Below are 288358 nucleotides of genomic sequence, written 5' to 3' on the forward strand. Positions count from 1 at the left end.
CAATCCATAATTTCCAACCCAATCCACCTGCACACCTTTGGAAAGTGGGAGGAAACGGGAGCACCCCGAGGTCAAACGTGCAAACTCCGCACGCTCTCCCTCCAAGTCCAACCTCGGGGTACACCTGTTTTCTCCAGCTTGCCAAAGACATTCAGCTTGGTCACTCGCCCGGAAACTGTAAATTGCCCTGTGTCTGTAGTTGAGTGTTAAACCTGGGGGATGTTGCAGGGGTGACACCATGGTGTAAGTGGCGGAGCTGCTGCCTCACGGCGCCAGAGACCCCGGTTCCATCCTGACCGCGGGTGCTGTCTGTGCGAAGTTTATACAATATCGCTGCGCCCGCATGGGTTTTCTCCGGGTTCCTCCCACTTGCCAAAGACGTGCAGGCTTGCATGTTAGTTGCTTTCTTTAAACTACCCCTAGTGTGTAGGATGAGAAAGTGGGATAACATACAACTAATGTACAGGGTGATCGATGGTCGGCACAAACTCAATGGGCCAAAGGGCCAGCTTCCATGCTATATCTCTAAACTAAAATCAAATTAATACGACTCGTGCAAAATGGATGGTTGATGGCTGGTAAGAACTCAATGGGCCAAAGGGCCTGTTTCATCGAAACTCCACACAGGCAATACCCAAGATCAGGATTGAACCCGCGTCTCCAGCATTGTGAATGAGTGCCTCTACCAGCTGTGCCACTCCCTTAAAGAGCAGGAGAGGAACTGATCTTGAAGTTAGCTCTTGCTTTACTTCTCTCTGTATATTTGACTCCTTCGAATAACTGGGTGGGAAGATAGCTCGGCCCAAGGGATCATTGACCCTCAATCACTTTGTGTTCTTCACAAATTTGCGCTGCTCTGATCTGCATTGAATCCGCTCATTAAACTAGTTAATGGGAGCATTTGTTGTGGCAGGAGACTGGCCGATCTATTCAACCCACATCACACTCTACAGCAGAGAGGGCTGAGAATAAGTGATGATCTCCCAGACTGAGACACCACATTAGTCAGTAGGTTATTTAAAACACATTCTAAATACACTCCCGTCTCAGACAGATCTCCCTGTTATCACAGTCATCCCACTCATTCTGAAAATGCTCCCACAAAAGCGGCAAGCCTTTGCTAATTCAGTGCGAGAATATTCTCTCAGTATATAAAGTTAGGAGAATCGGAGAAAGGAAAGAAAGTCAGAACCATATTCTCATGATGGAAATGTCAAAGACTAGAGGGTGTAGCTTTAAGGAGATGCACAAGTGTTTTTGTTTTACACAGAAGTGGTGGTGTAAATCCTGGCTATATTGGAGCAGCCATGGCATTAAAATTGAGTAAGGGCTTAGGTGCTGCTAGGCCATTTTGGTCGTTAAATGTGCCTCTGCAGAACTGAGACAAGCTGCTGAATGGTGTCAGCATGTGTGTGGCCCAGATAAATGCTGCAGAAAATGAATGGGACATCTACAGAGCTCTTACAATGAGATGGAAAATGCATCAAACTGATTGGGTCAATGCAAACTGAGTGTACATGACATATATAATGTTGCGAAGCCTTACTTTGTTAGTTGTTGATTGGTTGAGATGTTGAGCCTTGGAGGAACTGTTTGAATCCCAGGGCACATGTTGCACTACTCATCTGTGTTGGCTTCCTTCTAGAAGCTTCTTTCGAATACAATGTATATAAGTTTATATTATTGTGTTGGGGGAGCTGTCAATTATGTACTGTTATTATCAACATGTTTGATTGGTTTATAAAGAGACCACCCCCATGTAGTTCGGCCCCTCGAGGTCCGGGAACTTATAAAAGGCAGCCCCCAAGAGGTCCTTTGTCGAGCTTCTGGAAGAGCACTTGGGACTGCGTGACCTTTTGGAGTGCCTCTGCTTGCACAAGGTTAAAGGGCTTGGCCAAGCATTTACAAGGATCAAACCCGCAGTGGTTAGGTATTGTATCGGGGAACTGTTGTGTTATCCAAAGTAAAGTTTGCTCAAGTGCTTGATTCAGTATTTCATTAACTGAAACTAGACTGGGGGAGCTTAGAACGAGCTATTTACAATGGGCGCCTGAACGCATTGCAACATGTGGTGATAAAGGTCAGCTTTCACCTGACTCTGTCTGAAAAAGGGTCTTGACCCGAAACGTCACCCATTCCTTTTATCCAGCACCTGTCCCGCTGAGTTACTCCAGCTTTTTGTGTCTATCTTCAGTACATACGATAGCTGTTGCAGAAGCCTTAAGATTTAAGAGGCACATGTATATGCAGAGAATGAGATGGGTCGTGTGCAGGCAAAGGAAATTACTTTAACACAGCATCGTGCTAGCACAGACATTGTGGGCCGAAAGGCCTGTTCCTGTGTTGTACTGTGTTCAATGTTCTATAAAAGACCAGAGCACCTCTAAAAGAGACATTGTGTTAAAGGTCTTGGACAGTTTCATAGAAAGTAGGTGCAGGTGTAGGCCATTCGGCCCTTCGAAAAAGCACTGCCAATCAATATGATCATGGCAATCATCCAAAATTAGTACCCCATTCCTGCTTTCTCCCCTTATCCCTCGATTCCATTAGCCCTAAGAGCTATATCTAATGAATACATTTCATTATGCTTGATATTTAGTATACACACACACACCAATGGGTGAATATCACATCTGTCAAATGACTGACCATTCACTCACAGTACTATTAAGGTTGGTGGTGAATAGAGTCCATGAAATAGCTATGTAGAGCAAAGCCTCTCCCAGAATGATGTCTGTTTTCCAGGGCCCTGCATTGCTAAATCAGGCAGAAGAGATATTAGTGTCAGCTGCTCTGCACAACAGTATTACTGGGTGAGAAAAGTTGTAAAATCCAGATGGTGACCTAATCCTCACTGCAGAGGATTAAAAGCAAGCGGAAACCAAACTGCATTTTGAAACCAACACAGGCAACAGGAAGGTTGGTATCACTGCAGCTCCCCCGTTATTTTCATTCCTCTCTGCTCCTCGCCCTCGTCTTTCTTTGACCCTGTAAAGATTTCAATTTGAATTTAAAATTGATGCGCTGGAGAGCGAAATAAAAATGCCAAGAAGGGTGGAGGAAAAATGTATACGAGCCGCTATTAGCAGCAATCTCATTCCAAGGGGAAAACGCTGGCCGTACACCAAGAATATCCTCTAAACTATAGTCTGTTGTTCACAACTCCTGGCAAACCCTTCAGCACGGCCCAGGCAAGAATCCTATTTGTGTTATGAATGATAATTCTATGATCAAGCCAATTAACAATTAAAGGATCTAAAATGGCAGGCTTCCCGTTCAATTTCCCCTCAAGTATGGCTGTTTTATAGTCATCTGTACAGTCTTCAATCTGTTGGTCTTGCCCGAGTTTTATGCACATAGATTTTTGCAAAGACCAACTCTTGATGCTGCAGCATCATCGGTGGATAAATGTATTTTTAAAACATCACTAGTATCAGAAAGTTAATGGGAATATTCATATAACCGTTGACTTCAGCAGGCCAGCTGGCTGGCATTCCTTTTGACACAAACTTCACTTCAAAACACCACGAAGAGAGAAAATAACAGCATTTCATCCTGAACTCACTGACTAGAATAATTAACAGACTCTCTCATAGTCTCTCTCCAACGATTAATTTGTTCACATGAATGTTTAATTTTCTGCATGGTATGGAATTGTGCCTGACCATTTTTCTTCAGCAGTAAAGGGAAAACACGATAGGCTTTAAATGTGTGCCTTGGGGGCAAATGTGTGTCCATTTACCGTTGTGGCAGCACTGTCACTGAAAGTTATTTGCCAGATTATTAACTCTCGACGTTTATGTATGATGCTTACTTCCGCAACCATTTGCACTGGTCTTTAAAGATGAAATATCAATTTTTAGATGGAAAACTATTTTTTTATTAGCGTGACCAACATTGTAAAATAAGTCCACTCCCGTTTATTTCCTCCTAAACTCCATGCAAACCAGGATTGCTGGAAGCAGCAGCATTCTCATTGCACTGCAACATATGTATTCTATCTAAGTACTAGCTGGTATCCATTTCACAGACAGCTTCAATATATTGACGGTTCAGTGCATGCGATGCCTGAGATTAAGTCGAGGGGAATCAAAAGCAAAGTGGGACGTGTCCGCACATGAACTTTGAGCATTAGCTATTCTGGCAGAGTTCATACACTTAATGACAATTAAGTCATTTTATGACTGAGGAAGTTCAATTGTAATCTGAAGATACTATACTAATGCAATTAAAGTCAATGAATGATGTGTATTACTGCCGGCGAGCTGAAGACTTGTGCAACATTAGTATAGTTGGACATAATGTACCTTCTTCCCTTCAGTATTTTGAGGGCCAATTCATCACCAAGTCTCTGCAAGGTCACTCTCTTTGGGAGCACTATTCCTCCAAATTGACAACATGCACTTGTGCTAATTCTGAAGGTGATTCCTCAGCACTCGGTTCCAAAACATGGCCACAAGGCTTGAAGTTTTTTCGAAAACTTGACCCATGTCACATTCCCATGGGTCGAGGAGGAATTATCTTCTCTGTATGATGAGCCAACGACATCGATAGAGGAGGTTGAGGGAGAGGGACCCGAGAGGAAGGGGAGAAAGCCGAGAGGGAGGAAGGACCAAGAGGAGGGACCAGCGAGAGCAATGGGGGCATCGATGCTACCTGTGGCAGGCAGGCAGCAACAGCTAGGACCAGTTGGGTACTTCTGTAACTGTCAGCACCAACACGTGGAGACACTTGTGTACCGCCCGAGTTGTTCGCAAAACAAAGCTTTTCACGGTACTAGATACATGTGCCAACAACGTGTCATTCATTCAATGAGACGCAAGAGGCAGAAATTAACCAGCTGCCGTCTTGGAGCACGTGGCCTTGGGTTGATCGCAGTCATCATCTTCTAATAATTGTGACCACTCAATTGAGTGAACGTTTGGTTGCATAGTTCTGCACCCTTCCAATTCTACCTCAGACTTTTACCTCATATCAAATGTGTCCCTTCCTTAGTCTTAATCCAATCTGAAGGAAGCCAGGGTCCTGTCTATCCCAAAAATGTATCCACATTAAATTCTGCGGAGGACCTCGTAGACCTTTTAACAGATCTGTCAATGAACAGCCAAATACATCTTATCTAGCCTGCCCAACTTCTACCTCTAGCTCAAGTCCTGGCAGTATCCACATAAATCTTCTCCGTGCTCTTTCCTGGTTGAACAACATCTTTCCAATTGCAGAATGACCAAAACTGAAATACTCCAAATATGGCTTCACCGACATCTTGTATAAGTGTAACATAACATCCCAAAGGAGGGCCTCACCCCCCATTCCTTCTCTCCAGAGATGCTTCCTGTCCCACTGAGTTACTCCAGCATTTTAAGTCTATCTTTGGTTTAAACCAGCATCGGCAGTTCCTTCAGACACATCCCAACTTCAGTATTAAATGCTCTGACTGATGAAGGCCAATGTTCCAAAAGCCTTTTTGACCACCCCATCGACCTGTGACACCATTTTCAAGGATCTATGTGCATATGGTCCTAGATCCCTCTGCTCTACCACATTCCCCAGTGCATAGCCTTTTACTGCAAAGGTCCTGCCCCAACTTCCCAAAATACAACATTTCACCTTCATCTGCGTTGACCTGCAGTTATTCCTCAGCCCACTTGCCCAACTGATCAAGCTCCTGCTCCTTTTTAATTAATCATCTTCAGACCATCCGCTTTATCGTCTTCTGCAGTCCACCATTCCCTGCAGCCTCTTGCATTCCTGTGCATTGGAATTGCCATACCAGGCCATGATATAAGCAGTTAGGATAGGTTTGGGCAGCTGAGAAATAAGAGAGCTCAGCCATTCCACAAGAGGGGGTCAGGGAAAGAGCATTCACGTCACGGCCCCGTTTTCACCAATCTTTCCACCACCACGCACAAGAAGCACAAGACACACACCATTGTTTGCAGATGTGTTCAGCTCTGGCTGAACAACTTCTAATCTTGTGTGTGGACTCGATAAGAAGACTCCACAAGTAATGCATCAGGCCAAAACACGGCAGACTCTGCCATATCCAGTCATGAATACAAAAACTCTAACAAGGAGAAAGCTCTAAGAACATAGAACCCAGCATGCGATTGCCAAAGTCTAAGCTGAAGTATTTATAACCATCTTCAGCAAGAGTGCATGAAACCTCTCTACCTCCCTCTTGAGAGCCGCACTCTCACAGAAGCCATCTGGTCAACCCACTTCACCCCCACACTATGCCGAGGATTAACTAAGAATACCTGATGCGGCAACAGCCCCAGTGTCCCAACAAGATACTCGATGCAAAATTGCTTCCAGAGCTTGGCACGGTGAGAAATGCAGGAGTAGCTGAACGTGACAGGCAGCATCTCTGGAGAGAAGGAATGCGTGACATTTCGGGTCAAGATCTTTCTTCAGACTGATGTCAGGGGTGTGGGAAGTACATGGATAAGGAAGCGTATACATAAGGAAGTGTAAGGTGTGAAAACAGGACAAAGGGAATGGAGATCAAGGAAATGTAGACTAGATCATTGTGAGCTGGGAGATGGTAACAACAAAGCAAACAGACATAACATGTAGTCGGAGACAGTAACACTGGGCAGAATTGTGAAGGGGGAGGGGATGGAGAGAGAGGGAAAGCAAGGGTTACATGAAGTTAGAGAAGTCAATGTGCATACCTCTGGGGTGCAAGCTGCCCAAGCAAAATACGAGGTGCTGTTCCTCCAATTTGCACTGGGCCTCACCCGGACAGTGAAGAGGCCCAGGACAGAAAGGTCAGTGTGGGAATGGGAAGGGGAGTTATAGTGCCAAGCAACCGGGAGATCAGATAGGTTGAGGCAGTCCGAGCGGAGGTGTTCAGCGAAACTATCGTCGAGCCTGCGCTTGGTCTCGCTAATGTACAGGGATGCAATTGACACGATCGATGTAAGAGTAATGTTTCAACATGCTTGGGGGTGTTTAGAACAAAGGGACTTGGTCTCCAAATAGATGGGTTGCCATTCAGGATGGAGAATATCTTCACCAGGAAAGTTTGTGGGGACACTTTTAGTGAGGACCTCAAGTCAAGAGTGTTTAACTGTCAAATTAAACAATGAAATAGAACAATTAAATTCTTACTGGCCGAGCATAACAGGCCTGTAAATATTCATAGATAACAAGATTCTTAAAAATTAAATCAATTAAATTCTTCTACAGTTATATAAGGCTCTGATAAGCACACTTTTGGAGTACTGTGTCTAGTTTTGGTCTCCAAATTTGAGGAAGGACCATTCCTTCTGATTGAGGCAGTGTAGCGTAGGTTCATGAGATTGATCCCTGGGATGGCGGGACTGTCATATGAGGAAAGATTGAAAAGACTAGGCTTGTATTCACTGGAGTTGAGAAGGATGAGAGGGTATCTTATAGAAACATATACAATTATAAAAAGATTGACAAGCTAGATGTAGGAAAAATGCTCCCAATGTTGGTCGAGTCCAGAACCAGGGGCCACAGTCTTAGAATAAAGGGGAGGCCATTTAAGACTGAGGCGAGAAGAAACCTTTTCACCCAGTGAGTTGTGAATTTGTGAAATTCACTGCCACAGAGGGCAGTGGAGGCCAAGTCACTGGATGGATTTAAGAGGGTTAGGAATCACGGGATTATAGGGAGAAGGCAGGCACGGGTTATTGATTGGGGACGATCAGCCATGATCACAATGAATGGCGGTGCTGGCTCGAAGGGCTGAATGGCCTCCTCCTGCACCTATTTTTATGTTTTGATGTTTCAAATAAATTAACCCCTGATTGAGGATAGGGATATCAAGGGTACAGAACTAGTGCGGGAAAATGGTGGCAAGGTGAAAAGTCGTTCATAATTGGATTGAATGGTAGAGCAGTCACGAGGGAACCAACTGACTGCTTCTTTCAACAGTGTTTTATGTTCATGAAGTGCCCAGGGATAACAGTTACTGCAATAAATAAGTCGGCCATTCATCTTGGTGCTTCTGAAACGCTGCACCACTGCTTCTGGACACAGTTAGACTTTGCAACAAGAAATGCTTTGGAACATTGACAACACACACAGATGAAATATTATGGAAAATCTGTCTCTTATTCGTTTCATTTATCACAGTTTGCACGTTTTTTTTTTTTTTTTTTTAAACACAAATCTTTAACCACCGAGATATCTTGATCTACGTGGGTGCTATGTGCTGTGATGCATTTGGCTAAAAATAGAAAATTAAATCTACTTTCAGTGAAGAGGTCGACAGGAAAAGGGTTGACATTTATCTGCTCCTGACTGTTTAGTTTCGTCAGGACATACAGCGCGGAAACAGGCCCCATCGGCCCGCGCCGACCAGCAATCCCCGCACACTAACACTATCCACACACACATACACACACAGGACAATTTATAACTTTACTGAATTAATCTACAAACCTGTACGTCTTTGTGGTGTGGGAGGAAAGCTGGTGAAAATCCGGAAAAAAACCCATATGGTCACAGGGAGAATCCATACGGGTAGAATCCATGGTCAGGATTGAACCCGGGTCTCTGGCGCAGGAAGGCAACAACTCTACCGCTGAACCGCCATGCACCAGTCTTGCCATTAAGTTATATCAAGGCTGATGTGCAGCTCAGTCTCATTAACCCTCATTGCTTTATATCCTTTCATCGGACCTAGTCGGCTAATCTCAGTTTCAATGGACTCCAAATATCTAACACCTTTAGGAGGACGTTCAACATTTCACTGAGCCGTTGCATGCAGAAAAAGCATCTTGATTTTAATCCTAAATAAGATGGATCCAGTTTGGATTCTTTGCCATGCAACATATGAAACACTAGTACACACATCTTCACCTGCCAGATGAGCCATCTATATCCACAATTACAAAACATGATGTTACCTAGAGGAAACCCAACCCACTAAGTCCCGCAGCATCACAGGATGGGACCTCAACAAGTCGCACCCACAGAATTCATTTGCTACCTGGTTAAACCTCACCTCCATTTATACCTCACGCTGCCTTGGCAGGGCCAGCAGCCTAATCAAGGACAAGTTGCACATTGGCCGCTCCCTTATCTCCCCTCTCCCAATGGGGAAAAGATATAGAAATGCGAAAACGCACACCTCCAGATTCAGGGACAGTTTCTTCCCAATTGTTATCAGGTACTGAATCACCTTCCCACAACTGGAGAGCAGTTCTGAACTACCATCTACCTCATTGATGACATTCGGACTATCTTTGATTGGATTTTACTAGGTTTACCTTGCACTAAACGTTATTCCCTTATCATGAATCCATACCCTGTAAATGGCTGGATTGTAATCATGTATTGTCTTTCCGTTGGCTGGTTAGCACACAGCAAAAACTTTTCACTGTACCTCAATACACGTGACAATAAACTCAACTGAAACCTCTTATCAACACCATCAAAGAACTTGAATATCAATGAATACCTCCAACATTCATATTTAATATATAATATTTTTTAATGTAAATATGCTTCCCGACACATTTTAAATAAAATCATTGAGATGAAAATGGCAAGCACCAATAATTAAACTACTCAACAAATTCAAGTGATCAATGTTTGCTGCAAAATAAGAAAATTAAGTGTTCATTGTTTCTACAGATTGATACAGGGGAATTCTTGCAAACACATGTATTCCTGGAGGATCACCAGTGTTGGACTCAGCAAGACCCCAGGGATCAATTGTGTGGAAGCTCAGGACTTCTCCATTCAGGTGGGAGTATCTAAACCCTGCTTACACTTTCACCTGGAGCTGCCAATGGGAGATTCAGGTTGGGATTTGTAATCTAGAATTGGAACTTGCTCAAGACAGTTTGAGCAAGACAGAGAAGATGCAGCAAAAACCAATGAGGAAATCAAAAGGAATATTCTGCCATGAGACCATATCACTCGATGTTTTCGCTTGTTATAGAGTCATAAGGTCAGGGCTGAAACAGGCCCTTCGGCCCAACATGTCCATGCTAACCAAGTTGTAGTTTTATTTCCTTTAAGGTATTCAAACCTAAGTTACCAGAGGGGCTTTATTCAATTTCACATCATTTTCACATTAGGGGTGTTCGGATGTTACGGGGGAGTTGTTGCGGAGTTTGTACGTTCTCCCCGTGACTGCGTGGGTTTCCGCGAGATCATCAGTTTCCTCCCACACTCCAAAGACACACGGGTTTGTAGGTTAATTGGCTTGGTATAAGTGTAAATTGTCCCTAGTGTGCGTAGAATAGTGTTAATGCGCGGGGAATTGCTGGTCAGTATGCACTCGATGGGCCAAATGTCCTGTTTCCGTGCTGTATCTCTAAACTAAACTAATCCATGCTTTATGTGTAAGAAGGAATTGCAGATACACAAAAATGCTGGAGAAACTCAGCGGGTGCAACAGCATCTATGGAGTGAAGGAAATAGGCAACGTTTCGGCCCGAAACGTTGCCTATTTCCTTCGCTCCATAGATGCGGTTGCACCCGCTGAGTTTCTCCAGCATTTTTGTGTACCTTTGATTTTCCAGCATCTGCAGTTCCTTCTTAAACACAAAGGAATTGCAGATGCTGACTTAAACCGAAGATAGACACAAAATGTTGGAGTAACTCAGCGGGCCAGGCAGCATCTCTGGAGAGAAGGAATGGGTGGCGTTAATCCATGCTCATTATTTAGGCATTAACTTGAGATTCGGTAGAGAGGGGAAAATCCATTTCTGAAGTTGTCTGTAGTCTACCTGCAGACCAGTGGTGCAGAGGACAACAGAATTGCCACTGCCACGGTAAACTCACGGGACTGGGAGTTTGAGAGCATACTTCTGCACTAAAGGACCCAGCTAATGCCTGCCTGCAACCAGAATGTAAAAAGCAGTGATATTTAGCCCAGCCATGAATAGCTGAAGACCTTGCACATTATGCAGTGCATTTACTTTACTTTTCACAATTAATTAGAGTACATGTCACAACTATGCAGAGGCTCAACATCTTTTTTTTTTTTTTTTTTAAATCTCCATTGCACCAAAAAAAAAACACATTAGCTTTTAGTAAGATTTACAATTGATTACCATCCAACGCAGGAGGTGAAAGTAATCAAATCTGCAGAGATAAAGAAAAAATAAATAAAGGATACGTTGAGGGCAGCTATCCAGTCTGATTTACATTCTATTCATGACACTGACTGCATAGTTCACATGTGCTACTCATTGTGGGTGAATTATTATCCAGCTCAAAGTGGTACATAAATCACATCTGATGACACACTCATTTTGTGACAGACAATCATATTAAATACATTGTGTTTCTGAATACATTTACCTAAGGTTATTCATTCTCATTAGGACAGGAAGGTGTTGAGTACTTCAGGCCAGACGAGGAAGCCCTTTCAATCCACTTGAACTGTTTCAGTAAACTAACCTTGGCATAAGGCTACCCAAAGCATCCAGCTGTTTCTTAAATGAATCCCATGTCCCCTTCTCTTCCACCTTCCTTCCCGGCCATTAGATGTTTTTCCACAATGCTGAATGGGTCAGATTTTAAACACCTTGTGCGGCACAGTGGAGCAGTGGTACAGTGCTTACAGCACCAGAGACTCGCGTTTGATCCTCACTGCGTGCGTTTTCTGTACGGAGTTTGTACGTTCTTCCCGTGAGTTTCCTCCAAGAGTTTTCTCCTACTCTCCAAAGATGCACGGGTTTGTCAGTTAATTGGCTCAGTATGACTGTAAATAGTCCCTAGCGTGTGTAGGATAGTATTAATGTCTGGGGATCACAGGTCAGTGTGGACTCGGTGGGCCGAAGTGCTCGTTTCCGCGCTGTATCTCTAAAACTGTATCCTTTATTCCCCTCTGCAGAATGTTCAAACTTAACCACAACGACACCTTTTACTGAGGAAGCAACACTAATGTTTAGTTAAAGTTTACCTTGCCTCGTTAAACGTACATTTACATGCCAAGACCACTTGAGATTACAACACATCATGTGTCACTAATCATTTCATTTTATTGGCCCTCACTTTCTGCTTGAAACAGTTTGTATCTTCAAGTTGTGGCACGAAGTTGAAATATGAATTCAAGCGTACAAAATTGATCGAGTCACTAAGTTTTGCTGGAGTGTGGAGTCCACAGTTTTCATTCGCGACCGTGGAAATAAACATTGCGACGTGGGGAAGTGCGGAGCAAGCGAGGTGTTGGAACCGAGACGAACGGCTTCAGCTGATGCAGAACAAGGAGGCTGGTATTTGTAAGCATCCATGCGGGGAAGTCACCAGGAACGATATGGAGGCAATGGTGAGTGGCGGTCATTGATACAGAGAAGGAGCAGAGCGTGCAAAGGCAGAATGGGGAACTCCTGAGCTAACAGAATTAGTGGGAAGATGAACCATCAGCTCCAGCACAGTAAAAAGCATCCAAGAGTGAAGTGATAGCTTGAAAAGGGCCTTTAATGGCTTCCACTCACCAGCGCTTCCAATGAACATACAACAGCAAGACATGAGCACACACACTGATTCTGCCAGGGGCTCTGGCAGTGCGAGATGGCACAAGAATCACCCGAGTCGGCAAGAATTCCAGAAATGATTAGCAGTAGAAGCCCCAGCCTTACTCATGGACATCACCGGCATTACAACAGAGGCTGTCAATAATGGCCCCTGCTCTGTGGAAAAACAATTAATGAACCAATAACTAATTGCACCAAGGTCAGCACATGCACAATTCATGATTAATAATCACGTTCGTTCCAAAACAACAGACTGGAGTTTGAACTAAGATCAAAGATCTTAGATGCTAAATGCATTTCGCATTTCGTTGTCTGTACTGTACACTGACAACGACAATTAAAATTGAATCTGAATCTGAATCTGAATCTGAACATAAAGTTTAGCATGCTGTATACCTCTCAAGAAGCAAGCCTAATTGTATATTATACCGAGAACCGTATTAAATATCATAACAAGCTTAACAATTTATTATTTAACCATAAATTCTGGCTCCTAAGTAGTAATGATTTCAGAGCAGTTTTAGAGAGATCACATTCACTGGCATCTCAAATTAACAAACTGAACACATCGAGAAGATGTCCTTGTTCATTAACAAGAAAGTTTAGCAGAGAAATCACAGCCTCTCCTCAATAAATATTGTATATCATTGCAAGAGTCAGGCCACCAATATTGTCCAATGTGATATGGTTAGTAACCATAATCACACACACAGGAGTCCTTTGGATTTAAAATCAATGTTTAATAAAAGGTAAAAACCTCTAGTTATAAAAAGGAAATCAAATCTGAGCTTTCAACCAAATGAATTGAGGACCAAACAAAATGTGTTTGGAGTAAATATGTGGCACAGGCAAATACCTAGTAATTGTTTTCAAAAATCAGCTCTTGTCTCAATGAATCATGTGTCAGGTCTCGCGTTTGATCTAGTATCTGTTTCTTATTGGTTTTTAGTATTAGAGTTTGCATTCTTGTTTTATTTTGGTGTCTCACATCTCCTCTTGTTTCAGGTCCCATTTCCTGTCAGGTCGTTTACCCTCATGTAATTGTTGGCCCCACGTTTGATCTAGCCTGTATTTAAGCCCTTTGTGTTTTAGTTCTCATTGCCAGTTCGCTGTGTATGCTACTTGGTATCACCTCGTTCCAGCTCTAGAAATCTTGTGACCTTGTGACTCGACCATTGCCTGCTCCTAGATTGTACTGTTGCCTCCGTTTTTGCTTACCTGTGTACCGACTTGGACCGATTAAACTCTGAAGACTGATCTGCCCTGTGTCTGAGCCTGCATTTGTGCCCTCCTCCTCCTCGTTCAGTTCTGATACATGTGCATGTTCCTGGATATTTAAAATAGTTCATGTTTGATCTTGTATCAGTCCTGGTATATTGTCACCCGTACCAAGGTACCATGGAAAGCTTTTGTGTGTGTGTGCGCTATCAAATGAAATAAAACCAATCTACACATGAAATACAGGCATGACAACACTAATACAAGAGGTGGAGCAAAGAAAAAAAAGTACCAGAACAGTTCAGCTAGAAATCCTCATAGATTTCCAAATGAAATAGAGATTTAAACAAACGTAATATGATTGTATTGGATGATCCCGGGACCAGTGCCCAAGAGTCGCCATGCTTCAGCACCATCTTAGCCTGGTTTGAGTTAGTAACATCACCACTAATTGCCATTGAAAATAGGAAGAATCCTCAATCAATGGTACATTATTGTCACATTTACCGAGGTATAGTGAAATTATTTTTTTGCACAGTTTAGTGACGAACTAACTATACAGTCGGCATAATCATACCACGCTCAACAGTGTAAGGTAGTATTTAAGAAGGAACTGCAGTTGCTGGAAAATCGAAGGTAGACAAAAATGCTGGAGAAACTCAGCGGGTGCAGCAGCATCTATGGAGCGAAGGAAATAGGCAACCCAAGGGTTTCGGCCCGAAACGTTGCCTATTTCCATCACTCCATAGATGCTGCTGCACCCACTGAGTTTCTCCAGCACTTTTGTCTACCTTCGATTTTCATTCCCTAGAATTTCGATTCCATAGGAAATAGGCAACGTTTCGGGCCGAAACCCGAGGGTTTCGGCCCGAAACGTTGCCTATTTCCTTCACTCCATAGATGCTGCTGCACCCGCTGAGTTTCTCCAGCAATTTTGTGTACCTAGTGTAAGATAGTAGGTCACACAAAGGCAGCATTGGCCGCCATCTTGTTCAACTTTGTGCATCAACTTTAGTCAATGGCATTGAATGTTGGGCTGAAGCTGAACTCAAGTTTAAATGTAAATACCATGTCCAATTGTTAGTCATTTTAACAGATTAAAACCTTTGTCAAAGTAGAGGAATGAATTCATTATCAATACCAGTTCAGTTCCGTAGCATGATTCAGTAGTTTTAGAGTTGAAACATTACTCCAATTGAACTCTGGAATCTGGATTGCCACATGCAAAACCAGGATGGAAAATGCAGGGAGTGGAAGTCTGCAATCTTTGATTAGTACAGTGGCCAGGCAAGCAGTGCTGCTGCCACATGGTGTCTCTAGTCCAGCTTCAATCCGAGCCTGGTTCCGTCTGGTACTGTGTATGTGTAGACTTTGCATGTTCTCCCTGAGACCACATGGGTTTCCCCCAAGGTGCTCTATTTCATCCCAAAGACGCGCGAATTGGTTAGTTTTAACCGCTTGCTGTAAATTGCACTGAGTGTCGGTGGGGAGAAGAAGAATCAAGGGCATTGTTATGGTTGAGAATGAGGAGGTCACTGGGAATTGAAAAATGAGAATAGAATGGATAGGATTGCTTTGAGCGGTGGCATTAACTTGATGGGCTGAGTGGCCTTATTCTCAGTCATCAAAGTAGTATGAAAAATAAAAAACAGGATCAGGCAGCATCAGCAGTGAGATGTGTTAAGCCTCTGTCCCACTTAGGAAACCTGAACGGAAACCTCTGGAGACTTTGTGCCCCACCCAAGGTTTCTGTGGGGTTCCCGGAGGTTGCAGGTGGTTCCCGGAGGTTGCAGGTAGTTGCAGGTGGTGGAAGCAGGTAGGGAGACTGACAAAACCCTCCGGGAACTGCACGGAAACCTTGGGTGGGGCGCAAAGTCTCCAGAGGTTTCCGTTCAGGTTTCCTAAGTGGGACAGGGGCATTAATGCTTACGGTCAATGGCTCTTCATCAGAACTGGAGAAGTGAATAGCCATTGTGAGGAGGGGGGGTGAGGGGCATTGATGGGAAGGTTTGTGTTACGGAGGAGACTGAAGGTCCATGTTGCTGTGGAGTCTGCGGTTACACAACACCTTTAAGCTTTGGGGCTGCAGAGGTGCAGCGATAGAGTTTCTGCCTAACAGCGCCAGAGACTCAGGTTCGATCCCGACCATGGGCACTGTCTGTACTGTGTCGATACACGATCTCTGTGACAGTGTGGGTTTCCTCCAGGTGCTCCTGTTGCCCCCCACATTCCAAAGACATGCCGGTTTGGGGCTTGCTAAAATCGCCCCTAGAGTACAAGATAGAACTCGTGCACTGATGAATGCTGGTCGGCACAGACTAGGTGGGCCGAATGGCCAGCTTCCACACTGCGTCTCATTCAACTAAACTTTCCATTTGGTGGGTGAACGAGGTCAACCAGGGAGAAAATTGAAAACAAAGGAAAACGTTCCCAGAGGGGCGAGAGGCAGAACGCAGCCGTTACTAACAATCTGAAATAAAAGATTGTTGGCAATATGCAGCAGGCATGAAACAAAAGTCACTGCACTTCAGAGTGTTTCATTACTGCAAAGAGGTGCTGCAGAAATGTTCACTCAGCAGCTGAATGAAAACAGTTGGGCTTTAGTTCCCATCAAGTCATCATCTCATCGCACTGCCACATATTAGTAAGATGCACAGCAGAGGAATACATGAAGTGAACTCTGACTTTTACATTTTATTTTCAGTCCCTGAGTTGTCCTAGTTTTAGATGTAGTCATTTTACTCCAGCAAGACTTTGATTACAGAAAACAATGCAGCCACTGATAGCCAAACATATCTATTAGAACAGCCTATTTAGCCCACTGTGTCCTTGCTCAACAGAAGGCCAGTTTAAACTAATCTCCTCTGCACATAAATCCATATCATTCTATGCATATCCATGTGCCCGTCTAAAAGCCTTAAACATAGAAAATAGGTGCAAAGGAGCAGGCCATTTGGCCCATCAATATGATCATGGCTGATCATCCAAAATAGCCATGATTTTCTCCCCTGCTTTCTCCCCATATCCCTTGATTCCGTTCGCCCCAAGAGCTGTATCTAACTCTCTCTTGAAAAATGTTACTCCCATATATGTCTCCACCATCACCAAGGCAGCAAATTCCAGGGACCCACAACTCTGTAAAAAAAAAAAAGAACTTGCCCCTCACAACATGGGACTAGGGGAAAATAAGTGTTCGGCAGGGACTTGTAGGGCCGAGATGGCCTGTTTCCATGCTGTAATTGTTATATCGTGATCTCAAATGCTGTCTGTATGGAGTTTGCATGTTCTCCCTGTGATCCAGCAAATTTCCAGGTGCATTGGTTTCCTCCCACAAAAACCTGTGTTTGGAGATTAATTGGCTCCTGTAAAAATTGCCCCTAATGTGTAGGGAGTAGATGAGTAAGTGGGGTAACACTGAACTAATTTCAATGGGTGTTCAATGATCAGCGTGCACTCAGTGGACAGAAGAGTTGTTGCCATGCTGCATCTCTAAACTAAACATCCCCATTCAATTTTGTCCCTCCAACTTTAAAACTATGCCCTCTGGTCTTTGGCATTCCCACGCTGGGTAAAAGTTTCCAATGGTCTACCCTGACTGCTAAACAATTTAAACCTTCCAAAATTAATTCTATCTTTGTGGAAAAGTCCCATTTATAACAGCACATACTATAAATACATTACACGTCAGGCAACAGTGATAGTGGGAATTCAAAGGAAAAAAATCAGATTTATTGATTATTGAATTCAGAACTGGAAAAGGTTAGTCATCCAGCTTTAAAAACAATAAATGTACTAATTGAGTGACCAAGGAGATAATGGTTCTTCCTGTGGGTGAATCTAAAAGAAGAAAACACTATAAAAATCAGTGGTCTTTCATACAGGGCAGTTGTGGCAAAATATTTCCTCAGATGGATACGAGTCTTTGATACTCTTCTTCAAAGGGACATGGAATCGATGAATAGTTTTAGTATAGTGGTGCGCAGATACCTCTGCAGAATAGGATAGGTTGCCCCGGGTAACCAGGAAAGCCGACTTAAGTTCACAACCCGATCAGCCATAAAAATTGCAGCAGGATCTTGATCGGTTGGGCTCAGGAACGGTTGGAGTTTAATACAGAGAAAGGGAAGCTGTTGCAATTTGGGTAGACTGACCAAGGCAGGACCTACAGAATGAATGGCAGGACTTGAGAATGTTGTAGATCACAGGAATCAAGGAGTGCAGGTATAGTACATTGAAAGTGGCATCACAGGTATGTAGGGTGGTCAAAAAGGCTTTCTGCAACCTTCATGTGGTCCGCCCTGTTTCGACTAATGCAATCAACTCGACGTGTCACCACACGAAAGAAGAAGAAGGCTTTCAAAACATTGGCCTTCATCAGTCAAAATATTGTGTATGGAAGTTGAAAGGCTCCTGCACCTATTTTCTATGTTTAAGGCTTTTAGACGGGCACATGGATATGCATAGAATGATATGGATTTATGTGCAGAGGAGATTAGTTTAAACTGGCCTTCTGTTGAGCAAGGACACAGTGGGCTAAATAGGCTGTTCTAATAGATATGTTTGGCTATCAGTGGCTGCATTGTTTTCTGTAATCAAAGTCTTGCTGGAGTAAAATGACTACATCTAAAACTAGGCCACATTAAGAGTATTGAGTCAGTTTTGGCCACCTTAATATAGGAAAGATGTTAAGCTGGAAAGGGTGCACAGGCCTGTTTCAACACTGTTTGACTACACAATCTTACTGAAGGGCAGAGCAAGCTCAAGGATCGAGTGTCCTGGTCCTATTCCTAGCTCATATCTTCATGAGTAACGGACGAAGGGGAAGGGAGGACGGGAAAGAAGGAAAGATGAAATAATGAAAAGATGGTGAAATCGATAGCAGATGGCAATGGGTTTAGTAATGGAAGAAAAAGTAGTTAAGAGAAGGTATAAAGGAGGATAGCACAATCACTATCTGAACCATTTGCACTCCATCTGTTATCCAGAAGGTGGTAAAATGTTTCGTCAAAATATGGCTGTCTGCTCCTGGAGCGCTCATAGCTTCTCACGATTTAGTTTAGAAATACAGCATGGAAACAGGCCCTTCTGACCTCTTCTATAAGGCCATAAGTGATAGGAGCAGAATACGGCCATTCGACCCATCAAGTCTACTCCGCCAGTCAACCATGGCTGATCTATCGCTGCCTCCCAACACCATATCCCTGCCTTCTCCCCATAACACCACAATAACCAGTACACTCAAGTTTCTCATTAACAGCAATCCCAAGGATTTGGATGGTGGGGGAATTGGCAATGGTTTGGATTCATTGCAGACCATGCAGCAAAATATTGGTCATGGGAATCCTTCGGGGACAATAGTCTAAGACATAGTGAAATGTCCCTTGTCTAGGTAAGGTTAATAAACGGAGAAGAAATGTCGATCGTTCAAAGCAAAACAAAATGTAATGAAAGCAATAATATCAACTGATGTTACAGCGAGATGTTTTAAAATGTTATTTGGTAAAACACCACATAGAATTTATGAGCGAAATTGAAGCTTATATCAGGTTAAAGGAGCAGCAGCAAAATGCATTAGAAGTTAACGAAGGAACAGAAAGTAGTGGCAAAATAGATATTTTCTCAAACTATACAGCAAGTTTTCCCCCAGGGATTGGGATTAGGAAGATGCAAGATATAGGTGAAATAAAAAAGAGAGACAGAAAGACTCATGGCAGATGAAATTTAATGCAGAGAAGTTTGAAGTAATATACTTTGAAAGAGAGTATGGGGAAAACAGAATATAAATCAAAAATTTTGAGATGGTGTCAGTGCAGAGACTGCTGGAAGAAAATGCACATTCCATGAAGGCGATGGGAAATTGTAAAGACTCCTTCAAGAATAAACGCTGCATAAGCAGTGACATAAAATATAATACAAAAGCATAATATATATAAAGTATAAAATTCTGCTTTTTTAAAAAAAAAATTGGTAACCAGTGAAAACCCACTTGGAACAGTCTAAATCTAATCAGTCTAAATCCAGGCACTCCTTTAGAAGGATTATAATATCTTAAAAAAAACTTACCAGAATGATATCTGTTCTGTTGGATGTTAGTAATGTGGAATTAACACTTTGGGTTTGTTCACATTAAAATAGAAATGAATAAGGGGAAACTTTATAGATATGTTCAAAGCTTTGTAATGGCCTTAGCAACATAGGAACAACCCATTCCCTCTGACAGTCAAGTATCAAGTGAGTGCAGATTTAAGCTAATTGAAAGTGTGATTGGATGGTTTTTGATTGAGGTGTGTAAGTTTAATAGGGAGAAGCTGTAGGCAATGATGAACTGGGGGCATGGATTTAGAACAAAGGGCAAACAATAAAGTAGAAATGAGAGGATAATTGCAGGGCCTGATGATAAGACCATTGCCTATAATGTGAGGAGATCATCAGCAGAAGTTTTCATTTAAAGGGGGAATTGGGGACAATAACTTGTAGGGCCAGAGGAGAAGAGCAGGTGAATTGGATTAGAAGATTGCTCTTCAAGGAGCTTGCAGCAAGTCAGAAGGCTGAGTGGCCTCTATGTTGAAATGAACCATTGGGTTTTATACTACAATGCATTTGTTTTGGTATAATAAAAGTTGTTTTGATCTGCAAAATACAGTCTAAAAAAATCAACAGCAGGTTCTGAAAGAGAACTGAACTATAAACAAAGGTACACAAAATTGCTGGAGAAACTCAGCGGGTGCAGCAGCATCTATGGAGCGAAGGAAATAGGCGACGTTTCGTCTCGAAACGTCGCCTATTTCCTTCGTTCCATAGATGCTGCTGCACCCACTGAGTTTCTCCAGCAATTTTGTGTACCTTTGATCTTCCAGCATCTGCAGTTCCTTCTTGAACTATAAACAAATTGAGTTATTGAGAAATAAGAAAGAACTGGGATGAATGGTAGAGCTTTTTCGAAGATGCAACACAGGAAATCCTGAGGGTTGCCACTGATCGGAAACCCAACTGGATTTGCCAAAGCCTTTCCACCATCTGCAAAGAGGGACACGGTGGAATATTGTTCATTTGCCTGGATGACTACAGCTCCAGCAACTCTCATGTAACTCAGCACTATCTGGGACAACACATGCTGCTTAACCTTCACATCTTCCACTGCCCTACATGTTCACCCCCTTCATCAATGGTGCACAGAGCTTTGTAAGCCACTTGCTAAATTCAGTCCATTTCCTTGCATAGGTTACTGCAACAGCACCTCCCAAAACCCCAACCTCTACGACACACAGGAGAACCTCCTCCTCCAAGTTGCTAACTAAATTGAACTTGCGAATGTATTCAGTAGGCCAGAGAGTATCTGGATGGAAATGGATAGACGGCAATTTACTCCGGAGGCTTTGCTCAGACCGATGGAACAGTTCAAGAACTGTGGAAAAGATTTAAAAGAAAAGACACAAAATATAGATGAAATGGAAGGAAAGTTATAGGGACTGATGGTAAAATTCATTTCCAATAATGTTTGAGGAACACCATTAAAAGTGGTGAAGAAGCGTCTCGTCTCAAAAGGTGATCTGTCCATATCCCTCTCCACAGATGCTACCTGACCCACTGAATTCCTCCAGCAGTTTGTTTTATAGCTCAAGATTTCAGTCTCCTGTAGCTACATGGAAATATATTGTTGGTTCTTCATCATTATCAAGACTGAATGCTGGAAATTCCTTCCCTACAGCACTGTGGAAGTAATTTCACCAGAGGGGCTGCAGCAAGAAAAGTTGGTGGCCTATCACCACTGTCTCAGGGACAATTAATGATGGATAATGAATGTAGTTCTTGTCAGCCATGTCCCCATGAAAAAAATAATCAATAGATAACCTGGGATCAAATGACGTTCCGTGCTTATCCTGTGATCCTTTTGGAATGTAAAGGTAGCAGTGCTTATAAAATTAAAAGAGCAAGTGTCAGGGATTACGGGGAGAAAGCAGGAGGATGGGGTTGAGAAGGAAAGATAGATCAGCCATGATTGAATGATGGAGTAGACCTGTTGGGCAGAATGGCCTAATTATGTCCTATAATCTATTAACATATAAGAGTTGGGCAGTCACAGTGGCTCAGCAGCTGAGTTGCTGCCTTACAGTGCTTGCAGCGCCAGAGACCCGTGTTCGATCCCGACTACGGGTGCTGTCTGTACAGAGTTTGTACGTTCTCCCCATGACCTGCATGGGTTTTCTCCGAGATCTTCGGTTTCCTCCCACACTCCAAAGACGTACAGGTTTGTAGGTTGATTGGCTTGGTGTAAATGTAAATTGGCCCTAGTGTGTGTAGGATAGTGTTAATGTGCGGGGATCATTGGATGGCACGGACCCGGTGGGCCGAAGGGCCTGTTTCCACGCTGTATCTCTAAGATAAACTAAACTGAGTAGGATTGGGGATCAGACATGAAAATTAAAGAGGAACTGCAGATGCTGGTTTACAAAGTGTTGGAGTAACTCAGTGGGTCAAGCAGCATCTCTGAACAACATGGATCGGTGATGTTACGGAACAGGACCCTCGAGTCCTGACCCAAAATGTTATCTGTCCGTGTTCTCCAGAGATGCTCCCTGACCCGCAAAGTAAATGAGTTGGCGGATCAGTGGTGACAATCAATGGAGAAGAGGATATGGAGAGACTGTTCATCTCCTGCTCCAACTAGCTTAACATTTAGTTGAAATCTCAATGATATTGGGATCAGGGTTCCGTTATTGCTGTCAGCCTGAAGTAAGATGTATATGGTGCCTCGAATGTAGTTTTACTGAATCAAATAAAAACACACATTTTTAGTTTGGAAATGGCAGTGGTATTCTCAAATACTCACTCACATTTTGCATGTGAACATCTCAGCGGGAATGTTTACTGACTCTGCCATCAATCGATCAATCCATGGACTGTTTAATTCTTAGTTCTCCCTAATGAATTCCATCCCTTAAAAAATGAAAAATAATCGCAGATGAAACTCCCGAGAACAGAAGCAGCTGAATTTTCCCCTTGACCTGTGTGCGTTCAAGTGAGTTCTGCAGCAACACAAATCAAACACATTACACCCATTCCTCAGCCCTGACTGCACAGGCTGCGAGCATGACATCCTCAACAGCCAAGGTGTTCCATTGTAGCAAATCAACGAGCATTTTATTGGGAATCGACTGTGCAGCCTGCATCAAACAATTCCTTATCCCTCTGCTGTTTCACCGTGACTTTACCTTGTGCCTGCTGCTTGCCGGACCCTGCAAAAGGAACTCAGTTCACTGGCCCAAATTATTGAATATTCTGTTAAACTTCTCAGCGTAGATGACTAGATATTAGGAAATGCAGATGCTGGTTTACTGATAAAAACACAAAGTACTGGAGGAACTCAGCGGGTCAGACAGCGTCTCTGAAAAACATGGACAGGCGACGTCTCCTGCCTTCTCCCCATAACCCCTGACACCCGTACAAATCAAGAATCTATCCATCTCTGCCGTAAAAATATCCATTGACTTGGCCTCCACGGCCTGCTGTGAATTCCACAGATTCACCACCCTCTGACTAAAGAAATTCCTCCTCATCTCCTTCCGAAAGGAAGGTCCTTTAATTCTGAGGCTACGACCTCTGGCCCAAGATTCTCACACTAGTAGAAACATCCTCTCCACATCCACTGTATTCAGGCCTTTCACTATTCGGTAGGTTCTGGTTAGCACTCTATAGGAAGAGTATGAATGCACTGGAGACGCAGAGTAGACTCAGCAGGAGAGATCAAAAGTCTGCCTTGGGGATATCCGAATGATTCAACCTCCATAGATTCAGGAAACCAAGAGCCGAGATTCCTCCTCATTTCAAGTGAACAATGTCCTCATTCTGTAACAACAAATAATCTTCTGACATTTTCGCCACTGCCAATGGGATCCCACCACTGGCCACATCTTCCCATCTCCTCCCCTGTCTGCTTTCCGCTCCCTCCGTAACTCCCTGGTCAATTCGTCCCTTCCCACCCAAACCACTCCATCTCCTGGCACTTAACCTTGCAACCGCAGGAAATGCTACACTTGTCACTTTACCTCCCCCCTTGACTTCATTCAAGGACCCAAGCAGTCTTTCCAGATGCAGGTGCGGCAGAGGTTCACCTGCACCTCCTCCAACCTCATCTATTGCATCCGCTGCTCTAGGTGTCAGCTGCTCTACATCGGTGAGACCAAGTGCAGGCTTGGCAATCGTTTCGCCGAACACCTCCGCTCGGTCCGCAATAACCAACCTGATCTCCCGGTGGCTCAGCACTTCAACTCCCCCTCCCATTCCAAATCCGACCTTTCTGCCCTGGGCCTCCTCCATGGCCAGAGTGAGGCCCACCATAAATTGGAGGAGCATCACCTCATATTTCGCTTGGGTAGTTTACACCCCAGTGGTATGAACATTGACTTCTCCAATTTCAGGTAGTCCTGGCTTTCTCCCTCCCCTTCCCAGCTCTCCCTCAGCCCACTGTCTCCTCCTCTTCCTTTCTTCTTCCCGCCCCTCACATCAGTCTGAAGAAGGGTCTCGACCCGAAACGTTGCCTATTTCCTTCGCTCCATAGATGCTGCCTCACCCGCTGAGATTCTCCAGCATTTTTATCTTCCTCATTCTGAAATGTTATTCCCATGTTGTAGATCGCCCATCAGAGGAAACATTCTCTCAGTCAAGCTCTCGCAGAAATCTTATATGTTTCAACTTCGTCTTGCACTTCTCTAAAATCCAGAGTACAGTATCCGCCCAATCTGCTCAGCCTTTCCTCATAAGACCACTGCTTCATGCTGGGAATTCATGGACAACATGGGTCACAACATGAGGCCATGTGTGACATCTCTGCATGGTGAACCATGTAAGGTGGCATCCGCTATCCTTGCTGTATCTCAAAAATCTAAAATTCTCGATTCAAGACATCTGCTACAGTCTGCAATACCATTATTTGTGCAAGCATAACTGACAGAGGCCAACCTGCCAATCTGCTCATTTATGTGGTTGTGACGTGCCACCAGCATCTCCAAAAGAGAGTAACCGAGCATGTTACCGAGTGTGTTATGTCTTGGTACAACGTTAGATCAGCTGCACTTTCAGCAAAAGCAGAAACCACCCCATGCTTGAAAGAAAGGATGTCTCCACTTGTGGGAGAGTCTAGAACCACAGGGCAGAGCCTCAAAATAGTGCCTCTACAGGATACTAGGGCAGCAGTAAACAGTAGGGCAGGCAAAGTACTTGTAATGCAGGCACTCGGGTCTGCTGATGGAGAATTAGCAGGTATCTTGACTTTGACAATAGTGCTTTGGTAGCGTGCTTGTCATACGATACAATATGATAAAACTTTATTCATCCCCGGAGGGAAATTGGTCTGCCGACAGTCACAACACCCAAGGTACACAAAAACTTGAAATTAAAAGTGAAAACAAAAGAAAAAAGACAAGCGACTGTTGGCTGGCTGCCGAAAACACACAGACTTATCCCCTGGGCCGAGAATTCTAAACTAGAGAGCTTCCCCTCCCCCACACAGGGTCCCCCTTTGTTCTCTCACCCTCCCTCACAGCGTTCCCCCCATTGTCTTCCCCTCACCCCTCATGCACATGGACCGCGAAGCCCCATCGCCACCGAGGCCCACGTTGCTGCTGAGGCCCACGTTGCCGTCGAGGCTCCCGCCGTCGCCAAGGCTCCAATCGCCGTCACCGCTGAGGCTCCTTCGGCCCAGACAGGCCTCATCGCCCGGCATCACCCGCAGTCCCCTGGGTGACCTGTGGGGCGAGTCGGACCTAGGGGGGCGCGTTTCAGTCTTTGGTCGTCGTTCTAGTTGGCGATGGCACGGTTGTTATGCGGGTGAATCACAGCGCGGTTTCCTGGGACACATGATCATGTAGAGTGAGGGTGAGTGTGTGTGTGTGTGTGTGTGTGTGTGTGTGTGTGTGTGTGTGTGTGTGTGCGTGTGTCTATAAATATAAGTATGTATAAATATAAGCAGAGCTTTGAGGAATATGAAATTAAAGCAGGCAAGTTGGATTTTATATATAGGTATATTAATCCCACTTGCCTGCATTAAATTAGAATTAGAATTAGAATTAGATTCCTTTATTGTCATTCAGACCATATTCCTCAAAGCTCTGCTCATACAAGCACTTGTCAAAGTGTCTCTTCAATGTCATTACTGTTCCTGCATTCACCAGCACCACTGATGCTCATTCCAAATATCAACCACCCTCTGTGTGGAAATGTACCCCTCAGAACTCCTTTAAACCTCCTCCCTCTCGCCAATAACCTCTGCCTTTCATTTTTAGGCTCTCCTACCATGTGAAACATACACTGGTATCGATGCCACTCATTATTCTATATATTGATACCACAAAACCTCTCAGCCTCCTTTGCTCCAGCAAACACTGAACAATCTCTCCGATAAGTCAACCCCACCAATCCAGATAACATCCTTGTGAATCATCTTTGCACTCTTTCTAGCTTAATCATGCCCCTCCTAAATTATGTTGACCAGAACTGCACACAATACCCCCAAGCATAGCCAAACCATTTGTAACAATGATGTCCCAACTCTTATAGACAGTGCCCTGGCCATTGATGCCAAACATTCCTATTGTCAATTCAACATTGACCTTGGTGATTCCAGATGTGCTGGACATAGATGATCTTTCTCGTCCACCCAGGTGCCAGTTGATCAGGTTGCCCTGCACTGGCATTGTTCTCTGCAAAGTTCTTAACCCTCAGAACGATTTTCAGGTTAGAGCCAACAGAAGAACAGACATGGTTTCAGCCCAAGTTAGTTTGAGGTGTTCTTGTCCACAAGCCAACTTGCATACACAAATCCGTATTAATCTGGTCGTACAGCTGGTGCTAACTCTATGAGCACAATAATGACGAGCACCAAATTTGTTGGTGACCTGCCCAAACCAAACTAACGCAGGTTAATTGCACATCTCATTTCCAGTGCATGTTTCCCATTGCGATTCATTTGTCCTGCATTATCTAGTCATTCATCACATTGCTATTCTCGGAAAATCGCTGGTGCGGAATGCAATCCATCCACTTTGAAAAACGTTGTTGCAATGTATAAATCTGAGCATTATTACTGTTTATTATAATAACTAATAAAAAAAACTGTCAATGTATAATCATTAGAGAAGAGAAATAAGTTTAGTTAAGGTCCAGGTCTCCATGGTAACTACTGGTTTGCAAGGGCAACAGATGCAGTCACCAATCTCTTGGCAATTTGCAGGAGGAAGCTGCTGAGAGACAAAGCAAAGCCCAAGTCCCTCATCTAAGCTGCTCTCATGGATCTATCTTGAATGAGGCTCGTTTTGATAAAGCAAAACAAAAGCTTCAAATATTCCTGTATTAACATCCAAGCGCAATGGTTCATAGATGCTTTATTTTCCTCTCTCTCTCTTCCTCACACTTTCTGGGATTTTTGGACGACTTCACCTGGAAATGAAGGACGTGGATATGGAAAGCCAGGTGAAGTCAAGTCCATTGCAGGTAACAACAACAGACTGGGCTATCACCAGATCGGAACTGGGCTGCCATTTCTTGCTTTCCTGTTATATTCATAATAAGGCAGAAAATAAATCTCATGGGGTTTTTTTTTTAATGTTTTTTGAAAAAGGACATTTACAGTGATGATAACCTGATCGAAGGTATGTGTTCCAAAGGTATGTTGTTTACTAGGCTAATTGGCCCCTTTAAAATTGCCCCCAATGTGTAGGAATGAATGAGAAAGTGGGATTACATACAGTAGAACTGGCATATACAGTTAATCAATTATTGCTATGGACCAAAATGTCAGTTTCCCTGCTGCATCTCTAAGCCAAAGTAAACTAAATATAAAGAAAAAATCCCGAAAGGCAGCAATGTGCAATGTACAGATAGGTCAGAAAGTTATGAAAGAAGAAGGCAAATAAGAATACCAATTGATGGACATGAGTTGACATCTAATAAGAGACCACTTCTGCGTAAGGTACAGCAAGCCTAAGGAGGAATTTGGAACTTTGGAAGAAGGATTTTGTATAAAACACAAAGTGCTGGAGTAACTCAGTGGGTCAGGCAGTATCTGTGGAAGGAATGGATCAGTGATGTTTTGGGTTGGGACCCTTAATCAGATGCTACCTGACTCGACAAGTTACTCCAACACTGTGTTTTACCCATGATGCTAGCGTCTGCAGTTCCTTGCATCTCTGAAGAATATTGTACATTTGCTCACAAGGATAAAGCACAAATTTGTGAATGCCTTTGCTAAGAAAACATTGGAGTGATAAAAAGTGAAATGTTTAAATGAGCTTTAGACTTTAGAGAAACAGCACAGGAACAGGCCCTTCGGCCCACCGGGTATGCGCTGACCTGCAAGCATCCCATACACTAGCACTATCCAACACAAACACTAGAGACAATTTACAATTTTTACCAAAGCCAATTAACCTACAAACCCGTATGTCTTTGGAGTGTGGGAGGAAACCGGTGCACCCAGAGAAAACCCACACCATCACAGGCAGAACGAACAAACTCCGTACAGACAGCACCCGTCGTCAGGATCGAACCCGGGCACTCTGGCGCTGTCAGGCAGCAGCTCTACGGCTGCACCACTGTGCCACTACGGAATAGAAAAATAAGCTGAATAGCAGCAATCTTACTGGCAAGTTTCATGCAATGTTATCTTAGTTTCCCTTGAATTAGAAATTGGAAAGTTTATCTGAATTTATCCCAGGATCATAGCGTGTGCTCTCGCTGCCTGGTGTTGAAGGCGTTGTTTAAAGGGAAGGTAGATTCTCAGAAAATATTTTTTAAACATTGAAGAAATATAAAGTGCAAAGGAAGGTAATTTAGTTGAGAGGAAGATGTGACCACAGAGAGATGATTGGATGTGGTCAATGAGGATCTAAATGAGTTGGTGTTAGGCTGTTTATTACTTATTATACGTTCGATTACATCCGTTAAAGAGGAATTAAAGAAAAAACAATGATGCCTTAGGACGTTCTGAACTGTGACAAGAACCGTGACATCTAAAAATAGACAAGAGTATTAGCAGTGTGGAGAATTGCAAAATCTTGAATGAATAGAGAAAGGAATTGCAAGTCAAATAATTCAAAGAGAAGGTAAATCTTGCAGCATGAATAATGCTGTTAACATGCAACATGTCAATAAGATTATTAAGAAGACAGAATCCTAGGTCGAGAACATAAATATTGAACATTCACAGGATTATATTTATTAGAAACACGGAACTTCTAATGCTGTTTTACAAATAACGAAAACTCCCTGAGGTATCAATATTTCAAAGACGTTTCCTTAATTATGGCCTGATAACGGCGAAAAAAAGAATACTTAAATTCTGGAAAAATACATCTGCCCCTACTCTTAAAATGTGGATTACAAACACGTCTGAGACGTTACATCTTGAAAATATGGGACTTGTCTTAGCAGAAAAACCAGAGCAATTTTCGAAGACATGGACACCATTCATTGATTCATTACAAGGATAGTATGGTGCAACCTAGGACAAATAGACTCAGGAATAGTTGTTTTCCGAAAGTCATAACTACTCTTAATTCACACATGCACTGACTTCACAGCCCAACACCCGGACTTCCATCTATTCTATCCACGTACTGAAATTTGGAAATGTAATGTGTATTGTAACTGTAATTTTTAATATTTAATTTTTTTTTTTTAATATTTAATATATTTTTAAACATCTGCCTAAGAATACTACCTATTCATCCTTCATCATTTTGCCTTTATAGATATGTATATAGCGCCGCAGAATTATGCACCTATCCCCCCCCCCTCCTCCCACCCGTCCACCTTTTGTTTTGTACTAAATTATATGTATGCACTGAGTACGAGCTGCTTTTAATCTCATTGTACATGTATAGTGACAATAAATGGCATATCTATCTATATCTATATCTATATCTATATCTATATCTAACCCAATTTTGGAATTAAATCGAATTACGGGTTGAGTGATGGGTGGGGAGAGATACGAAGCAGGTATATCATCACTTTTTGTATTTCTTTCTGTTTTTGTTTTTTTATTTCTCTACGTTTTTATTTATTTTACTTACTCACTCTTCGACGACACCAACTTGGTGGTCTAGGGGTTCTTTTCTTGCACAGCCACTTTCTCTCTCTCTCTTGCTTTTTCTCTCTTCTTCTTTCTCACCTTTAGCTAAAAATTAAAATTGAAGCTGTACAATAAATGTATTATGTCATATGCCGCGGTTTATACTTTTGCACACTGCTTCTAATAAAAATATAAAATTAAAAAAAAATAATAATAAAAATGAAAAAAACAAAAACAAATAAAGAAACTGACTGCTGGAGTAGCTCCGTGGGTCAACAAGAATCTCTGGAAAATATACAGAAAGAAGGGTCTCGACCCAAAACGTCACCCATTCCTTCCATCCAGAGATGCTGCCTGTCTCACTCAGCATTTTGTGTCCATCGTCAGTGTATACCAGCATCTGCAGTTCCTTCCTACACAACCCCCTACTTCACATCTATGCCCTCAGATTGCTCAGCCTCATACAGTTTTTCCTGGTTAATGCTATAATGTTACAAACAAATCTGCATTTGGCATCCATATCCATATTTGGGATTAGGCAATGCACTCTGATTACCTCTTAAACCTCCTGAAATTATTTGCTCCCAAACTGATATTGGATGAACTGTCCCGGACCAAGCACCCAGATATAATCACAAAGAAGGCATGTCAGTGCCTCGAGTTTGGTTTTTAGTTTTAGGTGATACAGCGCGGAAACAGGCCCTTCGTCCCCCAATCTGTGCCAACCAGCGATCCCCGCGCACTAACACTATCCTACACACACTGGGGACAATTTACAATTAGCCAAGCCAATTATCCTACAAACCTGTATGTCTTTGGAGTGTGGGAGGAAACCGGAGCACCCGGAGAAAGCAGGTCATAGGAAGAACATACAAACTCCACCCAAGACAGCACCCGTAATCAGGATGGAAGCCATACTAATTGGCTCGGTATAATTGTATAATTGTAAATTGTCCCTAGGGTGTGTATGCTAGTGTTAGTTTGCGGAGGTCATTGATCCTCAGAGAGACTGCTCATTATTTGTCATTACATTGAAGTCTAAGCACGATGAATTTGGACACTTGGAGATGTTTATTAGTTCATGGCCATCAACAGAAAGACGCAGATAAAAGTACAGATTTACAATGGCAAAGATGCTGCTAATTAACAAAAGCAAAGCACAATGCATGAATGATTTAACTGCCTACATAACATTAAACTGTAATTTGCAAACTGGCAGACCTGGTAAATAGACTTAATGGTCAGTGTTTAAATCACTGGTCTTAGCGCAGCCACCTAAACTACCGTTGTAGAACATGGGTAGGAAGGAACTGCAGATAGACACAAAATGCTGGAGTAACTCAGTGGGACAGGCAGCAACTCTGGAGAGAAGGAATGGGTAACGTTTCGGGTCGAGACCCTTCTTTAGACTGACTGCAGATGCCGGCTTAACCTGAAAATATACACAAAAAGCTGGAGTAACTCAGCGGATCAGACAGCATCTCTGGAGAAAAGGCATAGGTAACGTTTCAGGTCGAGACCCTTCTTGAAACTCCTTCTTCAGGTAGAACATGAAATGGAAGCTGAAAGTGCTGTAATTGCTCGGCAAGTTGGGCGGCATCTGTGGAGACAGAGCTAATATATTATATTGGATTGGGTTAATGGCTGTGGTGAGAAGGCGTGAAAATGAACAATACCACAAAGAGAGAGACTGGTGCAAAGAAAGGAATGTAATCAGTGTCTGATAGGGTTGGGCGCGGATTGTCATGTGGTGAACTGTAGATGAAACTATCTGGATAATAGAAGAAAAAAAAGTTGCCCACAGTCAAATCCAACTGACATAGTTTACAAACCCAAATCCTAAAAGTGTATAGTACACTGTAAATTACCCCTAGTGTAGGTATGTGATTGGAGAATCAGTGGCGGGAGGTTGCTGGCGAATGGCATATACGAGACAGAATAACATCGAGGATAAATGGAATGTTCTGAGAGCTGGCATGGTCGGGTGGCACAGTGGTAGAGCTACTGCCTTACAGCGCCAGAGACCCCAGTTCAATCCTGACTTGTACGTACGGAGTTTGTACGTTCTCCCCGTGACCTGCGTGGGTTTTCTCCAAGATATTCAGTTTCCTCCTCCCACACTCCATAGACGTACAAATTTGTAGGTTAATTGGCTTGGTATGAATGTAAAATTGTCCCTAGTGTGTGTGTGTATTGTATTCTTTGTATTGTATTGTATTCAAATTTATTGTCATTGTCTCAATTTGAGACAACGAAATGAATTTCCCTTACAGGCAGTATCGTTAAAAACAAATCACAAGAAAAATAATAAAAATAAATAATAAATAAATAATAAAACATATTAAAAATAATTGTGTGTGTGTGTAGGGTAGTGTTCATGTGAGGGGATCACTGGTCAGTGGGCTGAAGGGCCTGTTTCCGCACTGTATATCTAAACAAAACTCAAATGGGCCGAATTACTTCATTCTGTTTTGCCAGGAAATATTGTTCAATTTCTTGAACAGTATTAGTGCGCAGAACAGAAAATCACCTGAATGTTTCACCGGTCGTGTGTGTGGGATCATTGATTCCCATCGAAATGGGCTGGTGGGTCGTCAATTTATGAACTCATCTGAAGAATAGGAATACTGACAATGAATCAACATCAGGCCTGCGTCATGTGTCAGTCTAGATTTAGAAATCCCGGAGTGAAGGTTGACAATGACAATAAACTGTTTAGACTTCTGACTACATCTTGATCTTTGACATTATTGCTGCAAAAGATTGAAAGTAAGAACATATAAAGTATAAGCAAGAGTAGGTCATCCAGTTCATCATGCCTGCTCCACTTTCCCCTTATATCATGGTCAATCTTCTACCTCCGTGTCACATTATTCCACATCCCTTCATTCCCTTAATATATCTTTGTTTATGATCTCTGCCCTGATCATACTCAATGGCAGAGCCTATACATGGCCCTGAGATCAAGAATGCCAAAGACTCACTGTTCATTTCATCTTAGTTCTGAAAACTGCAAATTATAGAAATCTTTTTTTTTTTTTTTTTTTAATTTTATTTTTATTAGAAGTACGGTAAATTACAATACTACACAACACATATATCTTAATACATTTTTTGTACCGCTTCATTTTTTTTGAGCTTTAAGAAAAAGGTAGAAGTAAGGAAAGTAAAGAAAGTGCGCGAGAGTCGTGAAGTGCAAGAGTGTTGGGAAAAGAAAGCCCCTTAGAAAAGAAGTTAGAGAAGGAAGTAAAGTGAGAAAATAGATCCTAGAAAAGAAAGAAAGAGAAAATAGGAACAATCGCTCTATTATAACATTAAACTCCGCAGAAAGGGGACTACCAACCAAGTCTTTGTTGTTTTACCTCCCGTTACCAGGTCCTAATTATAGAAATCTAAATGTTGCCTGGATTCGAGCTTTGGGGGGAGGTTGAGCAGCCTAGGACTCTATTCCTTGGAGTGCAGGAGGATGAGGGGTGATCTGATAGAGGCGTACAAAATCATGACAGGAATAGATGCAGTAGATGCACAGTCTCTTGCCAAGAGTAGGGGGATCGTGAACCAGAGGTCATAGGTTTAAGGTGAGGGGGGAAAGATTAAAGATTTAATAAGAACCTGGGGAGTAAGTTTTTCACACTAAAAGCCCTGTCCCACTGTACGAGTTCATTCCAAGAGCTCTCCCGAGTTTAAAAAAAAGAATCAAACTCGTGGAAGCACGTAGAATGTACGTAGCGGGTACGTCGGAGCTCGGGGACGTCTCTTAGCAGCTCGTTACGCTAACGGCAGGTACTTGGGAAGACTCGTGAAGATTTTTCAACATGTTGAAAAATGTCCATGAGAGCCCCGAGTACCTGCGAGCGGCCATTACCGTAAATCTCCGAGATCAAATCAGGCTCTTTGAATGAACTCGTACAGTTGGACAGGGCTTTAAGGGTGGTGGGTGTATGGGGGAGGTAGTTGAGGTAGGTACTATTGCAACGTTTACAAAACCTTCAGACGGGTGAATGGATAGGACAGGTTTAGAGGGATATGGGCCAAATGAAGGCAGGTGGGACTAGTGTAGATAGGACTAGTTGGTCAGTGTAGGCAAGTTGGGTCGAAGGGCCTGTTTCCACGATGTATGACTCTATTTTCACGTTTTATTCTCATCTGTCCCAAATGGCTAACCATTTATTTTTGAGACTATGCCTGGTTCTGGACTCTCCATCCTGGAGAAGCAGGAACTCCGCATCGACCTTGTCAAACCCTGCAATGAGATTGTACGTTTCAAAGAGATTCTTCTGAGCTCTTGAGAATTTAGGCTCAGTTTGATAAATCTCACCTCATGACACATTTCGGGTGGAGAAAACACATGTGGAGCCCACCAGCTGGCTGAGCAGCCTGTTTCTATAAAATATAATTCTATGCAATCAACTAACAAAGGCTTGTCACTAATTTAAAGCGTATATGTCGTGTATATCAGGTAGTGTTCAGTTTGGGCTGCACATTCTAACACTGAATCATTACTGAAAACATAACTCGATGACGTACAAGTATATTAATATGCAATAATAGCGGATTTTCTCTGATGAATGCCATAAGAAAAACAAACCATGTAATTATTAAAAACTACACAAATAATGATTTTTATTTCCAATTGGAAAAATACTTGGAGTGTTATAAATAACTGCAGGTCTTTAGTGCAATATGATTAATATCTCTGCTACTGAGAATGACAAAATGAATTGTTATAAATTATCCAGCGTTCTTCACTGTGTAAATATTTGTTGCACTGAGCTATTATGCTGTACCTGCTACATTTGTTTGCTAGTGTAGCTCCTTGGTGTATTGAATGCCTGCAGTGTCACTTGCATTTGAGCTTGTTAGGTTGTCGGTTCAAATCCCACTACAGAAAAAACGGAGGGAGTTTACATTGTCGCGAGGTTCAATTTTAGAGTGGATGTTATCCATCCCCATGTTACCTGAAAAAGACCCAAGGTGCTGGAGTAACAATAGGTCAGGCAGCATATCTGGAGAACATAGATGGGTGACTGATTGTAGGGTGGGGGAATGAAAGCTCGAGGAGATTGGGACTGAAGTCACATGTAGTCCAGATTGTGTGGGAACACCAGATTCTCTTGCCTAAAGGACATTAATGAACCAGTTAAGTTTTTAAAGACATTCATTAGTGTCATAGTTATTGTTACCGGGTCTGAGTATTCCCTTTAATTCCAGATATATTCAATGACACGAGTTTAATTCACTGCTGCCTTTAGTACTTTGTTCCAATGTTAATTCCTATTCCATAAATGTAACCACCACCTTACCGAGTGCCTTGGCCAATATTGCTCAATTACTCTAAAGCAGATTACCTGTCATTAATAATGCTGCTGTTATATGGGAGCTCAGTGCATGGAAATTGGCTACAGCACCACAGTGACTGTACTTCTTTGGAAGGAGTTTTACAACATCTTTAGCTCATGATAGACACAGTGGAAATACAATTTTAGAGTATACTAGACTACAATACAATACAATACAATACAATTTATTTGTGTCATTTGAACCTCATTGAGGTTCAACGAAATTTGGTTTCTGCAGTCATACACACAAGAAAAAGAACCAAGACACAACACAATTTACACAAACATCCATCACAGTGAATTTCCTCCCCACCGATTGGAACAAAACTTGTTGCACTTTAAGCACAGGAGAATGGCAAGTAAGGTGGCGAAACATTGTAGCGCTATTGAGTCCCATTTTTATGCAAATTTTAAAACCGGAAGAGGCCAAGATGAGAGTTTTGTAAGTATACTAGACTAAGTGGGACCCGTTGGGTCCCAGCATCACATGGGAGGGCTGGTCACCAATGCAATATTCCACGTCTCCACCAATTCCAATATTGCACACCAGTTGGGGGGGGGGGGGGGGGGGGGGGGCTGTCTGTTGCGCTAGTATGGGTGTTGCGGGCCGAATGTACTGGTTTCCAGAGGACTAGTATAGACATTGTGGGCCGAATGGATTCTTGGATTCTTGCCAACTGTTGCAATGATTTTAAAAGCCAAGGCGAGGCAAACAATTGGGCTGCAGCCACTTTACAGCCACATCGATGGGACTCACCGTAGAGTAGACGTGCGTTCAGTGTGATTCGCAGCTTAGAGAGCCGTGACCCTCTCGCTTCCTGGGTCTGGCAGAGTCTGAGTGAGGAACTACAATTCCGGGTTTTATAGTCCCTCCCCCCTGCCGCCAGCGGGGGCAGCAGAGAGAATGACAAATTTTTAAAAAACATGAATATCTCTCTGATTTTTCATCGATGGGAAAAATCCTCCGGACCCGGATGGCGCAGAGGGGCTCTGAGCGAGGTGGCCAAAAATGACGGCCGTAGGTGGCGGCGTTCTCTCGGAAATCGCAGCACAGTGGGCCAAAGGTGGTCAAGATCAGACTTTTAGTAATATAGATAGATAGATTTCTGCATTGTCCCTTAGTTATACCTGATCACAAGAGAATTAAAGGTGACGAACTTCCTTGGTTCATACAACCAAAATGTATTCTTCTCCCCCAGGGAAAACCTCATTTCATCTCAAATGTTCTTCACGTTTAATGGGACAACATTTTTCGGCCTTCGTTGAGATTAGTTTATTATTGTCACATATACTGAGGTACAGCGAAAAGCTCCTTGTCACTTGCTCTCCAGTCAGTGAAAAAACTATACATGTTTACAATCAAGCCGTCCACAATGTACAGATACAGGATAAAGGGTATAGCGTTTAATGCAAGATAAAGTCCAGCAAAGTCCGATTAAATGTGTAGGAATTAACTACAGATACTGGTTTACGACGAAGATAGACGCAAAATGCTGGAGTAACTCTGCGGGACAGGCACCATCTCTGCAGAGAAAGAATGGGTGACGTTTTGGGTCGAAAGCCTTCTTCAGTCTGAACAAGGGTCTCAACTCGAAACATCACCCATTCCTTCTCTCCAGAGATGCTGCCTTTCCCGCTGAGTTACTCCAGCATTTTGTATTTAAAGTCCGATTAAAAATAGTTTGAAGGAGGTAGAAGGTGAGAGAACGATTCAATTGCCTGATAAATGGTAATGCTATAGATCATGAGTTTGCCATTTACAAATTCAAATCGATGACATCTTCCACTGATATAAATATATAGTTTAAAATAAAATTTCTGACTGATCTTTTCACCGTCTGATACACCTCCAAAGTCACCTCTACACAGATCTCTTCAAAAGTACAATTCTTTCTAGTCTAGCATTCCGGATGTGTTTGAGATTAAACTAATTGTCGGTATTACACCACCCTAGTGGCCTCATGTTCAGCACCATTACCTGGTGTTTACTGTTGTGCGTCGAATCTATGAAGACCCCAACTCCCTGACGCCCATTTTGTGAAGTACTTGCATCTGCTTCATTGATGAGGCATCTCGACCCAAAACGTCAGCCATTCCTTCTCTCCAGAGATGCTGCCTGTCTCGCTGAGTTACTCCTGCTTATTGTGTCTATCGTCTATGATAGTCCACTACCCGCATTAAATTGCTTTTGACCTTTTTGTTTTGCACAAACATGGTTTTCATAAGTTCAAAGGTCTGTTTATTGTCACGTGTATCAATAGACAATAGACGATAGGTGCAGGAGTAGGCCATTCGGCCCTTCGAGCCAGCACCACCATTCAATTCAGTTTAGAAGGATGAGAGGGCATCTCATTGAAACATCTAAGATTGTTAAGGGTTTGGACACGCCGGAGGCAGGAAACATGTTCCCAATGTTAGGGGAGTCCAGAACCAGGGGCCACAGTTTAAGAATAAGGAGTAAGCCATTTAGAACGGAGACGAGGAAACACTTTTTCTCACAGAGAGTGGTGAGTCTGTGGAATTCTCTGCCTCAGAGGGCGGTGGAGGCAGGTTCTCTGGATGCTTTCAAGAGAGAGCTAGGATAGGGCTCTTAAAAATAGCGGAGTCAGGGGATATGGGGAGAAGGCAGGAACGGGGTACTGATTGGGGATGATCAGCCATGATCACATTGAATAGCGGTGCTGGCTCAAAGGGCCAAATGGCAACTCCTGCACATATTGTCTATTGTCTATTGTCAATATGATCATGGCTGATCATCCCCAATCAGTACCCCGTTCCTGCGAATCGATTAAGGTACAATGAAATTTTGCCAATTTGTGTTGAATTCCTTAAAATAATAAACCTGCATAAAACAACATTTTAAAACACATTTCAGGCAAGTGTATGGATAGGAAAGGTTTAGAGGGTTATGGGCTAAAAGCAGGCAGGTGAGACTAGCGTAGATGGGCAAGTTGGGCCTAAGGGCCTGTTTCAGTGCAGAATCAAAGTGATACAGTGTGGAAACAGGCCCTTCGGCCCTACTTGCCCACACCGGCCAACATGTCCCAGCCACTCTAGTCCCACCTGCCTGCATTTGGTCCACATCCCTCCAAACCTGTCCTATCCATGTACCTGTCTAGCTGTTTTTTTCAACGATGGGATGGTCCCAGCCTCAACTACCTCCTCTGGCAGCTTGGTCCATACACCCACCACCCTTTGTGTGAAAAAACTACCCCTCGGATTCCTATTAAATCTTTTCCCCTTCACCTTGAACCTACAGTGGCTTGCAATGGTATTCATACCCCTTGAACTTTTCCACATTTTGTCACGTTACAACCACAAACGTAAATGTATATTATTGGGATTTTATGATAGACCAACACAAAGTGGCGCATAATTATGAAGTGGAAGGAAAATGATACATGGTTTTCACATTTTTTTACAAATAAAAAACTGAAAAGTGTGGCATGCAAAAGTATTCAGCCCCTTTTACTCTGATACCCCTAAATAAAATCCAGTGCAACTAATTGCCTTCAGAAGTCACCTAATTAGTAAATAGAGTCCACTTGTGTGTAATCTAATATCAGTATAAATACAGCTGTTCTGTGAAGGCCCCAGAGGTTTGTTAGGGAACATTAGTGACAAACAGCATCATGAAGCCCAAGGAACACACCAGACAGGTCAGGGATAAAGTTGTGGAGACGTTTAAAGCAGGGTTAGGTTATAAAAAAATATCCCAAGCTTTGAACATCTCACGGAGCACTGTTCAATCCATCATCCGAAAATGGAAAGAGTATGGCACAACTGCAAACCTACCACGACATGACCGTCCACCTAAACTGACAGGCCGGGCAAGGAGAGCATTGATCATAGAAGCAGCCAAGAGGCCCATGGTAACTCTGGAGGAGCTGCAGAGATCCACAGCTCAGGTGGGAGAATCTGTCCACAGGACAACTATTAGTCGTGTACTCCACAAATCGGGCCTTTATGAAAGAGTGGCAAGAAGGAAGCCATTGTTGAAAAAAAGCCATAAGAAGTCCCGTCTGCAGTTTGCCACAAGCCATGTGGGGGATACAGCAAACATGTGGAGGAAGGTGCTCTGGTCAGATGAGACCAAAATTGAAGTTTTTGGCCTAAATGCAAAACGCTGTGTGTGGCGGAAAACTAACACTGCACATCACCCTGAACACACCATCCCCACTGTGAAACATGGTGGTGGCAGCATCATGCTGTGGGGATGCTTTTCTTCAGCAGGGACAGGGAAGCTGGTCAGAGTTGATGGGAAGATGGATGGAGCCAAATACAGGGCAATCTTGGAAGAAAACCTGTTAGAGTCTGCAAAAGACTTGAGACTGGGGTGGAGGTTCACCTTCCAGCAGGACAACGACCCTAGACATACAGCCAGAGCTACAATGGAATGGTTTAGATCAAAGCATATTCATGTGTTAGAATGGCCCAGTCAAAGTCCAGACCGAAATCCAATTGAGAATCTCTGGCAAGACTTGAAAATTGCTGTTCACAGACGCTCTCCATCCAATCTGACTGAGCTTGAGCTATTTTGCAAAGAAGAATGGGTAAAAATGTCAGTCTCTAGATGTGCAAAGCTGGTACAGACATACCCCAAAAGACTTGCAGCTGTAATTGCAGTGAAAGGTGGTTCTACAAAGTATTGACTAAGGGGGGCTGAGTACTTTTGCACGCCACACTTTTCAGTTTTTTATTTGTAAAAAAATTTGAAAACCATGTATCATTTTCCTTCCACTTCACAATTATGCGCCACTTTGTGTTGGTCTATCACATAAAATCCCAATAAAATACATTTACGTTTGTGGTTGTAACATGACAAAATGTGGAAAAGTCCAAGGGGTATGAATACTTTTGCAAGCCACTGTATGTCCTCTGGTCGTCGATTCCCCTACTCTCGGAAGAAAAACTCGGTGCATTTACCCGATCTGTTCCTCGCATGATTTTATACACCTCTATAAGATCACCCCTCATCCTCCTGTGCTCCAAGGAATAGAGACCCAGCCTGCTCAACCTCTCCCTATAGCTCAGAACCTCCAGTCCTGGCAACATCCTCGTAAATCCTCCCTGAACCCTTCTCTATTTCTCCATGTCTCTGTCTCTGTGCAGTTATGACAGTCACTTGGACAATGTCATATGAGCATATTGTGGTTCTGAAAGGTTGCTCTATCTGATGAGGTTTCCTCATTAAAACATTTTTTTTTACAGCGCATTGAGCTTGTTGGACAGTTTGCCACGATGGATGATTAGCAATCAAGTTAGCGTAATTAGTTAATAACACAAAATTCAAAGTCCAGAATTGCAAATATGGTGCGACTGTCCTGACAGCTGCATCTTGTCCAGCCAGAAGCAACAGTAAATTTACCAGATTTACTGTGGTGAATGACCTGCATTGCTGGGCTTTTACTGGTGCCAGTTTCCGTGATTGCAGCAATTTAAATCTGACTGTGCCAAGACCAAGGTCTGCACTGCGGTGGGAGGCAACCGCAGTGCAATGAGACAGAGGTGCCTACGGAAGGAAGTGGCCACAATGCAGATCGCAGCACTGCACTAGTGCACACAGAAGCCAGCAACTAAACCATTTGTTTATAGCCACTGCTGCTTCTCAGAGCGAGAGGCAGCACTGAAGATAAAGCCTTGCGCTGTGCTGAGTTGGTGAATGGGCCTGTAATCAAGGGTAACGTTTCTAAGCTGGGAGGAGATAAATCTGCCAGGTTGCTATTCATGGTTATTATCTGCAATGACAGTCTATTAGAGAGAGACTTGCCAAGAACATACATAAGATCCATCACCTCTTTCAACACCGCAGAGAATATGTTTCTTTACAACACATATATGCAAATACAGCAATTTTCTTTCAAGACAACAACTTTTACTGACTGTCAAAGTACATGTTAACTCAAACAGGCAGACACCAGCTTCAAACAGACACCAGTGGCAGTCCTGACCTCTGGTATTGTGTGTGTGTGTGTGTGTGTGTGCAGTTTGCTCGTTCCCCCTGTGTCTGTGCAGGGTTCCCCTGTGTAGAAACATAGAAACATAGAAAATAGGTGCAGGAGTAGGCCATTCGGCCCTTCGAGCCTACACCGCCATTCAATATGAACATGGCTGATCATCCAACTCAGTATCCTGTACCTGACTTCTCTCTCTTTAGCCACAAGGGCCACATCTAACTCCTTCTTAAATATAGCCAATGAACTTGCCTCAACTACCTTCTGCGGCAGAGAATACCAGAGATTTACCACTCTCTGTGTGAAAAATGTTTTTCTCATCTCGGTCCTAAAAGATTTCCCCCTTATCCTTAAACTGTGACCCCTTGTTCTGGACTTCCCCAACATCGGGAACAATCCTCCTGCATCTAGCCTGTCCAACCCCTTAAGAATTTTGTAAGTTTCTATAAGATCCCCCCTCAATCTTATAAAATCTAGCGAGTACAAACCGAGTCTATCCAGTCTTTCTTCATATGAAAGGCCTGACATCCCAGGAATCAGTCTGGTGAACCTTCTCTATACCCCCTCTATGGCAAGAATGTCTTTCCTCAGATTAAGAGACCGAAACTGTACGCAATACTCCAGGTGTGGTCTCGCCAAGACCCTGTACAACTGCAGTAGAACTTCCTGCTCCTAGACTCAAATCTTACACCGGTTTCCTCTCACATCCCAAAGACGTGCTGGTTTGTAAGTGAAGTAGCCTCTGTAAATTGTCCTAAATGTGCAAGGAGTGAATGCGAAACCCGGGAAAACATAGAACTACTGTGAACGGGTTATTGGATGGTTGGTGTGGACTCGGTGGACCAAAGGGCCTGTTTCATTGCTGTACCTTTCATTTAATTCCATCAAGCACAGAGCATTACATGTATTGGGATTTAGCTATCATTAAATCTATATTGTGTAATCAAAATCTTCTACATCTCAAATTTAAATTGCACTGTACCAATAACAATCTTGAGAACGATCTACTGCAGTTTTAGTGGCAGATTGGGCATTGTACAGATATCAGTGATGCCCCTTAGTCAATGGTGATTTATCATGGGGTCATACAGCACATAAACAGGCCCAATTTCATTCACAAATGTGGTACAATTTCCCAGGCTATCTGGCCCAATGGACACAAAATGCTGGAGTAACTCGGCGGGACAGGCAGCATCTCTGGAGAGAAGGAATAGGTGACGTTTCGGGTCGAGATCCTTCTTCAGATGAGCCATATGATTGTCCCACAAAGAACTCGACATTCCCTCCAAAATTCAACAGCATTTCCCACAGAGATAGACTCCCAGATACAAGAAGGCTGTGGAGGCCAAGTCAACGGATATTTTTAAGGCAGAGATACTCGTGATTAGTACGGGTGTGAGGGAGAAGGCAGGACAATGGGGTGAGGTGGGAGAGATAGATCAGACATGATTGAATGGCGTAGTAGACTTGATGGGCTGAATAGCCTAATTTTGCTCCTATCCCTTCTGACCTTATGACAAGGCCATTGTAAAAATTGCAATATCAAAGCCCAGCTTTATATCTGAACTTATGCAGAATTTTGATTGGAACTACAAATATATAAAAATTAAATATTATTTGTAAATGTTTATGTGGGAACTTCATAGGTTACACTCATACTGCACGCTGGTAGCAACCTGTGCAAAACAGTTCATTGACTGATCACACACCATGTGTAGGAAGGAACTTCGTTTGCTGGTTAACACCGAAGATAGACCAAGTATAGATGGGATGAAGATAGATGGGCGCTCACAGCAGTAGAGTTGCTGCCTTACAGTGAATGCAGTGCCGGAGACCCGGGTTCGATCCCCACTACGGGTGCTGTCTGTAAGGAGTTTGTACGTTCTCCCCGTGACCTGCGTGGGTTTTCTCCGAGATCGTCGGTTTCCTCCCACACTCCAAAGGCGTGCAGGTTTGGAGGTTAGTTGGCTTGGTAAATGTCAAAGAAATGGTCCCAAGTGAGTGAAGGAATGGATGACGTTTCGGGTTGCGACCCTTCTTCAGACTGAGAGGGTCTCGACCCAAAACGTGACCCATCTCTCCAGAGATGCTGCCTGTCTCGCTGAATTACTCCAGAATTTTGTGTCTAACTTCGGTGTATAACCAGCATCTGCAGTTCTCACTCTAACCCACATTCACAACCACCACACCCAATGGAGCTATATGGCCACTGTAAGTCCTTAGTACCACCACTCCCGCCCACAATCACATTAAACAGGTAACTTTGGATATATTCAATCTTCCAAAGTTTTCAATGCAATAAAATCCATCTTTAAGTAACTTATTTATTGCATGCATTTAATTAGCTGCTTGTCAGTTTGATGTATGTTTATCTGCCTGAGACCCAAACTCCATGAAGCTGGGTTCTGTGCTCAAAAAGATTATTCTAAAGACTCTTTGGTGCATCGGAGAGAAAATCTAATTTGCCTTTTGCTCTTAATCTTGATTTTCTTTTTCTCCATAATTGGACAAATGCATTGTTCAATATTAAGCATTCACCTCCAAGTGTGGGAAGAAATACATTGTGTTCTTACCTCCTATCTAAAGAAATCGGCATTCATCTTTGTTCATGCGATTTCTCCTTCCTTGAGGTTTCGTGACTAACGTCAAGACAAACAATATACGTTCAAAGAATTCAATTTATTTTTTTGGTTACACTGGGTATCCTAGTGTTCGCAATGAGAAGTGTGCTATAAATATACTCCGCTCTAAAAATACAGCGGAGCTACAAGCTGACCATCAGAGCCATGTGCAGATCTGAACCTATGGACTGGGTATACTGACCATTCCATTCAGCTTATTGCTTGCATGCACAGGTATCTCAGAAGATAATCTATATAAATTCTCTACATTGGTGCCCCATAAAGGATGTGTTCCCAGCCCCCTTCTATACTCCTTAAGCCTCTGTCCCACTGTACAAGGTAATTCAAGAGTTCTCCCGAGCTTTCCCCTGATTCGAACTCAGAGAGTGTCCGTAGCGGGTCTGTAGGAGTTTGTGGATGTCTCGCAGCGGCTCGTAATGCTAACGGTGGGTACTCGGGATATCCGGTAAACTCGTGATGTTTTTTTCTTCCCTGTAAGAAATGTCCACGAGTAAACAAATGATGAAAAATATTGTTACTTTTTACTCGTAGTTGACCATTACGAGCCGCTGTGAGATATCCACGAACTCCGTACAGTTTTGGTCTCCAAATCTGAGGAAGGACATTATTGCCATAGAGGGAGTGCAGAGAAGGTTCACCAGACTGATTCCTGGGATGTCAGGACTGTCTTATGAAGAAAGACTGGATAAACTTGATTTGTACTCTCGAGAATTTAGGAGATTGAGAGGGGATTTTATAGAAACTTATAAAATTCTTAAGGGGTTGGACAGGCTAGATGCAGGAAGATTGTTCCCGATGTTGGGGAAGTCCAGGACAAGGAGTCACAGCTTAAGGATAAGGGGGAAATCCTTTAAATCCGAGATGAGGAGAACTTTTTTCACACAGAGAGTGGTGAATCTCTGGAACTCTCTGCCACAGAGGGTAGTTGAGGCCAGTTCATTGGCTATGTTTAAGAGGGAGTTAGATGTGGCCCTTGTGGCCAAGGGGATCAGGGGGTATGGAGAGAAGGCAGGTACGGGATACTGAGTTGGATGATCAGCCATGATCATATTGAATGGCGGTGCAGGCTCGAAGGGCTGAATGGCCTACTCCTGCACCTAATTTCTATGTTTCTATGTTTCTAACTCCCACGGACCCGCTACGGACATTCTCCGAGCTCGAATCAGGAGAAAACTCGGGAGAACTCGTGAATTACCTCGTACAGTGGGACAGGGGTTTTATTCACTCATGACTGTGCAGCCTAATACCATTCCAACTCAATTTACAAATTCGCAGACGATACCACCATAGTGGGCCGGATATAAAATAATGATGAGACAGAGTTCAGGAATGAGATCGAGAACCCCGTAACCTGGTATCAAGACATCAAGCTCTTCCTCAATGACAGCAAGACAAAGGACATGGTGATCGACCTCAGGAAGCTGAACAGTACACCCGCTCCAAGGGCTTCAAGTTCTTAGGAATAAATATCACCAACAATTCTGTCCTGGACCAGCCACACCCAAGCAAAGGCCTAGAAAGTCTCTACTTCCTCAGAAGGCCTAATAAGTTCTGCATGTCCCCAACAACTCTCACCAACTTCTACAGATGCGCCGTAGAAAGCATTTTATCAGGATGCATCACAGCATGGTTTGGGACCAGCTCCATCCGTGACCGGTAGAGATTGTCGATTTGTGGACGTAGCCCAGACTATCACACAAACCAACCTCTCTTCCATTGACTCCATCTTGCCGCGGCAAGACCACCAGCACAATCAAGCTCCAGTCTCATTCCGCTCACTCCCACTTCTCCCCTCTCCTGTCAGGCAAGAGATATGGAAGTTTAAAAACGCATACATCCAGATTCAGGGACAGTTTCTTCCCAGCTGTTATCAAGCAACCTGTTATCAGCTAAAGAGCAGTCCTGACCTCCCATCGACCACATTTGAGACCTTCAAATTATCTTTGATCGGACAGTACTGGACATTATCCTGCAGTAACCATTATATCCTGTATCGGTACACTGTGGAGGGCATGATTGTAATCATGTATATTCGTTTTGGATAGCACGCAACATATAGCTTTTCACTGTACCTCTATACATCTGACAATAATAAACTCATCATTGAAAATAAATAGATAGCTCACTTCATTAAAGTATTATGTTGGAAGTTCCCACAGCGACCATCTTGTGGTCTCAGAGGTCTAACTTACCAATATGTCTCAGTCTTTGTATGAATCAGTCTGAAGAAGCGATCCTCCTCAAACATTGCCTTGCAAATGTTCTCTAGAGATGCTGCCTGACTCGCTCGTGATTACAGTATTTTGTGTCTATGGTCAGTAGTTCCTTCTTATTACATTTTAGTCATTCGTTAGCTATAAAGACCAATTAGGAGACCCTTCAAGAAAATCTATATATGTTTATTGGACAAATGAAAATCAACTGAGTAATACGCTGCTCTCAACTCATGGTTGAAGACCACCATCTGAACCAGCTTCAATCGATCTCCCTTGGAAGTGGTGTAGGTCAATGCTTGTTATCTTTAATTGGAAGTAGCAATCACGATATTGACCCCCTCGTCAGCAACAGACATCAAAAACCAAAGGAAAGAGCAAGCAACAAAAGTTGTCCAGAATGAAGCATATTGAGAGGGCAAGCAATCCAAGGATAGATAGACGCAAGGAACTGCAGATGCTGGTTTAGCAAAAAAAGATACAAAGTGCTGGCATACTACCTGACCCGCTGGGTTACCCCAGCACTTTGTAGCCAAAGATCAGGTAGCATCTGTTAAGAAATGGAGTCAAAGTGGCAACTCAATGCCCTATCACATGGTGGTCAAACTGAAGCATTGTGCCTTTCTCTTGCCACAGATGCTGAACCTCAGGAGATGTTTCTGTTTTTAATTCAGATTTCCATCATCTGCTGCATTGTGCCTTTAGTGTGACGAAGTCTACTCTTCATACCATGCACCAATGGGACTCGGTGGGCAGAAGGGCCTGTTTCCACAATGTAACTCAAAACTAAACAATACCACAGATGGAATCAATTCTTCACAACCAAGGGCAGTGGGGAGCTGGCATGATGACCCATGTCGCAAACTCTAATCTGTGAACATAGGAACAGTTTCAGCTTGGTTTGAAAACGGTTCCCCATTCTTGACGTCTGACAGGTTTGGTTTAGTTGAGTTCAGAGATACTGCGGGAAAACAGGCCATTCAGCTCACTGAGTCCGTACTGACCAACGTCACCCATACACTTGCACTACCCTACACACTGGGAACAATTTACAATTTGAACCTCAAGCAATTAACCTACAAACCTGTATGTCTGCAGTACCTCGGTGACTGCCAATCACCACCCCCCCCCCCGGACACTTATTATTATTTATTCAAATCGTTTGCTATGTCGCTCTTCCAGGGAGATGCTAAATGCATTTCGTTGTCTCTGTACTGTACACTGACAATGACAATTAAAATTGAATCTGAATCTGAATCTGAATCTTTGTTGTGCGGGAGGAAACTGGAGCACCCGGAGAAAACCCACTCAGTCACGGGGAGAACGCACAAACTCCAAACGGACAGCACCCGTAGTCAGGATCGAACCTGGATCTCTGGGGCTGTACGGCAGAAACTCTACTGCTGCGCCACCGTGCCGGCCAAAATTCTGAAACAAGGGCCAAACCCCAAAACAATGCCTGTCTATCCCCCCCCCCCCCCCCCCCCCCCCCCCCCCCCCCCCCGTGGATGCTGCCTGAGCTAAGTTCTCCGGCACTTTGGGTTTTTCTCAAGATTCCAACATCTGCAGTTCCTGGCATCTCCAGGCGTGCGTGGTTAGCAAAAGATGAATCATTATTACCTGCCTAATGGACATACTGATTAAAAGCTGCTGTAACTTGGCAGTGCAATGATCAATAGCACTATAAAGCTCTTTGTGTTAGGTCTGCTCCTGGCATGTAGACTTCTTGGCATCGGTCCCCATGGCATTCCTCATGCCATGGAAGGTTGACACGACCATGCAGAGACATACAGCTGCTGACTCCAACAAATAAGAGTCTTGACTTGAGGCCCAACCAATTTGCAAGGGTGGTACAATGAAATATATTTCCCCTACAGTTAACACTTTCAGCAGATCCCCCATGTACCAACATAATGTTTTAAATGGGGACACAAGAGTCCGCAGATGCTGCAATTTGGGAGCCAAGAAACAATGTGGTGTGGTAACGCATCCAGCCAGGCAATATCCACGGAGGGGAAGGAATTAGAGGTATTATAAAGTCCATGATTTATTTGGCACTGAAACAGGCCCTTTGGCCTAACTTACCCATGCTGACCATGAAGCACCATCCATGCTGCCCTCACCTGCCCGTGTTTGGTCCACATCCCTCTAAATCTTTCCTATCCATGTATCTGTCCAAATGTCTTTTAAATGCTGTAATAGTACCTGCCTCAACTAACTCCTTCAGTTTCAGTTTAGTTTATTGTCGCGGGTACTGAGGCTTTGGTTGCGGGCTAACCCGTCAGCGGAAAGACAATACGTGATTACAGTGTATAGATACATGATAAGGGAATAACGTTTAGTGCAAGGTAAAACCAGTGAAGTCCGATCAAAGATAGTCCGAGGGTCACCAATGAGGTAGATAGTAGTTCAGGACTTGCTCTCTAGTTGTATTAGGATGATTGAGTTGTCTGATAACAGCTGGGAAGAAACTATCCCTGAATCTGGAGGTGAACGCTGTCACAGTTCTATACCTTTTGCCCGATGGGAGAGGGGAGGTGAGAGAGTGGCCAGTGTGTGACTCATCCTTGATTATGCTGCTGGCCTTGTCGAGGCAGCGTGAGGTATAAATGCAGTCGATGGAAGGGAGGTTGGTTTGTGTGATGGTCTGGGCTGCGTCCACAATTGGCTGCAATTTCTTGCTGGAAAACACCTCCGGCTGCATGTTCCATATTCTCAACACCCTCTGCGTTAATGGTCAACGATTCGAGTCGAGACCCTTCAACAGGGCACCGTTTCAAGTCCTTCCCCTTTACAGATGCTGCCCTTCGAGCCGAGTTTCTCCAGCAGTCTGTTTTTTACTTCAAAACATTCAAAAATGTTGCTTCCCCATTGGTGTTATAATTTTCCTGAGTTTATTTTTATCTTTTCAATGCACCATTTGAGCTTCAAGGCATCTGACAGAATGATTGCCTTTAACTGTTTATTCGTTTAAGTTGTCACTGGTCTGGGTCAGGGGTTGACCTTCCATGAAACACCACCCACTCCATCAATAGACTGCGGATCAGGGATCAACACCACCCCTAGTGGCAGCTCACAGATCACAACGCGGCAGATCACAACCTGGCTCCGAGCGAGATCGCAGCTCAGTAGTTCCTCTAGTGTCAGGATTGAAATCAGCACCCAGCTGCTTCCTCTGTGGCCAAACCAGACACCAGCTCAGCGGCTCTCCAAGATCACTCTTATGAAACGCCAGTGCTGGCAGATATTCATCTGTGAATATATCTTAAATTAGTTGGAATTGGAAGAAACAAATGGAAGAAACTACCTTGACAACATGGCCAGATGCTGGTTGTACATATTGCTGTCCATGTTGGTCAAACAACCTAAAGGGCCTGTCCCACTTGGGTGTTATTTGCACGTCATCATTTAGCGTCATGCACGCATCGTGATGCGCGTGGTGAGACGTGGTGACGTAGGCAGGGACGCGCAAGCCGCCCCAGGATTTTGGGATTCACAAAATCTTCGTGCGCCACCTGCATGAGGCCCAAGTGGGACAGGCCGTTTAAGCTTAAAGACCAGCCTTTGATCTTTCAGTCACAAACTTCATAGCTGCTTGTTCCAAAGTTGTGTTCATCAATTTCAACTCCTAACCCAATTTTAAGGGCAACTTCTTATTTTCTCTTTGAAATTCAACAACTTTCATTCCCACACAAGCCAGTGAAATACCCAACTGGTAGTACACAGGCCCCTGCCCCTCAGTACCCAGCGCTGCTAAAACCTTATACCATGTTATTTTCCTCCACAGAGCCCTTCCAAATGCTGCACCAAGCTTCAGTGTGACCCTCAGCCGGCAAAGGGAAATTCATTATTCGTGAAGTAGCGGCAGAACAATTCGGAAATCTATCAAGGAAAATTATGGTTTTGTGAAATGAATATCATGTTTCACAAATTTATTACAGTTCTTTTAAGATGTAAATGAACCCGGTTGTCAGAGGGAAAATCAGTAGATGTGATGTATGTGGATTTAAAGATGCGACATAACTGGATATTAAATTAGGTGAGAGCTCGCCAGAGTTTTGGGGTGGCACGGTGGTGCAGTGGTAGGGTTGTTGCCTTACAGTTCCTGAAACCCGGGTTCGATCCCAACTACAGTTGCTGTCTGTACGGTGTTTGTACATTCTCCCTGTGACCACATGGGTTTTAAGGACATAAGGAATAAGAGTAGAATTAGGCCATTCGGCCCATCAAGTCTACTCCACCATTCAATCATGGATGACCTCTCTCCCTCCTAACCTCATTCTCCTGCCTTCACCCCATAACCTCTGATATGTGTACTAATCAAGAATCTATCTATCTCTGCCTTACAAATATCCACTGACTTGGCCTCCACAGCCTTCAGTGGTAAATCATTCCACAGATTCACCACCCTTGGACTAAAGAAATGTCTTCTCATCTCCTTCCTAAAAGAACGTCCTTTAATTCTCTGTAACTGCTAGTCCTAGACTATTCCACTATTGGAAACATCCTCTCCACATCCACTCTTTCCAAGCCTTTCACTATTCTCTATGTTTCAATGAGGTCCCCCCTCATTCTTCCAAACTCTTTCTCAAGGGTGCTCCAGTTTCCTCCCACATTCCAAATGACGTGCAGGTTTGTAGGTTAATTGGCTTCTGTAATTTGTCCCTAGTGTGTGGGATTGAACTAGTATATGGGTGATTGGTGCAAACACGTGGGCCGAAGGGCCTGTTTCCTCACTGTATCTATAAACCAATGTATTTGCATGGAGTATGGAGGTTTGTTAACTAAAAGACAGTCAGGATAAATGAATCACTTTAATGCTGGGCTGCTGTATCTAATGGGATGCCACAGTAATCATCACTGGACCTTCATCTGAAGACGATCCGTCTCATTACCGCAGCTCCGAACTGCGGTATGGAAACATCAAGGAACTTGACAAATTGGAAGAGGCACTTTGTAAGTCCCCATGTGGAGCTGAAGTTGAATGTTTATCGTCAAGTTCATGGTGAAGCTGGGATTCAGGATGGCAACTGCAGGGAGCTGGGCAAGGGAGACAGAGCTCATATACCCAAGTCTCAAGCACAGAAGGGTCTCGACCCGAGACATCACCCATGCCTTCCCTCCAGAGATTCTGCCTGTCCCGCTAAGTTACTCCAGCATTTTGTGTCTACCTTCGATTTAAACCAGCATCTGCAGTTCTTTCCTACACAAGTCGCAAGCCTGCTCGGATTAGCTTGCTGCGACTAACAGCTGCTCCAGGAGCACTGCATCGCTAAGTGACAGCCTCACCGTTCATTGTTATCATATATCTTCCTTCCATCTGCCATCACCGCAGATAATTCCAATGCAGTTGTGATGCTTGTGACAAGCTTCTGCTGCCTACTCTTCAAGTAGCAATGTCTTAATCCAGATGCTTGTCAAAAAACAGAGGAAGGCACAGGTATATGTGGAGATCAGACCATTCAAATCAGCCAGGCCATTTAGGATAGTAGTCTCCTTCTAGTTTGGGTATATTATTGTTACATGTAACAAACTACATTGAAGAGTTTTGTTTTGCATGCTAACCCAACTGACCAGATACATCATACACAGATAAACACAAAAAGCTGGAGTAACACAGCGGGACAGGCAGCATCTCTGGAGAGAAGGAATAAGTGCCACATCACCCATTCCTTCTCTCCAGAGATGCTGCCTGTCCCGCTGAGTTACTCCAGCTTTTTGTGTCTATCTTCAGTTGAAAAATAAGCATCTTCCTACACATATCATACGCAGATACAACCAGGTCAAACTAAAGTACAATAGTTAGAGAAAAGGAGAAGTTACAGTGCAGAATGTAGTTCTGAGCATTGTAGTGTCTCAGTTCGTCAGATAAAGTCCAATGTCGTCAATGGGGCAGAAGTGAATCAAGCAGTACCCCAGCTTATAGTGTACCCTAGTTTCTATAGTGTAAATGTCAGTGGCATCACATGAACCTGTGTGTGACTAGCTGGCTGCACAATGGAAATATAATTATGAGCAAGCCTTGTGTTTCAATGTGTAGAAAGGAACTGCAGATGCTGGTTTAAAATTCTTAAGGGGTTGGACAGGCTAGATGCAGGAAGATTGTTCCCAATGCTAGGGAAATCCAGGACAAGGGGTCACAGCTTAAGGATAAGGGGGAAATCCTTTAAAACCGAGATGAGAAGAACTTTTTTCACACAGAGAGTGGTGAATCTCAGGAACACTCTGCCACAGAGGGTAGTTGAGGCCAGTTCGTTGGCTATATTTAAGAGGGAGTTAGATGTGGCCCTTGTGGCTAAGGGGATCAGGGGGTATGGAGAGAAGGCAGGTACGGGATACTGAGTTGGATGATCAGCCATGATCATATTGAATGGCGGTGCAGGCTCAAAGGGCCGAATGGCCTACTCCTGCACCTAATTTCTATGTTTCTATGTTTCTATGCCAAAGATGGATACAAATTGCTGGAGTAATTCAGTGGGTCAGGCAGCAACATCTCTGGAGAAAAAGGATGGGCGACATTTTAGCACACACCAGCAACACTGAAGAGCAGCAAAACCCCAGCACACACCAGCCAGTGACAAAGCTGATGAGATTTCAGCAAATTGACAATGACACTGCAGTAAAAGGACAACTTGTACTCTCGATTGGATCAGCACAGATTCAGCATCAGTGGATATTCCTTTCAGTTGTTTGGACACTGGCAGACTTCTGTTAGTTATCTAGGTGGCCAAATAAAATGCAATCGAGTGATCAGAAAGACAGGCAGTGTATCTGACTGCCAATGGATTTCACCACTCAGGCAACACAATATATCATGCTGATCGTGCCAACTGAAAACATCCCATCCCATCTCCTTGCAGACCTTGCACTTTTTATTGACTCTACCCTTTTCTCTGTAGCTGTAACACTGCCAGATGAAGCTTTCGCTGCAGTTTCAACAACAACAGGTCAAGAATTAGGGCCGAGACAGGGATGGAAAGGTTTGGAGGGATATGGACAAACGGGTCTGGTTTAGATGGGACATCTTGGTCAGCATGGATGCATTGGGCCAAAGGGCCCGTTATGTGCCGTGTGACTTTATGACTCGTGCCCAAGCAGCAGGGTAGGAATCAAATTATGGGACACAACCTTTATAGTTAAATTCTCCAGATTCTACACTTGGGATTAAAACACAAGGTCACAACAGACCACGGTCCCATTGCCTTTCAGCCTTCGATAATCGTTGATTAATTTCATGGAAACTCCACAGACATTTGTAAGCAGTGAGAAAGTTTGTGGTGGTGATGAAGTTTCATCCAGCAACCTTGAAAGATTTTTTTCCCTTTTTGATGTGTTCATTAATGAAACATGATGGATAATAGGAGCTTCTTCCACCTCCGATCCACGGCCAATTTCTGAGCAACGTCTGGGGGAAAATGAGGAAGCAGAGGAGACTTGGGAAATGCTGACTGTCAGGTGATCGCAGCCAAAAGGCAGATTAATTGGTTACTGTAAATCACTCCTTTGCGCAGCTGAACCTCAAAGAAAGAAAGAAAGAGGAATTGACGTGTATGTCAGAGCGAATAGAGAGGAAGGACTAGGAATAGTAAAGAGAGAGGAATGGGATTGCTCTGCTAGGGGCAAATGGTTGACTTCAGTTTAGTAATTGGCAAAGATTTCAATTCCCCTTCGTAGGATTCTTGGCAGTAATGCTCAGTTTTTCGTGTGTTTGATGTCGTCTACATGGATTTTAGCAAAGCTTTGGACAAGGTCCCACACGGTAGGCTCCTTGAAAAAGGGAAAACACAGGAGATCTAAAGCAGAGCAGAAATTTTATTGACTAGTGGTTTCCACAGGGCTCAGTACTTGACCCTTTGCTGAATATTCTAATGATTTAGACAAATGTAGGAGCTTGACAAAGCAGTTTTCCAATGAAGCAGATATCTGCCATGGGGTTGATGGGAGGAGGAAAGATTCAGATTGCAGGAAGATAGAGATGTCAGGATAGTGGTGCAGAAAAGCAACAAGTGAAAATTAACTCAAAGAACTGTGATAAAATGCAAGGGAATGTACAAGAATGGAAGGACATTGAATGAACTGGATCATCAGAGTCCATCCATCCATCCATCCAAGGCAGTGGGGGAGATGAATATGGTGGGTCATTTATTAGCTGGGGCAGAAGATGATGATGCTGGAATTGTATAATTTCCACACTTGGACCATTCTATACTTTCCACTGAGTAAATAATCATCAGACAGACTTTGAATGGACAGTTGAAAGAACACAACTATGGACATTTGCCAAGCAGATGGAAAGGAAAAACAAGAGATGAATATATCTGCCAAAACGATCGGACCTGGAAATTTGTTTGGGGGGGGGAGGGGGTTGCTGTTCTCTTATGCACTCTGCAATCAGGAATTGTATTTCCCAGTTCCCAGAGAGTAAATGTGATCACAAACCTTTCCAAGTCATTTTGCGTGGTTTCCAAAAATGCAACCCGATAATCCCAGAGTCATTTGCTTCGGCACAAACGCATTAAACTCACATTGGGAGGTGGAATCTTTGTACAGTTTGCGAGCAGAGCCCACACCCCGATTAAATACTGTGACATTTTCTTTGTCGTTTATCAGTTTAGTTCATTGTCACGTGCACCAAGGTATAGTGACAACGTTTGGTTGCGTGCCAACCAGTAATGTAGTTGAGCTAACCAGAAATGGAGTTGACCATGCTTGAGGGTCAAGGCTGTTTGAAGATGGAGACACAAGGAAATGCAGATGCTGAAATCTTGAGCAAAACACAAAGTGCTGTTCTTTGTTTAACTCTATAAAGATCACTTTGTTTAACAACATGCGTCTCGCTATAATAGATGCAAAATGCTGGAGAAACTCAGCGAGACAGGCAGCATCTCTGGAGAGAAGGAGTGGGTGACGTTTTGGGTTGAGACCCTTCTACAGACTGATGGATCACGGTGAATATGGATACCGACTAAGCGACTAATACCCCTGTCCCACTTAGGAAACCTGAACGGAAACCCCTGGAGACTTTGCGCCCCACGAAAGGTTTCCGTGCAGTTCCCGAAGGTTGCAGGTGGTTGCAGGTAGTGGAAGCAGGTAGGGAGACTGACAAAAACCTCCGGGAACCGCACGGAAACCTTGGGTGGGGCACAAAGTCTCCAGAGGTTTCCGTTCAGGTTTCCTAAGTGGGACAGGGGCATTGGGTGAATATGAATAGGTGATGTTTCAGATCACGATTCCTTATTCTCCACAAGTTGCTGTCAATACCCGCAGATTTTACCAATCACCCACACACTCGGTACAGTTTATAGTGGCCAATTAGCTTACCCAACCCAAGCATTTTGGTATACAGAGCGCTGGAGTAACTCAGGCAACATCTTTGGAGAACATGGAGAGATGATGTTTCAGGTTTCAACCCGAAATGTCACATCCACTGATCTTCACATCAGAGATGTTGCCTGATTTCCTGAGTTACTCTAGCACTTTGTGTCTATCTTCTCAATACGCCAACACCTGCACTTCCTTCCTACACATTTTGGCGGTAGGAAAGTGACTGTTTCTGGACTGTGTGGTGAGATGGTCTCCATTATGCATGATAGTAGACAAGCCCCAGTGTGCAGCTTGTTCAGCACAAAAAACATTTTTCTTTAATTCATTCATTTCAACTTAAACTGTGTGAAACAAAAGCAATTTTAAGTTACGGCTCAATTATACTTTGCAAAACTCATTTCATTTTAAACCAGTCATTATTCTACAGCTAGAACAGAATTTGGGTTTCAAAGCCACATTTTATCTTAGAAATAAAAAACACTTTAATCTTCCACAGCCACAAGGTTGCTAGTTAAGAGAAAACATGCTGACATCTTCGATTTAAAAGTCTTTAGCCTTGACGTCCGTTCCTATCACCCCACATTTGGTTATGCAAATGTAAATCAAAACTTCACTTTCACACAAATTAAATCCAGATTCCTTTTGCTCGCCCATGTTCATGATTCATCTTTCTTACATTAGTAACTTTAGCATCTGCGGTCACTTTAAATATAAAGTTAAATACATCATCATTTTGGCCAAATAGTTAAAACCTGACAAGGTACCCATCGCAGTCATGGTGCTTGTTTGTACATTTAGGGGTGGCATGGTGGCACAGCGGTAGAGTTGCTGCCTTGCAGCGCCGGAGACCAGGGTTCGATCCCGACAACGGGTGCCGTCTGTACAGAGTTTGTGCGTTCTCCCCGGGACCGCGTGTGTTTTTTTTCCAAGAGCTTCGGTTTCCTCCCACTCTAAAGACATACAGGTTTAGGTTAATTGGCTTAGTGTATGTATAAATTGTCACCAGTTAACAGTCGGAGAAGAATTGCATCATGTAATCACACAAGCAGCACAACTGAAGACTGGCACTGCAAGCTTTATAAAGCAGCAACTCTACCGCTGCACCACTGTGCCGCTTTTCTAAAGCTCAGACCTATAAAACCAATACATTTCAGTGCCCACGTGCGTTATACACTTACTAAATAGGACAGGGCACAGATGGTTAACACTCATATCACTGTTGTGTTTATTTGAACAGGGTATTTCTGTGCAAAACAACTTTGTATATCGCTCCAAGAAAGAGAAAGACCAATACCACAAAATATACATGAATTTTATGCCCAGATGCACCTTCTTTTTCATACTCATTTATCATAGAAACTGCCCTGTAAACCTATTGTGCTGCAATGATGTCCTCTGTTGGTTTGGGGCCTTTTTGTCTCATGGGACTTGGATACTTACTTGTGAATATCAAGTGAAAGGCTTGGATAAGGTGAATGTGGAGAGGATGTTTCCACTCGTGGGAGAGTCTAGGATTAGAGGTCATAGCTTCAGAATAAAAGGACGTACCTTTAGAAAGGAGACAAGGAGAAATTTATTTGGTCAGACAGTGGAGAATCTGTGGAATTCATTGCCAAAGACGGCTCTGGAGGCCAAGTCAATGGATATTGTTAAGGCAGCGATTGATAGATTCTTGATTAGCAAATGCATCAGGGGTTGTGGGGAGAAGGCAGGAGAATGGGATTGAGAGGAAAAGAGATCAGCCATGATTGAATGAGGAGTAGACTTGATGGGGCGAATGGCCTCATTCCACGCCCAGAACTTATGAATGAATGATCGATGGCTGGCATGGACACGGTGGGCCGAATGGCCTGTTTCAACAATGCATCTTTCAATCAATTAGTTAGTCTTGCTATTATCATCCCATTTTTGGAGCAGCTAAGGAGAAGGTTAAGTGAGGGCCTGTTCTCTTTGCTGCCCACATTGTAATTACAGCAGGAAGCATTGAAATTCTTCCAAGCACCGGCAGGTTGATTCTCTGATGTAAATCTTTCTTCCACCGCAGCTTTCCAGGAATAGATTCTGCTCCAAACTCCATTGTGAGTGATGCTGGCAGAAATGCAAAGGATACTGCAGTTGGCTGTGTAGCACTGAGCATCCACAGCCAGCTCCTGTTCACAGTTTGTTACCCCCAGCACCTTCTAATGTGGCTAGATTTCATCCACCATCTTGTTGTCTAATAAAACCGCATTATCCCTCGTCCCCAGCCAACAATTGACCATTGTGGGCTCCACTTTTCCCGAGTCACAGTGTCACGTAATGATGACACGTAAAATGATGACACGTAAATTACACGCAAATGTCACCCAAGTGGGACAGGTCCTTATGTGGTTCATAACCAAGTGTGATGGGAAACTCAACCAACCTGAATCTGAACAACAGATTATTGTGCAAAGAGAAACAGAGCTGTATAAAGGTGACTTGCAACGTTGAGTACAGTATAGTTTGGAGATACAGCACGGAAACAGGCCCTTTGGCCCACCGAGTCCACACCGACCAGCGATCCCCGCACACTAACACTTTCCAACACACTAGGGACAATTTACAATTATAACAAGCCAAATAATCTACAAACCTAAATGTCTTTGGAATGCGAGGGGAAACCAAAGATCCCGGAGAAAACCCATGAGGTCACGGGGAGATCGTGCAAACTCCATACAGACAGCACCCGTAGTCAGGAACAAACCCGGGACTCTGGTGAGGCAAGGCAACAACTCTACCACTGGCTGCCCAAAGGATTAAAAATAACTGTCCCAGAATAAAAAGATTGGACAGTGTTTCTGATTTTAAGAGACTGCACACAGGATAGTTAATGGTCTGTGAAATTCTCCAGGAATGCGAAGAGAATTGATCACGGCTTAAAAGGAGAGCATTCTCCAGTACGGGTTGATTGATCACAGAATTGTGAGCCAGGAGTTGGAAATGAGAGGCCGCTGAAGTCGGAAACTGTTTGGTTCCACAAAGATCAGCAACTCCAAAACATCTCCCATGGTATCACAAAGGCCTCACAGCAGCTAGCAGTCGGCGTGGTCACGGTGGGAAGAGGGATGACCAGAGGCTGGGGTTAGATTGGTGAAATGTCTTGGTGGGGTCTTGATCAAGACCCACCTGAGGAGCGTGGAATCAATTCCACCCATTTCCATGCCCCTCAGTGTCCAATTGACTCAAGTGGGTTTAATGTAATCCTAGCCTTCTGAAAGATTGATGTTAAAACGTATAAAAGGAACATGGAGTAGGCCGGCAGTGACCATTCCAGACGCTAGAGGTCAACAAGGAAGATGAAGACAAGCAACATATGCCTACTTTGAAGAAGTTCTCCTCCTCTCTCCAATGAGAGATCGGCAACATTCTCTCTTGCTGCCTCCCCCCTCTGAGTATCCCTCCCCTCCCCCTCCCCCTACTGACTCAGTCTGAAGAAGGGTCTTGACCCGAAATGTCACCCATTCCTTCTCTCCAGAGATGCTGCCTGTCCCACTGAGTTTCTCCAGAATTTTGTGGCTACCTTCAGTAAGTCACAACTGTTCAGAAACAAACAGGTAATACTAAATCCTTGCCTCAGTGGTATAATCAAAGAAAATAAGCATGCAGAGTTTGAAGTACACCATGTGTATGAATGGTTTTATTTTCATTGGCTCACCAAAAGACAGTTTTATGATCACAAACCCTATCGAACCAAGTCCAGTCCAATCCCAATTTGATCTTCATGTGTTGGAAAGAACTGAGGATGCCGATTTAAATCAAAGGTAGACACAAAATGCTGGAGTAATTTGATTTTTGTCAGTTCCACCTTGACTCAAATCCAACCCAACCGAGACCAGGCCAAATTCAAACCAGATCTTTTATCTTTTATCACTGTGGCCAGTCAAACCCCAACCTTAACCCTACCCAACCTCAGTCATTCCAAACTCAACCATATTCTACCCAAACATAACTATAGCTGGACCAAATCCAACCCAAAATTAAAGCCACCCAAGGCCAGACCAAACCCAATTTGAACTCTGAGGAAGGGTTTCGACCCGAAACATCACTTTACAAAAGTCAAGACGCAAAAAAGTAAGGATGACAAAGGAAGCAGACCATTGTTGGCTGTTTGTAGTGTGAAAAAGAGAAGCTAGTGCGACTTTGGTGGGGGAATTCCGAACCTGAAACAAGGTCGAGGCCACGCAGTTCTTGACTCTTGCCATTCTTCATTAAACTTCATCAAGAGTTGATACCTGATCCTGAGCTCATCTATCAGGCTTGGGTTGGATAGTCAGGCTCCACATTAAGGGCCTGTCACACTTCGGCGTCATTTACACGACATCATTTACAAGTCGTGATGAGCACGTGATGCGTGCATTACACGCGCATGGTGCGTGGTGACCTAGGCAGTGACGTGCAGTTGCGTGCGACGCCCGAGGATTTTGGGATTCACAAAATCTTCGCACACCACCTGCGTGACACGCCCGTTGGACAGGCCCTTTAGTGTGCAGGCCTTTCCAACAACCCGCACAACACTTGGGCTTTGACAGATTGTTCCACTTACTCCACTGAGGTTGACAGTTGGTTTGAAGCAAATCAATATTAGTATAGGCACAGTCATTACCCCACTGCTTCAGCAAATGTGTCACTTTAATAGTGTAAGTTAATTATGGAATTGAACTGTACATGTGGTGGGGAGCAGATGGGCACAGTGCACCATGTATTGCCTGTGGTGGAATCCAGGTAATTAATATACGCAGTTGAAGCAAGACTCTGCAAGCATTCCATGCTAATGACTGCATCATTGCAAAGAACATGGGTGGTCTCATTTTTGATTTGTTATCACCCCCCTCAATGACAACGTCCGCGTGCAGCGACTCCGTAAACAACCGCTTCCAAAAATACTAAACTGGATCTAGTTAAATTTAAACAAAACACCACCGACTGTGAGACATGCATGGACGGCCATTGATTTTTGTGGGTAATAGTGAGATTAATACCCTGTCCATGAAGAACATTAAACAAGGCGAGTGTGTCTCTCCTTTGCTCATTATCTGCTTGAACCTCAACTATTTCTCCTTCCTCACCTCAGGAGGTAGCATGTGCTTTACACCCACCCTGTTATTACCTCAATATCTGGCGATCAAATCATCTCTCACTTTACTCAACTCCAGCAAGAACAGGCCTACCCTGGCCATCCCCTCTTGATAAGACAACATGTCCATTCACATGTGTAGGAAGGAACTGCAGATGTTGGTTTAAACCAAGGAAAGACACAAATAGCTGGAGTAACTCAGCTGGTTCAGGCAGAATCTCTGGAGAAAATGAATAGGTGACGTTTCTGGTCGAGACCCTTCATCAGACATCAGGCTCGTAACTCTAAACTGCTTCCAATACATTAACACCATTCCTAAATTCAGGAATTTGCACCTTCTCCCCGAGATGGCATAGATTTCCTTCAGGATGCCCCAGTTTCCTCACTTATCCCACAGACAATGCAGGTTAAATGGGCCCCTGGTGTACAGATGAGTGTAGAGTCTAGGGGGGAAATGTTGGGAAGGTGGGAAGAAAAATGGGATTAGTGGGTGCTCAGTGGTCATGGTGTATGTGACAAATGGCCCGTTCCCCTGTTATGTGACTGTATTCAATTCCATTCAAACAATAACATTTAATAGCTTGCCTGGTGATTTTGTCAAATGTACAATCTGAATAATTCAAGTGGTTTTCATGGAGGAAGGAAAACAGGCCAAGAACTTTCATCTGTTGCACGACTTACTTTTGTTCCATCATTTCTGCATTACATTAGTCGGCTAAAAATAATATAAACAAAGGGATGTCATTTAAATGTCAGTCAACTAGGAGAAAGAACTGGGAAGAGAAAGATTCATTTTTTAAATATACCTTCCACAATATTTTTCTGTGTGTCCATTGTTGCTTAAAAGGCAGTATCCAATAATAATGAAAGTCAGAGATGTTTAGAGAGAGACCAACACACAGCTAGTCAAAAAAAGTCACAGAATAAAAAATGTATTACATCGACATTTGCCAGTAAGTAACAATAGTTTGTATCATGAACACAATCATTACGCAATTTCTTACTGAAATTGTGTTTCCATTGCAAGCGGCTTCTGCCTTTACTGCATAAAGAGGCCTTTATGCATTGGAGACATTGCTGGCTTATGCCGACATCTTAGGACAATGGAAAGGTTCGACCATGGAACGAGTGGCATGGATTTCTCATCAATCACTGAGTTTAGAGGGAGACTTCAATAGCTTAATCCCATATGCTGTGCATCATCCACATAGTCTGGGGAGACAATCTCTCAGCCGGTTTTGTCAGTGGACAGAGCCAAGTCAATCGGAGGCCAGCGACACTCGTGTTGAACAATGACATCTCTGCCTGGGGTTGCCGGGAGGTGAGAAGCTTTGCAAAAAACATTCACTTGGTGCGTTGTCTCGCTGGTGAATGTTGACTGCGGCTTTCAGAGAGTGACAGGCAAGCAGGACCTTGGATGCTTGTCCTGGTAACAGCACCTTTATTTTCCCAGGGCTGTCCAAAGGCATCTTTCATCCCAGGTGAAGTTACATCAGCATCTTTGTCCGAGGGGAGCAGAGGGGACTGAAGTGATGACATCAAGGCAAGGATTGCCAGTGTAAAGGAAGGCAACATTTCTCCTTTCCCAGTACCCCATCAAATGCCTCCACGCCAGGGACAACAAGGGTTGGATCTAAACGCAAGCTCCTTCTACATAGTCCTGCCAAGCATTCAGAGGGCAGAGGCAGCGCGGTTTCAAAACAGGGTCAAGTACCTTCTTCATTGTCCCATTAAACCCTTCAAGGGCAGGGACAGCATGGATTAGATATAACAAAGCTCCTTCCACAATATCCTATATGGCGGCATGGTGGCACAGCGGTAGAGTTGCTGCCTGACAGCACCAGAGTCTCTGGTTCGATCCCGACTAATCACTGAAAAATCACTGGATGATTCCGTCGCTTGAGCTATTTTTAGTTTTAAGGGGTTTATTTACTTGTTATAGTAGGTTAAAAAATTAACCTCTAAACCCACGACCGCCGACAACGGGCCGGATCTCATACAGGGGACAACAGAAGGTAGGTTGTTTATTTTTACATTAAAAAGGGCTTCTTAAGATCCCTTTATACAAAATTTTATGTTGCGAGTAGCTAATTTGGGGCCCATTATATCCCGCAGTATTTTTCTGGGCATTTGGGGCACAAATCTACCGCAATGTGAACGTTCTAAACCAGCGCATTCCACAGGATCCCACTAGAAAGCTGATTTAAATGCCATTAATTTACAGCAATTGAACACTAAATTCCTTCCATTTGGCCTAAAAATTAATGTAAATGAGATTTAAAAATCATGTTTCATTGTGAATATTATTTGGATACTTAGGCTATTTAAAAATGTTAATCTTTTCTTAAGAAATGGATAGATGTTTAGATCTAGTAATTGAAGTTTGGAATTAGCTACAATTGGGTAACTAACTAAATGCTTTAATTTCAGGTCATCCAAGTAAGATTATTTTATGTTTCAGAAGGAACTGCAGATGCTGGAAAATCGAAGGTACACAAAATTGCTGGAGAAACTCAGCGGGTGCAGCAGCATCTATGAAGCGAAGGAAATAGGCAAAGTTTCGGGCTGAAACCCTTCTTCAGACAGAGCGTACCTTTTGCGTACCTAAGATTATTTTATATTTGTTTCAGAATGCTTCAATCTATGATATCTGATGGGATAAATTGCAGACTTGATTTTTTAAATCTCAAAATTTTGTAACATTGCTACTTGTAGGTTAATTGACTTGGTGTAACTGTATAGTGTCCCTAGTATGTGTGTGTAGGATAGCGTTAGTGTGCTGGTCGGCAGAAGGGCCTGTTTCTGCACTGTATCTCTAAACTAAAACTAAACTATCAAACACTCCCAGCAGGAAGGAGATGGAGAGTAAAGCTCCCTCTACACTGCCCTCTTTAGGGCAGTGACTGTACAGTCGGGATTCAGAAGACATTCCTTTCAATACTGTCCCATCAGAAACACCTTGGGCAGGGACAACATTACTGCCATCGACATGAAAGCCAAGTGGGGAGTCCAGAACCAGGGGCCACAGATTAAGAATAAAGGGGTTGGCCATTTAGAACAGAGATGAGGAAAACATTTTCACCCAGAGAGTTGTGAATCTGTGGCATTCTCTGCCTCAGAAGGCAGTGGAGGCCAATTCTCTGGATGCTTTCAAGAGAGAGTTAGATTGAGCTCTTAAAGATAGCAGAGTCAAGCGATATGGGAGAAGGCAGGAACGGGGTACTGAGTGAGGATGATCAGCCAGTGAATGGCGGTGCTGGCTCATAGGGTCGAATGGCCTACTCCTGCACCTATTGTCTGGACAGATGTGCGTAGGATAGTATCCAGGTGCGGCAGGAGTCACGGTGAACTACTGCTGAATATTCAATGCCAATCAAAATTCGTGGAAACTTACATTGCAAATGGACTCAGGGCACCCAACGAGAATTGTTGCCCCAAGATCAACAATTTGCATGGACATCTTTGTTGCTGGACATGAGAAGATCCTAATATTGGTCTGTTGTAAGCACGTGCCTTGATGGATAATGCTACAAAGGGTAAAGTCTTACAAAGATAGACACACAAAAGGTCAGTATGGGAATGGGAAAGGGAGCTAAAGTATTTGGCAACCGGGAGATCGCGTAGTCTGAGGAGGTCTTAAAAATAAATGATTCGATCCCGAGCAAAGATCGCAGAATATTGCTACATCAAATGCAGGCAGAAGAGGTGCCTTGTGGCTTAGATACAGAGTAACATTGTCTTTCAAGGGATATGGGGTAAAAGGAACGGGGTACTGATTCTGGATGAGCAGCCATGATCATATTGAATGGCGGTGCTAGCTCGAAGGGCCGAATGGCCTAATCCTACACTTATTTTTTTGTTTCTTTCTGCAGTTAAAATATTTGCACAGGGTAACATTTTTTGTTTGAATTTTAAAATGTTCACTTTCCTGGTGTATACGTTCAGTGTAGAAACCAGCCTTAAGTGTTGGCGTCAAAATTGAGCTCCAAATTACATCTACTATCCATTACCAGAACAATCAGAAAACTGATTGCTCCTTATATATATATATATTGAAAACTCCTAACATGTACCTTAATAATGCAGTCACCAAATCTAGCAGTTTTGACAATTTAACATCTGTAGATTGGAAACAAACGATGAATGATTCCTTGGCACAGCAGTAGAGTTGAGTTGCAGCCTTACAGCACCAGAGACCCAGGTTTGATTTTGACTATGGGTGCATTCTGCACGGAGCTTGTACATTCTCCCTGTGACTGCGTGGGTTTTCTGCGGGTGCTCCGGTTCCTTCCCACATTCCAAAGACGTGCAGGTTTGTAGGTTAATTGGCTTCTGTAAAAATTATCCTATGGGTCTCGGACAGAACATGTGTACGGGACATTGTGGTTGGCACGGACTCAGTGGAGTAAAGGGTTTCACACTGAGTCTCCAAACTTACAAGAATGATCCCAGGAATGAGTAGGTTAACCTATGATGAGCGTTTGTCGGCACTGGGCCTGTACGCGCTGGAGGTTAGAAGAATGAGGTGGGACCTCATTGAAACGTACAGAATAGTGAAAGGCTTGGATCGAGTGGATGTGGAGAGGATGTTTCCACTAGTGAGAGAGTCGCGGACTAGGTCGTTGCCTCAGAATTAAAGGACGTTCTTATAGGAAGGAGATGAGGAGAAATTTCTTTAGTTAGAGGGTAGCGAATCTGTGGGATTCTTTGCCACAGAAGACTGTGGAGGCCACGTCAGTGGATATTTGCAAGGCAGAGATAGATAGATTCTTGATTGGTACATTTGTCAGAGGTTACGGGGAGAAGGCAGTAGAATGGGGTTAGGACGGATAGATAGATCAGCCATGATTGAATGGCGGAGTAGATTTGATGGGCCGAATGGGCTAATTTTACTATCACTTATGATCTTATGACATAAACTAAACACTTCATCTCTCAATCAGTGGAGTAAATAGTCCAATCCATCTGATCAGCTTCCACCTTGTGATGCATTCCAAATCCACATACCCTATCCCTTACTGAGCTATGACCCTGATATAACCCGTCTCAATGATTTTAGTCTCCAGGTTGTGACTTCCAACCATTAACACTGGTGTAAATTTTATAGCTTTGCACTCAAATCATTTTCTAAAAATCCAAATTAAGCTTCCACGCTCCTGATTTTCAATAGCTTTGGCCAGGCCCACTAATTCTGAAATTCCCCACACACACATCTTTCCCTCCTTGTACATCCTTTTCCTTCCTCACAGTGAAACGCTGGTTCCGATCAAATCAACGTGTTGAAGAAAATTGTGTGACGAGACAATTGGTAACAATGAAATCCCAAACAGCTTGACCGGTAATTGAAGTAGACGCTCCTATCACATACCTGCTGCTGTGGGAGGCTTCCCCCAGCAGTCAATGTCTTTGAGAACATTAGTGGTGTAGCTGGTAGAGCTGTTGGCACTGTCGCAGCGCCAGAGACCCAGGTTCGATCTTCACCTCGGGTGCTGTCTGTGTGGAGTTTGCATGTTATCTGTGTGACCGCTTAGGTTTCCGCTGGGCGCTCTGCTCTCATCTCACATCCCAAAGATGCTCGGGTTTGCAGATTACTTGGCTGCTGTAAATTGCTCCTAATGCATGAGGAGTGGATGGGGAAAGTGGGATAACACAGAACCAGCATGAACAGGCGAGGTCAATGGTCGGCGTAGGCTCGATGGGCCAAAGGGCCTATTTCCACGCTGTATCTCGAAACTAAACTCAACTCTTGATCCCACTTGTGGCCACAGTTCAAAAGGGATTTCACTCAATTGATCCAAGGAATAAATGAAACTTTCCTTCTGCTGTTGTGAACCGCTGGCCCATGCACGTACAAGAGTATCTTCTCTGTATGATCATTAGACAACACACACACACAATCCCAGCCCAAAGGTGAAATCCTCTCAATAACTGAAAAATTCCTTCTTTGGTGAAAATGATCAGCCATTTTCCTGACATGTGACAAGCTCCTCCTGTCATATGACCAATCACCATGGCAACAAACCATTAACACCCGTGGGTTTTTTTACACACAAAGGTGTTAGTTAAGATTCAGGAATGCTTTATTGATTCTTATTGCAGAGCTGGGCAACATTTTTGTAAACAAAGTACTCAATAGATAACATAACAAATAAACAGAAAGAAGTTCAATACATTAAAACTAAAACAACAGTGCAAAAACAAAACCTGAAGTTCCTTTGTTAACCCATGCAGCTTGTGGTTGGAGTTTGTTGTGTTCTCTACAGCCTGATGGTTGTAGAGAAGAAGTTGCTCCAGAATCCAAATGTTACAGTTTTCAGACTCCTGTACCTTCTTCCCGATGGCAGGAGTGAACAAAGATCCTATAGTTAGATAGACCACTCCTTCCAAGTGTAATGGACTGACGTGTAGTACGCAATGGACGTGGGCCTTTTTCTCATCCGTTTCAGTAACCCGACCCGACTCGCAGTGTAATCAACGTTGCAGGGGGAACAGTTTGTGTTAATAAATTATATTTCTGAAAATGAGAAGATTTTTACCAAATAACTTTCATTTTTACGAGGATGTTTCCGTAACCGGCTTCCGTCTCCGCACTAGTATCTTTGCTCCGCTACGGGATCTTTGGTGTGGAGACGGAAGCCGGTTACGGAAATGGGGCTGAAAATTACCCATGAATCTGCCCATGACCGTACCATGTCTTTTTCGTCGAGTGATCCATCTTGCTTGCTATAGGATCTTTGGGAGTGAAATGAGAGCGTGGCCAGGGGTGGTGTGGGTCCTTGATAATGGTGGCTATGTTTTTGAGACAGCGCCGCCTAACAATCTAAAGATAGACACATGACCATTGGGACAAGAGTTCAGGTCAATCAGCATCTAGGACAACAGAGGCCTCATGGCTTCAGAAGCTCAAGGCATTGGATTAGACCAATCTCAAACCAGTTTGCACAAATAGTTCAGGAAGGAACTGCAGATGGTTTGTGCTGGTTTAAACCGAAGATAGGCACAAAAAAGCTGGAGTAACACAGCAGGACAGGCAGCATCTCTGGAAAGAAGGAATGGGTGACGTTTCGGGTCGAGACCCTTCTGCAGTCTGAAGAAGGGTCTCGACCCGAAACGTCACACATTCCATCTCTCCGGAGATGCTGCCTGTCTCGTTGAGTTACTCCAGCTTTTTGTGTTTATCTTCTGCATTAATAGTTTGCTCGTCTCCTTCCCAGGAGAACACGGATGGTTTCTGATCTTTCTGCAATGGTTTGGAATGGGAGAAGATTGAGAAATGCACAGCAGCTGTCCTCTTCTGAAGCTTCATATCCTCTGGAGGATGTAACGTCACACTTGGTTTGGTTGAACAGTCACTCACTCAATCAGAATTAATGAATGCAGCAGGGATGCTTGCTTAACTCAGAAGGGAAAGAACGACAACAACAAAATAAATCCATGTGTTCATATGTTCTCGGAGCAGAATTAGGCCATTTGCCCATCAAGTCCGCTCCGCCATTCAATCATGCAGATCCATCTTTTCTTCTCAATCCCATTCTCCTGCCTTCTCCTCATAACCCCTGACCCCCGAACTAGTCAAGAATCAAAAAAAAAATTCCAATTCATTGACACCTTCGATCAAAATTAAATTTGAAAGTAAACTTGATTTGCTAATTTTATTCGGAAGGAAGTTGAACCTTCGCAGTTTCATTTTCTATGGATTTCCAAAAAAAATGCATCTCAAATTTGTGATGCTCTGCAAGGTGTTGAATTCGATACATTTTATTGTCTATCTAATCCAATCATTTTCCTTGTCACTCGTTTCAAACTGAGCTGATGGCAGCTTTAAACATCGCTTTGGCCGCCTCCAAAACCAGCTTATAAATATCCTTCCACATCTCAACAGATTGTTTTTTAAGCATTCAGATATAATAACACTTCTCAAACATTTCTTTGACATTCTTTAGCATTTAGGGAAGCACAGAGAAAGGCAACATGCACAGAGTGTGCTGGTGTCAGGTTATATTGATGCTTCAATAGAGGCGAGGTTGGCACTGAAGTGAGGCAGAGCACTCTCTGCTAAATAGAGTAGAAAAATGCTGGGAGTACACAGCCGCCTTGTCAGTGCACTTTTCAACCCGCCCTCGTTGGTAAAGGATTAGTGCTGCTGCCTCAAATGCCGGGTACGGTCTGTGCTGAGTTTGTACACTCCCCAAGATAGACACAAAATGCTGATCGTAACTCAGTGGGACAGGCAGCATCTCCGGATAGAAGGATTGGGTGTTTAAGAAGGAACTGCAGATGCTGGAAAATCGAAGGTACACAAAAATGCTGGAGAAACTCAGCGGGTGCTGCATGCAGCATCTATGGAGCGAAGGAAATCGGCAACGTTTCGGGCTGAAACCCTTCTTCAGAGAAGGAATGGGTGACGTTTACATACGTGATGCAATCCAGGAAAGTTCATTTTTAATCCCTTTGAATTTTGGGTTCAGACAGGTTGTTAAATCTGCAAAATCTGACGACAAAATGGGATTGGGTCGATTCTTGAGGGTGAAAAATAACTGTAGCAAACTGTTGAGAACCAGGATCAGCAGAAAGTGTCAGCAGGTTCCACGGGCCGAAAGTCCTTCTATACAGTAACAATTCCATACTTTTATAATATAGTACACAATCAGGGAACAACCGGCGATGTATTAAATAAACAAGACCCGGGTTCAATCCCGACTCCAGGTGCTGTCTGTATGGAGTTTGTACATTCTCCCTGTAAACGCGTGGGTTTCTCCAGGAGCTCGTTTCCTTTCTCACTCCAAAGATGTACAGGTTTGTAGGTCAATTGGCTTTGATTAGTTGTAAATTGTCACTAGCATGTAGGCTAGTGCTGGTGTACGGGGCGATCGCTGGTTGGCACGGACTCGATGGGCCGAAGGGCCTGTTGCCACGCGGTATTTCTGAAGTCAGTAGCAAACACTGAGTGTTCATCAGTTAACATTAAAATGTTGCAAGTTCTGTTAGTCACTATAACAGCCTCCACAGGCAAAGAATTCCACAGGTTCACCACCCTCTGACCAAGCAAGTGTCTCCTCATCTCCTTCCTAAAAGAACGTCCTTTGATTCTGAGGGTATGACCTCTAGTCCTAGGCTCTCCCACTAGTGGAAACATCCCCTCCACACTGGGGAAACATCTGCACCAAGTACTGTGGCATGACAGGATTCAAAAGTGGTACCTTGTGCGAGAGTCTGATTTACCAATGGGATGATCTACCTGCCCCTGATAAACTAAAAGAAAAACAGCATTGTAGCTGCTGCATCACGGTACCAGACACATAGAAACATAGACAATAGGTGCAGGAGTAGGCCATTCGGCCCTTCGAGCCTACACCGCCATTCAATATGATCATGGCTGATCATCCAACTCAGTATCCTGTACCTGCCTTCTCTCCATACCCTCTGATCCCTTTAGCCACAAGGGCCACATCTAACTCCCTCGTAAATATAGCCAACAAACTGGCATCAACTACCTTCTGTGGCAGAGAATTCCAGAGATTCACCACTCTGTGTGTGAAAAATGTTTTCCTCATCTCGGTCCTAAAAGATTTCCCCCTTAATCTTAAACTGTGACCCCTTGTTCTGGACTTCCCCAACTTCGGAAACAATGTTTCAACCCTGACCTCAGGAGCTGTCTGTGTTGTGTTTGCACATCCTCCCTGTGACTGCATGAGTTTCCATCAGATTCTCTCATCTCCTCCCACATCCAAAGACGTGCTGGTCAATAGGTTAATTGGCCACTGTAAATTCCCCCCCAAATCAAACTCAATGCTAGCATTTATTTCAAGAGGGTTCATATACAAGAACAGGTTGAAGCTCTATAAGGCGCTGGTAAGGCTGCATTTGGAACACTGCGAGCAATTTTGGGCACCATATCTGAGGAAGGATATGCTGGCTCAAGAAAGGTCCAGAGGAGGTTTACAAGAATGATCCCACGAATGAGTAGAAACATTGAAATTAGGTGCAGGAAGCAGCACCACCATTTATTATGATCATGGCTGATCGTCCCAAATCTATAACCCGTGCCTGCCTTCTCCCCAGTAGGTTAACACATGATGAGCGTTTGTCAACACTGGGCCTGTCCTCGCTGGAGTTAAGACGAATGAGAGGGGGACCTCATTGAAGGATTCAGAATAGTGAAATACTTGGATGGAGTGGATGTGGAGAGGATGTTTCCACTAGTGGGAGAGTCTAGAACTAGAGGTCATCATCTCAGAATTAAAGGACATTCCTTCTGGAAGGAGATGAGGAGAAACTTATGGTGAATCTGTGCAATGCTTGCCACTGAAGGCTGTGGAGGCCGTCAGTTGTTATTTTTATTTTTAAGGCAGAGGTAGATAGATTTGTGATTAGAACAGGTGTCAGAGGTTGTGGGGAGAAGGCAGGAGAATGGGGTTAGGAGGGAGAGATACGATTGAATGGCAGAGTAGACTTGATGAGCCGAATGGCCCCAATTCTGCTCCTATCACTTGTGACAATGAAATTCTATTCTAACGAACAGTCCAGTAAAGTATGACCTTACCCAAGCACAACCTCGATTAGCAAAGTGAACAGAAATAGTCTACCAAGCCTGCGTACAAGAGGAACCAGGTTTAAGCACCATTTTCAAAGTCCAGTCTGTGCTCTCGTTCCAATGCACGGAGCCCGATCCAGCCAAGCCCCAGGCTTGCGTGGACTGGTTGGGCCAACAATCTATTTCTATGCTGCATCTGCACTGTACTGCAAACTGTCGTATCACTCAACACACTAGCACTCATCCAAGAAGTACTCACCCATTCGGGAGTGGATTTTCAACAATGGCATCCAGAAGTCCCAAACCAAACAGGGGCGCCAGTCCTTGGTCATTTGTGGGAAGCAACTGGCAAACTCAAACTCATCCCAGCAGCTTCCTCCTCTGGCTGGAGCTCTGGGTTTACAAGGACAAGGATCAGATTAATTGATCCAATAACCATTAATTTGACACATCTGTAGTTCATTTGTCTGTGGCCAGGATCAGAGTGAATCTTAAAGGGGATGTTTCGTCACACAATCTATGAAATTTCGTCAATCCATGAAGCTTCCTCAGGCAGAGAGATCAACTGGCTTCCATTGTGGGTTAGATCTCGTGATCTACACTTGTATTACTGCGAGCCCTTTGATGGGTATCTCAGCACATGGTACCCACAGTATAACTGATGAGCTTAAATCTCCATGTCGCTGAGCAATGAGAAAAGGCTGTCACAGTTAGGAAAATCAGTAGGTAAAATAATTATTAATGATAAATAATAAAATAATAAAATATTCTACTGCTAATGAGAGCTAGAAACTTGAGATGCAAACAACAGCAGAAGTAATCTAACCTGGGCTAGAACATCCACCAGGAAACTGGGCCAGAGACTTTCATTTGTATTCACATTAGCACACCCAATGCTTTTCCAGTATCTGTGGGGTACCAAATAATGTGTAGGAAAGAACTGCAGATGCTGGTTTAAATTGAAGGTGGACACCAAATGCTGGAGTAACTCAGTGGGACAGGCAGCATTCTCTCCAGAGATGCTGCCTGTCCCGCTGAGTTACTCCAGCATTTTGTGTGACCTGAATAACATCATTGGTTGAGCCGTGTTTCTGCCCTTGCCAGTATAGTACAGAGTTTCTGGGTCCAATCTACAAACTCGGTTGAACAATCATGATGCAAACTTGTGATGCTTGTGATGCTCCACATAAAGGGCTGTTCTGGGGGCATCTTGACTGCGGGACAGATTGGGAATCTACCTGCTGGCTGATCAAACATCTTCCAAAGTCCAAGGAGGCTGCAAGGAGATGCCTTTCATTCAGTACACAACTGCAGCAGAATGGTGATATATAGGTATGTGTGTGTAACTCCATGTATGTATGTTGTGTATGAATATGTGTGTGAATTTATATGCGAGTGTGTTTGTGTGTGTGTGAGACAGTGAGCGTGAGTGTGTGAGAGTTATGCCTGTCCCACTTAGGAAACCTGAACGTAAACCTCTGGAGACTTTGCGCCCCACCCAAGGTTTCCGTGCGGTTCCCGGAGGTTGCAGGTGGTTGCAGGTAGTGGAAGCAGGTAGGGAGACTGACAAAAACCTCCGGGAACTGAACTAAAATTGGGTGGGGTATTAGTGTGTGTGTACGTGCAAGAGAGTGTGTGTGCGAGGGAGAGGGAGAGGGAGAGGGAGAGGGAGAGGGAGAGAGAGAATATGAGGATTAGGAGGGATAGATCAGTCATAAGTGAGTGAATGGTGGAGCAGACTCGATGGGCTGAATGGCCTAATTCTACTCCAATAACTTGTGTGTGAATAAAACACACGTTACTGATTTCACCATTCATCTTCAACGCTTGTTGTGGGTCTTTCCAAACCGACCCCAAATTCCCCAAAGCCTTCCAAAATGTTCCCTTTCAAATATTGATCCAATTTTCTTTTGAAGCATTGAAGGACTTTAGAGGCAGAATCGATCTTAATTCCTGTGTAAATCACCCTATTGATTCAGCCACCAATAGCCGTTCAGGCAGTGCATTACACATCATAACAACTGAACACTGGGCATTAAGGCTGAGCAGTCAGACACTCTTCACAACCACTCAAGACTTGAGCAGCAGTATTTTTAAGAATGTGTTTCTTTAGAAGAGGTTTTGTCAGTTGTTGGCTGTTCATTTGTTTTTAAGTGGTTTTATTGGGTGATGTCTGGGTCACTGAATCAACAACTGCCAACTAAACAACTTTTTCCCCATTGACAGCAGGGGTGCGGGCTGGATTAATTGCAAGTGCCTTCCTTGACCTTCCCCGTTAATCAGACGTTGTCTACATTGCAAGGCAGAGTAGAACTATATGATGACATGCTGAGATCTAAACGAGCTGCTGGTTTACAAGGCCAGAATTTTTATTTTATCAGACTGAAGAAAGGTTTCGACCCATTCCTTCTCTCCAGTGATGCTGGCTGTCCCGCTGAGTTACTCCAGCATTTTGTGTCTATCTTCAATGGACTAACATTTATGCTATCGAGTTCCATTCTGATTGGGATGACTTGGTCTCACACATGCTGAATGTTATCAGACCCTGGCAAATCTATGGATCCAGAACAGATTTATTGGGTTTATAGCTAGGTTAATTGGCTTGCTTTAAGTGTAAATTGTCCCTAGTGTGTGCAGGATAGTGTTAATGTTCTGGGATCGCTGGTCGGTGCGGACTCAGTGGGCAGAAGGGCCGGTTGCCGAGCTGTGTGACGCTATGACCCACTGAGTTACTCCAGCAATTTGTGTTTTACTACAAGCACTTTAGATAACAGATGGGTTTTTATTTGATTAAACTTTAATTTCCACTGCAATGTCCCCTGGTCAAAAAATTAAGAGACTGGCTGCTTGACTTACTGAAATCAATGTCTCACACACTTCTTTGGCCTGAAAGTGTGCCTTTAACTTCAAAAGTCTCGCAGAAAATACAAATCTGGGCAGTGCATATTAAGAACAGATCTATAGTTCAGAAAAGAATGGAGAAAGAGGAGTGCTAGCCTAAGGAACGATCCTGCTCTCAAAAAATTGAATATTTGATTAAACCCAATTATTCACAATCAATAAGCAAATAAAAGTAGTCATTTCACCCCCAAAACAACCCCCGCATGCACAAAAATGGGATAGACGGGGATTAGGAAAGTAGGGGATATGTATGAAGTGGGCAAACTGTTATCATTTCAACAATTAAAATTAAAATTTAAATTGAAGGATTCAATATTTTAAATATATACAGGTATGTGACTATGATATCACATAGATTTCAAACCATTTTTATCCTTTAGAAGAAGCAATGAATATTAAGGCAACAAAAATTAATATCATACTTTTAAATAATATATTAAATAGAGAATCACCCTCAACAGAAGCATTAAGGGAAGATTGGGAACAAGAGCTAATGATAAAGATCTCGAAGGATAGATGGGAAAAGTATTTGATGAATACACATAACCAAATGACTTCAATTCTGCTGAGGTTGAATAAATTTTATCAACATGAGAGATATAAATGTTTGTTTCACAATATAACAGACAGATACAAAGATTTTCAAGTCAAGAATAGATTGAATATTTGGAATAATAGGAGAAGATACCAATTTAAATAAAGATCAAAATGTTTTTTTAAATTATGGGTTAATAATTGGAAAGAAATTGATACTTAAATTTTGGAAAAATACAAAACTGTCTTTTTCACTCACTTCTTTTCATGCACTGAAAGTGGGCTGTCCCCAGCATTAACAGTTTTTTTTATCAAAACCATCTATTTTTCCACTTTTTCCCCTTTCTATTGTTTTCTTTTTCTTGTCCTGCTTACTTCCTTCTTATAACATAAAACTAGAGGTTGTACATAGAATGGATTACGGTATTACATAGTTGGCACCTAAAATTAGGTGCCACTGTACTGTTTTGTGCTGTATTAACTTCTAATAAAATAAACAAAAAACAAAAAAAAAAAAAAGAAAGTTGGGCACAAATTTGGTAGGGGAGTGTTGCGGTGCTTCACCCCCCAGAGTCATGAACTGAGACAGGTCCGGTGCATCTCCTGTCTGCTGCAAACGTATCTGAACAGTGCTGCAACCTTTCATTACACTGTGACCCAGGTAAGTTGGGAGGTCACGTTACAATTCAATTTACTTTCGTTCAGAGATACAGCGAGAGATAACAGGCCCTTCGGCCCACCGAGTCCATGCCAACCAGCGATCCCCGCACATTAACGCTAGCCTACACACACACACAAGGGACAATTTACACTTATGCCAAGCCAATTAACCTGCAAACCTGTACATCTTTGGAGTCTGGGGAGGAAACCGAAGATCTCTGAGAAAACCCACGCAGGTCACGGAGGTGAACATACAAACTCTGTACAGACAGCACCCGTAGTCAGGATCGAACCTGGGTCTCCAGTACTGCAAGCGCTGTAGGGCAGCAACTCTACCGCTGTGGCACCGTGCCTCCCTTATATAAGACGTTGGCCGAGGGTACATTCAGATAACTGTGTTTAGTTTTGGTCACCATGTTACAGGAAAGATAATCTGAAGCTTGAAAAGGCTCAGAGAAGGATGTTGCCAGGGCTCAACAGGCTGAGCGATAGGGAGAGGTTGAGCAGGCTAGGGCTTTACTCGTTGGAGCGCAGGAGGATTAGGGGTGATCATACACAAAATCATGAGAGGAATAGAACAGGTAAATAGAGTATTTTGCCCAGAGTAGGGGAATCAAGAACCAGAGGACATAGGTTTAAGGCGAGGGGGGAAAGATTAATGTGAATCTTTGGGGTTTTTTACACATAGGGTGGTAGGTGTATAGAACAAGCTGCTGGGGGAGGCTGTTGAGGCAGGTACTATCGCAACGTTAAATAAATATTTAGACAGGTACATTGCTCGGACTGGAGGCAAGGTTTATAATAGCTCCTTTAGATGTGAGAGATACCACATGGAAACAGGCCCTTCGGCCCACCGACCGGTGATCACCCCGTACAAGCCCAGTCCTACAGATAAGGGACAATGTACAATTTTTACCAAAGCCAATTAACAAACAAACCTGACCGTCTTTGGAGTGTGGGAGGAAATCGGTGCTCCCAAAGAAATCTCACATGATCGCTGAGAGAAATTACAAATTCTGTACAGACAGCACCTGTAGTCAGGATCGAACCCACATCTCTGCGGCTGGAGGGCAGCAACTCTACCACTGTGCCGCCCATTTGTTCCACATTTGATTCATTTCCCCCATGTTATTGCCAGAGGGGAAATGGGCACCAGTGTGATCCAACCCCAAATGAATTTCAATCATGAACAGTTTGGGTATGAAGTTGCTAATTGATCTAATTTACGGCACAGTTTCGTAATGTACAAAGCAAAGCACTCAATGAGGCTTTTCTTGGCTTCTGTTAGAACAATGAAGTCATGAAATAGTTGACTAGATCAATGATTTGATAAAATGGAACACAGACAGTTTGGGGGAAATTACATCGACCAATTTGATAAATCAAAACTCCTAATGGCATCTTGGAAAATCTCCCCATAAAAGGCACCTTTGATCCTTACAAAAGTCAGTCGGAAAAGACACTGTGTGGATGAGCAACTATAATTTACTGGTTCAATTGAGTATAAACTAAAGTCTTTTAAGGAAACAACTGCTTAATTTTGTCAGAAATTATCTTGCTTCCAGACAGCGTTTATAAAATTGGATTTGTGACCCTGTCTTTTTTTTTAGTTTAGTTTAATTTAGTTTAGTTTAATATAGTGAGGAAACGGGCCCTTTGCCGCACCAAGTCTGTGCCAACCAGCAAACTCCGCACACTAACACTATCCTACACACGCCAGGGACAATCTACAACTTTACAGACGCCAATAAACCTAGAAATCTGTACGTCTCTGGAGTGTGGGTGGAAACTGGAGATCCCGGAGAAAAGCCACGCTGGTCACGGGGAGAAGGTACAAAGATGGCACACGTAGTCAGGATCGAACTCAGGTGTCAAGGCAGCAACTCTACCGCTGTGCCATTGTGCCGCCCAGCTTCACACTTGACAACAGTTGCGGGTGAGTGAGACGGGGAGGCAAGGTGGTTGGAAGTTCGGAACAAGTTCTTTGCTCCCACTTCATGGTTGGAATCTTCCCATCTCTGCTGCTGATGGGTGATGACAGGCCGGCCCTATGGGACAACAGGTGTTTTAATGCTCAGTAGTGAAGGACCACCAGAGGATGACTGTGTGACCTCGAGAAGAGTGGGGAATTAGGGGGTGGAGTGGGGGGGGGGGGAGTGGAGGGAAGTTTCATGGATTCCTGGCATCTCCTTCTATACTCCAACATCTCTGCCATGGAGGTACCCAACTCCTGTGGAAACTGGGCAAGCGCATACTATTCTGAATTATGCAACAGCAGGGAATACCGTCTATGAGAAACCCTTTCGCAGCTGGTTACACTGGTTTATAGGTTTAAGTTGAAGAATAAAAAAGTTAAAGGGGATCTGATAAAATAATGTTCTTACCCAGAGGGTGTCTGTACTCTGGGCCACAGTGGGTTATAGAAGAGGTCCTCGCACAACCTGAAGATGTATCTATGTTGCTAAGGCACAGAAAACTGCGTACTAGATGCGAGTAAATGGGATTAGTGCAGATGGGTACTTGATGGTCAGGCCAGATATGGTGGGCTGAAGGGCCTGTTTCCATTCCATGTAACTTCAAGACCACCCAGACGTTGAAGAAACACCAGTTAGACTTTAGAGATACAGTGTGGAAACAGGCCCTTTGGCCCGCTCTGACTAGCGATCCCAGCACACTAACACTATCCTACACACACTGGGAACAATCTTTACATTTTACCAAACCCAATTAATCTATAAACCTGCTTTTTTCTTGTGTCACGGATGCAATCTCCTTCCTGTAGTCTGACTCATCGACACCCCGTATTTGGCCAACAATGGTGGTCTGAGGTGCATGGAATTGTGTCTGTGTACAGGCATGGGAATAGAGAGAGGAAGGCGACAGGAAGCAGGAAACTTCAGGAATGTTAGCTGAACTTTTATCATTGAAAAAAATGGTAGAAAATATTATTAACAACATTAAGTAGGAGAGTATGAAAAATCCATACTCGTATCCATTCTTGAGTAGTATGGGTGTCAGGGGTTATGGGGAGAAGGCAGGAAAATAGGGTTGAGAGGGACAGATAGATCAGCCATGATTGAATGGCAGAGTAGACTTGATGGGCTGAATGGCCTAATTCTGCTGCTAGAACTTATGGACTAATCAGCCCAGATCAACACAGTTTCTGTCAGGGAAATCACATTTGAACAATTTACTGGAGTTCTGTGAAGAACTAACATGAGAAACAGAGAAAGTTTCACATTTAATTTTCCAGAAGGCATTTGATAAAAAGTTATTGCAAAAAAATAAATGCAGCTCACAGTGTGGGAGGTGACATATTGCTGTGGCAGAAGAGTTTGACTAACAGAAAACAGAGAGTGGGCATAAAGGTGTCTTTTTCTGGTTGGCAAGATGTAATGAGTGGTGTGCCATAGGAGTTGATGTTGAGGCGTCAATGTTTTACACCTTATATAGATGAAAGCACCAAAGAAATAGTTGCTAAATTTGCTGATGACACAAAGACTCGGACAAAGAGTAGATTGTGACGAGGTTAAAAGGAGACCACGAAGGGATTATAGATAGGATAAGTGAGAGGGAAAATGGGGAATAATGTGGGAAAAGTTGTTAATGTCTATTTTGGCATGAAAACTAAGACAGACTGTTATCTACATTGTGAGGGAATCCTGCATTCTGCGATGCTGAGGGATCTGGGTGCTCTCATTCCTAAGTTTCAAAAGGCCAGTATGCAGATAAAGCAAGTTATTAGTCCAGTTTAGTTTAGAGGTACAGCACAGAAACAGGCCCTTTGGCACCGACCAGCGATCCCCGCACAATAACCCCACCCTACACACACTGTGGACAATTTTATATTTATACCAAGCCAATTAATCAACAAACCTGTTCGTCTTTGGAGTGTGGGCGGAAACCGAAGATCTCGGAGAAAACCCACACAGGTCACGGGATGAACATACAAACTCCATCCAGACAGCACCCGTGTTAAACCCGGGTCTCTGGTGCTGGAAGGCAGTCGCAGCTCTACCGCTGTGCCACCGTGCCGTTTAAGAAAGCTAAAATGCTCTTGCTTGATGCAAGGGGAATTGAATGCAGAAGAACAAAGATGCACTTTAATTATCTAGGACTTTGATGGGACCTTATAACTTGTGAATACTTTAAATAGCAATGTTACAAAATTTTTAGATTTAAAAAATCAAGTCTGCAATTTATCCCATCAGATAAAGCATAACAAGAAGTTTAATTTGACACCAAATTCACTTTCATATCTCAAGTATTAAAAAAGTTATGACCATTTTCATACTTGGAAATTAGCATCTTGTTCCCTATTGATTTTCAATGGACATTACAAAAAAGCTGTGATCTTGGATAGTCAAACGCCCATTTCTTAAGGAAAGATTAACATTTTTAAATAGCCTAAGTGTCCAAAGATTATTCACAAATAATTCACAATATAACATGATTTTTATATCTAATTTACATTAATTTATAGGCCAAATGGAAGGAATTTAGTGTTCAATTGCTGTAAATAAATGCCCATTTAAATCGGCTTTCTAGTGGGTTCATGTGGAACGCGCTGGTTTAGAACGTTGACATAGCGCTGGATTAGTGCCCTCAAATGCCGAGAAAAATACTGCGGGATATAAAAAGCCCAAAATAAACTATTCGTTATAGATAACTTGATATTCAGGGTTATATATATGCCCCATTTAATGTAAAAATAAGGTACATACCTTTAATTGTTTGCTTTATAAAACCCTGGGGCTGCGAGAGGTTGCGAAATCAGAGAGTAATTTTAAAACTATTATAACTATATTATCGAGGCCTATAAAACTAATAATACCTTTTGCGACCGGGTCTTGCAGCGATTTTTCGTTAATGATTTACTAGGCTGAACATGTGCGATTAGTACAGCCTAGTAAAAATCGCGTTTTAAACCCGCCCCCTCCAAACAGCGCCAAAATCGCCGACATGGCTGAGGGCAGATTCCCAATGACGATTCAGGTAGGTTTTGTAACATACCTACTTTAAAGGGAGAATTACTGTCCTGACAGATTCTTCTCATGGAAGGTTGCCAGCATTGGCATGGATGGAGAGCTGAGTCCTAACCATATCAGTTATGATCTTATTGAACAGCAGAGCTGGTTCCAAGGGCTCAGGGACCAGCTCCTGTTCCATGTTCATAGGTCCCAGAAAAGTCCGATTGAACATTTGTTGACCTGGGTCATATCCGGTGCATATGACAAATAAACACTTGTAAACTCAAGATAAAGGTTTCAAAGGTCTTTTATTGTCACGTGCACCAATTAAGGTACAGTGATATGCGAATTACCATACAGCCATACGAAAAAAAACCCAACGACACACAACTACATAAAAGTTAACATAGTGGCACTTCCACCACAGAGGATTCCCCACATTCCCCCACTGCGAGAGAAGGCAAAAATGTCCAATCGTCTTCCTCTTGATGCAACCAACAAAATAAAAATAAAGGTAGATATAAATGCTGGAGAAACTCAGCGGGTGAGGCAGCATCTATGGAGCGAAGGAAATAAGCAATGTTTCGGGTCAAAACCCTTCTTCAGACGACTCGAAACGTTGCCTATTTCCTTCGCTCCATAGATGCTGCCTCACTCGCTGAGTTTCTCCAGCATTTTTGTCTACTGAGGATTTTCCAGCATCTGCAGTTCCTTCTTAAACATAAATAAAAATAAAGACTAGCTTCAAAAAGTCATGAAAAAACAGAGCAGAGAAAGTCCAAGGAATGTAATAAAACCAAAAGTATATTTTAAGGCAGTTTAAGATTTGTCAGGAGTTATGGGGAGAAGGCATGAGAATGGGGGTTAAGAGAGAAGGATAGATCAGCCATGATTGGATGGCGGAGTAGAATTGATGGGCCGAATGGCCTAATTCTGCTCCTATCACTGATGAACCTGTGAAAATTTCCTATATGTATTGGAATTGATTAAAAACTCATTTAAACTAAATTAATTAAAAACTAATTTTCTTCTAAAACTGGGGATATAAATGCACGATTGTTCTGCTCTACAGTCATATGCAATTGTACAGATTTTGAGTTGTACAGAGTTAGGTGTTGAGCATTAATTGAAGCCAGGTCTGGATACAGTTATGACTCCCTAGAGGTACCAGCAGGGAGTGGGGATCAACAGTGAGAAGTGCAGTCAAGCGCTCTAATTGTAAATACAAGATGTTTGCTGGGACAAGAGGGCCTGAGCTGCAGGGAGAGGCTGGGCAGGCTAGGACTTATTCCTTGGAGCACAGGAGGCTGGGGGGGGGGGGGGGGGGGGGGGGGGGGGGGGGGGGGGGGGGGGTTTGATCTTACAGACGTGTCTAAAATCATGAGTGGAACAGATTGGGTACAAGACTGTGCATTCACCCGAGTTGGGGAATCAAGAACTAGAGGCCAGAGGTTGAAGATGAGAGGGGAAATATTTTAAAAAAGGAACATTTAATAGACAGGGGTGGACATATGGAACAAGCTGCCAGAGGAGGTAGTAGTATAATAACACTTAAAATACATTTGGAGAGGTACTTGGATAGGAAAGGTTTAGAGGGATGTGGGCTAAATGTTGGACTAGTGTAGATGGAGTATCTTGGTTGACATGGGCAAGGTGGGCTCAAGGACTGCATCCATTCTGTGCAGATTCAGACACTGGCCTGTTAACTCTCCTATCTCCATGGATGCTGCATGACTTGCTTAGTCTTTCCAGCTTTTTGCTTTTTTTTTAAAACTCAGATCTCAAGTCTGTGCTGCACTTGGTTTAGTGTTTTAGTTCTGACCCTTGATTCGGTGAACAGATTTGTGGGTGGATGCGGTAATTCGAGCTGTTAGTGACTTTGGATCCATCACCGCACAGCGATTTCTAGAGAACGTTTCAGGAAGTGGCTCACAATGTCGGACAAAACCCGTTTGCAGTCCTACAGGTGAGACAACCAATCATCGGCAATTGGCGCATTGGCTCTCTGGAGTAGGAATGTTCGATTTCTTCATTGGGCTTGGAGTGCAGACATTAATTAAAACTATTGGCATTATTGAATCGCCAGGGGGTGTGATGAGGAATTTTAATGAGGTGTTCGTGGAGCACATATCTCACTGGAAACTGTCTAAAGGATGGAGTGGAATAACAAGGAGGATCGTACAACCAGCAGACATCAGCAGGAGCACATCCTGGATCTATTGGGAGATCAAGGGATTTGCTGGAGAGCTTCCAAAAGACCAGAGGCGTAACAACCCACCTCTAGATTAGTTTATTTAGTTTAGATCAGAGATTCAGCGTGGAAACAGGCCCTTCGGCCCACCAAGTTTAGGCTGACCACCGATCACCCATTCACACTAATTCTGTGCTATCCCAGTATCTCAGCCACTCCCTACCCACCAGGAGCTATTTATAGAGGCCAGTAAATCCACAAACCCACACATCTTTGGGATGTGGGAGGAAACACTCGCAGCTGGAGGAAACCCACGCGGTCACAGGGAGGACGTAGGTGGATTAGATGGCAAAATCTCTATACCATGGAGGAGGTATCTGTCAAGCAGGTGTGGGTTTCCAGGACCACCGTATACCGAGACCATGAACCACCCAATGGAAATAGATAGCGATGAGCAAGGAACATGGTCATGGAGCAAAATCCATTCCATGAAGAATGTTGAACCAATTGACAGGGAATCAGATGAAGTTCAGCAGGACCTGGTTATATGCAACTGTTAGAGGACTTCACAATACAATACAATATGCTTCACAACCAGCACATTAAATGACTGAATCCAATGCAATCTGAGAATTTGCCTGGGTTTGTACTAAAATCCCAACCTAATCAGGTGATGATAACAGAACAATTACAGACAGGGCTGCTTTGTGACTCATCTGAATGGGATCAAAACATATTGGAAGCAAGCGCATCACGAACGTCAGCACCCAATTACTTGTGGTAATACTAGGAAAATGGGAGAGGAAATGGACAAAAATATATATCTTTTTTTTTTTAAGGGGGTCACAAGCACTAATGTCCTGCTTCTTTGGTTTATTTTTGCACAGGGAATGTTTTTACAGTCTTGCAGATTTTTGTGTGTGTTATTTATGTTTTTGTCTGAGACGGCCTGCCTGTGATGCTGCTGCAAGCAAAAATTTCATTGTACTGGTAACTCACAGTACTTGTGCCTGTGGCAGTCAACAAAAAACTCCAATGCTTGAAAGTAGGATTACACATGCAGTGACTGCAGATCCTGGTCTCAGCTTGCGAGTGCTCTTGCCTCCAAAACCAGAGGTTTGTGTGCTCCAGTCCAAGCCCCACTCCAGAGCTTAAAGCACCTAGTGTAACCATAAAGCCAAGACATGCTGGAAACACTCAGCAGGTCAGGCAGCATCTGTGGAAGGAGAAAAAGAACAAGTGTTTGCTTACTCTCTTGTCACAGATGCTCTCGCTTGGTCCTCCAGGACTTTATGTTTCGCTCGTGATTCCAGCATCTGCAGTTTCTTGTGCCGTGATGTTCGCTAACTCTGTTTTTCTGACCACAGATGGCGTCTGACCTGCTGGCCGTCTCCGGGACTTGTTGTTTCTGTTGCAGATTTGGATCATCTGCATTTCACTTTTGAGTTGCATTTAATGTAAGTTGGTGGGAACGTATTATTGTGATAAAAAATGGTGCCTCTGCAGCAAAACCAGGAGAATTTCAAGAATCATGGACAAAATCTACCTTCCAAAAACACCTAGAACCAGACAACTAAGTTCTCAGAGGACACTATATTGCCTGTATCACCGCAAAGTTGATCCAGCCAAAGTGAGCTGGTGGCATTGCTCACCAAAGGCTCATAACCAAAGGTTCATATCCATCTTAAGCTGCGTGACTGTGTGTGCAGGCATGTGATTTTAATACAACACCAGAGGATTTCCTGTGGATTAGTTCACAGACTAATCTACAGGCTAATCCGTGACCACATGCGTGTACACACACATGATGTAGATTTCCAAACATACCTTCTACTTATGAAACTGAGATCACATGTGGACACAGAAGATGCTCACATTCACGCTTCACACATCCAACGTCCTGCTTGTTCACTGTCAGTTCCACACGAGTGCGGTTTGAGTGGTCTAAATAGTGAAAGGACCCACTCTGAGCAATATAATACCAAAACAGCCTCACATTTGCACCACTGCACAATACCCTCACACAGGGCTGACCTTGGTCATTCATTGAGTGAAAGCACTTGGCCGCAATGAGGGATGGAACAGGACAGAGGATTGACATAAACAAGCACCCCTGAAGCATCTGGCCAGACTTAGTCCTGTAGATCCCGGTTGACATCATAGACCCGAGCCATTACTCTAAAAGCGTGAAAGGACACAAAGTGCTGGAGTAACTCCATGGGTCAGGCAGCATCTCCGGAGAACATGGCTTGACGACGTTTCGGGTCAGGACCCTTCTACAGACTAAAGACGCGAATGTGATTGAATTCTCCAAATAAACGAGTCACATGTTTGTGGATGACACCAAACTTGGTGGTGTAGTGGACTGCAAGGTAGGTTGGGCAAGGTGGGATGAAGGTCAGATGGAACGTCAGGCAGAGCATTGGTAAATGGAATTTAATTCTGACAAGTGCAAAGAGATGCATTTTGCAAAATCAAAGTAGGGATAGGATATATACAGAAAACAGTAGGGACATTGGCTGGTGTGGGCAAGTTGGGCCTGTTTCCACACTGTATCACTCTAAAGAGAGTGAAAGATAATGTGATGCATGAATGAATGAATGAATAAGTTTATTGGCCGAGTATATATACATACAAGGAATTTGCCTTGGTGCTCTGCTCGCAAGTAACAACACAGCATACAGTAAACAATTAAGAATAAAACATAAAACATTAAAACATTAAGAATAAAACGTTATAGTTGCCTGGATTGGAGAACTTTAGTTATGGGGAGATATTGGATAGGCTGGGCTTGTCTGGAGAACATGAATAAGTGATGAATAAACTGCACCACAGCTGACAGGAAGGCACTGCAACGGGTGGTGAAAACCGCTCAGCACATCATCGGTGCCCTGCTCCCTGCCATGGATGCCCTCCACCGCAAACAGTGTCTGAGACGGGCCGGGAAAATCATCAAGGACCCCTCTCACCCTAACCATGGACTATTTGCCCTCCTCCCATCAGGGAGGCGGTACAGGAGCCTCAGGTCTCGCACAAGCAGGCTGAGGAACAGCTTTTTCAATAACACCATGACACTGCTGAACTCACAGTCCCGTCGCTAGCTATCTTTATACTCTCCCATTTGTATACATTTATTTGCCTATGTACCAGTTTAATTCATCCACAGTCCACACATTGTTAACCAGTATTTTTATTTCTACTATCTTGTACTATGACCAGACGCTAAACTGCATTTCGTTGTACCTGTACTCGTATTTGTGCAATGACAATCAAGTTGAATTGAATTCAGATCGGAACTATCCATGCTCTCCAGAGATGCTGCCCGCCCTGGTGAGTTACTCCAGCACTTTGTGTTTTGGTTTTTTTGTAAATCAGTTATTTGTATCGAAATATCAATTAACCATGGAGTTTAAGCACCTTCTGCACTTTTTCCAATTCCTTCTGAAAATCCTAGCTTTCAATCTAAGACCAGTCAGTAGAAACATGTAATTTACTGACGAATGATCACTTTGTGTGCCCAGAGTGAGCTGTGGAACTTGGAATTTGTCACTGTATACTACATCTGAAGGCAATCAGATTCTAACTACTTGAAACTAAGCTATTTACATATTTAATCTCAGTTTAATGTGATATTACTTTGGAAGACAGCAATTTAAGGAGTGTGTACGGATGTGCAGTGAAAGGGTTAAATGGCATTTCTGGGCAATTCTGCCTTCAGCCAGCAGATGGTGTTTGAGGCATTTCTTGGCGTTGCAGGGTCCTAGCGCCCACCGGATCTCTAGGCTCAGGAGGCGACGCAGTGGGACTGCTGCAGAAATGTGCACCATGTTTGCACATCAAATTGCCGGCTTGAGGGAGTTTTACAGCCACCCCGTCAATAGTTGAGCTGGAAAATGGCGCAGTCACGTGGCTTCAAACCTCCCTTCTCACTCACCCTGTGCAAATAGAAATGTGTGGGCAGGAACTGCAGATACTGATTTAAACTGAAGATAGACACAGAAAAGCTGGAGTGACTCAGCGGGACAGGTCTCTCTGGAGATGCTGCTTGCCTGTCCCGCTGAGTTATTACTGCAGCTCTTTGTGTCTTTCTGCAAACAGTAGGAGGCAGTTTCTGGTGTAGCTTCCTTCCTGAGTCACTATGATTACAGTAGCATTCACTGCTGGGTCAGGGTTGGCTCAAGATTCAGCTTCACAACCTCATCCCCTTCCCCTGTCTGCATTACTGACAAAACAAATGAAGTTACCAGTTAGTAGATATTAATTCGGGAACTACTCAGCGGGTCAGGCAGCATCTCTGGAGATGTAACAGGTGACGTTTCGGGTCCAGACCTTTCTTCAGTCACCCATCCCTGGGGACCATGGATTGATATTTCAGGTCAGGACCGACCCGAAAGGTCACCCATCCATTCCTCTTTCGTGTGGCGTGCACAGCCTAAAGTTGTAGGACAACTTGTTCTATTTGATCTTCCGTTTGTGCACTTCGAGTTGATTGCATTAGTTGAGACAGGGCGGACCACGTGAAGGTTGCAATCTTCCACCCTCACCCATCCACGTTCTCCAGCGATGCTGCCTGGCCTGCAGAGTTACTCCTGCGTTTTATGTCTATCCTTGGTGAACCAGCATCTCCTGATGTGTTGTTTCCACATCTAGCAAGATGGCTGAGTTAGCATGTGGGAGGAATGGTGAGGGGTCTACTGTGGTGATGGAGGGGGAAGGAGCGAGTGTTGTTTCTTAGTGGACTTTAGTTTTAGCTAAGTTTCGAGACACAGCATGGAAACAGGCCCTTCGGCCTGTAGAGTCCATGTGAGCATCTGCCCATTAACTCTATGTTGTCCTATTTTCTCATTCACTCGCTGCACACTAGGGGCAATTTACACTTGCCAATTAACCTGTACCCCTATATGCCTTTGGGGATGTGGGAAGCTGGGGCACCCAGAGGAAACCAATGTAGTGACAGGGAGAAGGTGCAAACTCCTAAATCAGGACCTGAGATCAGAGAAAGTCTCTGGGGATGATCAGCCATGATCACATCGAAGGGCCGAATGGCCTACTCCTGCACCTGTTGTCTATTGTCTCTGGCACTGCGAGGTCGCAGTCCTCCAAGCAGTATAATTTGTGCATGCATTTGGAGTAATGTGGGCAGTTCTGGCAAACACACTGGAGGGAGGGTGTGATAAGACTTGAGAGGGTGCAGAAACAATTTACAAGGATGTTGCCAGGTCTGGAGGGCTTAAGTTATGAGGAGAGACTGAGAAGGGTTTCCGTGGAGGGAAAAAAAGTTGAGGGGTATACAGGTTTATAAAATGATGACAGGCATAGAAAGGCAAACTGTGCAGTCTTTTTCCCTAGATAAGGAAAACTAAAACTAGAGGGCAGAGGTTTATGGTGAGAGGGGAATGATTTAAAGTGGACCAGAGGGGCCATTTTATTTACACAGATGGTCAGTTCTGAAGCAGTCCAGCAGAGCGAGTTATCTGCATTTGTAGAATTCAATACTGAGTGCTGAAGACTGCAACTTGTCCAGAGAGGCTATGAGCTGACATCGGTCCTCGTTGTAACAGTGCAGGATACTACAGGGGTGGGGAATGGGATGGAGAATTAAAATTAGACGGTCGCTAAACACTGACCGTCCTGTCCTGGGCCTCCGCCATTGTCAGAGTGAGGCCCAGTGCAAATTGGAGGAACAGCACCTTACATTTCACTTGGGCAGCTTACACCCCAGCAGTATGAACATTGACTTCTCTAACTTCAAGTAACCTTTGCTTTCCCTCTCCCTCCATCCCCTCCCCTTCCCAATTCTCCGATCAGTCTTACTGTCTCCAATGACATTTTATCTGTTTGCTTTGTTGTTACCTTCTCCCAATTAACAATTATCTATTCTACATGCCCCTTGATCCTCTTTCCCTTTGTACTGTTATCACACCTTACTCTTCCTTATCTATATACCTCCACCTTCCCTTGCATCAGTCTGATGAAGGGTCTCGACCCGAAACATCTGGAGAGAAGGAATAGGTGACGTTTCGGGTCGCGACCCTTCTTCAGACTGATATCAGGGCAGTGGGTGGTACAGAGATAAAATGTAGTCAGAGACAGTAAGACTGGTTGGAGAACTGGGAAGGGGGAGAGGATGGAGAGCTTCAGGCAGCCCTTGCTTTCCCTTTCTCCCCATCCGCTCCCCCTCCTCAACATTTCAGTTTGACAATTCTTCTTACAACCATAATTGACTGCGCCGTTAGATATTCACTGTGTGACCTGCACTTCAAGGAGAAAGCAGTCGTGAATAAAAGGGAAAACAAGTACTGGAAACACGCAGGTCAGGCAGCATCTGTGGAGAATTGAGTTTAGATTGTCACGTGTACCAAGGTACAGTGAAAAGCTTTTGTTGCGAACTATCCTGCCAGTGGAAAGACTACATGATCACAATCGAGCCATCTACGATGTACAGATACATGATCAAGGGAATAACATAATCGACTGGAAATGTCGACTTTCACTCTCTCTCTCCCCCTCTCCCTCTCCCACTCTTTCCACAGATGCTGCCTGACCTGGCGTTTCTATCATTTTCTTTCCATTTGAGATTTCAAACATTGGCACAGTTTTGCCATTGGGGAGGGCTCGAGAAAGACAGGCAAATTCCTTCTTATTAATGCAGTGGGCGGGGAAGATCAGACTTATTGAAGCTCAGCTGCAGGTTAGCGAGTTGGAAGTTAAAAGGTAATTTAAGTTTAAGGAAATTTCCTCTTTGAAAAATTGTGTATGTCACTTTAATATTTAAGAAAGGTAAGAGGGGGGAAATCAACACAAGACACAGGTCAGAAAATGGCACAGTGTTGTTTTGTTAAATTAAAGGCAGTAAACTCCGGAAACACTCAGAAGGCAGCATCTGTGGAAAGCAAAAAGATTAACGTTTCAGGTCAAGGGCGCTGCATTTCAGTTTGTTGAATGTGTTCAAATACACAATGAAATCAAGGGATAATAGGCGGTTAGCCTAACATCTGTTGTTGGGAAATTAGTAGAGTCTGTAATTAAGAATAAAGTAACTACACACCTTGAACGTTTTCAGATGATTAGAGAGAGTCGGCGTGGATTTATCAAGAGCAGATCATGCCTGATAAATGCGCATTTCCGAATCAGTAACTGCAGTACTGGGTCTGGAATTTATTTTGATATGTATATGGGTTTCCAGAAGACACCTGTTTATGCTCTCAGCAATGACATTGAGCTGAGCATGATGCACTTGGAATCAGAAGTTATTTGCTGTGCTCGGAAATTGGAAGAGGGAGAGGCTGGGGTACAGGTTGACCAGATGTGAATCATGGAGTCCCACAAAGTGTTCACCTTATGTATAAATGATTACAGAATGGTGTAGAGAGCTGTGTGTCAAATTTAACCAATGACATAATGAAAGTGAAAGTATTAGAAAAAGCACTCTGGAAGGAAGCATTAAATGATAGTGATTAATGTCTGAGGCAAATAGATTGTACTGGAGTCAAATGTGGGAGGTTAAAGTATGTGTCAAAAATGTATAGAAGAGCACACTATCTAAATGTGAAAGCTAGGATGTGTGGAGGACCAGGGGCAATATCCATGGTCAAACTGTGTAGGATGGAACTGCAGATGCTGATTACACCAAAGAAAGACACAACATGCTGGAGTAACTCAGCTGATCAGGCAGCATCTCTGGAGAAAAGCAATAGGTGACTGGAGAAAAGGAATAGCGTTTGAAGAAGGGTCTCAATCCAAAACGTCACCTATTCCTTTTCTCCAGAGATGCTGCCTGACCCGCTGCATTACCCCAGCAATTTGTGTCTATCTTTGGTGTAAATCAGCATCTACAGTTCCTTCTGACACAAACACATTGAGTTGTGCTCCTCAAACCACCCAGATCCTGCAATCAGCGAGCCCATTCCCTGCACCACTCCTCACAATACAGAGCTGCAATCTAATCTGAGCAGCGCCAATGAATTATTACTGTGGTCCGGATAGATTTCAGCAGTGTGGTGTCACATCGGTGGTAATTACATACGCATGTGAAAGGCATATATAGTGTGTAGGAGCAACTGTAGAAGGGAGAATATTCATGTGCTCTTTCATGACATTGTATAGCGTAGTTTATTATTCACGTGAACTGAGGTACAGTGTAAAGCTTCTGTTTGCATGCTATCCACTCAGAGAAAAGGCTATACATGATTACAATCGAGCCGTTCACAGTGTACAGATAAAGAGTACGGGATACAACATTTAGGGCAAGGTCAAAGGTGTAGATCAAGTTCCTTTAACCATCACTACTAACCATCCCCATTGTCTCAAAATTGTCGTGTCCCCACCTCTAGTTCGGGCTCCAGGATGACAGGACTGCTACAGCTTAGTAGATCAGTTTAATAAAGTTCCACTAAAAAGACCAGTAAGTTTTTACAAAAGGTAAAGTCCGATCAAAGATAGTTCAAAGGTCTCGAAGGAGGTCGAGGGGAGGTCAGGACTGCACTCTAGATCAGTGGTTCCCAACCTTTTTTAGCTCATGGCCCCCCATGGGATCTTTTATTTTTTTCTGTGCCCCCCCCCCCCCCCCCCCCCCCCCCCCCCGACACATATTAGCTGAAAAAAGTACTTCAATATTATAATACCTTCCATAAAAATATCAGTGTCTATTAACTGCACATATATTCTCTTTTATTCTATTCCACAAACATCAAAAATATTTTGTGGGTTCTCAATAAAACAACCATTTATAATCATACATTAAAAATATATTTCAACTACATAGATTTAAATTTATTAGAACTGAAATTTAGGAGGCAACAGGGTGGTAGCTCTTTGAGCTGGTGACCCCCTAAATCCCAAACTTTTTCTGTGCCCCCCTGAAATATGCTGTGGGCTCTTTGGGGCTTTTCTATGGCCCCAGGCTGGGAATCACTGCTCTAGATGACGAGAGGACCGTTCAGTTGCCTGATAACAGCTGGGAAGAAACTGTCCCCAAATCTGGAGGTAGGCGTTTTCACACTTCTGATCTCTTGCCTCATGGGAGAGGGGAGAAGAGGGGGGGGGGCTGTGTTGTGCTGTGGCTTTGCCGAGGAACAGTGGAGGAACATAGATGGAGTCAATGGAAGGGAGGATGGTCTGGGCTACGTCCACAACTCTGCAATTTCTTGCGGTCTTGGATGGAGCTGTTCCCAAACCATGCTGTGATGTTTGCCGACAAGATGCTTTCCGCGACGCATCTGTAGAAGTTAGTGAGGGTTGACACAAAATGCTGGAGGGAGGGGTGGGCAGCATCTCTGGAGAGAAGGAATGGGTGACGGTCCAGGTCGAGACAGAAATTTCTTTGCGAATGGGTTGGGAGGGGGCTGTTCCCAAAGCCATGCTGTGATCAGTTAGCTGACAAGATGGACTGAGCGGAGGTGTGTAGCGAAACGATCGCCGACACAAAATGCTGGGTAACTCGCCGATGTAGAGAAGTTGACATCTCTGGAGAGAGCGGATACAGTAGATGACGGTTGGGTCGAGACCCAAGTGAACCTCGATCATCTGGAAAGACTGATGGGTCCTGTAAAAGTCTTACAATTTCTTGTTCAATAGACAGGTTGCATGACTGCGGTTGACGGGGAAAGTACTTGGGGAGCCGCCAATTTGGGTGGGAAGGGACAAGTAACCCAGAGAGTTTCGGAGGGAACGGTCTCTGCAGAAAGCAGTGGTCATCTGTGACTTAGGACCAACCTCTAAACCCTTCATAGTCTGCAGAAACCACGATGGGGAAAAACCTCACCTAGAAAATCGTGAATCTGTGGAATTCTCTGCCACAGAAGTCAGTGGAGGCCAATTCACTGGATACTTTCAAGATAGTTAGATTTAGCTCTTAGGGCTAAAGGAATCAAGGGATATGGAGAAAAAGCAGGTACGGGTTACTGATTTTAGATGATCAGCTATGATCATATTGAATGGCGGCGTTGGCTCGAAGGGCCAAATGGCCCGCTCCTGCACCTATTTTTATCTGCTCTATAACTACAGGCAGAACATGCTGGACGTACCCCTGATTTGCTCCAACAATTTGTTTTTTTCTTGCTCCTCGCATCGGCAGTGCCTTGTGTCTCCTGACTTGTTCCCTGTAGATTTATTCCTGCTTCCCGCAGACACAGCAGGCGAGTGAAAAACACAGTGCTGATAGATCTCAGCGGGTCAGGCAGCATCTGTGCAGGAAAATCGACAGAGGACGTCTCAGGCCAGGGCTTTATATTAAAACAAGAAATTGTAAATTTTTGCTACTAAATTCTCTGCCTGAAGGGTCCCGGCCCAAAACACCATCTGTGCATTTTGCTCCACAGATGTTGTTTGACCTGACCCGCTGAGTTCCTCCAGTACTTAGTTTTTTAACTTCATATTCCATCTCCAGCAGCCTCTTGTGCCTCTACGTTAGGACTAGCCTTGAAAGATAAGCTTACAGCTGCAGTCCACACTCGTTATGGGTGTTCGGGATCTGTCTCTCTCTCTCTCTCTCTCTGCCGTCCCCCACAATGCAGGAAACGATACCGACACACAGCCTAGGGAGCTGCCCTGAAACTAAACACAATTATAACGGGTTCAACATTTGGAGAGGAAGGGAGAAAACTGTCAACAAATGCACTGTACCCAGCGCGTAATCAAAAACGCATCAAGCCATTGGAACTAGATTATCAGATCAAGAATTGGGCGTTAATTTTAACAGCCTAGTTTCTTGCAGTTGGAGATAGATTCGGGCATGACGTAGAATAAGTTCACCACACCCCGGAACAGACTGAGGGTAGAAAGAAACAATCTCTTGATTCAGAGATGGACAACCACACTTCGGTGACTACCTGGAACACCTCGAAATCAGCTGGCAGAAGTTTAAAATTGTGCCTATACAATATATTTAGTGTACGGATCCAGGGGTTAGAAGGCTGAACAAAGGATTATGTTCTTGTTAAACAAGTGGGAGTAAAATATTTACTTAATTTCCTAGTAGAAGCATCTAGTTTGCAAATCACACCTTGGAGTTAGAGTACAGGAACCAGCACATCAGCTCCCTATAAAATATCTATTTATACACATCCTATCTCCTCCCAGCCTTCAATGCTGTGGAGACGATGTTTCCACGAGTGGGAGAGTCTAGAATCAGAGGCCAGAACCTCAGAATAAAAGAACGTACCTTTGGACAGGAGATGGAGGACTTCTCGTCAGAGGGCAGTGAATCTGGAATTCATTGCCACAGACGGCTGTGGAAGCCAAGTCAATGGATATTTTTACGGCGGAGTTTGACGGAGTCTTGATTGGTACGGGTGTCAGAGGTTGTGAGGCGAAGGCAGGAGTATGGGGCCGAGAGGGAAAAATAGATCACCCATGATTGAATGGCGGAGTAGGGCCAAATGGCCTCGTTCTGCTCCTAGAACTTATGAACTTGTTGCTTCTCGTACCTTTAGATTGACCACTTTAGGGCAATACCAGGAAGACAAAAGTGCTGGAGAAACTCAGCGGGTGAGGCAGCATCTACGGAGCGAAGGAATTAGGCAACGTTTCGGGCCGAAACCCTTCTTCAGACTGAAGACATGTCTTGTCTACCTTCGATTTTCTAGCATCCGCAGTTCCTTCTTGAACAATAAGAAAATACTCAAAGAACTCTGCAGTGTGAGGAGAAAAACTATAAACTCTTTCGTTGTAAACTCTTGGTTACAGATTTTCTCCCCCAATTTCCCAATAAAAGATTTTAAGCCAAAACATTAATCACATTTCTGTCCACAGATACTGCCTGATTTGCTGTTTCCAATCATATTTATTTGGGATTTTTTTCAGCTTATAAAGATTTTTTTTCTTGAATCCATAGTGCACAGGAATGGCTTGAGCACAATGGATTGTGCATGTTCATCACCATGTAGATGCAGCAGAAACTGGCCCTACCTATAGCCTGCACACACAACAAATTACAGGGCAAAAATGCAGCAGCTACTTGGTCTTGATTGTTGTCACGGTTCTTGTATTAATAGAGGTGTATGCACTCGGGCAAATGGACAAAATACCATCATCTTTTGATTATGCAACCTGGATAGCTTAAATGTTCAGGGAGAGAGTTATGCATGACCTGGGGATATTCAGGATGTTGAAGGCTAAAAACTCCATATGGATTTAGTCATCACCTAGCATTAACTTGCCACTTACCAGTCTGAATATGATCTTCCTGCAGAGATGTGTGGGCTGCTCTAGTTGCTGAGGAACTGTGATCGGCAAAAACGTCTTGCCTTAAGTTGTTCAGTTAGGTTCAGGCAACTGCCCTTTGGAGCTCCTGCAATGACTGGGATTGAGATTGGCATGGCCGACTCAGGCCCGTTCCCATGCAGAGTGACTCAGAGATGGTAGAGCTCCAAACATGAGAATCGTTACGTGTCATGACCCCCCAGTCAATGCAAAGCTCCCCCCAATTCTCACCAAGATCAGTTTTACATTCACCACATTTAGACGGATGTTACCTGATATTAAGGATAGTCACTCACCTGTCCAGAATTTAGCTCTTTTGCCTGTGTTTGCGTCAAGACTTCATGGAGGTCTGGAACCAAATGGCCTTGGATAACTCCAAACCCACTGGTGAGGATGTTATCAGTGATACTTCACAGCACTGATGCTGAAAACTTCCAACACTTTGCTGATGATGAATTCTAGATTCCAGAGGTGGCAACTAGCGCGAGTGGATTTGTGAAGAAAATACTGGGGTAGCTTTAGGCCGGGGTTAGTTTTGTTTTGCTGCACTGGAAGGCTCAGACAGAGGTATAGGTAGTTTGCAGAAACTCTTCAGAACAGAGTGCCAAAATGGTATCCGATTCCAGAGCCTTTGCGGAATCCATTACTCTTTTCCGTTTCTTGATAAAATATGTTGTGAAGCAAATTGGGTTTCATTGATGATGGGGAAATTGGAAGGAAGTTGATGGAACATCCACTTGGACGCATGTGGTTTGCTGATGATAGGCAGCATTTGCACCCTAAATATAACTGTGAAATGTATTCCTGAATGAAGCTGCTGTGATCAGGGCTTTATATTCACCAGGTACATCAACGGATTTAAAGGGTGCACGATAAACTGGGTGCAAATGCAAGGAAACGACTTACAGAACCAACTGTACTGAAAGTAGCAACTTTTATTCGAGTTAAAATTATTTACAGGTAACCAAAGACATACTTCAGAAACTGGTACAAACTCTATTTCCTGCCATTTGGCTTTTACTCTGAAAGATTGAAACTGAGAAATATGTATAAAATAAAAATAGGATCGGAATCTGAAAAGTATTTCTACCATTCTAAATTTCCAATTGCCAATATTTACACAACTATTTACACAAAGAAAGTCATTTAAATTTTATTTTAAATCCATTCTCTTCAGGCCCTCATGTACCCTTTGCAGTCATGTGATTGCTACAACGGAATGGAATGAAAACAATTGCAAATGGAGACACTGGTTTTGCCTGTGGGGAAGCCACAAGCAGCTGACGGAGTGCACAGCGAGTGCTGAGAGTGAAACGTGGAGGAAAATGAGGACTGCACGAGAGGTAACCTTCCTTCTAAAATAACGCAGCCATATCTCTTATCTACAAATCGTAACTAAAACTGGGATTGTTTCTGAATGAGACAGTATAATGCATTGGAGAAACACTTCTTAAATCCTTATAAATTCACCTTTGGAAACCCACACAATTCGTCAAGTTAGAAATTTGCTGCTTAAGTTCCATTGGAAGTCCACACAACAACCGGAAAGCCTTGCAGTCTAAGGGTTGCCATTTCTTCCATTCCAACCTATCAGAGAATCAGGTATATGCAGGGTCAAAATCATGAGAGATGAGTTCTTCCAAGTTTGAAGCACCACTCCCACCAGAACAGGAAGGCTTTAACATATTATTACTTGAATGAGATAACAATTTAGGTGAGAACATGAAAATTATGCTGTCTATTCATGTTGGAGCAGCTAAACTTCAGAAGATCCAAATTTTCTTCCTGGGATGCACCTCCTCCCCAGAGCTGCTAGAGGTGGAGTAACATGCACCATCACAACAGAACGCCAAATACCCACCGCCTGAACCAAGAAACCTCATGCAATGTTCAACATTCTCACGCTGTGCGCATATTGACAACCCAAGTGGGATTCATGCAAGCAAAGCAACTCTGCCTCTGCAGAGCCAGCCTTGAAGTGGTCATGAATGCACGACAGGTTAGCGGATGAGTAGATAGATGATCAACGAGTTGGCAGAGGTGGGCAGTCTCTGTATGGCCATCTTGATTTCAGGGATGCCTTTACCTGGAGTAAGAATATTAAACACCCCAACTAAGCTTGTTGCTGGAAATAATATTTGATGAATGGAATTTTTGCACAGTTTGAGCTGTTTGTATATTAAATTATCTGATGTGATTTACAGGATACGTGGTTAATGGAAGCATTTTTTTTGGCACTTTCTCAGTTACCAATTGATTTTAGTAACCATCTCAGTTACCAAAATCCACACTAGAACACTCCAATTGATAAACTCCAATTAAATGGGTTAATTCAAATTCTCAGGATTGCTGATTGGCGAGGAAGAACCTAATCAATAAAGACCTGAGCTCAAGTGTAAAAACACCCAGGATGGTCCTTTGGTGAAGGCATTTAGACATTTCAAATGCCTTTGGATTAATGAACCTTGTTGGGTATATACACAATACATTTGCATTAAGTTGAGGATCATAACATACTCAATAGTTTTCTTAGCTAGATCTTTAAATTTTACAAACTGTAAAGAATGTGAGACACAAATGTTATTCTCAAAATAGTTTTTTTTTTTTTTAAGTAACTGAAAATGGGGTTGTTACAATCTGCATATTCATGAACAGGAAATAAATGGATGTTGTCATATGGAAAGGTTACTTCAGTTCCTTTCCCTCCACACAGTCTGGATGGCAGCAAACAAGAGGAACCATGAAAGGTCCCCCACGTCCAAATCGGTGGATGTGAAGATGGTTTTCGATTAGTAGTGACCTCTCTCATGGGGCCAAAGCAAAACATTCACCACAAACCTGCCAATACCTTTCAGTTAAACTTTCTCTTGGGTTCTGCCAATGGACACCAAAATATTTTACAATGAAAACTACAACTTGCCATTCCTTATCTCTGGACAGATCTGATAACTCAAACTTTCCACTTTGGTATATTTTATATTTAATATATTCCTAATTTACATAAATAACCAAAGCGCACCTATTAAGGCATTGATGTTCATAAAGCCCCGTTAATACACAAATGCATGGCAAAAATGTTTTAAGAAGGAACTGCAGATGCTGGAAACTCGAAGGTAGACAAAAGTGCTGGAGAAACTTAGCGGGTGCAGCAGCATCTATGGAGCGAAGGAAATAAATTTCCTTCGCTCCATAGATGCTGCTGCACCCGCTGGGTTTCTCCAGCAATTTTGTCTGCATGACAAAAATAATCCCTCACTGTCAGGGCAGCCTACTTAAAAAAATCTAAACCTTGCAGCAATGGGGAAGGAAAGCTAATATAAGGTGTAAAAGGTAAAGGAGGGAGCTGACCAGGCTACTTGGTTTTCTGCTTCCAAATTATGAAGCGTGGTCCTCCAATTGCGCTCATTAATTCCAACACAACAAGTTTCACATTTTTGTCAAATTGTCTGCAAAGTCGCAGAAGAGCAAGAGAAAGTTAAAGCGTAAACAAAGCTGAGGACTAACAAAACCTTTGCAACACTCTCCATCCTTGAACACAACATACAACGCACAAACCTAATTAAACGTTTTTCTTCTGCGTAAAAATAATCTGGTGTTCCCCAGGTCCCATCATCCAGTTCAGCATGGTTTCAAAGCATTTAAAAAAAATTACTGAAACATCATAGATGTTGTTTATGCTCTGATAAATATTGAACTAATTAATCCAGAAATCCAATGCAGCGTATTCTAATCAACACAGATCACAGATGCAATTAAAGTGAAGGGAGAATGGACCACCTGGCAGGATGGCAATAGAATTAAAAGCTTTAATATAACTCTACCAACAGCAAATCTTGATCGAAGCTTGTGCCGTGTACAATTTTAGTCGTGATTCAAGTAATGCTCTACTTTAAGCATAGCCACACCAAAATTTCACCTTCCCCAAGCAGTGAAGCATGGATAGCTTGTCCCTGGAAGGGAGTTATTGCTTGAAGTATATACTGCCAAACAGGATGCAACAGAGCTCCATAATGGCAGTTATATTGCTCCACTCGTTCATTTCATAAAGGATAGTGATGTCAACACAGGGGAAGAAAGAATGGAAATATCCCGTCAAATGTACCCACTCTGGTCAGACTATTTAAAAACTAGTTATCCAGTGTTCATTATAACACAAACATTCCTATCCTTTTTAAAATGAATTAATTTTTGAGGCATGATATGGATGTGTAGCTGTACATGTGGACCTAAGTTGATTAAAATATAATCAAATGTCTTCCCCATATTCAGTTATAGAAGTGTAGCAGTAATCTAATATATCAAGAATGGGAGCAGATTCACACTTGGTGCTGCAGACCTGTGGGACACTTGGATATATTTGGATCTTTCATGCTGTTCCAATCCCACTTCACGGGCCTAGGGCAAGGTGAATCTCATGATCAGAACTGTAATCTCCTCAGATTTGAACCATAGAATTGCGGTATCTTATGTAAATGAGTGACTGGGAGTTGGGTCATCACCACATCCAGACCCCAAAGAGTTTTGTAAAATCAAGCCTCACTAGAATGGATAAAAGTTGCATTGCAGTCTAGAATTAAACAAATCTCACCTGATTTAAAAATTTAAGTAGCTTTACCTTCACAAATATAAAACATGGCTTTAAAATCTCAAATCTGGACTTGATTGCAGTTAGTAAGAACATTCATAGAGTAAACAAAAAACAGGCCATTAAGAACTGAGGGTCGATGCTCAAACTGTGGCAGCTTTCTATAGCCACATGGGAAACTGAGCAGTCTATTGAACTTGCAGCAACAAGCTTTAAAAAGAATGGAAACTTTAAATTCACGGAATCTTGTTTCAAATGTTCCTAAACTTGGTGAATGCTCATTGGATTGTCTATAATTACGGCCTGTAATCTCATCTAATCCTGTGACAGGATTTGAGAAAGTATATGTTTCATACCTTGATCTAACATGCATCATCAGCTCCCGGAAAACCAGTTTCCAAACACTGAGTGAAATCGGGAACGGCTTCGACAGACCTTGTAAAAATCTTAATTCTCAATAGAGTTGACATTATGAATGAAGACTTACCACCATCAGAGAATGCAACCCAGCTGGAAAAATACATTTATTTTATTCCCCACTAAACTTGTCCTGACCTCAGTGACTGATATTTTACACAAGAACTCCTGCACCCATGTGTTCAAAGTGGCACCATGGAGTTCACAACCAGATTTAGTCAGGGTGAAATCACTAAGGCTTCAATCAACTGTACAATTAAAAATACAAAGTATAGATTTACATTTCTCGGGAAACAGGCACAAACAGTAGTGCGGAAAACCCAACACCAAGGAGGTTGCTCATAGGAGATATTCCTTCCGTAGCAGTCATCAAGCAGCATGTTGAGCAAAAGAATGCAAGGGGTAATCCTCTCTGGAGAGATATCTGTGTCTTTGCCAGAATGGTACATCTTGAAGTAAAGACTAATTTAGCCACATTCTGCAAGGAATAGCATCTACACTCTTCCTGGATACAATGATCTACCAATACAATTGATATTGCTAGGCTCTTGTCTGTGGCAGTTTGTATGAGATTAGAAAGAATTGAGAATAGTTCCCTACTGTTGGGAAGAATAAGCTAACAACATACATCAACAAATGAAATTTTACCTTGAACAAAGGCTTTTTAACTTCACAACATTAGTTCAGCCTGATGACAACAGAGGCAGCAATGAAGATAATCTGGGCACTTAACAATGGGAAAAGGGATAGGATTGTAATCAGAGCTCCCAATCATCAAAGCAAACAATGTTAACACCAGCAGGGAATGACATTGAATACTTAAGAATAATCAAAAAGTAGAGTTTAGAAACAATGGGGATAGCGGGAGATAAAATGATTTTATTGAAATATATTCTCTGCATGGTTTCTATTGTCTTGAATGAAGATAACTTTACTGACCAGCAGCTAGCTTCCTGTGGTCAGCCTGACAAAGCAAGCAGATATTGAAGATTGCTGAGACAGCAAAGATCTGATGGAGCAGACAAAGTCAAAGCATAGGGGTAATTAGTGACTAAATGGCTCTCTGAACGGACCCAACGCAGTGAATTGTCAATAATCTCTACCATATTTCCCAGTGCTCGTCAAGAAAAGATGCACGAGTGGAGGAAATAAAACATCACTTTCTGCATCAACATGGGAGGACAGAAAGCACACCAATCCAGCAAATGCAGAATCAAATCTCATTAAACTCAAAGGCATTTGCTGCAGCAATCCATTCCTCACAACGTATTATACAACCAGTCCCGAATGTTGGATCCGTCAGTCTAGGATGGTTTGAAGTTGGGTTCCAGAGATTAAAACTTGTGCCTCCTAACTCTCAATAGATTTCACATTTTGAAGACTTATTCAGTATCAGCGAATACAGTCCATCTAGGAAAATATAGAAAAGTCTCAATAAATCACAAAACAATTTGCTGCAGGAGATTATTGGCAAAACTGGTTCTGCAAGGCTGGATTAATCTCACGTACACCTCTGTCTAACTAAAAGCAGCAAATAAAATTGAAACTTAATTATATCTAGGGGTTAAAAATGACATGGGTGGGGGCAAAACCCAGTTAATTAACATGAAAGCAAGGGCACTAAAGGATTTCCTAATTCTTCAGTCATTTGGTCTTCTACACTTAAATAATACCAATCATCCACATAGAAACACAAGGTGCATCTTGGATCTAGAGAGCTGCATTACTAATGCAGAGCAGCCAGCTCCTTCCAATAATATTAAAGCAGCATTCCCAAAACACATTGTAGTTAAAAGCATAAGGGGCATTAGTACGGTCAGGTAAATAACTACCTAGTCCTGCTGCAATTCCATGATTTCTAAAGCAGTCTGCAAATTTTGCAGAAACACAATGGGATAGAGATGCGTTCCAAGTGACGTCCACCAACATATTTTCAGGCTTGTTGCTACTCTGCTCATACTCTAAGATGTCACTGAGCAGGTGGAATAGTGAAAAGGTATAATGCAAAGATTTCCAACGTAGTTGCTTGATGAGAGGCTCAGTTGGTCATATTCCACACAATGACTTTGACTTTAAAACATGGACCCTCCTTCCTTACATTTACCATTACCACTTCTATACCAAGAAGAAATTAAAGACCAGGCTGACATTTTCCTCATTGGTTACAAGCAAGATTGACCAGCTACAATACAGCTTTCTAGAGAAGCCAGTCAAATTGAAGCAGTTGCCCGCTTTTGCAGCACATTATCAGCTTATCATCAAATGGATCAACTACCCATCCGGGCTACTTCGAAACAAGGATGGCAATGCTGCTGAATTGTCAGCCTCGGTAGAGGTTGAAAACGATCATATCAGTTAATTCCTCTGGTAAAGACACACAAAACTGCTGATTTCTTCGGGGTTTAAAATGTGAGAAAGAAGCCATTAAGTTTAAAATGCTCGTATTATAGTATTCAACATATCTTTGTTGGATTGAGTCCACGGTGATTCAACGTCACTGAACATTGCCCAACCCTTCTCCCCACCACATCAGTTGAATATAAAAGACACATCTGCTCTCACCAGTCTCCGGAAGTAACTGCAAAACTTGCACAGATAATGTGGACTTGCCATGGACTGGGAAAAGAGTATAGAAGTGAGTGGCCAGAGAGAGGGCAAAGGCTGATGACTATAATTCCTGTTCCGTACATTTATTCTACTTTCTGAAATTACCCATACAGACGCTGAAAATGGCTCCAAATTCAAAAATGATTATCGATTGGAGGGAGGATTTTTTTTTAATCCAGCCCTGCTCTCAGGTAAACTCAGAATCTGTTTCAGTAAAGCAAGAAACTAATGCATTAAAATGGAGAACCTTGGAATCTATTTCATGTACCAGTGCTTTCTCTTCTCCCGTTCTGATTAGCTATTTCAATGTATTTCGTAGAAGTCGCGACAATAATTTTCCAAGTTAAGACAAAGAAAATAGACGCCGTCTCACTCCAGTGTTCACACTCCCCGGTGCTCCCAATGGCCTTCGATAATGTTACGGGCTCAAAAAGCAGACCACAGCACCGAAACACCTAAAATGAAATCAAAGACTAGTCGCAATCAAATACAACAACTGAGTACTGAAGTTTATCAAGAAGCTTCAAGAAGTTATCTTGAAATAGGCAGATCTCATATTTTCCGTGGATACAGTAAGACTTCAACCCAGAGATAATTACAAGTAACCAAATCCGTGTTGGGACCTCAGCACTGCTGGTGTGTTTCCTCAATTCAAAAAAGGTGTCCAAGAGAATCTTGGGATGAAGACTTTTTAAGACAAAAATACCCTCATCGAAGAAATGATATCTCGGTTGCCTAACTCGCGCCATTTATTTTAGTGCAAGCTGAATGGATCAGGGGAAGTAAACCAAATAGTCTTATCATATACTTATATATCTGTGTTAGTTAACTCTATTTATGGAACATTAGTCCATCAGTTCAGCTTGTAGTAAAATAAGCAGCTGCTCTGGAGGGTGGCAAGGTTTACTGGTGTCAAATGAATGAGTTGTCCAGCACAGTGCTCAGGAGCAATGACTACCAGACCAAGAATGTCGACATTTGTCTCAGTAATCATAAAAACATGCGTGGTACAGGATTTATTCCATACCCACACCAAACCATAACAAGCCGGACCGTGAAGACACAATGTAATATTGCTGAGTAACTCAAGGCCATTTCGTTTTTGTTTAAACTCTGAATTTTGATCTTGCAGGAAAAATTCTCCACACTGGGGCTGTTTGCATACCTGCATGGGTATGGAATAATTCAACACATGATTAATATCAGCTGTGTCTTGACATCTAAAGCACATGGCCATTCATCCTTAGATTAGTCTCTGCCTCCAACCTGTTCATTCACGATGCTGCCTGAAATTCAGACTGTACTGTGGGCATAAACTCCCATGGAAGAGCAGTCACTGACAAAGTAGAGAGCGAGCTTCCCCTTGGTGCTTTCCATATTTAGGGTTAGAGAAGGTCTTGACAATATGAGTTGGTTGATGAGGGAGGGGACTGAACCCCAAGGGACAGAACATAGCCTCTCGGAGCAGAAGCTTGGCGTCCTTTAGCAGTGATCCAGGTACTCAATAACTCGAGAGATGGATTTCTGTCCTGTCGTTCCCACTGAACACTGGAGACAAAAGAGAAATTGGTTATCAACGGCTGACGACAGACAGATTTTGGAAAAGCATTTTCACCGTAAGAATACACTTCTATGGCTCAATATTTGTGGAACGTTTAAAACATGTCATTTTAACAATAAAAGGAATTCACAAACTTTACAACCATCTGCCATCTGTGTGCATATGGCATTAGTTAGGTAAACTGAGTGTCAGGTGGATAAATCCTTTTTAGGAATACATTAGTAGACTGTTGCTCGTAGCTATTAGCTGAAAAGCTGCACTCAGGAAGAATTTGTGTAGTTCAGCATTTGGACCACAGCCAGCTCTCTATCAGTCACCCAAGGACATGGTTGTGCAAGTAATGTCTTCCTTCCAAGGTCAATAACCTTATCTCTAGCACTAAATACAGCTTCACATCAATGCAACTTCAACTCTTGTCCCGGGGATGCTGGTAAAAGCAAGCTACGTCCAAACTGTTCACAGTAAAATGGCGGATTATACATGAAAACTGAACACCAACAATCCTGCCACAAAGAAATTAATCCTTCCACAAAATCTACACCATTAAACACCTCTGCGAGAAGTGAAATGCTGATTCCATTTAATATTTTGGTAAAATGCATCAATTTCAATAAAATAATTTTCAAACAAAGTATCCCTAATGCCAAATTTTAGATTTTGTTTTAAAACCTTGACAGTTAAGCTTGTAGTCAGAACTCATGAATAAGGCATCACATCTCAGAAAATAAATAAAACCTCTCCATGTTCACTGATGCGCTCCCTGGCAGACTCCACACTCCTCACCACACTAATTCTCCTTCCTCGAGTGCCGGAGCATTAACCCACACAATATGCTGTGTCCACCCTCAAACACGCCTTGCTTGAGAGCTGGGGAATTAAGCCGGTGTTTCCATTTGCAGATACAGCTCTTGCTAATTTGGGAATGTAGTAAATTTAGTTTGAAGCACAGCCGTGTGATTTTTGGAGTCAGCGTTGGTCGTCTTCATTACACCCAATGATAGCCTTCTGCCTGTCCCTGGAACACATTGGCTTTTTAAATACCCAGTCCAAAGTGTATGGCACATACCGACAGAAAGCAAACCTCCAGGGAAACTGTTCTTCCATGATCTTTCCATACCTGGTCGATGTTTGAAATTTCACCGGGATCGCTGTGGGTCCATGCAGAATGTGGCCAAATGGGATACCAGCCATAGTATGTGCTCACTTTGTCGATTTCATTTTTAAATGAAGCCACGTAGCCTATTGGCAAGATTCAACACCAATTCCATTTGATCGGTATGTTGGCTCATATCAGAAGTTTATAGGCAACCATTTTGTCATGAGCCTGGAGTCACGTTTATGGTTAAACACGAGGGAGCAGATTTTGTTTCCAAATGGGCTTTAACGAACCAGACAGGTTTTTAATGTTGATCTGGTTGTTTCATGGACACCATTGGACTTAGCTGATTCCACAGGTGCCACACTGGGATTTGATCTTTTTTCTGTATTTTCTGCAGAAGATTTACTCAGGCCTCAGGACTGCCAGTCCAGAAACTCAGCCACTGAACTATCATTGATTTACAATACTGCTTGAAATTGAGCTACCTGGTTGTTGTCAGAACAAGTTGATTCAGCTCCTTCCACTCTTCACAGCATTGTCGCACTGATGTTTGCAGTCATTATTATTTCTCTTCACCCCAGTCCTGCATTTGCAGCGACTATCTGCATCTCTCTACATCGACTCTGGATCTGGTTTCACTCCCTCAATTGGAAACGGGCTCCACCACTCCCCATTTAAGGGAGGGGAAAAAAATCTGTGGTGACTTGGGTAACTGAATGAGCCCCTCCCACTGAATCTCACAGCCTCCTCCCTCATGTCCTCACTTTTTGAGGAATCATCGGATGAGCCTTTCCTTCCCTGGGTGTCTCTATCCCCCCCCCCCTCTACTCCAGCCACCTCATCTTAATTCATTGACTAACATGATCACCTGCTACCTGACAGATTCCATCCTTCCATTTCATCGAGTCAAGGGGTAATACATGTAATTACTCACTGGTCCTGAAATTACATTTTCTACTTGCTTTATATGAGCAATTGACACACTTACTGTAAGATTCATGAAATTCAAGAACTTCTGCAACATCTCAGTCATTATGGAGAAGTCTCCTTCGGGTAAAAGCTCCCTCACAGTAGTAACATTCACCTAAAGGAACAAGAATGAAAGAAGAGCGCCCAAGTGTTTAGTCTGGATAAGGCTTGTGCAGTTGGCATCACTGTATAAATTGGTCAATTCAGGACTCTCAATATACGTGCAGTAACATAGATAGTAACTTTAACCTTCTTCTTCCCACAGCCAGCATGCAATCTAAACATCCACAAATAGAATTAGCATCTCAGAGTGGATGAGATGTGGGAAGCCCAGTATGGGGCATATCCCTGTTGGAAAATGCATACCTCAGCTGCAATATCCTGCAAATTAGTATAGTTTAATGTATTATATTTTCATGATGCGACTGATGCTGCAAACATAATAAAGGACATGACCTTATTACTTTTCCCTAGTTGGAATTGATGTTGGTGGTGAACCAGGCTCGGGGACAGATTCATCCCAACAGTTATCAGGTAAAGGTCCTTTCATCAGCCAGAGTGCAGTCCTGATTTCCCATCTACCTCATTGGAGACCTTTAAATATCTTTAATACCAGACTTTATCTTGTACTAAATATTGCACCCTTTATTCTTTATCTGTACACTGCGGGTGGCTTGATTATAATTGTGTATAATCTTTTGACTGGATAACATGCAACAAAAAGCTTTTCACTGTACCTTGGTACACGTGGCAATAATAAACTTCTTGAAAGACTTTCTGCTGAGAGCACTATTAAAATGCTGCCTAATGTGCTGGACATTTTGAATTCAGTGAGGATGAAGGCATGGCAGTGTTTCCAAGCTGGGACGCGCAAATTGGAAAGGAAAATTAAATAGCGGTGTTCTCATGTCTTGTCCTTCCTGGTGACAAAGGTAATGCACTTGAGTGACATTTCAGAATAGCATTGCTGAGTTACTGCAATGCATTTTGTAGATGTCCCAAACACTAGTTACAGTGTGATGGGGGGTAAGGGGAGGGAAGGAAGGAGATGTATGTTTATCGTGGTGGTTGTGGCACAATTCAAACAGGCTGCTTTCCCCTGTGGAGTGCTGAGCTTTGAGTGTTGTGAGCTGCAGTCATCTTGGCAAGTGAAGAGTATTCGAACAAACGTTGACAACTCGATGCAGAGACAAGAGAATGATAACTGCAGCATTGCCAACACCTTGGAAACCGTGCTCTTAGGACTGAAAGTTTAATTACATAATTCTTCCCCCAATAAATTGAATGGATTCACATATGCTTTGCTTCAATCATGCAGAGATAGAGAATCTGACTGAGTGGTTATGCAAGGGTAATGAGAAGCAATTAAAAAAAATACATACATAATACCAGCTTTGATTAAAATGAATCTTCAGAAAGACATCTTCATTTGATGACTTGGATACTCACCGGACTCTCTTGACATAGGCAGCCCAGAAGTAGTGCTGTGTACGAGGCCACAATACAATCCTCCATGTGCTTTCCAGCATGCTGCAACGCTGCAAAACAAAACACAACTCACTGGCAACAGGGCATTGGGGCAGAGGAGTGGGGTGGTGCTTAGAACAGGACCACGACCAGACATGAAAGATAGATAGAAAAGGAAAGGAGGTTTGGAATACTGATTTCAATTTCAGGGATATTTTAAACCTCCTTTCCTTTTTAAACCTCACATTCCCTCCCACATCCCAAAAGAGCTAGATTAATTGGCCACTAACTTTTCCCCGAATGCGTTAATCAGCCTGGGGTTGGGGGTGCAAGGAGCTTGGTGGGGAAGGTGCTGATGGGAATGTGGGAAGATACATTGGATTATGACAGGATTTGTGTAGAAATGGATGTTGGTCAGTTGGCGTGGGATTAAAGGGCTTCTCTTTCCGTTTTATATCACCAGGCTCCCTATCATATGCTGATGTTACTGGTCATGATTATCTGCACCAAGCATAATTAAATATCTGGACTCAGGTTGCCTTTTGTTTCGGAACTCTTATGCCAGCTCCTCGGTTACCCTGATTATATTGATGTACAATGAAGGATTACTCGTTGTTCTTTTCCAACTCCCAGCCGTGATACAGAACAAAAGAAAATATTCTTAATTCAGTCAGATTCTCCCAGTCAAAATTGAGCAGTGCCCTCTCCAGCACTTTAGTGAGTTTTGATAAATTCATTACATCTTGTATTATGTATCTTATATCTTGTATCTTACATTATCCTCTTCATAGCAAGAGGATTTGAGTATAGGAGCAGGGAGGTTCTACTGCAGTTGTACAGGGTCTTGGTGAGACCACACCTGGAGTATTGCGTGCAGTTTTGGTCTCCAAATCTGAGGAAGGACATTATTGCCATAGAGGGAGTGCAGAGAAGGTTCACCAGACTGATTCCTGGGATGTCAGGACTGTCTTATGAAGAAAGACTGGATAGGCTTGGTTTATACTCTCTAGAATTTAGGAGATTGAGAGGGGATCTTATAGAAACTTACAAAATTCTTAAGGGGTTGGACAGGCTAGATGCAGGAAGATTGTTCCCGATGTTGGGGAAGTCCAGGACAAGGGGTCACAGCTTAAGGATAAGGGGGAAATCCTTTAAAACCGAGATGAGCAGAACTTTTTTCACACAGAGAGTGGTGAATCTCTGGAACTCTCTGCCACAGAGGGTAGTTGAGGCCAGTTCATTGGCTATATTTAAGAGGGAGTTAGATGTGGCCAAGGGGATCAGAGGGTATGGAGAGAAGGCAGGTACGGGATACTGAGTTGGATGATCAGCCATGATCATATTGAATGGCGGTGCAGGCTTGAAGGGCCGAATGGCTTACTCCTGCACCTAATTTCTATGTTTCTATGTTTATCTTACCGGCTAAATAATACTTTGAAAACCTGCAGACTGACAGATATGTCTTATTTTACTGAAAATATTTAATTCTATCAAATACTTCAGAATTATAATAGAGGAATGGCACCTTGTGTTTGGGTCAGAAATTACAGCTCAAGAGAAAGGGCATTTACACTATTTACAACAGACAGAAACACCTTTGTTCAATGAACACTTGCCCTGAATGGCCACCACTGCAGAAAGCAGAGCTCAGCACAAAAACAAAAATAAGCAGAAAATGCCTCATGCATCTGATCTCATTAGAATAAAATGTTAAACTGAGAGTTTCAGTTAAATATCAGAATCTGTGTTTATGCAAGTTATTCATATTTGAAGGTAGATGTGGGTGAGAAATCAAGAAGGACTGGATTCTTTAGGTTATGCTTTAAAAAACATAGCAATTCAGTTTGGACATGGACTGAATGAGGATCTGACAACTGCAGCATAAATAAATAAAACCGCTGGCTGTTGATTTCTGTCATGAATCGCCAGATTCAATTCCCAACAGCAATGTACAAATTTGAGTTTGAGGCATCTGAGAAACAAATTATTATCCAGTCTGAAGAAGGGTCCTGACCTCGAATCTCCACAGATGTTGCCTAACTTCCTCCAGCGGATTGCTTTTTTACTCCAGATTTCATCATTATAGTTCACATTGTTCTGCACTTCAAGACATTTCCCACATCGACATTTCAAGCGATCTATTTAAATGCTGCTTTGGTTGAGTTTTCCTTCACCTGTTGACACATTCTGCAACTCTACCTCAGCCTACTTTAGATAGAGCCGAAGATAGACATAAAATGTTGGAGTAACTCAGCAGGACAGGCAGTATCTCTGGAGATGGGTGACGTTTCGGGTCTAGACTCTTCTTCAAACGGATTAGTCTGAAGAAGGCTCTCGACCTGAAACAATCAGTCTGAAGAAGGGTCTCGACTGGAAATGTCACCCATTCCTTCTCTCCAGAGATGCTGCCCGTCCTGCTGAGTAACTTCAGCAGTTTGTGTCTAAATTTGCTTTAAACCAGCATCTGCAGTTCTCAGATACAGAGCCCCTGGTCAGGCTTACGTGGAATGAGCAGATGAAAAAAGGTGGCGTTCAAATCCTCTTCTGCTTGACTGGCAAAAATTGGACCTAGTTTCCACCTCACTGTGTTACACGTCTCTTACACTGCGCTGTCAACCAACTGCTGATTAGACAACTCAGCAACAAATGGCTCTAATAACCGCAGCGGAAAGAGGTCTGAAAGCAGCCACAGCTGAAAAGGGGTCCAGTGGGCTTTTATAGGTTGTATACATCTATTTAAAAGAGGGCAAGCAAGTTGCACATCCTTGAAAAAGTAGGACTTTGAAGTTTACAAACATTGCAGTGCAAACCTTTTATAAAGTTGCTGTGGGTTATTCGCAAGACAAACATGGCAAAACCCATATGTAGTGGAGTACAATCACTGGGATAAACAGGATGACATTGTGAAATTAGAGCCAACCTAATGAACCCCCAAAAACCTGCTGATTTTTGTTTCGCAAGTTGCATCTTGTATAACACCTTAACAAAGCCTTCTAACGTCACAGAAATATACTGGAGTGCAGCATCACAATAACCGCCAGTTAGCGAAGGTGATTCATGGCCACCATTAGTAAAGACTGACGTGTTCCTTCCGCAAATGTAACGCTGAAATAAATTCTGAACAAACGGCAAGCAAAAATGTGTTAACAATTATAAACCTTTGTGAAGATGCTTTGACAATATAATGTGCGCACCCGTGCCCTAATCCAATTAATGAGTTATAGCAAACAAGTATTTGAAACATGAAACAATTCTAAAAAAAAACAATATTGTGGAAGAAGAAGAGGTGACACTTTGATACAGCATCTGTTTGGTGAAATGCTTCTTTCATACCTTTATTCAAGTCGATCTCTTCATCCTCCTCCTCCTTCTTTTCATTATCATTCTTGGTGCAATTTTCTGACTGCACCCATTCCAATGACCCGGCAGTCTCCTGCCACTGGCCACTCTGATCCTGAGGTGGTGTTGGTGTGTCTTTGATGAAATCATCAGTCTCAGTCTCTGCCAGTCGGGCAGCTCGTTGCCGCTGCAGGAACAACTGGAAGAGCAAAATGATTCATCAAACATTTGTCAACCAACCAAAATGTATGAAGCAAAAGTTGATTAAAGATGAGTCAGTGGATCATTACGAGCGTATAACATGCCAACTTATCACACAGATGCAGATAACAACATAGGAACATTTGGTGCACTTCAATGTAACAGCTCGAGTTCTGACACAAAGGAAGAGCAAATAATTATCCGTTTTCAAAATGCTGAAATTCAATTAAAAAAAGCAAGTTAAAATGAAATCTAAAGATACTCACCATTCCTTAATTATGGAAAGTCAACAGAGTTATTTTTTGAGGAGCTAATCAGTCAGGGGACAAAGCAGTCAACGTGGATTTTACCAAGGCTATGCTAAACAGTCTGATTCAAGGGATTGAATGCGATCATCATCAGATGGCAGGAAGCAGAGGCTAAAAGATATTTTGGTGACTGGAATGCTGTTTGCAGAGCAGTTCCACAGGCCTGAAAGAGTGGCTGAGAAAAAAACCTCACTGCATTTGAACAGTATCTGATGCAGCACTTGATGTGTTGTAAATCTAACGAGAGTGTATAGTAACTATAGTCAGATAGTTACTGGCATTAATCTGACTATTGTGCTCCAGACCATCTCTAAAACGTTAACTGAAGAGATTCAATGCAAGAAACAATTAGAAGCAACAGAATTGAGACCCTATACTACAGGATAAGATGAAATGCACGGTTTATTAATCTGCAAATATGGAGCATAAATCCTGGGCTGACACAGATCCAAACTTACTGATTTCTGTGAACAATATGTCGACACTTCCTTCAAGTTTTTAATCAGCAAATCCAGAAAGTTGGTCATGTACAGATATGAACCAAACTAACCCAAAATACCATAATAGAGAAAATACAGCTGGTAAATTAGATCATTTGGATCAACGATGTTGTTTATACTCCAGGTGAACCTCTTTCCTTTTTCTCCTCTTGTAACCAAGACCCTTTGGTCAGTGGGGAATAAGTTGGAGAAAACAGTACAGGGCTGCAGATCATGCCAGCAGGTACATTTCTCCTGTACAGGAAAGGCAGGACCAATTACTTGACACGGACAGTATTCATTGTCTTCTGTCCTGATCAGGATAATTGATCCTGGCTTATTCATATCCACACTTGCATAATATGGAACCAGTCATGTTGCACTTCATCAAATGGCATACTTAGAGAAATCTTTATATAACAGGCACCCACCTGCACCAAGGCCTCGATAGCTCCCACCTGTCCTTCCATCTGCAAGCTGTCGTTTCCATCCACAGCACAGAATGAATCAAAGGAGCAAGGCGTTTCCATGTCAACAAGACAGTGCCTATTGCGAGCACTGTGCTCGACCAGATTAATCAGCAGGCCTAGACCCTGCAGAACATAAACACATGACATTCTGAGTAAACAGTATGAAGGATCCCAACCTGATACTTCATCTGTCCATTTCCCTCCACAGATGCTGCCTGACCCCCTGAGATCTTCTAGTAGTTTGTTTTTTTTGCCAGCAGTAACAGTGTGTGAACCAGTAAAGGCCAAGACCAGAATATGAGGTGTAAAATACTCTCATTGTAAAACTACAATATTACTTTGCTCATAAGACCTGGGTACATTTGTTACCAAGTTATCTTGAGAAGGCAGCTCATGTAATTACATTTTCTTCACCTATTATTCCTTTCATATTTTCATTTGGCCAGTTGAGCCTGAAACCTCTGTGACAAACTGATTAACATCCCTCATCCTTCTAAATTCCAGCAAGTACAGGCCCAGTTCCGACAAACACTCATCATAGGTTAAGCTACTTATCGCTGGGACTATTGTAAACCTCCTCTGGACCCTATCCAGATCCAGCGCATCTTTCCTCAGATATGGTACCCAAAATTGCCCACAGTATTCCAAATGTGGCCTTACCAGCACTTTAGAGCCTCAGCATTACATCCCTGTTTTTGTATACAAGCCCTCTTGAAATAAATGCTAGCATTGGGTTTGCTTTCTTTACTACTGTCTTTAGTCCTATGCAGTCTGATGCATGATTCAAATTTCCAAACATGCAAGAAAGATGTATTATAGTTTAGTTTGTCACGTGTACCGAGACACAGTGAAAAGCTTTTGTTATTGTTGCATGCTACCCAGTCAGCAGAAATACAATACATGATTACAATCAAGCCATTTACTGTGTATAGATGCATGATACGGGAATAACGATTAATGCAAGTAATAATGTTTAATAATGATTAAAGCCAGCAAAGTCCGATCAAGAATAGTCCGAGGGTCACCAAGGAGGCAGATAGTAGTTCAGCACCGCTCACTGGTTGTGGTAGCATGGTTGCCTGATAACAGCTGGGAAGAAACTGTCCCTGAATCTTGAGTTGTGCGTTTTCACACTTCTATACCTTTTGCCTGAGGGGAGAGGGAGTGGCCAGGGTGCGACTCGCCCTTGATTATGCTGCTGGCCTTGCCGAGGCAGTGTGAGATATAAATGGAGTCAACAGAAGGGAGGTTGGTTTGTGTGATGGTCTGTGCTGCATCCACAATTCACTACAATTTCTTGCGGTCTTGGATGGAACTGTTCTCAAACCAAGCTGTAATGCATCCTGATATAAAGCTTTCTATGGTACATGTATTAGAACTGGAGCCTGGAAAGTTGTTATGACACTGTAAAATATTAAACCAAAAAGCCATCAGCCACTAGTATAGTGTTTGTGGCTGGGAAAAATCATCTGAGAAATGTTCTTACCAATGTAGATGACAATTGAGATCTATTGCTAGTTACAGAACAAAAGCCAATGTCCAGGAGGAAGAGAATGCAACCTATCTGATGACCTTAAGTATTTTATTTCCTTTAACAGTGTGGAGGCAGTTTTCACCCTTGGGCTGGTATGAACATCCCACTGCGTGGGGGCTGAATGAATCAGTGCTGCTTATGCTTCAGTAGGCTGTTCCCTGAGCTCGAGCTAACACCACTGAGTCACTGGCCTTCTGCTAACTGACATCACTTTCCATCCACTCCCCCTCCCACACACCAAAGCTCATTTCACAGCACACAGATACTGTAAGATAATTATTATTTTTTTTTTAAATCCAATTTACAGGCAAGATCAGCTCCATTTAACATTGAAAATGATCTCTGCATAATTCTGATAACACAGCGATGGCATGAGTGGCACTGGGCAACAGCCCCACTGTGACTAAAATGAGATATTAACCCGGCTAGGAGTCTAAGTGCCCCATACAGAGCAGTGCTAGTGTTGGTCAAGCACTTCCATAGATGATAAAAGCCAAGACCCATTGAAACCAAGACCCATGAAAGTCAAAACTCATTGAGGATCTGTCCTCAGGAATCCTCAGGGATGCAGGTAGATCCAGAATTGCAAAGGTAAGACCACGTTCACTGTGTGGCCCAGTACATCTGACCACAGAAGTAGATGAAGAGGGAAAGGCTGCACAATATATTGGGCTAGAAAGTAATTGAGATGGGATGCAAGGGGAACGGATTGCTCGCGATTAGAAGGATAAAGTCAGAAGGACTAGTGAAATAAAGGAAGGTAAAATTATGAAGAGGTGAGATCAGAAGAAAATCGAGTGCAAGAAAAAAAGGTGTCAGAGACTGAGGCAGCAGGAGGCTGCCCTGGTCTGCAGGTTGCACCTAAGCATGTCTTTCTATCACTGACGGATGCTCAGTCTAGATATTAAGATCTCCTGGTTACTCATTTTTAGACCATTTCAGGCAGTGCACTGAATTATGTACCAATCATCTTACATTGGTTGTATTTATTACACAAAAGCAAAATAATGTAAATGCTGGATATGAAATAAAACAGGTTTTTTTTCTATCTTATACTGTGCATCTTTAAGGGACTGTCCCACTTTCACGACCTAATTCATGACCTTTTTTACTGGTGGGCATTTTTTATCAGGCTAGAAAAACGCCCCGACCTACTTGATGCCACGAGTACCTACGACTAGCATCACGACCTACCTACGACCTCGTGACGACCATGCTGCGAGTATGAGTCAAGGGAAAACTCGGCAGAGGTCGTGAATTAGGTTGTGAAAGTGGGACAGGGCCCTTTACATAGAATTTTCAGTTTTTTAATTTTAGATTTTCATCACAGGCAGCATTTTGCTTTGGTATAATGATCCACATCCTAATTTTATCTTGCTTTATTTCACTCCCCCGTCTGACTTTATCTTTCTAATCTCAAGCAATTTGTCCCGTCTCATTGAATGTATTGTGCAGCTTTTACCGTTCCATCCTCTTCTATGGTTAACTGTCTTGACCAGACAATGAACTTGATCTTGCCTTTGCAATTCTAGATCTACATGGACCCCATCTTTTGGTCTCTCACCCTCATTACAGTTTTAAGTTGCAAACGGGTATCATGACATCACCCCAATCAGTAAAAACAGAAAATAGTGACATATACAAAAGGCGAGGCCACAAACGCATGGAGAGGAAATTCGTTGAAATTTTAGGAATATTGCCCTTTATCAGAATTGATGCCAGGTCATCGATTGGAAACATGCTTTTTCTTCTCCTCTGCTGCGGCCAAACCTGCAGACTTCTAATACTTTCTATTTTTGCATTATTAGGTAGTTTATACCTTGGTTCTGTGTTAATATCTTGCATTAATCACTGCCATCACAGCAAAGCATTAGCAGCATTCATGGAATCCTTCATGGCACATTAGAGACTTCCATACTGACAGTCTGCTTGATCGGTAAGTACTGTTTGGCTCCTAATGAGCGAGTACAATACAGGCTGTTTGGGACCATACTTGATGATTCTATCCTGCAAGTTGAAGGTCTGAGTCAATGATAGAATCATTGAGGTCAAAGATATGTGTTCAATAACTCATGGCACATAAGCAAGAGATCAAACAAAGACAACATCTGAAAACAACAACATCCCTCTTCACTGTAGGTTTTTGCTGATCTCAATTCCTCCCTTTGGGTTTCAATTCAAGAGCCGGGAGAGAACCATCCCTTGGAGTGTATCAACTCACCATTCAGGAAAAACAAGGAAAAATGTGTTCTTAATAGTTAGGGCTTGGAATCTTTAACATATTGGCTGGAGATCTTTTGTTCACATATTTAAATTGAGCATTGTTGAGAGGATATACATCACCAGGCTAAACAAACAAATCTTGGTTGTAATCCTTAATAGACGCCAACTAATTACACATTAGTTACACACCGTGGCCTTGGCTGAATTATACCACTGTGCACCTTTATCACTACGCTGGCTCAGTGAAGATGATGAGTAGAAAGCATGCCAGTGATTCTCATGTTAAAGGGTGTAGTGGGTAGCTGAATAATAGTTAACTTGCCTACCATAGAGAAACATAGAAAATTGGTACAGGAGTAGGCCATTTGGCCCTTTGAGCCAGCACCGCCATTTAATATGATCATGGCTGATCATTCAGAATCAGTACCGAAGAGACACAGAAAGCTGGAGTAACTCAGCGGGACAGGCAGCATTTCTGGAGAGAAGGAAAGGGGGACGTTTCAAGTCGAGACCCTTCTTCAGTCCCATCTTCACACTATCTAACGTGCTGTGCTTGCAGATAACTCAAATCAACACAATACCTCAACTGACTAAATCACTATCAGGTGTCCAATCTGCCATGTTATGTTCCTTAGAGATCAATGCAAAGCACTGGTGCTGCAGGTCTTCACACGGAACAAAATTTATGCCACAGAGGCAACCGATTATCCGGTTCAAAGAAGTTGATTATATTCACATTGAAAGAGGCATTGAGGAATGAGCTTAGCTGGTAAATACAATTCTATTTATCACGTTAGGAGAGGAGAGAAGCTGGGCTGGAAATAATGTTATTTTCTTACCAGTACTCGAATATCAAATCTCTGTTCCTGAGGTATGTATTGTGGCACCTGAAGCACACAATTCATGGTTGTACTGATGAGGCTGTCTTGCTCACCAGTCTTGGTGCTGCCCCATTCTAAAACGACAAAAGAACAACATAATGAATAGTTGAACAAACTGAAAAATGAGCAATAAGTTTACCTCAAATAAATGACATCAATAATAAGCGAGACATCGTTGGATACCCACAGAAATGTAGGGGGTAGGTTATCGTCCAGAAGCCAGACCTCCGGAGCATTGAGTGTGTAGAAAGGAACTGCGGATGCTGGTTCAAACCAAAGACAGACACAAAATGCTGGAGTAACTCAGTGGGTCAGGCAGCATCTCTGAAGAGAAGGAATGGGTGATGTTTCGGTCGAGACCCTTCTTCAGCCTCTATCCTCCTGAGCACTGATCCAGACAGGCAGGTGAAGACTTTAAATTTAACAAGGCGGTCTGGATTTTAAAACTTAAGTAATTAAATAAATCTGAAAGTTTTAAACCAATGTCAATGTCATGAAGCTACCAGATTCTGGTGAAAACATGATCTGATTCACTGATGGCTGTTGGTGGAGAAAGTTTCCTGTCCCTTCCCAGTCTGATCTGTGACTTCAGGCATCGCAAGTGAGTTCTCTCTGCTCACTGCTCTGAAAGGCTCTGTGAATTTTCAGTGTATAATTTAGTTCCATTGTAGCTGCTGAAAATAACACAAACTCACCGACGTCAAACATTGCAACATTGCATCCAACAGTCAACCTCACCAAATATTCTCGCTCTTGATTTAAAAGGGAGAGTTGAACTACAGTTTGTTTCATGCCAGCTCAAGATAGTCATATTCGCAGATTTATACTGGGCAGAATGTTAACAGAGGCGGCAGTATTTTCTGAGAAGGCTACACTCCTTCAACGTCTGCAGTAAGATGCTGCAGATGTTCTGCTAATCGGTAGCAGCCAGTGGCATCTTCTTCGCTGTTGCGTGTTGGGGCAGCAGGGCAAAGGCCGCAGATGCCGATAGGATCAACAAACTCATCAGGAAGGCTGGCTCCGTCCTGGGAGCGGAGTTGGATTCATGGGAGGTGATCTTGGAGGAGAGGATGCTGCTCAAACTGCAAAGCATCCTGGACAATACCGCTCACCCCCCCCCCCACCCCCCCTAACGACACACTGGTCAACCTGAGGATCACCTTCAGCAACAGACTGGTTCCACCAAGATGCAGGGCAGAACACCACAGGAGATCCTTCTTCCCTGTAGCTATCAAACTGTTCAACTCTTCCCCCTTCTGTCGTGGAGTAATCTGAGACTGACTCCCCTCCCCCCAATCTTTGCACATCCCCAATCCTTTCCACTCGACACTTTAATTTCATGTATTTTGTGTTTTTATGACTGTTGGCAAATCATTTTCTCTCCTGGGATAAATGAAGTTCTATCGTATCGTATACCAGTCATCACAAACCCTGGGTGTATTCAATCCCACCTACAACAGAAAGCTCTCCTTTCTCTGCTGATACATGGGGGCTCCTCTGCATTAAATGGCCCAGTTGAGAAGCATTGAAAAGCAATTGCTCTTCACTGCAAGACTCTGGTGGGCACACCAAAATAAGCCATGAATATATTTTAACTCACCCTCACCTTAACCACCCCATGGCAGATATTTAATACATGACAGTAGGAATGGCTACCACGTGACCCTTATGGAGAAACAACTTGCATTGGTGTTGAATAACCCCTTCTTCGGATTCAAGGATGACTTGTTTCTACTCTTGTTTTGTGGGACTGAGGTGACTAAGAAGGACAATGCAGGAACCACAGGTACTTCCACAGATGGAACAGGTGGCTGACAGAGTGCGTTCGGCCGAACGCACTATGGGAACTTCACTCACCCCCCTGCAGGAACTATACAACAGGGGGTGCAACTCCAGAGCAAACAAAATCATGAGAGACTGGCTCAATGCCCTAAAGAACTATTTCACCGACGGTCAGGCAAACGCCTCCGTTGCAATGCAGTGAGAACGGAGAGGTTGAGAAGGAGTTTCTTCCCAGAGGCAATTCGGACTGTAAACGCCTTTCTCACCAGGGACTAACTCTCCCGAACGTTTTTCCTTCTATTATTTAGATGTAAAAGAATAATGATTGTGTTTATAAACTGCAGGTGCTTTTGCAAAAATCCGAAGCATTGCCACTTTCATTTCACTGCACCTCGCGTATGTGTATGTGACAAATAACTTGACTTGACTAAGAAGGACAAATGCAGGAACCACAGGTACTTCCACAGATGGAACAGGTGGCTGACAGAGTGGCTGGGCAGTTATTTGAAGGTTGCTGAACTCTGGTGTTTCCAATGCATGGCTCAATGCAGTAAAGAATTATTTCACCGTACTTTGCAGCCCAGTGAGAAGAAAGACAAACAGCTGCAGATAACAAGCTAACAATAGATGCAAACACAAAATCAAACTGCAGGTGCTGCAAATATGAAATAAAACGCATTGGAAACACTCAGTAGATCAGGCAGCACCTGTGGAAAGAGAAGCAGAGCTAATGTTTAAGGTCTAAGACTTTCACCAGAATACTTTTAATTCATTATTAAGAATGGAGATTCCCTCAAGAATGGAAGTTCCCTCAGAATTAGCGATCAGATACAAGCAATGTTATACAATCCTGGAACTGAACAGAATTATTGAACTTAATGGGGAACCTTAAGTTCTGATGAAGGATCTTCGATCTGAGGCATTAACTAGTTTCTCTTTCTACGGATGCTGTTTGGCTTAATTTCCGTTTTTGTTTTGTCTTCCAGAGTCGGCACGTTGATTTTTGTCAATTTTAAGTCATGCTTCTTTTGTTAGCAGTGCGTAAAATCTAATTGAACATCACAGATGGAAGGAAGCAGCAGAATAATTGCCTACAAACACAATTAAGCTGGAAATGTGTCTCTCAAAGTAACAGTACTCTTTGGAGATAAAGTCTGGATACATTTCCATCATCACAATTTATGGGAGAGCAGTGCAACTGGTCACTGACTGAAAACTTAACCTTCCCTAATGAGTAACTTGAAATTTGCAAAGAAGAGGAAGTGGTTTTATTGAAAGCACATTGTTAAATGGTACCAGATTGTTTTGGTAAGACTCCACTATCAGGAACCTGCTCTATTAAGTTTATGGGCCGGTAACAGGTAGCACCATGTTGAAATGAAGAGAACAACAACAGGGTGACTCAGTTCTGGTGTTGGCAGCTGCTGCAATTATTGTAAAGTGATATTTATAGAGCGACACGGAATATGGCAGACATGCCGAGGCACTGAGCATACAAATTCTTTGATCATTAATTGTTGGGAAGCTAGGTCGATTTTCAGGCAATGCGCTTTCAATTTAAAGACTGAAGCAAAGGGCCAGTAATGAGTAACTTGTTGAATTTGGAGGAGTTTAGAAGTACGTGCAACAACTTGTGGTTTTTCTGGCTTAATAATGCACCACAGCAGTTTACTATGAAACAGTCCACTACGAAAGACACATTTGGTGTCAAACCTTAATATTTTATGCACCATTAACTTAACGCTTTAACGCAGATGGCAGGGAACAGGCATTGTTCCGACGAAACTTACCATTGTCATTGGTCAAGTTTAGCAGAACACCAAAGATGGCTCGCATGCAGTCCTCTACTGCTTTGCCAATATAACACGAGGCATTGTATCCAGGAAGAGAATTGCTGTTTGCGAGGCAGATCTTGCTGTCTTCCCGATTATACCGTGTGATCAACTGCTCACAATGTTGTAACGCCCTGCAGATGAAGCACATCAACAAGATATCAGGAGAGGAAGGGCCGTGCACTGGTACATGCAAATTTGCTTCAACAATCCAACAAATCAGATTGCAATGAAATGATATAGCAAATATTGCAATCTGCAGTACTTAGAAATGAGAACATTAGATGTGATGATCAAATACAATTCTGTTCGAAAGGAAAAATACCAGGAAAGTTTAAAAGCCGCTGCTTTTTTGGGTAGTGAATATTAATTGGAAAAAGGAGTTGGCTATCTTGCACTTTGAGTTAATTTCCCTGTTCAACAAGATTGTGACTTCAGCTAAATTCTGTGGCCTGTTCCCCACAACTTAGAATTTCGAGAGGTTACAGTCCAGAGGAAAGAAAGTGTTCATTTTAAAGACACATTTGAAAGTGTTCATTTGAAAGAAACAGGCTGTTTAACCCACTGAGTCCATACTGACTGTCGATCGCCTGGTCCCACTAGTTCTATGCTCTCCCAGATTCTCAACCACTCCCTACACACATGGGGCAATTTGCAGAAGTCATGTAAGGGCCTGTCCCACTTGGCCTTAATTTACGTGACAGGTCGGTAGTGACTGATGCGCGACTGTCACGCGTGTCTTCATGCATCAGCACAGCCGTCTGGAGCGCGTGGCGTCATTTGAATACCCAGTGGAAAGTTGTTTAGTGCATAATACTGTATTTTCTTTCGAATTATGGTGTAATTCAGAAAATTGGTCGCTTTGGGTTATGTTTTCATCCTCCCCCCTCACGGAATATCCATGTTTGCTCCATGTTCAGTACAAATTGTATTGGTTCCAATCGCTGTATTGCGGATGGTACCCCGCACTGAGGAAATGGCTAAACACCTAGTAATTAAGTGACTTTTGCACGTTCCCTTGGGGGTGTGGGATGGGGGTTCAAAATGACGAGAACTTGACACGTTGTGAGTGAAGCTGGAACAAAAAATAAATAAACAGGTAAAATAATGAGAGCCGACTCAGCGTATAAGCGAAATACCGAATATCAGATTCAGATTCAGATTCAATTTTAATTGTCATTGTCAGTGTACAGTACAGAGACAACGAAATGCATTTAGCATCTCCCTTGAAGAGCGACATAGCAAACGATTTGAATAAAAAATAAATAATAAGTGTCCGGGCATATTGTTCTTTGACTCCCTGACCTTGCATTAACATTGAACCTTGAGCCATGAACTCAATTATCGGTGCAGCTGCCCGTTGAACAAAATGGTTTAAACTCTATAAAAGAGTGTCAAGTGCCTGAATATTCACAATTATTAATGAATCAGCAGCACCAAATGTCGCAGATCTGCCTACCACAATATGTCACCTACATGTATACAGGCAAATAACTCAATAGAGACGGCTTATTCTCTGGGGACTTTCCGATTTCAACTCCATCCCAAAATGCACCTACGTTCCACCATCAAAAACATGTACAATCAAAATATTTGTGCTAGATGATTTGTGATAGTACATACTGCACGTACGCGGTCAGGACGACAGCGCGCGACCACAATACGTCCGCATGCGTACGCTATACGTCACGCCGAAGGCGCGCAAAGATTTTGTGCACGACAAAATCCCGAAGTGTCACGCAATACCACTCGCAACTCCATACCCCTCCGCGCTTCTCCATGCGACCGTTCCGCTCCGCCCACACGCTACCCGTGCGTCTCAAAGCGACGACGAGGTCGCGTAAATGGCGCGCAAATGACGGCCAAGTAAGACAGGCCCTTTGCCTACAAACCCACGTCTTGGGGATGTGGGAGGAACTTGGGAGCACTCGGAGGAAACCCACACTGTCACAGGAAGATTGTGCAACCACACATACAGCACCTGAGGTCAGGATTGAACTCGAGTCTTAGGTGCTGTGAGGCAGCAGCTCTACCCTTCATATCCATGTAAAATGGGCAACCTCTTATACTGAAAGTGTTGCCCCCAAGTTGTTAACCTAAAAGATTCTCCCAAATTCCATCTTGACAACCCTTTCTCTGAATTTTAGATATTTAAATAAGAACACCAGTCATTCCTTAGAACTAAAATAAGAATGACCTCAACTTGTTCTGCATTTCTTCACACATCAACTTTATCCCATAAATCAATGTATTCCCATGCACTGCCTCTAAAGGAAACACGCTAGCCTTAAATTTGGAAACTAAAATTGTACGCAGCACTCCAGCCGTGCAGCCACAACTTTTACTTTTCTCTTGTGTTATTTGGTTGGTCACTGGTATAGCTTTGGCTCAACAAAATTCTGTCACAGATGCAGAATCAGCTCACTGTAAAATGGGATTTCACTTATTCTCCATAATCCAAATATTTTATAATCGGGTGTTTTTAGTGAACCACAGATGAATGATGATTTTCATAAAGTCTCTATATCTCAATGGAATGCCTATTGAGAATGATCAACTATCACTAATTGTCTGCCACTGCTTCTCTACCATCTTTCCTCAATCTATTTTTATTTTCTATTTTAGCCATCTCTGCAATCAAAACTGTTTAACTTACTTAACTTGGGGCAAGAGTTAATTTTTTTTATTTCTCACTGATAATAAAAATGCGCAGTGATACCATGTTATCACACTGCCCTGAGAATCTTTTACCATGCGATCATTAATTAATCCCATCTTGTTACATATGGCAAGATTAAAAAAAGCCTGCAATCTAGTTGATTCCACAATTAATTGTTCTGAGACCTGAATTCATTATGAACTCTTCTTCAAAGGATGCCTTTATCAAATTAATCTTGATAAACATTAGACAAATCAAGTCACCCACAATTATTATAACCTTCTTACAATCTTCCACTACTTGTCAAATGATATATAAGCTTCCTCAAAGCTTCTGGGAATCGCTGGCCTGTTTTTCCTCAGAGCAGCATTCAATGGTATTGAGATCTTGAGGTCATGCACCAGGAGCACACAGAAGCCCTGCATTAAATGGCAAACGGAAGGCACAACCTTACAAAATACCCACGCAACACTTCCACCAGGTACGCCAGAAGTCTGGATTCCAACATTGGCTGCATTAACTACCAGAGAACTGATAATATCGTAGTGGGCCCAAGGTACTGCCCAAGTATCAATTAAATTTACATTTGCATTTTCCTACATCTACAATTGAAGTAACTGGTGTTTCCGTAATAATCAGCTGTTGCAGGCATACCAGAGTGGTCGTGGCTAACTTTTTTTTTGCAACCATCAACTTTCTAACCCAAGGGTTCCCAACCTGGGGTAAATTTACCCCCAGGAGCTATATTTCTCCTACCCAGGGGATAAATTTATTGATTCTGAATTTGTACATATTTTTTCTCATTCACCGACTGTGTTTGGTTCTGGTATACCAGTATCTGTTCATCATTAGTTGTTCATAAATAAGTGAAATAACATTGTTACGTGCTATTAAAGTTGCCTGGGGTAAACTGGACGAAAAAGGTTGGCAACCCGTGTACTAACCCATGGAAGGGCAGCAAAAACCAGGAATTCAGCATGTTCAGAATCACACTCAGCACCCTTTTCATTTGCTCCTTACATCAGATTTATGCTTTTTGAAAACTTTAAAAACTAAAATTTAAACCTGACACCACAAATCTGATAATACTGTCAACTGACAAAATACCAAAGACAAGCAAACGTGTGGTGCAAAGTCAACTCACTTCTCCTTCCATTAGATAAAAAAGAAATCAATTAAGTTCCACTGATTAATGAGCTGATTAAATAGTTTAACCATTTGTGTCCAAAAGACCTTGAGCCAGATAGATTATCCAACCTGGCAATCTTAACCCTTGCATTATTGAAAGCAATTTGTTCATACAGCTTAATTGCACCAATGAACTGAACCACCTTGCCCTGCGTACCTGGAGAGAGCATCAATTAATCCAGACACTAGTTTCAATGTCACAACATACAGAAAATGCACCGACTCCAGGCCAAGCTTGAAGACCAATTGTTTCAGCAACCATCTGCCCACAGTCACAGGATGTAAATACATCAAGAATGGTCAAGAATCAAAACCTATAAAACCACAGGCGTTGAGCCATAAAGTGAATGTGCTGGCCACATTCCGGGTTTGTTAATGAGCAGGCAATGGGATTTTCACAAACACCAACAGATGTTTGTCAATGCCACATTTCAATTACAAGAAATGCAACATTGAGTTCTGTCGCAGTCACTACCCTCCAACCCATCGAGTCATGAGAAATGGAAGACGTGCAAAGGCATAATTAGTATGTACCAGACCAAGTGAGTAACAGGGCAAACACAGCAGCTAAGCAGTTTCCCCAATGTATGGCTATTTCTGGATACTCCAAACACTGCATTCTCTTCCACTCCAGTGTAGAAAAACATTAACCAATATAAAAAAGCATTTACTATTCATACTTTAAGAAAATATCAATACATGCACAAAATCTAAAGGCTGGAGCCATGATTTAGAAATTAAATGATGACTTGGAGGCATTTCGGTTGTGGTAACCCTGAAAGAAGCCAATACTACATATAAAGGACGTTGAAGTGCAGGTTTTGAGTTAAACCCCGAGTACTATATTTACTGGGTTATTGCAAAATTCAGCTTGCAGCCCCAACTCTCACTTTTCTCTTGTGTTAGTTGGTTGGTCACTGGTATAGCTTTGGTTCATCAAAATTCTGCCCCAGATTCTAAAGTTGGGGTTGCTGGCCTATGTGCATGTAACTAGGTATCAGATCAGAGTTCTACTACCACAGGAGTCAAAATATGCAGATAATTATTCTTGGATCCAGGGGAGTTATAAATGATATCCACAGATACATGTTGACCAGTGCTAACACCTCAAATGAATGCATCATGTTAAATATAAAGCACTTGCAGATAAGCTTTGCTTCAAGTATGCAAGAATGAAATAAAGTGCAGTGTAAGCTAACAATGTGCCTGTTGCTCATCGATGTATCTATACTTGACAGCTGGCCACTGAGCAAATGGCCATGACTTCACATTGCACGTGGCTGTTGAGCTGAACTGAAACTGTTCACTTCCATAGAAGCCATAGTTACACACGGAAAAAACTGGAAGCATTCCTCCAGGGTAATTGAATAAATGTGTACAGATGGGCATGTCAAAAGAAAAGGAATGGAGGAGGGAAGGAAACAGAGAATATTGCAACAAATTTGCATCTGGAAATATTAAGGATTCACACCAGGCATTCTTAATCATCCAGATGTGGACGCAACTGACAAGATGAGCACCAATTGGCCACAGCAAGAAACAGTGCGGCGAGGAACTCAGCGGGTCAGATAGCACCTGTGGAGGGAATGGACAATGTTTTGGTCACGGCCCTTCTTCAGACTGATGGAATAAGGGGAGAAACTGGAAGAACTGCTCTTTATATACTCAAGTACCCCAAAATCTAATGGAATGAACATTGAAATTTCCAATTACAAATATTACCATCTCTACCCCCTAAACGCACACATTTCCCCAGCCACCCTGCTCCCTTTCCCTCTTTACGCTCACCTCCTCCGTTAACTTCCACTATATCCCCCCTTCTGGCTTCACATTTCATTCCACCTCTTCTCTCCTTACCTAATATGTCGAGTCTCCTTTTCGCCTCTAGGCTTTGTCACCATCTCCACATTTCCCAATCACTCCCCCCTCAGCTGCATCTTTACCACCCCCACTCCATGAGTCGGAAGGATAATTATTTCCCTCCATAGATGCTGCCTGACCCATTGGGTTGCAACAGCATTTTGTTTTTTTGCTTATGATTCTAGCATCTGCACTCACTTGTGCCTTCATTAATTGTCCCCAGGCAGGTTGTGATAAAATGACTATTGAAAATGACGGGTATAATCTGGCATTACACCGAAGGATGATTTCTTGGTGTTAAGAGTTTTCTAAGGATTACTGAGGAAATGGAATTGCATTTTGGTTGGACCATGAAAGAACAGCACAGTTACTTAACCGATTAGTTATTCACTTGATCTCAAATAAATAAGTTTGAGATAACCTCAGCTTTCTAGTTTCAAAAATTGAGACTAGTTTTTACCCAAGGTTTAATTTGGTGAATTTAAATGAGCCTGCTACGGTGTCCGATCATTTGTGTCCAATTACCCGACTACCAACACACCCAGGACATTCTTGATAATTGTACATGTTTTTCCCCCAATAGGAAATGACAAACTGCACAAAACACTGTAGCTTCAGAATAAATGCCTGACACACAATAATAATGAGAAAGGTGATACACAGTGTAGTTAGCACAGACAGCACTTTCAATGAGCTATCCACTCAGTTGTATTTCTATGATCTTATCCCACACCCTTGCAATGTTTTCATTGCCATACATATCTAATTTCCTTTGCAATGTTAATATTGAAACTTCGATCACATTTTCAAGCAGTGAATTCCATATTATAACATCTCTCTGCTGATTCTTATCTTGCTTATCCTGTGCTCTGTGGTCAATCATCTTAGCACTGTGGAAAACAGTTTCTTCTTATTCACTGAAAATAATTCATGATTTTGAACAATTCTATTATATCTCCATTTCATGTTCTCAGCTTGAACATGCCTAGCTTCTCCAGTCTCTCTAATAATGCCACGGAGGATAAGTTTAGCACTTTGCATAATCAAGTTTTCACTGCTATCATACCAAGTACCAGGCAATGAAAGACATTTCGCCCTGATATGAAAAGTTGAATTGTGGTGTTTACTGATCAGTTACTGAACCTGTTCAGGCACACAAGCAGTCTGAGCACCCTGACATCCAGCTCACCTGCACACATCTTCGAGCCATTCCACCATATACCTTTATTAGGAATAGGCTGCCATACTCAAATGGCCTGATGACAACATGCAGTTTCAATACTATTGGACTCCATCTATCCTTTCCTCAACTAGAAAACTGAGTGGGTCATTCTGTGAAGCTGTCGAATGACCCAGTCATGAACATGGTACAACAGTATTTATTGAAAAGTGCATATAACACACTACAACATGTTGCTTCTGCTGTGTAGCAGCATGGTCTACCAGCACAAGTTGGGTTGTGATAATATGAACAGTGTAGTAGGTGGAGCTTCTAATAATAAAGCACTACATTGGTTAGTAAGTGAAGTAACCAATCTACAAAGCAACACAAAGTAATTCTTCAAGATCAGCTAATGCATTAACCCGCCAAAGAAAATCAATATCAATAGCATTATGGGAGCAACATCAAATCTGAGCGAAACACTAAAGGGATCCTGTGGCACAGACAACACCACTTCAAGGATGGACCCAATATCAAGCCCGGAACCAACAATTCGGCAACAGATGTCAACCAGATCAGAATTACCATCATCATCCAAATAAATTAAGCCTCATGAATTAGTCATGAGGATGCTTTTTATATAGCAGACAAAAGTGCTGGAGAAACTCAGCGGGTGTAGCAGTATCTATGGAGCGAAGGAAATAGGCAACGTTTCAGGCCAAACCCCTTCTTGAGTTTGAAGAAGGGTTTCGGCCCGAAACGTTGCCTATTTCCTTCGCTCCATAGATGCTGCTGCACCCACTGAGTTTCTCCAGCACTTTTGTCTACCTGCGATTTTCCAGCATCTGCAGTTCCTTCTTAGATGCTTTTGAGATACTTCCTCTCCCTTTAGATGAGGGGGGAGATTTAAGTGGGAACTCAAGGGCACCTTTTCCCCCCACAAAAGGTAGCCATATCTAAAAGTCACATTTCACTGTACCTTAATCGGTACATGTGAAAATAAACTGACCTTGAAACCGTGACTTTGAAACCTTGAAGCAGATACAATTATGTCTGAAAATACATTTAGACAGATATTTATTATGAAGGGGTTAAGAGGGATATGGGGCAAATGCAGGCAAATGACATTTGCCACGAAAGCCAACTTGGTTGGCATGGACAGGAACGACCAAAGAGCCCGTTTCCCTGCTGTTTAGCTTTATGATTCTGGTCACCACAATCCTCTTACACCAAGTGACAACGGCTGCTGAATTGTGGGGAAGAGGAGAACGAGAGTTGAGCACACAAGCAATTGAAGATGAGGCTAAAAGTGCAGAGAAAGGAACAAAGTCCATGCCATGGAGGAGGAAAAGACTAAGTGAAGAGGTTGGAAACTGTGAAATTAATTCACCATTTGAGTATAGGTTTAGTTAGAATTAAAATGTAGATTCCTAACAGAGCAATATATAGGAAACTGCACAACAACCGGGGAGCATGTTTGGAGGCTGCACTGTTGGTGGAGGTGTTGTGTTAACACTTGGGTTCCACATCAAGTTCTAAACTCAACAGCATTTTGTAAATCACAAATGTCTTCATCAGTCCCATGGCCTTTGCAAGACTTAGCAGAAACCAGTGATCCGTGAAGATTTAGTCAGGCAGCTGCAACCACACTGCTCAAATTCAGTTTTTGCAGTTGACAAAATAAATAGCAATCCGAAAACTGGGAATAACTAAATCACTTCAGGCTCAAAATCAATTAATTATTTTCTTCTGAGAGGCATAGATGGCAAAATCTCTACAGATGTAGAATATCTAGTTCAATCCATGTATATTTTTTATTCATTCATGGATGTGAGCATTGGTTTTCAGGTCAGATCTTAGTCAGGAATGTTTTATTGTCATATGCCCAGAAATGGAGCAATGGAATTCTGTCTGGCAGCAGCACAACAGATATGTAAACACACTACCCTGTAAAACCCATAATAAATGACAAATGTTCAGCATATAAATAAATAAAGACAAATTGACAATAATAGTGTAAACATAAAATCACCAAGTCTATATAGTTCAGAGGCTATTTGGAGGTCATCGTGTTTAATAGCCTGGTGGTTGTAGGGAAAAAGCTGCTCCTGAACCTGGATGTTAGTTTTCAGGTCCCTATACCTTTTTGATAGGATGGGTGAAATGAGAGCACGGCCAGGGTGGTGTGGGTTTCTGAGGATGCAGGCTGCCCTTTCGAGATCCGTTCGATGGTTGGGAGGTCAGTACTCATGATGGACTGGGCAGTGTTCACCACCTTTGCAATCTTCTTCATTCCTGGGCATTCAACTTGTTGAACCAGGCTGTGATTCAACCAGCCAACATGTTCTCTACTGTACACCTGCAAAAGTTGGAGAGTATTCGTTGACATACCAAATCTCTTCAATCTACTAAGGAAGTAGAGGGGTTGAGAGGTTTTCCTTATGATTGCATCACTGTGCTATGTCCAGTATATATCTTCAGAGATGTGCACATCCAGGAATTTGAAACTTTTGACTCTCTCTACTACCGTTCCATCAAAAGACTCTTCCAAAATCCACAATCAGTTCCTTGGTCATACTAACATTAAGAGTAAGGTTGTTTTGCTGGCACCATTTAGTCAATCATTCGATCTCCCTCCTGCACCCCGACTCATTGTCATCTATAATTCGTCCAGCAATGGTGGTGTCATTAGCAAACTTGGAGATCGAGTTCCAACGGTGTTCGGCTACACAGTCGCGAGCACTGGGTGTGCAGAGCAGGGGGCTGAGCACCCAGCCTTAAGGTGCTCCTATGCTGGATGGTGGAGGAGGAAGTGTTGCTGCTAATTATTACAGGTTATGGTCTGTTGATGAGGAAGTCAAGATCCGGTTGCAAAGGGATGCACAGAGACCCAGTTCCATGAACTTGGTAACTTGCTAGGTGGGGATGATGGTGTTAAATGCCGAGCTGTAGTCTATGAAGAACAGCCTGGTGTATGCTTGTATTGTCCAAGTGGTCGAGTGCAGAGTCGAGAGCCAGTGAGATCTCTTCCTTTGTCGAACAGCTGTGGTGGTAACATGTAACACATTGTAGTGGGGTCCAGCTCTTGTTGAGGAAGGAGTTGATATGCACCATAACCAACACCTCAAAGCACTACATCACCACAGACATTAGTGCCACTGGTCGGTAGCCACTGAAGCACGTCACATTGGGCAGCGGTATTACTGATGCCCTTTTAAAGGATTTTATACCTAAAAGCTTGAGAAAGTGATCGTGACCTATCAACTTGAGCCATCGAAATCTGTGTGGTGATTGCCTATTTAGCAATCACCACACAGAGATTTGGTATGTCAACGACGAGAAGGCCTACCGGGAGGAGGTGGCTGGTCTAGCACTCTGGTGCCAGGATAACAGCCTCCTCTTGAACATCAAAAAAACGAAGGAGCTGATCATGGACTTTAGGAGGGCACATCATCCAAGGACGTACACTCCATTGGGGATAAATGGGGATCCTGTGGATAGGGTGAACTGTTTTAAATATCTGGGAGTTCACATCTCCGAGGATATGACATGGGCATCACACGCCTCAGCACTCGTGAGTAAGGCAAGGCAGCACCTTTACCACCTCAGGCAATTGAGGAAATTCAGAGTGTCTCCGAGGATCCTCCAGTGCTTCTACGCAGCGGCGGTGGAAAGCATCTTGTCCGGGAACAAGATGTTTGGGAATTGCTCTGCCAAGGACAAGAAGGCTCTGCAGAGAGTAGTGCGTTCGGCCGAACGCACTATGGGAACTTCACTTGCCCCCCTGCAGGAACTATACATCAGGAGGTGCAACTCCAGAGCCAACAATATCATGAGAGACCCCTTCCACCCCTGCAACGGACTGTTCCAGCTGCTACGGTCAGGCAAATGCCTCCGTTGCCATGCGGTGAGAACGGAGAGGTTGAGAAGGAGTTTCTTCCCAGAGGCCATTCGGACTGTAAACGCCTATCTCACCAGGGGCTAACTCTACTGAACGTTTTTCCTTCCATTATTTATTATGTAAAAGAATATGTGTGTTATGATTGTGTTTATAGTTTGTTTGGTTGTTTGGTTGTTTGTCTTTTGCACAAAAGTCCGCGAGCATTGCCACTTTTCATTTCACTGCACATCTCGTATGTGTATGTGACAAATAAACGACTTGACTTGACTATTGCATAGTAGCTCCATGACCTGGAATTATTAACAAGGAAACATTGATTTTTTTCCAACCCAAGATAGTGTGCAAAACCATAGGGCAATCTTAGAATTGGTGCGGCTGCCAAGCACCAGCTACAAAGAAGATAGACACAAATAGCTGGAGTAATGCAGTGAGACAGGCAGCATTTCTGGATGGAAGGAATGGATGACATTTCGGGTAGAGACCCATCTTCAGATTGAGAGTCAGGGGAGAGGGAGACGCAAGACATGGAAGGGTAAGGTGTGAAAAGCGATGGTGGCAAATGCCGAGCTGTAGTCATTGAGCACCAAGCTGATGTATGTGTTTTTATTGTCAAAGTGGGCCAGTGCAGAGTAGAGAGCCAGTGAGATTGCATCCTCTGTTGACCTGTTGTGGTGGTAGGCAAATTGTAGGGCCCGGGTTCTTGTTTTGGAAGGAGTTGATATGTGTCATAACCAACTCCTCAAATTACTTTATCACCATGGATGTTAGTGCCACCGGTCAGTAATCATTGAGGCACGTTACCTTACTCTTCTTGGGCATCAGTATTATAGATGCCCATTTAAATAATGTTATATCCTATACCAAAATGCTTGAGATTGTGGTGGTGAACCATCACGTTGAGCTATCAAAATCTGTATGCACATTTAATACTATTGGACAATAGTTCTAAGACCTAGAATTATTAACAAATCAATGGATTTTTTTCCAAGCCAAGATAACGTGCAAAAACCAGAGAGAAATCTTAGAATTTGTCTGGCTGCAGGCACATGCTTCTATAGGTCAAATCACAGGTATATAAGGCGACAATTTCAAAGTTTTAACAAGATCTTGTGGAGCATCTGGTTGGCAGTATACAGATTTAGCATGGTGCAATAGCAGTGGAGAGTAAATAGTGAACACATTGTTTGCTACTTATCATGGTGAACTTCCCCATTTTTGAGAGGCAATAAGGATATTGAAGTAGTTGAATGTGGCTGGCCAAGGATAATACCATGGCAATGATCTGGGGCTGGGCTTATTGGTCTATAACAATCAAACTCCCTTTGCGGCTCCTGACTTCAATTTTGGCCAGGATTACTTGAACATCGACAGTCAAATGCGGTCACAATATCAGACGCACCACCTCGATAATTTGGTTCCCCACCCCCCTACATCTGGCAATGGAGGTCTTTGCTGAGTGTAGATAAAACATGTGGTACAACTAGTTTCATTTTACTTGCAACTAAGATTAGATAAGCAGTGTAACAATTCAATTTGTTGTCCAGCTGCAAACAGAAAGGAGCAGGGCGATTTTCACATTGGTTGATCATGCCACTGTACTGTTAGTTTTGGAAAATATTTACTGTTTGCAACTTCCCTTGAAGTATTCATCCTTAGTGATTGATGGGCAATGAACACCTTGGCCAAAGCACACTGTGTCTCTCCCATCCTCAATGCTTCTTTCAAGTGATGTTTAATATGTGGAACAATATCAATTCAACAGTTGAAGGGGGCCAGTGGAAGTAATCAGGTTTCCTTGCAAGTGTTTGGCCTGATTCCATGAGATAACATACCCTTGAATGCATTAATTTGTGGGTCTGAGGCATTTTCAATGTAATAATCGAAAAAACAAATTAATATAGTAGGGTCTTGACCTGAAACGTCACCCATTCCTTCTCTCCAGAGATGCTGCCTGTCCTGCTGAGTTATTCCAGCTTTTTGTGTCTATCTTCGGTTTAAACCAGCATCTGCAGTTCCTTCTTACATAATTAATAAATATCCGTTTCCGTGAACAGACACTTCTAGGTATCCGCACAAGTAACAAAATGAAGTATTAATGTTGATATGCATCACGTTAAGATGCAGATCTGTGCTGTGTCAGGCCACGTAGACTGAAAGTGAAATGACTCATGCAACAAGAGCACAGAGCCTGAAAGGGGGGCAGGTGGCAGATTCAATAACAGCTTCAAGATGGCACTGGATAAATACTCAAAGGAGAAACTTTTACAGTGTTGATCAGAAAAGGAAAACGACTTTAGATAGCTCTTAAAAATTGCTGGCAAAAGGAAGATGCACCAAACTGCTGGCACCTGTGCCACATTGCCATAAAGGAGCTAATTCTTTAAGTATATTAATTATTCAAAGAATTTCACAGCTGAGAACGGTGCCATATTGTTTAATAAGCTCATACCTGTAAACCAGCTCCATACAACTACTTTCCCTTCTATTTAACCAGTAAATTCCATTTTCACCCCCCGTGTTTATCTAGCCTTCCCATAACTGCACTAATCTGTCTCAACTACACTCAGTGCCACATCGAACCAGCAACTAAAAATATTGTTTATTCCGAATTCTCCACTAGATCTATTAATGACTATCTTTGCTTAGGTCCTTCATCTCCAGACTCCTCCGATACTAAAATTAGAGGTTTGATTAGGTAGATAAAGACATCGACTAGGTAATACTATTCATAGTTTCTAGACAAGAGCTCCACCCTGTTCACTTTCCTCAAGTAATAATTTCTCAGTTCGGTTTTGTGTCCTTTTTTTATACTTTCTCCAGTGATTCTTTGTCTGACTGAAACTAAATCTGTGTGCAATTGCTTGGTCTCACCAGGATTCAATAGAAACGCTTTCAATTTTTTTTTAATACTATGCCAACTGGTAATTTCCAATTTGTTAGCCATGGCTAAGTGGGTAGTACTCTTGCCTGAGTCACAAGATTGTGGATTCAAGTTGTATTCAGATGTGGGCACAAAAATCTTGGCTGATGTCCTGGTGTGGTACTGAGGGATGAACACATCATCAGGGAGCTGTCTTTAAGATAAGATGCTGAACCAAATTCTACCTGTTCTCCCCAGGTGAGTGTAAAAGCTCCCATGATATCACTTTTAAGAGTCGTGGAGTTATTGGATTGTTCCAAGACTAATTATTTATCCCACAATTATGAAACAGAATGTCTGGCCCATATTTCTCAACATAGGATGCATTCAGCCCAAAAACTTATCCTGGCACTCAGGACATTTCCATGAATTCCACTCCCCCATTTATTCTCCATGGAACCATTCCCTCGTTCACAAACCTATCACCTCCTCCACACCCAGTCCTCCTAATGCACCAGCAGCAAACCATCAGGCCCATTTTTCATAACGTGTGTAAAAAAAACTATGAAAAATTGTGGAATACATCTTTTCTAAAGCATTACAGGTGTATTGTTTTGTACTGTATATATGATTCACATTTCTTTCGGTTTATCAAGTCAAATGTTTGTGTTATGCTGATAATGTTTAGGGTCAGAGGTCAAATACGACCGGTCACATGCGTGGCCGCACACGGAAGCATTTTTTTCATCTCAGTTTTATCTCACAAACTCTGAATTTTAAAAAGTTAGAATGTTGATATCTTTAGCAGACATGCATTATAATTCTGTAGGTAGGAAAATAGCAATAAGATTAATCCCTTACAAGAATTTTTGAATGCATTACTTTATGTGATGCCATCTGGTCGTGTGTGTGACATTTTGGTTCACTTTCCAAAGAATGGCCCATTAGCTCATCTTTAGACTGGGCAGAAACACAGATCAGGGAGGAAATATTACATTGCTATTCATGGAGGTTTGATGTGTGCAAACTGACTGCCATGTTTCCCATATTATAGATTAAATATATTAAAAACTATATGACTGACCATAATGTGCTCTGGGTCATCCCAAGACCGAATCCTTTAATTATCACAAGTCCTTTATATTTCTTTTAATTTAAATATCCTCTGAAGATCCACCGGGGCAGCATTTGATTGCAGTATAATTTTGGAGTTATTAAATTAAATTGTAAATAGAGGATCTTACAGATTACAGCAAACAACAGTGCAACATGGTAAATTGGACGAAAATCATTAATTTTCTCGATGCATATGCAGGATTTAATTGTTTAATACACGAGTTTCCCAGACAATTACTTTCCCAAGAAATTCAGAGCGCGTGCCTGTGTAGTGGTTTTTTTCTGCAACTGGATGGAGTGCCACTCAGTGGTTATAGCTAGAAACCTGACAGAACTGGTAGTGAAACACAGCCCACCGGATCCAACTGCACCACCTCTTGGTCAAAGGCAGGCAATTGGGACAGATAAATATTTCCTTTTGAGTGTCAGGGAAAGGAAGCAAGGGCAGGCAGAGGCCACCAAATTGAAAACAACACACAGCAGATTAGCAGAAACATGTTTTCACATCTGTCAGAGGTGCTAAGCATACCGGCAGCTAACGTTAAGCAACACAAGGCAAATGGAAAATAATTATCTTCTGCAAGCTGCATTCTCCGTGCCGACTCGAGTCAGGCAGCGGAGAACAATGATGTACAACAATGCTTCACCTAGCAAGGGCCGCTCAAAGCTGCTGACAACTACCAGATTCAGCCTACTGTCTGGGTCAACCAGGAACTTGCTGGCAACAGAAACATCCTTTTTTTTTAAATATAAAAAACGCACAGCTGTACACAGTAGCAGTTTCAAAAGGGGAAATGTGAACATGACTGATCAGAGCAGGAAGACAATGTAAAAGTTGCTCAGCAAAACAGCTTGCCGAATAACTGCCTTTGGCAGAAGACCAGGCTGAAGATTTAAAATAATTTGTTCGGCTCATCAGTAGTGAACAGCAGAGGAAAATATTATGTTTCCTTTCCTCAAATGGGATTTTAGCTTTCTTACTCGACTATGAAGCCTGTTGGATAAATGGATGGAGCAAACTCACTGGACCGGGACTACAACTTTAACTGGGGGAGGGGTGGGCAGACAGGGTGATGACGCCCTCTGATTTGTGATACCTGCACTGCGGTAGTGTTGAACGCCTGCTTTCTCAGCTTCAATCTCATCGGATAATATTTTCAACTAATGCAGGTACAGCCAGCATAGTACACAGTATGTGGCACTAGACTTAACTTTGTGATTAGTTACCAAACTCGCACTCTGGAGCATGGCTAGAATACAGTGAGAGAAAGGCCGAATCAATTTAATCGTCAGCACCAGAATTGGTTTGAACTCCTTCCTGTACTATATCGAATTATTACAGCATTGGTGATATACAGTGGGGTTATCTCACTACTGCAGGTCATGGAGCCGTGTGTGACGATGATCACATCGTGCTTTTTGACATAAATAAATTAAAGGCTGCACAATATCACAGCACCAGAGATCCAGGTTTGATCTTGACTACAAGTGTCGTCTGTTCAGAATTTGTACGTTCTACTCTTGTTACCGTGTGGGTTTTCCCCAGGTGTTCCAGTTTCCTCCCACACTCCACAAGACGTACAGGTTTGTGGATTCATGGGTTTCTGTAAATTGTCCCTAGTGTGCAGGATACAACTAGTGGCTGGGTGATCATTGGTCAGTGTGGATTTGGTGGGCCTGTTTCCACGCTGTATCTCTAAAATAACTAAACTATAAGAGGATGCAATACTGCGACCTCTACAATCCTGACCACAAAAACACATGGAAACCAAACTAAACTATCAAACAGATGAATAGTGAGTACGGATAGAGAGGAATAAAAGTTGCATGCTAAACAAAAGGGAGAGTAGACCCATACTCGACGGATGACATGCACCACAACATACTTGGATCGTTCTCATGGAGGGATTAACCAGTGCTTCAGGAACAGATGTAAATTCATTTGGTGGTGACGATGGATATCACAATTAAATAGAAATGGGATGTTTGAGGGAAAATACTCCAGGGTAAGGAAATCCAAGGATAAAAATGGATCAAACATGACAGTAGACGGCATGTGCATAAATGCAAGGAACATGTCAAATAGGATGCAGTAACTTGTGCCTCTTACGGAGCTATTGTGCTGACAATAACACAGGTCTGGCTCCAGAAAAAGGACAAGAGGTATGTGCTAAGGAATGGGACAAGAGAAGGGTGTGTGCTTAGAGACAGACTAGAGAGGGGTATGGGCTGAGACTTTGATAGAAATATGGAAATATGGACATTCAGGAAATAGAGACATATAGATTATGTGCAGGTAGATAAGAATTGCTTTGGCATCATGCTTGCACATTGCGGGGTCGAAGGGTCTGTTCTTGTGCAGTACTGTTCTATGACAGGGCAAAATCTAAATCCGAGACAAAATTATTTGGCAATTGTGAAAATGTAGAAACATAGAAAATTGGTATAGGAGGCCATTCAGCCCTTCGAGCCAGCACCGCCATTCATTTGTGATCATGGTTGATCGTCCCCAATCAATAACCCGTGCCTGCCTTCTCCCCATATCCTTTGATGCCACCAGCCCCTAGAGTTCTATCTAACTCTCTCTTAAAGTGCAGATGTGGTGAAGATGTCACTATTTAGAGCATACTGCACACCACTCTACACTGCGCACCTGTGGTCGAACTATGGAAAGACAAGTATGCAGAGACTAAAGGTGGCATATAACGATGCCATGAGAACACTGCTAAGGCAACTTAGATGGTGTAATGCCAGTAATATGTTTGTGGCTGCAGGAGTCAGTACTTTAGAAGCTATCCTAAGACATCACATGTATAAATTAATTTGCAGGATAAATAACTCTAAAAATGTGCTTATTGTGGTCTTGCCAAACATACGGGTTAGCACTACACGCTACGAATCCCAGCTATGGAGACACTGGTATCGTTGTCTCGTTGTAGGACATTGATCATTCTTTTAATCTGGATTTTTAACTTATGTATTATGTATTTTTATTAATATAAATTATGATGTTTTTATAAGTGATATACTAAGATTTTATATGTATTTTATGATATTTAATATGCAATGCATTTTTTATGTAATGTTGCCCCTTGTCTGGACCTCGAGTCCATAATAAAGTTTATTATTATTGTTATTATTAAATCCATCCAGTGATTTGGCCTCCACTGCCCTCTGTGGCCGGGAATTACACCAATTCACAACTCTGGGTGAAAAAGTTTTTCCTCACCTCAGTCCTAAATGGCCTGCCCTTTATTCTAAGACTGTGGCCCCTGGTTCTGGACTCGCCCAACATTGGGAATATTTTTCCTGCATCTAGCCTGTCCAATCCTTTTGTAATTTTATATGTTTCCTCATCCTTCTAAACTCCAGTGAATACAAGCTTTCCTCATATGACAGTCCCGCCATCCCAGGGATCAATCTCGTGAACCTACGCTGCACTGCCTCAATCACAAGGATGTCCTTCCTCAAATTAGTACACAATACTCCAGATGTGGTCTTACCTGTACAACTGCAGAAGAACCTCTCCTATACTGAAATCCTCTTGTTATGAAGGCCAACATTGCATTAGCAATATGGACTAACAAATGAAAATGAGCACCATTTGTTAATACAAATTGTGTCTGACAAGCTTCATAGGGTCCCACCATTTTGGAAAAAAAATAACAATCATTATTTTTCCCCAAAATGGATAGAAATTTAACACTTTGATTTGGTCGACTGCAGCAAAGGGGTCAGTCTCAGCACAGGCTGTTTGTTGCATTCAGAAATCAACTGACAGCTGGTGAATCATTGACACCAGACTCTCAGGCCATCACAGCAGAGAGATCCAGGCAACTGCAGGTTTGTGAATGTGTTTCATATTTAAAAGTCATTAATACAGGAGAGGTTAAAAACACAGATTTATTAAAAAAAAAAAAAAAAAAAACTGTATTGTAATTCAGACATTTGAAGTACCGGGTGATAAGACACATGTTAACAAACATCGGATCTCTTTGGTTTACATGAACTAAACTTGGTGTCTACTGTTGACTATTGTTAACTGTGTAAAAACTGGGTAGTAAATGTCATTTAAGAGATCAAAAGTAGAACTCTCCACATCCTCTCCTCATAAAATTGCGCTGCACAGATTTCTCAGAAGTAGATTCAAAAATCATCAAATCTTACATTTGGGAGGCATTTCTCCAGTTTTGCAGGTGAAACAGTCAGAAGATATTCAAACTCCTTTGATAATTGTTAATTATATCTCCAGTGCTGATGGAAAACAGAAACTAAGTACACTTTAATGAATTATGTGGTGAACGGGGGAAATACTTGGATCTATGTACAGACAATATATTTCACTCACCTTAAAGGGCACACAGTCAAACACAAACACACATGACAGCAAACTGAAAGCATCCAGGTAAACTTCACTTTCACACCAACACACTGTGGGTTTCTTCCACCACACACCTACCTGGCAGAAGACATGATGAGCTGGGAGTCCTTGTACGCTATAAGGTAACTTTGGTTTTCTGGATTGTGAACAGTGACCTAATTAAAATAAAATAAATTAAGACAGTAAGTAGATTTACCTGTGGTACATTCAAACATAGAAAATAGGTGCAGGAGGCCATTCGGCCTTTCGAGCCAGCATCGCCATTCATTGTGATCATGGCTGATCGTCCCCAATCAATAACCCGCGCCTGCCTTCTCCCCATATCCCTTGATTCCATTAGCCCCTAGAGTTCTATCTAACTCTCTCTTAAATCCATCCAGTGACTTGGCTTCCACTGCCCTCTGTGGCAGGGAATTACATAAATTCACAACTCTCTGGGTGAAAATGTTTTTTCTCACCTCAGTCTTAAATGGCTTCCCCTTTATTCAAAGACTGTGGCCCCTGGTTCTGGACTTGCCCAACATTGGGAACATTTTTCCTGCATCTAGCTTGTCCAGTCCTTTTATAATTTTATGTTTCTATAAGATCCCCCTCATCCTCCAGTGAATACAAGCCTAGTCTTTTCAATCTTTCCTCATATGACAGTCCCGCCATCCCAGGGATCAATCTCGTGAACCTACGCTGGTTTGACTTCCCATCAAACCTTTGAAGGGAAGTCAAAGTTCCATCTCAGTATTCAACTTCCAAATCACAACAGCAAAATGCAACATGGTACAGCAGCTCAAGTACTTACAAATGTATCTTAGCTTCTTAATATCATAGTATTTGTGAATTTTACCTGAAGTGGACCATTCCCCACCCTTGTTTCTACATTTCCCATCATTGTTTGTGCGCTTCTCAACAGAGGGAAAGCCATCATCTTTTAACCTGGAACCCCAGAGTGGGATTGTAGGTTAACTGGTGTTATGAATTGAATTATTTGCAGAGACCCAAGCAAAATATTTCCTCCATTATCCCATCAATGGATTAAGTTACTAATCGTGCTGTGAAGTAGTGCCAAGCATTTTGGTGACAGACCCAGTCCAGGAGAATGTCTGAGTTCTCGAGGACCGTTTTTAACCTGGAAAGGTTCAGCACAATTTTACGGTTGTGGATAATTGCCCCCATAAGTGAACCCTGGATTTGGAAAAATGCACATGTGAGGAAAAATGCACTCGAGAGAAGAGTTTCCCCAACCTTTTTAGTCCCGTTTACCCCAGGCAACTTTAATAGCACATGACAATGCGATTTCAATTATTTATGAACAACTAATGATGAACAGATACTGGTATACCAGAACCAAACAGTCAATGAGAAAAAAATACATACAAATCCAGAATCAACAAATGTACCCCCTGGATAGGCAAAATTTACCCCAGGTTGCGGCAAACCCTTGCTCTAGTGTGATAGAGTGCAGCACATATTGTACCAATGGTAGGGGCAGAGCTTGTAGTAATGTTGCCAAAGGAGACACACAATAATGTTTAGAACCAGCTTTCCTTCATTATATGTACTGGCAAGTACGGAAATAGGACAGTAGGTTGAATAAGCAGCTGGACAGAAGCAAAGGCTTTAGTTTCCTCGGATCTTTGCTCTAGTTCAGAGGAAGCTGGAGCCTGCACCGATCAGACGAGTTTACCCTCAACAGAATTGCAACAACTGTTCTGGCTGGATCTGCTCATATTGTTGGAGGGAGAGTGCAAAGGGAAATGGAAACGGATGAAACATTGAAAAGGGAAAAAAATAAAATGCAAAAGAGAATAAAAACCACCAATCATACAGCATGGAAACTGGCCTTTTGGCCCATCTCTACATGGGTAGTTTTAGATCAGCCAAAAAAATGGAAAAGGGTGCAAGGTAAGTTAATGGAGGGTGCATATGGACTCATTTCACTACTGCCATCGAGAAGAAGGTGCAGGAGACTGAAAACTGTAACGTCCAGCAAAGTTGGAGCAGTTGGCACAATTAACTATGTGAATCACGATGCAACAATAACAAAGACAGCTAAAATAAAACAGCAAACACTAAATTCAGTGAATGGGAAGGATATAGAAGGATGTATTTGCAGGGAAATTACAGGTGTGATAAAAGAATTGGGATAATGCAGAACTATTCTCCAAGGTCCAGCCCCAAGTTGACTTCCCAAAATGCAACACCCTGCGCATCTGCATTAAACTCCATTAGCCATTGCTCAGCCCATTGGCATAGCTGATCATTTTTGCTGTCATTTTTGATAGAAGGAAGAATCCAAGGAGGAAAAAAGAATAATGCAGATGTCAGGTTAATTACTAGGCCCATTATTACAAAAGTTCAGCAGAGACAGTAGTAGAAAAAAAAAACTGGCAGCAAAGATTAGAGTATCTAAACTATCTAAAAACATCTACTTTTCGATAGTTTTGGCATTTGGCATGGAAATAGGAAATTTAATCATGGTCACTTTTGGCAATGCAGATAGATGACGGAAAACGGAAGGGAAGAGTGTGAAAATTTAACGGTATTGTTTGTAAGGAGGTGTGGAATGAATAGATAGAATACTGCTGGCTAGGAGTGACACGAATGGGTCAAATTATCTCCTGTGATATAAATCGTTGATTCTCTGAACTCATCTGACATCTGAAAGCTGGATAAATGGAGCCCTTGTGTGCCAATTACAGTGAAAGACTGATATCCAGTAATGCGATTTAGATATCAGAAAGAAACACTTCTCTATTCTGCCAAGCACTGTCGTGACTTATGCTCCAGATGCAAATTAAAAATGGATGCCGTGCATCACTGTGATACTTACACTCTCCAACACACGTAAACAGCGCTCCGCGCCCCATAACGTCGCAACCAGTTTGTCCTGCTCCTCATTTTTATTCAACTGTACCGCACATTCTTTCACTGTGAATGTAGAACAATATTTAAGATGATAAGGATTGACTTTTCTTCTCAGACTGACTGAAACATAGATTAGAAAACTGAATGCTATCAACTTTAGAAAAATGACCCGAATGAAAATTAGTCCAAGAGGATGGAAAACAACACAAGCTCTAATCCCTTGCGATGTAGAAATCCATTGAACTGGTGTATATAGATACATTCATATTAGAAAAATCTTCAATTCTTTGCAGCGCACTCAACAGATAATTTTGAGGAAAATAAAACAAATTCCAACAATATAAAATGTGTAGGAAGGAACTGTAGATGCAGGTTTATATCAAAGATGGGGTAAAGATTCCAATGAGATACCATATTTAATACCAAACCATTGTGGATGTCTCAATGGAGCAAATAGGCTTGGAGCTTCTAAACAGAAACAGGGCCCAAATAAAACATCCACCACAAAAGCGGAAAGAGGGAATGGTTGCGGTCGATGATCTTTGTGAATTGTCTTTCTCTATAGATGCTGTCAACCTGTGAATTACTCCAGCATTTTCTGCTTATACTCATGGGAATTCATTGCCACAAAGGGCTGTGGAGGCCGTTAATGGATATTTTTAAGAGATAGAAAAATACTTGATTAGTACAGGTGTCAGGGGTTATGGGGAAAACGCAGGAGAATGGGGTTAAGAAGGAAAAATAAATCAGCCATTATTAAATGGCGTAAACTTGATGGGCTGAATGGCCTAATTCTGCTCCTATCACATGAACATACTTCAGATTTCTAACATCCAGTTTTTTGCTCTTCTTTTATAACCATGAACATCCCCAAAATGGAAAACTAAGACCTGTCCACATTTTAAATTGATGAAACTTCAAAAATCCTCGTTGCTACTTAAGTTGCCAAACAATGGAACACATTGTCAAACACTTCTCACTCTTACCTTTCAGGGTAGTCAATTACAATAGATGCAATTAACTGGCTTCAAAACCTGGACATTAATAGATTGTGACTGCTACCATTGGCAGCCACCAAGAGAAGGAAGAATCATGCTTGCATTTGGAGTGATTCTGTGAAAAAGTAAAAGTATCCACTCTAATTCTGTGTAGACATGTACCTTTATCTACAATGTGATCCAATCCTCCCAAGAGTCTCAATTCCTCTTTAAACCAGTCGCCTGCTCGCTTGGATGTGAGGGAAAGCAGCGTCTCCATTGCCAAATGTCCCGTCTGTCCAAAAAAAGATTTGGTTTTAAACCCAAGAAAGACACGCCCTTAAATTGTTTAATAGACCAGGTCCCACAAAATAATACACCATTTTGTGGGGCTAGCATCAACCATCAGGCATCTACAAGCACGCAACTCTTCTGCAGCAGACAGCATTACTCTTTTGCTCCTTCTTCCAGTTTTATGCTTCCTTTGGCACCTGACCTTTGACAGTATGACACTTGTGAACAAAGATCTTATAGCGGAGCAAGATGGGTTACTCTCACGCAAACGTGTAGTACGCTCATGGGCGGATTCATGGGTGATTATATGATCCATTTTAGCAACCAGCCCCCGCCATCTTGCTCCGCCATCTTGCTTCCGGTCAAAGATCGGATCTTTGTTTCCGCAGCGGGGAGAGGGAGTGCGCGGCCCGGGGAGAAGGAGTGTACGGCCCGGGGCAGCGGGAGAGGGAGTGTGGGGCTGGGGGTGAGGGCGAGGGAGTGCGTGGCCCGGGGAGAGGGAGAGGGAGTGCGCGGCCCGGGGATAAGGCATAGTGTGTGTGAAGTTACGGGGAGGTTTACAATGTTTCTTATTTAATGTCCCTTGTCTAGTCTGAAATAAAGTTCATCATTGGATCAGAAGAAATATAATTGTGTGTGTTATATGATTATATACATTTATATCACATTCATGTATGTGTGTTTATAAACATTTTATTCTTTAACAAGAATTAACAGAATTATGAACTAACAGAATTATGAATCTAACCCTATATCACGCACAAAAACTTCCCCCGCAATGTCAATTACCCTGCGAGTCGGGTCGGGTTCCGGTTACTACAAAATCAACTCAAACACTGCTTGTGAGCCATTTAAAAAGAAATGATTTAAAATATATTAAAAAAGACAATTACCAGAGTCAAATTTTATTCTTGACAAGAAGTATGAACTGACAGAATGATGAATCTAACCCTATATCACACACACAAACTGTTCATTGATTACACTGCGAGTCGGGTCGGGTCAGGTAGGCTCCGGTTACTAAAATGGGCGGGGAAAAATGCCCAGGATCCCCTCCGTAGCGTACTACACGTCAGCCCATTGTATTTAGCAGGAGTAGCCCATCTTGCTCCGCTATAAGATCTTTGCTTGTGAATATGCACAATTAACATTTGAAACCCATCCTCATTTAAGTCTCTTCTCACCTGTCGTTCTGAGTTGCAAGTGATTAAGAAAGTCTTGATTTTGCACGACCTTTTCCAGTCCTGGGAAAATCCCTAACATAGTGGCGTTTGTTTGCATTGTTAAGGGCCTGTCCCACTTGGGAATCATTTGCGTGTCACGCAGGCGGCGTGCGAAGATTGTGAATCCCAAAATCCTGGGGTGCTGCTCGTCACTGCCTACTCCACCACGCGCCATGCGTGTGTCACGACACGTGCGTGACGTGTAAATTTTGCGTAAATCACGCACAAATAACTCCCAAGTGGGACAAGCCCTTTAACCCCTAAACATGTTGAAAAAGCCAGTGGGTCAGACTTTATAAAGCCAGCAACTGGAAAGCGCACAAAGAATACAATCCTCGTAATGTTTATATTTGGCCATTAGGTTTAGAGCTTTTGGATATAAAAGCTCAGTATATTTACTTAAACAGCCTGCTTAATGATGGCATAACAGATAACTCCAATCAGGTAAATGGTTGTGTCAATAATTTCACCTGCCCACTTCAAATGACCTCTCGTGCTCAAAAGAACATCGTAGATAGACAAGGAGCGGTGGAACAGAGCTTAGGTTTACGTTTATTAGTGAAAAACTGGAGCAATTTGTATGAACTCGAGAATGGAGAAAGGCTGCACCTTCCGATCAGCCGCATGCTCTCACAACAAGGAGTGGGCAACAGCAGAGCCGTCAGTCTCTGTGACCCTGTCCTACTCTCGCTTGGCAGCCTTGCATTGTCATAGCCCCTTCCCATCTACAGCTCCAGTTTCATCAAATCTACCAACATCCGCTCCCTCCTCCACCCCAGCATCTCCTTCCTGAAGGTCCTTTCTCCTCTCACCCAAACTGCTTCTCACTGTACAATTGGGACAAATACCAGCCTCCTTCCACCCAAATCCATAACTCCCCTTCTCGACCCCACTCTCCTTACTTTCTGCCTCCTTTCCTCCTCCTCCATTTTCACTCCTCTCCATTGCCAGCTCCTCTTCTTCCCCCTCCAACCTCCCATCGCAATGTGACCCGAGCAACATTTTTACACCCTGACGTGAACATTACGAGGGAAAACTGAGTTCACAGAGCCTGTGTAACGATTGAAGATGTTTTAACTGAGCTCTTCAGCCAAGCTATTTTTAAAACAAACTAGCAACTTGAGCTGCCAGCCTTGTCCTGAAGTGCAGCACGTTCATTTTGATTACCTGATGCCTTCAACAAGTTTTCCTGTAATTAGTCTGTAAATGCAATTTAGTTTCCAATTCAGTTATTCCATGTGATTTGGTCCTCGCTAACGACAGTTATTGCCCATCCCTAATTGCTTGTGATCTTAGTGGCGTGCATGTCAGAGGGTATTTAACAGTCAACCACATCAGTGGGTCTCAAGTCACAATAAGGTCAGACATGTCAAGGATGGAAGTTTTCATACCTGAAACGATATTAGTGAGCCAGTTGAGGTTTTACAGTTACCAAAAGCTTATAAATGTCATCTTTGTTAATGACAGTCTCTTCAAACAATTCCAGCTTGCTAAGTGATTTTAAATTCCACAGCTGCCCTGGTGAGATTATTCTCCAGATTACTACTCCAGTAATTTAACTGCTTTGCCACCATTGTGCCATACGACTAGGGCAAATTTCATGACACACAAGCCATAATGCTGCATTTGCTACAATACAATACTCATAATCTCAACAGTGGAGTCCAATATTAACCAAGAAGATAGAGGAGTTTGTAAAAAGTCAGGAATGAACATTACATTCCCTCTATGTTACTGGACATCACCAGTAGAGCTCCAATGGAAGTTGGAAAAAACTTTGTTTAAAAAAAAGGGCAGTCACTATATTTCTTGTATGCTATTGAATCAGAATATGAGCAATCACCAGAGTCAAGCAGAGCCATCTTCGGCAATGCGATAACATATGTCTACCCTTTATTAAGTATCAATAAACCACTGACTGCACCACACTTTCTTTAAACAGCAATTAAAGCAGGCAGATAGGAGGCTGCATCTTCTTACCGTGATATTCTCCAGGTCCAGATGCCGGTTGTGAACAGTCTCGCAGAGCTTGCGGATTTTCTCCTTTATCTTTTTCATTTCTTTCTCGTTCAGTTGATGCGAGCATGGCTCCTGGTCCAACTCCAGGAGGCGAATCATCAGGTCCAGACTGGCTCGATCCAGATCCATGTTCAGCCGATCTCGGCTTAGGATGTACATTAGTGCTGCCGTGCAAAGAGCTAGATTCTGACAACCCAGAACAAAAAAATGGCAGATTCAACAAATGGGCAAGCACGGACTAAGGTAGGACAATGAGCATGGACACCAAATTCTCGTTAGGGGTATGGGAGCACGGATGTCCTACAGGCAACAAAAATATAGACACTACTAAAGGCAATGTCACCAAGATTGTTGCCAACACTACCTTATGTATTAGTTTGCATGTTTAGTTTAGAGATATAGCATGGAAACAGATCCTCCAGCCCGCTAAGTCCATCGATCGACCATCGATCACCCGTTTACACAAGTTCTATGTAATCCCACTTTCATATCCACTCCCTGTACGAATGGAAATCTGCAGAGGCCAATTAACCTACAAACCCACACATCTATGGGATTTGGGAAGTAACCGGATCACCCGGAGGAAGCCCATGTGAACACAGGGAGAATCCCCTCTAACCTACAGATCGTTGGACTCTCGCAGTTCTGCTGTCTGAGCACGCCCCTGATTTTGATCACTCCAACATTTGTTGCCAAGGCTACAAGCTCCAGCATTCACCCCTTTACATCTCTCATGCTTTCTATTCTTAAATCCTTCCTAGAACCCAATCTGTTTAACCACATGTGATTCCGTGCAAGTTCAGGTTAGCAATAACGTGGAAGTATTTTGGAGCTTGGAATGATACACCACAATAATTGTTATTAACACTTCCTCTGAACATTGAACAATGAGACTCTACCTGGTTCTTTTGTGCATCGTCTAGTGTCTTGAAGACCATGGCTACCATTCCATGAGCTCTCAGGTGCATTCGGAAACTGGGCATGGCACACTTGGTGGCCAAGCTGATAATACTGAAAGACAAATCAAATGCAAGACTTAAAAAGGAGCCACCAGCCCTTTGAATATGCACATAGGCAATAGGACCAAACCAGCAACTTATACAATAGAACAAAAAAAAGTAGATGCTGGAAATCAGAGACAAAAGCAAAGTCCTGTGAGCACTCAGCAGGTCAAACATCACCTATGGAGAGTCTTATGAGTCAATTCTTTGGGTCTTGGACTCCATCAAAATTGGAGATGTGAGAAAACAAGCATTCTTAAAAGATTAAGAGGGAAGGGTTAGAATGGATGTGCACTGAAATATGCAGACATGTACATGTATACAGAGGTGAGAAAATGTAAATCAATATCAACATTCACCCCTCAGGCAGGAACGTGCCCAACTTGAGAATGGGATGCTGTTCCAGCCTTCAGCATACACTGGGCATGAAGGCCAAAGACTGAAAGAACCAGTCACCATGACAGCACTCTACATCCTGCTAAGACAGCTGTTCAGCTACTACACGCTGTGGTCAACAATCACCAGAGACAGCTAAGAGACTGGTATAGCTTGGACCCACGTGAGTGCTCACAGCTACAGCTTTAATTTATCTGAAGTGGGAGGAATCAAGGGAGAAATTGTTTAAAGGTGAGAAGAAATTCTCATGCCTCTGAAAGTTTCGTAATTTTGCAACCTATTTCCAATGTATTCCCATTTTCAAATGCACCATGGGCCACTCTTCTATTTGATACATCCCAATGCATTTCAGTGAAATTGGGAATTAATACCCATTAAAATCCTGACGACTCCCACAGGTAACTCGAGTACACCTCTTTCCATCCTGTTTCTCCAGGGGTTTGACATGGTTAATCCGTGTATTCACTGCCGGCTTACAGTTGGAATAGAGCTTCCCTTGTCCTCCCCTTCAATGGAATTTCAACATATCTCCTGCAGGAAAAGAGTTGCTGGAAGAATTCAGTGGGCCAGGCAACATCAGTGGAGGGAAATGGGCATTTGACTGGTTCGGATGAAGGATCTTGACCCAAAGTGATGACTTTCCTTTTCCTCTGCAGATGCTGCTCAGCCCACTGAATTCCCACTGAATTCCTCCAGTAGTTTGTTTTTCACTTTGGATTCCAGCATCTACAGTCTCTTGGCTCCACATCTTATTTCCAGCCCTCTGAGCATTCAAAGGAACTGATGCTTCTGCCATTCTGTGTCCACAAGCCACTCCCCTTCTCACAGTATTTTCCTGTGCAACCATGTCAGATACAACACTTGCTCTTTAAACCTCTTACCTTCCCATCATTCAGAGACTTACATAAATGAGTTTGTTAGATACAGCGTGGAAACAGGACCTTCGGCTCAATGAGTCCGCGCTGACCAGCGATCTCCGCACATTAACACTATTCGACACACACTTGGGACAAATTACATTTAGACCAAGCCAATTAACCTACAAGCCTGCACATCTTTGAAGTGTGAGAGGAAACCGAAGATCTCGGAGAAAACCCATGCGGTCACGGGGAGAACGTACAAACTCCGTACAGATAGCACCCGTAGTCGGGATCGAATCTGGGTCTCTGGTGCTATAAGCGGTGTCAGGCAGCAACGCTATCGCTGTACCACCATGCTGCCCAATTCATCAAGGGGAAACAGCAATTCATTTACACTTCTTCCAACCAGTTGGATAGAATTTTAAATAAACAGCCACACGGATTGAAGATAGAAAGCATTGGCACTGATTAACCATGGCCTTTTAAATACTACTGGCACTGATATAACACAAAGCATTACATATTAACTGGCACTGATGTACAATGAGATACTGTGTACTTTTGCTGCTAAATTGATTGAAAGTGTACTGCGCCAACATCTCTTCCAAAAACAAATTCTCCATTGAAGCAAGATTATCTTAAAAACAATTACTTGGCAACCCAATAAACAAGATACAGGATCAAGTTCCACTGTGAGCTGCAGTGCGACTGCCACGAACAATGTTATTTTTAGTTATATCCAAGCTGGATTTGCCAGGTACTGTGTTTAATTAGTACACAATGACTAAGCAGAGATTTGCTCACTGTGGTGATATCAGATTACTGGCAGTTTAATACACAAGCATCTAAATCATCGCTGAAATGCAAACAACCACAAAAGTAACTGGTTTTAAACTGGACTTGAAATAAGGTGAAGGATCTGTAACAAAGAGCACAGAATGGTGTGAACATGATCACAGAACCACAGCATGTGAAGTTTTGTTTAGCGTAAGCATAGGATTAAAGGACGGTTGGTTTAAATCTATTTCTATCCGGTGCCTCTCTGACACATTTATGCTGCATGCAGGGTTGTCTCCACTCCAATCTGCTTCCAATACTGAATCAGCAGAGTTAAGGGCCTGTCCCACTTGGGCGACATTTGCAAGTCACGTAGGTGGCGTGCGAAGATTTTGTGAACCCCAAAATCCTGGGGCACTGCCTGCTTCGCCACGCACCATGCGTGCATAATGCACACCATGAGTGCATCACATGTGCGTCTTGATGCGTAAATGATGTTGCGTAAATGACGCCCAAGTGGGACAGGCCCTTTAGTACAACAATAATTTCAATCTCCTGATACTGTCATGCTTCACCAGTATCAACTGTACTGGCACAGTTTAACACAGACAACAAATGGTCCAGTATGATCGTCTGTCTGAATGCAGGGAACATCAACCAGATGATCAGATAGGAAAGAAAATGTAACTTGAATTAGATGGTTAGACACACACGCTTCTTTTAATACCAACTGCAATAATCAAACTTTGAGATGCTGTGAAGGATGTGGGAACACAAAGTACTTTATCTATGGCATACATAGAAACAGAGTAAATAGGTGCAGGAGTAGGCTATTCGGCCCTTCGAGCCAGCACCGCCATTCAATAGGATCATGGCTGATCATCCAAAATCAGTGCACCGTTCCTGCTTTCTCCTCATATCCCTTAGCCCAAAGAGCTATATCTAATTCTCTCAAAATCATCCACGACCTTGCATATTCTAAAGCTATTCTGAACTCTTGACTAATGTAATTTAAAAAAAGTGCAGGTGCTGGTTTATACCAAAGATAAACACAAAATGCTGGAGTCATTCAGCGGGTAAGGCAGCATCTCTGGAGAATGTGGACAGGTGCTATTTCTGGTTGGGAGCCTTCTACAGACTGATTGTAGAGGGGGTGGGGGAGAGCTGGAAGACCAGGACAAATAAAGGCCAGCAACAGACGACCTCAGGCAGGGTGGTTCCCTGACAGATCAATCTCCTCTTTCTGTTGCAACATACAGACAAGAATTTACACAGCACTGCCTTTTCAACTGTGTGGAAGGGCCATTCTATTGCTCAATATATGATAACAGTCAGAGTCATACAGCGTAGAAACAGGCCCATCAGCCCAACTTGCCCATGCTAACCAAGAGGCCCCATCCACACTAGTCCCACCTGCATGTATTTGGCTTGCATCCCTCTAAACCTTTCTAATCCATGTACCTGTCCAAAGGTCTCATAAATGCATTATAAATATATTACAGTGTGAGACTTGAACTTAGTCTAATTTGATGAAATATTACCACCCCTGAAACCAGAATACCTGAGTGAACCCATTCGATAAATTGCAGAGATATAATTTCTAGTTCTGGCAGAGCTTTTGGTATGTGACAAACAGGGCCATTTTCTGTACAGCCAATACACTAATCTCCTCCCTCAACCACTCACACAGTGCTGGTAAAATCTGCAGTATATTGACACCAACCAAGTCTGCTGGATATTGAAAAGAATAATCACACCGAATACATCAACCAAAATGAAGAGCACCTAAACAGTGAGACTCTACGCATAGCAACATACCTAAGGCAGCGTGTGTTGAGAGGCTGAGAGCACTTCAATCCACTGAGCAAGTACTCAATGTCATCTGTAAACTCTTGGTTTTCTCCAAATTCCACCACATCATTGAAGTGCTTCACGTGCTGGACCACAGTGTACAACTGAAATACAAAAGCAGACCAGTATCTTAGAATTTCATCAGCTAAATGCAAGATAGAGTCATGCAGCACTGAAACGGACCCTTCGGCCAACTTGCCCATGCCGACCAGATGTCCCATCTACACTTGACCTCTAAACCTAAAGCCCTCTAAACCTTTCATATCCACATACCAAATGTATTTTAAGTTATTATAGTACTTTCCTCACGTACCCCCTCTCACAAATCGCTTCATATAACCACCACCCTCCAAGTGAAAAAGTTGCTCCTCAGGTTCCTATTAAATCTTTCCCCTCCCAGCCAACACGACACCTATGTTTCTCGATTCCTCTACTTTGTGGATCTACCCCATCTATTCCCTCTCATGGCCTTATACAACTATATAAGATCACCTCTCATCCGCCTGCAGTTAAAATAATAGCCCTAGCCTGGTCAACCTCTCCCTGAGCTCAGGACCGCAAGTCTTGGCAACAGCTTTGTAAATCTTACCGGCACTCTTTCCAGCTTAACATCTTTTCTGTAGTAGGATGACCAAAACTGGACACAATACTCCTAGAGTTAACTTGGCACACGAGACCTTGGTATAGGCAATCACAGACGAGGCCCCCACTAGGGTCTCCTCAATATACCACATCTCCATTCTTGCTCCCCCCCAGACGTAACAGGGACAGAGTCCCCCTAGTCCTCACCTTCCACCCCATCAGCTATCACATAAAACACATAATCCTCCAACATTGTCGCCACCTTCAAGGGATCGACGTCAGTCTGAAAGAGGATCTCGACCCAAAACGTCGCCCATTCCTTCTCTCCAGAGATGCTGCCTGCCCCGCTGAGTTACTCCAGCTTTTTTGTGTCTATCTTTGGTTTCAACCAGCATCTGCAGTTCCTTCATATATACATTTGGGACTACATTGTTAATACAATGTAAACTGTACTGAGATCTTACAACTTTTGAACAACGCAAAATATTTTCTGTGTTTTAACACTGCAAAAAAGAGCAGCTTGGATAAACATCCAATGATAACAAGCTTTGCAGAAATACCCGCCAACCTCCAAGTAAAATGGTATCAGCCAAGTTAATCTGAGAGGAGATGCGACCAATACCTCTTTATCTTCCTTCCTACATTTCAGTGCAGTCACAATGTCTTGGTATGGCTGGGTTGGTATGGTTACGGTTTTGATCACGCGGGGAGGGGGAGGAGGTGCTTTGAAGACTCCTTCATCCTTCTGAGCAGTTTCATTTGTGGTGGTTACGACCTATGAGAAAAACCCAAAACATAACCAGGTTAAGAAGAAAATCTCCGACAGAAGTGGTGCACACAGAGAAAGCTTCAACTACTGCATGTAACCCAACAGTTATGCAACTGGCCTCATCAACTGTAATAATGAGAATCTTATGGTGAATGTGTAGCCATACTGAAGATGAAACTGAAAACAATTGGCACTTGTTTAGAAAGAGGAAGATCACGCACATTAAATGACAAATCAATATTTTTCTTTTTTTCTTTAATTCTGTTATTTCATACTTCTTTATGAAACAAGAGGCTTTCAGTCCATCTCGTCATTACTGGCTCTCACAGTAATCGCACTGACCCAATTATTTATGTGTAATCCATTCCCTTTTACCATGCACACCAGTTCTTTTCATTCCCCTCCCAATTCTTGATGAAGGGTCTCGACCCGACACATTGACTACCCATTTCCCTTCTCGGATGCTGCCTAAACTGCTGAGTTCTACATTTTGTTTTGTTACAGATTCCAGTGTCTGCAGCGTGCCTCTTTTTTGAGTCATTGTGATCTGATTCAGCCTCTTTCTGCAGCCTCCTCTGTCTCTATAAGTATATCCTGCAAGCTCAAGAACAAACTCTGGTTACTGTAACTGGGAGGCAAGGTCTGCTGTGCCATTATACCACCCACTGTTTCCTCTCAATGAAGATTATGTATGGTGCAGAGTGTAGGAATATCATTTGTGGCATAAAGGAGTCCAATTATGTGTAAAAATAAACCTAAGTTTAGATTTGGAAATGCTTTTTTGGGATTATTATTGGCTTGCATGAGCTGTTGAGCATTAAACCCAAGATGTGGTCATGATCCTACTTTATCTGGTTAGTTATTGAAAAGTAAATAAAATGCCGGAACACTTTATTAAACATAATTTATACCTATGTTCCCTGCTACGAGAAACATGCTCTCAAACATCAAATTACAACTATGTGCTACAAACAAGATTGCAATCTAGTATGGCACGAGCTGCAATTACACTGGCAGTACTGTGGTGGGCTTTGAAATACCTACCAAGATCAGAAAATGGGTCTTGATCTTTGTATTTAAAAAAAAAAATCATCTAGCTAATTTGACGTCAGGATTTTCTATTAACAGTTATTTTCTTTGTGAAATGTCATAATAGTGATCTTGCTGCTCACAAAAAAATGCACTATGATTCAGGAGAGTAGTAGCAAAGTGGTGCCATAATTTGCAATTCAACAGTTTATTAAATTAATCAAGTGATTAATGCAGAGAGATGGTGCTATGGTAAAAGATCAGCTGTGACAGTGTCAAATGATGAGCAGGCATGAGGGGCCAAATGGTTTACTCCTCCTCTTATTCCTATGTTCTCCTGAAACCATACAATTGGAAGGTGCATATACCAGTTGCTAATGAATATCGAAGAGATGTAGAAGAAAGATACAGCCAGAGCAGAGTTAAACAAAAGTATTCAAGCCTCAATTTCAAAAATGACTAAATTCAAGGAAATATAGTAACTTGGAGCAGGAGCGGGTAACCTGGCTGTTTTGATAGTCTATCAGCATTAGAATCATACCAGATCTTTTACCCCTCAGTGCCATTTCCTGACATTATTCCCATATACTTGAACTCCCTTAACATTTAGAAAACTGACCAAACACAATAAAAACATTAATTGACCTTAGAGATAAAGAATTACACATATTTCTCACTCTCATCTCAGTCATAAACCCGCTCTTCCAACCTATCACAATGCTGACCTTGAACTTCTCTGTAACAAAGCTATAATGTTGGAACTATATTCTAAACTCTGGTGTTTTTCTCTTTGCTCGATCTGTTGTACTTGCATATGGCTTGATTGTGCTTATGTACAGGATGATAGATTTTCACTATCTCGGTACACGTTGTATTAATAAACCAATATCAAGTGGTCTAGCAAGTCACGCAGTTGTGGGTGGCTCACCATCAATTTCACTGTTAAGAGCAGCAAGACATGAGTGATAAATGTTGGCCTTGCCAGTGATGTCTAAATCCTGCAAAAGTCCTAGTCTACTCAATCTCTCTTCAGGTAGGCCACCTATTGCCCTGGAAATAGGAAAAGTCAAGAAATGGATGGACAACATTGAACATATCAGCTAGACTCGATCTGCAACCATGCTGAGGGACTATCTTCATCAGTTCAAGGCAGCATTTTAGCACTTCCTTCTAATAAAGCCAAAGCAACAAATAACATCCTCATCTGGAAAAGTAATAAAAAAAGTAGAAGCTATAAGAATAAACTTTTTAAAATATATCCAGATAAATTTCTGTTTGGGAAGGAGACTGATTGTAAAATCACCCAGAAAGACAGTCAAGCTGAAATTCAAGTAGTATAAAGGCAAGTCATATGGCATTTAGCCATAACTCAGCTGTAAGTAGGTCACCGGCTGGGCGTTAATCACTGTGCAGTCAGCACTGACTGATCATCTGAAACAGGTCTACATTTATAAAAGGTACTAGACCAAGAGGGGGGGGAAGAGGAGGGGGGGGGGGGGGAAGAGGAGGGGGGGGGGGGGGGGGGGGGGGGGGGGGGGGGGGGGAGAGGAGAGGGGGGGGGGGAGAGGAGGGGGGGGGGGAGGAATGGAGGGGGGGGGAGGGGGGGGGGGAGGAGAGGGGGGGAGAGGAGAGGGGGGGGGGGGAGAGGAGAGGAGAGGGGGGGGGGGGAAGAGGGGGGGGGGGAGAGGGGGGAGAGGGGGGGGGAGGGAGGGGGGGGGGAGAGGGGGGGGAGGGAGGGGGAGGGGGGGGGGGGGGGAGGGGGGGAGGGGAGGGGGGGGGGGGAGGGGGGGAGAGGAGGGGGGGGAGAGGGAGGGGGGGGAGGGGGGGGGGAGGGGGGAGGAGAGGGGGGGAGAGGAGGGGGGGGAGGGGGGGGGGGGAGCAGGAAGGGAGAGGGGGGGGGGGGGAAGGAGAGAGGAGAGGGGGGGGAAGAGGAGAGGGGGGGGGGGGAGAGGAGAGAGAGGAGAGGAGGGGGGAGGAGAGGAAAGAGGGGGGGGAAGAGGAGGGGGGGGGAAGAGGAGGGGGGGAGAGGAGGGGGGGAGGAGGAGGGGGTGGGGGGGGGAGAGGAGAGGGGGGAAAGGTGGGGGGAGAGGAAAGGGGGTGGGGAGAGGAAAGGGGGGGGGGGGGAAGAACCTAAAAAACATTTTAGAACCAAAAAAGACACATTCTACAAGCATTGTAGAACCAAAAGACACTTTTTGCAAACATTTTAGAACCAATAAACACTTTTTGCAAACATTTTAGAACCAATAAACACTTTTTGCAAACATTTTAGAACCAAGACACATTCTGCAAGCGTTTTAGAACCACTAAGGACACTTACATTTGAGTAGACATGTGTTCAGTGTTATTCACAGCTCAGAGAAACGTGACCCTCTGCCTTCCTCCATCTTGTAGAGACTGAATGAGGCACACCACTTCCTGGTTTTATAGTCCCTCCCCCCTGCCGCCAGCGGGGGCAGCAGAGAGAACGGGGAATTTTGTAAATTAATTAATATCTATCATTTTTCATCGACTGGAAAAATCCTCGTCACACAAGCGGCGGAGGGGGGCTCTGAGCGAGGTGGCTAAAAATGACGGCCGTAGGTAGCGGCGTTCTCTCGGAAATCGCAGCACAGATCGCCAAAACCGGTCAAGAACAGACTTTCAGTAATATAGAAGAGAGCAAAGTCGTCAGTCCATGGGCTGAGACATAAGGCGAAAAGACAGCAGAACAAGAGTAAGTATTCTTAATATTGCAACCAAGAAAGCAAAATACTGCAGATGTTGGTGAACTGCAGAGGAAACAGGAAATGCTGAAAATAGTCTTTCAGGTAGTGTTGACGCAGACAGAGGCAGTGAGCTGACGTTTCACATTAATGACATTTCATCTCCTGAAAGCTTATTATCACGTGGTTTTGTTTTGCAGTATTGGTGCGTAAACCTGGTGAGTATTTTTACATTTATGTTTTATTTCAGAAACCAAGCAAGGATTTCAATTCAAATCTTAAAGGAAGGGAAACCAACCACTAGACAAGGATTATTTTTTTAAACTTAGCCAGAAAGTGATAATGCAGGAAAGAACAATGCATTCTCCCCAGCTAAATGTCAGCGATTCAGGTTTCAAAGTTAAACCTTATGAAACATTAATAATTTCCCACAAACATCTGTAAGAACTGTCAACAATTCAGCCTCAATTTTAATGGACAATATGAGTACTATTGTCATTAAAATTAGATGTTCCCAGTGAATACCGGTGAACAAATGAGGGAATGGAGATGAGAGGATCATAAGGAGGTAGAAGAAATAGATTTTGATGTTGAAGACCTCTTTCTGGAGTAGAGGTATACAAATCATGAGAGGAATAGATCGGATAGACGTAGAGTCTCTTGCCCAGAAGAGGGGAAATCGAGAATTAGAGGACATAGGTTTAAGATGAAGGGGGAAAGATTTAATAGGAATCTGAGAGGTGGCTTTTTCACACAAATGGTGGTGGATTTATGGAACGAGTTGCCAGAGGAGGTAGTTGAAGCAGGGACTATTGCAACGTTTAAGAAACAATTAGACAGGTACATGGATAGGACAGGTTTAGAGGGATATGAATTGAATTGAATTTATTTGTCATTCAGACCTTTCGGTCTGAACGAAATTTTGTTTCCCTGCAGTCATACATATAATAAAAATGACAAAAACACACAATCAACACAAATTTAACATCCATCACAGTGAGTTCACCAAACACCTCCTCGCGATGGAAGGCAAAATCTTAAAGTCTCCAAACGCAGGCAAGTGGGACTAGTGTAGATGGGATATGTTGGTCGGTGTGGGAAAGTTGGGCCGAAGGGCCTGTTTCCATGCTGTATGACTAGAAGGCAAGGCTGAAACAGCAGCAACATTCCAAATTAGATTGGAAAAATGAATGGAAGGAATGTGAAACAAAATAAATGGGATGAGATCACATGGCTGTGATATCCTCGAAAAAGTTAGATGTCATCATGAATTCATTGGGCTAAACGTTTTTTTTTTGCATTGAAACCTCTACATGAACAAACAAGGTGGAGATTGGTGACACTGAAGCAATTAGATTTTACCACAGTAATAACTGGTGAGAAAAAGGCAAAATATGTCTTCTCTTTATGAAAGTGTAGGAGAAGCTGCTGCACAGATTACATGGAGCCAACTGCAGCAAGGAGCCAAAGGAACATCTGGAGAATTGACAGATGTCTTTCCAGTAGTCACACAAGAACACAGGAGAAAGGCACCGTCAAAGATGTGCATTTTTTTACATTAGAGTCATAGTTAGGGTCATACAGCACGGAAACAGGCCCTTTGGCCCAGCTTGACCAGTGTGCCCCAACAATACGAGTCCCCCCTGTCTGTGTTTGGCCCATATCCTTCTAACCTTTCCTATCCATATACTTGTCCAAAAGTCTTTTAAATGTTGTCATGGTTTCTGCTTCAATTACCTCCTCCGGCAGTTGATTCCATTTACACACCACCCTGTGTAAGAGACCTAGCTTTCAAACACTCTCCAGCACCATCCATAAAGGGCAACTGTGTTTATTAAGAATGCCACTTGGCCAAGAGGCACGTTCTGGTTTCTTCTCCCAATAATGGACACTCACCGGTGTTGTCTGAGACTGTGCCAGTGGCTGCTTGCTTGTGGCACTCCCTGCTGCGTTGTGAGATTGTGACAGTGTAGAAGGAAGCTCCTCCGCCTCAGGCTGATTCCAGTGTCTGGCATTATACACAGCTTTAGTTGGAGACTGAGGAAGAGACAAAAATATAACATTAGAAAATATATCTTTGCATTTTAATTATGCATTAGATAAGGTTAATCTACATCATAGCATCCACCTACTCATTCATTCCCAGTAATTATGTTACTATTTGAATCCTAAAAGTAACAACTTCAACTTGCACCAGCTACTGCATGGTAAATTACACAAAAAACTGGAGATATCTGGATCACGTGAAAAGTGACAATGGGGTCAACATTTGTCCAACTGAACCTTGCTGCATAGTTCACACAAAGGGAAATTAAATAAACATGAGCCTTCATGAGACACGGTATTTGTTAAGTAGACTGGAAGTGGAACGTCAATGTTCAGATTCCAACTACCTGCACAAGCAAAGGCCTGGTCCTTAAGAAAAATGGGGCCAGCGGAGTGGGACAGGGTGAGAATGGAGATTAGAAAGATTTACCTTTAACGTAAATAAAGACGATCTTTTGTTTTGCGTATGCAGTGTAGCCTAATTTATTTAAAAAAAAAAAAAATTCAAATGTCATTCAATGCAAAAATCCAAATTACTGCTTTGAATTGAAGCTCAAACAAAATAGTTGCACAAATTGATAGAGAAAGGATACCCAGTTTTACTGTAATTATATTGAGTCTTGGTTAACACAAGAGCCAAGAGTAAAAGGATGATTGGCTTCAACAACATTTTCCTGTTTTCTCATACTCCAACTCACTCACTGTCGAAAGGTTCACAGAACTCTGCCTTGAATATATTTAATGACTGTTGCAAACAGCAGTGCCCACGTGTGCAATGTATACAAATACAATTTCACTGTTCAGTTGCATGTGTGACAAATAAAGCTATTGACAAGAGGAGAAAGAGAATTCTAAAGAGAAATACATTCCTTGTCATCTCCAATTTAAATGAATCGCCCTTTCTTCTGGAATGATGCAATCCACTTCTGGATATCACCACCCCATACTCTACTAAAACCAAGGGAAACACATTCTCAACATATACTTTGTTAAACCCCTCAGAATCTTGTACTACAGTAAAATAAATCATGTAATTCTGAAGTAATTGAATTGAATTGGGTCAGTCTGCTCAAACACCTTCCAAACATCATCCCATCAACTGAGTGGACCTTCTTTGGACGTCTCCAATGAAGGATGAGCACATATATATTGGGACTAAAACTGTACACAGCACTTATTCAAAAGTGCGATCATTGACTTCTGGATTAAAAAAAAATATCAAAGTACGAATAGGACAGGAAAATAAAGCCGAGCAAGATGAGCAGCTGTGATCATGATGAATGAAAGTGCAAGCTTGATGGGCCAAATGGCTTATTATTGCTTCTAACAGAGGGTTGGAATGGTTTAAACAAGTGAGCAGATAATTAGGCTGCAAACCCTTGTCCATGTTTGTCTCCCCACACAAGACAGGCTCCAACAGCTGGAACAGATACCAAATCAGAAATGATAACTCTTGGCAGTGCTGTAATCAGGAAGTACCTTGATAAAATCCCAGGTTACAGCTTCATCACACAACAATACAATGTTCAACCAAACTGCTTAGGCTGCTATTGCCAAAGGGGCAGAAATAGGCTGCCAGTGAGCCAACAGGCAGCAAGACTTCTGTTGGGAAATGTGGCCACCCACATTAAACAATGGAAGATAGGGCAGAATATTTTGCAAAATTCTGCGAATCTTGGTACTAAAAGTAAAGGGGGTTAGGATTAGGAGTACCATATATTAACATTTAAGGCTACAGAAAGGAACTAATTTTTTTTTTTTTTTAAACCCAAGCAAATGCTGACTTTGATCTCAAAAGCATTGGAATGTTAGCTGTATAAAACTTTGTCAGGCCTTGGACTGACATCTGTTCCATTCCGGACTCTGCTTCAAAGTAAACATTGGCCTTGAGGATGTTTTAACAGCAAGTCTTCACTGATATATATCCAAATATTGGGGCTAAAAAGGTAAAACCAATGATTGAATACCAACACTGCAACATGGAAGGTTAGAGGATGATTTAATGAAAATGTCAAAACAGTGTGCCAGATTTTTGTTAGATACAGGATTACAGTTTTAAGGCAGATTAATGAGGTAGAAATTAGTAATGATATAATAAATTTTGGAGCAGTCTTGAAGAGTTGGATGGCATAATGTATGTTTTAAGAGAGAAAACATTACCTCACCTTACAGGGCAATTATTATCCAAGTCCCCGCTGAAGATTTTGTATTCTATTGCAGAATATAAATAGAAATCATTTCGTTCAACATGTTTGCCAAATTGCTCCTACTTCTCACTTCTTGAGCTTGAAGATTTATCATGGGTATTTCATTTCCTTTTGACATTCACTGTTGAATTTACATCCACTGCCTTTTAATCTAATCATTACAGATCATAATATTGTGGACAAAAATTCTAATTTGTTTCCCAGCCACATTATATCTGTGCTCCCTAATTGTAAATCATACAACTGAAACACCAGGCTGGTTCAGGTGAACAGGGCAGTGAAGGTGTCATTTGGCATGAGTGCCTTCACTGGGAAGCGTTTTGAGTACAAAAGTTGGGACATCATTATACAGCTGAACAAGCCATCAATGAACCATACTTTGGCTACCATGTGTTTGGCGTGCCCAGCATTAGGAAGGACTTAGATTGAAAGTGGTGCAAAAGAGATTCACCAGGATGTTACCTGGACTTGTGGCTTGAGTTGCAGGGAATGGATGGTTCAGATGGGATATTTTACTTAAGAGCATAAGAGTCCGAGGAGCGACCTCCTTCAGGTATACAAAATCTGAGGAGCATGAATAAAGTTAATGCTTATAGTCTTCTCCCCCGAGTAGAGAATTCTAAAACAAAACGACATAGGCTTGAGAGATTTAAGAGGGACTCCATGAGCCACTCTTTCACTTAAAGCGCAATCCATACCAGCAACAAGTTGTCAGAGGACTCTGTAGGCGTAAATACAATTACAACTTTCACAAGATATTTGGATAGATGGTTAGGAATGGTTCAGATGGTTCTGAGGTCTTCCTCAGACAATGGAAAGACTGCCTTTTAAAATGTCCCATCTTCACTTGAAACGGCCTCTTCAATCAAAACACAGCCTTTTCCGTGTCTATTTCTTAAATACCAATGATAAACCATTCATAATTCCAAACACCACTGCTATACGTCCTCTTAATAATCTGCATAAAAACGAGCTGATGCAGGAACTCCATGGAGGCAAAGGGTTCGCCGATGTTTCAGGTTGAGACCTTGCATAAGGACTGACCGAGACAGTAGTCCAGCTGAGATTGTGCCAGTTTTATAAAAGGTTCCGAATAACCTGGAAAGGCCTGGATAGCGTGGATGTTTCCACCAGTGGAAGAGTCTAGGATCAGAGGTCATAACCTCAGAATTAAAGGACGTTCCTTTAGGGAGATGGAGGAATTTCTTTAGTCAGAGGGTGGTGAACCTGTGGAATTCATTACCACAAAAGGCTGTGGAGACCAAGTCAATTAATACTTTTAAGGCAGAAACAGATTGATTTTTGATTAGTACAGGTGTCAGTGGTTATGGGAAGAAGACAGGAGAATGGGGTTAGGAGAGAAATAGATCAGCCATGATTGAATGGCAAAGTAGACTTGATGGGTCAAATGGCTTATTTCTGCTCCTTATGAACCTCCATGTTTTGATGCTGCATTGCTTCACATAGAGGAAACTGATCTTGGTTATCTTAACAACCTCCTTTTGCACATGTATTACATTTCAGGATCACATTACTTTTTCTCCCATTTATGTTTGTTGCAGGCACTGGCTTACCATGTCAATCTAATCTGTGTATAATAATTTGACCAGAAGGATGACATTCAACAAAATCAATTTGAGTCCATTGTCATTTGAACAAGCACAGTGAGGTGCATGTAAAATGAAAAATCTGACTAGTAACGGCTGTCACACTCAGGAAAACATAAAAACTAATTATATATAAATTACACTAAATTTCTAAAAGACGGCCAAAAATAAATTGTTGCAAAATATAAATAGAAGAATATGACAAGTGTTTTAAGGCACTTGGCTTGTACTCGCTGGCGTTTAGAAGGATGAGGGGGACCTTCATTGAAACTTACCAAATAATGAAAGGCCTGGATAGAATGAATGTGGGGAGGATGTTTCCACTAGTGGGAGAATGTAGGACCGGAGGCCATAGCCTCAGAATAAAAGGACGTACCTTTAGAAAAGATAAAGGAAAGATAAAAGAGGAGGAGTTACTTTAGTCAGAGGCTGACGAATCTGTGGAATTTATTGCCACAGAAGACTGGAGTCCGCCTATGGATATTTTTAAGGCGGAGATTGCCAGATTCCTGATTAGTAAGTGTGTCAGGGGTTATGGGGAGAATGGGGCTGAGAGGGAAAGATAGATCAGGCATGATTGAATGGCGGCGTAGTCTCGATGGGCTGAATGCCTATTTGAACATAAGAATAAAAGTCCATGTTAGTGCAAGAGGTTGACTGTGGCCTTCTGTTGTGGAGGTTGGATTAGGGATAAACAGGTTTAATGTAATATTATGGGAAGTACCTGCTCCTGAACCTGATGTGGTGCTTCAGGCTTCGGCATCTCCTGCCCGATGGTAACAGTGAGACAGAGGCATGGCTCAGATAGTGGGGATCCTTGATGATAAATGCCACATCCTTGAGGCAGCACCACACCCCAATAGAAGAGGGCAGCACACAACATTCTCTTGCACTCTTGTGCATTGGAATAGCCTAGCCCTCCATGATGGAACCAGTCAGGATACCTTCTATAGGTAAGGTGTTGAAGCTTGTAAGAGCTTGTGCACAATAGGTGGTGTTTAGATTTAATTTTATTATTGTCCCATGTACCGAGAGCTTTGTTTTTCTACCCAATCAGATCAAACAATACTAAACATAAAGACACAACGTGCTGGTTATCTCAGAGGGTCCGGCAGCATCTCTGGAGAATTAATAGGTTTTGTTTCTAGTCGGGACTGTGCACAGAGAGCTTTTTCTACAGCCATATAAACGTTTTTATTCAAAACTCTTAAAAATATCAACTTTTGTTGCTTTCAATGTTTTTCTGCCTTCATTGCTTGCTGCATATGAAAATCACTCCATGTCAAGTGTAAAGAAAAAAATACTTTAATACTGTTCCCTGGGGTTACAGACAATCTTACTACTCTAATCAATTTTCTTTATCAAAAATATTCTCTGTGTGAACATCTCCCTTGAAAATATCTAAGGTTACACTATTTCAGTTTTTCTATTTTCCTTAGTACCATTTGACAGATTTTTGCCATCCTTCTTAAATATTAAAACTAATACTCCAACTGAGCATTAACATATATTTTGTAAATATTTAGGACACTTTTTCATTTCCATGTTAAAGCAATGGACATTAAACATTTTTAGACTACTTTCTCAATATTACGTTAACCACCATCGAATCTCCAATCCTACATTTTGAAAGTTGTATCAAGTTGGCCATCTTGAGTGCATTCATGCATCCCCCTTTCTCCAGTATCCACATATCCTGTTATTCACATCATTGCTCTCTCAGTTGCACAACAACACAACTGCATCATCTCAAAGAGCCCCAAGCTAATTCCCTACTGTGCTGGTCAAAATTGACCCTTCAAATTATCATCACAATAACACCCTCTGCTCATTATCACACTTGCTGTGTGCAAAGTGGCTGTCACATTTCCTATATTACAATGTGACAACACTTCAAAAGGACTTCGTTGACTGTAAAATGCTCCATCATGACAGAGACAAAACAAATGCAAATTGTTTTTAATGATTTCTCTTCCTATCCAAACCATCTCCTCTGAAAACATTGTTCAGTTCCTGGATGACTTACAAATTCTTTAAAGCATTGCCCTAAACAAAAGGTATTGCGGGATGCAATCCTAAAATTTAACTGAAAGGCTGGGACAAAATAAAATGTTGTTACCCTGACATTGGGCAACAGCAACTTCTGTCCTTTAGATTAGAAAACCTCCCCATGAAAGCCAAGAGACCAAACTGTTTGCACTTGTAATGATCCCCAAAATACAGGCAAAAATGTTAATCCCCATACAAAATCAAACATCGCCACAATGCCTTTAGTGGCTTCTGAAGACGATAGAATTAAGCCACATCATCATTACCTTTTGGCGCTTCACCCAAAGCTGTTAATACAAATGTTTATATAGATTTTCTGTTTTGCTCTACTTGGTTATTTTAGGTTTTCAGCGTCAGCATTACTTTCCTTCAAATAGTTAAATAATGGCTTTAAAGTGATCTTTGTTGAATTGATCAGCAAGAATGAGTGTTTAAGAAGAAACTGCAGATGCTGGAAAATCGAAGGTAGACAAAAAAGCTGGAGGAACTCAGCGGACGAGGCAGCATCTATGGAGCGAAGGAAATAGGCAACGTTTCGGGTCGAGACCCTTCTTCAGACTGAAAGTAGTTCTCCTCCCCTTCTTAGCTCTCCCTCAACCCTCTGGGTCAACCTCTTCCTTTCTTCCTCCCACCATCCCCCTCCCCGCCCCACCCCCACAGAAGGGTTTCAACCCGAAACGTTGCCTATTTCCTTTGCTCCATAGATGCAGCCTCACCCGCTGAGTTTCTCCAGAATTTTAGTCTAGCAAGAATGAGTGGGGGCCAGACCATGTATCAGTCTGTCTGCAATCTACAATTTGGGCAACTTTCACCCAACGTCAAGATTTTTTAATAAACTCTGCACTCGGCAAACAATGTTCACTGTTTTTAATTTGTTGGTGACAGGACAGCAATAGCATTTTCACCAAGTATATATTTTCATTACTTTTAAATGGCATCATTACAGGTTTGCTGTTGTAGGTGGAGGAGAATAATGTGTTTACAGATAATGATGACATAAATTTGAAGAAAGCAGGATTGGACTGCACTTAACTACTGCTTGCCTCAGATTCACCCCATAGAATGCAAGCAACATGGAACATTTAATTGCACCAGATAATTTATTATTCTTTATTCCACAGACATGTCGCTTATTACCAAAGACATGAAGTAAAAGCACTTTGGAGTATTGTTAGAACAAAGTATAGTCAAAATAATACATCACAGAAACAGGCCCTTCGGCCCAACATGCCCATTCATCTGCACGCGTCCCATCTACTCGCGTTCGGCCCATATCCCTCTAAACCTTTCATATCCATGTACTGTCCAAGTGTCTTTAAAATATTACGGTAACTGCCTCAACTACATCCTATGGCGGCTTGTTCCATATTCCCAGTCTGTGGTCTAATCAAGACTAATGGTCTGTGGGAAAAAGATGCTCCTCAGATTCCTATTCAATCTTTGCCCTCTCACGTTAAACCTACCTCCCCTGGGTCTTGATTACCCTACTCTGGTAAAAGACTGCGCATTTACCCAATTACTATAGTAATACCATAATAACTATTTCCTGATTACCAAAGAAATTGCCATTTGATGCCAGGTCTTGCCAAGCACTGTTATAGTGGCATATTGTGCCTAAGGCAAACTCAATAGATATTGATGCAACTTGTAGAGCTGCTCTTCGCAGCTCCAATAACTGTCAATTTTTAACTTTTGAACCTCAGTGTGTTATCTGTGCATTTGTATGTTCTCCCCGCGACAAAGAGGAAGTCCCCAAGTTTGCTGCTTTTCTCTCATTCCATCAGTTGATACGTTAATACAGCACTGTAAATTGCTCCCCAATATCAATGGGTATTGATGGGAACATGGAGATAATAGGTTATAGGGAGATTTGGAGTGTATGAATGCTCCACGTTAGCAGAAACAAGATGGGTCAAAATGGCCTCCTGTGTTGCAAGGAGATAAATGAGGTTACTAACTGCTCAGTGTTGCAGATTGATTTGACAGCTTTAATAGTAAGATTAAACGAGTACTTACCAGTACGAAGTTTGATCTGTATTTTATGAGGAGTTACGATGAGGGATTACGTGAAGAACCCACCCAGCGCGCAGGCGCGGCATACTTCCAAGCAGCGGTGTGGAATCACAGATAGACACTAGTTGAAGTAAAGATAGTAAAGACCAACGAGACATTAGTCCGAATTTGATCTATATAATGAGGGTGGGAGCGGAGGGCACGTAATCCCTCATCGTAACTCCTCATAAAATACAGATCAAACTTCGTACTGGTAAGTACTCGTTTAATCTTACTATTTTACTTCGGAGTCACGTGAGTGACTACGTGAAGACTTCAAAGGTCTGTGATTTCAAACCGTGTAACAGTTATATCACTCACTGCCGAAAGATCATCGAGGGAGGAAGTGGTAGCTAAAGACCAACAAGTTTGTTTAGTTATAAAAGAATTGTTTATTAACTATAACAAAAAATAGCTCCCATGGGCTTTAAATCATAACTTTGCGGTTTCTAAAATGGTATCCGCAAAGACGTCCTGTTCCATCAGCGGTTTCCTGTAAAATCGTTGGAATGTCGATTCCCTTGACCATCCCGCTGCTCTGAGGATGTGGTCTAGGGGAACCTGCATCCTATCCGCCGCTGAGGTGGACGCTGCCCTGGTTGAGTGGGATTTAAAAACATTTGTGTTAATCCCTGCCATGCTGAGGACCTGTTTCAACCATCTGGATAATGTTTGGCTGGTAACCCGTCCAAAAGGCTTTCTGTGGCTAACCCATAAGGCTTTCTCTCTCCCTCTAAGCGTTTGGGTTGTGTCTAGATAATGATGAAGGTGGGTCACCACACACAGCCTAGGTTCTGGAGGGTAAGCCCGGAAGATCAACGGGGAGTTTGATGTACCTGGTCTACTTTGTTTTACCAACCCCGGCATGGTGAAAGTAATGGTATCTGGGGTGGTCACCATGTAGTTCAGATTTAGCTGATGGAGCGACTGAACCCTTTGAGCTGAGACAAGCGCCATGAGCATGAGGGTCTTATAAGTGGACTGTTCCAGGCTCAGGGATCCCACCGGAGGCCAACCTCGAAGGTGTGTCAGAACTACACTCACATCCCACATGTGAGTGTATCTAGGTGTAGGGGGTTTGGTATTAAAGATCCCCTTAAGAAGTCTGATGACCAGAGGGTGGGATCCCACACTATGCTGTTCTATCGGCATGAGGTATACGGACAGTGCGCTCCGAGCCGTATTGATGGCACTGTAGCTCATCTTGAGATCATGGTGCAGGTGGGCCAGGAACTCCAGCACATCCGAGATCGAAGCCGTCTTGTAGGATGTCCCTGCGTCCAGACAGTACTGTTCCCATTTCCTGATGAAGGTCAGGTACTGTTTCTTGGTGGGAACGCGCAGGGATGCCGACATGGTGGTGATTGTTCTGTCTGATAACCCCAATCCCCGGTAAGGCCTGTTCAAAATCTGGAAACCAGGAGTTTCAATTTTTGGTGGCATGGATGGCTAATGCCAGTTACCGGGTGAGTCAATAATTGGGGGTGGTGTTGAAGGACCATTGGTGTCTCTACCACCATGTCGTGGAACATTGGGAACCATGGTTGGGTAGGCCAGTCGGGCACGACCAGAATGCCAGAGGCTGAGTCTGCCTGAATTTTCTGGAGTACCCGACTGATGAGGCAGAAGGGAGGGAAAGCATAGAAAAAGAAAGTTCCCCAATCCAGCGTGAAGGCATCTACCGCTGCTGCCTCTGGGTCTGGTTCCCAAGCCACATACATGGGTAGTTGGTGATTTAACCTAGACGCAAACAAATCTATATCTGGCGTACCATATTGCTTGACAATTTTAGCAAATAATTTTGGGTCCAACATCCACTCGATGTTGTCGTTGAATTTTCGTGACCTGGTGTCCGCCACTAAATTTAGCTTGCCTGGTAAATAGGCAGCTGATAGCCAAATATGTCTCTCGACACACCATTGCCAGATTATAGCAGTTAATTTGTCGCATGATACTGATTTAATGCCACCCATGTGCTGGATATAAGATACTGCCGTAGTGTTGTCGATCATAATTCTAACATGCACGTGCCGCATATCAGATGCATATGCTTTTAGCCCATAAAAGGCGGCGAGCATTTCCAAAAAGTTAATGCCCAGTGATTGTAGTAGCGATGCCTCTGAGTTAGTCCATCTGCCACCTGTGCTGTCTATGGAGTTAGTAGCTCCCCAGCCTAAAGCACTGGCATCCGTTGCAATGGTTATGTTAGGATTGGTTACGGCGATAGGACTGTGACTGTGCCAAATATTGTCAACCCACCACTGAAGTTCTGATTTGGCTTCAGCGGGTAAATCCATTTTGCGATCATAATGTCCCCTATGAAGGCGTAATGCATGAGTCCTTGCTCTTTGTAGATTTTGATAATGCAAGGGCCCATATTGGGCAGCCGGAAATGCTGCTACTATAGAGCCAATAACTCTGGCTACATGCCGTATTCTAGGTTGCGGTGTAGCAATTAAATGGCTACAAGCTTCAATGAGTGAAACTGTTTTGTCTCTGGGCAGAGTGACAGTCATGTGAATCGTGTCAATAGTGAAGCCTAGGTAATCCATGTTAGTAGTAGGCTCCAATATTGATTTATCTGGGTGAAGGATAAAACCCAAAGTTTCAAGGAGTTGTTTAGTGGCTAACACTCCTGCGACAGCTTGTTCCCGTGTTTTTCCTAATATGAGAACATCGTCCAGATAGGCCACAACTAAATGTTTTAGTTCTCTCAATTTCTTCATGGCCACTTTAAGAATTTTCGTAAATAGTCTGGGAGCTGTCGTTAAACCATTGGGCAGAGCTCGGTACTGCCATAGCTGGCCCCTCCAGATAAATTTCAGATATTTAAAGTAATCTTTATGAATGGGTACCAAATAGTAAGCATCTTTGATATCTATGCTTGCCATGTAGTATCCCTTGGAGATCAGTTGTCTGGCAGTGACAAATGTCTCCATTTTGAAATGTTGATACTCAACAGACTGATTAAGTGACGTCAGATCAATAATAATGCGACATCCACCATCTTTTTTGGTTTTGAGAAAAATATTTGATACAAATTCTTGCGGCTCGTGTGTGGTCATTTCTATGATGCCTTTAGCCACGAGCCGATCAAGTTCAGCTTGTCCTTCTACCTTCTCAACTGCCGAGGGAAGGAACACCCTTTGGGGCATGTGCTGAACTGGCGGTTCTACGCCTGGTTTGAACTCAATTTTGTATCCACTAATACTGTTGAGTATAAACTTATTGTTAGTAAGGGAGCACCAAACATGCTTGAAGAACCTCAAACGTCCCCCTGTTAATACTACACCCTTTGTCTGTGTATGTTGACAGGAACCAGACCCACCTACCTCCATGTTCACTTGTGGGGTCGTTTTCGGTGGGTCTGGCCCAAGGTTGTCCGTGTTGGTGCTGCGGTGGGGCGGCGCATCTTCCCACGGCTCCGCCCTGGGCCCCGCTCTAAAAAAGAGCACTGGGGGTAGTGGGAGGCGGTCACCAGGCTTTCACCAGCTCGGTATCTGCTGGTGGCTGCCGAGGCGTGAGGCCAACTGGGTGTCTTCACCCTGCTCGGTCCTGGCCCTGCCCTCATGAGGCCTACTGGTTTTGCCGCCTCTTCCAACTCCTTTAGCCTTTTGGCCAGATCCGCACCAAATAGCAGCGCCTGTGTCGTTCGGGCGCTGGAGCTTTACAGAGGCCGGCATATGTTGGGTTGAGGGCAGGCCTGATGTTGTCCCGCCGTAGGTTGTTTAGTTCATACGTGGTGCTGCACATCAGTGCGAGGGCATCCTGCTGGGGTATGGTCAGGTCTTCATCCCCAACGGACCGAGCAAAGGCGGTGACGGCTGCTGAGTGGAGCTTCAGGACTCGCTGCATTTTGACTTCCTGAGCCCGGATTTGCTGCCCCAGCTGGTTCCAGATCTGCCCATTGACCGTCTTGACCCTCAGCGCCTCGCAATTTTCTGGCGCGATGTAGTTGTCAAGGGCCTGCTGGACAGCCTTGTCCTGCAGCGGGTTGTTGGACAGCCTGTTTATCGTGGCCGCCATTCTGGGTGGCAACACCATCCCAGTTGTTGGTGGCGCCGCATATCGGCCCACTACACCCAGTAGCTCTTCTTCCGGCACGCCCGGCATGCTGACGGTATCCTCCGCCTGCCCTTGGGATAGGCCAGCCCAGTCCTGGCCTCCCTTACTGCCCTCGAACATAGAGGGTACAGAAGGGTGTGGAGAGGAGGAGGCCAAAGCCCGTCCTCCTGGGAGATGCCGCATCTCCTCGTTTATCATGCGTTCGAGGAGCTGCCTCATGCAGCTGATCCGAGCGTCTCCCCTTTTCGGTGGGGGAGAGAGTTCCCGTTCCTCCGATTCATCGGAGGACACCGGCCGGTCGGTTTTATGTGTCGCCTTCCTCCCTGTGCGGGGCGTCGAAATCTGCAGCACTGGGGGCGGCTCGGTGTCGGGTGAGCGGGAGCGTTGAAAAGGCTCCTCCGCTGCGAGAGGCTGCCGTCCCGCTATGGACCCGTCCTCGGGTGGAGTTGGGCAGGCAGTCCTCCTGGCTGGTCGCTTGCGAGAGGCCATTATTCTCTCTAGAGCGACTCTGTAGAAAAAAGGCACTTACCTGAGGTCTCGTCTTTATGCTGCAGCTGGAGAGCCTGGCTCCAGCTGCTGCCGCTGTTGCACTGCTGACGTAATGCCGCGCCTGCGCGCTGGGTGGGTTCTTCACGTTGTCACTCACGTGACTCCGAAGTAAAATTTACAGTGGCTCAGCATACACAAGAATTTGTCAAGATAAGTTTGGTTATTTGGTGACCTCATTTTAATGAGCAATATAATGCATGATGGCTGATGATGTCTATTTGAGGAGTGGGATACAATGCCCACTGTACATATGGGGCGTGCGTCAGGAAATGTTCAGTAACTTCAGGTCACAAATTTATGGTTTCAATAGTTTAAACACTTCCTTCTCAGGAATGGTGACAACTCAACAGGAACTGAAGGGAAAGTGGCATTTGAGCAGTATGTGGTGTCCATAATAAATTGTTCCTGCTGTTATATGGAGGGGGCAGGAGGTTAGGACAGACATATTTGTCCAGCCCCTTATCACATGTGACACTGAGTGGTTTGATGCCGTTCCAAGTTCAGAAAATTGCAGACTCATGCGCTACTCCAGCATTTTAAACCATTCTTTCTGACAGCCAGCTCTGTGGCAAATTGCACACTCTATATTACAGATTGGCACGCCACACATGGATTTTTTTTTAAATGAAGCTGGTTTTAGCAGATACCAAAGATCTCAAATTAGATGACGTAACCGGTCATTTTTCCCCACACACAACACAAAATAAATTAACTGACTAACATTCTTTTGGGATCATATACAGTTACCACTTTATGGATGTCAGAGTGATCAATGCACTTTAGAAAGATTTAATTTGTGAGAACCATTGATTTGCAGCCAAAGTTAAAGCCAGGCTTGATGTTCCGAGCATTCCTTTGCTGACCCGAGACCAAAGTAACTTTGTGAAACATGCGCTTTTCAGGAACACAGGAAATAAGAGCAGGAGTAGATCACTTGATGCTTCAATCAATGTGAACATATCCTCATTAATTTCCTGATTAAAAAGATATCCATCTTCACTTTAAATACTGCTAATGCGCGACCCATCCACAGCCCTCGTTGGTAAAGAATTCCAGAGATTCAACACCTTCAGCAAAAATAAACATCTATCTACTTCAGTTTTTAATTACCTGTCTCTCATCCTGCGACAAAGGAGTACATTTTACATGACGATTGTTCCCTGGCAAATTGCTGCAGGTTGTATCATTGAGTCTCTGGAACCGAACCTCCATACTGCCACCTTGCTGATACAAGCTGCCCAAGATTCCAATTCCGAAATTTTAGGCTAACAGCGTCAGTTCTGACAAGGTCAAAAGTTTGCTCACTGGACTGCTGGTAATTGACATAAAAATGCAGCCAGTTTTGCTCCGTCACAGGCTTAAAGCTTCAGCACTGACATGGCCATTTGTCACACTGTCAGGGTCTGCTCATGGGATGAAGCTACTTATTCCAGCCAAACCTCACCATAAACCGGCGCACACATTTGACAGGTTTTTCTTAAACCAATCCATATAAAGGTTTGATTACGCTACTGCGGTGATGTGAACCATTAAGTTTTACCCATGCATGTCGCATTAGTACCTACCTGATTTACATACAGACACTCCCTGATTTACATAAGGGTTACTTACATTCCTTAAACCCATATGCAAGTGACATTTTACAAAGGTCGAAATCACCTTAAAACTAGGTGGAGCTTCAGCTTAAGAATTTAAGAACCGCAGCTGCAGGGCAATAGACGCAACAACAGTGCTGGAGTGCTTCAGCAGGTCAGGTAGCATCTCTGGAGATTGTGGACGGGGTGCTTCTTCTGACAGAATTAGCATTCTGTGTTATTTCACCTTAAACCTAGGCGCCAACGCCTCTGGTCTGTACCAGTAAGCCTTTCTTCACCAGCTACCACAACATCCAATTAACTCGGCTGTTGTTGTGACTCACATTGTAGCCACTGGTCTACAGCGCTTTCTTCAGGCTGCCACCACAGACAGGACACGTCATCGGTCACTGGGGGACTCCCTCATCTCTCACTAGCCGCGGCTTCTTCTTCTCGGCTGCCGTTTGTTGACTGAGCCACTCTCCCCCCTCCACCGTTGCTGCCCCCTTACCCCAGATGTCAACACCATTTTATACATGGTGGAACGAGAAGGTAGCGATTGCAGGAGTGGACAAAGCAACTGCCGACAGGAACCGAGCACGTCCTGAAGAAAGTGCTATCAGCCAGGAGCTACAACATGAGCCGCAACAACCAGATGTAGTGGCAGCCGGTGTTAAAGGGCTCACTTGTGACTCCGCCAGGAGTTGCTCTCCACCACCTCCCTTGTTCCTGCATGCCTTCCCAGTGTGAAACCAACAGTGTCCGAAACTGGAAGAGTAACCGGCCCGGGTGACACTTTTATATCCATAAAATGGATGAGAATCCTTCGCTATCCTCCTGTTGCAATAACACAGGTCATTCAGGAAACAGGACCACCTATTGGGAAATGTCTACTGAAGTGCGAGATAACGCAAGTTGCCTAATCCACACATTGGGAAATGCCTGTACAGACCATTGCAATATAAATTCTCTTTTCAACAAAGAATACAAATAGAAATGAGACACAATCAGCCCAACATCTAAATACAACAGCCATGTATAAATGCACAGCTCAAATCTTGCAAACTTCAGTATCATAGGTTTTTTTTTGCTTATTTGAGACATTAACATCCTGTTTTAGCTTTTCTTAACCCGGAAAGATAACCATGGCACTAGCAACCAACATTCATGTTACACTGAAAACCAGTTCCATAAACAACTTAAAATATTGAGTACATTTACTTATGTACAAAGTTCCAAGTTAATGTTTAAACACTGAGTGACTGGCTGCAATGATTGAAAAAAAACCAGAAAAATTGGAGGTGGAACAAACATTAAAATGGAAATTTAGCAACGAGAATTTACTTGAGCATTTGCCTAGTTTGTGTGAGGTTAGGATCTTTAGACTTTAGAGATCCAAACTTCACCCACAAACTAGGCAAATGCTCACGTACATTCCTGACAATCAATGTACATTCATATGAGCAGAGCGAAACGCACAGCATAGAACAAAATAGATTGTCACCAATGGTAGAAACAAGAAACAGCAGATTCTACTTCACAAAAAAGGCAGTACTAACATTGAGATAACTCGGGGAAAGAGGTTTTCACAAACGGAGTGCAGCATCGCTGGATTGAAAATAATCAACAGCAGCAAGCAGCTGGCAACACAAGGTTTCAGGACAGAGGCCTATCGGCAATGGAGAATCTGCTGTATGAAGAATTCCGAAATCAAAACCATGATTAGCAGACTCCAGAGCAACAGCTGATCATTCCCTTCCATACCGTCCAGTTGCCAATTTCAGAAAGGTCAATGATGGCGGCCTCGAGACATTAATCACACCTTAATCTTTGCTGCTACCCTCGTACTCCAGCACCGATCCCATTATACAACAGCACCAGGACGATGAGGGAAGGCACCAGCTCCACTAGCCGGGGATTGATGAGCCGGCAAAAGCGGTGAAGGATTTGAAAACATCACAGGAAAGTGCAACTGTTTCCATCAGTCAACGTTTTCAACGCGTATTCAAGAGACGAGAGCTGCTGACTCGGAACTGGGACATGGTCAAGATTTGACTGGTCTGACTGTGTGAGAAAACAGTTGGTGGACATTGATATTAGAAAAACAAAGGCAGAAGCCTAACAGGCGGAGTGAAATAGCACAGAAATGGGTTGAGAATCTTACTGGTTTGTCTTTCTACATGGTCTCATGTTGGTTCAATGATTCATGTACAATGACTAACATGACCTGCAACTGATTGACTGAAGGCCTGGTCAAGGAACAGACATGCGATATCTATCCTTAGCTAAGAGCTGTTTAACAGGCTCTCCCACTTACCAATTGGCAGGAGACTCAAAGCTGTGAAGGACCATTACTTGAACTTTAGTACTTGAATAGAGACAGATTTTTTAACATTAGTAGCGCCAGTTTAGTTATAAAAGTTGAGGAATGTAGATGCATTCCTGAGATGCTTAAAATGGTTCCTAAAGAAATGAAGGTAGCAAATTAACCCTGTTGAAGAAAGGAGATGTAACAGGAAACTGAGAATCAACAGCCAGAATTACTTGGTGAAAACCCAGGAATCTATTAATAGTAATTCTGTACTGGGGACACAAGTTTGAGTAACCACTTAAAGGAAAAATGCATTTGATAAATTTCAAGATTTTAATAAGTGCAACAGAAAGGAAAATCTGGATGCATTAATCTTGGGGTTCCTGAATGATGGGGCCACAAGTGTTGAAGAAAAGATGTACAGGAAATGAGGAGAATCACCAGAGAATTACTTGGTGAACAGAATAGTAATTCTGCACTGGGGACAAAGTTTTGAGTTAACCACTTACGGAAAAAATGCAAAAATTTCAAGATTTAAAATCTGGATGCAAAGTTGGAAATGGTGTCAAGCACTACGTTCCTGAAATGCTGATCGGCACAGTGACAAACAGTCACCACATTTGGGTGCTGTCACCAGTGGGTTCCCATAATGGTTTGTGGTTAAGTCATATGTAGACAAAAATGCTGGAGAAACTCAGCGGGTGAGACAGCATCAAGTCATGGTCATTTTACAACCCATATCAGTGATATGAAATGTGGTGGTGGTGTGGGTGGGGTAGAAGAGATTACACTGTATGGTGAATAACAAACATGCTGGAACAGCAAGGCAAGTAGGAAATTAAAACGTATGTTGGGCCTTAGGATGTAGGGATTTGCATACAAGAAACCTTCACTCTGAGCATACAAGGCTTGGTAAGGATGTGTGGAAAAGCAGTCAAATACATTAATCCAATGTTTCCCAGAGCTTCAAATAAAGAAAAGGAATCTTGTTCAAACTTTTTTTAATAGTAGATTTTTTTGAAGGAGTTTACGAGTTTGAAGAGGATATGACAAAGTTGAGTTGTACAGCTCAAGCTCTCCAAGTGGACATCAATATTTTGTCCATTTTCACTAAAGAGAAAATGGTATGCATAAATGGAGTCAAGGTATGGGTTAAAATGCAGGTAGATGGGGTTATAGTGCAGTAAAATGGTACCAAAGTAAAGATCAGTCATAATACAAGTGAAATGTGGAGCAGACACAAAGGACTGAGTGGGTCACTGCTGCTTATATTTGTTGTCTTCTTACACTTATAGTAATTTGAAATCCTCTACCTCGATGAGCTAAAGTTAATCACATGCTGAGTACATTCAAGGCTGATGTTAATGGGTTATTCAACTTGAAGGGAAATCATTGCCAGTTTGTGGAAGGCTGAAAAAGACATGATCTTATTCAGAGGTACACAGATGTAGGCTTTATAGGGCACTGGACAGACCACAGTTAGAGTATTAAGAGCAGTCTTTGGCCCATATCCGAGGAGGGATGTGCTAGTGTTGGAAAGGGTCCAGAGGTGGTTTATGAGAATGACCCCAGGGATGATTGGGGTAACGTACGATGAGAGTTTGACGGCTCTGGGCCTGTACTCGCTGAACTTTAGAAGGATAAGGGGGGGGGGGGTCCACAATGAAACATACTAATTAATAAAATTCCCCCCAGATAAAGTAGATGTGAAGAGGATGTTTCCATTTGTGAGAGTCTAGGACCAGAGGGCACCACCTCGGTATAAAAGGACGTACCTTTAGAAAGAAGATGACAAGGGAATTCTTTAGTCAGGGGGTAGTGAATCTGTGGAATTCATTGCCACGGAAGGCTATGGAGGCCGTCTTTGGGCATTTAAGCGGCTACTGATAGGTGCTTGATTAGTAACGGGCCTGTCCCACTTAGGCGACTGCATGAGACTATGCAGTCGCCACATGGTAGCCACATGTGCGTGGGAGTCGCCGCCATGGTCGTGAGGAGTTCCTGCATTTTGGGAACTAGTCGCGGCCTCATTGTGGTCGCTGCAAATTTTTCGACCAGAATGAAACTGCCCTGGAGAGTAGCGGGAATTCTCCTGCCGTAGGTGGGTCGCCAGGAGGTCGAAGGTTCTCGCAGGTTGTAGCCGTTGCTGAATTTCATTGGCTCATTGGGGGGCAAAAACGTAAGCAGTCGTTTTCAGAACCGAGGTTAACCGACCGGTAATGCTAAATGTTCGTTGAGCTTCACAGCCGTGTATCTCTGGCTTCTTAAAAGTTGTCTCCACCCCTTCTCCCTCCTCTTTTAAAGAACTTACCTACACTGTGCTTTAGCCGTCTTAATTACAGCGCCAACCTTCCTGTTCATCGCGGTGTGTGTCTGTATCACCTTGGCTTTGCACCGTGTGAATTTCAGACATCGCCCCCCCCGCTTGCCCTGTCCCCCGCCTGCATAACGAGCTGGTGAAGGAAGAGTCGCCGGCAGTCGCCTGAAAAATCGCCCAAGTGGGGCAGGCCCATAAGGGTGTCACTGATTACAAGGAGAAGGCAGGAGAATGGTGTTGAGGGGGAAAGATAGCTCAGCCATGATTGAATGGCAGACTGGACTTGATGGACTAGATGGCCTAATTCTGCTTCTATGACATGAACTCATACATCAGAATGGCCTAACTTTACCACTATGCTTTCAAGAAATGGGGACTATAAATTAAATTTTAATGCGGTTGTTAAAGACTTAAACATGTACTCAGCCAAGCAAGATACTAAGCGCGGGCGCAAAGGAAACTGTGTATACCAGCAGCTTGGGATGCTTACCCGTTTAGGCCCATGGAAGATTTTTCTGGTGTTTTCCTTGGCTTTTTCCTGTCTGTTCATTTGTTTCCTACCAACCTCAGGGAAGGTGAGATTTGGATCGTCAGTGAACTCCAGAGGATCTGAAACAGTGCAGATGACCACATGTGAAATACAATGGCTTCTGAAAGCTCTTATCGTTATGCGTTGTAATTTATGGTATAGCAGACCACATTGTTGGCTTACTCTAGAATAACTTCAATTGGCCAGATTCCAATACATGTAGTTAATGATTAGAAGAAAGAACTTTCCACATCCTTAAATAATTTCTTTGATGCAGTCAAATGGCAAATCAAATAAATCATGCTTCAATAATACACTGAGATCGAAGTACTAAGAACAATATTATATTCTGCAGGAAATTCATCCAAGGTTCATTTAGGTTTTCTTCTTGGGTTGTGGCAAAACAATTTTGAAGTTGACCATAATATAAATAGCAAACTGGTGCCAGTCATTTGTAAAGATTAACAGCAGCCTGATTACTGAAATCCTTCACATCTATCCCATGATCTAGGACATTCCCCACTGCATTATGTAAAGAGCAGAAGAGAGACCGCTGACTGATATTTCTCCCAAAACAAATTCACTGAAGCAGTTTGCTTGGCCAGGACTGCATTGTCATACGTATGTGGATGTTTCCCATGTTCAAATTGTCTCCTGAAATTGAAGAAGACTTTTTAGGTTAACAATTTGCTTTTAAACACAAAATCTTTGGATATTCTCTCCTCGTGTAAAATGCCCAATAACATGCTGAGAACTCTGATAATCTAACAATTTTGACCACAGTGCCCTCCATAATGTTTGGGACAAAGACCCTATGTATGAACAATGCTGCAATTTCTACATGGTGAAACCAAAATATATAAAAATAGCATTTATTAAAATATGACAATGTGCACTTTAACCACATGTGATTTTTTAAATTACAAAGCTCAAATTGTGGAGTACAGAGGCAAATAAATAAATGATCGGGCTTTGTCACAAACATCATGGAGGGCCCTGCAGATGTACAGTCAAGACTGAAGGTTTCATTATTAGAATACATGCCATCAGATTGATCTGCAGGACAGAACCAGTGACCTGCCAGGAGTGTGACCATTCGTGATTGAGCAACGTTATTCACTTCTTCAGAGGACAAGTAGAACAGTGCACGTGCACAAAACCATCCACACTGGTGTTCCAGTGCAAAAGGGCTGCCGGTCTCACTGCATTTTTGTCTCAAAAGGTCAAAGATGTTGATTCATGCAAGGCTGTAGATGTTCCACTCCATGTCACATCTAGTTACAGTTCGTTAGAGCAAATGCAGCAAGTCAAAGTGTTCTGAACTTGAGGGTTTTCTGATTAATTACATTTATAGTAGGGCAGTTTGGAAACAAAGTCTGATTAATCAGAAAATCAGCATTAACTAGGCTTTTATCAAGGATTGGAACAAAATTATCAGTAACGTACTTGAAGACCAATATATGGCCATATGGTGGACACAAAATGCTGCAGTAAATCTACCCAACATTCTGGCAAATCTCTTTAGCCTAATTCCTCCGAAATCAGCCTAGCCTGGATGAAAGACATTAACTTTTGGACCAGCTATATTTTTGCATAGCTACTTTAAAACCATTAGATTTATGGCCACTAATCCCAAAGTGCTCCTCCACTATCAGTCAGCCACACTGTCTCATTCCTCAAGAGGTTGTCCAATGTTGTGCCCTCTCTAGTAGGAACCTCCGTATATCGAATAAGGAAAAGTTCTTGGAAGCTTTCCATCATGTCCAAAGGCTTGATACGATGGGAGACAGTCAATATTACGGATGTTGAAATCTCCCACAAACACCAACTTGACATTCTTGCAGCTCTTGGCATTCTTGCAACTTGGCATGCTTCTGCAATCTCACTGCACATTTGCTCTTCGTATCCCCACACACTATTGGGAGCTTATCACTCATCAAAGTGATTATTCCTTTCCTGTTTTTAAGTTCCATCCTTAGTACCTCAATGGACGATCCTCCAAGAATATCCTTGAAGCATCGTGGTTATGTCCTCCCTAATCAAAAAGCTACCCCCCCCCACCCCCCTATCATGCCTGTACTATCTGTACACTGGAACATTGAACTGCCAGCTCTGCCCTTTGCTCATTGCTATTCACCATCGACTGTCATATTTTATGATAGGATGTGATGGCCATCTGATATTGCAGCAGTAATTTCCATCTAGCGGACAGTCAGCACATTTTAAGGGGCTGTAATAATACTGCTTGCAACTGCAAAATATTCCAATTTCTGTTACAATCACAGTTAAATCTTGACAAATTCCTCAAATTATATTGAAAAATTAGGTCCTACATTCTTGTTGCAACTTTTGCAACACACGAACAAAACCCTCCCACATCATCCTTATGCCATTTAAGCACAGCAGGTTCAAGCAACAAGTTAACTGATTGAAAGCCGATTAGTTTTGGACACCAAGGGATAAACATTGATCAGGAGACCAGGGATCCTTTTCAAGTGGGGCTCAAATGAGGTAAAAAAAAATGTTCTGTGCTCTCTTTACAAGGCCTGCAGCTGATATCTGCTTGTGCTTAATTACAGCTCGCTGTCCAAAGAACTTTATGCATTGTATATATCACTAACAATGCCACCAGCAGCCAGATAGCAGTGCATAGGAATTGTTAATGGTATTTCTGACTGAAGGAGCCACAGACTTGTGCAAGAGAAGCATTAAATGATTAGCATCACATTTTCAGTTTTCTAGCCACATATCTATTTGATTCAGCTAATTCAGTCACTGCTGGCTTGGACCAATTGCGAATATCTATTCTTGACCCAGATAAATCATTAATCCAACAGGCACAATAATTATATAGTTAAAAACAGTAGCAGTTGGCAAGAACAACAATAATGTGTAGGAAAGAACTGTAGATGCTGGTTTAAATCGAAGGTAGACAAAATGCTGGAGTAACTCAGCAGGACAGGCACTATCTCTGGAGAGAATCGGTAACCTTTCAGGTCAAGATCTTTCGTCAGACTGATGTCAGGGGATTGGGCGAGACAGAAATAGAATGTGGTCATAAGAATGGTGGGAGAACTGGGAGGGGATGGAGAGGGAGGGAAAGCAAGGGCTATTTGAAGTTAGAGAAGTCAATGGTCATACCGCTGGGGTGTAAGCTGACCAAGCGAAATATGAGATGCTATTCCTCCAATTTACACTGGGCCTCACTCGACAATGGAGGCGGCCAAGGACAGAAAGGTCAAATCGGGAATGGGAGGGGGGAGTTAAAGTGCTGAGCAACCGGGAGATCAGGTAGGTTAATGGAGCCTGAGCCTGGTATTGACTCACCGATGTACAGGAATTGACACCCGGAACAGCGGATACAGCGATGAGGTTGGAGGAGGTGCGAGTGAACCTCTGCCTCACCTGGAAAGACTGTCAGGGTCCTTGGATGGAATCGACCGGGGAGGTAAAGGGACAGATGTTGCATCTCCTGCAGTTACGGGGGAAAGTACGAGTTGACCAGGGAGTTGCGGAGGGAACGGTCTCTGCGGAAAGTAGAAGAGGGGTGGAGATGGGAAGATGTGGCCAGTAGTGGGATCCCGTTGGAGATGGCAAAAATGTTGGGAGGATGATTGAACAAATTAATACGTTTATTGGCCAAGTATGTACACATAGAAGGAATTTACCTTGGTGCTCCGCTCGCAAGTAACAACATGACATACAGTAATAATTAAGAATGACACATAAAACAATAAACATTAATAATAAAACATTATAGTTTAAACATGTGAATGAAATAAAATACCAGAGCAAAATGAGTCAACAGACTTTTGGTTATTGAGTAGAGCTACTGCTCGTGGAAAAAATGTTTTTATGTCTGGCTGTGGCGGCTTTGACAGTCCGGAGTCGCCTTCCAGAGGGAAGTGATTCAAAGAGTTTGTGGCCAGCGTGAGGGGAGGGGGTAATCGATGGTTGGCATGGACTTGGTTGGCCGAAGGGCCTGTTTCCACATTGTATTTCTGTGTGTCTATTCATAGATTACCTTCAGGCAAGATGACCTGTGTATTTCTGAATATTTTGCAGCAAAACCACTGAATAATTAAATGATCTCCATTTGATTAACTCATTTCATACACTGAACAGACTGAACTAGTTGAAAACTAATGGCATAAGAACCCCAAGCTCTGCATTTTGAAGAGTCTGTTTAAGTAACAAGTCTTGAAAGATGCCCGTTTAATAAATTGGCCTCTTGAAAAAGTGATTTTAGGGAGCCCTATCTTGAACCAGCTCACTGCACGATCAACCTCAAATTATTTTATTTTAATACCCCTAGTTGTTATATCAGTCTACAATGCTTAAAAAAAATAAATCAGTTATAGCTTAAATGACCTTGTTGAAAATTTAATGCATTATTTCTTGCTGGCCCACATCAGAACTTTGCGGTGACTTTATTCATTTATCTGGACTGTTTACGTTTTAGGTTGACACATTCTTTACCCGAGGAAGGGTCTCAACCTCAAACATCAACGACTCGTTTCCCTTCACAGATGCTGCCTAACCCGTCAAGATCCTCCAGCTGTTTATTTGCAGCTTGAGATTCCAGCATCTGCAGTCTCGGCTCCGCAGGTTCTCAGTGCAAACCCATAATTTCCATTCACCTCGACCTATTTTCCTGTAATCACCCCCACCGCAATTGCGTACCTCAATTCATAGCAGCCAAACAAACTATAAATGTGTCTTTGGGACATGGAAGGAAACCAGAACGACAGGCGAAAACCCAAGCTGTAGCAAGGACAATGTTCAAATGTCACAAAGATTACCCCAGTACAATTTCTACCAGCTGTGTCACTCAAGGACTTATCTTATTGGCCTTTTGTAGCCAACGGCTTAGCCACAGTTCCATAAGAGATCCATTGTGTGCAATTAGTATGCTGTTATTACAATCTCTTGTCATTTACAACCAGCAAAACTGTGGGTCACAACATTGTTAAGTCAAAACCTGTAATGAAATTTAAATCGTTTTTCAATGATTTTCATTCAGATTTTAGAAATGAAAAATTTCCCTTGTCGCCTCAATCTCTGAACTAAACCCCGATTGAAGTGTCACCAATTCTTATCAGAAGGATCAGAATCTCAAGACTGGACTTACCAGCGATCTTCGTGGGGCCCAGCAGCTAAATAAGCCGATGCACTCAATGCTTCTAATGTCAGTCAGACCATTACTATTGGTACTTATTGACAGTCAATGTGCATGTGCAACTTAATCACCGCTTTGACACGACCACTGATGAATATTGGCTTCATTGCCATTCATATGCATATGCTTTCACAATAATTGTGAAGATGATTACTCTTCCATTTACTGAGCAATTTTTCACTTAATTTATTTTTCAACTAACTGCAACTTTAAATCCTGCATGGGAGTGGGGGGGGGGGAGAACGGAAAAAGGAGGAGGAGGAGCCCAAGGGCGGAGGGATGGGAGGAGACAGCCCGTGGGCTGAGGAAGGGGAGAAGACAGCAAGGGCTAACAAAATTGGGGCTATTCAATGTTTAACATGCAGGTAAACCTGCCAATAAATGAATATGATTTAACAGGATTGCACATATTCACAAGAGACAACAAACTCATTTGGACTTTCTTATTTGCTCAGTATTCCCTTCCTCAGAGTTCACAGCCTGCTCCAACACAAGAGCCCTTTCCAACTTTGCTACTTCACTCACACACTTCCCACCAATACCATTTCTTTCCTTCCATTTATTTTATCAACACTTGGAAGTGTGAGGGCCAGCAAACCCAGACCTAATGCTGATACACATTTCTCTCTTTGGGTTCTTGCATAGTTTAAAAAAAATCATATTACATAAACGTAGCAGTAAATGCATCCAAGGTATTTATCATTTGCAGAATGGTAGGGTCTGTGTAATATATGGCCTAATAATGGCTTTAGCCAGTGGGAAAGGCCACAGGGGGAGATAGATACAATAATCATCTTTCAAGGTTATCTAAGCAAACATTTTTCCGACGGATTATTCAAATACATTCTCAGATAATCTGCTCACCAGCTAACAGGAATCTCAATGGTTTGGGAACCTGACTCAATTAGGCCTTTACCTCCCCCCTCGACTCCATCCAAGGAGCCAAGTCTTTCCAGGTGAGGGAGAGGTTTACCTGCACCTCCTCCAACCTCATCTACTGTTCCAGGTGTAAACTTCTCTACATCGGCGAGACCAAGCGCAGGCTCTGCGATTGTTTTGCTGAACACCTCCGCTCAGTCCATCTTAACCTACCTGACCTCCTGGTGGCTCAGCACTTTAACTTCCCCTCCTATTCCCAATCTGGCCTTTCTGTCCTAGGCCTCCTCCATTGTCCGAGCGAGGCCCAGCGCAAATTGGAGGAACAGCACCTCATATTTCGCTTGGGTAGTTTACATCCCAGCGGTATGAACATTAACTTCTAACTTCAGATAGCCCTTGTTTTCCCTCTCAATCCCCTCCCCTTCCCAGTTCCCCCACTAGTCTTACTGTCCCGCCCCCTCCCATGACATCAGTATGAAGAAGGGTCTCGACCTGAAACGTCACCCATTCCTTCTGCCCTGGGCTCTTGCACTCTTTCAACTTACCAGGTTCACTAAAAAATGCATCTTAACACCTAAAAAAAGGCAAATCAAAAGTACACTTGAAAATAACAGACTGGAAAATCTAGTCCAGCACCACCAAAACCTCAAATGAAACAAATTATCACATTTTAAGATTAAGAATTGTGTAGCTATAGAGGATATAAATAAGACCTTTGGATCACGTCGTCCAGGTAGACCATCAACCGCCCAGTCACACCTTCGCATCACTCACCCTTCTCACCTGATTCGACCATTTACCTAGATACTAGGGGCCATTTACTATGATCAATTAACCTACGAACCCACACTTCTTTGGGATGTACGAGGAAAATGCACATCCGGGCAAAACCTAAGTAGTCAGGGTGAAGTACAAATATCACAAAGGATTGAACCCAAGTCTCCTCCACTGCAAGGCAGCAGCTCTCCTAGCTGAACCACTGTGCCTCCTATAATACTGCATTTTTGTTCAGTTATTAAAATTGAAAATTACTTTTTAATTGCATGTAATCACAGGGGCACCTCGACGTGGAGACCACGGGGGCATCAGTGGGCTTAGAGAATTGCTTACACAAATGTGAGTTTTCGTTGTCACCCATTCCGCCAGTCAGGGCGTGCCTGAACAGAAAAATGCTGCTAATTATCAGTAAATCTTGATGGTTTGGCATACAGCTCACATTAGTCTGAATTGTCAGCAGGGGATCAGTGTAGTCAGAGCTGGGGTCGGAATACCCCAGGTCTGGAGTGTGGATCGTACATAGGTTTGTGGCTGGTACACAAAAATGCTGGAGAAACTCAGCGGGTGCAGCAGCATCTATAGATGCTGCTGCACCCGCCGAGTTTCTCCAGCATTTTTGTGTACCGTCGATTTTCCAGCATCTGCAGTTCCTTCTTGAACAGTTTGTGGCTGGTGTTGGGATCTTGATTGTTCAGCATAAACTGAAACGTACAAATTACAACTTAGAAGCTGAATCTCACTGGAGATCTTTCCCACTCTCTTTTAACCTCCCTGGAAACATTATAAGACCACTGTGTAATGTCAAGCAAACTGAATAACAAGAGGAATAATGTAATAGTTTGCAAGTCCTGCACCAAATTTCTAAGGATACTAGATCATTAAAGTTTCATTGAACTTGCCTACTCTACTTTTTATTAATTAAAAAAATCTCATTAAGGATGATACACTTCCAACTGAATAATGGAATAGACGACAATACTGAATTGCCTTCTCCTGAACCCCTTTCCTATTTATAACTGGACATGAAAATGAAACTGAATCCAGCTGCTGAATCCAGTTATCACTTGAGAGCGCACCCACCTGTATTTGTGCTCTCCTGAGACTGCAATTGACTTCCTTGGGAGTCTGTTGATTCCGAATTCGCCAGAAGATCCCCAATATCAACGATTCTGACTGAAGATTTTTTCTTGTGCCCGCCTTCTGATTCAGAATCCTCATCCTCATCGGAGCTTTCACTCAAATCGTCAAAACCAAAGTATTTGATTTTATAGTTGGCTGCACCGCCAGTTGAGTGGAAAGCACCATCCTCTCCCTCTTGCTCGTCAAAGCCAAAGAACTCCAGCTTTGCATCCTTTTTGGATTTGGACTGGGTCGGCCGAAATCTGACAGTAGTCTTACCTGCGGCAGCTTCGGTTTTTTTCCGCAAGCGGCCTGCTTCTCCCAGGTCAGCTGGACTTGAGGTGAATTCATCCATGCTCCGGTCTGTGGTGTCCTGAAGCGTGACATTGCAAGGTGATAGATAAGACGAGGGCAAGGTAATGGTGTCTCTAGCTGTCCGAGCTGTAGATGACTTGCCTGTTGTCCCTGAACTTTTGGTGTCTAGTTTTAAGCCATCCTTGGCCATCAGGTCAGCTTGAGCAGATTTCCCAGTGCCATCATTTATTTTATCAAAATTTGTTGTGCCAGCACTTCCCGACTTGCCTTTATTTGAGCGACAGTATGTTTTGCAGTTTGACCTGAGTGGCTGGGAGTCATTCTCTATTTCCTCATCCTTGATGCTGGAATATTCTGCCCATTCAAACATTCCCTGGTTACCTTTTAGTTCCGTAGACCTATCAGGGTTTAAGAAAGCATCTCCATGTCTACCGTGCCTTCCATCAGAGGCTTCGTCTTTGACACAGGGAATACGGCCAAGTCCACCAACCCATGGCTGGAATTCTGTCCTCTGCTGCATCTCAGTGGGTGACCCTGAACTCTTCATGATCTCATCCCAACTATCCAGGGGCAATTCATCAGTTGTAAAACTAGCCAGCCCTGTACTGGCCATCTCGACTTTCTTTTCATTTTCAGTTGCATTCTTGTTCTTGGGAAAACTATTTTTCTCAATTCCTTCTCTCAATGGATCCGAGTGTTTGCTCCCTGCAGATAGAAACATATTTCAGTTAACATGTTGCAGTTTGCATCCAAGTTTCCCCTCTCTTATTTACAGATTACACTAAATTCCAATGTCAAAGTTCCCCTCACTCAAGCCCATCTTTTAAAATCTCGATCACCTGGCAGTGCAAGTATCGTGACACTCTATAATATGTTCGCAAGGCATGGCGTGAAAGGTTAAAATGAGATAATCCACGTGATGCACTAAAGTAATTTAGTCTTCATCCACACCCCAGCTTTTATCAATCCAGATTTCTCAACCCAAACACGATTAATTCCTTTCAAATCTAATGACCTGGGAAAACAGATAAGTAACCAGTTAATTGTGTTTCAGTAATCTTTGCCCTGAGAGAAACTATTCAGCCACAAGTTTGTAGTAACCGATCCAAAAGGCAGGCAGCACTTTAGACTGTTGCAGTCTTGAATCCTCCAACAAGCTCCAACAAAGTTTGTCAGCAACCGAGTCTGTGGTCTTGGGGACAAATCAAAAGCAGCCCAAGGTAGCAGCATGTTTATTCTGTTCAAATATGGCATGCACCTATATTACAGGCAATTTATCTAGATATATATCATTTGACTGACAACAATGTAACTTGTACCCAGTAAAGTTAACCTACTTGGTCACAGTTTGACTTTTGCAGCAAAGATAAATTCTTCTAGTGAAACACATGTCATAGGTATTACCTGTGGTACATTTTATAACACCGTGTTCAACATGAATGAATCAGCGATTGAGAATGAAGTTACCAGGCTGCTACCCTGGGCTGCTTTTGATTCTTCCCCAAGACACCAAACTTGGCTGTTGACAAATGTTGGGCAAGATGTCACATATGTATCCAAGTTTGGAAGCAATTACACAGGTATGTGGATAGGACAGGTTTAGAGATATGGGCCAAAAGCAGACAAGTGGGACGAGTGTAGATGTGATATGTTGGTCGGTGTGGGCAAGTTGGGCCGAAAGGCCCGTTTCCACACTGTATGACTAACTTAACACCACTCATAAATCTCCTAAAACATTAATGAGCCAATAAAATTAAGTTCCATCAAACCATTTGTAGCTCATAATGCCAATTACCAGCTTCAGTTTTAATCATTTGACAAATCCATTTGATCTCCACTTTTCCCTTTGTAGCTAAATGATTGATCTTCACAACATTTCAATAGTACTTCAGAATAACTTAAATGAAAAATCACCCAAGTAGGGCAAGAAGCAAATGTACAGAAATGCTCAGAGTAATAAATACATCCTTTGAGATACAGACCTAAATAGGCACATGGGCATAATATACTAGCAAGATTAGGAGACTGGCTACAAGGGGGTTTAAGAATGTAATATTACTGGTTATACAAGGGAAAGATTTCCAAAGAGAATGGGAAAGGTAGTTAATATTAATCAAAATAATTATATTGTTTGTAGATGTGGTTAAGGAAATAGTTCAAAATCTAGAGACACCAACTGCAAATGCTAGAATCTTCAACAGAAAAAATCTATATTTCAGCAAAAATAAAATGCCAGATACATGCAAGCAGATCTTCATGTCTTCAAGAAGACAGTCTTAAGTCATTCTTAAGTCAATAACCTTCATCAGGCCTTTTGACTGAAAACATCAACTCTCCACAGATGTCGTCCTTACCAGAAATAGAATGTTTGTCAGTGGTGCCAACAACACAATCACATATTTTTTCAGGAAAAGAATATGTGGGTTGAATCTTTTCATCAGAACATATGCTACAAATAAGTGAATATTAGGATCTTAAAGCCCACTTTGGATTCAATATCATGCTTGATCTCCTGTGGTTTGTACTCCTTCCCACTTGATCGGTATATCACTTAGATTTCCGTCTTATCAACCCCAGCCTTGAATATCAATCAGATCAGCCATATGGAGAATGCCAATGCTTCACAACTTGATAAAACAAATTTTTCATTGGTCCTTGTGATAAACCCTTCAAGATTACAACATAGATATACTGTTCATTGATTCACAAGGCCACAGCGCAGAAAGATCTAAACAAACAACTAGTCTAAAACTGGCTGAACAGTACTTCACTCCTGTGCTCAACTTTATTCATGCGAGAATATTACATGTTCAATGCCCTTTCAAAAACAAAGCTACTTTCAATGTCTGTACTTCCCTAGAAATCAGTAATAGTTCATCCTCGTACAAGTGAAAGAGGCATTTGGAATTTGGCAACAACAAATGGGGAAAAAAGTTACATTCATATAGCAACTCTCCTGATCTGATGACATTCCAAAACAGAAGTCTTTAAATAAGATAATATGAATATTGAGTACATGGAGCGAGTGGCAATATATTAGAGAGGACAGCCAAAAGCTCAATTTAACATCAACAACACACCAGCTTCTCAACAATAATGCACTCCCAGAACATCTCAAGTTAGCTGATCAGTTCTTGAGTTAGACCAACCAACATCTGACTGAAGAACTGTAAAAGAAAGAAATCCATATCTTCACCGAGTGCTAATTAGTACAGACAAAATGGGCTGTCCCACTGTGGCGACCTGATTGGTGAGTTTAGAAGAGTTTGCCCTCGACTCATACTCGCAGCATGGACGACACGTAGGAGGTCTTTGTAACTCTCCTTCATGCTCGAGAGTAGTCCCTGCGTACGCGAGGCCTCAGTTAGGTCGCGGAGTATTTTTTAACATGCTGGTAATGAAAATCAAAAATTCTGGTAATGAAAATTTGCCCTTCTTGGGCAGAGCTGTTCCCAATCCAGACTGCGACAGTATGCTTTCTATGGGTCACTGGAGATATGCCAAATTTCTCCAGCCTCCGCAGGAAGTAGAGGGTTTGTTGTGCCTTCTTTGCTGTCGCATCAACGTGTATGATTCATGTCAGATCATTGGCAATATTAACACCAAGGAATTTGATGTCCCCAATCTTTTTCACATCTGCGCCAATGATGCTGATTGGTCATGCCCTCCACCATGCTTCCTGAATTTAGTCACTAACTTCTTTGGGGGAGTTGAGGGAGTGGTTAATCTCCTGACACCACGTCCGGAAGTTTTCTATCTCCTTCCTGTAGTCTATCTCGTCATTATTCATGATTCATGACAACTAGAGTGTTGTCGTCTGAAAACTTGTAGATGGAAATGGAGCCAAATTTGTCCATGCAGAGGAAGTATAGTTAGGGTTAGTTTCCATTCAGATCACAACAATTCAAAGGAGCAGTTTACCACCTTCCCAAAGGCAGCTGGATAATGATTAGTGACTATGCCACCACAATGCTTGCATCTCAAGAATAATGCCTAGTGTGGCACAAAAGTTCAAAATGCTTCTTAGCTTTCTATCAAATTGCTGCATAATTTCTACCGGACTATATTTAAATAACAAGGTCAAAATGTCAAAATATTTCAAGATCAAACAGAGGCAACATTTGTTTCATTTTTAAGTAAAGTTATTTAGTATCTGTTAAAACCATAAAAGCTAGTCAGCTAACAGCAGGCTCATGATTTATCTTGCATGTTATGAAGCAGGGAAAACTGGTCTTGGGCAGTCTCGTCAACTCCCACCCAATCCCATCCATCCTGTCAACTCCCACTTCACCTCCATCAATACACTCAAAATCAAGTTGCACTCATGTCACACAAATCAGACAGTGATCTTTTCCAACAAGCATAATCATCTCTTCATGATATTACTGCAAGTCATCATGGAATCTATCTTTGAATATAAATTTGACTGAACCAAACACAGCTATGGATCCTGCAGCAGGCAAGAGATTGGATGATCTGCACCATGACTCCCTTTTCAACTCCTTAAAGCCTTAGCACCATTATAAGGTCTTCGATTCATAAGTGATAGGAGCAAAATTAGACCATTTTGCCCATCAAGTCTACCCCGCCATTCAATCATGGCTGATCTATCTCTCCATCCTAACCCCATTCTCCTGCATTCTCCCCATAACCCCCGACACCCGTACTGATCAAGAATCTATCTATCTCTGCCTTAAGAGATATCCATTGACTGCCTCCACAGCCTTCTGTGGCAAATAATTCCAGATTCACAACCCTCTGACTAAAGATAAATCAGGAAATGCAAAGAACACCAATTACTTAGACTGCGTCAAAAGTTGCAGATCACAACCACCCAAATCAAAGCAGGCGTCTTGATCAAAATACAGCTGTAATATTCACCCCCACATCTATAAGCACAGTGTGACTGCAGTGTGTAACATGTACAAGATGAAATGAAGCAAATTGGATCAACTCCCAAAATCTGTGATCTCCACTAATTGGAACGTCAGGAACAGTATTTTGTTCAGCAACAGTAACTCAAGTTCCCATTCAAGTTGCACAACTCCCTCCCCAGCAGCAATAAAGAGGCACTTTGATATTGTTTGCAGCAATTGCTGGCTCACGACCATCCAACTTAAAGCTAAGCATTCACAATACAACATCTCAGCAAAAATTATCTCCTAACCATTGTACTCGGTTCTGACATTGTTGATTCCCACTCCCAACTCCAAGTCCAGGAAGGACTTCCTTATAAAACTCATTAAGCCACTTACATAATTAAAATGCAGATTCAGTTGAAATAGACTCAATATCTCTCCTTACAACTTGCATACCCAGCCTTTGCAAAGCCTAACTAACTCGACCCATCCAATTCAAAGCCAAAACCCACAGACCCTGGAAGTCTGACACAACAGGGATACTTCAAAAATCAAGCAGCATCTGTGTAGAGAAACGGAGGCGAGGTTTTAGTCCAGGAATTCATCAGAAATGGAGTCAATGATTTCTCATGCTGCCCCTTTCGTCAACAGATATTGTTCGACTGGCTGAGCACTCCAGCACTTTGCTTTGTTTTCCCACTGCCTCAAAATTGTGTCTCTTCCTTTACCCCAATTCCCAACAGAACATCACAGACCAGAATCAAACCAAATCCACACGCTCAGGATCCGATAAATAAAATGACTGCATGTGGAAAAAAACTGGAAGGCGTACAAAATAACAGATTCAGTTCAGGAATTACAGAACACAATAACAAGCATGCACTTTTTACCACTAATAGTCTCTCCCACTTTATGTCCAATGCTCACTTGATAACTGCCGGTTCAAGATCAAATTGGGGTAGAAAAACACAGATCTAAAGTGAAAGCAAACCATAATACCAGCAGATTTTCTGCCTGCTATTCACAGTTGAGTCAAACGATAACTTAAATGGAGAACAAAATCAATAACTGGCAAAAAAAACAGATGGAGTATTATGTAATAAATACATTATCATTAATATTGTCAAAGGATATTCCAACATCCTGACTCCATGGACTAGAGATGCAAGCTAGCATCTTAGTGGTCTAAGTTTAGATCAATGCTTCCAGTAAACACCATGCATCCCGTAAAGCAGAAAAATGCCAGTGGAAGAAGTGGAGTGGGGGCGGCAGCAGAACACAGCACAGCGCAGCTTGGGAACAGGTGTTTAGGTCCATGGTGTCTGCACCAATCATGAATTCAGCTTAAAATATAAATTTGCATGCACACTATCTAGATAGAACCTGTTCCTTCTTTTCCTGTTCATATGCTTGTCTAAATATCTCGTAAATTTTGCTACTGTATGAGCTCCCACCATCTCCCCAGATGATGCGCTGTGGACACCTACTGCTCTGCATAAACACAATATTGTCTCCTTTAAACTTTGCCTCCCTCACCTTAAGGTTCTTCTCTTCAGTATTTAACAGTTCCAACTTGAGCCGACAAGTTGACACCCAGAGAATGCTACATGATACTATTTACTGTTCCAACACCATATTCTCACTGCCAGGCATCTCACAGCTGTCACCTCTGAGCCCAAAGAAATTGTATAAGAATTCATTTCAATCCTTGTATTTCAAAGATTCTTTCTACTTTGCTTATTTGCTAAAGAGACTTGGTAACTTATTACTTCAATCCGAACATTTTCTAGGTTAACCCAGCATCCGCAGTCTTTCTCCAGTATATGGCATTTACATGATGGTTTTCAGGACCAGCTGCATGGGCAGCTAATGTTCATTTCGGTGAGCATGGTATGGAGATACCGATCACCCCATTTCACTGGAGGTTCAATGCTCCTCGTCTAAAGTCATACTATGTGTATAAATAATGAATTAATTGGAACAACTTGCTCCAGGTAAAGGGGCTGTCCCACCTGGGCGACCTAATTGGCGAGTTTAAAAGAGTTTGAAAAAATGCCATGTTGAAGACCTCCTTCGACTACGTAGAAGACCTCGTTCGACCTCCTTCGACTATGTTGAAGACTAGCTTCGACTAGCTAACCGGGAAAATTGGACACCAGTGGAGAGTGAAGACGACCTCCTTTGATCTCCTTTCGACCTCCCTTCAACCATGATGAAGACTACCTAAGACTACCTTCGACTACCCTCGATTACCTACGACTAACATGCCGACCTACTTCGACTAAACCTACGATGTAAAAAAAGTATTGATTTTTTCCATTGCGACTTTTTTGTACTCGCGGGCATTTTTAAACCTGTTGAAAAATACGCCGTGACCTAGCTGAGGCCTCGAGTACACGGGGACTACTCTCTAGCATGAAGGAGAGTTACAAAGACCTCCTACGACCTCGTGCCAACCACGCTGCGAGTATGAGTCGAGGGCAAACGCACCACAACTCGCGGATTAGGTCGTCCAAGTGGGACAGCCCCTTAAGGAAGCATGGCAAAATGCCACCCACTCAGCTGCTTCCAACCGAGGCCCTTCCCACTGATGAGGCTGAAATGCAAAGGAATTGGGGAAACTGTATTGTTGACAATTCAAGATACCAACTCCAGCCAAATGTTCAGACTGCACTTCATTGTCAGCAAAAAAAGTCACAATTAAAGAGTTCACTACAAAACCAATCAGGCTATCTTTGATATGGTAGGATGAATAAATAATTTACATAGTTAAGAGTTTTTTCAATTCATCTTTTAAATATTTTATAAACCTGCCCTAACAGAGATGGAGATCGATTTTAGTTGAGGAAACTTCACTATTCCTTCTTTGTGATCACTTATGAGAAAGTGCTATTTAAAGACTGCCAATTTAATATTATAAGCTTCTGTTGGAGGTAAACAAAAATGCTGGAGGAACTCAGCAGGAAGAAATAGGCGACGTTTTGGGTCGGGACAGGTCTGAAGAAGGGTCTCGCCCCGAAACGTTGCCTTTTCCTTCGCTCCATAGATGCTGCCTCATCAAACATTATGGAGGGCACTGTATTTTAATAAGCGTCTAAATAAAACATATTACTTTGCTGGCCCTTACACGAGTTGTCCTTTCTCGTCCTAATAATCAACTTTCTAAACTTTTCACTCAATTACATTTTATGCATTAATGGCAAAATCAGAACACGAATTTCTTGCTCCTACGAGATTCTGCTCTAACCAATAATAGTCACGCAGATTCACGACTTCTAGCTCATTTCATTAACATTCCAGCTTTATATACCAAATACTGTAGCTAGCACAGTCAATCTTATGCTACACTGATAAGGCTATGCCATGTTTTCATGTATGTGCACATATACATACACCTTCTCACGAGTTTTAAAAGGAAATTATGTCACCTAAGAATCAGTCAAAATTGTTCACATTTGGCAACAGATCATGCCCAAATTTTAACGTGCAAATCTGGATCCACAATTTCAGTTTTAAAATGTAGAGAAAGTGTGAAATCTCTCAGTCAAACATTTGACATTTACAACGTCAAGCAGCTCAGCATGGATCAACTGGTGACACCTCCAAAATGCTGTTATTGTTCTTAGCTGTGTACTCCTGACATTGGAACGTTTTCTCTATACAATGTTTGGAATCCCAGCGAGCCATGCATGGTGAAAGGAATCCCAGAGGGCCGTGGCTGTATCACAACAGCAGTCGTGGCTCGTCCTAGGCGGAACCGGGAACCCACCTGGAGAGGGAAGTCATGGAGAAGAGGATGGACCATAAGAGGCAAAACGGCAGCATAAGCAACGTCTCTCGGGTGATGCTGGGAGACACAGACCCAGTTTCTATTAAGTCAGACATGTCACTCTCCATAAAGCATGTCACTAAATCAAAACAAAGACCACAATAATACATAACACTTCAATTGTCATAAACAGATTTCTCATCGATTGAACAAGTTTGATTCTTTGGTAGCCAAGAAGGTGGGCCATTCTAACAGGTCAGGTTGACAATTTGCCCTGCAATGGCATTTGGATCATATGGAAGCCAGTTACTAAGTAACCAGCTACTACGATGTAATTCCATTGACCCCGAAGGCAATATTGGGTAATAGAATTGCACTCATGCAACACTCCATTCAGGATACAAATTCGTACCTGAATAAAATATCAGCTGTTTTTTTTTTGCAATAGTTCTATAATTATCTAAATCCTTAAATTTGTATTCCCCAGTTGCTACAGTGAGATTCAAAATCCTAACATCAGTGGCTCAGATTCTGCTGCTGATCCAGTTACCACTGCACTGCTACACTAAGCTGACATACTGGGTCCCTTCATCTAGTCCATTTAATACCAGAAAGCAGCTTAATCCAGAAGAGCATCTCAACTAAACTCAATTGTGTATCATAAATACAATTTCCAATTAGAATCATTGGAGTGCTATAATGAACAAAACATGACACTGTTCGGCAGCGGTATATCGGTACCAAATTATCAAAGGCTGCAGCGAATCGTTCGATCAGCTGAGAAGGTTATTGGCTGCAAACTTCCCTCCATTGACGGACTGTACATTGCAAAGGCCAGAAAGCAAGCGGCTAAGATCATCTCTGACCCCTCTCACCCTGGCCACAAATTCTTTGAATCACTTCCCCCTGGAAGGCGAATCCGGACTGTCAAAGCTGCCACAGCCAGACATAAAACAGCTTTTTTCCACGAGTAGTAGCTCTGCTCAATAACAAAAAATTTGTAGCCTCCTTTTGCTCTGGTAGTTTATTTAATTCACATGTTTAATCAATAATGTTTAATGTTTTATGTGTCATTCCTCACTGTCGCTGCATGTCATGTTGAAACTTGTTGGCAGAGCACCAAAGCAAACTCCTTGTATGTGAATACTTGGCCAATAAACTTATTCATTCATTCAATTGATGACATTTCACGAGGTAAACCACAAATATATATTTTTTCCAAGCAAACTTCATTTGAAATTACACAAAGTCAATAAACTCATTGATCCACTCGGCTGGGGTTTTCCACAACTATTTTCACAACTCAGGTTGCTATCTGTTATATCACCTTAATTTACATTGCCAGCCGAGCTTGGAATAGGGGGAACAGCTGCCTGCCTTAACCTTCTACCGTTAATCATTTTGACCACCATGGTAAAAATATCCACAGCCATTATCGAGACTGTATCTCACATACCCAAATGTCACTCAAAGTCAAACTGCCTGACTAAGCATGCAGCAATGAATGTTGTCGCAATGATGAGTCCTGACAGAAAGAACCACATGGCAATTGCTCTGCAGATGTACACACTTTGAAAATCAGTGGTCCACTAAAGACACGAAAGCTACCATAACAGTTCAATAACATACAAACGCAAACATTTGCTACACGCAACTTAAGTGCTTGAAAGGACATAAGCTGCTGGAGCAAATCAACTGATCAGGGTCTTGACCCGAAAATTCACCTATCCATGTTCTCCAGCCTGACTAACTGTTACTTCAGCACTTGGTGTCGTGTTGTGTATTAACCAGTATCTGCAGTTCTGTGTTTCTATTAATTAAGTGCCTGCATAAGAAACTTCTTGAGAACGGATGGATGTTTTAAGTGTTCTAGATTTTGCGATCAATTCAAGTTCCCCAGTTGCTGCAGGGATTCATAATCATCATACTAGATTATTGGTCCAGAATTTTGCAGCAAGTCTGGTCTATCTACTATACTGTCAATCCCGCAGATTTACAGGCTCCTTTCGTAGTCAATTTAATACCAGCAGGCCAGTAAACGGTGAAGAACGGTCAGCCAAGCCCAATCGGGGGTCACAACTATAATTTCCCTTTATAATCATTGGAAAGTTAACACACTCAATTCTACCATCAGCCATCAAGTTCTCCTCTCTCTTCAGCCAAAAATGGTTATCCGACAGAAAGCTGGAAGGTAGATAAAAATGCTGAAGAAACTCAGCGGGTGAGGCAGCATCTGTGGAGCAAAGGAAAAGGCGACGTTTTGGGTCGAGACCCTTCTTCAGACTGAAAGTTGTGTCGGGATCCTTATCAGATTAGCAGACTGATTAGTGGGGTACAGTGGGATCTGGCATTTGAGCTCTAACTCATCGCAATCTATATCAATGATTTGGCTGAGGGAAATCAAGATGCCAGCATCCAAGATTGTTGATGATACTAAGCTGGGCACAGTTGCAAGTATGGAGGATGCAGCAAAGATACTTTGTCAGGATATAGTCAGGTTGAGTAAATGAGCGAGGACTTGGCAGATGGAATAAAAAGTAAAACCATCCACAAAATGAAAAAAAAACGAGATAGAAGCAAGTTCATGACCATGTAAGAGTTCCTCAATGAAAGAGGTTAAATCACAAAATATTATGTCAGAAAAATAACCATTGAAGTTGTTGAATATCAAATTGCCTTCTTTCATGGAGCAGAGGCAGAAATCTCTCAGTGTCAAATATTATCACGGTGCAAACCCAAGGTGATACAGACACACACCACGATGAACAGGAAGGTTGGCACTGTAATTAAGACATTTAAAACACAGTGTATGGTAAGTCCTTTAAAAGGGGGGGGGGGGGGGGGGGGGGGGGGGGGGGGGGGGGGGGGGGGGAGACAACTTTTAACAAGCCAGAGATACACAGCTGTGAAGTTCGGCGGACATTTAACATTACCGGCCGGTTCCTTGGTTCTGAAAACTACTGCTTACCTTTCCCCCCCCCCCCCCCCCCCCCCCCCCCCCCCCCCCCCCCCCCCATGAAATTCACCGTCAGCACCGTCAGCACCGGCTCCAACCTACGAGAACCCCGGACTCCTGGCAACCCATTAGGACCTCCTGGCAACCCACCTATGGCTCGTGAATTCTCGCTATTCTTTATGGCGGTTTCATTCTAGTCCGCGACCATAATGAGGCCGTGCCTAGTTTCCAGAATGCGGGAACTCCTTGCGACCATGAAGGCGACTCCCCGGCAACCTGCGAACATGTGGTGACCATGTGGTGACTGTATTTTCTCCTGCAGTTGCCTAAGTGGGACAGGCCTGAAGAAGGGTCTCGACCCGAAACGTCACCCAGTCCTTCGCTCCATAGATGCTGCCTCACCCGCTGAGTATCTCCAGCATTTTTGTCTACCTTCAAATGGACATGAATCACACTTCTATAACTTACCGACTGAAGAGTAGTATTGGAAAAAAGCTTCAACAGCTTATGCATAAGATATCAGAACCAACTAAGTCAGTGTAGGCAGATCAGTTACTTCACTTGGCCGAGAAAGGGAATATTTTCTCTGTAGGTCTGCAAAGAGCAGAAACTGACCAAGTACAAAAGAGGGAGAAAGGAAAATGAAAATTGTGGTCTGAACAAGGTGAAAAGGAGCTATATTCTTTAGACAAAATCCTAGGGAGCATAAATGTAAGGTGACTTAAAACGATTAAATGGAAATCTAGTTTTCACCTAGTGGTGGGTGTCTGGAACTCATCGCTTGAAAGGGTGGTGAAGGCAGGAACACAAGCCAATAAAAATGTAGATGAGCAATTAATGTGCAGTGGTCTATAAGGTCACAAACCTGCAGCGGGGATGCAAAGAGCCTAAACAGCCATTTTATTGCTTGGCAGAGGCGTTAATGAGCCCAATGGCATCCCTCCCATTGTGCCATAAAAGTCAGTATATTATTCTGACAAAGGAATAGGAATGAGAGAGCTCATGGATTGTAAACACAAGCCTAGACCAAAAGGATCATTTATGCTTCAAATTCCACAGCACTTCTCAATTCCATTTATGGAAATAAAGCCCTTTTCTTCTTTTTAAAATGTATTAGTTTTGACAGTTAAACTGATTTCCAATATCAAACTGGTTTGCCTGTGCAGGAGCATTACTAATCATTTAAGGTTAGAACGGGTTTGACGTGTCAAATGTTACTCAAACATAGGGTACAAGCTTGATAAGTCTAGGATCCAGAGAAATAGCTACTCCCAAACACAGAAGCTGTGATCAGGTACACAATATGTGCTCAGTATAATCCTGACCCAAATGTCTCTTTTGGCTCCAAAAACACAGCCAGCAGTCTCAATGAGTCTTAGTAAAAGCTCAGGGCTTAGGTTGCTGGTCAGGTTGGCAATTATTATCCAATAATATTCTCCTCGAGGTGGCTCACATAGCTAATAAGTTTCAAGTCTGCAACTTATCAACCCTGTGGAACTACCTTCTGCAACCACTGGTGAAGGTAGTTCCATAGTGTTGTTAAGTTACAGACTTGAGACATTAGCTATGTAAGCCATTAAACCTGCTTGAGGTTGCTTGGCCATAAGGTCATAAGTGATAGGAGCAGAATTAGGCCATTTGGCCCATCATGGACACTATGCTAACAGAAGGATGCGATTCTATACGATCATGGTTGATCATTGAGAATATTCCCTGAGCCTTTATCATGTGTTAGCCTGCTTCTGAGATCATTTAGCTGTTTGGCATGCATGTGCTCATGTTGCAGTCTCACTGAGTTTCAGGTATGCCTGATGCTGGTCTCAGCATACAGTTCCTAATTCCTCATTGAACCAAAGTTTACAGCTGGGCTTGATAACAAGGCCACAGGGATTGGCCAGGTCATGGTTAGATTGTGGCAGTATAAATTTCTGCTGCGTCTGATGATTCATTGTGCATCGTGGATGCCCAGATCTGTTCCGAATCTATCCCTTTTAACACGTGTGGTAGAGTCATAGAATCATTCAGCATGAAATTGGGTCATTCATCGAAACTGGCCCACACCAACCAGTGGCCACCCTGTCTGCATTAACCCCATCTGTCATTTTTCACAGGATCTTTCAAATGATCTATTTCCTGCCAAATCCTTTGACATCTTCCTTCACTAGTCACAGCTAATTTTTGTGTCGTTTGCAAATTTATAATCAGCCACCGATATTTTCATCCAAATCATGTATTTATAACACAAACAACAGTCACACACTGATCCTTGCAGAAAGCCACTGCTCATAGACTTCAGATCTAAATAGCACCTCTAGAACTACCCTTTGCCTTCTGTGGCAAGACAATTTTGAACCCATGTTGGTTCGACCAGGCAAGGTTGGCAGACATACGTCACCAAAGATTTAACTAATCAGATGTTTTTGAGAGCAACTTTTTTTTCTCTCCGAATTTCGTCTATTGAACTCAGATTAGTAGCCAAATTTAAATAACACAGCTGCAGTGGTGGGTTTTCAACACGAGTCTCTGGATTTTTAGTGCAGCCGTTTTTTCTAGTCTGGTAACTTAGAAAGGAAAGACTTTGGAACAAAACAAATTTTTGCCCTCTCACTCGTAGTCTAGCAGTGAGCAGGATTTCAATATCGGAGTGCGTTCCAGCAATTTTGACTTAAATCAGACTGTGGTCTATGCCCATCAAGGGGTTAGTTCTAAACAAAGGCTTTAGACTTGCACAGTAGAAAATTAGTGAATTAATTGGAGAGCAACATCCTTTACCACTGAATCAGCAAATATTCTTAGCTTTGTTTGTGATATAGCTTTGAAGGTCAGTAACGCTATCTGCTACATGTACAAGGTTAGGGCCGCCAATAAATTATCACAGTACATTTTCTTCTTCATTGGTTATTTTCGCCCTTGGATATTGTACAATGTTGCAGGCATTACATTGAACCTAGTTAGCTCTCTCAAGCCACCTTAATATTAGGTTAAAAAGAAATCTGGTTTAATGCTCAAACCACTTCTATAAATGCTTAACAAGGCTATTTCTCGCAGAAGACAAAATGCTAGTTGCACTTTGATAAATGTTAAGGCTATCTCATACTTTGCATGAACCATGTCATAAGTCATGATAGTGCGCATGAGGAAGCAGACGTTTGAGGACTCATTTTAAGGTTAGGCTGTTTCTTAATACAGCTTTATCGACAGGATACAAACAGAGTCTCACGGCTCATAAAACACTGAACAACAGCAGATTAAGTATAGCAAGAGTAAAGGGCTCATTTATTTGAAGGAAGTGAAATCACAGCATGTTAAGAGCACTGAAGTGCTGCTTCAGGTAGCAGCTTCGCACAGAAAATAGTCCAAAGATTATCTTATGATATACCACCTAGTAGGTGGAATTGGGAAAGGTTCTGGTCAGCAAATCACATGACTACCAAAGCAAAAGTAAAATCCACAGTCTATCCATCACTCCACCAAAAAACAAGACTTAAACTAAGAATCCATCAATCAGGTAACATTAAAGATCTCATTAACTAGTTTTAAAATGCAGGGAATATTCACCACAGCAATTTTAATAATTATTATTGATCCAAGATCTTGCTACGGTGAATACAATTTGAAAGTACGTCCCTGGTTTAAACCAGTGAGATGACCTGATTGTGTGGGTAGCATCTAAACAGTTACATTGGTATGACACTTGGATGCGCACACATGCTCAGCTTCGAATCTTTACTGATTTCATCCACCAAGCCCAGGACAATGTGGAAAGAGTAATATCTAGAGCAGAAAAGGTCCTTCATCAACCACACAGTAACCCAACACCGTACCATTCTCTGTCCAGCCAAAATGGGCAAAATGTCTTGAAAGATTGAATGGCTTAGAATGAGAGGGCACTTGGTTTAAACAAGATCCGTGGACAAGTCTGGAATGAGTCAAAGTTTAACAATTTTGGGGATGGCTATTTAAGACAGATGTAGCCAAACATTTTTGATGATCAAAACTCTCTGGAACTTCTTAAAAAAATTTTGGAAGTAGAATCTTTGAATGTTTTTAAATAAGACTAGACCAAGTCTGATCCCCCAACGCACCCGTTCCCCACCCATAGCCCCCACAGGAGGCGTGGTCCTCCAACGCAAGCCTTCGCGAACATAAGATTCCAGCACTCCCCTTGCCTCCCTCAGCAGTGATCATTTGAAAAAAATTCCAATTGCACATGCCCTGCGTGTTGCAATAGCAATTCACCCTCCCCCCTGCTAGTCTATCCACTGTTACGTCATCAGTTGAAGCTGGTCGGTTAGAAATTGAAGGTATTTTGATTTTAAGCTTTGATCAGTAATAAATCGAGAAATTAAGTATGAAATGTTCAGTGAAAGTGATCTCTGCCTAGAGGGGAAAAATGTGTCAGAACAAGGAAAAATCTTGTGAAAGTTGGCATTTTTAAAGCTTTAATTGCGAATAACATGTCAAATATAGGATAAAATCCTCACTGAGGCTCAGCAGTGCTAGCTGATCCATTGTGACGTCGTCATTTGAAACTGGTGGTTTTAATTTCAAAGTCTTTTGACCTTTTTAGACTTTTAATCAGTAATGAGTCGAGAATAAGTCGAGAAATAAAGCATGAAATGTTCAGATAAGGTGATCCCATCCTCGACGGGAAAAATGTAAAAATGTAATCGTTACTACAGTGTTTTTTGTGAAGATGCAAAGACAACCACATACACACACACATATATACACTAACAAGATCAGAGTTTTAATAAGTATATGATATATGATATGACAGAGGTAGACAGATTCTTGATAAGAAAGAGGTGAAAGAACAGCAGAGATAAGCAGGAATGCCAAGTTGAGATTAAAAATCAGATCACCCCACATCTTACTGAACTGCAGGTCACCTACTTTTGTCCCCAATTCAAATATACTTATACTTGTGCAAAATCTACCATAAAGGCAACATAAATCAGATACTGTTAAAAGTTCTCTCTGAATTATGCTTTACATGGTATCGTTTAATATAGAAAAAAATCTACATGTGAAGCTCTGATTTTATTTAAAAATCAACATGAAATCTGTCAATTAATCGGCAAAAAAACACAATTTTAAATTACTGGAGACGACCTTGAAACATTGGTTCAAAATATTAGCAGGAAGCACTCAGCAGGCTAGACAAGACTGGTGAAAAACATCGCAGGTTCACAACCGATGATTAGCGAACATGGTATTTTGTTGTATTTTTACTTAACAGTTCCAATATTTATAAGTGTGCACATTTCTTACTATTTTATACCTTGGTTTGGGTACAGTGGACAGTTCCAATTATATTTAAGATGTCAAAATCTGAAATCTATCCACTAACACCCTTGCTTTGAAAAGATCCAGCTTAATTTTGAGACCTCGCTGAAGGTTTATAAATTAACCTTAATTAGTAGATACTCCCAAAGATCATTAATTCACAAGTGGGGGTAGCCAGTTTTGAGAATTGGGCCAAAAACTCAAGTTGTGCAATTTACACTTAAAACACCTGGGTTTTATTTACTCCAGCACAGCAAATTAAAGCCCCAACATAAACGTACACAAGGTCATCATTTGTAATTCAACTGATGTGCCAAATTAAATATGAATTTATTTGGAAACATCTCTGTGGGAGATTTGCTAATTTATTTTACCAACACTTTTGCAGAATACCTTTTAACCTCTAACCCCCCCCCCCCTTATTGTGTGTTTTACAGCTCTCAGACCTGCATGAATGCCAAGTAACACCATGCCATTTGTTACATCTATTAGCATTTGAAAGTGGCAAAACCAGATTCCCACACTAGTCCATCATGCATTCCTCTTATTTAATTACCAGTATAATGTTTAAAGTCACTGTCCGCTGCACGATCTGATCTAAAACATGAAGCATTAAAACCACTCCATAACATTCAGATCTTGCACGGACAGTGAAAAAAACTGAATTGGGCCCTAATCTCACCTCACAGGCATCAGTACCAGCACTCAACTGAACTCCAAATTACACAAATCTGAAAATAACATCTTAAACAAGAAATGCTACACAGGCAATAATGCCAGAAACGACAAACAAAAAATGAGAAAAGTTGACATTTAAAAATAACGGAGGTCTTACAGTACATGACTTCTATCCTCCTCCAATCAAACCTGTTAAGTGGGCCACAGAGAACCTCACTCAATACTACCAAAGTTCTAGTTTTAATTATTTCATTAACAAGATGCAAAGATCTTACATTCAGAATAGCCCTTAGTTGCATGGTCGTACAGATCCACTTCAGATCATGATCTGAAGATATTCCAATGCAGCTGTTGTTTAGTGATTTCAAGAATACTTTCCTTACAAAGACAATATATTTTAAAGAGAGGACGGCACACATCTTGAAAGGGAGTTTGCCCTGCATTGTTCTGTGCACAGTTCCAGGCAGATAGGCACAAAAAGCTGGAGTAACGCAGGTCAGACAACATCTCTGGAGCAAATGAATAGGTGACGTTTCGGGTCGAGGCCCTTCTTCAGCCTCTGGGACTGAAGAAGAGCCTCAACCCAAAACATCACCTATTCCTTTTCTCCAGAGATGCTGTCTGACCAGCTGAGTTATTCCAGCTTTTTGTGTCTATCGTCGGTTTAAACCAGCATCTGCAGCTCCTATGACACAGCTCCAGACATGGATATTTCACACATTACTAACTATAGTTTAGTTTGGAAATACAGTGTAGAAGCAGGCCCTTCGGCCCACTGAGTCCGTGCCAACCAGTAATACCCGCACATTAACACTATCCTGCACACACTAGGGACAATTTACATACACCAAGCCAATTAACCTACATACCTGTACGTCTTTGGAGTACGTCTGTACAGCCAATACTCCAAAGGCTGGAGCCAATTTGAAGACAAATGTTTCATTCAGCATATCCATCCTCTCTTATTCTCGATATCATGTTTTTGGTGCCATTCAAGGGTAAAAGATCAATTTGATGTTTATGTGATACTCTAATTTCATCACCTACAATATTTTTAGAAGAGTGGAACATAATTCCTAGTCATTCCTTCCCAAAATACCGCTTTTGGGTTGAATAAAACCAAAATAAATCAATACTAAGATTCCAGAGGGAAACACCCACTGCTTCTGTTCAAGATAATTGGTAGGTAAAATGTCAAACTGCTTCCAGTGACAAACCTTTGTACAATTTAAACCATTGTGTAGTTTCTGATCCCGTCTACTGAACAAATAAAGGGCAGGTCAGTGATTATTTGCTTGTACGAAAGGCAATAAAAACGAACTACAAAGGAGGTAGCAACCTTCAGAAATTTGAATTCACAGATTCAATCTTGGTACATCACATTAAAAAGCTTTCTTTTCACACATCAGTTATCAAGGCTTTGGATGGACAGGTTAAATTAAAGTTCCATTGCCAACTGCAATGCTTAAAAAGTACATAATCAAAACCTAGATTTCAGGGATCGAGTCTTAAAGTCTCAAGAAACTAGTACCTAATACAGATAGTTCTGCTATAACGTATTTCCATAACATGAATTGGATACATGTGATGAATTAGGGAATGCATTTTGCATCACATTGGCCAAATTTGTTAGAATGTGCTATCGATCGGGAACTAGAGAATATTTAGAAGTTACCTTGGAAACTTGACAAGCAGAAATATGCTATCTTGGATTTAAACAGAAGAGGGGTAAAAAGTTTCCATATAGCACCCTTGTAGTTATCAGACATCATTGTCCCTCAATAACACAGCTGCTGTTTTAACTGTGTGACCAATGGAATAAGCGAGTTCGGTATTCCGACTGCGTATGCCCAGGTCATAGATCACTAGCTGTAAAACAGTCTTGGCAACGGTGGTGCTGCGTTGTGTGCAGGCTTGCGTTACGTCCATAGTAGTAGTTGGCTCTCCGTCGCTGCAGGTTATGTTGAGTTGCTGTTAGGCAATCCGTGTCTCCTCCCCGGTGTCCCGTCCCTGTCCAGAGGTGGCTGAGGTGGCCCTGGACTTGCAGCCACTGGCTCGAGCTCGGCCTGCCCCGCTGGGTCCCCTCCACCTCTACCCCCCTCCCCTCAGTCCGACACCGAGATCGTGCTGAAGATGGGCAGCCGCCGGGTGACTTGGAGCCACTGGAGTCGTCCTGGTTGGAGGGTCTGCGTATGGGCTCCTGCTGGCCATCTGCTGGAGCTGCGGGTACTGTTGGTGATGGTGGTGCTGCCTGCAGCAGCAACCTCCCCCCCCTCCCTTGCCCAGCCCCAAGCCCAGAGTCCAGGCCAGCTCTAACTCCAGGTCATGGCTGAAGGCAGCCCGCAGTGCGGGCCAGTCTAGCACCGGACCAGAGGAGGCTGAGCACAGGCTGGCGCTCTGGCGCAGACGAGGCCGGGGCCCTCGCTCCTCCTCAGGGCTGTGGATGAAGTGGCAGTGGGTACCGTAAGGGCAGAAGCCGGTGGCGTGCAAGGTACGGCTTGGAGTTGGCGTAGCAGCTGAGGCCGTAGGCAAACTAGCACTTGTCGCCGTAGCGGCCCACTGGGGAGCGGGTTCCTCTAGAGCTGGAGCGGGGTTGGGCTGGAGTTGACGCCGGCTGTGGGTTCAGTGGCTCTGGGGCTGCTGGTGTTGGGTTTAGCGCTTTAGGCCTGGGGGCCGGTGTCCCGTCGGTCCGGATTTCTCAGGGGGGACGGGGGACGGACGGACCGGAGACGGTCCAGTGGCGGTCCGGCAGAGCTTGCGGGTCTCCCCCTCCTCCCGGTCTCCTTCTGCCCCCAACCCGGTCTCCCCCCCACCCCCGATGGGCCTGTTTCCATGCTGTATAACTAGGATAAATTTTGAAACATTAATGAAATTGAGGTATGATCCCAGCACAGAAAGTAGTTTTCAGGGAATGACACATTACTTCAAATTTCCTCATCTGAGCAAGGAAACAAAGCAGTCATTACACTTTAATTAGTCATCTTTCGGTTAAAGAGAAGAACTGTATGATGTAAATTCTGTATTTACACAAATCATCCCTCAGCTATAATCACTACATTTACAAAAAAATGTCAGAGCTCACTTTTTTTTTATCAATTGAAATCTGGTCTGAACTTCTCAGCTTTTTAGGTTTTGTAAACGTCAATTACAAGATGACAGACTTCACTGAAAAATCAACGAAGTATCAAAGGAGTAACAATATGCTGTGCTACGAAACCACTTCCTTTCATCAAATTGGACACTTAATTATAAACTTGCATTTGAAATCTCCATGGGCTGACTATACCATTTTATGGAAAGCCAGGCAAGTGTAGCAATGCTTAGTAAAGATAGCAACGTGTAAAGTAACAGAACCCGAGTAAGAATAATCCCCTCGTGATTTTACCCACCCTGCAGACCAATTGGGTCACCCTCCTGTGGACGGATTAATTTTGAGATACAGCATGGAAACTTTGGCCCACCAGTGACTTGCCAATTACTGATCACCCAGTCACACAAGTTCTGTTATTGCATTTACAACAATTTTGAGTCCAATTAACCTACAAATCCACTTGTCTTTGTGATGGGGAAACCGTATGCCTTTCAACAGCATTGTCAAATACATCTTCAGTTACATTGAGCCACGACCAACACAGACATGGTAGACACAAAATGCTGGAGTAACTCAGCGGGTCAAGCAGCATCTCCGGAGAGAAGGAATGGGTGACGTTTTGGGTCGAGACCCTTCTTCAGAGTTCTTTCCTACACCAACACAGACATATTCAGTCCAATAGATTCACCAGGCAATAAAGAAATGATTGAAAGCAGTGGATATACCAATGTTTACAGGACCAGCCAATAATAATTAGTAATAAAGTTATATGCTCAAGACTTAGCTGCATTTCCAAATAAGTTGTTCCATTACAGTAATAATGCATCTATCAGACAATTGGAAAATTAACCAGGAACCAAAATTCAAAAGCAAAGGATATATCCCAGTCAGTACCACCCAGTGTTTCTTTTACAATCAACAGCAACTTTCATCTCTTAGTGAGCGTTGGTGAGCAGATTTCATCAGGACCACTCCTCAGCAGACATCATATGAGGACCAAAGAGCTGAATTCCAAAGGTGAGATTGACAAATCCTTGACATCTAGATTGTATTTGAATAAGAGCGGCATCTGGAAGCCCTGCATAACTGACCATGGATGTCAAAACACCAATGGTTGGAGTCATACTTTCCAAAAGGTAAGGTGGTTCTGGTCATAGGAGCATCATCACATCAAATCATGGCAGAAGTTCCTTATAACGGCCTCCCATGCTCAACCAGCCAAATTTGCTTCAGTGACTTCCCTTCCTCATCAGACTTTATAATGGAATACAACAAAAGGGTTTACACATTCAAATCACAAATCCTCAGCAAACGAACTGAGCACAAATCGTTATCAAACTTACACCAGCATAGTGCAAGAACTGGATAACAACCCAGTAAGTGATAACTAATTTTCATGCTACAAAAGTGTCAGACAATGGTCACCTTTAATAAGGGAACAGTTATCAAACTACCCCCGATATTCAACGGCACAACCATCAAGTTAACTTACATCAAACTCCATTGACCAGAAAAGCAACTGATAGTTAGAAATACAATGATTATATGGGGTAGGACAGAGACAAAGGCAAACAATCCTCTTCTTGAAACACATCCAAAAGGCAGAATTCAGGAGTGATTTATTTTGCCTCCTTTTGCCTGGATGACTGTAACTCTAGTGAGGCTAAATGCCCATTGTAAATTCTTTGCAAAGAGCTCCATCCAAACCTGCACTAAAAAGACGCTGAACTAACAATGAACTATAAATGCAGATTGGACCACTGTTTTTTTCCCCCGCTAATTTTCATCACATACTGCAAATATTCAACTGAATGTTGCCTGCCCCAACGCTCAAAACCACATAAGAAGTAGTTTGCATAAGTCTAACTTTGAACATTTTGTTCTTTACACAATGTACCAGAGTACCTTAGTCCACCAGACAGCTTATGCATAGGGTCTACTTTACGTCATCCTGACATCACACCTGGTAATTCTTGATTAACAATGTCTCATCTACAACCGAGCATCCAAAGGAGATTAAGTGTTTCTGTCTGTGTGTGTATGTGTGTATAGTCCATCAGGATGGTTGCGATCAATCTGATCTGTCCGCCACCCTGTTGAGCCACCCATGCTCTTTTCTTTCCCATCCACAAGGGCAACCCCATCTTTAAATACAACATATTATCAACTAGACATTGTAAAGCAAAAGGTTTATATAAGGGAAGTATGCCACTCCAAAAAATGTTCCCAGATATTCTTACCATGAAAGCCCTCAAAGACATTGAAAAACCAGTGAATACCTAACATTCAAACATTACAATTATTTCAATATTAATTAAAAAAAAATAGATTTTTATAAAATTAAGGATGGTAAAAGATTTAATAGGAGACCGAGGGTAACTTTTTTTACCCAAAGGTTGGTGGGTATATGGAATGAGCTGCCAGGAGGCAGATACTATCATAATATTAAGAGATAAATATTATCTCTTGGTACATGGATAGGATAGGTTTAGAAGGTTATGAACCAAGCACTGACAGATGGGACAAGTATAAATGGGTCACGTTGGTCGGCGAGGGGAAGTTGGGCCATATTGCCTGTTTCTATGCCTATCTGACTATTACTCAATAAAATAAGACAACAGGGAAATTGTGTATATTTAATTGTTTTGTCAGCAAACACATTTAGCATAATTCATTCAAAAATTGAAGCCACCACATTATAGGAAGGATGTTGTTGCAATGGGGAGAGTGCAGATGAGATTTACCAGGATGTTGTCAGATTGGAGGACTTCAGCAGTATATTTATTTATTTTATTGATTTTATTAGCCAAGTATGAAAACAAAACAAGTATGTAAATCATACGAGGAATTTGCTTTGCATACAAGCCATACTAAAACAGCAACAAAATACGCAACCACATAATAATTTAACACATAAATCCATCATAGCGGCTTCTCCACTTTCCTCACTGTGACAGAAGGCATTGAATCGGCTGGTACACAAAAAAGCTGGAGAAACTCAGCGGGTGCAGCAGCATCTATGGAGCGAAGGAAATAGGCAACGTTTCGGGCCAAAACCCTTCTTCAGACTAATAGGGGGTGGCGGGGAGAAGGAAGGGAAAAGGAGGAGGAGGAGCCCGAGGGCTGAGGGATGGGAGGAGACAGCCCGAGGAAGGGGAGGAGACATCGGCTGGGATTGATTTCCTTGGACTAAGTAGTCCGAGGGGTCACCTGATAGAAATATATAGAATTTCCCCATGGTAAGGACAGAAAATACAAGAGGAGATAAGTTTGAGAGGAAGGAGTTTTACAGGGCTTGTTTTAAATAAAGAAAATGCCCTTTCCTCCAATATATGTCATTGGTCTTAAAATGGTTGATTTTGTGGTTGATAGTTGAAACTTATCGCCAGAGGTGGTGACAATCAGATACAATCACTAAATTCAAGAGACTTTTAGACACACACTCAAATAGGCAAATGGTTTGGTAGAGATGGAAAAAAAAAAAAAACAGTGGATCACTAGGCCCATTTCTATGTTGCCCTACTTTATTACTAAGACTTTACTCCAAGCTTATTCCTTTCCTACACAACCAATCCTTTCACTGAAAGCATGGGTATGAAGAACACAGCCCAGAGAGATTGCTATTAGGGCCTGTCAAGACATTCAGAACTTCTATAATCGCACAAGGGGGATCTCTTTAATGACTCATTTGTTAATCTGCTCCTCTCTAGAAACAACAGTTGTGCGCTACTGGAATTACATGACATGAATGACAGGCCAGAGTGACCAAGCTCTTCACAGCAGAGCCTGTTACTTTGTATGATGTACAAAATTAAGGAAGCAATCTGTTCCCTTTACGAAATAGAGGAAATAGCTAACATTTTTATTTACTTTCCAATTGCATCAGAAAAAGCACTTCCCACAGCCAACAGACCTAATTTTGAAATTGAGCAAGATATTAGCTTGTCAATACCTCTGCCCATCCAACTAAAGGATACAAATTCATTAGACCGTGAGAATATCAGTTAACTAATATTGCTGGGAAACAATACAATTATCCCCTAAAAGAGACATGCAAACTGTTCATACAACACCATCAGTAAATCTAATCGCCACATTGAGTTTTGTGCAATCACCAATTGAATTTCAATACATTGCTAAAAAAACTAAGAAACAGCAATACTTTAAGACCTAGATGCAGAAAATATTGCATCTTATGCGTTGGTGAGCTACAGGTCATCCCCAAGGTTTGCTCCTGTGAACTGCTCGCATGTATGGGCTGTATTTCAGTCGGGTACTTGTAACCTGCGGACGACTGGACTGGTACCCTTCAAAGTGTCCTGAAGGTTTTTGATCTGACCAATGTTGCAGATGGAAAAACAATCAGGTGCTATGAAATGGTCTTGATTCAGCACAGCATTACCCAGGGTTTGAGATTATCAAAGTGAGAATGTGGGAACTTACAAGAATTCCAAGCTCCCAACGGTGGCTCATTCATAGCAACATTCAGAAAGATGCACGAGTAAGTTTATGAAGCATGTTCCATCAAAGGTAGAGTAGCTATGACAAGGATCTAACTCAAGTCAAGGCCAAACCATGGTAGATTATAAAACTGATATCAACGCAAATGGACACAAGTGCAGGAATAACTCAGCGGGTCAGGCAGCATTGCTGGAGAACATGTTCTCCAGTGATGCTGCCTGACCCACTGAATTACTCCAGCACGGTGTATCTTGTTTTGCAAACCAGAATCTGAAGTTCCCTGTTACCACTTCAAGGCAAGTGGTTTTGAACCAGATGCTAGGAATATCTCCATTAAGATCAAAGTTACTGAGGGAGAGTAAGTATCTCTTAATGGATACAAATCCAACAACCTTCTGTCTGGCTGATTGTTAAGGGATGGATAAAGATATCCTCATGTTTGCCTTTTCATATCTAAAGATTTTACTTTTAAATAGCATAAATTCCTTGTTAAAGGACATTTTTCCAATGGTTGATTGAAAGAAGGCTCTTAAAGGAGATGCAGTATTTTCAGGACAGAAGGGACAACGTGACCAACTAGCGTTTTGATCACTGTGGGGAGAGTGATTTTCGTAGAACTGTATCTGGATGAGGTGGACAGTGTGTAATATATCCAGCTGATGTTACAAATCTGGGTAGCAGTGAAGGTTGTGACGAGAATGCAGAGGAACTTCAAGGGGTTACAGAGAGATTAAAATAACCAGCAATGTCATGGTAGATGAAACAACATGGAAATATGCAAAGCCGTCCATTTTGATGCAGGAAAAGAATAATTTATTTTTAAGGTCGAGTGATTTAGGAACACAAAAGAAATCACTAAACGTTAACGTGCAAATGCAATGAATCATTAAAAGGCAAATGGCGCATTGTCCGTCACTGAATTCAGGTAAAGTTCAGGTATTTATTCCAAGCAACTCGCTCAAGAGTACCGCAACTGGAACACTAGCTAATGGTCAGGTTTCCCGATCGAAGGAAAAATATTCTTGTGACTAAGAGTGCAACAAGCGCTTACTTGATTGATAACTGAAATAACAGGATTGCCCGTGGGGATACTGGATCGATGGGAGAACGAGAGGTAACTAATGGAAACATACAAAATATTTATGGGGCTTGACAAGTTGGACGTTTTTTAACCTGACTGGGATTTTTAAAACCAGATTTCGCCATTTCAAAGTAAGAGCTTGATCCCTCAGATGAGAGATTAGTGTCCCTTCAAAATACTTCTAACCAAAGTGTTATGAAGGATAAAGTTATTGACAATATCGAAAACATACAAATAGATTTTTGAATACCAAAGACAAAGCAATTTGGGAGAAATCCAGGTATGTAAGTGATGACCAGGCATGATCTTATCGAATGGTGGAGCTCCTTTAAGGTGACAAATGGTTTACTTCTGCTTCTATATCTTATGTATCTGACACTGGAACCAAATGTGATGAATGATTGGAGATGGTACAGGCACCAATGGCTGAATGGTCACACCATCAACAGCAGGATCCGACGAAGGTCTGCTATGGTCGATAAAAGAACTCATTGTCCTTTCAACATGCTTCATTCCACACGCATACACTGTTTGCAGGAAAATTGATGCTTGTAACTACATATGATTTTTTTTTAAATTGAATGAACCAACTCGGGATGCGCCTTACATAATGAGAACTATATCAAGGCACAACCGTGCTTGGAAATGTCACAGCGTAGAAGAGGGGATTAAAACCAAGCTTTCATTATTGGAAACAGGAGTCTGAAGTCTTAACACTTGAAACTGTATTAAAAGCATCAGTCTTGCCTACTGAAAGAATGTGCATCTTGTTCCTTACGAATGACAAGGGTCCACCGATTAAAAATTCAATTAAAGGAAAAGAAAAAAAAAAGAAGAAAAAAAAAAAAAAATCATACCTATGACAAAACTGCATTGCTGGAGGTCAGTTTTGTCAATCAATTTCAGGCCAGCTACATTTAAATTTTGGCCAGATAGATCCCACAGCCTAGAATGGGCAACTGGGCAAAATAAAAGTTGGAGACAACATTTCTCCTTATCGCTTATTAGTATCTGAATGCTACTGGCACAACTGAATTTTTTTTACCACCTATGATCAGGAAATCACGAGTCATTTCCTTGAACAGTTTGTTGTATGTTGAGAAATATGTTGGCTTACTGACCTGATCGAGAATATATTACGGACAACTACTGTGGAATTCTACTTGCTCAGTTGATTTTTTTTATTACCCCAAATATAAAAAATGGTTTTGAAATATCAAACCGAGGCCAGAGTCAAAAAGAGAAGCATTCTGACTCCAACAGGTTTCACAGTTCTCAGGTTTAAAATGTTGTCCACACAGCCTTTGTCGGACTTAACCTGGGCATGCTTAGCAGATCGCATTGAAATCTATAGGAACCATTAGTTACTGCAAGACAGACCAGTAGTTTTTTTATCTGTATTTTATTTTAAAATTTGTTTTAGTGCATTTTGTCTAAATTAAGTTAATATTCATAAATTTTCTGTCTTTTTACAAAAATGGACAACCCCAAATGGTAGCGCAAAGTTGGCATTGTAGATAACCCTAAAATGCTTTCCAGAACTTATTCATGTTGGAAAAATGACAATTATTTTAAAACACCTGAGTTTTTACTAATGATGTTTAACCCATGTGAAGCTTTCATTACATTTAAATGGTTCTGTGAGATGAGGGTAAAATTGCATTACAACCATATTGTACAGAATTGAAAAATGCCAGAGAAAGTTTCTACTTGAATAGTTAATGAACATTTCAACATACAGATTGAGTCATCAATCCAGGAAAGTTTGGAGCTTTTCCTTTGCTGAGATCCACGACAACCACTTGGCTGTTTAGCAAAACTCAGAATAGAGATGCCAAAACTTTGCCCAATAAGATACAAAATCTGCGTATACTTCATGGCTGCAGCTTGAAGCCTCAATCTAAAAAGACCAAGATCCATATACTGTGCCTTTTACATCTCCACTGCAATCCACCATTTCACTATTGGGAAGTCCCCATGGTTGTGCACTTAATCCATCGGGTAAGCTTTTTAATTTTCCCGTGAACCTATTTATTATTGAAAACATCTTGAGGTACTAAAAGTAATAATATCAAATAGTTTGGAAAATCCACCAGTCCGCCACCAAACATACCAGATGTAGTTATGCCATGTATGGAGAAACAGGAGACTGCAGATGCTAGGATCTTGAGCAAAAGTGTGAGGTAATTCAACGGGCCAGGCAGCAACGCTTTCTGTTCCTCTTTTCAGTGCACATGGGGTTGTTAACATTAGTATATAAAACTCTGTTAGATCTTTTAAAGCGTCCGTATCCATCCAAAGCACACCCTCCCCATATCTCATCTCCTTCAACCACCAAGTCCAAATCCAACTCCACACTCACCAGCAATTCCATTTCGAGATGTTAGCTCCCCATTGCAGGCTTTCCTTTAGTTCCCTCCACAAATCTCTATCACTTACCTTCATTGAGATTCTTCTTGAAACTGAACCATACATCAAAAAGAGTTTAGGGCCTGTTCCACTTTCCCGAGTTATTCACAAATTCTGCCGAGTTTTCAAACTCGCAGAATGTTCGTAACGAGTCCGTGGATATATCGTAGCGGTTCGTTATGCCAGCCGTAGGTATTCGGGGCTATTTTTTTTACTCGTGGATATTTTTCATCAGGGTGAAAAAACGTCCCGACTTACCTGATGCCCCGAGTACCTACGGAACGGAAAGTGAGACAGGCCCTTTTCATTAAAGAAAATCGGGGAATTGCAAACACGAGACAAATGTTAATATTTGGGTTATAGTTCCTGTGAAAAAGCTTTGAGACATTCATCCTACATCAAAGAGGATGTGTCGCTGCTTCAAGCCGGTGGTGATCAAACTCCAACAGACCTTTACAATGGATGAAAATAGTAGTGCAGAGAGCTTAAAGATTCAGAGGATCCAAAATCTCCTGCTCCTCCAAATGTGTGACATCAAATTATTCAAACTGGATCCCAAAATAATGACATTAACATTTAATTGAATTGATGCTTTCTGTTCCCTCCATCTCTCTGGGGTGCCTGTCCATAAACTGACAACTCTCTCACTGAAATAATGTTTCTGAAATTAGTTTCCATTTCCCCAGCCATTTACCATCTCCCATGTCTTCAACTACTTAAAGCCCAGGCTGAATCATAGGGCTCTCTGATTTGTAGCAAGTAAAATAATATGGAATCGTTGATAATGCATGCATTCAGCATTGTAAATAAGCAACCATCTCTTAAGGGAAAAGGAGAAAAAACATTGTCAAAGCTAGAAACGACTTCCCTTCCCCAAAACTCTCATCTCATCATTCTTGTTAAGTAGGGAAAAGGCCCCCAATATCTCCTAAAATGACAGTAATCCCCCAGTGTGTATATCAGCCAACCTCAATGAACACAGCAAGGATGGGCTCACTGTCCTATAACTCACTGAGTTCGGTATTCCGGCTGCGAATGCCCGGGTCATAGGTTATTGGAGATAAACATTCTCAGCTGCTGCGCTCCTACATGTATACAGATCTGCGTTTCATCCGTAGTCGGGATCGAACCCGGGTCTCCGGCGCTGCAAGCGCTGTTGAATTGCAACTGGACTGACCCCGTCCCCTCCCGAATGTCCCATCCCTGTCCGGAGGTGGCCGGAGATGTCCGGGGTGACCCTGGGCTAACAGGACACTGGCACGGAGCAGTTGCAGCCTCCAGGCTTAGAGCCAGCGCAGAGAAGAAGCGCTAACTCCAGCTCAACTCTGCTCCAACTTCCGTGGAAGCCGTTCCCAGACGGGCTGTGGACCGTAAGCTGCACCTCTTGCCTTATAAAGTGGCTATCGGTTAACCCCCTCGGTGCCGGCGAAAGCCAAGCACCAGTCATCAACTGGGGATACACACAAAATGCTACAATAACTCAGCTGCAGGCAGCATCTTTGGAGAAAAGGGAATAGGTCACGTTTCGGGTCGAGAACCTTCTCCAGAGATGTTGCCTGACCCGCTGAGTTACAGCATCATTTTGTGTGTATGAGACCTATAACCTGGGTATGCACAATCGGAATACCAAACTCGCTTGTTGTCAGCTCACAGATGGATCCTAAGCCCCTCTCTGTCAAAGTGTTCTTTGGGTTTTGTCAGTAACATCCAGCATGAAACCCCATGAACGGCTTGGTTCAAATACAGACACTGAAATTAATTTCAGAACGAAGGGATGTCAATGCCACAAACATGCCTCTACTTAGAAGGCTTAGGAAATTTGGCATGTCCCCAACAACTCTCACCAACTTCTACAGATGTATTGTAGAAATCATTTCATCAGAATGCACCACTGCACGGTTTGGGAACAGCTCCACACAAGAGAATTATGGATCGTCACACAAACCAACCTCCCTCCATTGACACCTCACGCTGCCTCGGCAAGGCCACCAGCATAATCAAGGACGAGTCTCTTCTCTCCTCTCCTCTCCCATCAAGTAAGTGCTACACAAGTGTGAAAACGCACATCTCCGGATTCAGGGACAGTTTTTCCGCAGCTGTTATCAGGCACCTAAGCATTCTATCAACAACTAGAGAGCGGCCCGAGCTACTATCTACCTCAATGGAGACCTTCGGATTATATTTAATTGGACTTTACGTTGCACTAAATGTTATTCCCTCCATCACGTATCTGTACAATGTGGATGGCTCGATTGTAATTTTGTGTAGTCATTCTGTTGACTGGTTAGCGTGCGACAAAAGCTTGTCACTGCACCTCCGTGCATGTGACAATAAACTAAACTAAAGTGCACTGCAGCTACCTGCCAGGGCTACTCATAATACAACTCCTAAACTTAAAACTTTTAACAAGGATGTCAGGTTCTCCTCCATGGCACAACCATAACACCCAACTTGAAAATATATTACTGCTTTTCCATCACTTAGTTCAAATCTTGGAACTAGCCACTCAACAACAATATGGACAACTTGAAAAGAACAACTGTGTATGAGGAAGGGTCTTGACCCAAAACGTCACCCATTCCTTCTCCAGAGATGCTGCCTGTCCTGCTGAGTTACTCGAGCATTTTGTGCCCTACCTTCAAAAGAACAGCAGTAGCTCCTCATCAGCTTCTCATGGGCAGTTAGCAATGCAATACAAATCCTCATCCTTTTAAAGTCCCTTTTCAAATCAAACTGAAAAAACAGACATTTATCCGAAAACTAATAGGTCCACCAGCATCTATCTCAACTTACTTTGCTAATGTACTTTAAATATATTTCAACACCGAGATACTGTATTTAAGAGCTCACTACCAATAGCAATCCATCACTGACCAAATGCCATCTTCAATCAAGGAGTAGTCTCATTAACTTTTAAATACTATGCTCAACATGCACATTTCCTTAACTGCTAATGCATATAAGATACTTTCCTCATTAAAGCTCTGCCAAAATCAAGTTGGAGCTTACTAGCATGTCGAAAGAAAATTATTCAAAAGCATGCATAAAGATTCTCTGCCATGGTCCCACTGAAAGCACAATGCTATTTCAAACTTATTTGTAATAGATTACACAGCATATTACTGGATTAGCACGACACTCAAAACCAGGCATCACAAACTTAACCAGGTTACAGTACAGAACTGCTTCAACAAGCTAAGTAAACATCAAATGCTAATGTTAATGTTTGACTGAGCAGGGACCTTGTATTGTGCATTGAGAGATACCAATTATTTAACCCCATGTCCAAAGACTGGAACTTTGAAAGAATTCCATTGATAGAAAAGATCATGCATGTTCTCTATGATAGAAAGGATTTATCATACCCAAGTAGCTTGATGGTGAAACTAGAGGAATAGATTATTGGCAATTTGCGGAGGGCAGGCTAGTAGGGCAGCCCATGATATTTGTAGCGCCCAATCTCCGTCACACTGTATTAACACCGTGGACCCGCTCGGCTACCCAAGAGCACCAAGGGTGGTGCAAACAAGAGTGAAGACAAACTACTTCCCCATCATTAACAATGCCATCAACTTTTCTCTGATGAGTAAAATTACAGTGCATCACCAGTCACACTCTATAATCGTCACCCCCAAAATCCAAAGCTTCAGGTTCCCAGTTTGGTCAAATTACTTAGGCTTTGCGCTGCTGTGGGATAGAGCAGATAGCATTCAGTGTCAGATGAGAAAACTTCAATATTTTGATTTATTTACAGATGAACCTCACCTTCCAGTTTGAAATATGGACCAGTGGCTGGAGATCTCAACAAGCCCCGAGTAACTTGCTATGGTCATAAATTGTTCTACAAATCATCTACAAATCATCTTTGGTGGGTTTCATAATCCAAGGATATTCCAAAGTTCTTCATGGTCAATAAAGTATTTTTCAAAATGTGTCATTTTTTAATCCTCAAACAGTTAATGAGGACAGTACATTTCTACTTGGTCACTGTTATGTTGTGTACATGAAGTTAAGACCGTGCAGCAATGAAACAGCCGTTTCATCTCAAGTCTTTGTCGACCATCAACTATCCATTTACGTTAAATTGATCCTACACGATTTAATTTTTTAATTCTTCTCAAATTCCCATCTACTCTCCCTAGAGTCTATCTACACACAAGGGGCAATTTAAGATGGCCAAATAACTTACCAACCCAAACACTTTGGGTGTGGAAGGAACCCATGCGATCACAGGAGGAATGTGCAAACTCTGCATGATCAGCAGAGGTTAGGATTGAAGCAGGGCAGTTGGGACAACTGGTGACCCTAACCCATCCGACAACTCAATCAAAAGATGGCAGCAATTCATTGAAGCGCACCCTCCACATTGCACTTGAATATTATCCTGGATGGCAATAAACAGTAGATACTCTTGGGCAACAGCTTGTTAGGTACAAGACTACCGGAAGATAATGTTAATCTTTGAAAGAGCGATCGCGACATGCTTGTACTTTAGAACAAGTATATTTGCAAAAAAATAATGCAAATAACTGTTTAGTGGTCATTTGTTTCCTACTCTTCTGGGACATTAAAGTCGACAAAGTAGTTGTATGTAAATGCATTCCATCAGTATAGAATGGTGTTATAAAGGGTAAAGCACACAGAGAGAAACAACAGAATCAAGAACCCAGTACCACAGATTAAATGGAGGAATAATACTGCATGAACAACATGGGCTGTCCAGTAGTGGAATGTGCTTAAGAAAAGTATGCAATGTCTTGAGGATTAGATTGGATAAACAAGTGTATGGGTAAACAAACAAGGGGTATGCAAGGTTTGGTCTATTTGTTGGTGTGGAGAGTGGAAGACAACCGGAACAGGTTTGATTCACTTCCTGTATCAAGTCTTTTTACTTGTCGTAAGCAGGGAGAAAGTGAAACCAAATTCCTCCAGTGATTGCACAAGCTCACATGTGAGCTTTAAGATCTATTCTGATGAGCATGTGGACATTAGTACCATAGGGGAAGGAGCAAAACCATACTCAAAACTGTGATAAAGATTCAAGAATATCCATCATCAGAATTGTGACATGTCACCCATGAAATTCCAAGAGTTGTACTCTGTAGCTCAACCACATTTTGTTAGACTGCTCATTGAACCGAGTCAACTTTGCAGGTAATATAATTCCTAACAAAACTTGAACTATAGATGTTACAGAGCACCTTCAGCTAACATTACACTCAACGTGGACTCTGGCCAAGCAGCATTTAATTGGGTCATCAATTGGCATCTTCAAAAATCAGTAAAGCATCAAGTAAGTCTGGAACCAATGGCTACAACAACTGCAGACTCAGTTCTGTCCAAAGGTGCTCATTCCACATGGGAATGAAGCAGCTACCCACATCTGCATCCAGCAAAAGTTGAAATTCCACTCTCATTCTACTAATAACATTCATGTTTACATGAAGCAAAATGGACGATCAAAACAGCTATATTCAGGAAATTATCTACAAAATGTTGCCAGGGCTGGAAAAACGGAAAGTTGAGCATTGTTCAGAATAGAAGTAAAGAGGATATAATTAAGGTGTATAGAATTATACCAGGTAGAGTTATTAAAAATAAAAGGTTTGAAAAGAGGAAACAGTGAAAAGGTTTCTACTTGTGGAAGAGATCAAATCTAAGAAAAATAATTAAATTAGAGTAATTCATAAAAAATCCTTAGCCAGAAAGAGGAAGCTGAAACTCACAAAAACAAGCAAGTCAATTTAATGTTGTATGCCACTGTTATGCTAATTAGGGCATGTTCAACTTTATTTTATTCGTTTCACCCCCACTTTTCTGGGTGCCCCTTAAATGCATTATGCAATTTTCCTCAGCCCCATCAGATGTTTCAAAATGTAATCAGACAAAATGGCGAAGTTGGTATACTGCACCAAATGGGATTTTAAAAAATCACAGGCGGTGTTCCTGTGCTTGTTATGCACAACTTCCTATGTGGTTCATCACAGCTCAGAAAAGTGCTGTGGGTGACATTATGCAGAGTTGCTGTTTGGGAATCGTACATGTTATACCAGGGAGCAGGGAATGAGCGTTTAAGACGAATTGTCCTGAGGAGGTCCTGTCAGGAACCAAACCGAGCAGTAAGCACAAATTCCCAATGACAGCTTGATGGCACTGTTGACAATCTTTGCTGTCACCCTGTTGACAAATGACAACGTGGTATGTGGCTTATTTGTAGACAGTACATACCTCAGCAGTTTTCCACAGCTGCCTTGATGCTCATGTTGAACAACTTGGCTAAATCCAAGCAAACAAAACCCATCAGCACTGTAGCTGGATGCTGGCAGAATCTCTTTGCTGCATGAAATGCCCAGCTTCACCTGCAGTGAATTGATGTACTCTGGGACTGGCTTCTGTCAAGTATGTCGTCTGAAGAAAACTAGTGATGAGTGTATATGCTTAACCTTGCTTTTGGCATTTACTCTGGTAAGGTGGATATATTCATAGCCTAATGCTCCAGTTAGGCTTAAATCCTCACCACCATTCACGACTGGATGTGATGGGACTGCAGAGAACCTTTTGGTCATGGATCACTTCGCTTTCTATCAGTACTGCTCAGCGTGGTTGCGGCTTCAGCAGCAAATTAAAAAAAACAACGCTAATCCCAACCAAAGCAGAACGCTGGAAGCATGGGTGAAGCAGGAGCAGTTGGGAGAGGGACCATTTCAGGCAAAGGACTTTCTATTATGAGAAACCAAGTACAGCACAGAGAGGAATGGGTGGAGAGAACAGAGGGAATTTGTAAAAAACCTGTCCATTTCCCTCCACAGATACTCCCTGATCTGCAAAGTTCCTTCAGGTTAATTTTTGTCTGTGATTCCAGCATTGGCAGTCTCGTCTCCTAGAACAATCGAATGAACACCTAAAATCATTCATTTCAAAATTAACCCTTCATACCTTCATAGAAGAGGTGTGAATCACTCTTACAGTCTGAAGCATTCTACAAACCAATCACCGAAATTGCATTTGGTTTCTCCAAAATTATTATTAATACGAGCACAGAATGCAAATAATTAAATGGGAACAATACAAGCTATTCATTGCTTCATCCGAAGGATTGCTTGGGTCCCTGGATGTTGGGAAGAGGCCAAAAGTGCATGGGAGAGTGCTGCAAAAATGGCTGGGGTTGGTGGAGATTAAAGAATGGACCACGATGTCAGAATGAGAATAGGAGGGGAAGATGTTTCAGGTGGTGAATCGTGTTGAAAGTGGCAGAAATTGTATAGGATGATTCATTGAACACTGAGACAGGTGGGCTGAAATGCAATAGGAAGCCTACCTGCATTTTAATAGGAGGGGTGAGCATAGATGTGTCGGAAACAGAGGAGACATGGTTGACTTCCCTATCAATTAGGACAGAGAAAGAGCCAGGGTTAGTTGAAAGAACATCTTAAAGGCACTGGTGTGAAAGTCTCATCAGCAGATACAACAGAGAAACAGGAAAAATGAAATGGAGCCATTACATGATGGAGTTGAAATCCTTCCAGTGTTGGAAGCAACAAGAAAGGGACATTAAATACAATCCATTTCCAGATAGTCCTGCATGCAAAGGAGGTAGAAGCTGGCTACACAAGTTGGAGGAACCACTGCGCTAAAGGCTGGGAAGGGAAGATTGCTCAAAGGAATAAGATGAATGATTGCATGGGAGACAAGGACCTGATGATCAATGATAGGAGTAATCAGGAGACGTGTGAGAGCCAAGATGCTCAAAATGTTGGAGCAACTCCGCGGGTCAGGCAGCATCTCTGTAGAAAATGAATAGGTGATGTTTCAGGTTGAGACCCTTCTTCAGAGCCAACAGTTTGGCCTGATGATGCCAGCGAGAAGGTTCTGGTTGCATTGGAGTTCTAGAAACAGAGGGAGGGCAGGCAAGGAGTTCTGTCCAAAGAAAGGGCATGAGGGTTAATGATTGGAGCTTCACTTGGTTCCACTCGTGACCCGTCTTTCTACAACTCACAGAAGTTGAACATTTGATGGCATGGACACAATGTGGACATGCTGACTTTCAGATTAGATTAGACTGGAATGCAATTCTGCTCTTGATGATGGTTCAATATTTCATGGGTGTTATGCAAATTTTAACGGCTCAAACTCCACCATTTTGCATGACAGTTACAAGAACACAATGCGCAGAGGCTGCAGACTTCAATCTTGACCAGACTTCAATCCCCCCCCAATGGTCACTTCCACCAACAGTATCAGGGACAGATTCATTCACCTAGGTCCACGAGGATAAGATTAAGCAGGCTTAACCCTTGTAATCTCACCAGTTGCTGGTGCTAACCAATTTACATATGTTTAATCGGATACCATGCAGCTTAATAGATCTGCAGGCAACGTTGAGGATCCCTAGATGCATCCTCCTTTGCTGCATATCATTGCATCACTATCTCCAGTAAGCCCAACACACAAGATGATAGGATATCCAAGTATATGAGGAACGGTATGAAAATGTGCAGAAAACTGGTTGCGTGGTACTAATCCATTACATCAGGTTGTTATTCATATCTGTTGGACAGCACTCCCAATTTAGGCACATTCTCAGGTGTTTGTGGGAGGATCAACTGAGCTCAGCATTTCTTTGTGTGCCTGACACCTTTACCAGGTCACCAGTTCTATCTCAGTTGCATTATTGATTTTTTAAGATGCAACTGAAAGGCATTTGAAACATCCTTTAAAATTCAAGCGTATTGCTGTTGGACAGGTTGCACACATAGGCAAGGGCAACATATTTCCATCCCTGAAGGAGGCTAGAGAACCAGACGAGGCTTTATGACAATCTGGTAGTTTCATGGTACCAATTACTGGAATAAAAATCTTGTTAACAACTGACCATGTATACATTGTGCAGCTCTCTCAGTGAGATTTTATCTCCAGCCTTCTGATCATCCACCCAGTCCTGCACCAGGAAGACTGTGGCCAACAATCCAAATTCTGCCAGCCGCCCGGCACCATCCACCCAGTGGGTCGTCTGACCGAGATGGCCAATGCCAAGTCATGGTCTGTATCCATCTCTAGACCTTGGAGTATTCTGAAGGACGGTGGGCAATGTTTAGCACTACATTGTTGTACTGATGGGCACAGTTCTATCATCCTGTAACACTGGGTGATATAGCACTGAGCATCTCAATGCAGTTAATGCCAAAGAGATGGCCTCTAAGTATCTAACGCAATATGGGAACCATTGCACTTTGAAATACACAGTTAAGATTCTGAAGAGATAATACTTAGCGTTTAGGTACTGACACAAGGACTGGAGCTTTAAGTTTTAGGTTTCTCTCAGAATAGCATATATTGAGGATTCTGATGCTTTTTAAAAAAGTAGTCGGATTTGGGATAATTGGCAGATCCCAATTATTGTTGTTGTCCCTCACACCTATAATGTCAGTGCATGTTATGCCTCCCCTTGCAGGAGACATGTTTCTTCTGTTACACAGAGACTTGCTGTGGCTTTGTGTACAAGCCCCAGGTCAAAGCTCACTCCACACCGACCCTCAGCATTGCGTGGCTCTGTAATCATTGCCCCAAGTCTGAGGCACCACGACACCTACACCTCCATCCCTCCTCTCCCCAAACTTCTGAGTGACCTCACCAAATGCCCGGCCCAACTGGTCATATTTTTCCACCCACCAAACTGCAAATGAAGTCAGCACCCCACTGGTGACTTTTACCATCAATGGCACAGCCAGTTCGTAGAGAACTGGTCATTATGACGGAGAAATGTGGACTCACCCAGCGAGTTCAACCTGTTGGCAGAGACTTGGGCTTCTTTGGTCTCTGAACACAAGGCAACACTTCGACCCAAACTGTTCTCCTGGACTGTATCAGGCAAGACTGCAAACCTGCTGCACACAAGGGCCTCGCCGCCAACAGGCCGACTCATCCTACTGTTCACCTCCGGCAGGGAGATCACACCATCGCCATCAGATGGTCTCGGGGGCTCTGCGGACTGCGGCGCCTTGGCTGGGGTTGGATTCCGCGATGACACAGGGAGAGAATCATCGTCGCTGTCAAACCCAAATGGGTCCTCGGTCAGCTGGTCTTCAATCTTCTGCCGCTTGGGCTGCTCCACGGGCTCTGGCTTGACATTCGGTCTCTTCTGGGTCAGCTGAGCCTTAAAGGTGGTCTCTCCCCATTTTGTGCTTATCTTCGCACGCTTACCAGAGAACACCTCATCAAATTTCGAGCTGCCAGTACTTCCCTTCTTGCTGTAGGTTTTCCCATATCTTGATGTCATGTTGGCACTTTTTTCATATTCCCTGTAAAAAGAACACAAAATCAGTAACACATCGCTGCATCTCTGGCGTCAATGGCCAGGTTTTTGTCACTTTTTCACTATGATTTTAAATGAAGGTGTGTTCATGCAATATTCACCCATTTCTATACAAAAAGTTAATCCATAGTTCATGCACTAAATCATAACCAGTTCTATGAGGAGTGAAATATCTCACCTCCCGATATGCAGGTACAGAGAGCTGTGATTTAACTAGTGTCACAGAAAATGGAAACAGGCCCTTCGGCCTAACTTGACAACGCCAACATGCCCCATCTATACGTCCCACCTGCCTGCATTTGGTCCATATGCCTCAAAACCATGAACCTGTCCAAATTGATATCCCTGCTCTGGGAAAAGACTGCATTCATCCAATCTATTGCCCTCATGATCCTGTATGCCTCTGTAAGAATATAACAGCCTCCTGTGTTCCAAGGAATAAAGTCCCAGCCTGCCCATCCTCTCCCTGCAGCTCAGCCCCTTAAGTTCTGTCAATAGCCTCGTAAATCCTCTCTGCACATTTCCCAGCAGACCAACAGGCTTCCTATAGCAGGGTGACCCAAACCAATCGCAATACTCCAAATAGTCTCATCAACAGTTTGTTCGATTGCAACGCGACATCCTAACTTCTATTCTCAGTACCCCGACTGATGTAGACCAATGTACCAAAAGCTTTGTTGACCGCCCTATCCACCTGTGACATCACTTTCAAGGAACTATGTACCTGGATCTCTCTTCTCTACAACACTCTTCAGGGCCTTGCCATTCACTGCGAGGGACTTGCCCTGGTTCTTCAGTCACCTTTGCTTGTTATGCCATGTTGTTCAAGAGTGACATAGGCAGACATGCCGCTGTTACAATGATTGCACACCTCCGGTATTTTTTTTATAGGACTGGAGTGTCCCTGACCAGTGGGTGGTAGGGAATGTGTCACTGTGGCACTCTTGATACATGAATCATGTTAAGGGGACAAGGGAATTTAATGCAGAGTAGCACTAATTGTAAGTATCCATCGGAAGATCACTTAGCTGCATAACATTTTCCTTAGCAAAATGCAGCACAGAAACAGGCCCTTCAGCCTGTCGAACGCGATGCCGACCAAATGTAATCTGCCGGCACATAATTGATATTCAAAAATCTATTAAATGCCACAATTATATGTACCTCCACCACCACCACCCCTGGCAACACATTCCAGGCACTCACTACTCTAAGAAACCTGTCCCACACATCCCCTTAAACCTTTCCTCCTCACATTAATGCTATCCTCTTAGTATTTGATATGTCCAGCCTGGGGAAAAAGGTTCTGACTGTCAACCTGCCCACACTCTCCCTGCAACCTCCACCGTAATCTTGGTTTCATTCTAGCAAACCTCTTCTGCACCCATTTCAAAGCTTCCACATCCTTTCTGTAATATGGTGACCAATACTTCAAACGCAGCCTAACCGAAGTTGTATAAAGCTGCATAATGACACCTTAACTCTTACACTCAATGTCCCCACCAATGAAGGCTAGCATAACATATGGCTTTACCACTTCATCTACTTGATAGGTTCCACTGTCAGGGAGTTATGGATCTACCCTAAGATCCCTCTGTATTAGACCCACCTCCAAATCAACCTTCCACACAGGTGACAGAACAACGCAAAAACTGGAAACGTTCAGAGGGGGAAGGAATAAATGTCCCTGAACTTATTTGTCTATTAAATGTGAAATGGTGATTCAACAACAGTGCAACAGTAACAATTTCATTGTTCCATCTGGGATATATTTCGGTCAGACACTCTTGCCTCTTGAGCACGGAGAACTTTGCTGGTGTGCTATTTTTGCAACCCGATCTCTTGGGCTAAATATTATCAGCTGGTTGTTGCTGAAAGCAAGTGTTTCTCCACCCAAGGATCCGGCGGAATATCGACGCAAAATCCATCCAGTTTTTGACCACAAGTGGCGGTGCCAAACGCAGGGAGCTCGACCTTTGGCAACTTTACCAGCTGTTGTTCGCCCATGGATCCCACCTGCCGAGCCCCGACCCGGACAAACTGCTTGCTCCAAGTGCCGGGGATCCTCGGCCCAGACCCAGACCCCGGGCTTGAGTTGATGAACTACGCGGGTGCCTGACGCTGGGTGTGGGGCTCCCGGCGGGTCAGGGGGAGTGGACGGGCGGCACAGACCGAGCACCAGCCGCGGGCCCCATCCTCCTCCTCCTCGCCCCGGGACGGGACGGTCCCGCCACGACCGGGGGAGTCAACAACAAGCTCCGTCCCCCGGGCTGGGCCGGGCCGGGTCTGGGCTCCTCTCTCTCCGCCCGCCCGCCAGCGGCGTAGTAGCTCCGGGAGACGGGGAGGGAGGGAAGGCCGCGATCACCGAGCCCCAGTGCCGGGCCTCCCCCCCTCCTCCTTCACTCCCTCCCGCTGCCGGTGCCGGTGCTGTCGCTCGGTGTCGGGCCTTCCCTTCCCTTCCCTCCCGCCCCGCACTCACCGCCGTCTCCCGGCTCGGTGTGAAAGGCCGGCCCGAGGCCTCGCTGCTCCGCTCGGGGCCTAAGAGGAAAAACACTTGACGGTGGCAGCCATCGCCTCCCTCACACTCACACTCTCACTCACACACTCCCCCTCACACTCGCTCCCCCTCACACACTCGCTCCCCCTCACACTCACAGCCCGGTCACCTGAGCGCCCGCCCGCCCGCCGTCCCCACCCAATCCCGGCCGCGCTCACTCGCCCCACCCCGCACCACCGCCCGCCCCGATTGGCCCAACGCCCCGCGGCCTGCCGGGACTTGTAGTCCTCCCCGCTCCCACATCCGGCATGAGAGGAGCCGCAGCGACGACGTCACCGCTCGGTGATGAATAAAACTTCACGGCGCGGGGTCAGGGCGCGCAGAGGCTGCTGGAACTTGTAGGCAAACCCAACGAACGCGACTGTTTCCGGTCCCCCCCTCCGCTCCACGCCGGAAGCGGCCGTCACACATCCCGAGCAATCGCCGGCCGGGGCTGGGACACGTGACCGCAGCCGCAACGCCCTCTGGGAGATGTAGTGCGGCGTTGGCGGCGTCACGTGGGGCCGCGGCGCTCCCTGGGAGTTGTAGTCCACGGCGTCAGCGTCACGGTGTGACTGGAGCACGTGTCAATGTCAGGGTGCAATGGAAGTGTCTCACTTTAGTTTAGTTACATTTAGTTTAGTTACATTTAGCTTATTTTAGTTGAATCAAGTTTAGTTGAATCAAGTTTAGTTGAGTTTAATTTAGTTGAGTTTAATTTAGTTGAGTTTAATTTAGTTGAGTTTAATTTAGTTGAGTTTAATTTAGTTGAGTTTAATTTAGTTGAGTTTAATTTAGTTGAGTTTAATTTAGTTGAGTTTAATTTAGTTGAGTTTAATTTAGTTGAGTTTAATTTAGTTGAGTTTAATTTAGTTGAGTTTAATTTAGTTGAGTTTAATTTAGTTGAGTTTAATTTAGTTGAGTTTAATTTAGTTGAGTTTAATTTAGTTGAGTTTAATTTAGTTGAGTTTAATTTAGTTGAGTTTAATTTAGTTGAGTTTAATTTAGTTGAGTTTAATTTAGTTGAGTTTAATTTAGTTGAGTTTAATTTAGTTGAGTTTAATTTAGTTGAGTTTAATTTAGTTGAGTTTAATTTAGTTGAGTTTAATTTAGTTGAGTTTAATTTAGTTGAGTTTAATTTAGTTGAGTTTAATTTAGTTGAGTTTAATTTAGTTGAGTTTAATTTAGTTGAGTTTAATTTAGTTGAGTTTAATTTAGTTGAGTTTAATTTAGTTGAGTTTAATTTAGTTGAGTTTAATTTAGTTGAGTTTAATTTAGTTGAGTTTAATTTAGTTGAGTTTAATTTAGTTGAGTTTAATTTAGTTGAGTTTAATTTAGTTGAGTTTAATTTAGTTGAGTTTAATTTAGTTGAGTTTAATTTAGTTGAGTTTAATTTAGTTGAGTTGAGTTTTGTTGAGTTGAGTTTTGTTGAGTTGAGTTTTGTTGAGTTTAATTTTGTTGAGTTTAATTTTGTTGAGTTTAATTTAGTTGAGTTTAATTTAGTTGAGTTTAATTTAGTTGAGTTTAATTTAGTTGAGTTTAATTTAGTTGAGTTTAATTTAGTTGAGTTTAATTTTGTTGAGTTTAATTTTGTTGAGTTTAATTTTGTTGAGTTTAATTTTGTTGAGTTTAATTTTGTTGAATTTTGTTGAGTTTAATTTTGTTGAGTTTAATTTTGTTGAGTTTAATTTTGTTGAGTTTAATTTTGTTGAGTTTAATTTAGTTGAGTTTAATTTAGTTGAGTTTAATTTAGTTGAGTTTAATTTTGTTGAGTTTAATTTTGTTGAGTTTAATTTTGTTGAGTTTAATTTTGTTGAGTTTAATTTTGTTGAGTTTATTTACTTTTAGTTTAGAGATACAACATGGAAACAGTTCACAACAGTTATCCACCACATCCCATGGACAATTCCCCGAAGCCAATTAACCTACAAACCCGCACGTTTTGGGGAAGTGGGAGGAAACCAGAGCACCCAGCAGAAACCCAGTGGTCACACTCACAGGGATAGGGAGAATGTGCAAACTCTGCACACAGACAGACAGCATCCGAGGCCAGGATTGAACCTGGGACCCTGGTGCTGTGAGGCACTGGGACTCCTGGTGCTGTGTCACTGTGCCATATTATAGTTATGTGTCCCGAAACGAAACAGTGGCATTTTTACTGGCATCAACACAATAGATATGTAAACATAGTACTCTGTAAACACCACAAAGTTCACGATATATATTAAAAAAAACAATAATAGTGCAAAGACATGAACAATTCCCTCAAATCTATGCAGTTCAGAGCTCAGTTGGAGGTTGGAATGTTTAATGGCCCGGAGATTGTTGGGAAGAATCAACTGAATCTGGATATTCCTGTTTTCAGGATCCTATACTTCTGATGACAGGAGTGAAATGAGAGTGTGTTCGGGGTGTTGTTGGTCTCTGAGGATGCTGGCTGATCATTTCAGACTCCGAACCCCTGGGTTGGAATACTCCAATAAGTAAAGTAGCCTTTATTGTCATTCAGACCAAAGATCCTTGATTCAGACCTTTCGGTGATTCTTCCAGCAACGACACCCGGTGGGAGTGTGGACCTACCTGCTGTCTTATTTGTTCGGATGCACTGTTATGCCGGGTGCACACCAGCTCTGTGTGTCTATCTGTATGTGTGTGTGTGTATCTGTCTGTCTATATAATTGTGTGGCTGTCTATGTGTCTACCTGTTTGTGTTTGTCTGTCTGTGTGTGTTTTGTCTGTGTGTTTTGTGAGTGTGTGTGTGTTGACCTGCTGCGATTGCACCAATAACAATCTCCCATCGGGTGTCGCTGCTGGAAGAATTACCGCTCAGCATTGCCATCTGGTGGAGGAGCTTAGTGCTGCAGGCGCATTGTGAAACTAACACATCGGCAATTAATAAGAAGGAAATTTGGTAAAGTTAAAACATCCCTGTTTTAGATTCAAGTTTCCAAGAATACAGCACTTGAAGAGTGTATAAAATGATTGTGTTGTGTGGATATTATAATATGTGTGTGTGCATTTCAGTTTGTCAGTAAGTGCATGTTTGAGTGGGTCATGCTTCTGTATGTATGTATATATGTGAATATATATCCACATACATACAGACGTGTATATATATATATATATATATATATGTGTATGCGTGTCCATATGTGTGTGTGTGTGTGTATATGTATATATATTATGCATGTATGTATATATAGATGTGTGTGTCTCCAAGTGAGTGTGTCTATATGTGAGTGTCATTATATGAATTTGTGTGAGTATGTGTGTCTATGGTTGTGTGTCCGTGTGTGTGCATGTGTCTGTGCATGTGTGTCCATGCATATGTGTGTGTCCGTGCATGCGTGTGTGTTCGTGTCTGTGCGTGCATGTCTGTGTGTGCATGTCTGTGTGTGCATGTCTGCGTGCATGTCTGTATGTGCATGTCTGTGTGTGCATGTCCGTCTGTGTGCGTGTGTGTCCGTGTATGTGTGTGTGTCCGTACGTGCTTCTGTGTCTGTGTCTATGATACCATCCCTGTTCGTGAGAGTCTTGCAATGGCATGTTGCTCACTACCAGTCAGGCTAGCTGAACTCTGCATTCTTGAAGGTTTCAAGGCTTCAAGGTCAGTTTATTGTCACGTGTACCAATTAAGGTACATTGAAATTCGAATTACCATACACCCATACTAAAAAAAAGACACAAAACTACGTAAGAGTTAACATGAACATCCACCACAGCGGATTCCCCATGTTCCTTGCTGCAATGGACTATCGGAAGTTAGAGAAGTCAACGTTCATACTGCCAGGTTGTAAACTACCCAAGCGAAATATGAGTATTGTGAGCACTTTCAGGCCACATATCTGAGTAAGAATGTGTTGGCTTTGACAGATACAAAATGCTGGAGTAACTCAGAGATTCAGGCAGCATATCTGGAGAAAAGGATGGGCAATATAGTTTGTGTGTAGGAAGGAACTGCAGATGCTGGTTTAAACCGAAGATAGACGCAACAATGTACGAGTAACTCAGCGGGACAGGCAACATCTCTGGAGAGAAGGAATGGGTGAAGTTTCGGGTCTTAAGAAGGGTCTCGTCCCGAAACGTCACTCATTCCTTCTCCCCAGAGATGCTGCCTGTCCCGCTGAGTTACTCCAGCACCTTGTGTTTATTTTTGGTACAAACCAGCATCTGCAGTTCTTTGTTTCTACATTTTATGCTGGCTTTGAAAAGGGTCCAGGAGGTTTATGAGAATGATCCTGGGTATGAATGGGTTAATGTATGATGAATGTTTGAAAGGTCCGGGCCTGTACTCGCTGGAGTTTAGCTGGGGTCTCGCTGAAACTTCCCGAACAGTGAAAGGTCTGGATAGAGTGGATGCGGAGACGATGTTTCTAATAATGGGAGAGCCTAATAATGGGAGAGTATTCATCAGTAACCATCCCACCTCTGACCTCCACATGGAAGGAGGGACATGGATGAACAAGTGAAGATAGTTGGGTCTCAGACACAATCCTGAGGAACGCCTGCTCTAATGCATTGGTGCTGAGATGGTCGACTACCCAATCCCCATGTAGAGTGTAATTAAACCTGGAGGATGTTTACCTCTTGATGCCCATTGATCTACATTTTAACAGGCTGCCTTGCTACAATTGATGCAGTTTTAAGGCGGATGCAGGAGTGGGCTCTGGAGATCTCTTTGAAGATGTGAAGCTGTATTTAGCAGGCTTTTAGAAAAGCAAACAGAACCTTTGCTTTATCAACAGAAGAGAGAAATTCTGTTAACCTTTTACAAAGTGAAGTCTGTGCTGGAGTCTGGGTTCTTCTCCCTTTGCCACAGAAGGCTGTGGAGGACATGTTGATGAATAATTTTAAGGCAGAGATAGATCGATACTTGATTAGTACGGGTGTGATGGGTTTGGGAAGAAGGCAGGAGAATACAGTTGAGAGGGAAAGATAGAGCAGCCATGATTGAATGGGGGACTAGACATGATGGGCCGAATGGCCTAATTCTGCTCCAATCTCTTATGAACTTTAGGAAGGAAACCAACTCTACAGAACGTTTTTCCTTCTATGATTTATTATGTAAAAGAATATGTGTGTTATGATTCTGTTTATAATTTGTTTGGTTGTTTTGTTGTTTGTCTTTTGCACAAAAGTCCGCGAGCATTGCCACTTTCATTTCACTGCACATCTCGTATGTGTATGTGACAAATAAACTTGACTTGACTTGACTTGAACTCATTGGAGAGGATGAGAGGGAATGGTTCCAGGTATGAAGTATTTCACTTTAGTTTAGTTTAGAGATATAGTGTGGAAACAGACCCATCAGGCCACAGAGTCAATAGCAATATTGCACACACACACACACACACACACACACACACGGTACAATTTATAACTTTTATTAAAGCCAATTAGCCTATAAACCTGCACGTCTTGGGAAACTGGGTGGAAATCGGAGAAAATCCGCGCAGTCACGGGGAGAGCGTACAAACTCCGTACAGACAGCACCCATAGTCGGGATCAAATCCGGGTCTCTTGCATTGCAAGGCAGCAACTCTACCGCTGCGCCACTCACTTATGTGGGAAGATGGCAGAAGGAGGATTGATCTTGCAGCAGAGGAAGTTAAGGGGAGATAAAATCGAGGCAGTGAGGACCAGGCTTCCAATAGCAGGAAAATCGCAAAGAACAGGGCGCACATTTAAGTGAAAAGTAGAAGTTCCATGGAGGTGGAGGCCTACACAGGACTGGAGCATGTTGGTCGTACTGCTGCAGGGCTAGTACAGCCGCAATGGGCCAAAGTGCCTTGTTCCGAGCTGCACCATTCAATGATTACAGCAGAGTCAAAAAGAGTTTTAGTGTGACATTAAGTAACAGACATAACATTAAAGGTAGACAAAAGTGCTGGAGAAACTCAGCGGGTGCAGCAGCATCTATGGAGCGAAGGAAATAGGCAACGTTTCGTGCCGAAACGTTGCCCATTTCCTTCGCTCCATAGATTGGAAGAATTAACGTTGCAGGATTGCTTCAGGATCGTACAGAAATACTGAGTGGCTTGGATCTGATGGAAAGACAGAGAGAGATTTAATTGGAGGTTTTACAGGAGTTAAAAATGAGCATTGCAGGATTAATGCAACTGAATTACAGAAGGCTCAACCCTGCACAAAAGAGTAACGGAGTATTTGCATAGCGGAGTTAAAAGTTAAATATTATACAAGGTATTGCAGCATTGAGTTGGTCAATTGATGGATTTACATGTGTAGGAAGGAACTGATAGGAAGAAACCAAGAGATGGTGGATTACACCAAAGATAGACCCAAAATGCAAGCGGGTCAGGCAGCATCTCTGGAGAGAAGGAGTGGGTGGCATTTTGGGTTAATTATTGCGGCCTTAATTTGGGCTATTACAAAGCTAGGTCTTACACTATTGAATAGTTACTGCTTGAAATGTAACTGGGAATTGCGTTCCATAATTGCTGCATTGAGAAGCTGGCATTCAAGTGTTAAACATTTGCAGAATCAGACAGTTATTATCAGTTGTGTTTTTTTCAGTGTCCACACTGAGAAATGACCCAGTGGAGAGAAAACGGAAGAGCAGCCCCCAGCCCAAGGGTTATGTCGATTTCCCCGTTACTGTCATGGTTAATCGCTACGATTTAATGAATAAATTGATGTCACTTATAGTGAACAGCTCTCTGTAGACGATCTCTTTCAGTGACGGAAAAAGGCTGATTATCATAAGACCATAAGCGATAGGAGCAGAATTAGGCCCATCAAGTCTACTCCGCCATTCAATCATGGCTGATCTAACTCTCCCTCCTAACCCCATTCTCCTTCCTTCTCCCGCACTCATGAAGAATCTATCTATGGTAGACAAAAGTGCTGGAGAAACTCAGCGGGTGCAGCAGCATCTATGGAGCGAAGGAAATGGGCAACGTTTCGGTTCGAAACGTTGCCTATTTCCTTCGCTCCATAGATGCTGCTGCACCCGCTGAGTTTCTCCAGCAATTTTATCTACCTTCGATTTTCCAGCATCTGCAGTTCCTTCTTAAACACAAGAATCTCTCTATCTCTGCCTTCGATATATCCACTGACTTTGCCTCCACAGCCTTCTGTGGTAAAGAATTCCACAGATTCACCACCCGCTGACAATAGATTGTAACTTTGGTTTAGTTCAGATTCGAGATATCCATTTGCTAATGCTGAGACTTCAATGGTTAATAGCGTTGACTGTGTCTGCGAAACAAGGCTGGAACCTCAATGGTTAATAGATCTCTTTGTGTTTAGTTCATAATGCTGGGACTTCAATGTTAATTCAATTCATATTCAAACTTTATTGCCATTGTGCAGTGTAAAGTATAGAGACAACGAAATGCAACACGCACACACACACACACACAGGACAAGGGGTCACAGCTTAAGGATAAAGGGGAAATCCTTTAAAACCGAGATGAGAAGAACTTTTTTCACACAGAGAGTGGTGAATCTCTGGAACTCTCTGCCGCAGAGGGTAGTTGAGGTCAGTTCATTGGCTATATTTAAGAGGGAGTTAGATGTGGCCCTTGTGGCTAAGGGGATCAGGGGGTATGGAGAGAAGGCAGGTACGGGATACTGAGTTGGATGATCAGCCATGATCATATTGAATGGCGGTGCAGGCTCGAAGGGCCGAATGGGCTACTCCTGCACCTAATTTCTATGTTTCTATGTTTCTAATTTACAATGTTACCGAAGGCAAACAACCTACGAACCTGCACGTCTTTGGACTGTGGGAGGAAACCAGGGCTCCCAGAGAAAACCCACGTGGTCACAGGGAGAACGTGCAAACCGTACAGGCAGCACCCGTAGTCAGGATCGAACCCGGGTCTCTGGCGCTGTAAGGCAGCATCTCTACCGCAAGGTCAATATGGTTAACTAATGGTTAATAGACTTATGTCTGGTTGGCAAGGCTGGGACATCAATGGTTAATAGATCTGTGTGAGGTTGGCAATGATGGGACGTGAATGGTTAACAGACCTGTGTGTGTGTTTCTGGTTGGCAAGGCTGGGACGTCAATGGTTAATAGACCTGTGTGTGGTTGGCAAGGCTGGGACGTCAATGCTTATTAGCTGCCACAGCTGATCAGGTCCGGTACAGAGCTGGGCCACGTTCTGCTGCTGAGAAACAGGCACGGTCTGCACTGCAGCCATCCGCCAGGGTGCGTCTCAGTCTCCGTCACCACGACAATGAGTGTGAGTTATAGCCCTGACCTTGGCTTGTTACTGCGACATCTGTTCTCGTTGCCACCACATGCCATCTTCCAGCAGTCAGTCAGACTTTTCTTGATTGCCAAACAAACGGAGCCATCGATCAGAACTCGATGCTCCTGTATTTCCTGCGCTCTATTAAAAACCCAGATATAAAAATGGAGCTTGGAGCACAGGCCTTGGAAGCTTACAAACCCATCACAATTTATTGAGATTGTCATTGGCTCCTGCGCGGAGAGATCAGTGCTGTGATACATTTCTAATCTTCTCAGGATTCTGGGCTTTATCTCCCCCCGGGGGTGCGTTAACGTCTAACAATAAATCTGCATCCGTCATGGGACACGGTGGCCTTGTTGCTTTAACTGTTTCCCTGGGAGACGAAAAGTTTTCTCCGACATCTTCGGTTTCTACCACATTCCAAAGACGTGCAGATTTGTAGGTTAATTGGCTTGGCGTGCGTGTAAATTGACCCTAGTGTGTGCAGGAGAGTGTTACTGTGCAGGGAACGCTAGTGGGTGCAGACTCGGTGGGCCGAAGGACCTGTTTCCGCACTGTATCTCTAAACCAAAGACGAAACTAAGCCACTCGTATTCACGCTCAAAGACTATTCACCTTTTCCCACACTTGCAGGGTAGTACAAGAAATATTGCACTGAGCCGGGGGTGTGAAGGGGAGTGTGAGTGAGTCCAGCACTCCGGGGCCCACTGCCCTCCACGACCCTCCCCTCGGCCTCGCTCTCCATGCCTGCATCCCAAACTGCCCAAGCCAGACATTGAACTGATTGTCAGCCTCAGCCTATAGAAGGGTCTCGACCCGCTGAGTTGCTCCAGCATTTTGTGTCTCTGTCCAGCACCTGCAGTTCCTTCCCACAGGTTTTATCTGTTTCCCCCATGCTTGTGTGACAATATCTTGTGGCCCAGATTTAGGCCCACAATTAATATCTGTGGCGAACTTAAGGGCAGGACCACCCCTTTTCTGCATGAAGGAAGTGCAGATGCTGGTTTAGACACACGATGCTGGGATAGGCAACATCTATTGGGAGAAGGAATTGGTGATGTTTTGGGTTGAGACCCTTCTTCTGATATCACTCTGTCGACCCGAAACATCAGCCATTCCTTCTCTCAAGTGATGCTGCCTGTCCTGCTGAGTTACTCCAGCGCCGTGTGTCTACCTTCCCTGATGTGCTTGCACGTTATCCATATCCCTCTACCTTCATGCACCTGTTCAAAGGTCTCCTCAACACCACTATCGTATCTGCCTCCTCCACCACCACGCAGCTTGTTCCAGGTCCCCACCACCCTCTGTGTATAAACCCCAGGCATCGCTCATCTCCGTTAAGGCACTGCTCCTTGTCTCAGGCACCTGCAGTGGGGGGAGGTTGGTGAATATCCTATGCAGCTCCAGCAGAGGGAGCGAGTTGCTGCAATCCACAACTCGTCAGCATCATTCAAAGCCAACTCCGTCCGCTGGGACGGAGCGAGATGGAGAGAGAGAAATGACAGGAGGGGGTGAAGCAGGGACTGGGAGTGTAATAGACTGGGTGGGCAGCGCAGGGCCCCACCATTCCAGGTCGAGGCAGTAAAGCCCAGGAAAAAGACAGCAAATCATTGCCCGGGCTTTGCACAAAAATGGGAGCAGAAGACACCCCTCTCTCTCCCCCCCCCCCCCCCCCCCCCCACCACCACCACCCACCACCACCGAGTCCGATCATCTGTACCTTCCGTCCCTTTACTAGCTGCGAGTCTTATACACAATGGTGCAGCAGTAGAGCTACTACCTCACAGCACCAGAGACCCGGGTTCGATCCCGATCTCAGATGCTGTCTCTGCGGAGTTAGTATGTCCCCATAGAGCTAGTGTACGGGTGATCAGTGGACGGCGTGGACTCGGTGGGCCGAAGGGCCCGTTTCCACACTATCTCTGAACTAAACCAAACCCAGTAAAATGGGAAGAGATCCTCTTGCATGCTGTAGCTTTGCCCACAGAGTCAGGCAGCACCACACAACATGGCAAGAACAGAGAGTGCTATCAGTCACATCACTGCAGTACTTAGAATGGTGCCAGCTATTAATACAGAAGCCCGCTCTGTTACAGTTCCACACACTCCCATTCACAATACAATCTTATGATCTTTATTTTTGTGACAGCATGGTGGCGCTGCGGTAAAATTGCTGCCTTACAGCGCCAGAGACCCCGGGTTCGATCCCGACTACGGGTGCTGTCTGTACGGAGTTTGTGCGTTCTCCCCGTGACCGCGTGGGTTTTCTCCGGGTGCTCCAGTTTTCACCCACACTCCAAAGACGTACAGGTTTGGAGGTTAATTGGCCTGGTATAAATGTAAAATTGTCCCAACTGTGCTGGGATCACTGGTCGGTGGGCCAAAGGACCTGTTTCCATGCTGTATCTCTAAACTAAACTAAGTGGCTGGAACTGTGGCAGATATGACCCGGGTGGGATTAGCTGATGACATTATGGTGACTCTTTCAGGTTTAGGTTCATTATAATCACGTTATCACAGTATAGCTGCTTTGCATATGATCCACTCAGATCAATTATTTAATAAATATTTTAATGTTGATCTTTGATTTGAAGACCTTTCAGCCCAATGGCATTAAGCAGTCTTCCACTAGGCTAATTCATAACTCCATGAGAAGTGACCTTACTTGTTCTGAGGTATGCCAACACACCCAGCCTGGATGGGAGAATTAATGTCAAAACAGAAGGCTGTGGAGGCTAAGTCAGTGGATGTTTAAGGCAGGGGTTATGGGGAGAAGGCAGGGGAATGGGATTAAGATCAGCCACGATTGAATGGCAGAGTAGACCTGATGGGCCAAATGGCCTAATTCTGCTCCTAACACTTAGGAACTTGTCTAGGATAGGGTTCTTAGAATATAGACCCATAATTCCAGCATCTGCAGTTCCTTCTTGAACACATAGGAATGAGGTTGGTCTGGACTCTGGAGTCGCGTTTAGGATGTGTAGGACTACGGGAGACACTAGCTGACGTTTGGATTGTTGGTGGGGGTGGGACTGGGTAGGAATGAGAGTGTGGGAGAGATCGCTCAGGGATCTGATTGCAGAAGCGACAGCATCCTAAACCGTTCGGTCTGATTCACGGTTTTAGTTCAAACGGAGCCGAATTGATGCCCCCCCCAAGCCAACCGTGTGGACTGGTCTGATCTTCATCATTTAACATCTGCAGAAATCTCACCTGACAGGCCATGAAATGAGCAAACAACTTTTGATTAGTGACTTCTCACTGAAGCAGCACCTTAAATCTGGCTCGCAAAATACTTGGTGGGGGGGGGGATGAAGCATGTTTGAAACATGCCGAGATGCAGCCTTCAATGCTGACTGGCGGATTCATAGGAAGCTGTTCACCAGATTGATGGCTGGTCAGATATTGAAGTTCAGCCACACACAGACAGCCTCTGTTCTACAAAACGCTCATCGTGTGTTCATCCCATTTCACCTCCGGGCGTTGTCTTTGGTTGCAGCTGACAGCCAACCAGACACTCTTGTGTGGGAAGGAACTGCAGATGCTGGTTGTAAACGTGGCACAGCAGGAGATTTGCTGCCTTACAGCGCCAGAGCCCCGGGTTCGAGCCCGACTACAGGTGCTGTCTGTAAGGAGTTTGTATGCTCTACCATTGACCACGTGGGTTTTCTCCAGGATCATCGGTTTCCTCCCACACTCGAAAGACACACAGGTTTGGAGGTTAATTGGCTTGGTATAAATGTAAATTGTCCCCAGTGCGTGTAGGATAGAGTTAATGTGTGGGGGTTGCGGGTCGATGCAGACTCAGTGGCCTGAAGGGCCCGTTTCCATGCTGTATCACAAAACTCCAAAAATAGACACAAAATGCTGGAATAACTCAGCGTGACAGGTAGCATCTCTGGAGAGAAGGAACAGGTGACGTTTCGGGTCGAGACCCTTCTTCAGACTGAGAGTCAGGGGAGAGCGAGTCTAGGAATAAGGAATAGCAAGGTGTGAAAATGACAGTTTGAAGTAGAAGATGTGGAAGTGGTTCATTGTTGGCTGAGGGGGAAGGTGACATCTAATCAGTAAAATTAATCAGGACAGTGAAACCTGTCGGAGAACTGGGGTGGGGGAGGGACGGAGAGAGAGGGGGGGAAAGCAAGGGTTACTTGAAGTTAGAGAAATCAATATTCATTGCCTAAGTGAAATATGAAGTGCTGTTCAATGGCCCAATACTGGAACACAGCACAACCCCTGCTGCTGACTTTACAGGCCTGTTAAGCTGCAGCAAGAAACTATTCTTATGCAAAATATATTCATGTTTTCAAACGGTTAAAATTAAATCTGGAAAGATGAAAGGAAAGTGATAAAGTGGGAGGGGCTGCGAAGGGTGTTCGATGGAAATAGTAATAGTTAGAGAGAGAGAGGTGTAGAAACAAGGAACTGCAGATGCGGTGTACAAAAGAAGACAAAGTACTGGAGTAATTCAGCAGATCGGGCAGCATCTCTGGAGAACATGGATAGGTGATATTTCGAGTCAGGACCCTCCCTGTGGATTACATTGTGGATGACTCCATTGTAATCATCTATTATCTTTCCACTGACTGGCTAGTACATTGGTGCATATGGTAATAAACTCAAACCCAATTCTTCAGACTATTCAAGGCTGAAGAATGGTCCAGACCCGAAACGTCACCTATCCATGTTCTCCAGGGAACCTGCCTGACCCACCGAGTTACTCCAGCACTTTGTGTCTTTGTTGGATGGAGGGAGAGGAAGTCAGATGGCGAGAGAGAGGGGGGAAAGAGAGATGAGAGGAACTGAGCAGGTCAGACAGCATCTACGATACCCACAGTATCACTGACTGGACAACTGATGGTGGCTGAGATACAACTGGCGGTTATTTGCTACATCAAAGGGAATACTAGCCTACATGTTAAAACTTAGAATGCCAATCAAAATGTCCACACGTTCCAAAAATGAAACAAAACTAATAAAGGAAACACAGATCAGGCAGCAGCTGCTGAAAGAGAATCAATTCATGTTTCATGTTTAGTGATATGGCGTAGAAACAGCCCACCCGAGTCCACACCGACCAGCGATCCCCGCACAATAACACTATCCTATACACACTGGGGACAATTTACAATGACAACAAGCCAATTAACTTACAAACCTGTACGGAGTGTGGGGAAAAGAAATGGAGAAAACCCACGCAGGTCACGGGGAGAACGTACAAACTCCGTACAGACAGCACCCGCAGTCAGGATTGAACACGGGTCTCCAGCGCTGTCCCACTGCGGTGACCTAACCTGCGAGTTTAGAAGAGTTTGCCCTCGACTCGAACTCGCAGCATGGTCGACACGTGGTCCTATAAGTCACTGGAACTCTCCTTCACGCTCAAGGGAAGTTCACGCATACTCACGGCCTCAGGTAGGTCGCGGAGAATTTTTCAGCATGTTGAAAAATTCTCCGCGATTAAAAAATTGGTCAGCATGGTTCTTTTGAACTCGTAGTGCAGTGGAGTGGGGTCGCTATGTAATTATAGGCAGTCGAGGGCAGCCGTAGGCAATCTCCTTTGCTGACCGGGCATTGGCTCATTGGAGTTTTCAGGACCAAGGAAAACCGACCGGTAAGTTATGTGTTTTTCAGGCGAGTGCCCTCGAGCTTGAAGGTCGAAGACAGTCGCTGAAAAGTCGCATCAGCGGGACAGTGTTAAGGCAGCAACTCGACCGCTGCACCCTAAATCGCAGCATTTGGTGATCAAGGGGCATGTCTGATGGTTCACTCAGTCTCAGCTGACAACACATCGCCGACAATTAACCTCTCTGTGCACAGCCTGGTTTAAAATGGTCAGCGCCTTGTCTAGCAGATAGCAAAACCATCACCCTGCCACCAGTCTCACTGTGTGGTATCTATGCGATTATTGGACTGACGTTCCTTGTAACGGTGTCCAGGAATTAGTTGTAATCTTGTGCCAGGATTGATGCAAATCTACCCGAGTTCAACATGCACAATGGGATTGCACGACCACTTAATTTATTTGAGTGAAAAAAAAAATTAAAAAATCAGGAGCGCAGCAAAGGTGGTAAAACAATAGCGTTCAACGGAAGTGTTAAATATTTAGTTGAGGAACAAGCCCATTCTGCCCAAAATCCACACTGTGTTTATAACCTGTTCACAAGTTCAAGTTCACAATTTAGGAGTAGAATTAGGCCATTCAGCCCATCGAGTCCACTCCGCCATTCAATCATGGCTGATCTCTGCCTCCTAATCCTATTTTCCTTCCTTCTCCCCATTACCCTTGACACCCGTTCAAATCACAAATCAGCATTAAAAATATCCACTGACTTGGCCGCCACAGCCCTCTGTGGCAATGAGTTTAACAGATTAACTACCCTCTGACTAAAGAAGTTCCTTCTCACCTCCTTTCTAAAAGTGCGCCCTTTAATTCTGAGGCTACGACCTCTGGACTTAGACTCCACCCCCAGTGGAAACATGCTCTGCACATTAACTCTATGCCTTTCATTATTATCTGTTAACACCCAACTATCCCCATTTCATGATTAACAAATCTACATGCTATTTTTCAGCCTGAAGAAGGGTCGCAAATGGAAATGTCACCTGTCCAAGTTCTCCAGGGATGCTGCCTGACCCGCTGAATTACTCCAGCACTTAGTCTCATTTTAAAAATACAGTATATATTTTTCCACTGTGGTTTTTCACAAGTCTTCTTAAATAGAAACATAGAAAATAGGTGGAGGCCATGTGGCCCTTCGAGCCAGCACCACCATTTATTATGATCATGGCTGATCGTCCCCTATCAATAACCCGTGCCTGCCTTCTCCCCATATCCCTTGATTCCACTAGCCTCTTGAGCTCTATCTAACTCTCTCTTAAATCCATCCAGTGAATTGGCCTCCACTGCCCTATGTGGTAGGGAATTCCACAAATTCACAACTCTCTGGGTGAAAACGTTTTTTTCACCTCAGTCTTAAATGGCCTCCCCTTTATTCTAAGACTGTGCCCCCCTGGTTCTGGATGCATCAGTGGTTTCTCACCATTCTGTGGCTGAAAAGATTTTCTTTAAATTTCCTGTGGGATTTAACAGCGACGGCTTGATATTCAATAACTTCATTTCGAGCTTCACCATCAAATGGAAACACTGTCCATCCCATCAACACTTCTATCACCTAAGAGACCTCAATCGGCTCATCGCTTGTCTTCATATTTTATGTGGGAAAGAGCCAGCCTCTTCCATTGTTCTGATCCTGATAATATCTCAGCTGGTTTTATTCTACTTGATCAAGTGAATTTCATTCTTTTCTAAAACACAACCAGAAACTGCAAAAGGTCAAGACAAGGAACTGCAGGTGTTGGTATACAAAACAAAAAGACAGATTGCTGGAGTAACTCAGTGCTGGAGTAACTCAGCTAGTTTTGACAGCTTAAGTTAATAGGGAACTGTAGATGCTGGTTTACACCGGAGATAGACACAAAATGTTGGAGTAACGCAGCAGGTCAGGCAGCATCTTTGGAGAAAAGGAATAGGTGGCGTTTTGAGTAGAGACTCTTCAGACTGAGAGTCGGGGATGGGGACACTGGAGGTGTGGGGAAGGGACAGAACAAAGCAGAGGCTGCAACGATGACACAGGAAAGGTGGAGCCCATGTTGGTCCATTGTTAATTTAATATGTGCCTGACTTTCAGTAATCAGCAAATCCAACATTCTGTTCATCTTCCCCATTATGGTTATCCAAATACTATACAGTTTGTGTTCTCCTCCTCTCTCAGAGTCTGAAGAAGGGTCTCGACCCAAAACGTTGCCTATTCCTTCTCTCCATAGATGCTGCCTCACCCACTGAGTTTCTCCAGCATTTTGTGTCTACCTTTGATTTTTCCAGCATCTGCAGTTCTTAAACATACAGTTTGCGTTCATGATGGGAGCAGAATTAGGCCATTTGGCCCATCAAGTCTACTCTGCTATTCAATCATGGCCGATCTAACTCTCCCTCCGAAGCTCAATCTCCTGCCTTCCCATAACCCCTAACACCCGTACTAATCAAGAATCTATCTATCTACCTCTGCCTTAAAAATATCAATTGATGGCCTCCACAGTCTTCTGTGACAAAGAATTCCACAGATTCACCACCCTCTGACTAAATAAATTCCTCCTCATCTCCTTCCTAAAGGAACACCCTTTAATTCTGAGGCTATGACCTCTAGTCTGAGACTCTCCCACTAGTGGAAACATCCTCTCCACATTCATGTTCTTTGTACTAAGTGCACCTCAGTGTACAGTACTGCAACTGGAGTACAAATGCTCAAGAGGATATCCAGCCTTGTTTAAGTCTTCTGCAATGCCCACCTATATTGATTCGCAATCACAATCTCTCCCTTAACCACCATCTATCTCCCTATTTTGTGCCAAATGAAATCTTTATTTTAACTTCAGGAATCTGAATGATTTATGCAAATAGTGAGCAGCGCTGCCCCAGTTCATATCCTTGAGGAATATAGTTTCTAAGCTTCCCCCTCCCCCATCTTAAGAACTATATTTAACACCCAATCTATAATTCTTGCAGGTAGACAACAATGCTGGAGAACCTCAGCGGGCGAGGCAGCATCTATTGAGCAAAGGAAATAGGCAACATTTTGGGTCGAAACCCAGGCACACTATAATTCTTGCAGCCAGTTTGCAGTCTGTCCATTCTCTCCACAGATGCTGCCTGACCTGTTAAATTCCTCTAGCTCTTTGCATTTTGACCAGGATTCCAGTATGTGAAGTTCACAAGTGACAGGAGCAGAATTAGGCCATTTGGCCCATCAAGTCTACTCTGCAATTCAATTATGGCTGATCTATCTCTCCCTTCTAACCCCATTCTCCTACCTTCTCCCCATAATCCCCAACACTCATACTAATCAAGTTCTTCCATCAGTTTGATTTTTTTCCCTCTAGATTCCAGCACCTACAGTCTCTTGTCTCCATGACGCTGTAAGATGCTGGCCTTCCATCACACCAGAGAGCAGAGTTACGAGTCAAATCTCCATTAAGTTGCAGAGTCGAGGGAGAAAAGAGGGATTGCCTTGTATAGGGTGGAGCTTGAGAGCAACAACACAGCTAGTAGTGATATGCGGTGGAGGCTTTTACTAATTGCAGATAACTTGCCCAGAGGAGATGTAAACAAAAGGGGCCAAATAAAAAAACAAGGAGGAGAAAGGAAAAGACAACAAAAGGGAACATAGCAATGCTGGCAGCGTCAGATACACATTGGGGATTCTGCTCGAGAGGCTTTGATGAACTTTCTGTAGAATGTTCCCCATCTTTTTCTGTACGTCTGATAAACTCCTTCAGATTAGTTATGCTGCTTCTATCTGAAGGTTATTTGATCTCAGTGCTACCTGGGACTAGAAAAAAAGTGCCTTGAGCTGTTGCACAAGAGAAAAAAAATAAAAAAATCCCAGACTGAAGCTTAACGGTTCCGATTTGAAACCCAACAATTGTAGCAGAAAACAATCTACCTGAAGGATTCCCGTGGGAACGTCGCAAGAACCTTCAAAGAATTGAATATTAATGCCCATACTTAAAATATTTATGATCAGCATATTTAAGAAGTCCACGAAAATATCTAATTGGGTGAACCGTAGCAAAGCCGGCAGAGGTAGGATTTATATTCCTAAGTGGAGTCATCAGGTCTCATTCAAAGCCTCAGACGTATGAATGGAGTCAATGATAGGCAATAATTCCCAATCCCAGCCAGTCCTCGGCTCCCCTTCAAATGGCAGAATTATACTATTCGGCCCATCAAGTCAACTTCCCCATTCAATCATGGTTGATCTATCTTAACCCCATTCTCCTGCCTTCTCCCCCAACACTCATACCGATCAATAATCTATCTATCTCTGCCTAAAGGAACGTCCTTTTATTCAGAGGCTGTGACCTTTGGTCCTAGACTCTCACCCTAGTGGAAACATCCTCTTCACCATCCACTCTATCCAGGCCTTTCACTATTCGGTAAGTTTCGATGAGGTTGCTCTGGTCAGAATTTTACTATTTGCCTTACCAAGCCTGGCTTGTGGCTTTGGGAGATGAGCTGGGGTTGAGGGACGGGGGGGGGGGGGGAAACAACACCGTTCACTGCTACCCACTCCAACAGCCATTAGAAGCCCTCCTTGATGCTCTACCATTCAATAACATCACAACCGATCTTCTATCTCAGGCCCACTTCCCATGCATGGAATCCACACCTCTGGATTGCATCAATAACAATAATCTATCATTCCCTCTTTGACTTCTAAAGAGAATCCTAAAGATTCATTACTTTCCGGGTGAAGCCATTCTTCTCACTTCAGTCTTGAATGGCCCAGCCCGTATTTGTGGACAGAAACCCTTGGTTTTAGACACCTCAGTCGTGAGAAACCTCTCTGCCTTCCTCGCTCCAAAATATTTTGTACATTTCATGTAGATGAAATCTCATTTTTCTAAACCCCAGAGAGGATAGATCCTAAATGTGTAATCTCTCCTTAATGGGCCAGTCCCACTTACGCGATTTTTCAGGCGACTGTTAAGTTGCCGGCAGTCAACTGAAAAACTGGCAACTGGAATAGCGACTGTCAGAGTGGAACACACACACACACACATTGCTTCCTTCACCAGCCAGTTATGTAGGCGGGGGACATGGCAAGCAGGGGGAGTGCCGTCTGGGTGAAATTTACACGATGCAAAGCCAAGGTGATACAGACACACACCGTGATGAGCAGGAAGATGGGCGCTGTAATTAAGATGGCTCAAGCACAGTGTACGGCAAGTCCTTTAAAAGAGGGGGGGGGGGGGGGAAGAAGGAGGGAGACAACATTTAAGAAGCCAAAGATACACGGCTGTGAAGCTCGGCGGATATTTAGCATTACTGGTCGGTAATCCTTGGTTCTGAAAACTACTGCTTATGTTTTTTCCCCCCCAATAAGCCGATGAAATTCACTGGTCAGCATCGGCTACAACCTACGACAACCTTTGACCTCCTGGCGACCCACCTACGACACGCGAATTCTCGCTACTCTCCATGGTGGCTTCATTCCAAGTCGCCGCTAATGTTTCAACATGTTGAAAAATTAACGCCGACCATAACGAGGCCACGACTAGTTCCCAGAATGCGGGAACTCCTCGCGACCACGAAGGCGACTCCCCGGCAACCGCCCGCGAACATGTGGCATCCGCAGAGTCTCCTGCAGTCGGCTAAAAAGTCGCCCAAGTTGGACAGGCCCATAACTTCCTCATCCAAGGACACCCTGAATGTTTTGTTCCCAGTGTCCCATTGATGTTACACAAACCCTTCCTATCTTTCTTTTAATCAGTTGAATGATCCTCCCCGTCACCACTGACTTGTTATTTTCATTGATGAAGATGGGGTTTGCACAGCAGGTGAATCCCATGTGAAAACAGATTCAGAATGCGCAGTCTAAGACTGAAATCTCCCAGCAAATTCCTGCTCCGATCTTTTGTTCCTTTCCAGCACATCCCCAGGGAACGAGCAGAGGCAGAGATTAAGTTGTTGGAAAGGAGCATTATTTACCGAGAGTGGTTTATCAGATCCAGATAGTGTGTGATCGCCTGATGGCTCCAGCACAGATAAAACTGACACAGCTCACGTGATTGTATCCTCTCTCACTGCCTGGAATGTTAACCAGCTCGGACAATTGCAGAGGAAAACACAAGGAACTGCAGCTGCAGGAGCCTCGAGCAAAAAAAACAAAGTGCTGCACTAACTCAGTGGGTCAGCCGGCAACTCTGAAGAACATAGAGCCTGAGGAAAGGTCCCAACCTGAAACGGAGAAACAAAGAACAGCAGATGCTGGATCATACACAAAAGGACACAAACTGCTGGAATAACTCTGCAGGTCAGGCCGCATCTCTAGAGAATATGGATAGGTGAAGGTTTGGGTCAAGACCGTTCTTCAGACTGATGTTTCAGGTCAAGAGCCTTCTTCCATCTGAAGAAGTATTTTGACCTGAAACGTCACTGTGTCCATGTTCCCCAGAGATACTGCCTGACCCACTGAGTTACTCCAGCACTTTCTGTACTCGTGTCCCAAACTGAAATGCCACCCATCCCATGATTTCTCAGAGATGCTGCCTGACCCACTGAGGTACTTCAGCATTTTTATGTCTTTTGTTTCCGATAAGCCAATGTTTGATGTTGCATTTGCTGCTGGACTGGTGCAGTAACAGCAAGCTCAGTCATAGAGAGTGACTGTGGGCCTCACAATTCCAGTGAATCAAGTTCAATCCTGCCCTTGGGTGCTGTCTGTTGTGGAGTTTGCACGTTCTCCCTGGGGCCATGTAGGAATCTCCCCTGGGTGGGATTCTTCCCGGACTGCTCCGATTGATTTCCTCCTACAACGCAGATGGCTGTAAATTGTCCCTCGTGCGTTTACTTTAGAGATACAGCGCGGAAACAGGCCCTTCGGCCCACCGGGTCCGCGCCGACCAGCGATCCCTGCACAGTAACACTATCCTACACCCACTAGGGCCAGTTTTTACATTTACCAAGCCAATAAACCTACAAACCTGCACATCTTTGGAGTGTGGGAGGAAACCGAAGATCTCGGAGAAAACCCACGCAGATCACGGGGAGAACGTACAAACTCTGTACAGACAGCACCCATAGTCGGGATGGAACCCGAGAATGAAGAAAGAATAAAATTATTAAAAGGATTAGTGCAAATGGATGTTTGATTGGTGATGTGGACAGAGCGAGCCAAAGCGCCTGTTTTTCTGCTCCATCAACAATTAATTGATTTAGTTTTATCCCTAGGATAGACTTAACCCCGACACTGACTGTGCATCCATTTACACAGTGCTACATTAGGAAGAACTACAGATGGGTTGTGTAGGAAGGAACTGCAGATGCTGGTTTACACTGAAGATCGACACAAAATGCTGGAGTAACTCAGCGGGACAGACGGCATCTCTGGAGGGAAGGAATGGGTGACATTTTGGGTCAAGCCCCTTCCTCAGAATGGTTGCATTCGATAATTCTTGAAGGCATAACAAGATGGATGAGTTATTGGGAAATCATTGGGATTCATTCCATGCCAATGTGGAAAGTTTGGGAAGAGATTGGAGCCCCTGGCTAGAGAGATGCTGGAAGACTGGAGGGTGGATAATGCAGTGCCCTTATTCAAGAAGGGCTGCACGGGCGGTAATAACTGGTGAGCTTAACATCAGAGGTGGGAAAGTTAGAGGGGATTCTGAAGGACAAGATCTACCAACATTTATCAAGGCAAGGACTGATTACGAATAGTCAAGAATAACTTATTTGTGAGAAATTGTCACACAAATTGGACTGAGTTTTTTTGGGGGCAAAAAGAATCACCAGAATGTTACTGGCCAGAGAGACTTTGAGTGATAAGGAGATACTAGTAGGCTGTACATCTTCCCCTGAAATATAGGCGTTTCAGCAGTAATAGGTTTATAAAATTATGGCACAGACAAGATAAAAGGCCTTTTTATCCAGGGTAGGGGTCTAAAATGAGAGGGTGTAGATTTAAGGAGAGAGAGGAAACATTTAAAAGAGACCCAAGGGGGAACTTTTTCCGCACCAACTCAGAGGATGGTGGGAGTATGGAATGAGCTGCCCAAGTACAATTAGTGTTTAAAAGACAATTAATTTTTCAGATATACATTTTTTCCGGTAGTAACGTTTTTTTAATTTTTAAATGGAGGCACATGGGACTTGCTCAGGTAGCCAACATGGACAAGATGGGCTGAAGGGCCCATTTCCATGCTGCCTTAGTCTCAGACTACAAGCAATCCCATGGAGTGGACTATAAACCAGGCACATGTTCAAATCTCTACCATGGTCACTGTGGAAATGAAATGCAGCTCATTAGATGAGCTTAATTAAACAAACATGTACGGTAAACATTGTTAGTAGATAAGCCAGTCTTGGTGATCATGAAGCTGCCAAATTGTTGTAGAACACATCTGGTTCACATCCATCAAGGGAGGGAGTCTGCTGCCTGTTCCAGACCAGGCCGGGCTACTGGAGGCTTCCAGCAACAAGATGGCGCCGGTGGGCTCTGCAAGTGCCACAGCAAAAACATCGCTCACACGTAGAGGGGAAGAGCATGGTAACTCAGCCCCATCGTCAAGGGCACTAAGGAAGGTGCAGTAAAGGCTGGCCATCCCAGGCAATTTCCCGATCCTGTATCTATGAATGAGGATAGATGTGCTGCCAAGATGATGATGTGGGCTTTGGACTTTAGAGATGCAGCGTGGAAACAGGCCCTTCGGCCCACCGAGTCCATGCAGACCAGCGATCACCCTGTACGCGACCACTATCCTACACACTAGAGCCTAATTACGACTTTTACAGAAGTCACTTTACCTACAAACTGTACGACTCTGGAGTGTGGGAGGAAACCAGGGTACCCAGAGAAAACCCACGCCGTCACAGAGGGAATGAGACAGCACCTGTACAGAGTTGAGGCATACTCAACCTCAGTTAAGTACCGAGTTTCTGAGTGCGTGCATCTCTGAAGAGATCTCCAGCACATCAATGCCATTACAAAGAAAGCCCATCACCACCTCTACTTCCCAAGAAAATTGGGGGGGGGGGGGGGGAGATTGGACCCCCAACATGGAAGGGATATATAGGAGACAATGCCTCAAAATGGCTGCCAATATCAAAGAACCACATCACCTTGGCTATGCTTTCATTTCACTCCTACCATTGGAAGAAGATACAAGTCTGAAAACCAGGTTCATGAATCACTTCCTCATCACAACCATAGGCTTTTGAATACAACACTGACCTCAAGTATGAACCTCAATGTACCAAGGTTTTTTTTTTTGCACTAGTATTGTGGCGATTGATTTTGTGTGCGTTTTGTTAGATGATGCGTTACCCATGTGTATTGTGTTTCCCCCGTGTAGGCCGGCTATGCTTCTGCAAGTAAGAATTTCATTGCTCCATTGTCGCTACAGATGACAAGTTAAATATTCTTGACTCATGACTGCACAGTTTGTGCCAGCTAAGCTGGAAATGAGCAGCTTCAGAATACGGAACCCTCGCGGAAAGAAAGAATAATTTAATTTTTAAAAAGCCAATTAAAGAACCCTTGGCACCTTGGAATCATTGGTTGTACGGCCAAGAATTTTATTGGGTATTAATTTGAGGAATGCACAATCACTGGGAATTTTACATAACCTGGTTACCATGGTGATGTTCTAATCTAAGGATCAATATTTCCATGCTGCCATGTACTGCGGTTGGCTCCTCTTTAATTCCTGGCTTCAGTCTCCTACCTCTCTCACCATGGGAGACTATTGGCTTACTAAGTCTCCACTTGTTCCCTAATCCATAACATCCTTCACTTCTCTGCATTCTTAGTAAACCAACTCGGCAACGGAAACAATGTTTAATTTAGAGACACAGCGCAGAAACATAGAAAATAGGTGCCATTCAGCCCTTCGAGCCTGCACCGCCATTCAATATGATCATGGCTGATCATTCAACTCAGTATCCCGTACCTGCCTTCTCTCCATACCCCTTGATCCCCTTAGCCACATCTAACTCCCTCTTAAATATAACCAATGAACTGGCCTCAACTACCCTCTGTGGCAGAGAATTCTACAGATTCATCACTCTTTGTGTGAAAAATATTTTTCTCATCTTGGTCCTAAAAGATTTCCCCTTATCCTTAAACTGTGACCCCGTGTTCTGGACTTCCCCAACATCGGGAACAATCTTGTTGCATCTAGCCTGTCCAACCCCTTAAGAATTTTGTAAGTTTCTGTACGATCCCCCCAGAGAAGCAGGCCCTCCGGCCCACCGAGTCAGCCCCGATCCCCCCTACACACACACACAAACTAGGGACAATCTACGCATTTACCAAACCAATTAACCTACAAACCTGTATGTCTTTGTAGTGTGGGAGGAAAGAAGATCTCGGAGAAAACCTACACGGTCACGGGGAGAACGTGCAAACTCCGTACAGACAGCGCCCGTAGTGATCAGCCACACATTCCCCTGTCCCTTCTCCCCGTTCTTACCCTCACTAGCAGATGGTGCTGGGAGCAACCCAGAGATTACTTCCAAAGTCCTGATTTTGAATCTTTGACCCAGCCTCCACATTCACTCTGCAGGACCTCATCCCTTTTCCAACTTGTGCGGACATGTACAGCTTCCAGCTGCTCCTCATTCCCCTTGAGGATGTTCTGCAGCCACTCCGAGATATCCTGGACCCTGGCACCAGGGAGGCAATGTACCATCTTGGAGATAGACACAAGTGTCTTGTGTCTATCTTTGATTTAAACCAGCATCTGCAGTTCCTTCCTGCACCATCTTGTACTCTTATTTGATTCCACAGAATCTCCTGTCTCTTCCTTAATGCCCCTGTCCCATTTAGGAAACCTGAACGGAAACCTCTGGAGACTTTGTACCCCACCCAAGGTTACCATGTGGTTCCCAGAGGTTTTTGTCAGTCTCCCTACCTGCTTCCACTACCTGCAACCTCCAGCAACCACCTGCAACCTCCGGGAATCGTACGGAAGCCTTGGATGGGGCGCAAAGTCTCCAGAGGTTTCCGTTCAGGTTTCCTAAGTGGGACAGGGGCATAACTAGCAAGTCTCCAATCATTATCACTCTGCCTCACTTCACCCTTGCCTGCTGTGTCTCAGAGCCAAGCCCAACCAGTAAACCTGACTGCAGCCGCATGTCTCACCTGCCAAGTCATCTCCCACCACCAGTAATCAGAGGCTGTTGCCATACCTGTTGCCCAGGAGAACAGCCACAGGTCACTCCTTCCCTCTCTGCCCATTCCCCCTTTATACACCATGACCAAGGAGCAGCAGCCACTCCAGGATGCTAACTGCCTTCAGCTGCTCAACTCAACCTGACCTCGTTGTCGTTAACTGCAGGGGCTTTTCTTAAAGTCACACTTACCCTGCTCCTGCTTTCCACTCCTCCAAATGTATGTGTGGATGAAAATGTGCATGTGCATGTGCATGTGCATATATCTGTGAGTGAGTGGGTATATCTGTGTTCATGTTCATGTTATAGGAGCAGAATTAGGTCATTCGGCTCATCAAGCCTACTCTGCAATTCAATCATGGCTGATCTATCCTTCCCTCTCCACCCCATTCTCCTGCCTTCTCCACATAAACCCCTGACACCTTGCAAGTGTATGTCTATCTGTGTGTGTATATCTGCATGTATGTGTATATCTGTGTGTATACCAGTGTGTATATCTGTGTGTGTGTATATCTGTGTGTGTGTGTGTATATCTGTGAGTGTGTATACCTGTGTGAATGTGTATACCTGTGTGTGTGTATATATCTGTGTGTGTGTATCTGTGTGTGCATATCTGCGTATGTGTATGTCTGCGTATGTGTATATCTGCGTGTATATGTATGTCTGTATATCTGTGTGTGTGTGGTCTCCTGGTCCAAGTTCCCTGGTGATGCTGACATTAGGTACACTGCACATGGAACATCCCATACATCCGTGACTGGGAAGTTGCAACAAATTTATAAGGGAGACTGCCACCAGGGTTGCTGAATCCAACAGGTGACACAAATAGACCCGGAATCAGCCATTTTGCTGCTTTCTTGGAAAGGGCACATCTTTGCAAACTCAATAGCATTATACTGAAAAACACTTGAGCTTCCAGGCATTTACTGGTGATGTGAACCAGTTGTATTGGAGTTTCCAGAGGGCAGAGATTGTTCTTTGGTCATCCTTCTTTTGTATCACTAGCTCTAACCCTGTTGCACACCGCGGCTGCTGGAAATGGGAATCCCCGCTGGGATTTGGTCAGGCTGCTGGGAATGGGAATGGGATTGGGAATATCTGCTTTGAGGGGCTATTGCAAAAGGCAAGGTTGTCGAGAATGGGGAGGCTGACATGTAGCAGGGGGTTGTGGACTGTTTACCACAGTTTAAACCAGCAGGTCAATGGGACTTGAGGCTATGTGTAGGACGGAACTGCAGATGCAGGTTTAACCATAGACACAGGATGCTGGAGTCAATCAGCGGGACAGGCAGCATCTTTGGATAGAAGGAAGAGTGACATTTCGGGTCGAGACCCTTCTTTTAGGATATACTGGCCATAGTGCTGGATTGGGGAGGTTAATCTTTCACCCTGAACTATTGCCAGAGGCTCTAAAACGGGTCAACACTTCATTATGTTGTTCTCCATCAGAGTTGACACTTTGAGCATACAACAGTGTCTTGGTTACGTTATGAAATGAGCAGCCAGATTCTTGAATATGAAGTTAGTGGCATAAGTTCAAATCTCTCTAAGGTAGCTGGTTAAGTTAAAGTCCAATAAGTAAAATCTGAAGTTGAAAGTAAAAGTTGGTCCCTAAAATGGTGGGAGTAACCATAGAACTGCTGCATTTTGTCAAAGCCAGTTCACTTGACTAATGATCTTCAGGGAAGGACATCTTCTATCCTTTAGTGGTGTGGCCTATACATGACTCCAGCCACACCTGTGCTGTTGACTCTTAATCTCGTTAGTCTAGTCCCATTGCCAGTTGCATCTGCATCCCAAATACAGTGGAAGCAGGAACGTGAGTGTCAAGGGCAAGGCTGGCCTGTTTGCAACAATCTTTCACCAGAGGTGGAGTTTGCATGATCCACCTTGGCCTCTTATCCACGTCCTCACCTTCACAGAAGTCACTCTTCAGCAGATTTGTTTCACTCCATGTGAAGCCTGGTTCAGCAACTTGATTGCCTAGGAGTGAAGAAGACTGCAGAAAGTTGTGAACACTGCCCAGTCTATCACGGGTTCCAACCTCCCCACCATCGAAGGGATTTACCAGAGTTGCTGCCTCGAAAAGAGCAGCCAGCATCATCAGAGACCCACACCACCCTGGCCACATGCTTATCTCACCTCTGCCATTGGGAAGAAGGTACAGGAGCCTGAGAACTGTAACGTCCTGGTTCAGGAACAGTTTCTTCCAGACAGCCATTAGGCTATTAAACACTATAACAAATAAACTCTGAACTACATAGACTATTATTGTTATTATTGCACTATATTTGTTTGCTTGTATTTTATCTGTACGTATGCGTGGGTGTGTGTGTATAGCCACACACTGAATTTTTTTTCACAGTGTACTATGTTTACATATTCTGTTGTGCTGCTGCAAGTCAGAATTTCATTGTCCCAACTGGGACATCTGACAATAAAACACTCTTGACTCTTGAGGTGTTGAGAACTGAAAACATTCTGCTGCATTGCAGATTGCCTGGGCTGGCAGACCAGCCATGCCTCTGGTTAAGATGTCCCAATATAATGACTCTGGCAAGGTGGGAAATTGCCCAGGTATGTCCTGCTTAAGGGCCTGTCCCACGAGCATGCGATTGCATGCGGCAAGCGCGACCAAACCGGAAGCGGGGGCCGCGCGGCGGTCGAGTGATCCCGTACGAGTTGACGTGAAGTTCGAGCGAAGTCCGCGGGAAGTTCGCGCATGACGTAAGGCGTCAAGACGCTGCGTACGATGTCAAGAAGCTGTGTACGCAGCGTATGGCCTCAATGCGGCTGCGGGCCGGTACAAAAAAGCAAGGGAAAGCCATTCTAGCAAATTAGCATCTATTAATCTGCTAAAAGTGGCAGAAAGCATGTTCAGCAGCATTCACTCATCCCAAATCTACTCATTGATGGTCAGTTTGCGTTATGCCACATCTACCCAGCTCCAATCCTATCAAAGCCTTGGTTCATCAGAAGAGGTGAGGCGATTGTCCTCGGAGAAGAGGTGAGGCGATTGTCCTCGGTATCAAGGCAGCATTTGACCGGGTACAGCATATAAAAAGTAAAGAGTGGGGAAAAACAGGCAAAATGTGTAGGAAGGAACTGCGGATGCTGGTTTACATTGAAAATAGACACAACATGCTGGAGTAACTCAGTGGGACAGGCAGCATCTCTGGAGAGAAGGAATGGGTGAGGTTTTGGGTCGAGACCCTTCTTCAGACTAAGGCTGACCCTCAGTTTGAAGACCAGAAACGTCTTCGACCAGAAACGTTTCCTTTTCTCCAGAGACGTTGCCTGGCCCATTTCGTTACTTTAGCTTTTTTGTGTCTATCTAAGACTGGGGGAAGATGGGCTGGAATTGAAGGCCAATCCCAAGCACCAGTTCCCGAGGCCCAGCCACCTTCAGCTCCTTCATCACTTCATCGATGATCCTCCTTCCACTATTAGGCTGGAAGTTCACTAACATTTGCACCATTCAGTTGCTTTCCTCAGAACATAATGCAGTCATAAAGTCAAAAGGAATAGGTGTAGAATCAGGCCATTTGGCCCATCAAGTCTACTCCGCCATTCAATCATGGCCGATCTATCTCTCCCTCCTAACCCCATTCTCCAGCCTGCTCCCCCTAACCTCTGACATCTGTCCTTACCTGCAAAACATCGCCCATTCCTTCTCTCCAGAAATGTTGCCTCACCCGCTGAGTTACTCCAGCATTTTGTGTCTACCTTCGATTTTACCAGCATCTGCAGTTCTTTCTTACACATAGACTAGACCGTATTCAGGCCTGATGTTTGGTAAACATCAACTAACAGCGATGCTATTCAAGCGACTATCCCCAACAACCATCTCCCCATGACTTTCAATAACTTTACCAGAGTCTCTGGTTACCATTGACCAAAAACATAATGAGAGCTTTTGCAATAATTACTGTAAAGTAATTGATTACCTTGCTGGTGGCCGCTGACTTCTCAAAGATGCTCCAAGCCAGGATTTTGGTGTAAAATCCTCCACCTACCTCGATGAGTAAAAGATCATCCAGGCCAACGCAGCCCAACGTTTGGCAATCCATCCAGCATCCATTTCATGACTTTTCCTCACCTTACTGTGAGATGATGCGCTTTGCAGGGGTCAGAAATGAACAGGACACACCGTACATCATGAATGGCGGGACCACGGGCAGTTTTGACAATCCTGAAAATGGGTTACAAGTGCGAAGATCTCTGGAGGTAACAAGGTGGAGAAGAGGGCATCAGGTTCCCGTGCTTTCATTAAGGGGGTGTAGAATGGTGAGAGCAGGGAGATTCTGATGCAATATCATGAACACTTGGTCAGGCCACACACGCACACATTGTGTACAGTTCTGGTCACCACACAATAGGAGAGATGTGATAGTGTTGGACAAGGTGCAAGGAGATTCACCAGGATGTTGCCTGAGATGGAAGTTACAGTAGTAGAATTAAGCCATTCAGCCCATCGAGTCCACACCCCTATTCAATCTTCCTCTCCACTTTCTTTCTAATAGAGCGCTCTTTAATTCTGATCCTGGACTCTCCCACCAGTGGAAACATCCTTTCCACATCCACTCTATCTATGCCTTCAGTTAGGAGGAGAGAATGCATTTTGTTTCACTTAATGCAGAGGGTTGGGGGGATGTCCTGATAGTATGGTAGTAAGGTAGAAAGTACAGAACCATTCCCTGTGGCAGAGATGTCTAAGACCAGAAGGCATATGGCGAGGAGTACATTGTCTAGAGAGGATCTGTGGCTGAACATTGTTCATCTTGAGTTGGAGACTAGGTTCCACTGCCTGAGAAGATGAAGTGAGATTCTCACAAAATGTCAAGAAGCATCTGTCGACACCTGAATTGCCAGGACACAGTAGGTTAAGGGACCAAGTGCGGGCAAAAGGGATTAATATAGAGAGGGTCTGGGGGGACCTGTTTCTGTGCTGCACAACCAACTAATTCTATGCCCAGAGCACACGGTGGATGCAAGGAGGACCACCATGAAAAATGCATGATCCATGCATGGGCTACTCTGTCAACAGCCCACCATCTCCTCCCCAAACCCCCCTGGTGCAGGGGGATATTACCTCTAGCTCCCCCCTCCATCGCCCACCATTTTGACTGGGAAAACTGATCCTGTTCCTTCATTGTTGACACCAATAAATCCTGGACCAATACTCTGGGGGCACCTTCACCTCACGCACACTGCACAGGTTTACAAGGACAACTCATGGCCACCACCCCAAGGCCAATCCAGGACGATGGAAATGTTTTAGGAAAATGTAGAATCAAAGAGGCTCCATCAAGTTTTTAAATAGTTTTTAATTTGTACACCATGGGCTCCACCAGGTTGTGTGATGAATGGGGACCTGATCAGCTGTTTCAGTCACAAGAACTCTGACACGGCATCAGTGAGGTGTGTGACCTCTGGTCTCCACAGGGCACCTCGCCTTGTGTGTGGGCTGTGTGGTGGACGGGGGTGGTGGAGGGGGGGGTAGGGGGAGGGGGAGGGCAGCTGAGGGGAGGGGGTGGGGGGTGCACGGGGCGTGCCGTCATTTCACCACTCGGAGTCTCGGTGCTGGAGTGGCGTTGCATTATTCCCATGACCAAGCCATGCTACGTTAGAAATGCACGACATCCTTGGTGCCTCCCATTGCAGTCCCTCGCGGCATATCCAGCAGTGCATACTTGGACTCATTCTTAATTGTCCTCCAGCTAGAGTTGAGGGGAGAGATACTTAGAGAGAGAGAGATACAGAGATATAGAGATAGATTGATAGAGAGAGAGAGATAGAGAGATAAAGGGATAGAAATAAAAAGAGATACAGAGAGAGATGATATAAAGATAAAGAAGATAGATAGACATAGACAGACTGAGACAGAGAGAGACAGGTACAGAGAGAGGGATACAGAGAGAGAGACAGAGAGAGAGAGAGAGATAGAAAGAGAGATAGAAAGAGAGAGATAGAAAGAGAGAGAGAGCTATCCTTCAGCAGCCAGAGCTGGGAATCCACCACTGAGATGGTGTGGGAACCTTCAGCAGTCTTACTCCCTGTCACTCCAGCCACTGCCCCGAAACTACACTGGCCAACAGCTGGGGCTCACAGCTGGAATTGGCTGAACAAGGGCAACAGCTGGGCTCAAGTGGAGCACTGAGTGAGCAAAGGGCAACACTGAAGCCGGTAACCAAGGGCATTTACTGGTGCACAGCTGGAACTCCTGGTCACCAAGGGGGAACAGGGTCAGGTTGGAGTGACACAGGGGCGTTGCAGAGTCAACAGCGGGGAGATAGATGTTGCTGCAACTCTGGTGTCAGCAGGCCCCACACCGTGGAGCCCGGGCTCAACCGCACGGCACAACACACACGACTGCATTAGAAATGTGTTCACCCAGACTCAGTGGTTAGTTGCCTTCTGCTTCCAGCTACACAACGTACATGCAGCTTCGAAACATGGAAAATAGGTGCAGGAGTAGGCCATTCGGCCCTTCGATACAGCACCACCATTCAATATGATCATGGCTTGTCATCCAAAATCAGTACCCCGTTCCTGCTTTCTCCCCATATCCCTCGATTCCATTAGCCCTACGAGCTAAGTCTAACTCTCTCTTGAATCGCTTGCCACGGACGGTGTCTGGTCTGAAACCCTCACGCCCGGTGAAGTGTGTTATCTCTCCTCTGTGCCCTTGCACGTTGCAACCCTTGTACCCCTTGGCTGTGCCAATGGCAAGGCCCAGGTCCGCGCTTAGTCCAGAGAGTGAGGCTGTGCTGGGAGTTAATCTGGTGAAACACAGCACGTCCCATTATACACCCACTGCGGACAATAGGCACTAAGATCTTCACCAGAAATAAAGAAACATTATCTGATAAAACAATACAAAATAGTTTCCATAAACCACTATGGGGGCAACAGACTATTTGGTTTCTAATTAAATGCTTTAAATAAATGCATATAAATAATTTTCCTCTGGTCATACTCGTCCCTTTTGCCAGGTTCGCAATGCAATGAAGGTACAGCTAGCAGAATGTCACTTTCCCAGCTCACAGTCTCTACATTGTTCCTTCTTCAGCAGAAATGGTACCTCCTCTGCTGAGGCCACAGGAAGAAAATCCGTGTTGTCTCCAGCTTGCTCCTCGCACTCGTTGATTAGTTCATAGTCCTCGGGGTTGCGACCGGCCAGAGCCAACAGCTGGATCTGCCGCTGCACCGTCTGTAGGAGCATCTCCACTTGTTGCCCGTCCGCTGCACGGAGCGGGGTGTTGGGGGCGCTGGCGCTGGTCAGCTCGGTTGGGAAGGAGCAGGGAGAGGTGTCGGCTCGGTCCCCGTCCCTGCTCTCCGCCTGCACCCGCACGCAGCTCCTCTCCCCCATCAGTGGGGTGACGGGCACCGAGGCGGCCCAGCACGGCCCCGGCCTGCCCCTGTCTCGCAGCTCCAGCGGGCACAGCTGCACCGGTCGGTGGAAGGCTTCGGGCCGAGCCTCACCGGGACTCTCCGGGCAATGCCGGCCCATGGCTGCAGCTCTACAGTGGAAACAGCAACCACCGGACAGCAATCAGAACAGGCAAAGAGGCTGCACAACATACTTACAGACACGCAAACACACAGTGCCCACACACACACACAATACACACACACACACACAGCGCACACACACACATACACAGTACACACACACACAGTGCACACATACACACACAATACACACACAGTGCACACACACAATACACACACACACACAAACACACAGCACACACACAATACATACACACACAGTGCACACACTACACACACAAAACAGTGCAAACGCACACACACACACAATACATACACACACAGTGCACACACACACACAATACATACACACACAGTGCACACACACACAATACACACACACACATACACACACACACACAGCACACACACAATACATACACACACAGTGCAAACACACACACACACACACAATACATACACACACAGTGCACACACACACACATGCACACAAACACACACACACACACACATATATACACACACACACACACACATATACACACACATACACACACACACAGTGCACACACACACACAGTGCACACAAACACACGCAAACACACACACACACACACACAGTTCACACACACACACACACACAGTGCACACATACGCACACGCAGTGCACACACACACACAGTTCACACACACACACACACACAATACACACACACAGCACACACACACACAATACACAACACACACACACACTCACACGCAATACGCGCGCACACAGTGCACACATACACACACAATACACACACACACACACACACAATGCAAACGCACACAATACATTCACACACGGTGCACAAACACACAGCACACACACAATACATACACACACAGCACACACACACAATGCACACAAACACAGTGCAAACGCACACACACACACAGTTCACACACACACAGTGCACAAACACACACACAGTGCACACACACACACACCACACAAACACAGAGCAAACGCACACACACACACAGTTTACACACACACATGCACAAACGCACACACGCACACACAGTTCACACACCAGTGCAAACACACAGTTCACACACACACACACACACACACACTGCACCAACACCCTAACAGTGCACACACACACACATGTTGTGCATGTACACTAGTGCACACACCCACTCAACAATGCATACTGTACAAACATATGCACAAACACCATCTATTACACACACCCTCACCCACACACAGACCCCCACACACACACACATACACAGAGCACACAAACACACACACAATATACATACATACATGTATATAAAACGCATGCAGTTACACACACCCTCACACAGAAAACACACACATACACAGAGCACACAAATACACACATATACATACACACATCCTTACACACACACGCATGCAAAATTCATACAGACACACACACAATCACACCACACATATATACACATAAACAAATACACACACTCACATACATTCAGACGCACAAAATTATTTGTGCAGAAATACACAGAAAGGCATGTGCATGTACTTTTGCGCACATGTAGGTGTACATATTTTTGCACACTCCAGCATACTCAATCCCCACACACAGACACACACACACACACACATGCTACTTCCCTATAAACATACATCCATATACACTGATGTGGCACAAAGACACGCACACTTTTACACATGTCACCATTTACAGACACGTATGCACAGACTGGACTCCTACCGTTTTCTGTCCAGCAAGTCATTGGCTGATGGAGGTTGCTCTTGCATCGGGCTGCTTGTGCTGGGCGACTTTGAGGCTTGTCCTCCTCCAAGTGAACTGGGGGAACCGTGGAGTAGCGGAGGCGAGGGGCGGGGGCTGACCCTGGACGACATCCTGCCCAGCTGCCTCGGGCTCAGTGAGGAGGAAGGGCAATACCTGTTGGCCAGTGAGATTGTTACAGTGGTCACAAGGTTACTGCACACTGAGACATGGGAGTGATCGTGGCTCCAAGCCCTGGCTGAAAGAGGAACGGCGGGTGTGCGGAGAGTGCCAGGTCCACCCCTCTCATGATCTCCCCTACACCCCACTATGGGCTTTATTGTTCATTCGGTCTCAATCTGTGATCTACCCCTTGTGACAACTTGCTCTGACAAGTGTGACCTGGTCACTCCCTCTTCTCCCCTCTCCCATCAGGCAAAAGGTATAGAAATGTGAAAATGCACACCAGGTTCAGGGCCATTATGTTATCAGGCAACCAAGCACAACCAGGGAGCAGTGCTGAACTACTATCTACCTCCATCGTGACCCTCGGACTATCTTTGATCAGACCTTACTGGCTTTACCTTGCACTAAATGTTATTCCCTTATCATGTATCTATGCACTGTAAATGGCTCGATTGTGATCACGTACAGTCTTAAAAACAGAGAGAAATAGGTACAAGAGTAGGCCATTCGGCCCTTCGAGCCAGCACCGCCATTCAATACGATCATGGCTGATCATCTAAAAGCACCGTTCCTGCTTATTCCCCCATGTCCCTTGATTCCATTAGCCCTAAGAGCTAAATCTAACTCGTTCTTGAAAACATCCAGTGAATTGGCCTCCACTGCCTTCGGTGGCAGAGAATTCCACAGATTCACAACTCTCTGGGTGAAAAAGCTTTTCCTCATCTCAGTCTTGAATGGCCTACCCCTTATTCTTAAACTGTGACCCCGGGTTCTGGACTCCCCCAACATCGGGAAAAGATTTACTGCAACTACCCTGTCCAATCCCTTAAGAATTTGATATGTTTCTATAAGATACCCTCTCATCCTTCTAAATTCCTATGACTATAAGCTCAGACAATCCAATAAGATGTCTGAAGATCAAAACCAGATGTGGTATAAAAACCCATGGTCTTACCAAGATATATATCCCTGCCTTCCTATATGCTTCTGAGCCTTGGACTGTACAGCAGGCAAGGCAAAGTTCTGGAAAAAACATTGCCGATATTGTGGTCGCTAAATCCTCCACCATTAGAAGCAACATCAGTGTCCTCTTCCAACCCACTGTTGAATTCCATGTTCCATTTAGTGGTCTCCATTGGGTTGGAACCTCGTTGACAAGAACCAGATTCCTAAAACAGGCACATCTGTTCCCGACTCTGCAGAGAGAGCAGATCACCAGAGGAGCAGAGGAAAACATCGAAGCTCCTTGGAAGAAACTTAAAAAATTCTTAAGGGTTTGGACAGGATAGATGCAGGAAGATTATTCCCAATGGTGGGGAAGTCCAGAACTAGGGGTCACAGTTTAAGGATAGAGGGAAGTCTTTTAGGACCGAGATCCCAGAGTGAGCAGAGAACCAAGTTCATCGAGGGGTTAGGAGAGAAGTCCTTGGAAAAACAGAATGATCCCAGGCTCGAAGGGCCGATGCACGTTTATGTTTCTAAACCAAGAATGCCCGTCGCTGTGACTGGTTAAAGTGGAGAAGGAGCATTCAGGATGGGGTAGAGAACCCCCCACCCCCCCCTATTCCTTCTCTCCAGAGATGCTGCCTGTCCCAATGAGTTACTCCAGCATTTTGTGTCTATCTTCGGTGTAAACCATCATCTGCAGTTCCTTCCGAAACAAATACTTTGGTTGTGTTTGCATGGAAGAAGACACAAACTAACTTTCCAGAAAAGCTCGGGCAGCATAAGTCGAATTAAAAAGTGAAATTGGTTAAAACAAATAGGACTTTTGAAAAATTAGTGCTTAAGAAGTTATTTGAAATGAAAGTAAATGAATTGTCAGACATATGTAATGTACTAATAGGGATGGCAACGGAAATCATTAATTCTTTGGTTGCCATCTTCCAATATACTACAGGTTATGGAAACATCTATAGATTACAGGGTTCAGTTATTCTATTGTTTAGAGAAGGAAAGATAGAGAAAACAGGGACATACAGACTGGTCACTAGCGGCCATTATAAAAGATCTATTAACAGGATACTTGCAATAAGAAATATTGGATAAAGTTAACAAGGATTTATGGAAGGGCATTGTGTTCTTACAAACATATTGTTGATAAGTTGATTTCATGTCATAGCAGCAGAAGTAGGCCATTCAGCCCATCGAGTCAACTCTGCCATTCAGTCACGGCTGATCTATCTTTTTCTCTGAGCCCCATCCTTCTCCCCACAATCTAGTTTTGTGAGAGGCAGAATAGATAATGGAGGACTAGTGGATGTGGTGATGCTTGGATTTTCAGAAGGCCTTTCTTGGTTGTCTGCGGGCTTGGAGTCACAGTGGTGGTATTCGACTTTGGAGACATTTTGGAATGAATGAGGAATCCCTTTTTTTTAGATCCATGTTGATCAACAGATTACTTTCCCACTCTTTCCTGAAGAGTAATGAGTTGAGTTGATTTTGTTCGGAATGTTGTCAATGTGTATTTACCTCTGGGGTTTCCCCAATGCTTTTGGCGATGGCGAGGATTTGGCTGGGGACAATCCAGCAGCCAAGAACTGCGATTCCAGAACTTTCCGCCGTTCCTCCCCAATATTGGTGCCTGGCTTGGTGTACTGTAAAACACAGGAACATCAGCTCAGGGTTAGGGAGATGCTGGAGTTGTCTCAGGAGCCCACATCACCAAGGAGCGGAGTCTGTCCTCTTACTAATGACAAGAGTCAAGAGTTCTTCCTGAACTCGTAGTACCTCGCTGGAGTCAAGAGAGAGTCAAAAGTGTTTAATTGTCATATTAACCAAACATTAAAATCCCTACTTGCAGCAGCATAATAGGCCTGTCAGCACAATACTCATAGATAACATATAATAAACAAAATAATATTTAATAAATTAATATTAAAGCTGGTAGAACTGCATGCATTACAGCACCAGAGTCCCGGGTTCGACCCTGACCTCAGGTGCTGTCTGAGTGGAGTTTGCACGTTCTCTCTGTTACCGTGTCAGTTTCCTCCGGGTGCTCCGGTTTCCGACCACATCCCAGAGACGTGCGGGTTTGTAGGTTATTTGCCTTCAGTAAAATTGCCCCCCAGTGTGTAGGGAGTGGATGCAAGAGTGGGATAGCAGAGAACAGGTGATGTCAGTGTGGACTCGGTGGGCCAAAGGGGCCTGCTTCCATGTTGTATCTTTCACTCATTGACAATGCAACCTAATCCCAGGAGGTCAGGAGATATGAAAGGTGGCAGGATCCGTTCACAAGGTATATGGCTTCTGATACATCTCGTGGTCCAGTCATCAATAATAAAAACAATGAAAGTAAAAGGGTGGCACGGTGGCGCAGCGGTAGAGTTGCTGCCTTACAGCACTTGCAGCGCTGGAGACCCGGGTTCGATCCCGACTACGGGTGCTGTCTACGCGGAGTTTGTACGTCCTCCCCGTGACTGCATGGATTTTCTCTGGGATCCTCCGTTTCCTCCCACGCTCCAAAGACGTACAGGTTTGTAGGTTAATTGACTTGGTATAAGTGCAAATTGTCCCTAGTGTGTGTAGGATAGTGTTAATGTGCGGGGATCGCTGGTCGGCGCGGACTCGGTGGGCCAAAAGCGCCTGTTTCTGCGCTGTATCTCTAAACTAAACCAAACTAAACTAAAAACATAAGAAATTTGCAGAAAGAGAAAGAGAGTTAACATTTCAGGTTGATGATCCTTATTCAGAACTGTGAAAGAGAGGAGCCAAGTTAGTTTTAAATAGCAAAAGGTCGGGGAGTGGAAGGGGTGGAACAAATGTGATTCCTCTGAAAAGGTGGGGCAACGATTGATAGAGGGATGTCATTAATTTGGCATTTAAAGAGTGATAAAGAGGTCTAATGCGATTCAATAACAGATCAATCTATGCTAAAATTAACTGAGCTAACATCACAGATAATTTACAATAAAAGGACAAAGATAGACACAAAGTGCTGGATTAACTCAGCGAGAGGCAGTATCTCTGGAGGAAGAGAATGGGTCACGTTTCTGGTCGTGAACCTTCTTCAGACTAGACTTTACTTTAGAGATACAGTGCGGAAACAGGCCTTTCGGCCCACCGAATCCGCGCTGACCAGCGATCCCCGCACACTAAAACTATCCTACACACACTAGGGGCAATTTACAATTATACCCACAAACCTGTACGCCTTTGGAGTGTGGGAGGAAACCAGAGATCCTGGAGAAAACTCACGCGGTTACAGGGAGAACGTGCAAACTCCAAACAGACAGCACTCAGGATCGAACCCGTGTGGGTCTCTGGCTCTGTGATGAAGCAACTCTACCACTTGGTTAATAGACCTGTTTGTGGCTGGTTGAGTTATCAGAGGTCAGAGAATTTGATATTGAGTGCAAATGTCAATTGATATCGAAGACTGCAATGTTACCCGTCAGAAGATGCGGTGTAGCGGTAACAGCCACTTCCAAAGGAGCCCACTTTCCCAGCTGGCAGCTGCTCACCTTCTCCAGAGGCAGGACGCTCTGATGAGGACTGTCTGGTCTGTCCATGTCCGTGGCCTTCAGACTGTAGCTCTTTGCAAAGCGAATCTCCTTGCCTTGATCTCGCAACTTCTGTCTTTGTTTTCTGGTGAAACAGAGAGCATTTTCACGCCCTGCAAACCTCAGCAGTTAGCCCGTGAGCTGTGCAACTGTAGGCCGTGGAGGCCAAGTCAATGGATATATTTAAGGCCGAGATGGATTGATTCTTGATTAGTACGTGTATCTGGAGTTATAGGGAGACGGCAGGAGAATGGGGTGAGCAGGGAGAGATAGATCAGCCATGATTGAATGGGGGAGTAGACTTGATGGGTAGAATGGCCTAATTCTGCTCCTATCACTTATGAACTCATGATTGCTACATGCACTGCACACCCACACTGGGTGAAAGGGAGACAGTCACCACACCTGCTGCACCGTGATGTTTGTAGATCCTGCACAAGTCAAGCACACAGTATGTAAGATGGAGCCTTCCCTTCATGGCCAGCGATGCCACATTAAAATCGCTCGTGTCAGTTTTGCATTGTGATCCAGAAAATTATCAGATCACTGGGAAAATGGTTCAATTTTAGACTTTAGAGTTTCTAGAAGGGAAAGGTGGAAGCCATTTAGAACGGAGACGAGGAAACACTTTTTCTCACAGAGTGGTGAGTCTGTGGAATTCTCTGCCTCAGGGGGCGGTGGAGGCCGGTTCTCTGGATGCTTTCAAGAGAGAGCTAGATAAGGCTCTTAAAAATAGCGGAGTCAGGGGATATGGGGAGAAGGCAGGAACGGGGTATTGATTGGGGATGATCAGCCATGATCACATTGAATGGCGGTGCTGGCTCGAAGGGCCAAATGGCCTACTCCTGCACCTATTGTCTATTGTGTATTGAAACAGACCCTTTGGCCCACCGAGTCCGTGCGGACCAGTGATCACCCCCTACGCTAACACTATCCTGCACACCAGGGACAACTTACAGAAGACAATTAACCTACAAAGTTCACATCTTTGGAATGTGCGAGGTAATCGGAGCAGCGGGAGAAAACCCAGCCAGGTCACGGGGAGAACGTACAAACTCCATACAGGCAGCACCCATAGTCAGGATCGAACCCGGGTCTCTGGCGCTGTAAGGCAGTAGCTCTACCGCTGCGCCACCATGGTTCAAATACGGCTGGTGCGGGGGTCCCACAGTAGGTGCCACTGCCTTACAGCTCTACCATCATTCTATAGCCTCCAGATTTCCCCACCCTTCGCAATACCAGCAATCTGACTCCAACATGAAAAGACTCGACCCGAAACGTCAGCCAGTCCTTCTCTCCAGAGGTGTTGCCTGTCCCGCTGAGTTACTCCAGCTTTTTGTGTCTATCTCTGGTTGAAACCTGCGTCTGCAGTTCCTTCCTACACAAGAACATTTATTTCCATTTTATAACACTGAACTAAACTAATTTTGCTTGTCTTGAGATTCAGGCAGATAAAAAAATGCATGAGAAACCTCTTACAGTGGCTGGGAAATGTGCGAACAGCAGGTGTGAATATGATTTAAACTGAAGGGATCTAATGGGGCAAAATCCCGGGAGATTTAGAATAGTCCCAGATTAAATGTAGCAATGTGCTCTGTCGCGCTTGGCTCAATAATATGAAAGACCGCACTCCAAATGCAACATATCCCAAGAAAGGGCCGGGAATAATTCACCGGGTGGCACGTTGGCGCAGCGGTAGAGCTACAGCCTTACAGCGCCGGAGACCCGGGTTCAATCCTGACCACGGGTGCTGTATGCATGGAGTTTGCACATTCTCCTCGTGACCCACGTGGATTTTCTCCAAGATCTTCAGTTTCCTCCTACACACCAAAGACGTTCAGGTTTGTAGGTTAAATGGCTGGGTGTAAATGTAAAATATTGTCCTTCATGTGTGTAGGGTAGTGCTACTGTGCGGGGTTTGCTGGTCGGTGTGGACTCGGAGGGGCCTGTTTCTGTGCTGTTTCTCTAAACTTAACTAAACTCAAATGCAAATGTAATTCGTATTCATCCTGGAGCGCTCTACACACTGGGTGGGAAGTGTCGATGCCTCCTCGATAGCATGGCTTAAGATCAATCCCACCCTGAGGCAGCCTTGCCCACAGGCCTGGCACCACAGGTGATGAGTGGCACCAGGGCTGTGCCTGCCAGATTGCCAAGGCTTTAGGAATGCCGTGGAGAGTGGGAGCGATCTCAAGGATGTTGCTCCTAGCAACCAAGCAGTACAATCGCATGTCTGTGAGCTGCAACATAAAACGCTTTGCTGTGGTTTACGCCTGGCTTGCGTCTATGGTTGAGGGACCCTCAGCTCATGATAGAGCGAATGCTGATGAACGACGGACAAAATGACACCTCTGCCGGTGAAAAAGGAATCAAAAACAATTCAGCTGATGCTGTGACCGATGAAAATACAGTGGTTGGAAATAACACGTCTTGAACCATCCCTTGAATGTTTCCACTCAACATAATAGATGTGGGTGGATAGATGATCTAAGGAGAGATACAGTCGTGCAGTGGTAGAGTCACATCCCAGGGAAACAGGGCCCTTGGCTCACCTTGTCCAAGCCCCACCTCATTTCCAGCTCCTTTGTCCCTGGGTCTATATCATAAGTTCCAGGAGCAGAATTAGGCCATTCGGCCAATCAAGTCTACTCCACCATTCAATCTTGGCTGATCTGTCAGGCAAACACAGGCAGGTGGGACTAGTGTAGCTGGGCTATGTTGGCTGGTGTGGGCAAGTTGGGCTGAAGGGCCTGTTTCCACACTGCATCACTCCATAACTCTCTGTAGAGGTTTGCCCAATTCCAAGATGTGGAGCGATGACTGGGCCCCATGGATGGAGGAGACTGGATCAATCTCCGTGCATGGATCTCCAACCAGAGTGGAGAACAAACGGCCAGGGATAATGGGTCAGCTCTGATCTCATCTGCATTTTTTTACTCAGCCGGCAGCATCTGTTCAGATTTGCTTGGCAATATTTTCTGATCTCCTGTTCTCGTGACAAGACGATAGATCAGAATCTATTAACGATGTTGCCACTGTGACCAGCGTCGTGCTGGGCTGTGGACTCCTGCACTCTGTGTCTATGGCCCCTACTCCATCAGTCCCCAGGGTGAAGATGACTTGGTCGTGACTACGCAATTTTATCACCGCCCGTACCGAGCAAATCGGTATGAAAATATCACCGAGCCCGAGAGTGTCGTCGCTTCTCGTTTCAATGAGTAGTTTTACTATGGCGGTAACCTGCATGCCAATGTTTTAATTAAATTTAATTATCTCTCTCCCTGTTATTGCATCCAACTGGAAAACTGGTTATGACAGTGGCTTCGATGAATGGCCTGGTCAGAAATGAGTTTGTTAGCGCTGTGATCTCAGGAGGACGCTGCCTTCCATCTGATTGTTCATCAAATAAATGGGCTGGGCATTTAAAATGAATTACCCCTCGGGCTGATCTCGTGCTGGGCTGACGCAGAGGGGCTGGATGGAGCAAGCCATGTATGACTATCTCGTGGCTCAGCCACAGCCCCCTGTAGAGGCTACAACGAGATAGAGCCTGGATTACTGAGGAAATACGTAGTCTCAGTAGTTTCCTGATAGAAAATAGGATAGGGTAGACAGTCCGAACTAGTGTGGAAATGTCCAAGGCACCTGGGCATAGCTTTCAGATGAGAGGGGCGAAGTTTAACCCGTTCACTGCCACCCCCGAGTATACTCTGTTCATAGAGCCAGAGTGATACAGTGTGGAAACAGACCCTCCCGCCCAATGCCTGCATCGGACAACATGTCCCAGCAACACTAGTCCCACCTGCCTACATTTGGTCCATAGCCCTCCAAACCTGCCCTATCCATTACAGGTACCTGTCTAATTGTTTCTTCAACGTTAGGATAGTCCCAGCCTCAACATAAGGTCATGGCCAAGAGAGAAAAAAAACTTGACAGTGAACAGATTAAAGGAGATAGGGGGGGGCAAGTTTTTTTCACAGAAAGTAGTGAGTATCTAGGGTGGTGGTGAAGCCAGATATGATTGTGGCGTTTAAGAGGCTTTTACATCAGCACATGGATGTGCCAGGGAATGGAGGGATATGGATGATGTGAAGGCCGGTGAGATTGGATTATCTTGGCATTGTGTCCGGCACAAACATTGTGGGCCAAAGGGCCTTTTCCTGCGCTGCACCATTCAATGTTCATTGACCAGTGTGAGGCTGTACATCAGGGAGGCTGTCTGTAGAGCTGGGATTCTTGCTGGGTTGAGTAGCCAGAGGCAGCCACGGTCACTGGACAGTTAATGTCCAGGGAACTTGTACCCCAGTGAGAGTCATTGCCTGTGGTACTCACAGCCTCACTGAGGGACTCATTCACCTGTGATGGTCAGTGTCTAGGATAGTAGAGCGTTCCCTCTCTACCACAACCTTGTGGCGTTATCTTGCAATTCCCACCTCACACACCACGCTATTGCACAGGGTATACTGGCCCGGGATCTAATCTCATGATCGCAGCGTGGGACTTCAAACTCACAACCTGGGACTGAGGCCATGAGAGGGCTCCCTGCTGTGCAAGCGGACAGAACATGCATTATCACGGGAGCGGACTTATCGAGGTAAATTGGACGCAGTGGACTGGTGGAGCTGACGGAATGTCTGGGGACTTTCAGACAAGGTTGACGTGCCACACATCCAGTGGGAATGGACTTACTTTGTTTTGAAGTAAAGAACCACGCAAAGCATCCCGACCACTGTCAGTCCGATTGTGATGCAGGTTATTGACATGATCTGGCGCTGGTACAGATCCTCACTCTCTGTGGACAGAAACACAGGCAGAGAAAATCACCATTTGTCACACTCGCCTGGGAATACCCTCGTGACCAGGCACATCTACATAAACGCTTGCTTTCAGAAGCATTCTCATTACCATGGGTGATTTGTGTGGCCACACATTCGCATATCTGTGGTCTGGTTTCATATTTTTTTGTGTGTGTGTGTGTGCACATGTGTGTGCGTGTTTGTGCTCTTTTCTGTGTGTGCATTTATTCATGTGTGTTCATGCTAATTGTGTGTGTGTGCGCATGTATGTATGTTATATATGGAGGTATTCGTGTTTTCATTTGTGTATATGTAGTGATGTGTTTCATGCATGTGCTTCAACATGCATGCATTCATGTGTGCATGTTTGTGCAAGTGCCTCAACACGTATGGTATGTGTGTCTGTATTTGCAGGTGCTTGTGTGTGCATATTCGTGTGCGCGCATGCACGCATGTGTTTGTGTGTGTAAATGTGTGCGTGCATGTGTGTGTGTATGTGCATGTGTGTGTGCATATGTGTGCATGTGTTTGTGCATGTGTGTGTATGCATATGTGTGCATGCACATGTATGCATGTGTTTTTTGTGTGCGTGTGTGTGTGTATGCTGTGTAAGTGTGTGTTTGTGCGTGCTTGTGCATGTGTGTGTATGGATGTGTATGGGTATGTGTGTATGTGCGTGTGGGTGAGTACATGTGCGTATGTGTGTATGTGTGTGTATGTATGTTCGTGTAGGTGAGTGTGTGTGCGTATGTGTGTATCTTAATTGATTGGATGATCTCTTTGACCTGCACTTTCATCTTGTGCTTCTTGCAGAGTTTTGCTTCGATCGGAAAAATCGCAGCACATGCACCCCGCTCCCCCCCCAGGGACCATTCCCATTCCCGGAACGCTGATAACCCATGCGATTTACATGGTGGCTGAGGGATTCAGTGAACGGACTCGATCAGTTCAAACCCAAATCACAGCCACCCCAGGCCTTTGATAAAATGCACACACACCTACAAACGGAATTCATGAAAATGAAAAACTAAAACAAATTTTGCTGGTGTGTTGCCCTGTGGGTTCAAAGTGAGGAACTGGGCTTTGTGAGAATTCCAAGGCCAGGATGGGAGGTGAATCAATGTCCTGGAGGGAATAAGGGGTGAGCAGTGTAATCAAGCGCAGGAAGAATGAGAGAGCACGGCTACGCAGAGAGTTGAACGGAGCAGTACAGAGGAAGCTGTAATCAATATTTAACCTGTGCTGTCCTGATGTTGGGGACCTTCAACGGGGCTGTGTAGAAGGAGCTCAATCCTGCATTAACATGGAATAGGATTGTGGGCAGAATAGCATGGGATCAATGTAAAGAGATGCTTGATGGTTAGTACAGATCTGATGGGCCGAAGGGCATGTTCACCCATTGTCTAGATTGGTGGATGTGATTTCCCTTGTTGATAGAGGAGGCAATTTGTAGATCTGGTCTTAGACAGCTCAGTGGACGATGGCACGCGTGGGGGGGGTGGGGTGGGGGGGTTGACTGTACCATCGAAAGTGATTTATTTTCTGGATGAAGACATGGAATAACTGAGAATTAAAATTCCCAATTACGATAAGGATTTGATCTTGGAAAATCAGGGTTGAAGACTGGCCGTGAACAAAGGGGAAAAGGTCGACAGAAGAAGTGGATTGCGTGCAGGCATGGGCAGGTAAATGTGGGAGGAGCAACCCTAATTGGCATGACAATGGTGCAACTGATCGGGATGCCACCTTACAGCCCCGCTGACCCAGGTTCGATCCCAGGCCAGCCACCGATATTGTCTGGATGGGATTTTCATGTTCTCCCTGTGATCATGTGGGCTTCCACCACATGCTCTGTTTACCTCCTAAATCCCAATAACCATTGGGTTAGTAGGCTAATTGGCCACTAGACATGTTCCCTGGTGTTAGAGTGAGTGGGAGAATCTGTAGGGAGTTGGTCGTTTTCTGTGGAGCGTAAAATGGGATTCGTGGAAATGGATCCTTGACAGTTGGTGTCGATGTGATGGGCCAAAGGGCCTACTTCTCTGTTGGATGTCTCTATGATTCAGGGGTATCTGGGTGACAAAGAGTTCTGTCAGCTCAGGAATGTAAGAAAAAAAAAAAGCAGGGGTCAACGAAAGTATCACATGGTAAGGACGAGAAAAGAGTCAGTGTTAGAATAAATTAGCAGTTTGCATAAAAGGGAATTTGAATATGTGAGTGCACTATCAGTAAATGGCTTATCAGATACTTGTTAGCTGAATAGAACTAAAATTCTGATCTATCAGAGGGAGCTGAGGCACAAAATGTTATTTTGCATTTCCTTTCACATGAGGGATTGCAAAAAGCAAAATGCTTGTTCATTAGGAGGAGCAGTGATAAATCTAAGAATTACAGGCCGGTGAGATGAAGCTACCAATAATACTGGTTAATTGCCACTGGGCAGCAAAACCTAGTGAAGGAGAGGAGGCAGTGATAGGTGATGGGCACATCCCGACTGTCTCTGTTGGACTGGTCACGGAGAAACATAACATAGGCCCGATCTGCTGTGTGGTCATGGGGTCATAGAGTCAGACTGCATTGGAACAGGCCCTTTGGCCCAACGCCCATGCCAAGTAAGATGTCCCATCTACACCAGTCCCACCTGCCTGCGTTTGGCCCTTATCCCCCAAAATCTTTCACATCCAATGTACCTGTTCATGTATTTGAAGTTCCAGATGGTCTGATAACGTGCAAAACTAAACCCCTAAAGCTAAAGGAACAGGAATATATCTTTGGCCTTGGGAACGGAACGGAACCTGGGAGCCATGATGGTCACGTGTTTCTCCGTCTGGAGACATGTGCAAAGCCAAATTCTCAGGATTGGCACCAGAGCCATTGATTTTCCTGCTATTCATATTTATCTTTTAGATTTGGGTTTTAGATTTAGAATAAGCTTTGCAAAATCTGCAGATGAACCAAATCTCAGAAGTGCGGTAAAGGGTGAGGAGGATATTGAGGAATAGTAGACCGATGGACAAAGGGCGAGGATAGGTACTTGATGGCTGGAATGGGCATGGTGGGCCGAAGGGCCTGGTTCTGTGCTGTAAGTCACTGTGATAGTGATCTGATCAGGGAGTGCTGCTTGAATGGACGGTGACATTTAACGTGGTGAAGTGTGGATCAGTGTGTGTTGGTAGGTGAGACACCTCAGTACAATTCTACATGGGCAGCAGAAACTGAGACCGGTGAGTGTGTGCTCAAACCTTTGGAGGTGCTGGGTCAGTTTATAAAGTGAATGGGACCTCTTGGTGTGAGACATAAAGAGCAAGATCCCGGGATGTGTATACGATACGATATGATACGATAGAACATTATTTATCCCAGGAGGGAAATGAATCTGCCAACAGTCATGAAACACAAGATGCATGAAACATAAAATCAAGGTGCTGAGTGGAAAGGATTGGGAAGGAGGTGGGGGGGAAGTTAGTTTACCCCACGACAGAAGGGAATGGGAGTCGTACAGTTTGATAGCCACGGGGAAGAAGGATCTCCTGTGGTGGTCTGAGCTGCATCTTGGTGGAACCAGTCTGTTGCTGAAGGAGCTCCTCAGGTTGACCTCAGTGTGTCAAGGAGGGGGTGAGCTGTATTGTCCAGGATTGCCCGCAGTTTGAGGAGCATCCTCCCCTCAAAGACCACCTCCAGTGAATCCAACTCCACCCCCAGGATGGAGTTCTGGACTGAATTCGGAGTTGTGAAACTGGCTTGCCACCGGCTGGACTATATTGCCCATTTCTGGGCATCTGACCGCAGGGTCATGAAGGCATAAGAAAGGGTGAATCGAGCATTGACGAGAAAAGTCTCAAAGATAAGGCACCAGCTTTGTGGAGATTGGAGAGGCTGGGATTTGAGACTGATTGAGATGTTCAAAATCAGGAAAAGAATCATTAACATACATAAAAAAGAATGTTTCTAGTGGATGAAGGATTGTTATCCAAAAGTTAAAGATGATTATTGGGAAAAAGCAGAGACAACAGGGCATTAAATTATTGAAGGCAGCGAGTGACTGGGATTGGGAATACATTCGGTGATAGGCCACGGAAACATTCAATACGTGCCTGTGAAAGGGAATAGATAAATACCGGGGAAATAAATAACAGCGATAGAGAGCAAAAGTGGGGCTAATTGAACTGCACTTCAGAAGGACCAACGCAAACAATGAGCTGAAGAGTTTTCTTTGTGCTATTGTACAATGTAGCATCTTGACAGCTATTAAACGCCACAGTTACATGTTTGATTCACAGTGACAGTGAGAGAGAAAGAGAGAGTGTGTGTGTGCGAGTGTGTGTCAGTGTGTGTATGTATGTGTGTGCAAGTTTGTGTGTGCATGTGCGTCAGTGTGTGTGTGTACGTGTGAGTGTGTGTGCAAGTGTGAGTGTATGTATGTGTGTGTGTGAGTGTGTGTGAGAGAGAGAGAGAGTGAGAGTGTGAGAGAGAGAGAGAGGGGTGTGTGTGCATGTGTGCAAGTGTGTGAGTGTGTTTGTGTGAGTGTGTGCATGTGTCAGTTTGTGAGTTTGAATGTATGTGTGTGAGTGTGTGTGTGGGGAGAGTGTGAGTGTGTGCATGTGTCAGGAGTAATTAGTGCATTGGGGTCAGTTTGAGGAGTCAATGTTAGTATGATGTTAGTACCATGTAACAACAGTACAATGTTAGTGTGGGTTCAAAGTGGGTGTCAGTGTGTGGGTCAGTGTGTGGGTCAGTGTGTGGGTCAGTGTGTGGGTCAGTGTGGGCATCAGTGTGTGGGTCAGTGTGTGGGTCAGTGCTGGAGGTGAGGATTCAGTTCTGATTTGGTGGAGATGTCAGTTGAATGTTTGATGATTTCGAGTCTGCGGTTATTTCCTTGTTCCAAGTGATAAACTAATCATCTGAAGGAATTATCTGCCAGGACAGAGCACCTGAGATTCTGTGAGTGCCACCAAGATGCAGCGTGTGGCAATGTCCGGTGGTGGTCAGGGTGATGCATGTTCTGGCCACTATGTTCGGGCATGTACTTCCCAATACGTGGAGGGCTGAGAGCTGGTGGAAATCCAGCTGTCCAAACCAAGACAGTGGCCAAAGCCTGGCTGGTGACCCCATCAAACCATCAGACCCCTGGCATCAGGGCTCAATGGTAACTATGTATTGTCTTCCCACGGACTGGATAGAACGCAACACAAAAGCTTTTTACTGTACCTGTAAACTGGCAATAAACTAAACCGAACTGAATCACTACTTGTGAGTAACACTGTCATGTGTTCACAGGCAGGGATGCGATGTGTGGGAGGATAGGGAGGGAAGGAAAGTTGGCCAAAGTTACGAAGAATATAAACACAAGTGCGGCCGGCAGTATGTTGGGTGGGATTTGCTTTGCTCTTGACATATTACCAAAAAATACAAACCAAGCTGTAACGGGCACCGTGATGGGATAAATATCTGTGAGAAAAGGGATCATAATATAAATGACGGGTCACTGGTCATAGTTCATGGTCTCGATGGGGAACTGGGCACATTGAGGGATGCTTGACAAGTTCAAAGTGCAATGAGATAGTGGTGATCCAGCGAGGACTTAAGCCCCTGCCCCTTGATTCAAACGCGGAGAATTACGGCAATAGCCAGCCGTAGGTACCCGGGGCTATTTTTTTTACTCCTGGACATTTTTCAACATGGTGAAAAAACGTCCCGATGCCCTGAGTACCAGATGCCCCGAGTACCTGCGGCTGGCATTACGAGCTGCTACAAACTATCTACGGCCTCCTACGGACTCGCTACGGACATTCTCCGAGTTTGAAGCAATGGGAAAACTCGGGAGAAATCGTGAGTAACTCGGGGTAGTGGGACAGGGGCTACAGTTGTGTGTTTATGAGCAGCATCCAACATTTGGAGGACACAGCAGTGCAGCTAAGAGAGATACTGCCTCGCAGCTCCAGCGACTCAGCCTCAGTCTTGACCGCAAATGCTCTCTGTGTGGAGTTTGCATGTTTTACCCAGACTCGTTGACTTTTTTTACGCTCGAGACGTCAAGAAGATTTGCGGGTTAGGAGGTTAATTGGAACCCCAGTGTACAGGTGAACGGTGGCATCTGGGGAGTGCTGATGGGAATGTGCGTACTGGTGTAAATGGATGGTTGGCACGGGATCAGTGGGCCGAAGGGCCTGTTTCTCGATTGTACGATGTTCCAACTGAAAGGGGGCAGGAAAGATTGACGAGGATATCGCCAGGACTTGAGGGCCTGAGCTATAGGGGGCAGTTTAGCAGACTAGGACTTTATTCCTTGGAGCACAGGAGGATGAGGGGTGATCGTACAGAGGTGTATAAGATCATGAGGGGAATAGATCGGGTGAACGCACAGTCTTTTAGGGGAATCAAGAATCAGAGGACGTGGGTTGAAGGTGAAAGGGGAAAGATTGAACAGGGAGGGCTTGAGGGCAACTTTTTTACACAAAGGGTGGTAGACATATGGAACGAGGAGGTAGTTGAGGCAGGTACTATAAGCTGCTATATTTGGGCAGGTACGTAGATAGGACAGGTTTAGAGGGATCAGGGTCAAACACACGCAGGTGGGACTAGAGCAGAAGGGGCACATTGGTCGGGAGGGGCAAGTTGGGCCAAAGTGGTTCCACTCTGTATAAGTCTATGACTGTGACAGATTGACTCACATGCTGAGATCCCACTGGTGAGGTGTGAGTGTGGACATGGGACTGAACCAGATGAGCGGGCTTGGCTGTGGCAGCCCAGTCTTTGGCCCACAATGCCGCCATTTCTGAAGAAAGGTCTCCACCCAAAACATCACCAGTCCTTTCCCTCCGCAGATGCTGCCTGGCCCACTGAGTTCCTCCAGCACTTTTTACATTTGCCGCCATTTCTGAAAAAACCTAACAGTGAGCACGTGGACCATTTTACGCAGAAAGAGAGAATCCCACCGACAGACAGAAGTAAGAGTTGCAACCAGTAGCCAGACAGCTGGGGGTGCGGTATTGGCCACACGGAACTAATGTTGCGTTTCAGATGAAGGTAGACACAAAATGCTGGAGTAACTCAGCGGGACAGGCAGCATCTCTGGAAGGAAGGAATGGGTGACATTTCGGGTCGAGACCCTTCTTCAGACAGATGTTTAGCTTAATATAGTTTAGTTTATTGTCACGTGTACCGAGGTACAGTGAAAAGCTTTTGTTGCATGCTGACCAGTCAGCAGAAAGACAATACATGATTACAATCGAGCCGTCCACAGTGTACAGATACATGGTGAATCTAAGTACAATATCAAGTGCAATATAAAGCTAATAAAGTCCGTTCAAAGACAGTCGGAGGGTGTCTAATAAGATAAACAGCAGTTCAGGACCGCTCCCTAGTCGTGGTAGGGGGGTTCAGGTGCTTGTGAACAGCTGGGAAAAAACTGTCCCTGAAACTGGAGGTGTGTGTTTTCACACTTCTGTACCTTTTCCTGATGGGTAGAGGGGAGAAGAGGGTGGCAAGGATGCGACTCGTCCTTGATTATGCTGCTGGCCTTGCCGAGGCAGCGGGAAGTACAAATGGAGTCAATGGAAGGGGGGTAGACACAAAATGCTGGAGTAATGCCCCTTGTCCCACTTGGGAAACCTGAATGGAAACCCCAGGAGACTTTGCGCCCCACCCAAGGTTTCCGTGCGGATCCTGGAGGTTGCAGGTGGTTGCCGGAGGTTGCAGGTTGTGGAAGCAGGTAGGGAGACTGACAAAAACCTCCGGGAACCGCACGGAAACCTTGGGTGGGGCGTAAAGTCTCAAGAGGTTTCAGTTCAGGTTTCCTAAGTGGGACAGGGGCATAACTCAGCGGGACTGGCAGCATCTCTGGGTAGAAGGAATGGGTGACGTTTTCGGGTGGAGAACCTTGGATCATGACCACGTGGATGAGCAACAGGCCATAATCTCACCCATCATTTCTGATCAGACCTTCAATGGGAGTGAGGTTGGTGTGTGTGATGGTCTGGGCTGCGTCCACAATGTTGGGCTGGGCGTGGCTTCTGGGCGCGGACCGGGCACAGGCAGAGAGGCAGACACAAAGGGAGGAACACACTGGAGAGAACACAAGCCAGACCACGCAAGGGGCAGAGATCAGGCGGAAACAGAGACACAGCGAGCAGACACAGGGAAGCAGGAACTCGGATCATAACACAGATAAAACATATCACGGCACAAAGATAAAACCCGACATATAGGCAGGCTGACACGCACGACGAGAGAGGAGAAACAAAACTGAATGGCCATACCCATAAATTCTATTCCGAGATGTTCTGCTGCGTTGGGATAAGGTGGGAGAGGGTGAGAGAGAGAAAGGGAGCGAGCGAGAGAGAGAGAGAGAGAGAGAGAGAGAGAGAGAGAGAGAGAGAGAGAGAGAGAGATAGAGAGAGAGAGAGAGAGAGAGAGAGAGAGAGAGAGAGAGAGAGAGGGGGGAGGGAGAGAGAGAGAGAGAGAGAGAGAGAGAGAGAGAGAGAGAGAGAGAGAGAGAGAGAGAGAGAGAGAGAGAGAGAGAGAGAGAGAGGGAGAGGGAGGGAGAGAGAGGGAGGAGGAGAGAGAGAGAGAGAGAGAGAGAGAGAGAGAGAGAGAGAGAGAGAGAGAGAGAGAGACAGAGAGAGAGAGAGAGAGAGAGAGAGAGAGAGAGAGAGAGAGAGAGAGGAGAGAGAGAGAGAGAGAGAGAGAGAGAGAGAGAGAGAGAGAGAGAGAGAGAGAGAGAGAGAGAGAGAGAGAGAGAGAGAGAGAGAGGAGAGAGAGAGAGAGAGAGAGTAGAGAGAGAGAGAGAGAGAGAGAGAGAGAGAGAGAGAGAGAGAGAGAGAGAGAGAGAGAGAGAGAGAGAGAGAGACAATGTCAGCAATCAGCATCATAACTTCTTGTGATTGACAGTTGCCTGAGAGTTTTCTGTATAATCACAGAAGCGGTTATCTCCAGTCCACTATATCAATTTACCACAAGATTACCTCATTTGTAATCCTCTACACATGGAGAACATAAGGCCATAAGATCATAAGGAATAAGAGCAGTATTAGACCATTCGGCCCATCAAGTCTACTCCGCCATTCAATCATGGCTGATCTATCTCTCCCTCCTAACCCCATTCTCCTGCTTTCTCCCCATAACCCCTGACACCCGTACTAATCAAGAATCGATCTACCTGACTAAAATGTATCCATTGACTTGGCCTCCACAGCCGTCTGTGACAAGGCTTTCATTAGGAATTCAACGCAGAAATGTGTTTAACTCGTAAGATGGTCTTGTAATTGATATACTTATTTTATTTTACAATCATGCATTTACCGTTATAGATTTCAAGTGTTATTTGTCACAAACTTCATGTTGACTGTCGGTACAGGATGAGGAGATGAGGGTCTGTGGGCCCACAGCACCAATCATTGCCACACACAGCTCCACCCTGCATTGTACTCGACCTGAGTGCAGGGTCATAGTCAAAGAGCGATACAGCGTGGAAACAGGCCCTTCGGCCCAACTTGCCCAACCTGGCCAACATATCCCAGCTACACTAGTTCCACCTGCCTGCGTTTGGTCCAAACCTGTCCTATCCATGTACCTGTCTAACTGTTCCTTAAATGTTGGGATAGTCCCATCCTCAACTACCTCCTCTGGCAACTTGTTCCATACACCCACCACCCTTTGTATGAAAAAGATACCCCTCAGATTCCTATTAAATCTTTTCCCCTTCAGCCTAAACCTATGTCCTCTGGTCCTCGATTCCCCCATACTCTGGGCAAGAGAATCTGTGCATCTACCCAATCTATTCCTCTCATGATTTTGTACACCTCTTAAGATTGCCCCTCATGCACCTGCGCTTCAAGGAATAGTCTCATTCTACTCAACCTCTCCCTGTAGCGCAGACCCTCGGGTCCTTGCAACATCCTTTAAATCTTCTCTGTATCATTTCCAGCTTGACTACATCTTTCCTCTAACACGGTGTCCAGAACTGACCACAATAGAGTAGGCAGGGCAGACCTGGTGCAGAGTCTGCAGCTTAGTGGGGGAGAGGGCAGGGTGTTCTCTGTTCACCTGGGTTAACCAGGCAGCCCCACTAACCAAATCCTCCCCAGGCCAGACACGGAGCTAGACAATCAGAACTATGCAGACTCCCCCCCCCACAAACCCCCTCGCCCCATACACTGTGACCACTCGACCACAAGGAACATCACTGGCCCCGATGGTCACTGCCAAACCAGTTTGACCCTGAGTCACCAAGAAACATGGAGAGTTTTCCCAACTGGGCAGAGCTTCTCTCCATTGTGGTGTTGTTTTGAATTGGATAAGCCTGGCCTTAGCTGCACATCACTGCTATTCCACACAGGGAGTGAAAATGCCATAACTTGGCCCAGCTTTATGTGTGTGGGAGTGTGATGCAGGAGCTGGTGTCTGAGAATGGTGTGTGTGTGAGAATGTATGTGTGTGTGTGCGTGTGTGTGGGTGTATGTGGGTGTGTCGGTGATTTGTGTGTGTGCATGCATTGTGTGTGTGCATGCATGCGTGTGTGTGCGTGCGTGCATGTGGGTGTGCATGCGTGTGTGCGTGCTTGCATGTGGGTGTGCATGCGTGTGTGGGTGTGTCTGCGTGTGTGGGCACAGATCTGTATGTGTGTGTCTGTGTGCGTGTGTATATCATGGTGTCTGAGATTGGGTGAGTGTGTGTACGGTTTACATGCATATGTGTATGTCTTTGTGCGCGTGCATCTGTGTGCGTGTGTGTGTGTGTGTGTGCACTGTGTGTGAGACAGTGTCTGAGAATGGTGTGTGTGTGTATGTGCGCTCATTCACATTTGTGTGTGTGTTATGTGAGTTTCTGTGTGTGTGTGCGTGCATGTGTGTGTTTATGTGTTCATCTGTGTGTGTGTGTGTGTGTGTGTGTGTGTGTGTGTGTGTGTGTGTGTGTGTGTGTATGTGTGTATGTGTGTATATATGTGTGTGTGTGTGTGTGTGTGTGTGTGTGTGTGTTTATGTGTGTGTCTGTGAACATCTGTACACATGTGTTTGATGGATAATGTGATATTTGAGAGTGTAGTGGAATCCTTGCTGGGACGGGTCCATCACAAGGTGTGAATGGAGTATCAGTTCCCTCCAGTGGTTGATGACAACACAAAATTAACAACTTGGCGTGTAAGCACCCGGGTCTGTGATAAATGGCTACAAGGGCGACTGACTAGAAATACTGTGAGTCTTGTGAGATTCGTGAGTTTTGTCCTGGACCTGAGGAACAGAATGCTTTACTGAGTGTGTAGGAAGGAACTGCAGATGCTGGTTTAAGCCGTAGACACAAAAAGCTGTAGTAACTCAGCGGGAGAGAAGGAATGGGTGACGTTTTGCGTAGAGACCCGTCTTCAGAAGAAGCGTGTGAAGAAGGGTCTCGACCTGAAATGTCACCCATTCCTTCTCTCCAGTGCTTTACTAGGACGGGTTCACCGATTCAGTCCTTTGTGGTGGAGCTAATGGTGGGCAGCACCGTGCCTCACTCAAGGTCTCCACTCTTCTAATCCTTCGACTGAATTGCGGATTTGAGAAAATAGCAAGAATTCATCTTTCCTGCTGCAAAATAAAATACAGAAGGGAAGAAATTGTCCATTCCGCTGTTGTCTCCAGGTATAAAGACATTGAAGTTGATAACAATCTGAATGGCTTCAGCACAGCTTGCAGACGAGACGTGGTAATGACAGCTAGATGGTATGTGTCCCATCTCAGTCCCATAGGAAGGTGCACATGAATAGAGATGAAACTATAGACTATGTGGCAGTTTTGAGATGGATTGCTGAGCACCTTGGGCATAAGTCTGCCAAGGATGTTGCGATGTTGAGAAATCCACCACATGTGCAAGTGAGAGAGGGCGCTGAGTGTAAAACTCCAGCACGAAGGACAAGGGGTGCTGGTGCTATGGGACGGCCACCTCTGCTCACCTCTGGCTTATAGATATGTTCCCATTCCCTCACAGTCACTGGGTCTCAATGCTGGGACCCCCAACCCAATAACATAGAAGCATCATCAACTGCAAAATAAGTTGCACGCCATGATCTAAGAATCATAGAAAGTAGGTGCAGGAGTAGGCCATTCAGCCCTTCGATCAAGTACCGCCATTAAATATGATCATGGCTGATCATCCAGAATCAGCACCCTGTTTCTGCTTTCTCCCCATATCCCTTGATTCCATTAGCCCTAAGAGCTATATCTAACTCTCTCTTGAATATATCCAGTGAATTGGCCTCCATTGCCTTCTGTGGCAGAGAATTCCACAGATTCACAGCTCTCTGGGTGAAAAGGTTTTTCCTCATCTCAGTCCTAAATGGCCTACCCCTGATTCGTAAACTCAGACACTAAACCCTGGCCTTGCCAATACTGTCTGAAAACATACACATCAAAATATCTAACAAAGACACAAAGTGCTGGAGTAACTCAGCAGGTCAGGCAGCATCTCTGGAGAAGGTGTTTCTGATCGGGGGCCCTTCTTCAGACCGTTCCTCTGGCTTCATATTTAATGCCTCTTCGATCCTTATCTCCTAATCTCACTGACGTTTTTTTTCTTTTCATCCCTGGCCTTTGCCAACCATCCACATTCAAGTCCCCCTCACCTGTATCCACCTATCACTTGGCAGGCTTTGCCCTGTCCCCACCTCTCTTTCAGTTTTCTCCCCTCTACTACAATCAGTCAGAAGGGCCATGATCCAAAATGTCTCCTTTGAGAGGTGGGGGACAATCACCCCCCCATGTTTTGTAATCCGGATTTTATCAGACGCTTTCTAAGGGCTGAATCGGCCCGTCCGCGGGGCCTTTCATCGCCCCGCGCGGCTTAAAATCAAACTGCTACATTGAGGCGATTGATGCGATCGAGGCTCCCGGCGTTGAAGCCCGCGCCGGCCGATGAAAGACCCCGTGAACGGGCCGATTTGAGTCCCATATTCGGGGTGGATGAAGCTGCTGTTGCTGGAGTTCAGAGTCACTCACCAACCAGGTCAGCTCCCGATGTTACTGCCTACAGGGCCCACGGCCGAAGCCTCGCGCGCGTATGTGTGTGGGCATGCGCGCGGACGAAATAAATTGTGTCCCCCCCATGTTTTGATAGCGATTTCCATGCCTGTTGCCTGACCCTCTGAGTTATTCCAGCACTCTCTGCCTTTGTTTGTAAACCAGCATCTGCAGTCCCTTGTATCTCCATTAAAATATCCACTGATGTACGGGAGAGAACACCATAATCCATGGGTAATGGAGGAAGCAGTCAAATCAGCAATAGATTTTCCACACAGCCAAGTAATCCAGTGTTAATGAAACAGAGACACAGAGCGCTGGAGTGACTCAGCAAGCCAGGCTGTCTGACCTGCTGAGTTACGCCAGGCACTCTGTGTCCTTTTGTGCATCGACCAGCATCTGCAGTTTTTTGCTTTTACTTAATAAAAACAAGGTCTGGATCTTTGCGGTGTTTGGAGAAGTGCAGAACTACCTGAAGGGAAATGTAATATCGTGGCAGTGTTCGTGAGTGAAGGCAGACGTGCTGTTTGCCGTAATTGTGACATTACAGGAGGCCCGCAGCTTGCAGGAGAACACAATTAAACCAGGGCAAAGTCAATCAGTGGCGTTTGGAAGGGCCAACAAATAAACTGAGTGGAGAACACTGACCTAGATGGTTTGTGCCCTTTGCTCCTAGTTAATGAATCTTTCTTGATAGACACAAAATGCTGGAGTAACTCAGCGGGACGGGCAGCATTTCTGGATAGAAGGAATGGGTGACGTTTATCGGGTTAAGACTCTTCTTCAGATGAAGAAGAAGGGTCTCGACCCGAAAAGTCACCAACTCATTCCTTCTCTCCAGAGATGCAGGCTGTATGGGGAACAACCATTGGAAGAACGAGGGCTCTGAGCTTGTGGAACTAACCCCTTATAACAGAGTGAATCTGGTCAATTCATTCACATGAGTCCATTCATTCACTTGAGTCCACGCCTTGCGACTTAGTGACTCAGTATAAGAAGTGATAAGGTGGAACAGCAAATCTAATGTGAAGTTATTAGAAGGCAGTGGTTTGCATGCATGCTTAAGTAACTCGAGTACTAATGAAGATATAAACCTTGTTTCGGGTATTTTGATCCACATGTCAGTTGATAGTTAATGGGACTGCAGGACTATAGGCAGTCGGGAGGAAGGTATCATTGATGAGTTCTGTTTGAACCATTGACAGACATCGCAGTGAAGACAAATGGTATCATTAGGGGTGTCTGGAATAACAGAGTAACAATCACCAGAGAAGGAAAGGCAGACTTTTATCTCTGACTGATGATTTGTAATCTCAATTCGGAGAGAGTTAGATCTTCACAACTGCCGATACTGAGCACGCTTGCCGAAGATCTAGTTTGGTTTAGTTTGGAGATACAGCATGGAAACAGGCCCTTCGGCCCACTGCCCCCCTCCCCAGGCAGACAGCACCCGTACACTAGTTCTATACTATGCACTGGGGACAATTAACCTACAAACCCACGCACCTTTAGAGTGTGGGAGGGAATCAGAGCACCCAGGAAAAACCCATGTGGTCACAGGGAGAATGTACAAACTCTGTATAAACAGGACCCATAGTCAGGATCAAACCCTTGTCTCTGGCGCTGTAAGGCAGCAACTCTACTGCTGCACCACTGTTGCCCCAGGTTAGACAAAGGTGAGAAGAGATAACATGTGACTCCATCTAGTTGGGAATTAAGATAGAGAATGAAGAAGGGTCCCGACCCGAAACGTCACCAATCCATGTTCTCCAGAGATGTCACGATGCAGGAACACAATCCGAAACGTCAACCATTCTTTTCCACCCAACAGTTTGGGAGAAAAGGTATCGGTGACATATCGAGTCGAGACTGTTCTTCGGATTGAGGACTCAGTCTGAGGATGGGTCTCAATCTGAAACGTCATAGCTCTAGTTTCCCTCTACCCTGACTCTCAGTCTGAAGAAGGGTCTCAACCTGAAACTTCCCCTATTCCTTTTCTCCAGAAATGCTGCCTGACCCGCTGAGTTACTCCAGCATTTTGCGCCCCACTTCAGTGCAAACCAGCACCTGCAGTTCCTTCCTACACACACAGTTTGGGCCTGCAGTCCTTGTGGTTTTGAAGAATGAGGGTGACCTTACAGAAGCGGAAAGACGGGGTGGACCAGAGTGGTCTGGGGGTCTCCGTTTGCTCCCATTTCTTGTGTTCTCAGGCTCTTGTGAAACTGTGTCATTGGTGGTTGTCTACACGGAGAACACTGTCCACAAACCAACGCCTTGCTGTTATGTCGAGAGATTGAAGTTTGCAACAGGATCGACATCAACTAGAACGGCTGATGGGATTTAAATTGGGCAAGTGTGAGGTGTTGCATTGTGTGAAGTTAAACCAGGGCTGGACTTACACACTAAATAGTAGTGCCCTTGTTGTAAAACAGAAACCACGAGTGGAGCAGGTACACTCTGCCCGAAAAGTGATAACAGTGGTAGACAAGGAGGTGAAGACAGCTTTCATCGGTCGCGGGACACTGATACACAAGCCATAGACATGATGTCCATAGACTGGAATAGGTGAAGAATAGATTCACAAGGATGCTCCTGAGAATGGCCTCTTAACCTGAACTTGAAAGAGGGAGCACATTACGTCAATTTTGGCCTCCCTTCACTGGCTCCCAGTGCACTTTCGAGTTCATTTTAAAATGATATTATTTGTTTTTAAATCGTTGAATGGGCTCGCCCCGCCTTACCTCTCTGAGCTGCTCCACCCATACGCTCCTGCCCGGTGCCTCAGGTCAGCTGATCAGCTGCTCCTTGAGGTACCAAGGTCTAAGCGGAAGCTCAGAGGAGATAGAGCCTTTTCTGTTGCTGCTCCGGCACTCTGGAACACCCTGCCGTTGCACATCAGACAGGCCCCCTCACTGTCCATCTTCAAATACCCTAAAAACTCATTTTTGTTCTCTGGCTTTCGACATTGGCTGAGACATTGCTCCTGTTTTTAGTGCTTTTAATGTCTTTTAATTTTTACTGTTTTATAGTCCTTTGTTTTACGGTTTTTAATGGTTTGTAATAACTTCTTGTCCATGAGTTCTCATGTACAGCACTTTGTGGCAACTGCATTTGTTTAAAGTGCTTTATAAATAAAGTTATTATTATTATTATTATAATGGAAAACAAGGGATATATAGATAAACCAGATAGGTTGGGGACTTGTTTCCCTGGAGTGTAGGGCTCTTGAGGGGTGACCTGATAGAGATACATCAAATCATGAGGGGGATGGATAAGATCACACTCTTTTTCCAGGGTTGAGGAGTTAAAAAACTAAAGGACAAAAATGTAAGATCAGTGGAGAAACATTTAATGGGGTAACATTTCCACACAGAAGTGAGGGGGCATAAGGAGTGAGCTGCCAGAGAAGGTGGTAGAGGTGGGACAACTACAACACTTACAAGGGATAAAAAGACACACGATAGGAATTGTTTAAAAAGATACGAGCCAAAAACAGGCAAATGGGACTCGGTGTGGTCGGTACCTTGCCTACCTCAGCATGGATTGATTGGGTCGAAGGGCCTATTTATGGATAGAGAGGTGGGGATGTTTCTACTAGTGGGAGAGTCTAGGACTATAGGTCATAGCCTCAGAATTAAATGACGTTCCTTTCGGAAGGAGATGAGGAGGAATTTATTTAGTCAGATGGTGGTGAATCTGTGGAATTCATTACCACAGAAGGCTGTGGAGGCCAAGTCAATGGACATTTTTAAGGCAGAGATAGGTAGATAGATTCTTGATTAGTACAGGTATCAGGGGTTATGGGGAGAAGGCACCTTACGGCTGCTGTCTGAACGGAGTTTGTATGTTCCCCCCGTGACCTGCGTGGGTTTTCTCCGAGATCTTTGGTTTCCTCCCCCAAGCCAAAGGCGTACAGGTTTGTTGGTTAATTGGCCTGGTGTAAAATGTAAAATAGGCCCTAGTGTGTATAGGGTAGTGCTAATGTGCCGGGATCGCAGGTCAGTGCAGACTCGGTGGGCCAAAGGGCCTGTTTCTGCACTGTACATCTAAACTTAACTGGTCAGCAGAGGGTCGGGGTGGAGATAAA

General features: G+C 43.6%; 2 protein-coding genes across 4 annotated transcripts in view; both read right to left on the bottom strand.

Moving 5' to 3' along the window:
• Window positions 1-95230: 95230 nt before the first annotated feature.
• LOC129712989 (wings apart-like protein homolog) lies at window positions 95231-227648 on the bottom strand. 2 transcript variants are annotated; one of them, XM_055661822.1, is made up of 20 exons: window positions 227498-227648; window positions 224478-225004; window positions 185760-186818; window positions 177806-177924; window positions 159015-159062; window positions 158435-158575; window positions 152658-152810; window positions 151421-151557; window positions 147468-147579; window positions 146530-146754; window positions 143216-143327; window positions 142021-142118; window positions 139275-139351; window positions 120028-120203; window positions 116414-116529; window positions 111779-111940; window positions 110354-110558; window positions 107003-107091; window positions 105573-105668; window positions 95231-103472 (listed from the first exon to the last, which is right to left on the bottom strand). In XM_055661822.1, the coding sequence occupies exons 2-20, from the start codon at window positions 224980-224982 to the stop codon at window positions 103407-103409; spliced, it is 3696 nt and encodes a 1231-aa protein (XP_055517797.1). In that variant the 5' UTR covers window positions 224983-225004; window positions 227498-227648; the 3' UTR covers window positions 95231-103406. The 2 variants fall into 2 exon arrangements, with proteins under 2 accessions (XP_055517797.1, XP_055517798.1); XM_055661823.1 differs by lacking the exon at window positions 159015-159062.
• Window positions 227649-257825: 30177 nt separating this feature from the next.
• LOC129712990 (pro-neuregulin-3, membrane-bound isoform-like) overlaps window positions 257826-288358 on the bottom strand; it is a 298967-nt gene continuing 268434 nt past the window's right edge. Inside the window, exons 4-9 of one of the 2 annotated variants that reach the window (XM_055661824.1) lie at window positions 279538-279564; window positions 271173-271275; window positions 266445-266568; window positions 264454-264578; window positions 261778-261972; window positions 257826-260034 (exon numbers count right to left, since the gene is read on the bottom strand). In XM_055661824.1, coding sequence (XP_055517799.1) covers window positions 259542-260034; window positions 261778-261972; window positions 264454-264578; window positions 266445-266568; window positions 271173-271275; window positions 279538-279564 — 1067 coding nt within the window. In that variant the 3' untranslated portion in view covers window positions 257826-259541. The remainder of the gene's footprint in view (window positions 260035-261777; window positions 261973-264453; window positions 264579-266444; window positions 266569-271172; window positions 271276-279537; window positions 279565-288358) is intronic. The other variant, XM_055661825.1, reaches the window with a different exon arrangement.

The sequence above is a fragment of the Leucoraja erinacea genome, chromosome 34, assembly GCF_028641065.1.
Source record: "Leucoraja erinacea ecotype New England chromosome 34, Leri_hhj_1, whole genome shotgun sequence".
NCBI classification, from domain to species: domain Eukaryota; kingdom Metazoa; phylum Chordata; class Chondrichthyes; order Rajiformes; family Rajidae; genus Leucoraja; species Leucoraja erinaceus.

Coding starts and splice junctions, on each gene's coding strand:
- LOC129712989 (XM_055661822.1), bottom strand. CDS start 224,982: ATGACATCAAGATATGGGAAAACCTACAGCAAGAAGGGAAGTACTGGC. Junction 147,580..151,420: donor CTCAACACACGCTGCCTTAG/GTATGTTGCTAT, acceptor TTTGTCTTTCAG/TATTATCAGCTTGGCCACCA. Junction 103,473..105,572: donor TGAATTTCATGAATCTTACA/GTAAGTGTGTCA, acceptor TTTTGTCTCCAG/TGTTCAGTGGGAACGACAGG.